Source organism: Rhamphochromis longiceps, linkage group LG12 (assembly GCF_057381845.1).
Source record: "Rhamphochromis longiceps isolate RC_006_pf linkage group LG12, R_longiceps_female_GT1.1, whole genome shotgun sequence".
NCBI lineage: Eukaryota > Metazoa > Chordata > Actinopteri > Cichliformes > Cichlidae > Rhamphochromis > Rhamphochromis longiceps.
The window spans coordinates 37436342-37719290 of record NC_140568.1 but is presented as its reverse complement, the minus strand read 5'-3'; the positions used below and the strand labels follow the sequence as shown (position 1 = coordinate 37719290).

Here is a 282949-nt window from a genome sequence, read left to right as displayed (position 1 = left end):
GTGAGGGTGGGGGGGTTGTGGGTTTGTGGAGTGGTTCGTGTGCTTCATAAAACTCATAATGAAACAGTGGTACACGTCTTCTGAAACTGCACCCACACAACAATCTTTTAGAAAGATAAGACAAACATTTTCATAACAAAGTTAGAACCATATCTTTGCTGGATAAATTTGTATTATTTGGTTTATTTGGTGCATAATTTGGTATTGTTTGCTCTTAAGGAGCTTAAAGGCAATGACACACTGTATTTATTTTATTTTATATATATTATGGTAAACATCAACATCCATTCAGGCAGGTTTTTAACCAAAAACCAAATACATTAATACATACGTACAGTACAGCCCCAAACATAAATAAAGTAGTTTACTCAGGTAAAAAGTTGATTCTTCAGTTGTTTTCACTTGTATTACCAGTAAAGACTTTAAGACTGCCTAATCATCATACATAAAAATAAAATACCAGAATATGGGCTTCTCCTAAACTTATTATTGGCCCTTGTGTTTAGATAAAGTTTGTGTTTCTTTTTAATTATTGTGAATACTTTAGTTGTCCGAGAAGTAAGAAATGATTATAAGGATCTACTATTGGATAAACATATGTATTGACAATACAAAATATAACTGCCATAAGTACAAGTAGTCTGCATATAATTAAAAGAAAGACTTCACTGACTTTACTGAATTCCATAAACGTTAATATTACATTTTTTGTCATTTTCTAATCAAAAACTTATTTTTAAAGTCAGAGTAAATTAAATCACACTTATAAAACAAATGTGTCAAAAATCACAGTCCTGGTAATTTTTATTTGGATGAAGGTCAAAACCTTTTGGGTTCTGCCAAATTTTTTCATGTGCATGAAACAAAAGGCTGCGACCTTAGAAAGTAAGAGCTGTGTTTATTTTTTGTAAGGCTGAGGTCACCAGTCTTACCATAAAGATAGGAACACTGTCACTGGTGTAGCCAGGTTTGAATCACTGGGGAAAAGGAAGGAAAGAAACAAATGCAGCTGAGTTTCCATTTTCCGATCTCTGATACCTTCCAGTTGAGATGCCATTTGAGCCAAACCTTTGTGAGATTTTAGCCTTTTGAAAGCACTTTTGTATAATTCCCTGCATACTGTAGCAATTTTAGAGCTAACCTGTTTGTAGTGTCCTTATTCAGATAAGTTTGATCTAGACTGAAGAATTCAGCTAAGTCTTTTACACTTTGCATACTTCTCTAATTGTGGTGTCTCGGAAGGAAGTTAATCAAATCTGTTGTAAAATGATAACGATATAAGCTATTTGTTAGCCTTATATCTAACATGTGCTCTGTAGCTGTAAATGCCTGCTAAAATCATACAGATACTTTATCCATTTTCTCCAAAATCCTCAGTGAAATTAATGTCGCTTTTTAATTTGTTATATTGTGATTGCATTAATCTAACTTATTGATTTAACTTGTTAAGTTAGAAGAATATTACTGTTTTCTAGTGATATATTTGTGTTTCCAAAAAGATTCCTGAAGGTCTACTTTAAAATGACCAGAGAATCAGACTTCTAAAAGTTGCAACAAAATAATTCAAAACAACAACAAAAGATGACATTTTAAAGTCTTCAAAGCTGGTTTTCCTTCACGAACTTAGTTACTTGTAGCGACTGTATGCCAATTTGGACAGTTATTATATTATTATTATTAAATTAATTAATGGGCACTGGAGAATAAAAATGTATAGAGTCACAAATCGAAACTTTTGCTGACTATGCCCAAAATAAGGTGTTTAAACTATTATTCCCCAGGAATTTAAACTTCTGCCTTCTTTGCTCTAGCTAAAATCTCCCATTTCAATTTAAAATGTTATGAGTGCTGTAAAAAGTCCACTTCATGTAGAATCTATTTTCCACTGTTGTTTTGATTACCTCAAAAATGGCACACATGCTAGATTTCCATATATAGTTTGTTGTCTTCTCTGCATTCGGTTGCTTTATATTCTTCCCGAGTTCATCAAAAACAGCACTGTTCTGTAACCAAAATGAAAACACTAATTTTATATGAAATAATTTAATCCAGCTCATTCTGCTGCCTATATGTGGTGCTTTCTGAAAAAAATGCACAATTTAAAACAACTTATTGTTTAGAGGAAATCAGCGCACCTATTGTTTACAGTTGTCTGAGCAGGGTTTTTCACAGTTTTTCAGAGTTTAGCATCTTGATGCTTTGTAAGTGAAAACTGAGGATCACTCTTCAGCCAGCATTAAGCGTACAAACCAACCAACCAACGTCCGAGGCTTCAAACTGTATTTGGGTTCCATTCTGTTTCCTAGACATGATCGATATGAAGAAGAATGAGACGCATCAGGAACTAATTATCAAATCATCTTTTCCCGCCTTACAAGTGCCTGAAAAGGACCTATCTGCGCAGGTTGCCATGGAGATGTTGGCGCAGGCTGCAACCGAGGCTCGCTGCTTCCTACAGCATTCCTGGTAATTGAGATCAGATGCTCCTCTCAGTGGAACCTGGACTGGGAGTAACCTGGAAGCATTTATTTTATGGAGAAGATGTTTAGTTAAGCCTTGCTCCCGCTCTAAATGAGCCTCGGCCCAGCTCTGGTGATGAATACGATTGGTGAAAGCAGTGAAGGCTGGTTCCTGACTTCTTCCTTCCCCTGGTTCGGGTTACAGATTAGCAGACTTCCTGTCCAGTTGTGGAATAAGCCAAACCAACTGATGGAGAGGCAATAGGTGTATGGGCAATGGCATCATGTGTTATCTCAAATGGGATTTCTGACAGAGCCACACAGCATGGATCCTGAAAGTATCAACTTATTAGAAGAAGCAGCTGATTGCAAAGGAGGGCAGACCTCCTCTGGAGTCAGGTGGTGGTCCATATTAAGTTACTACATTACTTAAGTCGTCCAGCTGTACTAGTAACATTTTGTGTACAGTACAAACAGTACAGTACATTACTCATTGGACCAAATGGGCTGACATTAGCTAGTCACTAGCCAAATTGTGTTAAAAGAATAAATTTCAAAAATTAAAAAAATATTGTTTGCCAGCATCCTGTGAGGATCTAGCTGGTTTAAGTGCCAACGTGTAATTTCTTTATATGGTCAAAAAGTTTAAATGATCAGGTACAAAGAGCAGATTGAAATGAAAAAAACAAACAAACAGCTAATGTCAGTCTGTTATTCCAAAGGTTTGGGCATTTAAACAACACTTGGCTTCAAACAGTTCTTCATATAGGGCAAACCCCCCCAAAAAAACCCTTACTTTTTTACATTACATTCAGCTGCTGTTCTTATGAGCTCTCATAATTTGAACTTTCCTTTTGGTAATGAAAGACCTGAGCATATAAGCCAAACTGTCAATTTTCTGGTCGAGCTATGTCTCATTTATAGCCACGAACAAATAAGATCATGGATGGAAGTGTTCGAAATGAGCATTCTTCAGAGGGTGACTGGGCTCTCCCTTAGAGACAGGGTGAGGAACTCATTCATTTATTAGGGATTCACAGTACAGCCACAACTCCTCCACACTGAAAGTAGCCAGCTTTGGTGGTTTGGGCATGTCCTACAGGGAGGAGGCCCCAGGGTAGACCCGGAGTAGACACTCAGCAGAGATCTGGGAACAGCTCAGTGTTCCTCCAGATTAGCTCTGCCTAGGTTGCTGGATTAGACTAATACATGCATGGCTACCAGGTATTACTTGTAAAGCGTGTATTGTAGTCATACCACTGTCCTGCAGACAGTTGGATGCAGTTGGCATGAGAAAACAATTTACAAGTGAAACTGATGGAAATGTCATTATTTGTGCACGCTATATTCAAGCTATCCCCCGACAAGATGAAAAGTCAGGTGATCACCAAAGTAAAAATGTTTCATTTGAAAAGGGACATGTTGAAAAGTTTGAATTTGGACAAAAACTCGATAATGGTGTCTTCACTCGGAGCACAAAGAGGTACAAATATTAGGTCTACAAAGGGATAATAATTTTGCTCATTGTCTTGTATAATATATATTAATAATATGTAATAACCAAATGATGATGGAAGTTTTGTGTTTTGCTCTACTGCTATCAAGTGGTTCAAAGCAGCTGCTTTGATATATTTTCATGTAAAGCTGCAAATTGATTGAAATAGAAATGCTATATTTCTTTCCTATATAAGGATTTTATATGCATACAAAACATATCAACATTATTACTACCTAATGGTACTCGAGATAAATAGAAAGAGCCTGTCTCCTTTTAAAAATAGCGCTATACTGTAGAGATCATCTCTAACTGGGTCAGCATAGTTTCTCGTAAGTACTGTTTAGGTGGTCATAGTGCCGAGGCCTTTACACTACTTGTTACAAATGATCTGGGATCTGTGGGAGGGGCCAGATTTGGAGTCATTCATCAGCTGTCGACGAGCTGGCACAGTTCACCATAGAAAAACACAGTGTGCCCCCTCTGTAATGCAGCCACTCTGTAGTTAGACCACATTTTAAGTGTTTACACTTAGAGGCACACATGGTCGAGAAAATAAAAGCTTGCGTGCAAATTTGCCACTCTACCAGAAACTGTCTCAGAACTGGTAAATGTGCCAACCATCTTTTTGTCTAAACTATCTCATCTAAACTGCTCTTTATTCGCACTCATATGAAAACAAACTCTTTGGCAGTCCTGCTTGTGCTTCGGGTCATAGATCCTTTCCAATGCTCTCTGCTAAAACACCCCTCTGTTTCCTGCCCACCTCACCCTGTTCATCAGAGCATGAGCGTGCCCGCTGCCAGTCACCCCCACTTGACATGGCTCAAAAGTGCTGCCCTGCACCCGGGGCTGCTGGGATCAATAGAGCTTCAGGATATTGCAGTCGGCATCAAACTAAACACACAATGCATCCTGCACAAGTAATCTCCACGCTGAGTCTATTTGATGCGACAGTTTAAACACTTGAACTCAAAGCTCCCCTTTCGGGGGTGGTGGTGTTGAAGGAGGCTGGGTGGGCTGTGGTGGGGTGTGCATATGCTGACCTAAAGGGGTTTTCGTGATTAGGAGTCTCGTACACCTCTGATTGCTGCGGGTCACTGCAGGTGAGTACAAGTGGTCGGAAGGAAGTAATTTTCCTTCTGGAGCTGGTTACCTGATTGGGTAAGTAGCTGATCTCTGACACTGACCCAAGTCCTCTAACATATCTAGAGCTGAGCTGGAGCCTGTTTAGAGGCAAGATTTGGGGTAGATTAATATGTTGCGCTCATAAAATTAAAGATTTTGTAGATAATTGTCATATTTTTCCTGTTATTTTAGAGAACTATGGAATTATTGCACCTGAAGCAATTTAACTGAACTACATTAAAATACTTTTCTCCTGTTTGTTCTCAGTGAGTTGTTTTTTGTCATGAGTAGCTGCCAGGGCAGGGAAAACCCCTCGAAACTTCCTTCACACAGATGCGTGTACATATGTTTGTTATTGTCAGCAGAGAAGACAACAAATAAAAAACAAACCCTTCTTCAGGGAGGAGAGGGGTCAAATTCACGAAGTGGAGAAGTTGGATCCAGGTCAGAATCATCAAAAGGTTAAAAATCCACAGCATCATGCTAATAGTTAGTCAAACCGTTTGAAATGTGAACCCAAAGCCTGATGACATCAACACTGTTTCTTTCACAAAATTTGAAAAGCTTCACCAGAGTGAGAGAAGATCAGTTCCTACACCCTGAAAATTACTGATCTTGACAGTGAAATAAGTACACAAGAGAAGTACCACAGATGACTCAATGGTAGAAAGAACAAAGTGTTAATTGAACACATAGGAGGATATGTAGCATGAACAGAACATGTTAGGCTAATTGAACACAGGTGTGAAGGACAACACAGGTAAGATTAGTTAGGCCTACAGTCACAAAGGAGGGAAAACGCTATGGAGACAGGAAGCAAAACCAACTTGGATACACGAAGCCCAATAATAATAATATAAAACAGGAAATTAATTGAAAGGATTCCAGCATCATGGCACACTGTCCATAATGAATAAAATAAACTTTTATTTTTAACAGAAGATTTCATGTACAGTAAATCCAGCAAATTCTAGCCTGTACTACTAATACTCAACATATATATTTTCACGAATATAATCTGAATGACAGTAGAGCTGTAGGTGTAAGCCTTGGGCAGTCTTGCATCAATCAGCATGAATTGTAGTCACAGCTTGTTGCACAGCTGCAAAGACGTCACAAAATTAACTCATTCACTGCCATTGACGTCTATAGCCGTCAATTGCAGTGAATGAGTCAATGGGTTTAACTCATTCACTGCCAATGGCTGGCAGTGAATGAGTTAAAAGAAAAAAAGTTTAAATTGCTACTTTTACTAATGCTATAAGATCTCTTGGTTGTAAATGAAATTTCACCACAAACCAATATGAGTTTGGGATAAACTTGTGATGTGTATATCTCTGCCTTTTGTCCCTGTTAGTCGGGTAAACCAGGTGCTCACTGGCTACTAGAGGGGTTTCTACTTTCACCTAGCAGAGGAAAAGGCTTTGGTCTCTTTCCTCCCTCCTGTAGTGGAATTGATCAGCTGCTTCCTGTCTGTAAATAAAGAGGCATACTGTAACCCACTTGATAAATATCAAGGAGAATACGGCAATCAGCTGAAAGCAATTTGCATGTCTGTGCTCAAGCCAGCGGCTCGTGATTTTCTCTCCTGTCATCTATCATAGACCACACGCTTGGGCCAAAATACACAATACTCCCAAATTGCTGTCATATGGAGTGCAAGGCCTGAAAAAAGCCCTTCATTTTTCCTTGTCTGTACTTCAAATAAACTTGTATTTGTTAAATAACTGGAGAGGGTTTTTTTCCTCCCCAGTGCAACTTTTCAGAGAGAGGGATGGTGTAATGTGCCATTTCCTTTGTTTGTTGAAAGCTTGGCTGTAGGACTGTAATCTAGATGGGTTTGATCTTAGAGTAGACACAGCCTGTTGAACAATGGTTGCTGCTGGATGTTAAGTCTTTAAACATAAAACTGACCTGCAACATTCACTAGCTGGATGGAGTATTATCTTGGTCTTTCTTGTTTTATTCATGCATCGTCACATTTTCACTACTCATTGTGTAAAAAAAAAAAAAAAAAATCCCAAAACATAATTTTTCTCACATTTAAACAAACATATAAGGAGACTTCTAGCACTAGTTCCCAGTTTTCAATTTGAACTAATTTATCACGTTCCAAACGCTGCCCGACCTCATTAGGAGAGCAACTGGGGGTTAAAATGAGCAATGTTTACATAGGTGACTTCTTGCAGTTGTACGAATAAAGGCAAATCCACCACTGAACTGTTCTGAACACTTCACTTCAGCATCCTAGTCTTTGACCCAAATTTGGCACGCTTGACTTTAAATCACATGGTAGGCACTCCCTAAAATATACCCTGCTTAGTCAGATATTGCTGCACTAAACAGGATGTTATGAGTGGTGTCATATTTATGCGTTATATTACTTCATGTTCTTTATTTGTATTCTTTCTTTTTCTTAAAAAAGGGTCAGCATAGTGTTGGTGACAGTAGATGGATGCCTTAGTGTGGCCAGTGTGCATCTTACAGATGACTGGCCACCTCATATAGGGCACCAACATGCCACAGAACAGCTTTTTGTGCTGCACTAAAGAAGATTTAAACTATTTATTGAGCCTATCAGCCTGTTAGAAATGCTTGAATTCATAAACTGAGGAAATCATTGTGCCATAGATATCTCTTCTTGGTCAGTTTTCAAACTCTTTCTATCAGTCTGTGGCTTCTTCCTTTAACAGTGGGGGTGGTTTGGTGGTTAGCACTGTGCTTTTTGCCTGTAGTTTGCATGTTCTTCCTGTCTCCATGTTCTTTCCAGGTGCTCCAGCTTCCTCCCATAGTTCAAAGACATGCACAGGGTAACAGTAATGGCCTAAATTGGCTGTAGGTGTAAAAGTGACCGTGAATTGTTGCCTGTTTTCTATGTTAGCACTTCGACAGATTGGTGACCTGTCCAGGATGTGCCCTGCCTCTCACCTTATAACAGTTGGGACAGGCTCCAACTCCCATGTCACCCTGAAGTGGACAATCAATATTTTACGTTTTTCCAAGTCTTTTAGTTCAATACATGATGTTAATTTGTTAAATATGTTGACGAATGCTTGTAATTATTGAAATTTTAACATAGATGATTATTAAGCCATTTTTTAACCACGTTTTTATCTTTAGCAGCCATAAGTAAACATATAAACTACATTTCACAACTTCTCTGTTCGGTTGAGAAATTAGGGCTTTCCACATTTACTCAGGGGTCACTCTGGTGACTACACAAGTAACCCTGTTGAACTGGTTAGTAGAGCAGATAAATCTTTTTCCAACAACATTTTAGAGCCCTGCTCTCACTCAAACTTCGGATATGTAACAATACTCACACAGAGTAGCAGAGTTTCTACAGAAACAAGATAAGAACCTACTGTTGCATTTAGGGCTCACTCCACCCTTCTCCAAACATTTTAAATTCGGCCAACATGCCAAGCAGAGCATCAATCATCCCTGTAATGTGACTTTGGCCCTGTTCTCTGTAATATCCAGATACAGAGAGTCACGAATCATGCTCACTGCATTGTGACTGCAGCTCACCCCAAAAGAATCACAGAAAACAGACAAAATCATTAAGCACAGATAACTGTCTCCTAAAGAAGAAAGTTTGCATGTTTAACTGGTTAATCCTATAATCAAAATGTATATCCTTGCTGTTTCAACAATGGCAGGAGAAATACAAAAGAAGTGATGCAACATGTAATACTGACTGTCTGTGTTTAGTCTTTAAACTGTGCTGCCAGCAAACAAATAAATGAAATCGATTTAGGAAGAAAATAACAAAAACAAAACAGTGTGCATGCAAGAGATGAACCACATGATCATTATCAATTTTCTACTTCAGTTTCATGTCATTAAAAAAATCTTAATGTTGTGACAAACAGTTGTAATTAGGTTCTTCTTCAAAAATCGGGCTCTGTATAAGAAAGATGGTCGATGTACAACAAGATAACTTTGGTTTAAGGTGACAAATTTTGTGGGGTTTTACAGCTTTGTGTGAGACTGCAACCACATCTTTAGTGAGATTAAAGAAAAGTCATTTAATTTAGTGTATCTCATAACATTTTACTCTACTACATAAACGCTACAATATAAAATTGGGAATTTCACCGATAATAACTAAAAGAAAATCATCATAACAAATTAAAACTTTATTTCAGATCTTCTGTTTAATGTGTTTCACTAAACAATCTACCAGTAAAGTGAAACTTTTGCAGGGAAAAGTATTAAATAGGAGTTTTACAGTGAAAAAACATATTCTCCATCATACGGGTTTAATTTAATCAGAATTCATGGACAACATAAGCAAACTACCCAGAACCGTCCTCTGATCCTGAGTCAAATGCTGCTGAATCCTTATTGGTATTGGTACAAGAGTATTTGCCCTTTGCAAAAGTGAGACTCGCCCACTTCAAACCAATGTATAAAGACCGCAGACAAAACTGCAAAAACAAATATCTCTCATGTGAAATTACCACAGGGTGTAAGATTAGCACAATATATTTTGTTCGGGTACTGCAGGACTCCTTTCCTCAGACTCTGAGACAGTAAAAAGCATTCCTCACTCATAAACTTGCATGTGCACATTCGTCCTTCGACAAGAAGAATGACTCATACTAAAAATGCACTAAGACTCATATTTTGGAGACTGAGATGACCTTTTAGTGAATCGTATCAGATAAACAAAACTTCAATAGGCAAAACAATGTGTAATAGTATTAAGAATAGAGAAAAAAGGGCAAAACCAGACATATGGCAGACAGCTGTGCATTGTACATTAATAAATTATTCTGTTCAATAGACCAATCAGGGGTTTCATACATTTGTTTTGATATTAGAAAAGTTGGAAACTGAGAGAAAATATACATTACAGTAAGTGGAAAACTTGGAAAAAAATGATTTATGTGCCAAGTGTGTGAGAATTGTCTATCTTTCATAACTTCATTGACTACAGGCCAGTACGTTACACAAGCATTGTTATTGGGTTATGACAAAAGGACCCCACCTCAATATCGGGTGCTTCCCAGCGTTCCTCACTTTAAATTAGACTTTGCCCTCATGTGAACCTTGCTGCACGTCCACTGCGAGTGGACAACAGACGTCATACGTTGTTGACATACTAGCTATAAAACAATCCTCTGGGGCCTACCGAGTCTAATGACTTTAGCATGTGCTGCAGTTTTTTTTTTTGTTATGGCATTACGCCGATTTCTTATTGTTTGTATAGTAGCAGTGGTGTGAAATCATTACATCCACAAAGCTGCACAGGATGCAACAGGTGACCCATCATCAGATGTTTGCATTGTCAAGAGGCTGCTGTGCATTTCTTTTTGCCAGATCTTCAAGGAGGAAATTCTGTACAGTGAGCGGGGGGTGGGGGGAGGCGAGGACAAAGAAATGAGAAGTCACATGTGTAAAATAAACTTGTTGCATAGTGCAAATTATTTTAACGCTCACTTCCTTTTCTCTCTCAGGTTGCCTCTAACAGCCTGTGGACTAATTTCTATGGAAAGAAGTAGTAGAAGATCATCAGCAGAAATCCAATCCAGTCTGACGTGTATGGTCGCTCCACAGCGCCTTGATGAAATGCCTCTGTTTTGCTCTCCTGCAGTGCCAAACATGCAAAATACTAACTTGGAAATGTGACCCACTTATTGCTGAAAAGAAAAACCATCTCCCAGCAACACTGACCACTAATGTGGGTTCTGATTTTTTGCTCGCCACACACATGATCAAGGATGCAAGCCAAGGTTTGCTAGTGAGCTGTAATGTGAGGTGACTAGCACATGTTATCTAACAGAAGAAAGCCAGTTTTAAGCATATACAGCATATACAGCATATACAGCATGCTCAGCATGATGTCACCCATGTTAGTGGCAATAGTGAAATCCCAATAAGAAGCCTTGAAATGAGATGAGTTCTGACTCAAAAAATGTTCATAATTTGCCAAATGGTCTTAATGCTCTATTCAGTATGACTAGCAACTAGAGTGTTTGCTGAGTTCAGAGAGCAAGCATTTTCAAATATTTTCAAAGGTTTCTCATGTGATGTCATGCGCACATTATTGAGATTTTTCCATGATAATGGACATGATATAGCCACTGGTTGCCAGGAAAAAAGTAACTTCCCAGTGAATCCCAACAGTGGTTCACTGCATTCGCTGGGCGAAATCAATTGCAAAGTAGCTCCTGGACCAAAAACCTCCTTGGCTTTGAGTGATAGCAAATTTACACTCTTTCCTGTAGTTTTTCATGTTTGTCTGCTAACACTCACTAAGTAATAGCTGATTGGTAGTAAAACCGGAAATGGAGAACCAATACAGTCACAAGGAGGTTTATGCTTGTGATAGTTGGGTCACTAGGGAAAGATATGGGTCACTGACCATCTTTAGGCCAGTGCCAACAGCTGCCATTAGCTTCCAGCAACCACTTGCAACTGGCGAGGTAGTTCTTGTTTTTTCCTCATTGCATCCTGCCAAATGACCATTGACCAGCTTTGATTCTACACTGTCATTATATTTGTCATGCCCAAAATGGCTGACATGTTTATGTCAAATGGTTGGCGCTCACATGTCTGCAAAAGCTCTATATAAACAAAAGGTTTTCTGCAGCCACAGGGCTCACCCCCTGGTGGCCACTGAAAACACTGCAGGTTTAAGGGACTTTAGTGTTGGCTTCAGTTTTCAGAAATAGTAGGTTTGTGCTTCGTTTATACTGTGCATGACTTTTTCCAGTAAATTATATTCGGCCAAATGGCAGAAGAAACAAAAGTTAGTATTGTCAGTGCATTCAAACAACTCTGTGACACTTTTCTTCTGGCTAATTAAAAGTAAAAGTAGTTTGCCTTTTAGTTTAGACAAGTGGCTAGCGTAGAAAATTACTAGTAAATAAGGACTAAATAAAACAAATGTTATTTATATTGAGACTGTTACAAAAAAACATTTCGGTTCATATATCATGTAAGCTTGCCGTCTACAAGCAATACAAAGGTGGTGTTGTGAGCCAGATAGCTAAATAAAAAGCCAGTTAGCTGCACAGCATGTAGGCAAGCTAATGCTGACAGTTTTGTCACCAGATTGACTTTGTTGTCATTACAGTCTACTTTCATATAGGTATTCGATGGTTTCTTAGTTGCTGGAAAACATACCTTTTTGGAAATGCAGGTAACAAATCTGTCATTAACCCCTGATGACTTTTTTTTGGTCTATATGTTGACTTTAGTTCTTGAACAGCAAACTAGACAAAATCTGTCATCTAAACTAAAAGACCCACTTTATTGCTTTTGAATCACAGCGTTCATCTGATTGCTCAAAATATTGACATTTTAAATGTTTGAAATTCATTAATGAGTTATTGTAGAAATATTAGTAAAATATTAGCAAAAATGACGATAAAACACACAGCTGCTGAGTATCAACACTGGCGATGCTGAAAATTTCAAGAGAAGTAAGATATACCACACATCAGGACAAACAGATGTTGGCAATCAGAATTCTGGAGTGCACCTTTATTCATATACAGGCTTATAATATTATAAGTAATATATTTTTTTATGAAGTATTGCCTCATTTATTGCTAGTTTACAACATCTCTTTTCTTTTATCGCGACACTGTTTCAGTTGGGTGATATACAGAATTCAGTTTTTGGCTTCACACTAAGTAAACACTCCAGGAAGCATCATTGTTTGCCACTTCTCATTTCGAGGATGAAAATGGTCCTTTCAGATCATCTGTCAAACATCACTGTCTTTGATAAAAACCTCATAGTGTTCACATGGTCAGAAACTGGTCAAAACCCTCCAAAAACACGGTCACATTATCATTAAAGAACCTCTTTTCTCTTACAGCTTGACCAGCCCACTTCAAGCTGACCCTGCTCCATCTAGTAATTACAGTTAACGCAGAGAGCTTCTGAAGTGCATTACACTGACAATACAAACTGAGACAACCAGGGTTGCTTTTTAAGTGATCAATAAAAATTAAGAGTCATTGATTTTGTGGAAACCTTTACTTTTGTTCTGTTTGTTCCCCTCTCTGAAGGTGTTTGGAGTAAAATCTTATATATATATATACACACACACATAGACAAAGGGATATATTTTTGACGTCGATGCTGTGAAATCTCTAGGGAACACATTACTTCAAGCACAGAAAGAAAGATAAAAAGCATTTCAAACATTTAAAAGTATATTTTGTTATGAACATACATAAAGAGTACAAGTACCCAAATGGTAGTTAAACATCTGTCAACAAAACTTTCTTTCTACAGAAACTCAATTTTATATTGCCATGTATCAGGGGAGCTATTCATAAACCACATTTACTTATCAGCTTAGCCAATCAAACATGAATGTTTACATCATCATATTCACACAACAGCCAAGGCGTTAATCGTCCTCCATGACCTCAGGGAACCCTGAAGTGAACGTGGCAGTCGTAACATGTTGCCATTTTAACATATTTAGAAACAACATAAAACATCATATAAATGACTGCAGTTAAACAATAAAGCCTCTTAAGTATCCCTGTGGAGATGCAAGCAGAATGAGGTGTGTGATCGGTGCTGGTTGTCTGTTTGTCAGTAAGATTACGTAAAAACGACCAAGCTAAATTTCATGAAACTTACAGAAGAGGTGGAGCATAGCCAAAGGAAGAAACCATAAAATGTTGGCACTGCTTCAGTTCACTTTCTTTAAAGTGGACTTGGTAGAGGATGTGCTCTGCACGTCCCTTCATTGTTCAAATGTGTAAGTAAGCATAAGAATAGGTATCTGACTACCGATGCTTTTCAATCTTTTCCACAACGAGTACAGTACTGCAGAGTCCCTTAAATTCAAGTGTTTTTGTCTGTCATTCAGTTTGATTAAATTACCTCAGAGTTGCTGAGATTCAATCAAACTTTAATATTGTCTCTAAACTACTGCCAATTGGGCCAGTAACATTATATTTAATTTCCTGTGGTATTTCTCAGCCTAAAAATGTCAGTGCAGGTGACAAACATGGCAGCAGATCAACAGAAACCATCAGTCAGGGATAAAAAAAAGTCAAGAAAGAGCTGCCTCTCTAGTTTACTAAGTAGCACTGTGATGCTGGGAAACATGTCATCAGTACTAAGTTTAAGTGTTGGAAGTAAAACTGTTATTCTAAGCAATGAGGGGCTTTCTCAGCACCAAATCATGGGTTCACTGCAAGGCGCTGTAAAAATACTGTGTAGATTATTGGATCATTTTCTATCGTTGGTATCGGTGGAGGAGAAGCATCACAAAACCCCTTCTTTGGAGGAGACCAGTGCCAAATGCTTGAGGTGAACAAAGTTATATCAGCATGTTTCTTTTCTGACAGGCAATAGAAAGGTGTCCAAGAAAGAGCTGGAGAATTACTATCCTGCAGGGTATGAGTGAAACTTTGTGGTGGGACTGTTTAAGTCTGGGGGTATTTTCTCAGTGCTTTGCTTAGACATTTTTACAAAGTCTCCTTCATCACGATCAAGTGGTCTATTCTATGATGACATCCTCCGCCTTCTGCTTTGCATTACTGCAAAACATGATTCATATTAGTGCAAATATAAGATACCCCCAAAACAGTTTTAATACAACTTGAAGAGTAGTTGTTAACCTCACTGAACTATTTCTGGAGGAAATCATGTTTGTTAGAATATCCCCAAAATGTATGGCGTCACTTAAGTCTGTCATTAAGCAGAAGGACTTCATCTTTTCACTGAAACTTTTTAACTCACATAATAATAATACTTTTGTACCCCAACTGTATATTTTTATGAACAGTATTCACTTATTTGCTAAAGCGCTGAACATGCACTCTCTAAAAGTATGAATAGAAATCTTCTGGGGCTAATTATATGCTTTAAACTCTAAATAGACCTTAAATTTCTGTAGAGCAGCATTTCCTATATCCTATAGGATCACAAATAGATTTTTTTTCCCATTCTGATAATGCAAAAAAAAGTATACCACTTAAACCATTTTAGAAAAATTAAGAGAATTTCTACATGACTAATTATTACCACTGCAGACGTCATTAAACTCCTTACGTTGCAATCAACTCTTATACATGGAAGTGTGAAATCACTTCCATGTATAAGAGCTGATTGATGAAGTGGCCTCAAAGCTGTGACCTTTATATCCAAACGAAGAAATTCAGTTAATTAGCCGGTATTCGCTGTTTTTTTTTTCTTTTTTTTCTTGAATTAATGCGCTAAATCTACATTTTCCTGTGAGAAAGGAGGTCTGCTGGTCCAGCGTGCAGCATCACATCCTGTCTGACTAAACTGGGTGTAAACTCCGAGTCGAGGCGGGGAGGAACGGCAGAACTGTGAGACTGTATGGGAGGGTCACTAGAGCCACTGGTTTGTCCTGCAGAGTGAATGAAGTTGGATTATTATTATTATTTTGTGTTGAATGCAGAAAAACAGAAGGAAACCCTTGGGAGAACAAAAGAAACATGGTCCCCGGAATTATTTGGATATTTTACCTGTGATGTTTTGGAAAAACTTTCATCGGACGATGTTTTCTCTGCTTTTGGGAGGTTTTCTATGTATGAAGTATATGTTTTTATGTTCCCATAGGCCCTCTCGCCTCATTTTACTGCCTCCAATATTTATACCGTAGCTGGTAATTAACATAATCTTGCATTCGTGTTAATTTCGAGGAATGAAGGACAACACGAAGTCCGGATTGCCACCCAAACGCAGATTTTTTGGCAGTTTATGAATGCAGCTGTAATCACGCAGGGGAGCCTCAAGTACTTAAATGGGTCCATCATGAGAAAGAGACAATCAAGCTCCTTTATGTCTCAAGATCAGCTGCAGTTTCGGCACATTGTCTGTTATGAATAGACCGATCTCCAATTGAGCCTCTTCACTTTGAGATTTTTCGATTTTCGATTATACGGCTATTGAAATTAGGATGTGCCGCTTTTTTCTCTCTCTTAGCTTGGTGGCTTGGTTGCCTTTTTTTTGATTGACAGATGAAATTGACACTCGGGTTGCCTCTTATCAAGCGAAGCATTTCAATCTACCGCTAATTGCAGATATAGTGCCATCCTTTCTTTTCACTGCGTTTGATTGCATGGGAATACAGCCTCCTATCGTGCACAAGAGGAATGATCGATCATATATAGTTTTTCCCCTCCTAATTGCATCAAAATTTCTTTTGTTGCCAGGGTTTAAATGCAGGAGAAACTGTTATTCCTTGTTTTGGACCGGATATAGTGTGGGTTGGGGCAGAGATGCGTAATGCGCAGAGCAAGCTCCATCTCTTCTCCAAATAGGCAGCCTTCAAGATCCGAAAATGGTGAGTCACAAACATCTGGACGAGTTTGGTTTTCAACCTTTTCATTTCTTTGTCTTTCATTCACTCTCCACATTTTATTTATTTATTTTCGTAACGGGATAGAGTTAATTTGGCGGAAGCGCAGGTTTAATCGGGAGGAGATGAAGCGTAAAGACGCCAAAACTCAGTTTATTCACTTTCCTTTTGCGGTTGGAGTTCACACATTGCAACGGTTCTGGGCTGAGATACAGATTCATGTAATTTTATGAAACTTGAAATTGCATGTTGTATACAACATATACGGGTAAATTATTAGTAAATATACACAGAAATAGTTAGCACTCACTAGCTACCAGATCGAGTTTTTTTTTTTTTGTTTTTGTTTTTGTTTTTTTATATCAATGTTTTTTCCTGGACTGGATCTTCATGTTGGCACCACGTCTCTGGTTAGGATTTACATATTTCACTGACGTTTTATTTTATTTTTAAATCTACAAGATGCAATGAAATTGTATTTGCTATAAAAGTGATTTATTTTATTTTATTTTAATTTATTGTATTTTATTTTGTTGTCTTTGCGCAGTCTAAATCGGAGGTGAAGAAGGAGTCTGGGGAGTCCGGCCCGTCGGAGGCCGCCTGCCTCTGCCCTCCTCCGGCGGCAAAGAACCAGTGCGCGAGCTGCGGCATGGAGATCCAAGACCGCTACCTGCTGAAGGTGCGAAATTAACCCATAATAAATCCTACAGTGAGAAGTAAGATTTGTTTTGTTTTTGTTTTCTTTATTTAAAGCGTAAGCTTCTCTTCACATCCCTGTCTTCAGGAAATCACTGATAATGACAGAAATGATCATCCTGCAAACGTTTCCTGAGGTTGCTGTCCATTTTTCTTCATGTCTGCTTTCTTTTCGAAAAAAATCCCAGTTAGTGTAGAATTCCACAGAAGACTGTACAGAACTGGTCAAATGCTTTTAATTTTAGTTTTTTCTAACGCTGTTTAATTTCTAGTTGAGCATCTCGATTAAGAGAGCTATCGGAGTGTGATATGTGTGTGTGTGTGTGTGTGTGTGTGTGTGTGTGTGTGTGTGTGTGTGTGTGTGTGTGTGTGTGTGTGTGTGTGTGTGTTTGAATCTACTCAGGTCAACAACCTGAACTGGCACCTGGGCTGTCTGGAGTGTTCAGTGTGCAGAGCGTCTCTGCGCCAACACAGCAGCTGCTACGTTAAAAACAAAGAAATCTACTGCAAGCTCGATTATTTCAGGTAAGAGCTCTGATGTTTTACAACGACTGTAGTTTTCCAAAGCTGCCTGTAAGAGTCTTATAAGATTTACTTAACATTTTAATATTTTTCTTAATATTTTCTTACTATTTTTTCTTAGAGCTTTTTCGACCGTTAAAAAAAATAAAAACTCCGATATGTAATTTGATAACAGTCACAGCACTGAAATGTGTTTATTTTTCTATAAGGCCCGAACTGAAACTTATTAATCATCAGTTATCGTTTATATGGGATTTATATTAAATTTGGCAATTATTGAAGAATGATGTATGATAATAAAATAACATTTAGTGAAGTGTAGGTCGCTTTTTTGCCTGGTCGATGAAAATCATTCAGAAAAATTAATACGACGATTTAACTGAGAATATCCAAAAACGTGTATTATTAATGAACAACACGGGGCAATATTTCCTCTTTACGGAAAAGAATACACAAATGAAAAATGTGTATTTCACTAAAAGCATAATGCTGATACAGATTATTTATCTTGCCATTTTTAACAGTACCCGCCTGTCTTATCATATCAATAGAAATCTACACAGCCAGACTCGTTGGGCATCTACATATCTTCAATTATTTGGGGAAAAAATACAAAAAATAATCTTTTAAAATGCTCAAAGGGTGGAAAGTTTTCCCTAAATGTTTTACATTTAATCCTTCATTTAATAGAGTAGAAAAAACTTCCCATAAAACATTATTGTGCTTATGTGATAAATTATTGCACCTAAATTAAATTAAGTTCTAGCTGTTTTTACAGCTCATTGATCTTTGCTCTCCAAGTTGATCTTTTGGTCTCACTATGATTTGGCTTCAAAGTCATAATTGGAAAAAAAAAAAAAAAAACAACAACAGAATAAATCACCAGTAAAACAATGTTTTTAAAATAACTTCTTGTGTTTCTATCTGCTTACTCTCATAAAACCTAATGACCAAAAGCCTCCAGAGGAAAGAGCTTGATTACCAGCTGGCTGCCCTAAATGTCCCTTTCCATTTCAGTTAGTTTTGGCCTTTTGACTATTTGAAAATTTGATAGAAAACTGGAGAAATGTGCAAAATCAACAGTTTTACTGACTGATTTTGTGGTTCTTTCTAATGGAAGCAGTGGCTATTACTTTAATTTGAACTTCTTTTTATTGACTTTTTTAAAAATTCAATCATCTTGAGATGTACCAGTCCATTGCCACTGCCTGCTCTCCCACATTCTCTTACCCAGCATCTCACACAAATCACTCAATGATAAAGAGGACACTTATTATCTTACACTCACTTATTCTTCAGTCCAGTTACTATAAACCGTGTGACTCACAGAAATCTCTGCGTAGGACATTTAGTTTCCAGTGGTGGGAGGAATGCCTCCACCTTTCACTTTTCACAGTTCCAGTTTTCCAAAATCTCACTGGCTTTTCTTTCTGCACCAGAAATGTTCATACACTCAGTGAGATCATGTTGAATCACTGTTTTTGTCCCAGATTGTACCTTTCAGGCTAAATGCAGACTGTATTTGGTGGAGAAGCAATTTGTATTGTGTGTGCAATGTTTAATTACCCCAAACAGAGATGTTGGATCATGCTAAGATAAGTCATGTTCAAAACCTAAAGCTTTATTGAGAGCAGATGATGCAAGATCATATCAGTAATACGACTCCTCTGCACAGATGTTACACAAAACAGTAAAACTAATTATTTCATATTTTGCTGTTCTATTTAGTCCAACAGTTTTTTTAGTCTTTCTGTGTGTTAAAAAATTTAACAAATATATAATAGTTTGGTTGGACACCAGAATATCCCTTCTTGAACTCTGTAACCTGCAGCCAGCCTTCACCTGCTCGTGCCTTTCTTCTTCACAGTAGGTTCGGCACTAAGTGCGCCCAGTGTGGCCGACAGGTGTACGCCAGTGACTGGGTGCGAAGGGCTCGGGGCAGCGTGTACCACCTGGCCTGTTTCGCCTGTTTCTCCTGCAAGAGGCAGCTGTCGACCGGGGAGGAGTTCGGCCTGGTGGAGGGCAGGGTGCTTTGCCGCAGCCACTACGACATCATGCTGGACAATCTACGCAGAGCTGCAGAGAACGGTAACCCAACCAGTGAGAGTTAATCTCACAGACACCGAAGATGAATGTCTGAGGTTGGATTACCAGCTAAAAACTCTGGGGGGAAAGTACCTGTTAGTATTTAGGCACACTAGAAATGCAGATGTTTGATGACTGATGAATGGCAAAACTTTAATCATACATGATGTCCACGTGTGCAATTCTGAGGGATTTGTTTTTTGTTAATGAAACATTTTTGTGGTTTTTGACTGTTGGTCAAACACAACAACATATAAGAAGATTTTTATTCGGTCTGCACGGCTTAATGATGGACCTTTTCTGACTTTTTGTAAACTAAACAATCTGTAATTAGAGAGAAAAATCAGTCTTACTGATAGTTAGTCATCATCGATCCGTTTGTGGAATAAGATCACACAGGTCTTTTGGAGTGTTAATGGGTCCAAACATCGTTAAGAATCGGGCTGCAAGACTGGAGAACCAACATAGCTGACATGCTGGTTCAGTGGTTCAGATTTCGAACATATCTGTCATTAATTAAATAATTTGGAGTAAACCAAGTGGGCTTTTGAGGCCCCTGTGCAGTTATGACTTCACTTGTTTTGTAACCCAGCCTTGGTTTAAGCCTAAGTAACAGAAGGAGTAGTTCAAGCTCTAAAGCTCTTCTACTTCAGTTGCTCTCAAGCTATTCAGCCCCTTTTAACAGTGATATAATGCAAATAATCAGTTGGAAGGAACGTTTTTCTTGATGTTTTTGGATTTTGGATGCACCATTTTAACTGGTGTAAAGTTTCCGAATTGCTTTTGCTTTACTTTGACTATCTAAATTCCCTCCTGTTAATTTGTTGGACTAAAATTAAGTTGCGAGGGTCTGAAAACAGAGCGAGTGTAGAGGTTAAGAGAGCCTGGAAAGAAGGAAGAGACTTTACATGAAAGACAAATAGAGGAATAATTCCTTCATTTCTCACTCTGCTGTGCTCTCAGTGATTCAAACGTATCCCATAGTGGTGTAAATACTTTGGATAGTGCGGCTGCTGGCAAGAAAACATTTTAATTATGTTACTGAGTAAATCTTCCATTTTGTGACACTGTAATAAGATTTTCTTTTCCTTTAACTCGCTTTGTGTAACTTTGCACTCTGATGACTGCATTTTAATTAGTGAATGATTACTGTGTCTATCTTAAGGCACAGGACTGACTCTGGAAGGAGCGCTACCTTCTGATCAGGACTGCCAACCAAAACCAGCCAAGAGGGCACGGACATCATTCACTGCAGAGCAGCTGCAGGTTAGCACCATTCTAATACGTGTGTGTCTACAGCACAGTGTTACTTGGCATTTCATGCCCTCTGTGTCTGGCTTTGTGTGTTTGCAGGTGATGCAGACTCAGTTTGCCCAGGACAACAACCCCGATGCTCAGACGCTGCAGAAACTGGCAGAAATGACGGGACTGAGCAGGCGAGTCATACAGGTAGGCAATGGTCAAATCTGGTGATACACTATATAGTTCAAGTTCTACTTTATATCAAACTAAAAAAAAAAAAGTTTTCGTGTAATATTAGCATGATAGAAAAGATCAGAAGGATGGTTTTTCTTTTTCAGGCTCCTGGAAACTGGTTAATAATCACACTTAATAACACAAAGTTGTGATTGTAACTTGATCTTTTGGGATCATAAGTTAAAGAAACTGAGGAATCAGGGTATAATATTATCTGTTTAGTATCCAGAGTTTTAAAAGGGTGATCCCATTATTCTTACATTAAAACTTCACATGCTAACAGACTCATACCTCACAATACTTTTCTTGCAATTTGCTCTGATGATGCTTTGTCTTATTATGATTTAATTTTTATCCAAACGTTTTTGATTTTAAGGGTTTCCAAAAGAAAAAGCAGACATCTTTGAGAAAGCTTTCCTTTCTTTTCACTGTTAGTGCTTTAAAAACATGACCCCTCTGGGAATGATTCCATTTCAACTCTAAGACCAATAAAACACAATTACAATTGTTGTACTTCACAGAGAAGCCAGTTTAAACACTAACACCATTAAGCTGCAGACTAAAACACTCACACATCAAACTGTTATCACCTGGCTTAGGTGAAGAAACTAATGGGGTGTGGTGAGGGGAATCTGAACCCGGGACCTGCTCGGCGTTGTTGTAGTGTTTGATCATATCCACCTGCTTTTTGCACGATCACATTATCAGTAATATTTTTTACAGGTTTGGTTTCAGAACTGCCGGGCGCGACACAAAAAGCAGCCGCCTCAGAGCAGCTTCTCTCAAAGCGCTCCGCTGTCCAGGATGCCCCCGTCGCTGCCAGAAGAGATCCACTATTCACCGTTCAGCAGCCCAGACCGACCACACCTGCTGGCCCTGCATGGATACCTGGACAGTGAGTGTCAAGTCTTTAATCGTCTGCTAGTGCCATTTAATGCAGGGCCCTTTTTTCCACTGCTGGCAGGTGAACGTTCAGCTTTCAATGCTTAAATGTGACATTTTACCTCAATCTCTCTCTCTTATATCATAAACTATGCACAGGTGGAAGCCAATTTACTCAAGTCCAGCGCTTAAGTAGGAACTTGAAGCATGTAAGGAGGCTACTTCGTGCTTCCTTTAAGGAAGGAAAGTCATGAAAGATGTAATTATTTTACATGTGAAACAGATTGTGCATTAAAAATAGCAGTTTGCAGTGTTAAACCACCAGTAGTAGTTTAACAGTGATTATCATTAAATTATGTTGCATAGAGGAAGCTGTGTCATGTTATGGATCGATAATATTTGTGTCTCATTAAGTTCAGTTAACACTATTTTTAATGCAGGACTTAATTTTAACTATTACTTATTAGTGATTAGTGCAGTGATTAGTGCAGTGGATTGTTAAATGTGTCCATGTTTGATAAATAATAAGAATAAAAAGAAGAATATTTCTAGTGGTTTACGCAATCACCCACACACAAACAATTCCTGGTCTGAGACCTGGAGGAGACACAAATCACTCTGGGATCGTGCCAAATGAAATATGGGGAGCCATCCACTCTGGTGACCTCTTGTGAATAATGGCAAATTTCATGTTTGCAATATGAGTATTTACATGAGAGATAAATGGTGCTTTATTCTGGGGTGGAAGCTGAAAATTTCATAGAGTGTTGAAGCTCTAAGGGAAGCTTTAAAGTAATATGATGGAAACATTTGACTGCTAACATGGAAATTTGAAGGACTGTGAAGGAGGGATCCCCTGTCTGTTTCGTTTGTTTTTTCTCATCAGAATTTTGGTTTGATTTCTGGCAACAAAACAGAAAAATGTATTCATCAGACTTTCAGTCATTGCTGGTAAATTCCACTTGTGTTCATGGTACTTAAATGTTCACTGGAATCGCTTTGCACACAAGTTTTAAACTAGCTGAGCAAAAAACAAAACAAAACAAAAACAACTTTCTGTTCAAGCACCATGAAATAATATGTGGCTTAGAATATTGTTTATTAAACATTTGTACTAGAAAATAAGTTAAAAGAGAAAACTGTGCTAGTTTTTTAGCATTGTAAAGTAAAGAAAGTTTTTAGCCTGCACATCTTTGTGGTCACAAAGATTACTACATAAAAAATAACAAGGAGCCTAATTTCTTTCGTGTTCAACTGATTTTTAATATGTATTACTCTATTTGTGCACTGAACTTAAAGTGAATGTTAAAAAACACTAGCTATAAGTATTTGCACCCAAAACAGCTTCACATTTTAAAACAATGACAGACTTAAATGTTTGTTTTGAGTAAAAATAAAAAATAAAATCTTTCTGATTTTGAAATTTCTTTATATTTGCATATGTAAAATAGAAAACAATAGCAATAATAAAGAAATAAAGTTTAGAAATAATAACATTTAGGAATTGTGATGTAAAAACTGGATGCCAAAACTCAAGTCTCAAAACATGTTGTTTACAAAAGTGTAGGTTGGGAGAAGAAAGCTATAAATAACTAATCACTCCTGGGAGGATTTTACAGTTTAAACATCCACCCACCTCATCTCCACCCAGTCCAGGTTCTTCAGACTGACCACAGGACAAATTTGCTGGTGGGTGGAAGTTATTTGTGAACAGCTTGTGCAGAACGTTGCTGGTGACAAAACCAGCAACATTCACTGTACACTATGTAGGTATTTCATAGGTACAGATTACATCCAGTGAAGTTACACTTTTATAAAAATGCTGTAATAGTACAAGGTGTGCTTTATGGGTTTTAACACCCTATATGGGAATATTTTGTGATTTTGAAGTATTCACATTCACTCTGAGCCTTCTTCTCTGTGGTTTATCTCATTATTTTGATGCTTTAAGTATTTATGTCAGTCATCAGTAGCATATTTCTTCATTATAATAACGTGGTCCTGTTGCTTGCCAAGCTCATGTTGTTTCTCTTTCTTTGTGCAGCTCATCCCTTCTCTGTCCTCGCTGCTCCGGGCCACTTGACCCACCCGTCCATCTCTTTACCACAGCTTCCCATCAGCCGCTGACTTGCTGTGTCTACTTTTCCACCGTCGACACTCTGATGATGTTGTGGAGGGAAAAAAATCCTTTGGGACGCCCTGTCAGCAATTTGCTCCGTTTGGAAGTCAAGTCCTCGGGTGACGGCAGGACCGCGTTTTTTAATCAGTCGGGTTTCTCATTGTGAGACTGCTGAGTAAACTGTGGTGAAGCCTTCAGGCTAACACAGGAGTAACTTTTTAATTTTGTCTTGTTTTTTTTTTATATATAATGCAGAAGACCACTTTTATTTTATTTTCCTTTTTTTTCCACGGGACATGAAACATTGCATCAAGTTGGAAATGGTTTTCACTTTCAAACAAGATATTTTAATTGCTCCAACATGAGCTTAAAGAAAAGAAGAAAAGAGGAGTGGTTGTAGCAGTGTTACAGTAAAACCTCAGCATTTTTCTTTTTTACATTTTGTACTGGTGATGAGCACATTTGCAGCTTTATTGTTGTTTGTTGTTGTATTGTTGTCAGAAAATGGAAACTCTTATTTATTCAGAGCAAAACTTCACTTTTAAAAACGCACTTTTGAATGTGTCTTGAAATGGAAAAATTCAGTTACTGTACATTGTAAATACGGTCATGGTTTAATAAAATGTATCAGATCCCTTATGAAGGTTTTAGTGTTTGAATAATAGACAATCAGGCTGACTTGAAGAGCAAGGAGTAAAGTGTTTATACGTGTGTGTGTGTGTGTGTGTGTGTGTGTGTGTGTGTGTGTGTGTGTGTGTGTGTGTGTGTGTGTGTGTGTGGTTGAAAATGCAACAGCTTCTCGAAGATGGAGTAGAAAAATGTGATATCGTATGAGGACACTATTTTTACACTCAAAACCACTAAATCTAAAGGTCACCTGTCAGAGGCTAAGTACCTAAAGTAACCTGTTATTAAGAGCAATATCCCACGACAAACCTGCACATCATCTCCAATTTACATGCTGTACTTTACAGGAATTGTGATCAATCCCACTGCGAAAACGATTATAACCGTTTTCACTCAAAGCGTGGCCATCGATTGGGCAGTTTGTCGGCTTTTATGAGCTCTTCTAGCACAGATTATCTACAGCTGTTATACTGATTGACAGCACTTAAGGCGCCGTGATTGGCAAAGAGTGAATGGGATACTTCGAGCTAAAGCATATCGTTACATGTGTATTTTTCCAAACCGGATCAATGTGGGGGCTTTTTAACAGCAAATCCAAGAGTGCAGCACCTGTGCAATTTCACATTCCTGCTAAGGAAGACCCCTGTCAGGTTCTGTAGAGTTTAGCAAACCACATAAGAGATCACATGTGTGACCATGTGACCAGTATACAGTTAAAAAGAATAGGGTGCGTATTGATTTACTCGAGATTTTTTTATTGTATTAAACCAGTTTTCTGATGTGGTTTATAGATACAGATATATTTAGGATGGCATTAGCACGTTTTCAGATAAGTAGTAAGTTTTGAAGACCTACGGAAATTGAGCTAGCTGTTTACAACCAAAGTGAAAAGCTATTTTCTGTGCATAAAGAATGATCCATTTAAAGGACAAATGCACAGTATATAACTGTTTATTTTGATTCCTAGTTTGCATTTTATCTCATGAAATGAAATAGCTATTTGCACAAAAATCCAGAAACACCGGGATCAGTGAACTGACATACTTTCCATTGACGGTAGTCTTCCTCCTGTTGCTTGTAAAAAAGAAGCAGGAAAGTCCATTTGAGCCCCTGCTGCCTTTAAGCAGACAGCAGATAAACACACACACAATGGTTCCTTCATACTCCTCAGAGATTTAATTAAAGATGTCCATATGTTGGCTGGGCCAGGTGTGTTTGAGTGTCTATTTAGGTTGATTTTAATGTATATATAAGTGCTGTATTATCTCAGCGCTCTTGTTCTTTCCTAAACTTTGCGCTTAAATCAAACTTTCCTCTAATCAATCGCTTCCAATCAATTCAATCCAGGAGGAAACCTTTTCACTGACACGACGCTGCTCCTTGTGAAATCTCAGAACAAAAGCTGTCTTCATGCTGAGCAGAGATGATTATCAGGCTGACACAGCTTGGGCCACCTGCCAGCACTACACTGTAAAAACGCACATTTCTTCCCCTCTCAGACGCGAGCGCTTAAGGCAGCGTTTAGGCATGTCTCTCTCCATGCCAAGCATCCCCGAACGCTAAAGTCGACCCATTTTTGTCATGCTGTCATGCGTCCGCCTCTGTGATTGGCAGCCTCAAGTGGTTGCAGATGAAAGCGGGCCCCCCATGCTAATGAATAGGCCCCTGATTGCAGAGCTGCTCGCTCGCTGAATTACAGCGTCGGCTGCCTAATGAGCAGATACACTGCAGTGCCCCTCGTCTCCACGTATTCACATTTCTCTCCTTCACGCTGATGAGCGCTCCCCTGCGCAACAGTCAACAAAACCTCTGTGGAAGATTGCAACATGAGCCATCTTCATCAGCACCCTCCTCCTCCTCTAGTTTTTTTTATCAGACTGCCATATGCTGGCAGGGTCTTTTTTTGTGTGTGTTATTTTTCCTGCTTCACTAGATTATATTATTTGATTGCACTGAAGATGTTATACAAAGTAACTGAAAGGCTGATGAACATGATAATAGCTCAGTTCAGTTTAAATAAAGAAGCTAGATGTTTTGTGTTTTTTTCTTACTTCAGTGGTCTACAGTCAAATGCATTACAAATAAATGTAGTCAAACTTTGCTAATTTTACAAGAAACTAAAAATGATGCTTAAAATTGTTGGTTGGCTCTGATTTCATGACATGCACCTAAGTCAGTGAATCAGTTCTTAATTGAAACCAGAAAAAACTCAAATACATTTTGACCACTGAAATTTGGCCAAAAAATTGCCAGCATAAGTCAAGGTAATTTTCATTTAATCATTCTTCCTTAACTATTTATCCAATTTCAATAAAACTCTATGAAGTATAAAACTGCATTTTCAAATTTCAACATTTATCTCTACTTTTGACCTTTTGACCTCCTCTTTGACCCTGGATCTGACTGGGAAGTTCCATGGTTTTTTTTTAAGCATGTTAAAATATCCCACTAATAATAGTTCTCATTGAATGTACAAAACCTGAACCAATGAAATTGTACACTTACTGGCCACTTCATTAGGTACAGTAGTAGTACCTAATACCACAGTAATATGTCTCTTTTAGTGCTGTTCAATCGTTCGCTACAGCAAATATGACCTGCTGAAGTTCAAACTGAACATCAGAATGGGGATCAAAGGTTATTTATTTAATTTGAACGTGGGATGGTTGTTTATGCAAGGTGGGCAGGTCTGAGTATTTCAGAGTGTGCTGATTAACTGGGATTTTCCTGCACACCCATCTCTAGGTTTTGCAAATAATGGTCTGAAAAAGAGAAAATATCCCATGAGTAGAAGTTCTTTGGGGGAAAATTATGCCAGAGGAGAGAGTGGAAAGGCCTGGCTGCTTTAAACTGATAGGAAGGCACAGTAACTCAAATAACCAATGGTTACATGCACGGTATGCAGAAGTGCATAAACAACACATCAAACCCTGAGGCAGATGGGCTGCAGCAGCAAAAAAAAAAAAAAAACATACCTAGATCCACTCTTGTCTGCCAAGTACAGAAAACTGAGGCTGCAATATAGTTGCATCAAAACTGAACAATACAAGAAAATCATTGCCTGATCAAATCAGTCTCACTTTCTGCAGTGACATCGTAAGGTCAGTTTTGGCATAAACAATATGAAAGCACGGTATCAGTGGTTCAGGATGCTGGTGGTTTTTCATGCCACACTTTAGGTCTTTTAGTATCAACTAAGCTTGTTTAAATGATTTCCTGACCACGCCTATACCTTTGTAATTAGTGTACCCACTTCTGATGGCTGCTTCCAGCAGGATAACGCATCATATCACAAAGCCCAAATCATCTAAAACTGGTTTCTCATGTCACTGAGTTAATTGTGCTCAACCACCAGAGTCAAACTCAATCGAGTAGAGCACCTTTGGTATGTGGTGGAATGGGAAATTCATATACACCCAACCAAATGCAGCAGCTGTGTGAGGAATCTTTCCAGCACTCTCTTGAATCTGTGGCATGAAGAACTAATGCAGTTGAAGGGAACAGGGGGTCCAACATTGTACTAGTAAAGTGTCCCTAATGAAGTTCCCGCTGAGTAAACCAATACTTGGTTGTGGAGACATCCGTGTGCATACATGAAACAGAGTGATGAAACTAACACATCTATTCAGTAATGTTCTGGGTAAAACTGAAACTGACATTTCTCCATGTCAGAGCATCCAAACTTGACAAAACCTCTTGATGTAGCCTGGCAGATCAGGCTCTAAACAAATTCAGTACAGTTTTGTTCAGCTGTCTTTTGATTTACTGCTATTTGCTAAGCCTTGTGTATCAGTTTGTAAAAACATGGAAGAAAAATGTACCCAAAGGTTTATTAGGGTCTTCTTTGCTTCTTTGAACCCTTGTCCTTAGTTACACATGAATGCAGATTCTCTGCTTAAGTTGTTCAGTCATGTATCCCTAATATCTTTATTAATGTTTTTTTTTTCTGTTCTTCGTGTACTTAGTCATGTAATTATTAACTCAATCCCAGAAGAAGGACATTTTTTCCAGTCATAGTTACTATGAGCAAAGAGTGTTTTTTTCTGATGTCCCTTATTCTGGAAGACAATTATTTTTTCCCACAGAAAGTCTTCTGTGACTCACAGTTGATGTCTATCTACAGCTTGGAGCAGCACGAGACTCTCCCAGTTAAAACATCAGCTAAGCATATTAAAAGATCATTCTGGTGTATTTCAATCAGATGTATTTCCCATTAAGGCTGCTACTTTGGCTCTAAAAGTCATTCTAACTTTGCTTCTCCTTCTCCACCATTCAGATCAGGGGTACTGAGGAGATGCAAGACAGGGCATCACAGCTTTGAGCTTTCATTATGTTCTTGATTCTTACATGAAGCTTTTAAAACCTTTGTTTTTAATTTTGACTCAGTATAAGTTAAATTCCTTACTTGCAAACATCTTACAAGACTCTTGACTATGCTGACATAATAAAATCAGACTATATCAACTGCGAATTTAATGTAAATGATGATTCCCAGTGTTCACATCTTACATGATAGGAATCTCCAGGTCCACCACGTCCCAAAGGTGACCAGATTGAGATGTGCTGGAAGGAAACATAAGAAGACAGATACACTGTGGTCATAAAGAGCTGGACATAACAGCAACAACACTCAACTAGGCTGGACAGTTTAAATGATGCTCAATAGGTACCAAGAGGCTCAAAAAGTTCCAAGTAAATACCCCCTCCACGAATGCTTCCACATCCCTCACATGCTTTCATTTTGTTAACGCTGAGCGACTATCTGGATGTTACAGCAAACGTAAGACTCTCCAGAACATGTGTTTTTCCAATCGTCTATTGTCCAATTTTGTTAAGCCCCAGTGAATAGCTTCAGTTTCCTGTTATTAGCTGACAAGAGTGGCACATACTGTGGTTTTCTGCTGCTGCAGCCGATCTGCTTCAAGGTTTGTTTGGAGATGCTGTTCTTCATGTCTCTTTTGTAACAAGTGGTTATTCAATTTAATGTTTCCTTCTACAACTGGAAGATTGACTGGTGATTGACTGATTTATGTCAACTAGCCTTTGCTATGCTAAAATGTAGCCTTTCTTACATTTTAGCATAAGAAGCTTCAAATTAAGTTTCTATTATGTTGACAGTTTACTTTATTTATATAGCAATTATCATGTTTAAACTTTCCTTTTAAGCTAATGTTAGCTTAAGCAGCTAATCAGCTATAATTGAGAAGATACTTCATCATGTGACTTTTTTTGTATTTATTTATTTTCAGTTATGCATTATGTTAGGTTTTTTGTTATATTTTTTATATAATAACAGTTTATATTCTTATTATTTATTATCAGTTTTGTCAATAACGTTACAAGGAAAACAGGTTTGGTAGCTACTCCGCTGCTAGCTACATTTATTGCAAAGTTTCAGTTGTAAACCTATTGATACTGCTCAGCCTTAGCATAGTTGGGTGTTATCAAAAGTGTTGCAGAGTGTCTAAGAGCCCCAATATCTTTTAAAGATTGAAACTTATGATCACCTTTTAGATTAGATTAGCTTTTATTACCTGCAACCAGGGCTGCTATGGCGGGGAAAAAATATAAGAATTTAAAAATTTGAAAACATTTTACAGGCCTTTCTAGAACCTAGATCTGGTTATAATAACCTTCTCTTTCTTTCTTTCTTTTCTTTTCTTTTCTCATCTTTTGCAGTCCTCCAGCTGTCAGCCAAACAGCAATGACTTTGCTAATTTCCTCCCAAAAACAGGTGTTTATTTGCAGAGGCCTCACTTGTAAATGTAATGTCATCAACCATCAACAATTTCATCTTTTTTTATTCTAAGACTCTAAATGTGTACCTCAAAAGTGGATTATTTGAGGCTTCAGAGCTAGACCACGTCGACAAACAGCATGATGGTTAACACTACACGAGTGAGCATTTTTAGGTGAAATGTCCTTTCTTTAGGAAAACTGGACCACAGTGAATTTACTTTATGGCTTAGAGTGTTTTGTTTAAATATAGATACTGCACAGCCCTACCATTTAACCCTGGCTATAAAAGCACTGCACAACTGTATTTGGTATCGTGTTTCCAAACAAAGTCAAAACAAAGCAACAGGAATTTATTTGACTCTGGATTTTGGGCCGTTGCATAGTGCGCTGTAGAAAGTCATAGAAATAAACAAAGAACCTTTTTTTGTGTGTGTAACCGATAACTCTTACAGTAGCACATGAGAGCAGGGGCCCTGACGAAAGGCAAGGAAATAGCTGAAACTTATGATTCACTTCACCCAGGCTGACGGCCAACCACGCACCATGCAAAAATAAACATAGGACTCCACAGCAGGTTCCCAGATAGTGTTTACTTTGGGGAAATGACAACTGGTTTTGAAACATCACTGCACTTAAGTTTGATTTATGAGAAGCTGGAGCAGATTCTGAATCAATCTCCTGAGACTGATATGCCTAGGTGTTGCATGTCATATAAAGACAGTGGCACTAAAGCACACCTGAAGGCTGAGAATGCTGTTGAATTACTACATTTCACCCTATCAGATGGAGACTAGCTTAAATCAAATGATTCTGTATATCATGTAGCTTCCTCCATTTCCACAGGTTCACAGACACATTCAGAAATTTCAAATTCTCCTATAATTCAGTCCTGGACAAATATTAAATACATAAAGTAAAGAAGAAGTCACTTTAGTGTATTACAATAAAGATCTAAATGTTTTTAATCTCTGCACAACCATTTCCATGTCAGTTATGTGGCGTATGGCTGCTAATGATGGCTGTTTAAAAGTTGTTAGAGCAGTGATTCCCCAAGTGTGGTCTGTCGGCCCCTTGTGGGCGATGAAGGTACTGCACTTTAAAATTACAGATTATTGTTTTAATGGAGATTCCCAAATAAGTGAATTGATAAAAACACAAAGAAGAAAGTGCTTCATTTTCAGCTCAGAGGTGATCAGAGAAAGGTTTTGTTGGATACCATGAAATTTTCAGACTTTAAAATGGGCCACAGTGACCAGTGGGCTTAATGCTGTTTCCTCCCCTTTAACAAAAAAAACCCAAACTTTACGAAAGTACACCCAGTACACTTATTTGTGTGTCTTGTAGTAGTACACTTAAAGGTTTGATCATATAAAGTCTATCACCAGTTAGAATAATTTATCAGTCTCATGGTAATGGCCTGATAACGATATAGGAAAGACAACATGAAAAAGTTATATTTGTTTCGTATCCAGTTCGAGCTTCTGCCATACTGGAATGAGATGCCTGCTAAGGCTAAAGTTGTCCTTATTCCAGGCCATGGGATATCAAAAGCATGAGGACAACATGTGCAATCACTTTATACGTTATTTATAGGTTATATTGGCTGTAGTCTAATTTAAAGTCTGCAAGTTAAGAACCAGTTTTTCCATTTTTTCTCCAGTTTTTCAGCATTGTGAGCTAAACAGAAACATCACATAAATCATTACCCTTATCAAAAGATGTTGTGTCTTGAGCTTAAACTTGTCTTGAACTTTTGTATATTTTGACATGAAAATGGGAAATAGTTTAAGTGATTTATTTAAACTTGTGCAAACCTACATGGGATAAAGCAAATAAGGCCAATTTATAGTAAGCTTGAAAGTCAATATTTGGTATGCTCACTTTTATGGACACTCTCAGGTAGGCCTTCTTGGAATTTTGCTAGTTAGTCTTGAAGGCCTCTTGAAGAAGAAGCTTTTTTATGTCGACTGCTTTTTGTTCCGTTTTCTGTCAAGCTGATCCTACACTGCTTCAGGGATGTTGCGCTCTGGGCTCTGGGGACGCTGATCTATGACTGACAGTATTGCCACCAGCACGGCTTTTACTGCGAAAGTATGCTGATCAGATTATTCATAATTCCATTAAATTTGACAAGATCCTCCAACACCACTGTCTGAAATACAGACCCAACCCATGACAGAGGCTAGCTCACAGATGGCTTTAGACACTCCCCTGACCTGGACTGGACCTATGTCAGGGATTTGCTGTATTTCTCCCAATATTTCTCAAGGAAAGGACTTTTAGATGCTTTTCATCTGCTGTAGATAGCGTTTTTGAAGCCTACAACCTCCATTTGTCATATTTATTTAATTTTTCAAGGAGACACTGAACATGCTGAGATATCCTTAGAATACTTAAAGTTATCCTCAAGTTGTCTGTTGTGTGTAGACACATCACTGGTTCATCCCTTGAGTTATAGGTTCCCTTTTTGTGCTTGAATGATTTATAAATCATTTCTAAGTAACTTAAACATAATTCCCCTGAAAATGGTCAAATACAAAGACTGGACTGAAAAATGAGTGAACAAGCAGCCGGTGCCTTTCAGAAAGCCTAGAGACCTACAGCTCAAGACCGCTTTAAAAAATTATAAGAACGTCTGTGTCATAAAGAAATCAGGAGTAGCTCAAGGGTTTTGCACTTTATTGGAATATAAATCTTTATTTCTATATAATGTTTCATTTTCATACCATGTCTCTTCATAATTCAAGTAACTTGTGTCTGAAAATTTGAGCTTTAAAAATACTTAAGTTCTCTGCTGTAGTATGTGTTTTAAGCCACATGATGTCGCTGTATCCTTGCTATGTCTTGCTTTTGTGCTTGTGAGAATCAGTTTTATGGCTTTTCCCCTTTGACTAAGGAACAAAGATCCCACACATACATCAGAAAAATGTAACGAATATCAACACAAGTGTATTTGTACAACATGTATGCATCCAGTTGTATTACATTATAATGTAGTGACACTGTAATACAGACACACTTGTCCTGCAGTTAAGACTGCATTCAGTTTAAGTTAATATCCATTTGTTTGATTCATTCTGGGCCAAGTTGGACAGCTTTAAGTCATTAATGTTACTGTGCCTGCAGCCTGTAGAAACAGACAGGTTATAGGTGACTTTTACGGTTAGCTTAGAAACGGCACAAAAGAAAGTTTCCACCGTGAGCTGTCCCAGAATGTAGCTGGCCAATGCAGACGAGCGCTGGGCGGGGATGGCTGCAGTGAGATGTAATTCATACAGCACTAAATCAGGTCACTGTCACTGAGAGCTCTGATCTTCTTGGCATGATAAAGCCCAAAGAAATCAAAAGTCATACATGTTTTCAACAGTAACAAGGGATTATATGCTCTAAGATGGAAATAGAGGGCTGAGAGACAATTCACCCTTATAAAATGGTGCCTGTGCGTGTTGATGTGGGTGTGTGTGTCTGTGAGTGTGTAAATATAAGCCAGGTTTCCAGTTCATCCACAACTACGCCCTGCATTTCTTTGTGTATTTCTCAGGGGTCTTCACTTTCTTTTCATTCTTTCTCTTCATTGTTCCCGTTTCCTCTCGTTTCTTCCCATCCTGGCTGGCCGTCCTCAGGTGAAGCCTTCTCACATCACTCTAAAGCCATTGTGTCTGCTCTCAATACAACCACTGTGGAAAGAGACAGGTCAGATTCAAGTCTGAGGAAGCTATTGTGAGGACAAATATAGAAGTAAAGGCCAAATTTTCTGCTGGGCAGGACTGGCTTGTTTTTTATGTAACAATATTGAGTGAATGCAACTTTTTTCCCCCAACAACCTATTACATTTGTTCTCTTTTGAATGATTTTTCTGCCATATTCATCTTAGATATACTTATATTACCTGAAAAAGGCAGGTTAAAATATAAACTATACTGACAGTAGCAGTACAGTTTTTCCTCAAATGAAAGGACACATTGATTTAAACTCATGTGCACCTCTGTATTTTTTCAGTCCTCCACAAGGTGTCATATTGCATCCTCTCCTTTGTTGTTGTGGAATTGGTTACATGACTGGCTCCTCCCCAGCCAGGATAGCTGATCCTCTACAGCCGGACTCACCTGTGAAAGCTGCTCCAGCAACAACAATCACTCTCACCATCAGCGACAAGAAGAGACCAACTGAACAACTGAGCTCCAGGTAAATACTGTTTTTGTCCCTTTCCTCTGTTTCTGTTCATCAATTTACAGCTCAGAGTAGCTGAATAGGGAACACATTTTCTGGATGATGTAAAGCTCTCAAGGACTTGAAATTTACTAGAACGTCATTGCTGTTCTTCTTAAATAACTCTGTGACGAGGAAAGAGTGATGATGCTTGGTATCCAGCACTTGTATTTCAAACACAGTGTTTCTTTAGTAGAACAGAAACATGATTGGTAATATTTCCTGCTTGAATGTTCAACAGAAACCTGGAAAAGGGAGACAAAAGATGACAAAAAATGTTACAGGGTGATCCAAGTGACTTTTTAAGTTTTTCAGGATCTCAAGAAAATCATTTATTGTTACATTTTTGGCAATCGTTTAGTAGAAAGTCATAAAACTCAGAGTTGTTTCAGATCTATCAAATCCAACAAGACAAATCAAATGGCTGATCTTGCTGGATTAATCATGTGACTTTAAGAACCAATAGGTGTGCACTGTCTGTTTTCCTAACCATTGTTGTCTATTCTGAAGTACTTTCTGTTTTTTCCTTTTGGGTGATTTTGAGAACAAAATAAGACAGAAGTGGCCATGACAGCCTGTTCATGTATCAATCTACTAATATTTTTATTTTATTTTCTTGATGGGAAATCATCTCAAAAGGAAACTAGTTATAACCTAGTAAATAGTGACTCCATTCTTTGAACAATGCCTAATGACATACTACCTTAAGATATGACAGGGTGCCTTGACTTTTAGCCCTTTCAGAGTTTTCTGGTGTATGATAGGCATAAAAAACCTCTAGGTATTTTTTGTCTTCCTTATTGATCCTTATTGAATGTATCTAACTATCTGTGTAGTGGACACCATGGCATCTGCTCTCTCTGTGCGCTCAGTGCGGCAGCCCTCCTTCTCCAACATCTCTGTGAGGGGCAGTGGACGCAGCATCCGCTCCAAACCCTCTGTCTCCAATCTTTCCTTGATCGCCACTCTGTCGCGCTCCCTCTCTCTGGGCAATGGCCTCAACGTGCTGGGCTCCAGCCTCTCCAATGGCCTCAGCGTCAGCGAGAAGGAGACCATGCAGGGCCTGAACGACAGGCTGGCCAACTACCTGGACAAGGTGCGGTCACTGGAGAAATCCAATGCTGAGCTGGAGGTGAAGATCAAGCAGCTTATGCTGGACAGAGCTCCAAAAGGGTACGACATTGAGGGGATGATGGCACAGGCCCATGCCATTGGACAGGAGGTCAGTGTCTAGTGCTTTAGACTATACAATTCATTTTAAGACTTCCTGTCTTGAGAAAAAAATAATAATATTTGTGCGTGATGTTCTGTCATGAATTCTCTAATTTAAAGTGCAGTTTTGGTGGAAGAACTCAACTTAACAAATTAATATTTAACTAGACACATTAAAACTACACATAATTTTAACTTGCTGTGCATTGTGTTCTTTCACTTAGGTGAGAAAGAAGACACTGGAGAATGCCCGTATAATGCTGGAGATTGATAATGCCAAGCTGGCGGCTGATGACTTCAGGGTCAAGTGAGTGTCACACTGCAGTCTTTTCCCTGGCTGTGAGTGTTCACATGGGAGCGCCAGACTGCAAAACAGTATGAATAAATGACCTTTCTGTCAGGGGCCAAAATAAATGCCTTATTCCCACGGTGGGTGCTCCAGTACCAAACAATGGCAACATCAGTTAGAGGGGAATATGATAGATGGTGCAGGCCAGAAAGAGAATCGTCCCCTTACGGAGATTCTACAGTTGGTAAGGTGAAGCTAAAGGTGACAGAGTCAGGAAATACCTGCTGCTGGTGTTTTTCACAGTGTGTTGATAGTATGTTTTGTGGTCTAATGTGAGGGAGTAATATGTCAGCTGACAGTGATTCATGTTATTTACAGCAAAGTGAGTGTGGACCTTAATAACTTTGAGCTTTGCAGGAGTTTGCATGCGATTTTTCACATTTGTGCATCCATTCCTGAGTGGCCTCAGTGCCAAATTCACAGAAGAGTTACTAATTAGCTCCAGCTGCCTTTATCAGGTGCCTGTTAATCAAAGTGTCAACACTCCTAACACCAGTATCCACACGAAGGAGTTAACAGGCTGTAAATCTGCTATTTAATGTTGTAAAGTTGGATATTTTAATGTAGAAGTTCATGGGAACTGATTTTCTTTAAGAGCTAGTTGCCTCCTGAGGTACTTGAGGAAAAATGAAAATAGCGTGGAAGTGTCACTTCTGGTACTTGTTCAAAAGTCTTTTTCTTTATGCAGAAGCAGGAATATTTTTGATCTATAGGTACAGAAAGATTGTATTAAATAATCTGCAGTATTTTCAGATCTCATGAAAATGAGTATTTTTCAATAATGTACACAAAAGGTACAAACCTGGCCTAAAATTGCACATGTTTACTGATGACCTCCTTTTCTCTTAACATGAACTTGTGAGAATTTACAGGGAATCGTGTTGGGATATTTTCCACATGTACAGACAGCAGGAAGTAGCCACTTCAGACACATTGACACAACTAGAAATGCTCTATGCACCATAGGTAACGTGGTTACTTGGATATAGTGTACAGGAAGAGCTGGCAGGTTAAAAGTAATTTCTGTGATTACTTTCTGCATTTACCCCCATTTCCTCAAGAAATTTTAGCTTTTCCCAGAATGTTGTGGTAATGTATGTGTGCATTCTTACTGATTTGCCTGGCTGACTTGCCACAAAATTGTGGTACATATTTCTATATATGAAATCTCTTCAACACAACACATGGGTCTTTTGGAAATAAAGTCACAGCTGTTATTCTGTTGATTGCTCATATCCAACCTGACTACATCAGATATTTCTGTTCTCAAGTGCAGAGCTACAGCACAAGTGTGAAAGTTCATTTATTTGATTTAATCTTGTCTTTAATGCTGTTTTTTTTTTTTAATGCAGATGGGAGGCAGAGGCCACCTTGTGCCAGTCAGTGGAGAGGGACTGTCAGGCTCTGAGGAGAGCAAAGTCAGACCACGACCAGATCATCGCCACTCTCCGAGGAGACCTGGACAGCCTGAAGGAGGAGCTCTACTTCCTCAAGAAGAATCACCAGGAGGTGAGACTGCTGCCAAAACGAAGGTTACAAGAGGTTAAACAGTGTTTACATATCCATTATTATTATCTTCTTCACAAGACACAAGTTCATATAAACTAGTTCTCTGCCAGGTCAGTTTGTGTTTTCTCCCACAAGGTTTAAACAGTGTCCGGTGTCTGAAATACGATAATATAAGTACAGGGACACACCCTTCATCTTTGTAACCAGACTGCTTCAAGATAACGAGGTAACTCCAATGTACACAAAGCAGGAGTGTTTGAGCCCAGTCATCGCAACAGTCTGTGTGTGTTTAGGCAGTCAGGTGTGGTGTCCAGGATGTAGACTGAATTTTACACAGAGGGAATTTTTTATTTTGTCTTAAAAATGTATAAAATTTGACTGACTGTAATTAGAGTGTTATCATAACTGTACAGCGCAGCTTTTTTATTTTGTTATTTTTCAACACATCTAATTTTTCTTAAATCGAGAATTAAAAAACAAAACAAAATTCATAATTGTTGCAGCCAGTAAGAACTACAAAACCCAAGAGGTGTTGATGCAGCTACCATATAAATGTCTCAGAAATTAATTTGTAGCAAAGGTGAAGTAGATGAAGCCTTCTGACACACAACCTGTGGTTGCACTCTTTTAGGCAGCTACAGTGATCACTCATTTAAACTTTAATTATCTTGTGAGCTTTATGAACAATACAGTAATAACTTTTAATTCACGGTGGGATTCTTTCTTTAAAAAACCTTATTATATTTGGCTAGTCCTCTGAAGATTATCACTTGGCACTGGCTTTTTCTTGAGGCTTCATATGTTGTGAATAAAAACTTTACAACTACTGTAAAGATTTAAAGGAAGTGAGAAATGGTAGCGTAAAATAGTTATCGGAGAGCTGTGAAGTTTCTGTGATATGAAAGCTGAGCTGATTTTGTGGGATTACTCCTGCACATGTAGCTGATGTTATTATGGGTGTCAAAGTAGGAAGGCGAGAATTAAAATTCCAGAACAACTATTTTGCACAGCTCTTAACTAAACAAAGAGCAGCAGGTCAGGTGCTGAAAGTACAACTCATCTGGGGAAATGCACGAGGAAGGACACGGCCATGAGAGAGGATGTGATAAAGGGCAAGGGATGAATGAGACAACACATATATATGCAGAGGATAACGAGAAACAAGCAACAGGTGTGAGAACAGCTGCATCTAATTACAGGTGACAGGCAAATAGAACTGAATACACGACAAACCACCAAAATGAAACAGGAAGAAACGGAACACGGAAAGAGAAACTCAGACATGACACAAAGACAGAAAGATAAACAAGCACCAAAACAAGACTGACTTCACAAGAAGTCACAGGGAACACAGGGGAGACGTGTAAAGCTAATTTAACAAAGTACATTAGAGTTTTGATTGACTCTAACCTACATCTGCTGTAACAATAGGTTAGCTCATTGAAAACAAACAGCCAATTAGGCAACATGGATGATGTTAAAGCAGGTTTACCAGCTCTCGCGCTGATGGCATGACTTTCACCTTCAGTCTCACGCTGCTGAAACAGTCTCACACCAGTTAAAAGGAAGCCTCAAAGCTCCTCCTTTATTAAAACAAACAAACAAAACAAGCAGACAACAGGTTTTTTCCATCTGAACATCAGACCTTTTTCTAAATTTCAGCTCTGGTCCCTGAACATCTCAGTTTACAAGCTTAATCCACCAGAGGCATTTAATGGTTTTCATTTAATATAGCAGCTCTTTTAGCACACAACTTCTTTTTGTTTGCTCAATGTCTCTATCAAAAGGCAGTACTAAGTGTAGTAAAACCACTTGAAGTTGAAGTTGGTGGATTAATAGGTGGACATCAAAATATTTCTGTTATAACCATGATTTACATTACAGTGCATCTACAGTAAGATGCTGCTTTTTCTCTCCATTCCTTCTTTAAATGTCTGCAGGAAATGAACTCCCTGAAGGCCCGTTTGGACAATGAGCAGGTGAACGTGGAGGTGGATGCGGCTCAAAGTCCTGATCTTGGGGCCATCTTGGCTGAACTCAGGGTCCAATATGAGGGCATTGTTCGCAAGAACAAGGAGGAGGCCGAGTCTTGGTACCTGAAGAAGGTGTGTAACTGCACAAACCAGCTCTTGTTCTTCTGTCTTTTCCCCACAGTAAATAAATATGTAGGACTGCTTTCTTTCATCTCTGCAATATTGTAAAAATTACAATTTATCCTATCCTAACAAACTAGATGCATTGGTTACAGCTAGTCGGGACTATTGCCATTCCTTTTTATCAGCATGTCCTAAAAACTCCCTGAAAAGCTGTCAGTTGGTCCAAACGAGTAGAGAAAGAGAGAAAGCGAGGGATCATATTTGTCCCTTGTTTGTTCACCGGCTTCCTGTTAAGCTCATCATTTAATTTAAAATCCTCCTTCTTGCATAGAAAGTCTTGAAGGGTCAGTCCACATAACATCTTAAAGACCTTAATGCATTATATTATCCCATCAGAGCGCTTCACTCTCAGACTGCAGGCCTACGTCTGGTTCCCAGAGTTTCTCAAAATAGAACTGGAAGCAAAGCCTTCAGCTACCAGAACCACCTCCCTAACTAGGTTCAATGATATACTAATTAGGCTTCAAACTTTCACTTTTGGCTTATAGTTAGCGCTGCATCAGGTTGACCTGAAACATTGCTTAGTTAACCAGCTTAGGCAGCTAGAAAGTAATCAAGTACTTCACCTCTTGTTACTCATCGAGCATTTTTATGCTACTACATTAATTTTCTTTTCCCTTCCCTTCTCTGTCATCACCAAATCAGTTTTAGCAGATAACTGCTCCGCCCTGATCTTGGTTCTGGTTTCTTCCTGTTAAAGCACGTTCGTCCTCTTCAAGGTCTCCAAGTCATAAGGGATTGCCTGATTTTGGGGGTTCTCTACCTAATGTTGTCGGGTCTTTACTTTACAGTATGAAGCACCCTGAGTTGAGTGCTGTGTTGAATTGTTTTGAATGTTATGTTTTTATGTGTTTACAGTTAGAGGCAGTACAGTCGGAGGTCAAAGAAAGCAACGAGGCTTTGCGTTGTGCCCAAAGTGAGCTCAGTGAGAGGCGGCGTTTCCTTCAGGCTCTAGAAGTTGAGCTTGAGAGCGTTCGTAAACAGGTACAGTACAGTTTGTTCATATACATTTGAATGACTACTTATCTTCTTCAGCGGTGAGGTTTCCGTGAGACGGAGACATTAGAAACCCTGTATGAGGGCACATGAATGACTGGTCCTCACCCCATCCTCACATCCTCCCCCGCACACTTGTCGAGACTAGCTTTTTGTCAGTTAAGAGCTGCTGCTGTATAGATACAATGTACACAGCAGGTTAATAATGTTTCCACAATCAATCAGTGTGACAAGACACAAAAACCTGGTGTTTTGTCTCCACTTCCAGTGAACTCAGTAATAATGTACAGCATGCAGACATGTTCACTGGAGGCAAATGTAGCTTTCAGATATTTGCTCAGCCTGATCGCACAGTAATGAATGCAGACGTATTATAGTGCTGACAGGAAAACTTCTTAATAGGTAAAATTACAAAGCAGCAGTTTTTGACTGATTTTCTGACAGTGGTGACACTCTTTATGGTCCGTGTGAACAGTGAGTTAATATGGAGGCTTTACCGTTTCATCCTCACTGTGTTTACCTCCATCCTCAAAGTTTCTACTGTTGCATGAAGATCATACAGCCCGTTAGAGCAGGAGTATCAGACTATAAATTTACAACTTAATATTTTTTTAGCCATTCCCAAAATTAAGACTGCTATACTACTTTTTGAAATGTGAAAAGCTTTAACAAAGCCAAACCTTTAACACAGCTTTGATCCTTCTTTATGTTTTAATTGATTCATTTTAGTCTCCTAAAGATTTACTTCCTGGTGCTGAGCATCCTTTACAGTAACGGCTTCATTTCAGCTTCTTATAGCCAGTGCCTCATTTTAGCTATTTGCACTACTGATGAGATTTAGCAGTTAAAGATTTAAAGAAAGTCAGAAAATCAAGAATAACGTGTCATTTTAAAATTTTCTGACTGTCGGAAATCACTGTGTACACAATCGATGACAATTTAAATGCCATTAAGAGCAACAAAAAAAATGTTCATGCAGTTTTAAATATTTAAATGGCTGTTTTGTTATTTTGTTATTTGTGATTCCTCTGTAATTAATTCCCCAAAAGGCAAGTCTATTCTACTTTCACCCTAAGCCAGCACCCTCATTATTGATGCTTCATCTTTAGCACACAGACATTAGAGCATTAATTATTTCACTTTAATAAAAAATATATATATTTTAATATCAGAGTGGGCAGTCCCATCTTAAGTAAGCAAAGGACGACATTTTAGACAACTAACTCAAAATTTGATTATTGTTCCCAAAGACATTATGTGTTTTTAACCATGCATGCTCAGACTGTTATCTGTGCTTCTCAGGATGAAGCTGTTCCTTAAACGCAGTTCTTGATGACATATAGCGAAGGAGGCGACCTGTCTGAATATTCAAGCCAGCTTTAGTAATTATGTAACACAGAGGAGAATATGTTATCTGTTGTGGCTATTCAGCATCAGTATGCTGTGTTTACAGGTTAGCGTGTTAGAGGGAAATCTCGGAGAATCGGGACACAAGTACTCTGTGGACATGGACCGTCTTCAGGCCATTCTGACACAGCTGGAGGATGAGCTGTCTCAGCTGCGTTTGGACATGCAGCGCAACAAGACTGACTACGAGCAGCTACTACGCATCAAGCAGAACCTGGAGATGGAGATCGCCACCTACAGGAGGCTGCTGGAAGGAGAGGACATGTAAGCAAGTAGAAAAACAAATCTAAGCCTAAGGGATGCACAGTCCCAAAATAACAACAGTCACAGGACCAGTTCCTTTTCAAATGCATATTTTTTTACTTGAATATTATCAAAAAAACAAATGACTCTTGTAGTTATTCATACTTTCTACAAGAAGGAGGCATTTGTACATTTATTAGTCTTCGAATTAAAGGACTTGTTCTCCATTTTGGGACATATGTGCATTTTGTTTTTAGCAGAAATAAGATTATCATGTCCGTCCAGTAAATTTAACCACAGTTTGTTTTAGATGAGCATAGATTAGAAACAGGGGTCGCATTTACACGGAAAAATCAGCGTACCAGGAATCTCAAGTTTATTAACACCTTATATTTTATTTGGTTATTTACTTTTGCACATACGTTTGTATAGACTAAACTTTGGACAGAGTTAAAATTAAGCTACCCAGAAGCAACTGTAGCATCATATTCAGTTCACTATGATTGTTCATATCAGAGTTATTATAGCTTTGTGCTTTCTAGTTAGTATTTTTATTTCATATTTGAGTTTTTGTTTTTAAACTAGTTTCTTCTTAGTTTGTTTTCAGAGTTGATTTACTTATTTTCAGTTTAGTTTTCAGAATTTGAAAATGTTTAGTTTTTGTTTAGTTGTTATTAGTTTCATTGTTTTGTTTTAGTCTTTTTAATTACTGTATGGAGGGCATGTCTCTGAGACCAAATTTAGAAAAATCAGTGCAGGTAATTTAATAAAAACACATAACTTTTTAAAAGCAACTGACCGATGGTCAGACTCTCAATAAAAATGTGCATCAATGCCTCATCAAGCAAGGTGTAATAACATTTTTACTACACTAAGCATAAATGTTTCAGTTAGTTAAAACATTTTTAATCATTAACTAAAATGTTTTTTCTTTTAGTTTGTACTTTAGTTTTAATAAACAAGCTTAATGACCTTAAATGGTATGAATATTAGTGACAAGGTGTAATAAATGATACCCATAACTACAGTGAAAAAAAGAATAAATATAAAATACAATAAATAATTAGACAAAAGAAAACATGAGAACAAAGTGTTTTTTCCCACAATGCAGAACTGTATTTGCTTGAACCTGCTTTCTGCTTTGCCTTCACTGATTATAATTTTGTCCTACAGGGTGAAAGAAACTCCCCCTCCACCTCTTAAAAGTAAGTTCAGATTATTAAATTTAACAAATCTGTTGCAAATCTGAGCGTGGCATCTGTAAGTTTAGGTTGGATAATGCTAGTCTGGGAGAAGCACTTGAAATCCAACAAGTTTTCTGAGCCAGAGTTGACATGCTTTAAAACTGCTGAATTTAAACCAGAGATATAAAGGCTGTCGACGGTTTGTGTTAAATTGTGATCGTGACACTCGTTGCAGATGTCCACTTGTCAGCCATTTAATACAACGCACCAACTAAAAATGTAATCTACAAGAGAACTCTAGAGAACTTTACAAGAGAATAGAATAGATATTTATCCACGGTGTCTGCTGCTGTCTGTGCTCCAAACATTTGAGAATTTAAGCGACTTGGGACAGAGTGACATAAATTCAAGGCTCGATGCAGATGTTCGTGTTTCTGAAAATGTTTTGTGACTCACTGCGGCACACTGTCACACTACAATCCACCAATCGCAATGCATTTTAAGGCCAACTTAACTGGATATTATCGCTTGCAGAGGTGGGACGTCTTGTCACTATTATGGAGTCCCTCTGAGCAACACACTCTTATTTGGTAAAATTTTAGTAAAGCTTTGCTTGGACAAATAATTAGAGTTCGGAGCTTCGTTTTCACCTCATTGGTGATGAAATGTACATCACTCAAATGCAACCAATGTAAAAAAGGAAGGCTTACTCACCAGCAGTTTCTGCAGCTTATCCTCAAGCAGGCATGATCGAGGCCACAGAATCTATTTTTACACACTTGAATACAGGTGTGCCTCGAAACTTTGGTGCGCTCTGGGCAAAAAAAAGTTTGAAAACCATTGTTGAATGGTATCCAGTGTCATACCAGAGGCCAGAATTCATCACTACTGCAAAAGGGTCCCATGTTTCAGTACAGGCTTCTATAGGAAGTCAGTATAAAAAGAACTTGAGTGCTGTTGTCCTTTATGTCTGTTACAGTCTGCTCTTGTAAAGCTGGGTAATTTTAGTCATCTTAAATTCTTCCAGTAGGCCAACATTGCAGGAAAATCTGATCCTTTCCTTTGCTATTCAAACTCTTTTGTGAACATGTGTTCACTTGATACTCACACGGGATCATAAAAAAATCAAAATAGCACATGACTCACTCGGGGAAAGTAGGAATCCCTTTTCTCGGGGTCAGTGTGGCTTCGTAGCCTCAATATAAACTTCTTATCTGAGTATAGCACTGTTGTTACACTATTAATGACACTTTCTGTGGCTTTAGATTAGCAGCATTAGTGTGACTAACCATTGTTCGCTCCTGTGTTACAGAAGACCCCGATGTAAGGACTAGGAAGATTGTGAAAGTCGTCACTCAAACAATGATCAATGGCAAAGTAGTCGATGAGTCCAGCGAGGTGGAGGAGATCGAGGAACGCAAAAAATGAACCAAAGTGCATCAGTACGGAAGCAATGTTTCATAAAGCATTAGCTGACTGTGGATCAAATTATTGTTTTCTTTATTTACTTTATTTAATCACAGCTAATTTTAGCCCTGTGAGGTTTAAATAATGGCTCCAGCTGTGACCATACACCTGTATTTTGGAGATATATAAAAAGATCTTCTTTCCTATATAATAGTCTTAAATAAATAGTTTATACACATCACTTAAAATTACTTTTTTGTTCCCACGATTGCAAAGAATATGAAAAAAGAAGCAAAAATGGCATATTCTTCTACCGTAGGGTTAGGGTTGTGGTGATCAGCAGTGATGAATAAGACATCACAAGATTATCACACGTTATTGTCAGTGTATTGGAACAAGGCTGACCAGATTCTTCTTCTTCAATACTAAAATAAGGCTGACTAAAGATTTATAATTGCTTCCACACTTCTGAGGGTTACAGTCAGTTTAGAAAATGATGCACTGTGATGGTCTTTGTTGTGCTTTTCAGTCTTTAAATCAAATCCATGAAGTTTAATTTTCTTAAAATGTCTTTGAAAAGGTCAACCCATTTTTAATGCAACTTCTCGTCACTATTTTCTAAAATAAAATGGAATTACTGATATATCCTAGTTCTGCAGCATGAAAGATTTTCACATATTTTTAGAAATTATTAATTAAGACCCAGTTATGCAAATAATATACATAAAATGTTCTTTTTCCAGTATCATCACAGGTGGCAAAAGTATTCTTTATGTAAATAGAAGTACAGAAACCTGTGTTTAAAAAGTACTCCGGTAAAAGTGCAGGCTCTGAGATGTACTAAAAGTACTTTTAGAGGATATTTCTACCAGCGATTTTTGTGCAAAGCTAACTGAAGCTTGTAGTAATAATAATCATCATCATCATAAAATTATGTTAGTATGTGAGACTACAAACAAAATTCCAATCTGTATTCCAATTCTAATGAATGTAGTCAGCTTGAATCTGTTATGTAGGACACATCATCATCTGCCTAAAATCAAATTTGCTACACTGGATGTAACCCAATTTGACCATGAACACAACAGTCCAACACTGGTCCAACACACTGCCTCACTGTAAATCCATCAGCGTAACACTGAAAAATCTGAATTAGTTAGTTTACCTCAGTGTGTTTCGCAGGATGTTTCAAAAAATATGAAAGTGTATAATTTATCAGAACACATCATAAACAGACCCACTGTTTGATTAAAAATGATACTATAAAACATGATAGTAACAGTTTACAATTTTCAAATATCACTGAGCAGTCCTTACCTTTAAATATAACCCCTGTTCTTCCTCTTCTGTCCTGTCTTTCTTACGTCGTTCTCCATCTCTGGGCAGCTTTAGCTAGCACACACACTGCCCGCAAACAGTTTGTGTTGATATTTGTTGAGCTGTTAGAAAAGTTTCTTTTGAAATTATCTGCCACAGCATGTTATTCCCGTTATGCTGTCATAGATGACTTTGCTCAAATTGCATTAAAATGAAACATCCAGGAAAAAACATGATCATGTATTTTTGCGGTTTCCAATATTTTAAAGGTTTAATATATGTGAAAAGTGAAAATGAAAGTATTTCCTAAACTTTAAATCCTTTCTTTTGATCATCACTGGAGGCTAAATGTGTTTAAATATTTGTCTTAACTGTGCCAATAATGTCATTCATAAAGTGACTGTACCAACTCTGTTATTGTGTGATAGTTTCACTGTGAAAAACTACTGAAAGTATTGTTATGTACTTTTAATATCCAAATAAACATTTTAACCAAAGCGGCTTTACAGTGCCAATAAAACTCAGTGATTAAAATGTGTTTTGTGTTCTGGGTTTGTTTCAAACAGAAACCTTGACTCATACTCAGAGAACAAAAACGAAATGTGATTCTGCACCTACAGAGCAGAAACTACCAAACCTGAATCCAACAGTGTCGGGTAACAACCTTTGTGTGTGTGTTTCTGTGAGTTTGTGTTCACATTAAAGTGAAAATTTACAAAAAAGATGGCAGAGCAAGCTCCTGCAGTGTTTAATGTGGTCTGCTGTGGTGGTGTATGAAAAAGTCAGATGTCAATGCAGAAACAAAGAGCCTACAGTCAAAGTGCAACAGGTGGAACAGGTAAGAATCGTATCAGAGTTTGTTTTGGGCTTTTTTGCTGTATGTGCGACTCGAGTAAAAGATACTTGGGTGTCTACCCAGAGGATTCGTCTTTGTTTTTGTGTGGTTTTTTTTACTGGGAAATGTTCCTCCTTTTGTTTCCTTGTGAAAACAAAGTGCTCCGTGTGCAGTCAGGATGTCATTTGGGGATTTCAGCCACTTTGAGTTTTTGTTGTCTGGTCGCTGAAGGATTTTATCTTTCTTAGAGGTGTTTGTGTGTTGAGGGAGGAGGCTTCATTTAAATACTGAATACATTTCAAAAATGTGTGTTCTTGGGATGACTCTAATATAGGAACACTGAGGACCAGGCAGTTGGGACACAAAGTAATGAATAGTCAGGATTGCTGGCAGGTGTGCAGCAGGGGTGTTTCCAGGCTTGTTAAAAAAAGGCTGGCGTGGGGGACATTGAGGAAACTGTTAAAACCAAATAAAATCAGTTCAGTGAGTTGTATTTGCACACACCAACTGCTGCCATAAACGTGCATTAAGATTAACATGGCACCTAAACCAAAGCACAACATTTAATGGAGACCTATCAAAGCTAAAATGCAGCCTGGTTAGAACAGTAAATGTGATTAACTTATTCTGATGTTAGAGGCGATCGTGGCTCAAGAGTTGGGCGGTCGCCCTGTAATCGGAAGGTTGCCGGTTCGAGCCCCGGCTTGGACAGTCTCAGTCGTTGTGTCCTTCACCCATTGCCTACTGGTGGTGGTCAGAGGGCCCAGTTGCACCAGTGTCCGGCAGCCTTGCCTCTGTCAGTGTGCCCCAGGGTGGCTGTGGCTACAATGTAGCTTGCCGTCACCAGTGTGAGTGGGTGGATGACTGGTTGTGTAAAGCACTTTGGGGTCCTTAGGGACTAGTAAAGGCTTTACTAGTCAGGCCGCTTAACTTACTGAGTGTTAATAATGTCTTACCGTTTGCAAAGTAAAGGAGGGGAGGAGGAGTAGGCTGTGGACCAAACCATGAGGCAGAGCCCACTTTAAAAAAATGAATTTGTTTGAACAGTTTGAATAATTAACCAATAGTATTCAGCTCATTCAGTGTTATTGTATACATTTACAACCATTCACTGAGGAGAACAATCATTTTTTTTGATGGGGAACCTTTTGATCTCACCCATAATTTCCACTTGCCTCCACTCACATGTCAACACATTTTTGCCTGGAGGCTGCTCCCTTCTGTACCTGGTTTGTTCGGTGTAACCATTTCTGTTTTCATTTTGTATTTTTGCAGTCTAGCTGAGCATTTCTTGGACATAAAAACTCAAATTCAAACTGCTTAAATAGCTCTGTTATGACCAAGAACTCTGGGGACTGAGTTGGCTTCCCACAGGGGCAGTGTCTGTCTTCTTGTCTTGTAAATAGTGAGTTATTTAACCCACATTGACTGTTGTGGCTCAGTGTGTGGTGTGGGTTTTGTGTGGGTAGAGGTGATGTGTTAAATGGGATTCAGTCCAGAACATTGAAGCAGCCCCCTTAAAGCTCCCCAGACTGAAAAAAAACTTTTAATTAAAACCTGCTGTGACACCTCTGCTCTATGTTCTACATATGGACTGTCCTCAGTTTTCCTTTATTTTTAATGACATGTTTTGGATGGACCAGTGTTCTTTTGTTAAAATGTAGAGATTTCTTCTGTCCTTTAGATGATTATTCACAGCTGCTCTATGACAGAGGGGGTTCTAGAATTCCAGTCAAAGAAAATAAACCACCAGCTCTCCTATAAAAACCACTGGATGTGATTGTTGCAGTGTGTTTGGCATCCTCATCTAATTCCTCTCCTGTCAAGCTTCTGGAGAGCAGGAGTCATCTTTTAATTCAGTGTTGGGAGCATTCTTATTCACCCAGGCATCGCCCATAAAACCCTCACACAGCCTTGACAGTCCTGTGGTCTTGTAGAGACACAACACTGAACTTCACCTGATCTAAATACATTCTCTGTTTTCTTCTCTCCACACTGTCTGGGCATGACAGATAATCTTTACCAAGTCATAAGCAATTTAACTTGTTTTCAATGTAAGGCTATGTAAATAGTTAGTTAAACTGAGTGTCATTGATAATATGGCTGCCATTTTACTTCCTAACCCAGTGATAGAGTAAGCAGGTTAATATCACTCAACTAACTAAACAAATCCTTACTTACAATATAATTAGAGGACTTAGTGAATATGAATAGGTTATGTATTTCAAAGTATGGATAAACCATAAAAGATTGTATAATAAGTACAAATAAGTTTGTTGTATAATGCAAAAGTAGTTCTAAGTAAAAGAATAAAACTAAATAGTTACATAAATGTGGCAATATTTTTATAAGTTTAAATACATATAATAACAATTAGCTATCTGGAATAAATATCCATGTAAGTAAATATAGTTATAAAGTTATAAGTATTTAATAAAAGAGCTAAAGAGTCATAAAATGTTGTGTATATTGCTGAAAAAGCTGAAGATAATGGACAAACGTTAAAACATATAATTATATACTATGATATACTATGAATAAAGTAGCTGAGACCAAACTGAGCTAAACACTGACAGTGTGACTGGATGAAAAACATCCTCTACATGAAAATAAAACATCAGAATAAGAGTTGTGTTTATGATGAATCAGTCTGACAGGCCTGTGGAGATGTCAGCTACTGTCCTGAAGTCTGCTGCAGCTGTTTGAATGTCTGTTCAGCAGCCCTGTGACACTCATGCTCCCTCTCACATCGTCATGAAGTCTCACAGTCTAATGTCTTCCTTGTTCAGGCAGCTTGTCACCACATGGAGCCACACTGCACAACACACAACCTACTGTAAGTTCAAACTATAGAAAGCTATGATATTTACTAGTTTCTATAATTATAATACAGTTGACTCTAACTAGAAATTATATAAATACTTGTGCCTTATATTAAGGTTGTTTATATTCATCTGTTTATATTGTATGTTTTAAATCATGGAAGAACATTCAGTTCATTCTGTGAATACCTGAGGCAGTAATCCAGAAATCGAGACAAACTCCAGCTCACATTTAGTGCAGTTTCATGTCAGTGTGAATTTTCTGTATGTTATCACTCCTGTGAGAAAGCACACATCGGCAGAATCTGCTGTCTTAAAGCGAAGCCTGTAAAGCATGCTGGTATTTTGTCACCTTGATGAGAAACTAGTGAACTCCAGACATAGACCTTTAAGCGTTTAATAACTTTTAGTTCATCCAATCAGGATACACAGAAGAATTACAGGGTCACAGAAGAGACAACACAAAGATAAAACTGTCAACACCCATTTTTTCTAATGAGGGGAAAGATAATAGAGAGGATGGAAACACCTCGCTGTTTGTTTCACTTTCTTTTCTTTTCTTCTCTTTCTTTTCTTTTCTGTATGATTGAAAATCATCACATGTTTGGAAAGTGAAAACCGGAGGGCCCATATCTTGTAGGCATATAGAAGAATTGGATTGGTAATTGTACTTCCTTGAATGATGTTGCTGTTGAAGAGCGCCCTCCTGTGGTGAAAAGTAGAGTGTACATGCAATTGAAAAGCAGAAAACACAGAAGCCATTTAGTTCATTATTACACTATAACTATTATTGTGTTGATTTGTATGGGAAATTGCAACCCAGTTTTTCCATATTTAATATAGAAACAATTTGCATTGTGCCACAATATGGCACATTAACACAAATACTGTGTCGGGAAAATAATGAATAAATAGCTAAGAAATATGTATTACAGTGAGCTTTATTTATGGTTATCTGTGATTTAAGTGATTAAAATCAGTCCATAGTCAACATCTTAGTTGATGTTATCCGTGGTGGACTGGCTTTATACAGGAATAAATAATGTATGACTTTTAAATTTACCTTTTATTTTGTTCAGTCCATTGGGGAATTTAAAGGGGCGTTTTGACACATAAATGTGTGTTTCTGGCATAATGAGACCTGTAGGCACTGACCCAAACTGAAATCTGGTGACATCCTGACATAGAAATGCTTCGTCACCAAGAAGAAAGGAAGGACTCGTGGACCATTGTACTGCAGAAACGAGTTCCTTACCAGACCAAAAACATTTATTCTAGCGCCTCTGATGGCCTATGTTAGGTATTAACATTGCCATCCACACAACCACAGAAAAAAACGTTGGCCAGCGTCCATTAAATATTTGTGTCCATGGGTCTATAACTTCAGTGGAGGCCTTTCCAGGATTTACAAAGAGCTTGTTGGGGTCCCAGAAATATTTTAGGTTTTCTAATTTTTTTTAGGCAAATACTATCCAGATATTTTTTTTTTCAAAGGCTGATCCTAGCTTTACTGGTCATATGCCTCAGAGCGCATGCGTGACGGTTTCACCTTTTGGTGACCTGTTAATGCATCCTGAAAAAACAATCTTGGACACTACAGCCGCGCAACACTAAAACTTAATTGCATCATGTAAGTTTGCTGTTACTGAAACACACAGTGCTCTTATTTACTTTTTTTTGTCAGCTTTCCATATTTAAAGCTTTAAATTTAGAGTAAAAATGTGTAAAAAAAAAAAAAAAAGTTACCTAGCTATAGTACGACACTTGCTAGCTAAGCAAGCTAATAAACTTGAAAGATTTCCACGTGAAAGTTATTTTTATCCGTTTACATAAATATATTTGTTTATAGCACGAGACATTAAGTTAGTTGGTGTGATGTAAGATACCGAGGTACAGACATGTTACCTGTAACTCCGCTTCTTTGTGTGCACAGGCCAGAAAAGGACAACTCTCCCCAGACTGAAGTCTTCCCTGCTATCAGATTTAAAGCTCTTGACTATGTTTTTGAGGTGAGCTTGTTCATTTTACCCGGAGTATTTCTCTAAAAGCTTGTTGTTCTGATTCTTTGTGTGTGTATTTCAGGCCAGCACCAGTCTGAAAGTCATGATGAACCTGCTGGCTCTGCCAACACCTTACCTGACAGGTGCCAGTGACCTGTATCCACATAGTGGAAAGCTGCTTGAAGACACCTACAGGAAACCGTGGGTCAGAGGTATTAAAAAAACAACAACTTAAGTTTGTAGAGCGGGGATGTAAGTGGACCAGACTAGTGAAAATCTCATTTCTGTTAGTGCAAAGAAGTTTGACTGCATATTTAATCCTAATATAAGAAAAAGATGTGCAACTTCAATAGTACATTTCAGTTTTTATATATGATAAAGAAATGCTGCCATAGTTAATGAAAGAAATCTGTCAGCATGACTCTTTGGGCTTTGTAATAAATCAACGTGTAAAATTACTAAAGTAATTTTGAAAGTACTTAAGCAATCATAAAAAACCAGTAATAGTGTGTTGATGATACAGGTAATCTTCACATGCCTGCCATATAAGTTAATTTGCTTATATATTTATTCCCTTGACAGGACAGGTGATCTCCACTTGCAGACTTAATGTCGGTGGCTCTGTCCTTGATAATCTGAGAGAAAAAAATCCACCAGTAAATTCAACAGAAAGGTTCTCCTGTTTAAAAACACAATCCATTCACTGAATTTTGTATTTGTGGAGAGATATCATAAATACTTGTTACTTTTCAGATTTGATGTGAAAGATGAGGTGGAGGTGATACCCAGCTCTAATCCTGACTCACTTCAGGATTTAGATGAAGATTTGTATGGTTCCCTTTTAAAAGACTCACAGACTGATGGTCCATGTCAGGAATCGTTTTTTAAGCAGACACCTGACGCGATCACGGATAAGAGTGAAGGTGAACCATTTCTGTATACTACAATAAAGTTGTAATTCTAATCTTCTTAAGGAAATCAGTTATGTTTAGTAAAACATGTTTGTGTTCTGTGAAAGACCTCTTCTTGCCAGAAGAGCTCATTCCAGTCGATCACCTGGCAGAGTTTAAGAGACATTTGCCTACACTGAGAGTCAAGTTGTCCAGATTGAGGATGCTTCCTGTAGCTGACCCGCTGCTGAGCTCATCAGGAAATTCCATCTCAGAAGACAACATGTTCAGGTGCATTTTAAAACCTGCAAATGAACAACCTTTGTGTGTTTATGGCCCCACTAACCATCATGTTAAACCTGTTTGATTGTAGCTGTTTCAAGCACTGTGCATCTTATGAAAAACCGGCAGATGTGGACACCACTAATGTTCAGACATGCGTAGACATTCAAGAGGAGTTTGTTAAACAGCCACTCACGAACGGAGAGGTAACTAATCCTTATAAACATGAGACTATTTGCTCAGTTTATTGTTAATAGTTTTTTCTCTGTAGTTGCTGCTGTTGCCTGCTGTAGTGGAGACTCTTCAGCTGAGCACAGAAAAGTTCACAAGGTTTTCAAACATCTACAGTCATGTGAATGTTTCCACTGAGCTGATGGACGAGGAGATTCCAGTCCTAGATGTGCTTCGAAAAGGTGACAAAGACCAAAATCCTTTAAGATGAAATAAAAAATATTTTTTTAAACACTATTAAAAGATAAACTGATATATTTGACTTTTCTTCAGCTTCCCTTTCAAATCCTTCAGTGGATATTTCCAAGTTTGATGTACCAGATGAAGCCAGTGAAGAAACCAAGATGAATGGAGGCCTGATTGAGTCAGATTTTGCAGGTACAGAGAGCTTAGATAAAAACTGTAACTTGTTGGTTATACTTTTCATCCAATAATAGAGAAATATACAGAGGCTACATCAGGCACACCATGTCTCTTCGATTGTTTGAGGTGTCTAATTCTCTTTCAATGTAAGTTTTAGTTTACTGTGTCTTTAAGGATGTGCGGTGCTTCCCACTGAAATGGAGCTGGAGTTGACTCTCAACCCGACTCCCCTGAAAAGTCAAACTGACATCTGTCTGTCCACCTCTGAGCTCAAGAAGGAAGAGATGTCTCCTTGTTGCAGAATGTGAGTAATGTCAGGTTGAGCTGCTAACTAAACAGTTCTGATAGGTTTTTTTTGTTTGTTTGTTTACTTTCACTGATTTCACATTAACTGAACAAGCATGATGCACACATAGAGATGTCATCTGTAAGTCATCTGGATTAACATTCTTATAAACTGCTACAGCATGATGAGAAAATATGAGTGATTCCCATTTTATGGTAATTGGAGAAGCTTTTGAAACAATAATGATTTTCATCTAGATCTTTGGTGTCGCCGAGAGCTCAGAAAGAGATGAAGGCGGTGCTTTGGAAGGCAGAGAAGCACCTGAACTTTGTGGTCGGCTTTCTGTTGTCAGGTAATTTTGTAATTAAAGGAAGACTCCACAAATTTTCCACATTAAATACTCAACACTGATTAACAGTGGAAAAGTGCCAAAGCCTCCACTGGCTCTTTAGAAACCACTTTGTTCACTGTGACAGTTTTGCTAAAGTGACTTTGGGGGAATCAGCAGGGGGAACAAAAGCCATTAAGTTTAAATCATATGAGTACACATTTTGTTTTTATTATGCAAAATTTGGGGTGAATCTGCTGCAGCACTTCTGACTAAGAGGACTTTAAAACTCACTGAGGTGCTGCAGTGCTTTGGCATCAATAGTTAAAAGGCTGATGTTTTTGGAGACCACAAGATGTCACTGTGGCCCCAAAACATCTTGGTCTTCAACCACCCATCTACTTAAACATTTCTGATGGGTTTGCAGCTCTAAATGGAGTCTCAAATTGGATGTAGAGACTTAAAACGTAATGTATCACAATCTAGGGACAGGGGTTGACAAAATGTGACTGTTTACCATGCAGAGAAAGTCAATTCAAATGAATGTTGCTATCATGAAAACTCTGGGGTGCATGTTTTTGTGTCATGATTGGACTTAAAGTGAGATTTTTTTTGTTTTGTTTTTTTGTTTCTAATCTATCACATTTACAGACGTACTGAACACAGAAATCTCTGAACTGTGTCACTAAATTGCTGTATTTCCTACAGAGCCTCAAATGTATGAACCAGCTGTTGACTTCCAGCCTCTGTGGGAAGCCTTAAAAGTTATCAAACTAGAGAAAGAAAGTTTCATAAGCGCTGCTGACAAACTGCAGTCCGAGATGGAGACGGAAGTCCCGCAGTTATCTTTGTGCTGCTGCTGCGACTTCACAGAGAATATGAAGTCTGATCTTCCCTCCATCAGAGAGGAAACTGGAGAAGACTTAAGTAAACTGCCACCTGAACATGTGGAGGGTGAGTGTTTTTGGTTTTTAGATGTGCATGAGTCCATGTGTAGCTGTATTAAACATATGTAGATAATTAATTACTAAGCTATCGGTTTACTGACACTTTTCCGCATCCATTTCTTGGAAGCAGCAGTCTGAGTAGAGATACCCAGACTTCACTCTCCCCAGCCACCTCCTCCATCTCTTTCAAGGACACACCAAAATGTTCCCATCTAGCTGAGAGACGTAATGTCTCCACATGTACTGGGTCTGCTTGGGCATTTGCTGGCTAAACATGCCCGAAATATCTCATCTAGGTGGTATCCTGAAAGGATTCTATGCCAGAACCTCCTCTGCTTGCTCCTTTTGATGCAGAGCAGTAATCAGTCTCAGGTGGGGCTCAGACCCCTTTAGGAATTATCCACTCTGTGGTGGTTGGTGGTTTGCATGATAGTTTTTGTCCATCACTGTTTTTTGGCAGCTCACCTGGAGCTGGTTTAAATGCCGAAATGCCAGTCAAAACCAGGTTAATTGTTTCAGGTGTTTTGGGTTTTTTTTTAGTTGAAGTGCAAAAATTATTTATATTAAGTATCATCAGATCTCATCTATTTTCCTTCTATTCTGGTTTCAGTCGACTCCTTTCTATTGAGCACCACAGCTGAAACTCTTCTCCAAAAGAAACCCACTGATGATTCATCTCTGAATGCCTCCCAGATGCCTGCATTCAACACAGTGAATAAAGATGTCAAACCAGCTCCTGTCACCACCAAATATGATATTGGTGGCAAGAAGTTTTCAGAAGTTGCAAGCTGGTCTTCAGCTCATGAAAAAGGCATCAGCAGACAAGGACATGACTGTCAGATGGAGCTGAGTGCAAAGATTTCTGAGGAGGCTGTCGCCTCCACACTGAATACTAGAGATGATGACAGAGGTTTGCTGTTGGCAAGAAATCCACCAGAGCTGGACCTTGACCCCCTGGCCACCTTCATGATGCTTAGGTCTCAGCAGATCGCTCCTGTTTCTGCATCACCTCAGAGCTCAGGCAGCACTGCAGGTACACTATGCTTACTATCTGTTCTTGCATAGTCTGAAGGTGATTTATGCTTTTGCAGCTTTATTTTCAAACATTGTTCTCTGAACTTAAGACCAGAATGTTTGTATCTATTATGTGAAAAATGTAAATGAAGTATTATAGTCAAAGTCTCCACAGGAAAACCGTGTGTAGCCACAGATCCCTACACTTCCCACAAAAGAAAACAAAACGCATCAATGCACTGTAAAGCTCTTAGATTCTTCATGTTAGATTCCTCAGTAATCATCATAATTTCTTCAGCTAATCTTTTAATCCCGATTTTCCCACCTAACTAAGATGGCGGCGCACACAGTTGCAGCAGCTCGATGTACCACTGGTCAGTGTGGTGTTTGGTTATCTTTGTACGTTTTGTGTTTTGTTTTGTGCGCGATCAGTCAAGCGAATAACATCTTCAGCAGACATGATCTTCTTAAGATCGGAGTGAGTTACCGTGTGAGCGTGACCATGGAATTTATCCACTCACACAAAATACCAGAGGAAGTAGCGAGGAGACCGGGCGCTCCTTGGATTACTATTCCGGCGGGAGGGAGACGCAGACGGCGACGAGAGAGAAGGAGGAAGCGAGGCTGCCGGGCTGGCGTGCTAACCAGGCTAAGGAGGAAGCCTTTCAAACCACCGCTCCCGAGTTTATATCTCTCGAATGTCAGATCCTTGGCGAACAAGATGGACGAACTAAGGTTACAAATAACAACGGACAATCACATCAAAAACTCATGTATTCTTCTAATCACTGAGTCCTGGCTGCATCAGTCCATCCCGGACTCTGCTATTGAGCTAGCAGGCTACACCGCACAGCGCCAGGATAGAACAAACAATTCCGGTAAGAGAAAAGGAGGGGGAATCTGTATATACGTGAATAACAGCTGGTGTACAAACACAGTGATCATAGACCGTCACTGTTCTCCGGACATAGAATATCTGACTGTCAAATGCAGGCCCATCTATCTTCCACGGGAGTTCACTGTTGTGGTAATAACAACTGTTTACATACCGCCAGATGCAAATACTAACGTGGCACTAGCGCTTTTGCACACGAACATCAACAATAAACTCAATAAATACCCTGACGCAGTGCACATTATAGCGGGTGATTTTAATCAGGTGGATTTAAAAACAGCTATCCCTAATTTCCACCAGCATGTGAAGTGTGCCACGAGAGGGGCTAACACCTTAGATAAAGTCTATTCCAACATCAAGAAGGGCTACAGGGCAAGACCCTTACCACATCTGGGCCAATCTGACCATTTATCCCTGCTCCTAATTCCTGCATATGCCCCAATCAGGAAAACTGCGTCGACCATCACTAAAACTATAACAACATGGCCAGAGGGCGCTTCTCAACAGCTACAGGACTGCTTTGACAGAACCAACTGGAATATCTTCCAACATCAAGACCTGGAAATGTTCACAAACAGTGTCCTCTGTTACATCAAACACTGTATAGACACTGTCACAGTAGACAAGCAGATCCGGGTTTACACCAACCAAAAGCCATGGATGACCCGGGAAGTCCAGCGGCTGTTAAAAGAGAGGAACAGCGCCTTCAGGTCCGGAAGCAGGGAGAGCTACAGCAGGGCTAGAGCCAACCTGAAAAAAGGCATTAAGAAGGCCAAGGCGGACTATAGGAAGAAGATCGAGAACCACCTAGAGAGTAAGAACAGCCGGCTGGTGTGGCAGGGTGTCCAGCAGCTGACAAACTACAAGTCCAAATCAGGTATGGCTGAAGGTGACCCAGCATTGGCGGAGGAGCTGAACATCTTCTTCACACGCTTTGAGGTCACTGCACCCTATGCCTCAGAGGAACAGCTACACCATACAGCCCACAGCAGCAGTACCATCATCACTCTGGAGGAGCATGAAGTGAGGCGCACCCTGCGGGCTGTTAACCCGAGGAAGGCAGCCGGCCCAGATGGCGTACCAGGACGTGTGCTGAGAGACTGCGCAGACCAGCTTGCCTATGTTTTCACCAGGATTTTTAACCAATCCCTTGAACAGTCAAACGTCCCACCCTGCCTCAAGACCTCCACCATAATACCCTTGCCCAAGAAATCTCATATCTCTAGCCTAAATGACTATAGACCAGTGGCACTAACCCCGGTGGTGATGAAGTGCTTTGAGAAACTTGTGCGTTACCACATTACAGCAGCCCTACCCAGCAGCCTTGACCCACACCAGTTTGCCTACAGAGCAAACCGATCGACAGAGGACGCCATAGCAACAGCACTCAATGTAGCATTAACACATCTGGAGAGGCAAGGAAGCTATGTGCGTATGCTCTTTGTGGATTATAGCTCGGCATTTAACACCATTCTTCCATACAAACTGGACGCCAAGCTAAAAGACCTAGGGCTTCCTCACAGCACCTGTAAGTGGATCAATAGCTTCCTCACCGACCGCAGACAGAGAGTGAGAGTGGGACGTTACACATCTCCAGCCCTAAATCTAAGCACTGGGTCGCCACAGGGCTGCGTGCTTAGTCCACTGCTCTACTCGCTTTATACACACGACTGCACCCCCGCCCACCAGAGCAACACCATTGTAAAGTTCGCAGATGACACTACTGTGGTGGGGCTCATATCTGGGGGAGATGAGTCTGCCTACAGAGATGAGGTGGAGCGGCTGTCTTCATGGTGCAAGGATAACAACCTTCTCCTAAACACGAAAAAGACCAAAGAACTCATAATTGACTACAGAAGACACAAGACAGAAATCCAACCACTAATCATCAGCGACGACTGTGTGGAGAGGGTGGCAGACTTCCGCTTCTTGGGAGTCAGCATAGAGGGAAACCTATCCTGGAGTGTGAATACCTCTGAGCTACTGAAAAAGACACAACAGAGACTGTACTTTCTGAGAGTGCTTAGGAAGAACAACATCACACAGAGACTGCTGGTGTCTTTCTACAGAGCCTCCATCGAAAGCATACTAACGTACTGCATAGGCATATGGTACGCTAGCTGCACAGTGGCTCAGAGGAAAGCACTCCAGGGAGTAATCAACGCTGCCCAAAGGACAATCGGCTGCCCTCTCCTCAAACTGAAAGACCTACACAGTTCCCGCTGCCTCAAAAGAGCCCATAACATCATAAAGGACACCTCACACCCTGGACACTCCATGTTCGAACTGCTGCCTTCAGGTAAACGGTATAGAACAACATACACAAGGACTAACAGACTCAAACACAGTTTCTACCCAATTGCAATATCATGTCTCAATGCTATTAAAAGCAGATGACTTTCATTGCCCCTGTTGTCATTTGTGCCCTTGATGTTGGAATGCTTTCAGACATGTTTTGTTGGATGCGCTAACAAATTGACTGAGTGATTGATTGTTTGAGTGATATATCAACTAGGTCGTATGTTGAGTGTCTGTATGGGGCCTTAGGCCTGGATTGCTTGGGTGTATCTACGGTATGAGTATACTGTATTTTATATGTATTTCTATCTTTTATATCCTATCATTATAGTTTTTAAGTATTTAATTATAGTTTTTAAGTATTTATCTTTTGTGATGTTGCACTGACCAGAGACATCTTTCAATTTCATTGTACCTGTGACAATGACAATAAAGAATATTCATTCATTCATTCATAAGTTTATAAACTTCTGCTCATCCAACTCACATAAAGAGGGCATTGTTTCTAAGAAGGCTCTAAAGCTCTCAGGTAAGCTGATTTTTTTTTTAATAGTTAAAAACCCTAACAGATCCAATAAATTTACCCTTGACCTGAACTTTCTTGCTATGACTCCAGATGTACGCCTGTAAAAACTAATGTAGCCTAATAAAAACATGTTTTACCTAAGCTCATCCTTTTATTTATCAGCACATGAGGTGAACCACCAAGCACTATTATCAGAGCTGCAGCCTTCTCCAGTGCAGAGTCAAACACTGGACGTGAGGCCAGGAAATTCAAACAGAGAGGAAGAACCTGCTAATCAGTGGATGGGTCAACTCAGTGGAAAATCACAGCAAAGACGGGACAGCAAAGTAGTTAAGATCAAACCTACAGGTGCGACACAAGTTATCAGAGTGAAGTAAAGTTACAAATATCCACACCTTACGTTCACATTTGAGTTTCAGTCAAGTAATTCCACACTTTTACAAATGTATCATTAGCAGCAATTTAATGGAGACCTGAAAGCCAGGCGCCTCCATAATTTTTTCATAGGGGTGGCCCTATTGGGGCTACTAAAAATATTGGGGTCACAGACCAAAAACAGAATTTCCAATATAGGTTACTTGAAAAATATGACAAAAAGAGACAGGTCTTGACAGGAGGGACCACATGGGGGGCCAGCAAAGTTTGGGAGTCAGGCTGCTTGACTGCATGTCTCATTGACCAGACTGTAGTAGGGTCTGTTTGGAAAGCATGGTGGTTCAGATGGTGTTTTAAATTAGTGTTTTAAACCCTGTGCAGACAGCCAGCAGCGAGCCTACTGTGAGCTGCTGGCCTTCGCTCAGCCTTGTCTGAGCTCTGCCAGACAGCTGGGGCTCAACTTCCCAGGGTGTGGAGACTTCAGCAGCCTGGCACCAGACCAAACTCACTTCCTTCTCAAACAACAGGAGAGGGCACTCTGCAGGGCCCCTGCACAGACTGCAGAACTGATCAAAGGTAGGAAATGCCATGTTAATGTTTTAATTTGCATGTTGTTGTATTAATGTATTAAACCTAGATTTGACAGAAGTAAATTATCTACTCCCTCTCCCACTGTGTTGCAGATCAGGAAGCGCTTTTCAACCTTGCAGCTCTGATTCATGTGCTGGTGACATTTAAGGAGCTGCTGCTGAAGTGCGACCTCAGTACGGGTTTGGGTGAGATGAACTACTGTCACACAAGCACCCAACCTTTAAAGTTTATTAAGTTAGTTCAAAATGCTGCAGTTGTAAAGGTGGGAAAAATCTAATTGTAATAAATTAAAAGTTCAAACAGTTAACTGAAAGTAAATTTTATAATTGTGCTATTTTTATTATAACGTAGTATGATATTGTTTTTACTTTCATATAAGTAACGACTTTGTCGAGCCAGTAGGAGAGAACCTGGGTAAGATACAGAAATATCCCCTGTAAATATTCTAAAACAGTACGATAGAAATTATGCAATCATGTGGGATCCCATCACTCAAAACTGGAAGCTGGAATTTCCAAAATCTTAACTTTAGTTCCAGTGTCTACACTGAGGTTTTAACCAAACAGATGCCATGTTGTGAGATTTTTAACCTGGTGTTCTTGGACAACAGAGTACCTGACAAAGGCAGCTAAGGGATGTGCAGAGCAGAGTCTGCAGCAGCTGCTGAAGAGGCTGCACATCATCCTCTACCTCACTCAGAAAAACCAGGAGTCCAGCCTCAAACTGCAGGAGCTCCAGCACCTGGTGGCTGAGTGGCTGAACAGCAGTAAAGGACAGAACAGCACAGATAAAGTCAGTATTGTGTAATCAATCATATACTTCTATAAGCTAAATATGATATTCGTTAAAGTCATAAATCCTTATGTGAAAAACACTTGATAAGAGTTGCTTATTTACCTTTGTGCAGATTCTTGTTATCGTATCAGTTCACTGTGATAGCAGCAGATCAACAATAATCAACAGCTTGAACCAGGTGACAGGTAAGCAGCTCACTGATCATTTCAGTCATTTCAGTCAAAGGTTATTAAACTAAAAAATATTCAAAGAAAAATTAAATGCTGCAAAACATGCAGAAATAAGACAAACAGGTGACTGTCATTGTGTCATAGAGTTAATTATATTTGTGGGTTTTTTGTTGTTGTTTGAGGCGCAACTGCAGTTTGTCCAGAGCAGGACAAGATAAAGCTCAATGGTGCAAGTGTAGTCAGCAGGTAAAAGTGTATCATAATTCATTCATCTAGGCCTGTGTGATACATTGGTATATAGAGATATGAAGTCATATATAATTACATGATATTGTAGAGACACAATAAAGCTGTGCTTGAGGTCCCATCCCCTGCTTTCCAAGTTTTTTTTTTTTAATTAACATACATTCTTTATTTTATTTTATTGTTTCTGAAAGATTTGAAAAGCGTATTTTCAGTTTCAAATGGTAAATAATATCTATTTTATTATTTTATATTTTGGCAATAGCAAAATGTATACATCTCATAGCTATATTTTCAGATTAGGAGCCATTCATCACACTGTCTTGAGTATAAGTAAACACATTGTTGTCACACCTCTATCCTTTTTACAGCATGCATGATAGTGTGTGCGTGGTGGTGTATGAACAGGATATTGGCCCCGACTTCCCTTGGACCTGTTTCTCTCTAGTCGTGGAGTACGACCATCCGGGCCAGTCTCCATGGTCTGCAATCTGTAGGGAGAGGAGCATCAGCCACCTAACATTCAACACCACCGTCTCTGATGCAGGTCAGCTGCCACCAAATTCCACGTATTCATATTATTGTTGATATGTTCGCTTAAATGCTTTTAAATGTGCTTGTTTCCCTAAAGAGAATATCTTGTGGTGCCTGGAGGACAACGTGCCGTATGTGTTGTTTGTGATGGAGGGACTTATTAACTATCCGCTGCTACTGCAAATGCTTGAGTCAGAGTGAGTTTTCCTCCTCATCCAGACAAGTAAAAACAACTGTGTTCAAGTATCGAGTATTATGACCAGCCTTTACATCAGAATAATTTTTAAATGTTTTACATCTGAGTAGCTGAGATGAAAAAATAGTAAAAATAACTAACATCAGGTTACATATCACATAATCTAATATAAGAAGTTTTAATTTAAAGTTAAACAGAAAACTACAGCCAGATTTTAATAACAGTTAATGCAGAGTAGTATGTAAGCGCATGAATGAAAAAGGAACAGTGCATCATGGCAAAGCCCCATCAGCCTAAATCCATTGTAGGGTAATTAACCCTTTAAGACCTACCATAGAACCAAGTCCGCCAGAGCTTATCTTTATATTTTTACACGCAGTAGTGCCATTTTTGAGAGCATTTCAAGTTGCTATACATCAATACAACCGTTATAGCCCAAATTGTAATAATATGTATGCATTAAGTCCATAGTAACTACATAAATTGCAAAAAAATGCAATAAACTACAAAAAATTGAAAATTGTTTTTGGTTTTTTACATATATTTCTAGTTAAAGAAATTTAAGAGGTTTATCCCTCACAACTGTAAATACAAAAAAGTTGCACAAAATAGTTTCCAACAACAGGAAATTAAATTCATAGTCATAGTCAATTTTTATATACTGCAGGAAAAATGAAAATAAATATTATAATCCAAATTTTTGCAAAGCTATATGTGGAAGGAAACCATGACCCAGGGCAAGCTGATGGCATAAGATGTAAGTACAACTCCTCCGGTTTCATATGCAAAAAAAATTATTGCGGTAGCTTACGTGGTTCCGGTTCTACAGGGATTTAAAAATAGTTCAGCAAAACGGAACGTGCCTGCTCCAACCGGTTTTAAAGGGTTAAAGGAGGACTCAGAGTCACCTGATCAAGCCTATAACTATATGCTTTAAGCCTAATCTTGAAAGTAGGAGCTGGCCCCACGGAAAAATGAAGACTCTGCCTCCAATTGTACTTTTAAATATCCTTGTAAGTAAGCCTGCAGTCTGAGTGCTGTTGTAGTCATCACAGAGTTTACTCATATCATGGATGGAGGAAACTTATTTTCTAGTTCTGCTGTATCACTTTTGACATTTTAACAGATAATTATAACTCTGACAGCTAAAAATCAATCAATCATTATGCTGCCTCTGCCTTGGACTTTCCTGACCTTCAGACAGCATTTTTTTTAGCATTTTTACCTGACCTCCCAGTCCTGACGAGCACTGTTTGATCATTTGGTGAAACATGTCTGTCACAGGTTTAATGTGATGGTGCTGGAGAGGAGCCACTGTCCCTCCCTGAAGAGGCTCGGAGGGATCCACAATTACACTCTCATCACAGTGGATGAAAGCACCGCCATCGTAATTCAGGTATCAGGAAACACATAAACACTTCATCTTTGTGAGGAAACTTCACGTAATACGGTGGTAGCTGTAAATTTTAAAGCACATCTAATAACAGTAGACTCCACAAATGTGGGAAAGGAAACATTTTTCTTTACACATCTCAGGCTCTTCATGGTTTGTAAATGTCTGTGATAAAATAAAAATCCGATGTCTGACAGTGTCTTTAAGGGAACTGGTAACATGTGTTTCACTTAGGTATGGAAGCTTTTTTCTAATGCTGAGAAAAAATGTACATGGAATTTAAACTGGTAAGTTATTGTGATGAAATTTTTGAGATACTTAACTCAAAATTTTGAGTTTTTAAGTTGAAATTTCAACATGCATAACTCAAATTTTTGACTTACAGACAAAATCAGTGATAAAAGTGTGCTTCCATACTTAGTTTTATGGTTTCAGCTTTTTAAACATCTTGGTTTTAGCCAATTTGTTTTAGATCCCACTCTCACCACTTGACGACCATCTTGATACACTTCTGGGCAGTTATTTTGAAGCATTATGTAACTTTCATTTCAGTCCAATCAGTCCTCATAAAGACAATATACACAGTTAGACTTGTTATGGGGGCGGATTTCCTCTGCGTTTAGTCCCAATGCTCTAATGAGTCTCTTAAGTGAAAATGCTGACCAATAAACTCTGCAACTACTTAAAGAAAAACACACACTTTTTTGCTGTGTGTGTGTGTGTGTGTGTGTGTGTGTGTGTGTGTGTGTGTGTGTGTGTGTGTGTGTGTGTGTGTGTGTGTGTGTGTGTGTGTGTGTGTGTGTAGGAGCAGGATGAACTATGTCAAGAGCGAGCCAGTGAGGGAGTGGTGATGAGGCTGACTGCTCTCTCTCTTCAGTACAGCTGCTGCTGGCTCATCCTTCATTGTCCAGAAGGTCAGGGAGGAAGGTGGGTGTCCACATATACTTAACCCTACACCCTCACTTGGAGAGTGTATTTAACTTTGAACCAAGTATTGACCCTAAAACCTGATGATTTTGTCTTCCAAAAGAGTCCTTATTTATCTCCCCTAAACAGTAGTAGTATATGAGAAGGCTTGATTTTGTGTGTGTGCAGATTTTCCAGTGAGGCCTTCAGCAACTTGGTGCTAGTCTATTCATCTCTGGTGCTATTGAGAATGAAGTCTGAGGATTTGGATGTGAAGGTAGAACATAAGTGGTGCCCCTCTCTGTAACAGATCATTATTATGATTATCATCTTCATTCAAGTCAAATTAATATCCTTTCAGGATATTGAAGACATTTCACCAATATTTTAAACAAAAAGACCAAAAGTAATAAAAAAGAATAAACAACAGTAGGATACAGGCATTTCTGTACATCGTCTTGCAGGTGCTGTTAGTGTCAGATGTATTGGAAATGGCAAAGTCCATCAGTCAGATCTGCTTCCACAGCCTGATGTCCAGTGACAGAGACCCTGTCAGCTTCTTGAACAGAGACTGGCTGACTGTGATGCCCTCACAGGTGAAACTCATATCCCCAAATCAAAGCTATTCATACAGAAAGGTCTAGAATAAATTGCACTGTTTTCAGTGATGAATTAAAGCAGTGTTTTGACTCTATTCTTAAGAGCATGTGGATACATTTTTTTTCTATGGTTAATTATAAGCTGGTCCAGTTGTAATCAAGAGGGATAACTGGACAGCATACAGTTAGAAAATACAGGTTCTGTGTAGATTTGTTTTTGTATTTCTGTAGTCACATTGCAGAAAACAGTGGTTGGAGACCAAGATATTTTATTATTAACTGTGATAATTAATACTGATAAATCAGGGGAAAATGCCATCTACATAGACAGAAATTCACAGTAAACAGAATTTTTTTTCATTAACTACTTATACTGAGAGACCAGTCAGGACCTCATAGGTTTGAAACAGAAATTATTCCATAAATGGTTGTGAAGTTTCAAAGAGACAAAAACTAAATGCACCTTTTACAACTGTCTTATGTCTGCTGTGTGATTTTATTTTTTTATGAATCAAAATCTATTACATGTCTTGTCATTGATTGCATTTCTTTTTTTTCCCATTTGCTTCCTCCAGGAAGAAGAATGTTTGTCACAGTTCCCTTGCATTAACCCCCTGGTTGGACAGCTGATGCTGAGCAGAGTGCCATCCTTTGAGTGGCTCCTGGGGGCCTCATTGTGTCAGCTGAAGGAGCTGCTTCCTGAGGTGCCACATAAAGTGCTAAAGGTGATCATGTGCTGTAAATATGTTTGTATTTGGAACACTTGTTTTACAAAAGCTTATTACTTTACACAGAAGTACAAATTACAAATAAAAATAAACAGAGTTCCGGGCGCCGGTTTAGCTCAATGCGTTGAGCAGGTGACCATATGCCATACGGCTAAGAGCAGCCGACCCGGGTTTGAGTCCGACCCGCGGCCCTTTGCTGCATGTCTTCCCCTCTCTCTGCCCCCGCTTTCCTGTCCTTTCTTCACTGTGTCTATCAAATAAAGCTGAAAAAGTCCCCAAAATATTTAGAAAATAAATGCATAAAAAAACCGAGTTGTTAAGAAATTAAATTTGATTTTTTCCCTCCTTCTCTTCCGAGTTTAGCTCTTCAGTGACACGACCTCCCTGTATCCACTGGCAGCAGATCCAAAAGACCGTCAAACTTTGACCACTGAGACAAACCAACAAAGCAGCCCACAGACTCACACTGGGGATTATGAATGCATGAAGTCCCCCCATCCAGACCTTCTCTGTAGCAACCAGAACACCAGCTTCCTGTTCGAGATTCCACAGGAGAGCTTCTACCCAATATTCGAGGATGGCAACTCAGATTTCAAACTTGACCTGAGTGATACTTTTGGCAGTTCAGATGTTTGTTTCCAGGGAAGCTGGAACATCAATGATCCATGGAGAGAGGATGGGAAGATCTCTGGCTGGAGGAGCATAGCTGGAGCAGTGGGGAGGGTTGTTGAAAGATCAGTCAATGAGTGGACACGCAAGACTCCGGTAAACGATTACACCACTTCTTCACACCCTGCTGACAGCCCACTCAAACTGGACTCTACCTTCAGTTACAGTACCAACCTGCAGCAGCCAGCCAGCCCCCAAACGTCCACATACCCTACACTCTACAAGGACTTTAATCCTCCCAGTCAGCACATCACCTACAGTCTTAGCACACCTACAGGTATCCTGTGGGGTCATGATCACGTTGGGGGAGGGATGACATCACTTTCAGCCAACTACGGCTCCAGATGCTGGGCAGGACAGGAGAGGAAGAGGAACAGAGAGGCTGCAGGCTTGATTGGATCAGGTGAAAAATAGAAATAGAAGCTGTTCAGGTCTCTAGCACAATACTAGCTGTTGACACAACCTTTGATTCTATACTTACGTTGCCATGGTTCCCTGTAGTTTTTGTGGAAGATGTCTATGTCTGTAAATACTCATCAAAATCTCTCTGAGCAGCAGTAAAACTGAAAAGTGCAACACAAGTCGCAAATGGAGACCATTTGCCTTCAGAGTAAAAGTTGTTTCAAAAAGGTGGAGCTTTTACTTTGAAAGTGAATGTAGTTTGTATAGTTGACCATTCACAAGTTTACAATGGCAGGAAAATGCAACAAAGTATAAAGTACATTGTGCATTCTACACCATGGTCCTCAAACTTGCACAGAGAACAAACAACTTTTATTGTCTGGCATACTAACCTGAATTTTATGCTGGTGATGTGAGCTGAGTCACTTTTACTTCAAGAGTCAATAGTTTCCAAGCCTGAAGACAGCACATCAGGTGAGGAGCAAGACGAGGAGCATGCTCAGAATCTTTTTTTTTTTTAACCTTTTTTGTTGTTGTTGCTTTACAACTAAAGCAACAACAAAAAAAGTCCACTATATACAGAAAAACAAGACCCCTCTAAATCATGACAAACTATGGCAACGTTCATAATGCCGTGCTACTCCCGGTGAGACTGTCAGCGTGGAGTTCTGCTGTGACATCCCCAAGTCTCTGAGAATAAACATTCAGCAATTTTAACTTTCTCGATTTTCCTCCCAGGTCCTTTATCTACATCTTATAATTAAAAATTTAGTTGACTAGTCACACGAGAACCAGCAAACAAGTATAAGTGCGCATAACAGGAGTTGTGTTGGGTGATCTAATTTATAGATCCCATGTTCAGAGCTGCACGAGAAAATGATCCTGAACAGAGTTTGTGGTTGGAAATGCACATTATAGTCTCCTTTTTCTTATTTTGCAGGTAAACGTTTAGGTGCTAACATAGCCCATTTGTTCTTACTTTATTTTTTTTGTTGTTGTTTTTTTTTTACATTTGCAGTGTTGTCACCATCGAAGAAGGGAAGGCTGAGCTATGAGAGGGTGCCCGGCAGAGGTGATGGACAGACGAGGCTTAGATTGTTTTAGAAAAGAATGGGAGAAGGAATAAAAAATATTAAAATGCATTAAAACATTAAAAGTTCAGTCATGGCATAGTTTGCGGTGGGGGGGTTTTCTTCTCAGATTACATTTTTAGTTTTTCACCTAAAAGTCTACATTTTAAATGTTTATAAGCAATTGTGATTTTCTGAATTCCTTTTTTGTCACCGAAAATACTGTTAATGTTTAAAAAAGGAGGAACAGTTAATTTTATTAAAGTTCAAAGCAATATCATATGATTTTTGTATTATTTCAATCTAAACTATTGTTTATTGTATAAATTTGTTTTGCACTTTTTCATATTATAGTATTAACTATTTTAAGCTGTTTTACAGGACACGCTGCTCCTTTTCTATTTATAATTATCTATTTGTAATTTATCAAAATTCAAAATTTGTTTGATGATTTTTTTGTAAGTGTCCCTGAAGTTTCCCAGGCTGGTATAGAAACAGACAATGATTAGTACTAATAACATGGTAGCATTTTAAATTGATTAACGCCTTAAATCTGCTTACAACTACATTATAATGTGTTATAAATGATTATATGTTTAAATACTGCTAAGTAACAAGGAGAAGGTGTTGGCAGGTTCTTCTTACAAAACAAGATTAAGCATAATTATAATTATCTGCACATGTTTGCTGTGCCCCCTCCCCATACTGAGCATGCTCAATTGAGGAAAAACAAATTGTGATTTATGGCTGGAGGAATGGGATGGAGGGTGTTTCCCAGTTAACCTGATAAAGTCTCTTTTTAGCAGCTCCAATGGCGGGGCTTCTTTTTTTATATATATAATTTAGTGAAGCAATCCCCTTATCATGCTCTCTCAGCATGTGGAGAGAGTGCTTATCTTCACGAGCCAGCAGAGTGAAGCCAGCTCCCTCAGGAATGATCCCCAGACAAAGACGACCCCAGGGACATCGACTCCAAGCCTCCCTGCCTCTGGACAGCCATATCAAGCACTGACTACCACCATCAATAACCCACCACTTTCTTTTTTTTTTTTTTAAATGTATCCCTCTCCCTACGTGTCCGTCTCCCTGGCTGCTGCCTGCTTAGAAGCAGTGGACAAACAAAGAGAGAAATGGTTTGTTTTTTTTAATGGCACAGGAACAAAAGCAGTCAGCAGGGTGGTCAAAGGAGTCCCCCTATGAAGGCGAGGCAAACAGTAGCCTAATGGTGCAGTAATGGTCCCTGACTACACTGGAGCCCTGCACTGAATGGGACAGGAGATATATTGTGGGAAGGAGCAGGCTGTTTAAACCAAAGCATCCTTTAGTCTGGCTCCTATTTTGGCTTCAGCTGTAAAGGTCACACTGTTATCTTTAATCACAGCCTGCAATTAAGAGTCACCTGTGAGTTTTCTGTTTTAAAGAAGAGATGAAGCCCCAGCAGAAGCACCTTTATAGTTGGATAGTGATTACAGATAAGGTCGGGGGGCTTTTGGGCACAAAAAGCAGCACCTCAAAATGCTGAGTAAAATGAAAATGACACAAGCGCCATGAAACAAATCAACAAATAATGATTCGCATGGTAAGAATAAAATTTTCTGAAGTATAAGTAATGTGTTGGTATTTGATAATCCAAATGTAGATTTATCTTGTAGTTTATCACCTGGTTCTAGTTTTAATATATAAGGTTTATTACATTTTCATTATATTCTGGGATTCCTGTTCTTAAAAAAAAAAAAAACAACACAATCTAAAAAGCCGGTGCTGAGTTTTGCACAGGGTTCTTATAACATAATTTTTTAAGGCAAATACATTTGAAAATAAAGTGAATTTAAGATTAGGATTTTTTTTTTTTTTTAATTTAAAAAAAACTGCCTCCGGGAAACAGTTCGTGAAATAATAACTAGTCAGTCAGTGATCATCAAGATAACAATTTAGTCATGTGTCAGTTCAAGTCAAGTCACACTTTGACAAACCTTGAATCATTGACTTAGCAATCCACTGCACACATGGTGTCACAGTTGTGCTAAAATTATAATTGTATAAGATAACATTGTATGAATGTTAGCTTATACTGAACGATCTAAATTGTTTAAACTAATGATGGTGCTGTAGAGAATAACCAAAATGCTACATGAATGTCCATCTGTACAAAATGTGGTTCCAGTCCTTCAGTTTTCAGGGTGTTGTCCCACAAAAATGGACATTTCCAGGTAGAATGGGTTGCTTTAGTTGATAAAAAATGATAAAGTTTACCACTATATGCCTCCTGATGATTAACAAAAATGTATTTAAGGCTAAGCAAAACTAAGCCCCAATCAACAAGGCTACTTAAAGTTTGCTTTGTTTTACATTTCTGATGAAAACCCCTCACATGGTACCAACTGTCGAAATGAGATGGTGCTCAGGTAAAATTAAAAGGAACAGTGCATCAACTTGCAAGGGACAAACTCCAAAAATAAAACGCCTGATTATGTGGTTTTTGTCAGCTGTTTGAACGACGGCATCAGCAGGACGTATTACGTTATATATACTAGTATACATGTAGTTAAAAATGTTAAGTATCCAAACAGCTCAGACTTAATTTACTGTAATTTCTCCGAACTTTGGCAGTGTTGTAACAGTGTAGGAAGAAGTAATGCAATTTGGTCTACTCCTAAAAAAAGATCCAGTGTTTGGGGTCCTTAGGGAGTAGTGAGACGCTATACAAATACAGGTCATTTACCATTTACAACATTTGTTTTTATATGAATTCTGCAGTGACTTCTGGCTTAGATTTTCTCTGCAGAACCCCCTGAAAAAACACAAGATGCTGCTTCATTCAGTTGAATTTATTTTACGAGTTTGCCCTCATTCTGCTCCCAGATGATGATGATTTACAGCAGGTACACTCCGCCATCAAACCACCACACAGAGAAGTGAGTCTGCAGACCTGGAGTGGAGGCTGGACGGAGGCAGCGAGCAGCGGCGCCTGGCCTGCAGGTGCAGCCTCTTGGACGTGCAGCGGGGTCTCATGAATGCCCGATTCAGAAAACGGCCCCCATCGGGCCTGTTCTCCAGGCCCGGGGCTAATCCCGGCCCCTAATCGGATTATGTAAATTCCTACTCCACACAGAGACTTTTATGGAAGGCTGCGTCTTTGAAACAACACTTGAAGGGTGTAAAAAGAACAGTGACAATTGGTTAAACTAGATGTGTTTTTCTGTCTGAACGAAGGTTGAAAGTGGGAGGCAGAGGAAGGGGGTGAGATGGGGGAGTGAGGAGTGGCTGCAGAGAGGTGAGTTAGACGCTGTGCTCTCCGTGTTTCCGCTCTAATTTATGTGTGGCCCCTTGGAATGGCTCAACAAGATTACCGTAGTCATAACAAAACCCATATTGTCCGACTGTCAATCTGGATATGGTATTTTTACCTTTTGTGGCCCAATCAGGCCGGATTCAAAGCAGAGCAGCCACTGATATCAAGGTCTTTTCCTCGGTGGAGGGGACAGTGGGTTGTCCATGCCTAATGTCAGAGAAGCAGAAAGGAATAAGTGTCCACAGCAGTAAGAGAAGGATCAGAGAGATGAACGTCTCAGTTTCACTTCAATAGGAATTTATTTGTCACCTTTAGCGCTAACCTTCAAGGATTAAATGAGCAATGAATCATAAAAGCAGCACAAATAGTCATTTAAAGAGCTGTTAAATCATAAAAGCGGCAGAAAGGCCCCCACAAAAAAGACAAATCATTTAAACACAGCAGCATCATAAACACACACACACTTGTTCCAAGTGACAGAAAAAGGAGGAGTTACGTGTTTTAACAATCACACCAACCTCACACAATGCACGCAGCGGTTCCACGACAGCACATGTCAGACAATGGAGCTTGCGCTGCTATAAAAATGTGGGATGCGAGCACTCGGCACTCTCATCCCTCCCTCCTTCTCTGTGGCTCTCCCCTCTCCTCACTTGGAGCTCAGTGAGCATGAGGAGACGCGTCTAAGTGGACCTTCACACTGGTCTCCAGGACACGTCAATGACAAAGGAACCTCTGCCTCTGAGATTTCTGCACATTTCCCACACACAGGTACAGGTGAGACATTTACTTCATTCTCTAGGATTTTCCCTCCTCCGAGGCAATATTTCCAATTATAGTAGCATAGTAGATGTTTAATGTGCTGTAATTTATAGTTGATAGCTGCAGATATTTGTTATCAAAATATTAAGTGCAAAAGAAGTTTAATAAATAGATTCTAATGTAGCTTAAAATACCATCTGTTAATGATTTAAAGGCTTCATCACTTGCAAATGGTAAACACTGCAGAAGAACTTGATGTGTCACTTGTGCCAGCCAAAAAAACCTCTTGAATATGCCTTTAAATATGAAGAAAAACACAAAGGCTGCGTATTGCAGAAATAGGTAGCAAATGAATCAATTATGATAAATGCTTTTGGGGGGTTTAAAACAGTTTGCAAATTTCACCATGCTCCTGGTGCCTCCACCTTCCTCCTATCACTCCCCAGCGCTGATGATTTCTTTATTTATTTTAAAGCTTTTTTCTGTTTTGCATTGAGTTTGGAATCAAAAACTCAAAATAAACACAAATTACTCTCATATCTTGTATTAAGTGGCCTAACATTGTGTCACTTGTTGCAGCTGAGCTCAGCACCATGACCAGAAAGGTGTTCACCAACACGAGGGAGCGTTGGCGCCAGCACAACGTCAACACTGCCTTTGCCGAGCTCCGCAAGCTCATCCCCACCCATCCTCCGGAGAAGAAGCTGAGCAAGAACGAGATCCTGCGCCTGGCCATGCGCTACATCAACTTCCTAGTCCAGCTGCTGGAGAGCCAGAGCGGCCAGCCGGCCGGCCACTCCCCCACCGCCCTGCTCACCTTTCTCAGAGGCAACATGGAGCAGCTGCACTCCCCTCCTCACCCCTGGGCCCTGACCAGTGACACGGAGGCTCCGTCGCCCGGATCCAGCTGTGACAGCTCTGAGGCCTGGTAGAGCCACAGCTCATCTAACAGAAGCAACTCTGGAGTGAACTTTTGGACCCTTTCTTTCTTCCCCGGGGTTTCTGCTCTGATCTGGTCCTCTGTAAAGACTGTTGTGTGTCTGCCTTCAGGGCAGAGTGTGTGATAGTCAAACGTGGCTGAAAAGTGAGCACCGTCTCTGTGTTGAAGTTATGAAATATAATTTGCAGGTGAAATTGATTTGTGTTCTGCATGGGTGTGTAAAAACCTGGATGTACTATTCCTCTCGTGTCTTTATGTTAATATTCCTTGTTGCCGGCCCGCCTTGAACTAATTTAGTTTTGCAGTATCGGGGTGTTTTGCCAACGAGGAAAAATGGAAGGGATTAAGGAATTTCTCATTCCGAGCAAAAGATTGAATAAGGAATTTGAATAGATAATGGTTCAGCCAAGACTGCAAATAATCTCAAAATAACCAAGGGCACTTTTTCCCCACTAGTCGACATGCTACCCCCGTCCTCCGAAAGAAGACTACATGTGACCTTTCTTTTCAATTATCAAGGTTATACCACTTTACAAAAATCAATCCTAAGAAAGCCTTCCCCCCCTTTTCTCATCTCTTTCACACAACAGCGTCAGTATTTGTTACTAGTCAGGTTGGATTTTGGCAAAACTGACAATCTTCTTTCAGTAATTGTACACAAATCTCTTCACTGTGTTTTCACTTGGTCATTTTTTGTACAATACGCATGTCATATAGCCAAAGATGATGATAATAATAATAATAAGTTGATTGTCTCCTGTTAAGAGTGTGCCGATGATCTTCTGATACCTCTTTTGTAAGTTATTTTGGTTTGTTTGTGAATATAAGGTATGTTATTTATTTGAACTATTTATTTAATAAATGATTTGTTACCTTCTGAATTGTAAAGTATGAGTAATTGTTTCACTAAAGTGTTTCAAAGCCCCGAGTAAGCAAATACTGAATCACATAGACATAGATACATTTTATTATTTTAACCTATTATAGAAAAGGGGATCTGGACGATAGTTTCAGTCTGACATTTACTCCAGGTGCTGATATGAAATCTAATCTTTCAGGATGGTTCAGTAAAAACAACAATCCTGGTTGAAAAGTAGTTTTTAAATTGTAGCGTCGTCTGTGTGACCACTGAAATTTAAGTTTATTCAGATAATGCAACAAATGAACTGCTCAGAGGAGTTACAAAGATTATCCACACTTCTGCCCATCTTTCCCCAGGTGTGTATCAATGCAGCTAACCAAAAATTTAATTGCATACTTTTAGATAATAAACTACATCTTTTAACTAATTTACTTTGCCATTTCAAACTTTTGTTTTTTTTTTTTATCTAACAGTTTTATTTTCAAAGCTAGTTGTTTCACCCATCCACCCTCCGTGTTTAAATGATTTATGCACTTCTTTTAGCTATCAGTAATTTTTGTTTTTACATTTTGTTTCCTTTTTTGTTTTATTCATGCTAATATTAAGTAATCTCTGGGATATTTGTAACCCTGCTTGGTAATCACTATTCTAAACTGGTAGAGGAAGCAGGAAAGTGGACACTCCTACAAAAAGGTCAATTTGTGGGTTGAGGTAAAAAATAAATAAATAAATAAACATAAAAAATAAACACCCAAACACTCAAAAAACCCAAAAAATAACCTATAGTTAACAATAACCAATAAATATACTATATATAATTTCATATAGATAGATATATAGTTTTTTACAATGTAAGTTGCCTTTTCAGAGTTGCTGTGAATGGAACAAACTCATACAATGCACAGTAAATAGTGACATGTGGAGTGGAATAGTTAAGTTGTTTCACGCTATGTCAGAAACACAGCTGATGGGAAATTAAGAGCAAATCTGCTGCTCTTTGTTCTTGCTCAGTAAGCCCAGAGACATTTGCTTTCAGCAGCGCCCGTGATGACCGTGTGGACACAAAACTGACCTCTGCTCTCTGTCTACTGACCAGAGGCCTGAGGGATGAGTGCTCTATGTGACCGCTTAACTTGCAACCCCTGAGGTCAGAGGTCGCTCTGGAGTCAACCACTGTCGAGATGACCAGAGTGCAAATTCCGCTCTTGCTCGCTCTCTCTTATTTTTTTAAAGGATAGCATCACTCTGTTGCTTCATAAGGTATTTAGCAGCCCTTATTTTTACTGCTGCCAATTAATAATTAGGCCTTTTTTTAATTATCAGAATAGCTGCAGATCAATTTTTAGTCAGCAAACCTATTAATGGATTATTTCTTTCACCTCTAGCTACAATATCAACAGTCTTCTTGTTTGGCAGCCGGTTAAACTGAGGTCAGACATTTACATGTCTAATCGCCTATTGTGACTACAGAAAATGGGCCCCGTTTTCAGGCAAGAGGCAGCAACTAACTGAGCTGCAGAGTAAACACTGAGTCGGTTTTAGGCGCTTTCACCCCGGCTGTTAAACTCCGGCTAATGGTGTGTAAACGGAGCAGAGGGCAGCTGGACACAGTGACTGCAGGCCTGTGGGAAGTGACAGGTGACTCTTTGTGATGCTGCAGTAATACTAAATGAATTCTATGGTAGAGGCAGAATGACAAATATTTCAATCAAACATTATGGCTCACCTATAACATGAATTTAGGAAGTGTTTACTGCTTGAGCAATTTAACAGGAAATTGAGAAACTTTCTGGTAAAATGCAAAAAAGATTAAAATAACAGGGGACTCCTCAGTGGGCTGAACTTTTTGGTGAAATTCATCATGATGTTTCATAATTCAGTCATCTGACACTGGAGGAAGGCGTGTGAAGCCTTTTCCGTACAGGCTGTAAGGCTGTGAAAAAGCATTTTGTTGAACCACCTTATTTACAGAAAACGCCTAAGCAGTGTGAGCATAACTCTGACCTCAACTTTCCACAAGGATTATGAAACCATGCACTGAGAAATAATAACAAATCTGTACGCTTCTCATTCCCTCCACCAAGTATATTTGCCTGATTGACTATTCTCTCCCAAGTATGTGGGCAATCGTCTACTGAGAGCACATTTCCTTATCAGCGTCAAGCACACTGTCTGAATCCGTTATCACAATGGGCCAGATCAGTGCAGGCAGCCCCTCGCTCTCTCGGCTGAGGCGCCCATGAAAAAGAATTTCTGGAGTTGGGTGCCAACCGATAGGCCCTGAGCTCTTTATCCCCTTAAAGCCAATTCACACTCTGCATGTTTAAATATCTCAGCTCAACCCCTGCCCTCCCACTCCCATCACGCACTCGAACCCCTCCTCCTCCCCCTGCACCTTCCTCTCGCTCTCTCTCTTACCCTTCCGAGTCCAAGCATAGAATTGCGAAGCTGCCGACCTGCAGCACGGGTGGGTGGCTGGGTGGGATGCAGGTGCAGGGCTGGTTGGATAGTGAGAGGAGGGGAGTCTTCCATTGTTGGGCTGGACAGCACCCTCTCTACTCTGGAGCACCCTGTGATGGGGGAGCCCACTGACAATCACACATCCTAATCTGATTATGCAAATGTCTACTTCAAAAAGCATTGCGCTGTAACCCCTTACCCTGTGGTGGGAAGACAGAGCAAGGAAGGAAGAAGTGGAAGCAGTAGGAATGCAAACAGGAAATGGTAGATTGTTGAGTTCCAGAGAAAATTAAATATGAAGGCAAAAGCACAGTTAGGGGCTCAGTGATTCTGCTGGTTAATCACTCATTGATCACTCACTCTCACACATCCACTGCACCACCAGGGGAGGTCTAAGGTTGAAAACAGTACACACTCGCACACTGAATGGCCAGTGACTGCCTCAGCAGGGCATTGAATCCAATATTCAAATGCTTATTGTTTTTCCAGACGCTCCTGAATCCAGCGTCAAAAGGAATCTACAATGTTAATGAGGGGGACAAAGTACCCAGAGTTAAGATTTACACGCCCAAACAGTCAGCGGTGACATTTCCCAAGAACAACAACGATTCCTGAAGGCGTGGCTGACAACTCTTGCGACCCTTCTGGCCTCAGCAGGTTTCTGAAATCAGCTGCCTCTTTCTGCTCCTGGATATCTTTCTACTACGAGTCTTTAAAATGTTGGGAGACGTGTAGTTATACACTGTAGTACTTTCAGCTAAGTGCTAATGGTATAAAATTCATTGTCGTAGTGTATCATGTTGACATGCACACGTGCCTCTTATCCAAATATGGACTGGAGGCACAAGTGAATATTGTCAGATCAGAAAGTATTTGGTCAAAAACCAAAGTTGAAACTCAAACATAATAATATAAGGATCTGAGTTAGTTCTTGGAGAGCTAAAACTTTACCTATTTTCTTAACTACTTGTTGTGTTGGTAACCTGGACCGTCCCCCAACTGACGTTTGGAGAGAGGCAGGATGTAACCTGGACAGGTCACAGGCAATGATGGGGTTAATTTGGAGTCACTAAACAAAGACAAAGAACACACAAACTTGCAGAGATGCTGGAACTAACCACTAGTTTTAAGCTAGGGATGCACCGATGCAACATTTTCCTAGGGCAGATATTAAACTCTAGCTTCCATAATCCAGATTTACATCGTAGATGTAGCAGTAAGTAGTGAAGAAGGCCGTGCAGAGACTTTATGTGACGCAGGAGGCTTTTTTAAAAAGGGAAGCGATCAGAAGTATGAGTAATCATATTACTAACTCAAGTTCCACATAAGGTGTGGGAGTTATGTATAAGCCTATATAACTGAAATTTCTACTGAAATTTCCAATTCACTCTACCTCTACTATACTAACAACCACAAACTGGTGCTCTGAAAACTTTTATCATTTCCTAGTGTATTTCTCCTATTTATTTGTTTTATTTTTTCCAGCACTGTCAAATTTACGGTTATTATGTTTTAACGCATGGTGAAATAAGACATGGTTCATAAAAAGGAAGTGAGTCAAGGTTCAGATTTATTTACTTAATAATCATCTTTTCTTATATACTTTTAAAAAAGGATCAGACCACAGCTGGTTTTCCTGCTGACATTCAGACACCATGGATCTGCGTCTCTCTGCCTGCATCCTGCTGGTACTTTGTGCGACATGGAGTGCAAACGGAGGGAACATTTTGGTGTGGTACACTGATGGCAGCCACTGGATAAACATGAAGCCTGTTCTGGAGACGCTGGTTGACAGGGGACACCAGGTGACTGTACTGGTCCCGAGCTCGTCATTATACATGAACACCAATGAGCCATCCCGCTTTCACTACGAGCCCTTCAACGTATCTTTCTCAAAAGATGCCCTGCAAGATTTTTTAGAAGAATTCCTTCGATTCTCCATGTATGAAATTGATTATATGAACTACTGGGAGATCTACATCAGATTCAGTGAAATAATCAAGACTCAAATGCAGTTTTCTATCCAGTATTTGGACGGTGTGGTGAAATCAGAAGTCGTCATGAAGAAGTTGAAAGAGGGAAATTACGACCTTCTCTTCGCTGATCCAATCTATCGTGGCAGTGACTTGGTAGCAGATATTTTGGGGATCCCGCTCGTTTTCTCCTTGCGCTTCTCCTTAGCTTATAACTGGGAGAGGCATTGTGGTCAGATGCCTGCTCCACCATCCTTTGTTCCCGGTGCCATGAGCAAACTCACAGATAAGATGGACTTCTCAGAGAGAGTGTGGAACTTTCTCTTCTATGCTCTCCAAGACATTGCAATGAGTCACATTTTTGGAAAAGTAGACAGATATTACTCTGATGTCAAAGGTGAGCAAATAGGCACTAAGCACTGATAAAAAAAAAAATTGAAATCTGCTAATACTATAAATACAGTGTTTTATATTTCATCAGATCTGATTAAGAAAATATGTCTTCAATGAAATATTGGTGATACATTGATGTCCATTACTTATGCATTGCAACAGGAACTCCCACCAGTGCCTGTGAGTTGATGAGTAAAGCAGACATCTGGTTAATTCGAACCTACTGGGATTTTGAATTCCCTCGTCCTTTCCTCCCCAACTTCAAATATGTTGGTGGGATCCACTGCAGACCTGCTAAACCTTTACCAGAGGTAAGGACACTCAACTATTACCATCTGATTAATCATTACATCACAGAATATTCCTGCCAGGAGCAGTGAAGCCATCAAAATTTTGAACAAAAATGCAAAAACAGTTGGCTGTTGGTGGGATAATATTCGACTTGTTACAGGATCTGGAGGAATTTGTGCAGAGTTCTGGAGATGATGGCATTGTGATCTTCACTTTAGGATCCATGATCAACAACGTCACCAAGGAGAAGGCAAACATGATAGCCTCAGGCCTCGCTCAGATCCCACAAAAGGTCAGAGGATAATCTTTGTGCTAGCTGTAATCAATTTGTGTAAAGTATGGAGTAGTTTTTCATGTTTCAGATAACTGCATTAATTAATGACATTACAGATTGGACGTTTCAAGTTCCCCTCCCTTATGGGAACATGCCAACTTAAGTTTGTTTTGTTTTTTTAAATTCAGAGTGTGCAAATTCTTTGTCACCAACTTGATACACTGTGATACACCAACAAAAACACCACAGTACACCAACAACACAGTGTAAGCTTAGAAATGTTTCACCATTTACAGGTGCTGTGGAGATACAGGGGAGAAAAACCAGCAACTTTGGGTGCCAACACTCGAATATATGACTGGATCCCTCAGAATGACCTCCTGGGTAAGTAAAGTTGGTACTCATGGATATGGGCTTGGGTGGGCAGAAATTGTACTAGTGAAATGAGATGCTGGAAAGATTGCAAATTTAACAGTACCACTGCCAACCAAATTATTTTTTTTCTCAAAACCTTTACTTAATTTTAATTCTTAAAGCCACTTGAGGCTCATTTCACAACATTAAATGTGTTTTTGGAAGCTGTGAGCACTTTTTATAACACAAGGAAACAATTTAAAGACTGAGAATTTTCTGACATACTATCCTGATAACTTATTACTTCTTGTGCAAACCTGCTATGTTGATTAGGTTGTGATTCTCTCTCTCTCTCTCTCTCTCTCTCTCTCTCTCCTCTCTCTCTCTCTCTCTTCTTCTGTTGCACTATAGAGTACTACAGTGCTAAAATCCCCTGTTCCGGATTATTAAAATGCTCCTGTTGTCCAAATGTAAAAAACTAACTTTCAATGTCACATGGTTATTTGGCATGTGTTAGGTCACCCTAAAACTAGAGCTTTCATCACTCATGGAGGCACAAATGGGATTTACGAAGCCATCTACCACGGAGTTCCCATGGTGGGCATCCCAATGTTCGGTGACCAGCCAGACAACATGGTCCATATGAAGGCTAAAGGAGCTGCAGTTATTCTCAATTTGAACTTCATAACAACGGAAGCGCTTAGAGACGCAATCAACACAGTCATCAATGACAAATCGTGAGTTCTCTGAACTATCTGCACTTTGGATTAAGCACTGAAAGCATAGACTGTAAAACAAAAAAAGCATTCAAAGAAAGGATGAATGTAGGTTCAGAGTCTGAAAAGTGAAGTCTGCCTCTGCAGAAATCCATACAAGAGGATATACAAGCCTATAGCTCTTTCAACACAAAGCGTTCCTAAATTATGGTCACATTTAAAATAAAACAGATGTCAACACTTTAGGACATGGCTACTTTGCGTCATTACCCTATGAATGTGCAGTAACCTCAGATTCTCAGTTAGTCATGCTCAAGTCAAGGCTTCAAAATAGGATTTTACTAATCTGTTATTTGTCATATGGGCAATTTTATTTTTTTATGTACAGTAAATGATTGAAGCTGATTTTTTTTCTTTTTTCAAAAACCTATATCCACATTCACAGGTACAAAGAAAATGCTATGCGGCTGTCCAGCATCCACCACGACAGACCCATCAGTGCTCTGGAAGAGGCAGTATTCTGGATCGAGTTCACACTGAGAAACAAAGGAGCCAAGCACTTGAGGGTCCAGGCCCATGAACTCACCTGGTACCAGTATCTCAGCCTGGATGTCCTGGGCTTCTTCCTCACTATAGTTCTACTCATCATATTCATCTTCATCAAGACCTGCAGTTTGTGTTTGAACAGGTGTTGTGTCAGGAAAGGAAAGACAAAAAAGAAGGCTGAATAACAGACTGAACAGAAACGGTGCTGTGAGTGTTGGACTGGGGCAATATTTGTTACCTGCATGAAACTTTCTTTCATATATGTTGAATTTCCCATCATCTTCTCCTTTATGTATCACCACTAGCTACATTAACAGATGCACCAATTTGCAGAAGTGTACCTGAAGTTGATCTGACATTAAAAAGAGGTTTACACAAGCATATACATTTGAATAACATCTATTATCTATGTTTCTTTTTCCCCATCTTCTTTGAACTTCCCCAGCATCAGCTCTATAAATACTGTACCATCTACTGCAGTGTAATGGCCACAAATCTGGATTTGAAAAATAATAGAAAAAGGTTTCTTTTTTGGGCAACTCAAATGTCAACCACCATCCTGTGAAGCAGCTGCAGTAAATTGGAAGATATCTGGTCACACGAAAATACACAACTGCTATAATTTTATTTCCAAAATATCTGATGTAATGTGGCTTTATTGTCATGTAATACCACTTAAATGGTGCACTGAGTCAATGTAGCATGATCTCTGCCCTGAAAGATGTAGGCAATACAATGCAAAGCACTGGTGTCCTAGTCAATGGGACAGCAAACAGTGACTTGAACACCTTGAACATGGCTCTCATCACTACCAGATCCTCCCAGAAGATAACATGCTCACTTCCAAAGAAAATAACATTGGAGCAGCTTACAGCTCTTCAAGAGTAAAATGAATCAATGATACTCAATTAACACCATTTCTTGTGAACTGATAAGATAAGAAATGTTGTTGCCTATGATGACACGTAGGAATAGCAATCTGTTACTGACAGTTCAAATACATTTGCTAAGATAGCTTTTCGTGAAACGGTTTCATACAAACACAATTGCTATTCATGATTAGCTTAATTATGTCAGAGCAAACTGTGAATTTGTTTCTATTTCATGAAAGTGTTGCCACCTGGTGGTGAAAGTTTTAGGTTCATTTTTGCTGACAGTAATTACAAATAGCACCCACATTGGTTCAGTTATGTGGATCTGGATGACACCTGGTGAAAATCAAATCTCAGGACTTACCACAATTCACTGATCACATTAACTCGGTGGACCAACATTGAAAATTCACCAGGTAGGATATGAAAAGTAGCAGGTTAGCCTTCCTAGACTGTGAGATTTCCATCAGTAATGGGGGGCATTGAAAAGTCAATGTGTACCATCAACCTATCCATACTGATCAGTATTTAAGCTTTGAAGCTCATCATCCATTGGAGCATAAACTGGGTGTCATTAGGACGGTACAACACAGAGCAAACACCATCCCCACAGACACAGCAGCCAGGGAAGCAGAAGAACATCACATCAAGAAGACCCTGAGTAAATGTGGTTATCCCAGCTGGGCATTTCTCAAAGCTGGGAAGGCGCCTCAAGAAAGCTCCAGCCAATAAAGGAGAGATGGTCAACTGCCGCCTAAGCAAAAACCCTTAGTGATCCCTTATGTGTCAGGAGTATTGGAACAGTTGAGATGCAATTTTTTTTCTAAACGCTGCATCTCTGTGGCTTTTAAACCCCAAAACACACTGCGCCAAAAGATTGGTCCACCCAAGGATTGGGTCCCCCAACACAAACAGAGTAATGTAGTGTACGCTGTTAAGTGCCAGTAGGATTGCCAGGATTTATACATCAGAGAAACCAAACAACCTCCAACTGTAGCCAATCCCCAACTCTCTGTGAATGGTACTCTTGGCCATTGGTCAATGGTCATTAGAGGATCAATAGGGTGCCCATGACCCTCTAGGGGACACTCCCACAGGGCTTAAAATCTGGGACTCTCCACCAATTGTTCTTACAACTGAAGAAGCTTCTTGGATGAGAGATGAAACATCTTCAAGGAAACTTAAAGAAGTTCAGACACTTTTCCTTGATTTCAGTCATTGTGCAAATGTACTGTTTATAAGATCGGGGAAACCTGCTGTCAACTGAGACTGAAGAAATCACTTGGATGAGTGACGAAACGTTTCTCCCACTGAAAATGACACGTCCAGATGAACAGAATCAACCTTTTGGAATTTACTTACCTGCATGCTTGAGCATGCACCAAGATACAAATAGCACAATTAAGATACTCTAGCTTGCCAAATGTATTTGCATTATTTCCCATCTGCCTTCAAATGTATATGAACTTTAGTGACATCTCACTCTTCATGGCGCAGGGTCAGTTTTTTGGACCCAGTCTCCTGTTCATTGCAGGCACTGTGGCACATCTTTTTGAAAACGTCGGGGTGCTTCAAATCTTAAGATTTTTGGGGGGCAGCTATTTTGGCATTTCATCACCATGTCGAAGGCAGGCGACTTGGCGCTCTTTTTTGGGTAATGGAATTTCAGTTCCCATTTCAGTTCCCTTGGTGTTCATCTGAACAACAGACTGGACTGGACTCATAACTCAGACGCCCTCTACAGGAAAGGGCAGAGCAGGCTGTACCTGCTGCGGAGACTCAGGTCGTTTGGGGTGGAGGGCCCACTCCTGAAGACCTTCTATGACTCTGTGGTGGCTTCTGCTATCTTTTATGGTGTGGTCTGCTGGGGCGGCAGCATCTCTGCTGGGGACAGGAAGAGACTGAACAGGGTGATCCGAAGGGCCAGCTCTGTTCTAGGATGCCCTCTGGACCCAGTGGAGGTGGTGAGTGACAGGAGAATGGCGGCTAAGCTGTCATCCCTGTTGGACAACGTCTCCCACCCCATGCAGCAGACTGTGACAGCACTGAGCAGCTCCTTCAGTGGGAGACTGCGGCACCCATGGTGTGGGACGGAGAGATTTCGCAGGTCTTTCCTCCCCACTGCTGTCAGACTCCACAACAAAGACTTTAACTGAACAAACACACACATCCACACATGTGCAATAACACTAAGTGCAATAATCTTTTCTGGCATCGTTGTATTTTTACTCAGTTGTATATAGCATTCGTATTCTATTTTTATCTTATTGTATATTTTTATTCTATTTTATTCTACTGTATATAGTATATTATTTTATTCTATTCTGTACAGCTGTGTACTGTATTTATTCTTATTGTATTCTAATTTTTGCGTCATAACTTTTGCACTGTCCACTTCCTGCTGTGACGAAACAAATTTCCCACGTGTGGGACTAATAAAGGTTATCTTATCTTATCTTATCTTATTAGATCTCTTGGGCAGAACCAGATCTAGCTGCAGTCAATATAAGGGTGATAATGTGGGCTGTCTAACTGCAGTCTTGGGAAGTGATTTAGTGGACTATCACTACAGCGACAACGATGACAAGCCAGCTTGTCATTGTTGCGCTTATAGACATTTTGCCCATGTTGTGCAAAATGGGGCTAACAGCCATTCATATACCTAAATCTTAAAATCTCTGTGTGGGAAACACTGATTTTTTTGTTTTGTACATCTCCAAAACATGAATTCTACCTAACCTAACTGATTTGCTTAGTTTTGTTCAGTTGAGTTGCAAATAATTCAGTTCAAATAATGATACTCAACAATGATTGCGCTTAATTGTCTAAAGCTGATGTATGAATGTACTGAAAAATATTGTTAAAGTTAAAATACTCAAGAGTAATAAACTAGTACAGTTTATGAACATTTTACTGATGGGCTTTTTTAGACAGAGGATTTAATTATTTCTGATATTTCTGAATTGGATTAAATAGTTAGAATCAGAAAACACTCTGTTTTAATGTTCTCCAGTGTGAGCATCTCTAATCTGAACTAATATCAGCCTTCACTGATAGCCAAGGCTCTCTGACACCGGTCATTGAGTGTTACTATTAAACCCCATTTCACATTTAACTTTCAAAGTAGCATTGCAAATATCATCAAAGGCAAATGTGCAATAAGAAAACGCTGAGCTTTTGTAGAGCCATGAACACGTTACTCAGCTACATTTCATCTTGAAAGGATCTGCTCAAAAATCAGCCACTACGAACGGATCCAAAACAGATCCAGACCAGATGAGCTGTGAAATGATTTGTTCCACACATCTGACTGCGATCATGATCCTTCCCGCTGTGCAAGTGGACCCGGTGTTACGGATCCGGTATTGAGCCTGTGGTACATCCGGGGCGGGTCCGGTCCGGATTAGTCAGGGAAGTTTTAGCGGATTCAGGCCCGTGTTTACTTTCGGCGGTGTTGAGCTGTTCTGTCACCTGCTGTCGCGATTCACCGTCTCTTTACTCTGGTAAGCTGCGCTTATAGACATTTTGCCCATGTTGTGTAAGCAGTTACATTCATACTGACACTTTATAGTTTTATTTTAGGGAGCTCGGTCATGTCTCCGTCAGCGGCCCGAGTTTAATGCCTTCCGGTATTGTGGTCACGTTAAATCAAGGTTGTATAACGGCCACAACCAGTAACAATCTTCATTCTCGAAGATTGTTTTCCTTACTTTCTTGTTTGTTTTTCCGTGTGGCTTTGTTTGTTTTTTCTCGCTTGTGTTTCTGGTGACAGAAACTTAATTTCTTTCGAGGGGAATTTTGTTCCATCGAGCTGCTGGTGTCAGGTTCAGGCAGCAGGCTGACTTAGAAATTGTTTACTTGCACGCTAGATGTATCCTGTTGAATACTTTGTTGAATATACTCTAGTTTTTTATATTTTCAGATGTGATACGGTTTCTTGGACATCTCATAGAGAAGTTTGGTGAATTCAACATTTGAAATGACTACTATTTTGTATTACTTCACTCTACCTCTCCTCAACTAACAATTACAACATCAGGCTTTCATATCCTTTTTATTTCTTTGATTCTCATACAAGTTAGATGTTACTCTTGTTTTTCCCCCCACTATTGTCAACTTTACTATCATTACTTTATAGCCCATTATGAAATGACCAATGCAGTACACAAAGAAGTGAGCCAGAGTTCACCTTTATTGAGTTAATGATTATTTTTCCTGGAATGCTTTCACCAAAGGATCAGACCACAGCTGGTTTTCCTGCTGACATTCATGGAGCTGCGTCTCTCTGCCTGCATCCTGCTGGTACTTTGTGTGACATGGAGTGCAAATGGAGGGAACATTTTGGTGTGGTACACCGAAGGCAGCCACTGGATAAACATGAAGCTTGTTCTGGAGACATTGGTTGACAGGGGACACCAGGTGACTGTACTGGTCCCGAGCTCGTCAATGTACATGAACACCAATGAACCTGCCCGCTTTCACTATGAGCCCTTCAATGTCACTTTCTCATTGGAGGCTATGGAGGAGTTTCTAGAAGAGTTCCTCCAATTCAATGTATATGAGATTGATTATATGAGCTACTGGGAGCTCTACATCAGATTCATTGACATAATGAAAACTGACCTGCAGTTTTCTATCCAGTATTTGGACGGTGTGGTGAAATCAGAAGCCGTCATGAAGAAGTTGAAAGAGGGAAATTATGACCTTCTCTTGGCTGACCCCATCAAAGCTGGCAGTGACTTGGTAGCAGATATTTTGGGGATCCCACTCGTCTTCTCCTTGCGCTTCTCCTTAGCTAATAACTGGGAGAGGCATTGTGGTCAGATGCCTGCTCCACCATCCTTTGTTCCCAGTGCCATGAGCAAACTCACAGATAAGATGGACTTCTCAGAGAGAGTGTGGAACTTTCTCTTCTACGCTCTTCAAGACATCATGATTGATCACACTTTTTGGAACGTATTAGACAGATATTACTCTGATGTCAAAGGTGAGCAAATGGACATGAAGCACACGGTTGAAAAAAACAACAACACTGTTAAATGTAGTGTTTTTATATCCCATCAAACCTGCCTAAGAAAATACAACCTGCATGAACTATTGGTGATATGTTGATGTCTATTATTCATGCACTGCAACAGGAACTCCCACCAGTGCCTGTGAGTTGATGAGTAAAGCAGACATCTGGTTAATCCGAACCTACAGGGATTTTGAATTCCCTCGTCCTTTCCTCCCCAACTTCAAATATGTTGGTGGGATCCACTGCAGACCTGCTAAACCTTTACCAGAGGTAAGGACACTCAACTATTACCATCTAATTAATCATTACAGAATATTTGTGCCAGGAGCAGTGAAACCATCAAAATGTTGAACAAAAATAATAAAAAAAACAGCTGGTTGTTGGCTGTGGGATAATATTCGACTTGTTACAGGATCTGGAGGAATTTGTGCAGAGTTCTGGAGATGATGGCATTGTGATCTTCACTTTAGGATCAATCATCAACAACGTCACCAAGGAGAAGGCAAACATGATAGCCTCAGGCCTCGCTCAGATCCCACAAAAGGTCAGAGGTCAGAGGATTTGTGCCAACTGTAATCAATTTGTGCAAAGCATGGAGTAGTTTTTCATGTTTTAGATAACCAATTACCAAGTGCTCTTCTTCTGACCATCAGAAATGAATTACTATTTCTTAACATGTTGTATTGTAATTAACAATTATTATTCAAGTTGCATGTACCTTGTGGGAATTGGCTTACTTCATTTTTATATCCTTATTCTTTTAAATTTCACATTAATATTTCTGAGCAGTGTATTTTAAAAGAACCCTTTGAAAACACATTAGATCTCAGTGTGCAAAAAAAAATCATGTTGAATATCTATAATGATACTGACTGTAAAGGGAAAGACAACCTAACAAGTGCTGAATTCAAAGACGCACTGAAAATGCAAATGTAAAAAATAATGATTCAGCAGGCTAGTCTATTTTGCCAAAATATTATTGCAGCAAATCAAACAGGGTATTCTGTAGTTTCAGACGACTTCACAAATAGGTACCAGGGCATCACAGGCAGTCAGCGCTATCCATTCCTTTATCCACCAGGAACTGCCAGCATACTCCTGCCACATGAGCCTGTGTATTGTTGTGCATCAAGAAGAACCCAGAGCCCACTGCATCAGTGTAGAGTCTGAAAATGGGTCCAAGGATTTTATCCACATACCTAAATGCAGTAAAAGTACTGTTGCCTAGTCTGTAGGTCTATGCATCGCTCCATGGATATACCTCCCCAAACTATCATGTAACTAGAAACTCCTCCATGCTCACGACACTGTGCTGGGAGACAGCAAACCTTCTTTCAATGTGACATATTGAAGTACTACCTGCACAACTTTTAACTGATTAACAACTCCCGCAGCTACTTAGCCGATCAGTGTAAGTTTAGTTATGCTGGAAAAAAAACAAACCACCAATAAAATTATGTGATATATGTACTACAATAAATAAGTATAATAAGATGTAATGAAAAAACACCATGTGAACTTTCTATTTAAAGGTGCTGTGGAGATACAAAGGAGAAAAGCCAGAAACTTTGGGTGCCAACACTCAAATATATGATTGGATTCCTCAGAATGACCTCCTGGGTAAGTAAAGTTGGTACCAATCACAGTTATTTCTTTCTATGTCTGCCTTTTATTCCATGAGAAATAATCCTAATGAAATCAGATGCCACAGAGACGGTAAAGTTCACAGTAACACTGCCAACTAAGAATTTTTACAAAAATACTCAAATCAGCTCAAATTAGTTGTTCAGGTTTATTGAAACCTTTTTGCTGTCTAAGTGTGAAAAACTTACTCCAGATCTTTCATGGTTATTTGACATGTCTTAGGTCACCCTAAAGCTAGAGCTTTCATCACCCATGGAGGCACAAACGGGATTTATGAAGCCATCTACCACGGCGTTCCCATGGTGGGCATCCCCATGTTTGGTGACCAGCCAGACAACATGGTCCATATGAAGGCTAAAGGAGCTGCAGTTATTCTCAATGTGAATTTCATGACAACTGAAGATCTTAGAGATGCAGTCAACACAGTCATCAATGACAAATCGTGAGTTCTTTGAACTATCTGTACTTTGGATTAGGATTTGAAAGTATAAATTTTATAGCAAAGATGAATGTGGGCTCAAAAAGTATGAAGGCCAAGCAAAACATAAATATGGATTACAGTGGTTCTTCGTTTATCGCAGGAGTTACGTTCCAAAAATAACCTGCGATAGGTGAAATCCGCGAAGGAGCCAACTTTATTTTTTTTACAATTATTATAGATGTTTTACCTCTCACTACTAGGGATGGGTGGTTCTGACATAAACGGTAGTAACCAGACCGAAAAGCAGCACACATTTCAGTGCTTTATTTCTGTGCTTTTTTTAACTGAGATGTCATACATTTTGGATTCTAGCCAATCATTTTACCTTTACAAGGATAGTAGGCGGGCCCAGGTACGTACGTTCTTTTAGAGCAGAGCTACAGATTAAAAATGCCCAAGGTGAAGCGGTCAAAAGTCTGGCTGTACTTCACAGCAAAAGATGCAAACTCAGCAGCCTACAACAAGTGCTTTAAGGTGATACTGTGCAAAGGAGGTAACACCTCGAATCTGATGAAACACCTGGCGACGCATAGCGTTTTTTTAAGAGCCTAGAAATGCGCCGTATTTGATAGCTTGCTGCAAGACCTCACACCGAGTGTGGGTGGGTTGCCTGTTATCGGACCCGGAGTTAGCAACATCCCCCAAGAACCCGAAGAGGAGAGCCCTGGCCCCTAGCCCTGCCAGTGTAACAGAAATGATGACGGATGATGATGCAGCAGCAGCCGTTCTCCTCTGTGCAAGTAGCTTAATGTTGTTCGAGTGTAATTTATGTTGAGTAGGCTAACCATGTTATTAAATTAATGCACGTAAGGTGAACTAGTAAACACCATCGTAGTTACATGCGGCTGTCTTCTTGTTTGATGGCAGATACTCTCTTGATCCAGGCAAAAAAGGCTAAAATGACCAAAGAAAAAGTGGAAAACGGCTAAACGGTCTGTATTTATATAGCGCTTTACTTGTCCCTAAGGACCCCAAAGCGCTTTACATATCCAGTCATCCACCCATTCACACACTGGTGATGGCAAGCTACATTGTAGCCACAGCCACCCTGGGGCGCACTGACAGAGGCGAGGCTGCCGGACACTGGCGCCACCGGGCCCTCTGACCACCACCAGTAGGCAACGGGTGAAGTGTCTTGCCCAAGGACACAACGACCAAGGCTGTCCAAGCCGGGGCTCGAACCGGCAACCTTCCGATTACAAGGCGAACTCCCAACTCTTGAGCCACGATCGCCCCCGACTAAACATGAGGTTTTTTGGACAAAGTTTGTGTTTTTTTTCCATTGTTTAAGCTCTGCTTCCAGCCAAGAGTGATACCATATATGCCCTATAGCTGCAGAAAAGACTAACATTGTTATCTTTTTATTAAAAAAAAAAAAAAAACAGCTAAAAATTAGAGGTTTTAGGACAAGTTTGTGTTTTCCATTCTTTAAGCACCAGTTCGAGCACCGTTTAAGCACCGGCACAGTTTCAAAAGTACCAGTTTGGCACCGGTATTGGATAAAACCTAAACGATACCCATCCCTACTCACTACACACTTTATACACTTTTCTCAGACAGGCACGAACATTTTCACACTTTTCTTTCTGTTTTAAACACTTTCAAACTTCAAACTTTTGTAAAAAAAAAAAAAAAAAAAGTCCAGTATTATAGAATGAAACCAAAGGTCCCCAGGGTTCCTCTTGACGGTGCAAAACGTTTCGTCGGTATTGTTGTGTTTGTTGGGGAGAAAACTTACATACATACAGAACAGCACTTCAGAATCACACTGCTAGTGATCAAAGATTTATGTCAATTTGACAAGCTGAACGCATTCTGTACTGTACTGGAGACACGGCACGAGGTTGATTGACAATGGTCTACAGCCAATCAGGACGCAGAACACAATGCGCTATAAAAACATTTTTAAAAAGCATGCAAAATTGCGTACACTCAACAATAGAATTATTAACTCGAACTAAATGAAAACTAATTCTGCAACATTAATTTCTGGTTTTCTTTACAAAAGTTTATTACTAACCTTATGTTCATTGGAGAAATTTAATGACCATGTTATCATCAGATAACACCTCTAGTATGCAGAACAAGAGTCAAATGACCTGCAAAATACACATTTGTATTTCAGCGCACACAGATCCTCAAGCAGAGGGCCTGGCTTAACAAAGAAAGTTCATAACCATTGTGGTGATACCGGTCATCTCCAATTGGGGTTTAAAGTTTTGTGGAGCGAGCTAACACAAAGAAAGTTTAGAAGCTTTCTTCTAACCTCAGTAAACCCTTTGCCAATGATCTTGGGGTCTCAGTGGTCTCAAAGCTTATTTGGCTTCCATCTTTTTTATACAGTTCATGATTGAAAGGGTTTTTTTGGTATAATTAATAGATAATAGCAGGTCATAAAGGAACAAGGGTCTAATGAGCTTGATAGCAGAAGTACCACAAAAGCTTCAAAGGCCACAAAATGATTGAAATATCTCTAGATGTCAATTTTAACTTGAGGCGTTATCAGTTTTAGAGTTTTGAAATACATCCCTTTATTGTCTGGCAAAAAAATAAATAAATTATAGTATAACAATTCAAAGGTTAATTATTTGAACCCAATATGCACATTCACAGGTACAAAGAAAATGTTATGCGGCTGTCCAGCATCCACCACGACAGACCCATGAGTGCTCTGGAAGAGGCAGTATTCTGGATCGAGTTCACACTGAGAAACAAAGGGGCCAAGCACCTGAGGGTCCAGGCCCATGAACTCACCTGGTACCAGTATCTCAGCCTGGATGTCCTGGGCTTCTTCCTCACTATAGTTCTACTCATCATATTCATCTTCATCAAGACCTGCAGTTTCTGCTGGCACAGGTGTTGTGTCAGGAGAGGAAAGACAAAAAGGAAGGCTGAATAACAACTAAACTGAAACGGTGCTGTGAATGTTGGACTGGGGTAATATTTGTTACCAGCATGAAACTTTCATTCATATATGTTGAATTTCCCTTCATCTTCTCCTTTATGCACCAACACTAATGACTTTAACAGATGCAATAATTTGCGTAACAGAACCTGAAGTTAATCTGACATTAAAAACCAGGTGGGTTTAAGAAAAAACACTAACATCAAGTTGAATTCAGTATATTCAAACTTGTTTTTTAATGCATACAGAAATACTTTCCTAAAAAGCATTTTATATATATATATATATATATATATATATATATAGTGTGGAGCAGGGAAATTATTTTACTGCTATTGTTAAATAATTGTCATCAGTACCATTGCATTAATAATATAATCTGCAGCATGGATATTGCATTCAAAGGTTTAAACAGTGTCTCTTTCAGAAAGACTGAGTTGCAGGCTGACAGGAAGTTGTATGCAGAAGTGAAAGCAGGAAGTTATTTTGAGCCGCAGGCTAAGACGAGGCTTTAACAATGTAACAGATAGCTTTAAGAAGGCCTTAAGCAGTTATGACTATTTCATACACAATGCATATCTGTGCTTATTAAAGAGTTGGAGCTCGGTCAATTAATTGGGGGTCGGAAGCTTTGTTCGGCGCGATGTTCGGACAATCTATTGTGCAAGTGACTTGGAGCCATAGAAGGAATCGCAATACATGCTTACAAAACACTTATATCAGGTCATTTTATATTAAGGTTTAAGTAGAGGTTCTTGATTAAAACATTTATTTAGTAGAAGACATACACATAGTCTCAGTGAGCCTCTGGTCTGGTAAAAGGTCAGAAGTGCAACAGGTGAATTGAGAAAGAGCATTTGAGGACGAGACACAGACAGTAGGTGAAGAGGTGACACAAAGAGCATGTGAGGTCAACACATACACACACATTAGTTAAATTTATTTAGAGGAACCGTCCTTGTTGTCTAGACAAGAAAGAGGAACAATTCACTTTAAGATAAGAACGGAAAGTACCACGCCATGAAAATAGAAGATGATTTTCTAGGTGAAAAGTCATGATGATGTTGATCTGATCTATGTATAAAATGTACCGGTGACGCATGAAGGGGCGTCAGTAAACAAACCCTGATGCTATAAAATATCTGTTCATGCTTTGATTAAGTCGAAGACTACTTCCTGTCTGCGTACAGAGTTGTCTTCCCACGCGTGTATTCATTAAAATCATCGTTTGACTTCACCCGGCCGGATCGGTGTGGTTATTCCTCGATCACCTCTTGTACCCTTCCTCAATATTGAATCTTAACATTTGGGGGCTCGTCCGGTTATTGAGGAGGGAGAGTTGGAGGTTTAGACGGAGAAATCCGGGGTCTTAGGTGGTCTGACGGGCAGACATGAATTCCAGTGGTCTAAGTGAGTGGGCATAAGCCGGCTTATCCAAAAGGTAAGGCACTACCTGTTGAATTATTTCCAAAGTGTGCCAAATTGGACATGATAAAATTTAAGTCTACTCACTGAAGTTACTGGTGGATGTCTGTTTTGATTTTGATGAGAATGTCATGACAGTACTGAGGATTTAAAGCAGTTGGACTGCTGGTAATGATTGAATGCGGTTGGACCGTTTAGTATGTTAGGGAATCTGGTTATTTTTTGGTTATAAGGTTGGACCTGCTTCAGTCTTACACTTTGTTGGGTGTTTTATTGTTGTTCCAAAGTATTATAAATTATTTTAGAACGGAACCGAGGGGGTTCTAGGAAGCGCAGTGCTCAGAGGTAACGCTTGCCAATGCCAAGGACGCTTAGGCATTGTCCTCGAAGAGGGATAGTCAGTTGGTCACTGTGGAGCTTGGGGCACTCCAGAATAACTAGGAGATAGAGTCTCCTTACCGTTTGGAACGGTATCTGCGCTTTTTTGGTCAGAAGAAGTTGGACTTCGGGCGTGTAACTTTAACCTAAAACTTCAAAGTTTGGGTTGGTTGACGCTTTTAAATTGAGTTAGGGATTTTAGAAATGAGGCCAGAAACAGTTAAAGTCTTGATACTGGTTAATTGGTCGCAAAAAACTCAGGGAGTTTATCCGCTGGGCGGTTATTTAAAATTTGTCGAAATTGTGTAGGCGCTAAAGCTGACAGATCTGACAGTGGTTGTAAATATAAGACGTCGTTGTAATATAGAATAAGAAAATTTGGTGTGAGAGATCTCTGTGTGTCGAGTCAGTAATGCACTGACTGCCTGCTGCTATTTTTAGACGGTGTGTGTGAGTGTGAAAATGCAAGGCAAGGCAAGGCAAGGCAAGTTTATTTGTATAGCACAATTGAACAATAAGGTGATTGAAAGTGCTTTACAGAGACATTAGAAACAAGAACAAATAAAAAGCATGATTTAAAATTGATTAAAACAAGCAAATAAACTAACTAACTAATTAACAAACAAACAAACAAACAATCAAAACAGATAAAATCAGAACATGCTTAATAATGCAAATTAGTAAGCAGTGAACTGTTTAAGCCACAGTTGGTTTTACAAATACTGCTGCAAACATTGTTGAGTGTGTGTTTCAAATGCCATTTATGTTTATTAGAGGACTATAAATAAAGTTTTGAGTTGCCGTAGTGGATGTATAGTAATTGACTGAGTTTGGATGTAGATATATAAATATATTGAGTGCACTGTATATACTTAAGGCTAACACATCACTTTCAGTAGTAACTTTTCTCCAGCATTAGTTGCTGGTGGGTTTTATTTTTTCAATTTCTTGTGTGTGCGGTGAGAATTAATGGAGGTTTCAATTTTTTGTTTGTTTGTTTTTTACTTGCTCTTTTTGATTATGACAAGCATGTCTAAAATACTCTTAGGAAAGTGTGTTGAGTTATATTCCTTAACTCTAGTCACAGTTTAAGTGTGAATGCGGTGACTAGAAGCTTTGACATGATGAATAAAGGTGTGAGAGGTATTTCTTGGGTGATGTAAAGTAGGACGTTTTAAACTTTGAAAGTGTTTTTAATTTGAGAGAGGCATGAGTGATGTTATAAGAGTTTAGTTTATTTAAAAGGTGTGTGTGAGAGGATTATGAAATCATTGTGTGAATGATGCTACATTTTAGGTCAAAAGTTAGTAGAATTACAGAGGGTTTGTAGATTGTAAATACAAAATAAGTTTGATTAGCCTGGAGAAACAGCAAAGCAGCTTGAGCTGCTCTGAGCAGCTGCGTGCGGTGTGTGTGTAACAGGAAATGGTGTGGGTGACAGGAAGTTTGCATGCCCATATAAGGTGATGTGTGAACAGAGGAAGTCTGAGAGAGAAGTGTGTGCGTAGGCAAAAGGCAGAGTGTGTGCGTGAAATAAGGGAGTATTGTTTTTACATCAAGGTTTAGTAGAACTAAAGTAGAACGTCACAAACAAACAAAAGAAGGTAAAATGAAGAGAGAAAATAATGTGGTTCCCTGACCGGGAGAGAAAATAACTGACAATTACATTAATGAATAGAAAACACACATACACAAAGTGCCATATGAGAAATTATTCTAGGAAGGAGTCAGAAGTAAGATAGTTTAACATAAGATGCAATGAAGGAAGCAGCTTACATTCCTTTAATTCCCAGAGCCAGTGTGTTCCCTCCCCTGCCCACTTGGGCCCCGTATCAGGCGAGTATGGAAGGCTGGATAGCCCATGACGGGTAAGATCCCACCTCGAAACCCTGGGACAACCTAAGGCAGGCACAGTCACGATTACTCTCGGCTTCAGTGAGAAGACGGGTCCTGACGGGTAAGGCCGCTGGGCTAGGGTGGAGGTGGAAAGTGGCAAGTGGAGCCCTACCTTCTGGCTGAGGACAAGGAATGCTGCTATTTAAGGTAGGAAATCAGAATTTGGGTTAGTAAATTTGGGGAGGAGAAAATTGACTGTTTAAAGGCAAAATTATGAAGGAGTCTGACACACTGTAAAAGCATCATATGCAATTTCACACACACAAACAGAAAATGCATTAAACTTATAAAGACAAGACAAGCTCATGGAGTTTAATGCATAGACACTGATTAAACCTGGCTAAGAACACAAACATAGGCAATGAAGAACAGCTTGCTATTTTGTATGAATGATACAATGGTGTGAATGTTTAATAAAATACATTTGAGTTTGTAATTGAGGAATAGAAGAAGCCATATGACAAAGGGAGTTATGAAAACAAAAAAGGGATTAAAGTAGTTTTAAAAAGAGTGACTTAGGAGTGCTCTCGTACTGACTGATCAACACTAGTGATCACTGTTGGAAGAAATAAAATGATTTAATGAGTTGGGAATGTTTAAACATATGTTTCTGTTGTTACAGCTTCTTGAGAGATGATTCAGTATGCAAATTAGCTGGAGTGTGTGGTGACGAAAGAACTTCCTGAGTGTGTGTGTGACTGTGACTTTCAGGAAGAGGAAGCATAGCAGAGACGAGAAGTGTAGATTGGGGTAGGGAATTTATAGTTTAGTGATTATATGATGTCGTAAGGGGTCTTATGCTGAATTTAAGAGTATAAGGGGGTGATTTTTGTGTGCAAATTGAGTGGTTTTAATGAGACTTTTGGTGTATTGAGGAGGTGAAATTATGTGGTGGCAAGATTTGTGTGTTTAAGGTTGTTGTGGTGATGGGTTGATTCTGTCAGGTAGGTTGTTGTTGGTGTTTTTGTTTTAAATAGAGGGAGTTTTAGGAAACATGGACATGTCTAAAAAATTGGGCCCATTATTTTGTAACAGTGCACTTAAAGAAAACCTGTCAGGTGATTTTGTTTTGTTTTTATGAGCTAACAATCAGCTCTATTTTTTCCATTTTTGTTTTAAGCAGGCCTGCAACAGCGCTGAAAATTCTCGGGGAGAGCAAATACAAGGGGGCTTTCCAGATTACAATTGGCTAAGGAAAGCTACCTGTGGGGACTGATCAAGGTCGTAAGTCCCTGTAAATAGGATTTTATGCGAGTCAATCCAGTCCAAAAGCATAAAGAAATATTTCCCTATGGAAAATAAAAATGACTGAGCTCATTTTGCTGAGGGTGGAGTATCTGATCGTGCGGGAAGCTCCACTATCAGCAAATAAAGGTGTGACTGCATGTGAGTGAATGTGAGACTGTATGTGAGTGAGGATGAATAAATGTGGACAAACAATTTGCCTTTACCAGAGAAAATTTCTGTTTTGTTTTGGTGACTGGGGTTAGATTATGGGATTATAGTATATTGTTGGGAGAATGCCAAATGCTAAAGGGGAAATATTTTTTGATGTGACTCAGTTACCATTAATTGAAGAAACACATGACTGATAACTGTTCTGTTTTAAGTTTATTTTTATGACATAGATTGGATCATGAGTGGGGAAAACTGAGCATTTTTAAGTTTTGTATAGTATCTTGACACATGAAATGTATCAAGATAAAGGGGGGTTTAGGGTTTAATAATTTAATTGTTTAATAATTTAGGATCATTTTAGGACCTTTTGGGTTTTTGATCATTTGGATATGGTAAAACTGAAACTGTTATTTTTAAGTTAAGGTTAAAGGATTAAAAGTGAACTTGTCACGGTTTGCGAGGCAAGCCGTGTGGAGTTGTAGAAAAGGACCCAAAAGGCGGCAGCTCTGGTGCAGGTGAATATTTATTTACAACGGTGGGCACAAAACAGCACTGGTGGAAAAATAAGAAACCGGAAACCTGAATTGGGTAAGCTAATAACACAAACCAGAAACGAGGATGCAGGGAGACCGAGGGGAAACAACACAGACAAACCAGCAACTACCATAACAGAAGACACAACTTAAATACACCCAGAGCACGGGGAGAACACAGACATAACAGGCTGGGGGAAACATGGAATAAACACAAAGAGAGACGAGAGCTCATGAATAGACAGAGGGGCACAAGGGGGTAAGAGTCACAAAGGGAAAAACACTTAGGGAACACCACAAGAGGACACCTCAGAAAACCTGGCCTAAATAAGGAGCGAAAATAGAAAGAACCAAGAATACTGGGCCAACATGGCCCAGGACCATGACAGAACTGAATCCTGTTTAGAAGATACAATGCCGGTTTTTCAAAGCTGTGAATAAATCCTTTGGGGAAAATTAGTGAGGGTTGAAGGAGGAGAACAGGTTTGATTTCTTTTTTGATTTTTAGAAGAAGTGGTTATAATGTAGGCGTACACATACAGATATTACATAGGTTTATCTTTAGGATAAAGGGGGAGCTTCTACGTAGAAATGATTTTTATACATATTGCATTTTGTGCTTTTAAAGGAGTTGTGGCTCAAATTTGTCTCTTGAGGGTCATGAGCCTTTGGCTAGCGCTATGATTAGCCAATCTACTGTGAGGATAATATGAGTTCATGAAGGATTGCACACGCTTACAGACACAGAGTTAAGGAACACACATGACAGTATTGATTCCAGGCAAAAGGCCTTAAATTCATTTAGCTTTTAACTGAACTTAAAGAAGGACCAAAGAGGAAGGAAAGCATATATTTTGGTTAAGTCTGATAAATTAGAATTAGAAGGTATGGTTACATTTAAAGAGCAAAATGAAATAAAAAGGCTATACCAAAATGGGTTATAACATAGGAAATGTGAGGTTAAAATGAAGTTAACACATAGGAATTGTTTTAAGGCAGCATTTAGCTATGATGAAATGTATACAGGAGTAATTGCTTACATGCTTAAACTTAATTGATTAAAGTGGTTGTTTTCTTTTGGAGTAGAGGAACTTGCAGCAGCGACAATTTGTGCACAGGATGTTGATGATCAGATAAGGGAAAAATAGAGCGAGCAACCGGACGTAAAAGCAGGGCTTAAAGAGTTTTAAGGTGATGAGTAACGTTGAAGAATATATATAAATACAAGTCAATAAGTTAAGAAGATAATTAGGATCAGGCTTTTGATTAAAGAGTCCCAGATAGGATAAGTTAGGGAGGTGCAGGAAAAGGTGTTTTGTTTCCTTTACAGAAGATCTCGGCGACCACAGGAGGGGCGAGGATCCTGGAGATCTCGAGGTCCGAGACCACCAGAGAGGGTCTGAGCGAGGACACAATGTATTGCGACCTCTGGTGTTCCAGAGGTCGAGAGAGGGAGTGTGGAGCAGGGAAATTATTTTACTGCTATTGTTAAATAATTGTCATCAGTACCATTGCATTAATAATATAATCTGCAGCATGGATATTGCATTCAAAGGTTTAAACAGTGTCTCTTTCAGAAAGACTGAGTTGCAGGCTGACAGGAAGTTGTATGCAGAAGTGAAAGCAGGAAGTTATTTTGAGCCGCAGGCTAAGACGAGGCTTTAACAATGTAACAGATAGCTTTAAGAAGGCCTTAAGCAGTTATGACTATTTCATACACAATGCATATCTGTGCTTATTAAAGAGTTGGAGCTCGGTCAATTAATTGGGGGTCGGAAGCTTTGTTCGGCGCGATGTTCGGACAATCTATTGTGCAAGTGACTTGGAGCCATAGAAGGAATCGCAATACATGCTTACAAAACACTTATATCAGGTCATTTTATATTAAGGTTTAAGTAGAGGTTCTTGATTAAAACATTTATTTAGTAGAAGACATACACATAGTCTCAGTGAGCCTCTGGTCTGGTAAAAGGTCAGAAGTGCAACAGGTGAATTGAGAAAGAGCATTTGAGGACGAGACACAGACAGTAGGTGAAGAGGTGACACAAAGAGCATGTGAGGTCAACACATACACACACATTAGTTAAATTTATTTAGAGGAACCGTCCTTGTTGTCTAGACAAGAAAGAGGAACAATTCACTTTAAGATAAGAACGGAAAGTACCACGCCATGAAAATAGAAGATGATTTTCTAGGTGAAAAGTCATGATGATGTTGATCTGATCTATGTATAAAATGTACCGGTGACGCATGAAGGGGCGTCAGTAAACAAACCCTGATGCTATAAAATATCTGTTCATGCTTTGATTAAGTCGAAGACTACTTCCTGTCTGCGTACAGAGTTGTCTTCCCACGCGTGTATTCATTAAAATCATCGTTTGACTTCACCCGGCCGGATCGGTGTGGTTATTCCTCGATCACCTCTTGTACCCTTCCTCAATATTGAATCTTAACAATATATATATATATATATATATATATATATATATATATATATATATATATATATATATATATATATATATATAAATAAAACACCCAGCACGCCCCTGCGGGCGGTTTATCCTTCAAGCTCGGGTCCTCTACCAGAGGCCTGGGAGCTTGAGGGTCCTGCGCAGTATCTTAGCTGTTCCCAGGACTGCGCTCCTCTGGACAGAGATCTCCGATGTTGTTCCCGGGATCTGCTGGAGCCACTCGCCTAGCTTGGGAGTCACCGCACCTAGTGCTCCGATTACCACGGGGACCACCGTTACCTTCACCCTCCACATCCTCTCGAGCTCTTCTCTGAGCCCTTGGTATTTCTCCAGCTTCTCGTGTTCCTTCTTCCTGATATTGCTGTCATTCGGAACCGCTACATCGATCACTACGGCCGTCTTCTTCTGTTTGTCTACCACCACTATGTCCGGTTGGTTAGCCACCACCATTTTGTCCGTCTGTATCTGGAAGTCCCACAGGATCTTAGCTCGGTCATTCTCCACCACCCTTGGGGGCATCTCCCATTTTGACCTCGGGACTTCCAGGTTATACTCGGCACAGATGTTCCTGTACACTATGCCTATGTGCTGGATTGTCTCTTGGGCATCTTTACACAGCCTGCACCTGGGGTCTTGCCTGGTGTGATAGACCCCAGCCTCTATGGATCTTGTGCTCAGAGCTTGTTCTTGTGCTGCCATGATTAGTGCCTCTGTGCTGTCTTTCAGTCCAGCTTTGTCCAGCCACTGGTAGGATTTCTGGATATCAGCCACCTCCTCTATCTGCCGGTGGTACATACCGTGCAGGGGCCTGTCCTTCCATGATGGTTCCTTGTCTCCCTCCTCTTTCTTGGGTTTCTGCTGCCTGAGGTATTCACTGAGCACTAGGTCAGTTGGGGCCATCTTCCCAATGTATTCTTGGATGTTCGTTGTCTCATCCTGGACTGTGGTGCTGACACTCACCAGTCCCCGGCCCCCTTCCTTCCGCTTAGCGTACAGCCTCAGGGTGCTGGACTTGGGGTGAAACCCTCCATGCATGGTAAGGAGCTTTCTTGTCTTTATGTCAGTGGCTTCTATCTCCTCCTTTGGCCAGCCTATTACCCCAGCAGGGTACCTGATCACGGGCAGGGCGTACGTGTTGATGGCCCGGATCTTGTTCTTACCATTCAGCTGACTCCTCAGGACTTGCCTGACCCTCTGCAGGTACTTGGTGGTTGCAGCTTTTCTATCAATCAATCAATCAATCTTTATTTATAAAGCACTTTTCATACAGAAAAAATGTAGCACAAAGTGCTTTACATAGTTAAAAGCAGCCCACCCCACCCTCCAACTCACTCCCCACACTCTCAATACACATATATCCCCCCACCCCCACCCACACACACATACACACACGCGCATACTTAAAGAGTAAAAATTGGGCTGGGCTCGCATGAGCCAAGTGAGGAAACATTATAACAGAGAGCCGTCTGCACCGGGAGCCGGTCACAGACCGCAGCCTCCGGGCTGGGCACACAGCAGGAGGGAGGCCAAGGAGCCCCCCAACCAGGCTGAGAGGACCCCAGAGACCCAGCAGCCACGGTCAATAACAGCCCCGGTGCAGAGAGCGCCCTCCGAGGAAACACTGGAGATATGACGCAATACGATATATACAGGGTAAAATGATAAAATAAATAAGAACAGGATACAATATAAATATAAATATAAATAGAGTAAGAAGATTAAAAAATGAATAAGAATAAAATCAAAAAATATTAGGTAAATCCTAAATTAATAATAGAATAACAGGATAGAATAAATAAGCATAAAAAATAAATAAACGCTAAGTAAAAGCTAAATTAAAAAGGTGGGTCTTGAGCCTGTTCTTAAAAACATGTACGTTCTCTGCGGCCCTGAGCTCCTCCGGCAGGCTGTTCCACAGACGAGGACCATACCACTGAAAAGCTGCCTCTCCGTGAGTATGTGTCCTGACTTTAGGGACAATCAAAAGGCCAGTACCAGAGGACCTCAGGGTCCGCGAGGGTTCATATGGTAAAAGCAGATCTGAGAGATAAGAAGGCCCAAGACCATTAAGACATTTAAAAACCAATAAAAGAACTTTAAAATCGATCCTGAAACACACGGGGAGCCAATGCAGCGATTCTAAAACCGGTGTAATGTGGGCCCGCCCTCTGGTCTTCGTCAGCACACGAGCTGCCGAGTTTTGCAAGAGTTGTAAAGTTGAAATATTCTTCTTAGGAAGACCAGAGAGCAGGGCATTACAGTAATCAATGCGACTGGTAATAAAAGCATGCATCAGCATCTCCGTGTTGGCCCGAGAGAGAATAGGGCGGACTCTGGCTATATTTTTTAGATGATAAAATCCAATTTTGGTTACATGTTTAATATGTGGGATAAAACCAAGCTCAGAGTCAAAAATAACACCCAGGTTTTTCACTTGTAGCGAAGGACATAGTGAAAATGCCTCTAATTTAGACAAGAGTTTCTCTCTCTGAGCCTCAGGACCGACAATTAAAACTTCAGTCTTGTCCTGGTTAAGCTGTAAAAAGTTTTCTGCCATCCAAGATCTTATATCCAAGATACAGTTAAAAAGGGCATCCATTGGTCTGGTGTCATCAGGAGACACAGAGATGTACAGCTGCGTGTCATCAGTTAACTGTGGAAGTTCACTCCATGCCTCCTGATGACACTGCCGAGAGGCAACATATACAAATTAAAAAGTACAGGGCCTAGAACCGACCCTTGAGGCACACCACATGTCATTTTATGGATCTTAGAGGAGCATGTATCCATACTCACCATAAAAGATCTGTCAGAGAGATAGGAAGTGAACCAGTTGTGTACAGCACCAGAGAGGCCCACCATGTGTTTTAGTCTGTTTAAAAGAATAGTGTGGTCTACTGTATCAAAGGCTGCGCTTAGATCCAGTAGCACCAGGACTGAGAGCTTTTGGGCGTCCCAGTTACATCTAAGATCATTTAAAACCTTTAGGAGAGCCGTCTCTGTGCTGTGGTTCACCCTAAATCCAGACTGGAATATCTCCAGGATCTGTCTATCATTGAGAAAATCAGTAATCTGAGTAAAAACAAGTTTTTCTAAGACTTTACTTAAAAATGGTAAGTTGGATACAGGTCTGTAGTTATTAAAATCATTACAATCCAAATTGCTCTTCTTCAGAAGGGGCCTCACCACCGCCGTTTTAAAGGCAGCAGGGAAGACACCCAACTGAAGAGAGCAAGACAGCGGCCTCTTCATGGTTCCCATTCGCCTGCGGGATCCCCAGGTACTTGTAACTGTCCTCTATGTCTGCAATGTTGCCTTCTGGTAGTTCAGTCCCCTCAGTTCTGACTACCTTCCCTCTCTTTGTTACCATCCGACTACAGTTCTCCAGTCCGAGCGACATTCCAATGTCATTGCTGTATAGCCTGGTAGTGTGGATCAGTGAATCAATGTCTCGTTCACTCTTGGCATACAGCTTGATGTCATCCATGTACAGGAGGTGGCTGACAACTGCTCCGTTCCATAGTCGGTATCCGTAGCCAGTCTTGTTAATGATCTCACTGAGGGGGTTAAGGCCTATGCAGAACAGCAGTGGGGACACTGCTAAAATATATATATGTATATATATATATATATATATATATATATATATATATATATGTATATGTATATATATATATATATATATATGTATATATATATATATATATATATATATATATATGTGTATATATATATGTATATATATATATATATGTGTATATATATATATATATATATATATATATATATATATGTGTATATATATATGTATATATATATATATATATGTGTATATATATATGTATATATATATATATATATGTGTATATATATATGTATATATATATATATATATATATATATATATGTGTATATATGTATATATATATATATGTGTATATATGTATATATATATATATATATATATATATATATATATATATATATATATATATATATATATGTGTATATATATATATATATATATATGTGTATATATATATATGTATATATATATATATATATATATATATGTATATATATGTATATATATGTATATGTGTATATATATGTGTATATATATACACATATATGTGTATATATATGTGTATATATATACACATATATGTGTATATATATATGTGTCAGGAGAGGAAAGACAAAAAGGAAGGCTGAATAACAACTAAACTGAAACGGTGCTGTGAATGTTGGACTGGGGTAATATTTGTTACCAGCATGAAACTTTCTTTCATATATGTTGAATTTCCCTTCATCTTCTCCTTTATGCACCACCACTAATGACTTTAACAGATGCACTAATTTGCGTAACAGAACCTGAAGTTGATCTGACATTAAAAAGCAAATACTGATTGGCTGTGGGTTTGTTTTTTTTTTTGTTTGGAAAAAACACTAACGTCAGATTGAATTCAGTATATTCAAATTTGTTTTTGTTTTTTAATGCATAAAGAAATATTTTCCTAAAAAGCATTTCATTATTTATGCATATATTTTATTTACTCTTTTCCCTTTTTTTTTTTAAATTTTTTTAATTTTTTTAATTTTTTTATTAATCAATTCAATCTAGGAACTGTGACAATCAACATCTTCATCAATAAATCTGATATCTGGATCATGATTCTGTGGAATTTAAAGTCAGATTTCACTGTATGATAATGATTTATCTTTATGTGGATCAAATTAACTCAACAATGAGATGATACTCTGTAAGGATTTTGTAATAACAAATAAAACATTTGCATGGTGGTGACCCATCACTCTCTTGAATGGATCATTATGATGTATTCAGCTGTGAGCTTGTTGCGGGTTAGCTTTTAACCACTGATGTATCCATCACCATCCCATGGAGCAGCTGTAGTAAACAGGAAGACATCTGAAGATTTTCTTACTGGTTACAAAAAAAGCAACCTACATTTTTATGGAACGCCAGGACTGCCATAATGAATTAATTAAATACACCATTAAATAATTAATTAAATGTGGCAATAATTAATTAAAATTGGAATTAATTAATTAAATAAATAGTTATGACACATGTAATTAATTAATTATTGACACATTTAATTAATTATTTATGTATTTCACATTTTAATTAATTATTGACACATTTAATTAATTAATTATTGACACATTTCATTAATTATTTATGTATTTCACATTTTAATTAATTATTGACACATTTCATTAATTATTGACACATTTAATTAATTATTTAATGATATATTTATTTATTTCATTTTGGCAGTCCTGACGCCTGGCTCTCATCATGAAATAATTTTATCTGTCAGCCTCACCCATCAAACTCAGGGGGCGGGGTTAACGCTGATCGAGTCAAAACCATTGCTTTGGCCTGGTGGCCATTGTTTCTAGCACACAACAACCGGCATGTGGAAGCTAACAGAACTGAGCTTTGAAAAACCCTGTTTGTGTGTTACCAAATACCGTTTTAATATTTTTTTAGCCGAGAATGTAGTGGTTTAATCTTCATGTGTCTGGTCGGTTTGTCAAGATACAGCCTCTTTGCAAAAGTGTTTCGATGATTTCGGAGATGTCTGCACAGTCTCACGGCAAAGCGTGGGATAGACCCGCTCGCCTCGCAAGCAATCCCACCGACAAAGCGCAGGCCCCGGTACACAGCTGTAGTAACCCCCGCTGACTTCTTTTACTGAGGTTATATTTATCGATGTTTTATTTCCTGATTTTCTTATGTGTCCTACGTGTTTCAGTCGCCAATTCTGAATTATAACTAACATTAAAAACATGTTTAAGGAGGAGAGAGAGCAAATAAATCTGTTTAACATCTGATCTTTGGGTTTTTGTTCAGTAATCAGCGTGACCTGTGTATAAACACATAAAAGAGATAACGTTGGTGTTTCCGTCATGTAGTAACTGCTGGCTTTAACTGTACAAAGGTTGTTCGACACTATGAAACACATACAGACTTCATGATGTTCGGCTAATATTTTTATTGTGAATATTAATCATGCTGACCTCGCTCTGTACACCACGCAGCGAGGTCAGCATATCCACGATATCCACGATATCCTCAGCTCCATGAGTTAACACAAAGTTTCCCAGCTGACTATCTAACTGCCAACTATTCCAGAGACGTGAAAATATACAGCATAAAGAAAAGTGTAAGAGACTCAGCAGCAGATTAGAATAACAGTTATACATTTAATAAATCACCAAATGAATCCAAGAAACGAGCAAACCTGTTCCGACAATTTGAATTTGTATTCCCTCAGCTGCAGACTCGCTGCTGTTTAAATGTTTGAAAAGGAAGATTAGATATAAAAAACGTCAAACATAGACTCAGTCTGCCTTCACATTTGATATGAGGCCAGCACGTATAGTGGCCTCAGCAGGCTATTACTGAAATACACGTGCTATATCATAAACTATGATATAAACAGGGAGGTCCTATTAACATGTTTAGTTTTAAAGGACACCTTCCTGCCTTTAGTCTCATTCATGAGCAGTATTAGTTTTCTTCTAACATCCAGAAGTCTGCACAATGTGTTTCATAGTTTGTAACAAGCCTTTGACAGGTAAACATAACATGACCGAAAAAGCAAAAAAAAAGAAAAAAAAAAGAGAGAGAGTGTTGACATAAGAAGAGAAAATTCTCTCAATTATGGAGACAGACAAATGGTTCATTTATGTTTGATGTGTGTTTATTCCTCCCTAAATATCGTCGGTGAAGTTCGCCATGCATGTCAATTTTCCTGCGCATTTTTATACCTCTGCCAACAGAGAGAGAAAAAAAAATCACATTCTAACAGACAGCTGGTGCTTAGAATACAGTTGAATAACTATTAAAAAACAGATGATATTTAGATGATAGTTCAGTCTAACACATGTGCCAGTGAACCATTAAACGTCTGTGAAACTATGCAGTTATGAAACGTAACTTTAACCTCAGCCAAACCGATTTGCTCAGTTGTAAATAAAACAGCGAAGTAAACGTGACCCGACAGACAGAACCTGAGTGAATGAAGTCCAGCGTTTAACCACTGAGAGCTAAAACTCAGCTGAGGTTTGAAAGCTGTGTGCCGGTGATTGGACATCAGCCGCTGATAAAGCTGTTCGCCTATAAAGTGCTCTGTAAGGAAACGAGCTCCAGCAGCTCTGCGCTCGGGGAAAACACTATATTTACTTATCTTGTGCAGAAAAATGCGCTGACATTGCGTTATATCGAGCACCGGCTGCCCAGTTAAACTGTGACTATCACCAGGTAACTAGGCGTGTTTCTTGAATTAGCAGCAGGTGTTAAACAGCTGACAGATGAGGAGGAGGATGCATGCAGGTAAACTGAGGGTCTGTTGAGCTGATCGCTGGTTTCGTGAGAAAAATGTCAGCTCGTTCTTTATGTTACAGAAGCACAGAGACACAAGACCAGGCGGAAAGAGACGATCGTTCGGTGAAAATGAGAATCTGCGAATGCAACATGTGGAACACGGAGAGTGGAATATGTAAACAAACCGGTTAACGTAACCCCCTCGGTGCACTCTGCATGCTAACTGTTAGCAGAGCTAGTGAAATCTCTGAAAACATCTGAGCACTTTTGCAAACATGTTCTATGTTGACAACCTGACCAGACATACGTCGCGACATTCGCGGCTAAAACACTGTTAAAAGTGTAGCTGGTGACAGAAAAACGGGGTATTTTAAAACTACACCACCACCATTGCTGCTTGTGATTTGATCTGCATTCTGGGATAACTGGCTGCCCCAAGTCTACACAAGCAATCGATTTTCTAGGATCGACCTGTTTTGACTTACTTTGCACGGCAACCAATCAAATGTTAGAGAAGCTGCATGGGCAGCGTTAACCCCGCCCCCTGAGTTTGATGGGTGAGGCTGACAGATAAAATTATTTCATGACGAGAGCCAGGCGTCAGGACTGCCAAAATGAAATAAATAAATATATCATTAAATAATTAATTAAATGTGTCAATAATTAATGAAATGTGTCAATAATTAATTAAAATGTGAAATACATAAATAATTAATTAAATGTGTCAATAATTAATTAATTACATGTGTCAATAATTAATTAAAATGTGAAATACATAAATAATTAATTAAATGTGTCAATAATTAATTAATTACATGTGTCATAACTATTTATTTAATTAATTAATTCCAATTTTAATTAATTATTGCCACATTTAATTAATTATTTAATGGTGTATTTAATTAATTCATTATGGCAGTCCTGGCGTTCCATACATTTTACTGTCCAAAACATTTATGCAATAGATGTGTCAATTTAATGTGAAATAGAGCCAGCAGTACTTTCACAACTTGTGAGTAGATACAGCATTAACTCTGCCCTGGAAGATGTAGGAAATACAATGGAGAGGCAGAGGAAGTACCAGTGTTGTAGTCAATGGGACAGCATGCAATGAATGAAAACCTTGAAGGAGACCCTCATCACCACTAGAGTCTCCCAGAAAGACACCATGCTCATTTCCTATCAAAAAACAAAAAACCCAAACACGATAGCTCTTCAAGAGTAAAATAAATCAATGATTAATAACATTCTTGTAGACTGATAGAAGAGGCTGATATCTATGAATATGTAAGTGTTAATAACAGTCCAAACATGTTTCAAAATGTTTTTGAGAGATCTTTCATATAAAAAATATGATTAAGCTATTTGATTATCTTAGTTGCAAATCCTTTAATATTTGTTACTACTCCAAGAAAAGTGCGAGTAGCTACATCAAGACTTTTTCCAGTTGCCATGTGGTGGTCAAAGTTGTAGGCAAACTTTGGTTAGGCACATTACAAATAGTAGAGTTAAGATTGTTGAATTGAAATTTGTTAAGACTGAGAGATATAAAGTGAGATTACTTTTGTATGCATGTTCTTGCCAAATCACTTTTGTCTCAAACATTACTGTATATTTTTACACTTCTGCCCAGAAACGACTCATAATCAATTAATTCCGACTCTGCGGGACAAGACCACATGAGCATGATGCCGTTTCAATATCTGTTTCTCTCAGTCAGGTAATTGTGTTTGGCATGTTGTATCTTGTATCTTATCACCTTATATAAAAGGTGAGGTCAGGGGGGGAATTTCATTGACAAGCACTCAGAGTGCCGTCTTCAGATGTGACAAACGTGCATGCTTGTGGTTTCAAATATCCAGGTGGTTTCGTATCTTTTTCTTGTGTATCAAAGTTTAGTGAGGATTGTAACTGACAGATGTGAAAATGGCTGTGTATTAATAAATATAAAAAAGAAGCTGAAAGGTAAATTTGATTAAACACAAGTATGTTTTAAGGCTGTATCCAGTTAGAATGGAGTCAGGACTCATGAAACTCAACAGGATCTTTTGGACCTCTCTTATTAAAGTGAGTTCAGTTGAATTCAGTTTTATTTAAATAGTGCCAAATCACAACAGCAGTTGCCTCAGGGCACTTCAACTTCATTCTTCACATTCTCCTCAAAAAATCTGGAGAGATCATCACACAGACTGTATAAAAAACTTTTTATTAATTCCTTTATTTTACCAGATATGTCTTGAATGATAACTCTCCATCACCTTTTAAATATTGGCTTAACCTTGAACCTCAACACTGGCAGAGTCAAATCATCAATGGGGTTACAGCTTGTTTGAATTCTAACAATCCTGACTCCTTTGTGTTTCAGTGGCATGCATGGAAACAGTTGCACAGGCACCCACAACTTCCTCAGATTATGCAACAGTGTCCAAGCCTATACAGTTGAAATGACCATTGTTTTACATTACTTCACTCCGTCTCTACCCGACTAACAACAACGTCGAGCTCTGACATTTTTACTAATTTCTTAGTGGATTTCTCATACCGGATCAGTCCTGCTTTTTTCAGTACTGTCAACTTTATTCCCATTAACTTTTAACCCATTGTGAAATGAGCAATACTGTACAGAAGAAGTGAGTCAGAGTTTAACTTTGAGTTAATAATTATCTTTCCTGTGATACTTCTACAAAGGATCAGACCACAGCTGGTTTTCCTGCTGACATTCAGACACCATGGATCTGCGTCTCACTGCCTGCGTCCTGATGGTACTTTGTGCGACATGGAGTGCAAACGGAGGGAACATTTTGGTGTGGTACACCGAAGGCAGCCACTGGATAAACATGAAGCCTGTTCTGGAGATGCTGGTTGACAGGGGACACCAGGTGACTGTACTGACCCCGAGCTCGTCAATGTACATGAACACCAATGAACCTTCCCGCTTTCACTATGAGCCCTTCAACGTCTCTTTCTCATTGGAGGCTATGGAAGAGTTTCTAGAAGAGTTCCTCCGATTCTCCATATACGAGATTGATTATATGAACTACTTGGAGCTCTACATCAGATTCATTGACATAATGAAAACTGACCTGCAGTTTTCTATCCAGTATTTGGACGGTGTGGTGAAATCAGAAGCCGCCATGAAGAAATTGAAAGAAGGAAAGTACGACCTTCTCTTGGCTGACCCCCTCTACCCTGGCAGTGACTTGGTAGCAGATATTTTGGGGATCCCACTCGTCTTCTCTTTGCGCTTCTCCTTAGCTAATAACTGGGAGAGGCATTGTGGTCAGATGCCTGCTCCACCATCCTTTGTTCCCGGTGCTATGAGCAAACTCACAGATAAGATGGACTTCTCAGAGAGAGTGTGGAACTATCTCTTCTACACTCTCCAAGACATCATGATTGATCACACTTTTTGGAACGTATTAGACAGATATTACTCTGATGTCAAAGGTGAGCAAATAGGCGTAAAGCTCTGATTTATAAAACTATTTAAAACTTGCTAAAGATTTAAACGCAGTTTTTTAAATATCCCATCAGATCTGATTAAGAAAATATGCCTTGTATGAACTATTGGTGATATGTCCTTTACTTATGCATTGCAACAGGAACTCCCACCAGTGCCTGTGAGTTGATGAGTAAAGCAGACATCTGGTTAATTCGAACCTACTGGGATTTTGAATTCCCTCGTCCTTTCCTCCCCAACTTCAAATATGTTGGTGGGATCCACTGCAGACCTGCTAAACCTTTACCAGAGGTAAGGACACTCAACTATTACCATCTGATTAATCATTACATCACAGAATATTCCTGCCAGGAGCAGTGAAGCCATCAAAATATTGAACAAAAATGAGAAAACAGCTGGTTGGCTGGTGGTGGGATAATATTCGACTTGTTACAGGATCTGGAGGAATTTGTGCAGAGTTCTGGAGATGATGGCATTGTGATCTTCACTTTAGGATCCATGATCAACAACGTCACCAAGGAGAAGGCAAACATGATAGCTTCAGGCCTCGCTCAGATCCCACAAAAGTTAAGTTTTCTTTAAGGACAAGTGTCCTCTTTTTTGGAAATCAAAATATGGTCACCTTAGACTACTAGGACTACCAAAACTACCATTTCTACCATCTCAAATTTTACATCACTCAGTTTTTCCTGCGAAAAGTCAGATTTTGTCTGTTTGTCTGTTGTTTGTCTGATGATTTCTAATGACAAGTCTTGAGATGTCCCCTACCCTTCAAGTCTTGAAAAATTGCATTACAATATAAAACTAGCATACAAAACCCCCCCAATCATGTTAGCAAATATCTTACTGTTTATAGGTGCTGTGGAGATATAGAGGAGAAAAGCCAGAAACTTTGGGTGGCAACACTAAAATATATGACTGGATCCCTCAGAATGACCTCCTGGGTAAGTAATGTGGGTACCAATCACAGATGAATAACGGATCAATAGATGATGGGCAGTATAGAAACATTGATTCCATCAAAACTTATCTTAGTGAAAACAGATTCCACAATGATGGCAAATTTTCACTGCACACTGAACATAATTTTTTCTACAAAAGTTTTTAAAAGCCTGGAGCTTATTTTGCCACATTCAACACTAAATGTTTTATTGGAGGCTGTGAGCATTTGTTATATTAAAAACAAGGAGAACTGAATGAAATATGATTTTCTCACAGATGAAATCATGATTACAAGTTGCACGCTGCGCTAAACTACTTTGTTTAGTTCATTTTCTCAAAGCTGTTCCACTTTAACAGATGTCTGGACATGCAAGTTAAATTTCAACTTAAATCACTTCTTCACATATATTGACATTCCCAAGTAGTCCAAGTGTGTAATAAGTAATTAAATGTTTAATGGTTTGTTTAATGGTTATTTGGCATGTCTTATGTCACCTTAAAACTAAAGCTAAGTACTTGTCCAGGTTTATTGAAACCTTTTTGCTGTCCAAGTGTGAAAAACTTACTCCAGATGTTTCATGGTTATTTGACATGTCTTAGGTCACCCTAAAGCTAGAGCTTTCATCACCCATGGAGGCACAAACGGGATTTATGAAGCCATCTACCATGGCGTTCCCATTGTGGGCATCCCCATGTTTGCTGACCAGCCAGACAACATGGTCCATATGAAAGAAAAAGGAGCTGCAGTTATTCTCAACTTGAACTTCATGACGTCTGAAGGTCTTAGAGACGCAATCAACACAGTCATCAACTACAAATCGTGAGTTCTTTGAACTATCTGTATACTTTGGATTAGGATTTGAAAGTATAGATTTTATAGCAAAGATGAGTGTGGGCTCAAGAGTATGAAAAGTATGAAGGCCAAGCATAACATACCTTAAACCAGAATTATTTGCAATTTCAAGTCACAGTGATCAACCTACACTGAACACAATCTGGTCTTGGTTTCTCATTCGTTTATTTATTTTTTTTTAATTGATTTGCAGCATGTTTTGGGGTGCTTTACAGAGCCTTTGCGAGGCTTTTTTTTTTTCATAAATGTAAGTTGTTATGCTGTACCTTACTAAAACCACTGAGCCCTTTATTGTCACTGGAATGTGCATGTATTAATTTAGCAAGACAAAAAAAGGTTTAAATGTTCTGGCAACACTTTATAACACAAACTACAAATATGGTGCAAGTACGCTGTACTTACGTGCATTTTGTGTCAAGTCAGGTTTTTGCAGGATATAATGAAAGAAGTACACTGTAAGTACCCTGTACTTTCTGGAATGCAAACCATATTATGGAGTCACCAGCGAAACAATGAAACAATTACAATGAATGTAGCGCCCACAACTAAGGCACAAGTAGCCTTTAATTACATGTAATGTTTTGTACCAAGTCAGGTTTTTGCAGGAAATAATAAAATAATTACATTGTTAGACTACAAGTACCCTGTAATTAAGTGCAATTTTTTGTGCAACATTTTTTAGTTACACCATAACACAACCCATGCCCCAGAAAGCACAGGATATTTCCATTGTACTTGTTTTATTGTTTCTTGCAAAAACCTAAATTGTTGCCTGCAAATTGCACATAAGTGCAGGGTACTTATACGCTGGTCGTGTTAAAAAGTTTTAGCAACCCTTTTGTACTTTGTTTTAATTTGCTGTTAAACCTCTTTTACAGTGATGGAATAGTAGAACACACACCAAGAATACCCATTCACACAATCAAATTCGTTTCACTTAAATCTGCAACAAACTAAAGTTATTTCCATGTCTCTTATTAGGCTTTGAGACCATGACATTTAACGTTTGGAGTTTAAGCTCTAACGTGCAGCCATCTCCTTAGAAATAAACAGCAGCACCGAGACTGCACAAAGTGATTAAATTATTAACTGGAGTTGAGGGCTCTTTACAATAAATTTCAAGATTAATGATTTTCTGTACCATTAATCTCTCGCCTCATTTAACTGTTTATTCTTGCAGTTTTATGTTCTTTAGAGATTAATTTTAAGAATTTTATCATCATCTGATAGCATCTCTGACTGGACTAGGTGGCAATGAAAGGGATCATTTCATACAGAAGCAGAGTCACATGTCCCATAAAACACCTCTTTTTGTGTGAGCGCACACAGAGCCTGAAATTGAGAGCTTTACATAGAAAGATGATAAAGACAGTAATCACAAGTCACTGAATGTACATGCCCTTGGGTTCTCAGGGCCATGCTCAGGTTCACACTTCAAAACAAGATTTCACTAATCAGTGGTTGATGTCACAGTGCCAACTTCTATATTTTATGTACAAACTATTGTTTTTCTGCTTCATAGGAGAATTCAAAAGACAGATTTACAGCATATCATAAAGTACGGTGGCCCCTAGAGACAAAGCACGTACAAAATCCAAAACACTTACAAAATCCAAAACACGTACAAAATCCAAAACACGTACAAAATCCAAAACACTTACAAAATCCAAAACACGTACAAAATCCAAAACACTAACAAAATCCAAAACACATGCAAACTCCAAAACACATGCAAACTCCAAAACACATGCAAACTCCAAAACATACAAAATCCAAAACACTTACAAAATCCAAAACACATGCAAATTCCAAAACACAACGGAAATGCTCCAGGACGCTAGGGGCAGTGTTGAGCTTTCTTTTACCTAGTAACTACACAAGCCAGGAAGTACCAATGACCGGATTTGGGCTGTATCCCAATTCAGGGTCTGCAGCCTTAAAGGCCGCATTTTAAGGCCGATTACGTCACAGCGACACGACGAAGGCTGTCCCAGTTCAAAGGCTGCTCGAAATGCGGCCCTCAAATGCGTCCTTCATTTCCCTGAATTTTAAGGATTTTGGTGTAGCCTTCATGGCCCAACATATCCCAGACTTCATAGCGTGGCAGTCGGTGTGGATAATTTTGTCGAAAAAAACGGCGGAAGCGGAGCGGCCGAAGAGTAAACTTTCAGAAGTAAGTACTGAATATTATGTCACTTATTTATGCGTGAATGTTTTTATAATGGAGAACATTAAAACATTACTGTTGGCCACATGTCGGGAAAGTTATGTGACATTAGCGATGTTTGTACTAACTTGGTTTTAAAGCCTTTACTTCAAAATATACGCTGTTCAATAGTTGACTTTAATCTTACAGAGAATGTGATGATTTTATGGATAATTAAAGTCAGTCATATATCCACAAACACAACAAGCTGAAAGTCAGTGATGCTGCTCGGTTTGTAGTCCTGAATATCACGGCACAAGCAGGATTCACTGCACTGTTAATGTTAGCTATGTTGTATTGCTGCCTCTGTTCGGTGGTGTCGAGCCAAACGCACTTTAACGTGTGTTTGAACGAGCTGACGGTTCACTCGTTAAGCTGAAAGAAAGATGCTTTAATCACAGGAGTCACACATGTGTCCACTGCACCATCTGGGAACTCTTCTTGTTTACCACTGTAATAACACAAATACTAAATCCTCCTTCTCTTGTGCTGTTTTGTAGCAGTGTATACACCTGAGACTGTCACCTGTCTGTCCATCCTGCACTCTCTCTCTTTTTCTTTCTCTCTGGTTGTGTAATAAAAGTATGAACATGTAGTTATAAGTTACACTTGTGTTTGAATCCTGCAGCTTATCACACATTTGATTTCCATGTGTGACAACTGCAAGTGTCCAGAGTGAGGACAGACTGAGGGACCCACTGCTGCACATCATCTGTGAGGCTTTGCACCCCTGATGATCCACCAGGACAAACTCAGCAGTGTGTGAGGAAGAGGAGGAAGAAGAGCCAGCAGCAGCTGACAGATGGAGATAATAGACAGACTGTTCCCTGTTTGTGAAGGACTGCTAGGAAAGTTTAACATAACTAATTGTCTGTCCTAAATCAGTCTTATTAGGTTATGTTCAAATAATTTTATCATTCCAGTGTTTTCAGTGTGGGAGAAAGTACTCAGGGCCTTCAAGTTACACACCATGAAAGGCAGCAACAAGTTTAACATTCAGAAACCTAAAGTATGTATCTGCAGCAGAATGGACCTAAAAATAAATGTTTGTTCCAGTTCTATGAAGCTTTGAGTATTTTGGATTAGTAGTACTGCTGTGTTTGTTGCATCATATTGCTGTAATTGTTTATATGCTTTATATATTCTGAGGTAAGTTGATCTATATTGTTACATCATATTCTATAAGGATGTTATGTGTTTGTATACTTTCTGCCCAGTTTGACCCATTTAGCAGAAGTCAGCCTGTTTAAGGCTCTGATATCTATTCTGTATGACTTAAAGCAGTTATGACATGGTCATGGTCCATAAAGGAATATTTAATATGTCAGTCTACTCTTCATTCTATCAGAAACAGTTTTCACAGCTTGTACATTTTCTTTTTATAAATATATGTAAACAATGAGCCAAATTTAGTAATGCCAACATACTGAAGGAACAACATTTGTCTCTTATATAGATTAGATTAGATTAGATTAGATTAGATTAGATTAGATTAGATAGAACTTTATTAATCCCTCGGGTGGGTTCCTCTGGGAAATTCGATTTCCAAAAAAGCACAGCACCGACAGAAGTTACAGAGTTACAGAATATTATATATATATATATATATATATATATATATATATATATATATATATATATACACACACACACACACACACACACACACACACACACATATATAAATACAGAGACAATATAAATAAAATATACGAAGGGGATAAATAGAATAAATAGGAATAAAAAATAAAAATACAAGTGAATGAATTGCACATTTCAAGTATTGAGGTCTATTGCACTGTTGACTATTTACAAAAGTATTGCACAAAAGGTATTGCACAGTGAGGTGAAGAGGCACTACAGCTTAGTTGTTCCCCCCTCCTTTGTCCTCCTGTTTCCCCTCCCTCTCCCCTCCAGAGAGGAGTTAAACAGTTTGATGGCGTGTGGGACAAAGGAGTTTTTAAGTCTGTTGGTTCTTGTCTTGGGGAGAAGCAACCTGTCACTGAACAGACTCTTCTGGTTGTTAATGGCCGTGTGCAGAGGATGCCTGGCATTGTCCATAATGTCCATCAGTTTCTTTAATGTCCTTTTCTCTGCCACTGTCACCAGAGTGTCCAGCTTCATGCCAACCACAGAGCTAGCCCTCCTGATCAGTTTTTCCAGCCTGGATGAGTCCTTCTTTGCTGTGCTGCTCCCCCAGCACACCACAGCATAGAAAAGTACTCCAGCAACCACCGACTGGTAAAACATCCTCAGGAGCTTCCTGCAGATGTTAAAAGATCTCAGCCTCCTGAGGAAGTACAGTCGGCTTTGGGCTTTTTTGTACAGGTGCTCTGTGTTGCATGACCAGTCCAGTTTATTGTCCACCCACAGCCCGAGGTACTTGTACTTGTTGACCACCTCCACCTCCTCCCCCTCTATCTGAACCGGCAGTGGACCTGCTCTAGACCTCCCGAAGTCCACAACCAGTTCCTTAGTCTTTGAGGTGTTGAGTTGCAGGTGGTTTGTGTGACTCCATGCGACAAAGTTTCTCACCAGACTTCTGTACTCCTCTTCCTGATCATCCCAGATACACCCCATGATGGCTGTGTCGTCTGCAAACTTCTGAATGTGGCATAATTCAGAGTTGTAGCAGAAGTCAGAGGTGTACAGGGTGAAGAGAAGAGGGGACAGCACAGTTCCCTGTGGTGCTCCTGTGCTGCTGACCACTGTGTCAGACGTGATGTCCTTCAGCCTGACGTACTGTGGTCTGTCGGTGAGGTAGTCGGAGATCCAAGCGACCAGGCAGGGGTCCACCTCCATCCTGTTCAGTTTTTCCTGAAGCATATATATGCATATATATGCAGTTTTTCCTGAAGCATATATGATACACCTATATATGCACTGTCAAAGATACTTGTCTTTGAGTGAAGATTTAAGGTGATAAGACATAAATAACTGCAACTTGAATCTGTACTGAGGCTCAGTATTTGACACAGAGTTCATGTTCACTGCTGTAATAGCTAATAATGATTAATATAATAACTATAATATTGGCCATATTATATTTACATTACCAAAGTGATATGACTTTAGTCTCATGAACAACATTAGCTAATTGTTATTTACTAACTAATGTTAAATGACTGTTCAGTACAGAAATGAAGCCCAAAAATCATGTTTTACTGTCCTGTGGTCTCAGCCTCAGATACTTATCAAATCACACAAAGCTCTTGCAGAAACAAACAAACGAACAAAATATGTTCTCCTTCATTTCTGTCAAACAAAGTTGTATAACACGTTTCCAGCGGTTAGTATCATGGTTGCTAGGCAACCTGGGCAGTGTGACGGAGACTATACCGTCCCATACAGCCCAACAAACTTGCCGTTTATTTTGCAAATCGAGCTCAACACTGCCCCTAGCGTCCAGGAGCACTTCCATTGTGATTTGGAGTTTGCATGTGTTTTGGATTTTGTAAGTGTTTTGGATTTTGTACGTGTTTTGGATTTTGTACGTGTTTTGGAGTTTGCATGTGTTTTGGATTTTGTACGTGTTTTGGATTTTGCATGTGTTTTGGATTTTGTAAGTGTTTTGGATTTTGCATGTGTTTTGGATTTTGTAAGTGTTTTGGATTTTGCATGTGTTTTGGATTTTGTAAGTGTTTTGGATTTTGCATGTGTTTTGGATTTTGCATGTGTTTTGGATTTTGCATGTGTTTTGGATTTTGCATGTGTTTTGGATTTTGTAAGTGTTTTGGATTTTGTAAGTGTTTCGGATTTTGTACGTGTTTTGGATTTTGCATGTGTTTTGGATTTTGTAAGTGTTTTGGATTTTGCATGTGTTTTGGAGTTTGTGCATGATATTTGGAATTTGTAAGTGTTTTTGGAGTTTGTACACCGGGGCCACCGTAATAAAGGTCTAATGAGCATAAAAGTTCAAGTACCACAAAGTTGTTGTTTTTTTAAATGTATCTCTTTATTTGAATTTTTTGATACAAAACAACAACAAACAACAAAAACAACACAATAATGTCACGGTTCTGGGTCAGTATTGACCCAGCATTCTGAGTTCTGATCTATTTTGAATGAACGTTTTGTTTCTCTGGTGTTTTGTTGATGATGATTATTATTGTTTGAGTTCTATGTGTTATATTCGGTATGCCTGCTTATGAGTCTGCGTCTGTGTCTCTGTCGTGTGCTTCCTGTTTTATTTTGTAGTTCTGTGTCCTATGTCAGTGCGTTCAGCTTTGTGCTCTCCCTGTCTCGTCAGTGTAATCAGCGTCAGCCGTGTCTCCCAGCTGTTTCCTCTTCGCTCCGTTCACCTCTTGTATTTAGTGTCTGTGTCTTCCCCTACTCGGTGTTGTGTCGTTAACGTCTGTTCATCCTCTTACCTTCTCCATGCTGTGTGTTTGTCATGTTCCAGTTCTCCAGCACCACTGTTTGTAAGTTTTTGTTCAGTTTTGTGACTCATAGTTTGAGGAGTTTTTCCAGCAATAAAGCTGCGTTTTCAGTTTAAGTCCTGTCTCCAAGAGTCCTGCGTATTGGGTCCACCACTCCTGCCTGCCTGCCACACAGTCAACCATGACAAATAAGCAGTCTGAGACATGTAAAAGGAAAACTAATAGAGTATGGTAAATAATTGGGTCTACCAGCCATTTACACATTTGTCCTGACAAACCCAACCTGCCATTGGAATGGGGCTGCCCCTCTCACTATAGTTTTCCTCAGATCATCAGGTAAGTAATCACTGGAGGGCGCCATATATCCAAAAAAAGTGTCACTTCAATTCAGTCTCTGCCTCTGCTCTGGCCCCAATCTGTAACAACCACCTATTGCCACCATCCCTCGTGAACTCGTGTATATGGGAGTCCACGAGGGATGGGTATTACATGTTTTTAGGATTTTTTTTTTTTAAACATAACACTATTCTAAGCTTTAGTGACCTGTCTTCTTTGTATAATTTGTATTATTATAACTTGTATCATTTCTTCCGCTATTGTCAAATAAGACACTGTGCATCTTCTATCTTGCCAGAGTTTCCAAGTCAGCCCCCTAAGCAATGGTAGGAAGAATTATTTGAGCTGAAGTCTCACAGTAAGGCTCTTATAACACAAAAAAGGGCGATCGTGGCTCAAAGAGTTGGCATTTCGTCTTGTAACCGGAAGGTTGCCGGTTCGAGCCCCGGCTATGACAGTCTCGGCGTTGTGTCCTTGGGCAAGACACTTCACCTACCGCCTACTGGTGATGGCCAGAGGAGCCCATCGCGCGATATGGCAGCCTCGCCTCTGTCAGTCTGCCCCAGGGCAGCTGTGGCTACAACTGTAGCTTGCCTCCACCAGTGTGTGAATGTGAGAGTGAATGAATAGTGGAATTGTACAGCGCTTTGAGGGCCCCGAAAAGTGCTATATAAATGCAATCCATTATTATTATTATTAAATACCTTAATTAAGACATGGGGCAATTACTGAACCCCCCCCCCAAAAAAAAAAAAAAAGTTGGGAACAGGACCTGGGCCTTAAGTTTGGGAAAGATTACTGGGACAAAGTAATTGACAGAATTCATACCTCGTCCTCATGTGCAAGACTCTCTCTTATTCAGTTTAAGACGGTGTACAGATTGCACTTCTCAAGATCTAAACTTTTTGCAATGGGTACCACCTCATAAAATATATGGCTCTTAAAGTAGCATGCTTATGACCGACATTAAAGTACAGTAGTATAGGCCTATTTAACACCTACATACAGTTTACACAAGACAATTTTATGTCTTATATGAATATTATTTATTTTAACTTTCATAAACAAGATGTGACGAGTGATAATATAACAACTGTACTGCATCAAAACATTCACAGCAGGTGGGATATCCAATCTTTAAGTGATTACCTGATGAATCCTGCTTCTGGGTCCAAACTACTCTGCATTTATTAAAGCGGTTTTAATGCTTTTTATTTTGTTCTATTTATTTTGAACAAGCCCCTAAAAACAGTCAGTGATCACTGTCGGCCTCTCTCGGTTTTTATTACTGCTAATCATTTTAAAGCTCAGTTTTTAAAACCTTACGATGTAACTACACCCCAGCCCATGCAGCAGAATATTAATGACTAACCTTGGATTGTGGATGGATTATCTCAGTTTTTCTCCTGACTGAAGTTTGGTCTGTTTACAGCATCCAGCCATTATTCGATTAAATTTGTTCCTAATCATCAGGAACTCTCGCGTCAACTTTTATCGAGTTGTAAAAAGTTACCTATCATACTCCAGCTTCACTGAGTTTATGTTATGCTAACATAGCTGTGCAGCTAGCCACCGTGCAGCACATAATTATATACCAGCTAGCCCAACTTCAGTAACCCTACAAACGCCACTACTGTTTATTTTTCAGTCTTCATTTATGTTGGAAGTGATAGCAGAGCTGTACATTTTATCTTTTGCTGTTGCGGTTAAGCTGCCGGAATTATAGCTTCACGACCCTCCTTTGTGGTTCATGCTTATCGAAGTTCAGTTTGCTCTCCATGACGTTTCAGCTGACAACATGAATTACTATCGTGTGGTGGCCTCGCTGGATCCACTGTCCACCCGCTGTGTGATGACCCTCCATGATGATGATGGTGATCCCCCCCACCCAAGGGAAATACACCCCTCTCAAGGCACTGCTGCTGTGGTGCTACTCCCTCTCCGATGCAGAGCTTGCTGATAAACTCCCTCTCTCAGGCCTGGGTGATGGTACAGCTCTCAAGCTCATGGAGGGCATGCTGCCCTTGCTAGGAACGGATGACGTTGGATTCCTCTTTCTCAGACAGTTTCCGTTGCGAGGTGACCTCGCCAAGTCCCCACTGCTGGCCGCAAAGGATTACCATTCACTCGCAGAAGAAGCAGGTTGCCTTCTCCTGGCTACCAAGAGCTTCGGCATCCAGGTGATAGTTCCCGACTCACCAACGGCATCTCCCGCGCCACGGATTCTCCAACTCATCGATTGTGGCTAGGATTGTGGCACTGCGGAAAAGGGCTGTGTTTTTACCATCAGTGCCGTTCCATCTTTGCAGTTTTAAGGCCCAGGGAAACGAGCCTGCCAGCGCTCTGTAGTTGCCGTGACCACTGGCAGGCTGCTCTTCACACAGGACTCGCGGTTGGAGAGACGTTTTCTGGTTCACTCCGGCTCACAGAAGAGCCTCGGGAGTCAACCCGAAAACGTCGGGAGCCTCCACAATGGCACATTATTTAATCTTTAAAAAAATTGGAGCTTTCCCATGTACCACCAGAGAGAACCCAAGTACTACTAGTGGTACGCATACCACAGTTTGAGAAAGGCTGATCTAGACTATCTAAAATATACCCCGACATTCCTGACCTGTGTAACAGTGGCAACACATCCACCTCGTATTTAACTCATGTGTTTTTTACCTGCACAACACTTCAGTTATACAGGACTTTTTATTTTGCACTGCTCTCTCCTGTTTTGAGTGTTACACTCAAGCCTTGCCTATTTTTTATTTTATTTTATTTTTTTTTTGGATTGGACGTTTGGATCAGGACTGGTTATCAGCTGTTCACTAGTTCTCAAAAATTGTAATTGCCTGAACTGTAATGAGGTATATCTTTGTATCATTTGGTACTTATTTTATTAGCCCTGATATGTCAAGCTACATGTAAAAATTCTATAAATAAAGAGGAAAAAATAATAAAAATGTAACAATTCAGATTATGTTTTTTAATTCATATACACATTCACAGGTACAAAGAAAATGCTATGCAGCTGTCCAGCATCCACCACGACAGACCCATGAGTGCTCTGGAAGAGGCAGTATTCTGGATTGAATTCACACTGAGAAATAAAGGGGCCAAGCACTTGAGGGTCCAGGCCCATGAGCTCACCTGGTACCAGTATCACAGCCTGGATGTCCTGGGCTTCTTCCTCACTATAGTTCTACTTCTCATATTCATCTTCATCAAGACCTGCAGTTTCTGTTTGAACAGGTGTTGTGTCAGGAAAGAAAAAAAGAAAAGGAAGGCTAAATAACAGACTGAACTGAAACAGAGATGTGGGACCAGTGCAGTATTTGTTACTTACATGAGATTTTCTTTCATGTATGTTTAGTTTCCCACCATCTTATTCTTTATGTATCACCACTGATTACTTTAACTAATTACAAGTGTGTTAATTTGCATAAATGTACCTGAATTTAATCTGACATTAAAAACCAAATGCTGATTGGCTGTTGAGTATATTTTTTTAAGAAAAGAAAATTCATTCTATGCCTTTAGCTGAGTAACACAAGTTTCTCTTTTAGTAATCTAGGCATACATCCATGCCATCAACAGTTATATAGATATAAAAGGTTCAAATTAAAATTTTACATAAATTATGTTATTATGAATTATGAGGAAAAACAAAAAAAACACTAAATCATGTTATGAAAGAGGTTGATACAAGCTGATACATTTGGATGACAAAACTTCGTAAACATTTCCTTTGTATGAACATGTTGAAAAGTACAGGAATAAGTTTTTACTTAAAGTGCTGCGGTGTCCTAAAACTCAATTTTCCATTTTTTTTGACGATAGTTCAGAATATGAAAAGATAAAAAAATTAATATGAAAAAGCAACCACTACATCCTGGTGTCCTGAACACGATGTAATGTAATGTGGCTATATACAGTGTTGTGATATTTTGATACCATGGTAGCATTTACAGGATATTGCTTTGTAGTGAAAACTGTTACTCAATAAGGCCCATTTACTAGTTGTTTTTCTCTTTCTCTCTGACCCAAGAATTGATGTGTAAGACTCACAGGCTGGTACCCCAAGGTCGAAAATACCACAGAGACGAGACCACTTCCTTACTCCCATCCTCCCTTCTTTATCTCTTAGAAAAAGGCTCGTTAAAGGCCAGGTGGTTTGTTTCAGAATTCACTAATGAAAGAACTCTGTATTCTATGTCTAGGAGTGTATTTTGCTGGGATGATCATAAATTGTAGCTGAACTGATAAACTACACAAAGGATACTTCTTTGCTCACAAGGCAGGAAGACGTTTCCTTATTTGGTCTGTACTGGTTTGAACTGAGAACTTGCTGACACACGAACCTTTTTTTCCTCTATATAAGCTGTTATGTACTAAATAAACCTTTGAGTTGATTTGGGAAGGCAACCTGAAGCAGTCTGTGTTTCCTTGTTCTCCCAAGCTGCTCCCGGCGCTGTAACTAACCCAGCTGAACGGCATACTTGAGTGTTACTTTGAATAATTAGGAATCTAATAAAGAAAGGACAGAACTCTGCTTATCGGTGCTCGTGCCTTGGAGGGAAACCGGGACGGAGATTTTCTCTTCATACAGTATCTCACAAAAGTGAGTACACCCCTCTCATTTTTTAAATTTTATTATATGTTTTCATGGGTACAACACTAAAGATATGACACTTTGACACAATGTAAAGTAGTCAGTGTACAGCTTGTATAACAGTGTAAATTTGCTCAAAATAACTCAACATACAGCCATTGATGTCTAAACCGGAACTAAACTGGAGTCCGCTTCCACTCCTCCATTATGACATCATGGAGCTGGTAGATGTTAGAGACCTTGTGCTCCTCCACCTCCCATTTGAGGATGCCCCACAGATGTTCAATAGGGTTTAAGATTGTAGACATGGTTGGGCAGTCAAGTACCTTTAACCTCAGTTTATTTAACAGGGCACTGTTTTGGGGGGGAATCATTCTCTGTTTCAGTATGTCACAGTACATTAGCATTCATGGTTACCTCAATTAACTGTAGCTCCTCAGTGCCAGCAGCACTCTTGCAGCCCCAAACAATGGCATCCCACCACCATGCTTGACTGGAGGCAAGCCACACTGTCTTTGTACTCCTCACCTGGTTTCTGCCACACACCCCTGACACCATCTGAACCAAATAAGTTTGTCTTGGTTTCATCAGATCACAGGTAATCCATGCTCTTAGCCTGCTTTTCTTCAGCAAACTGTTTGCAGGCTTTGTTGTGCATTATCTTTAGAAGAGGCTTCCTTCTCGGACAATGACCATTTGATGCAGTGTGTGGCATATGGTCTGAACACTGACAGGCTGACCCTCCATGCCTTCAACCTCTACAGCAATGCTGACAGCACTCATACAGCTATTTTCTAAAGGCAACCTCTAGATATGATGCTGAGCACGTGCACTCAACTTCTTTGGTTAACCATGGTGAGGTTTGTTCTGGGTGGAACCTGTACTCTTAAACTGCCTTATGGTCTTGACCACTGTGCTGCTTCTCAGTTTCAGGGTGTTGGAAATATTCTTATAGTCTAGGCCATCTTTATGTAGAGTAACAATTCTTTTTTTTTTTCAGATCCTCAGAGAAGTCTTTGCCATGTTGTGCCATGTTAGACTTCCAGTGACCAGTATGAGAGAGTGTGAGAGCAATAACACCAAATTCAACACACATGTTCACCATTTGCACCTGAGACATTGTAACACTAACAGGTCACATGAAACCTGGAAAGGAAAATAGCTAATTGGGCACAATTTGGGGTGTACTCACTTTTGTTGCCATGGGTTTAGGCAATAATGGCTGTGTGTTGAGTTATATAAAGGTGACAGCAAATTTACACTGTTGAACAAGCTCTACACTGACTACTTTGCATTGTATCGAAGTGTCATATCTTCAGTGTTGTTCCATTAAAAAATATATATACAGTGAGATACTGTCAGCTGAAGTTGAAATAGGGCCGGTGTTCTAGATTAATTGGCATTGTAAATTAACTGGTGACGGTCAAAGAAATGGGTTTATGTATTTATTTGTCGGGTGGTTTGCCATGTGTTTTTTTTTTTAGTTTTGAGGTTAGAGATTTAGAGATTTTTAGTTTTAAAGCCAAGTTAAGAATATTCATAGTTTAATTTCCAAAACTTGCATATGATCTTCAATTTGTAGCTGATCTACTGACGTATCACATAGCAGCTGGGGCAGTCTCAAATGGAGGTTAGTCCACTACTGCCACCTGTGGCCAAGTGCCATACTACTACCAGATTAACTAGTGACCATCTGCACCTGGTTCTATGACCACCTTGAGTAGAGGCTGAGTGGCTGCACTTAAACCTGGTGCATTCAGATCTACCCATAAACACGTTGAAAGATGCAATGCTAGCAATTTTGGATTGTCAACACTTAAACCAATCATTGAGCAAAGACAACAGGGATAATTTTTTCTGTGTATTAAGCCTGGGTAACATTTGTAGTCGCCTTCTGTACAGGGTAAGTCCATGCACAGTCCTTGTACGACTTTCCACAGCAGGTGCATTCAATAAGAAAGAAAATTTAGATTGTCAGAATCATTCATCTAAAGTCGGGCTGTTGAGTGAAGCAACTAACGATGATCCTCTAATCGCCTGAGCCAAGATAGATGGCAGACCAACTGTCTGCCATCTATAATCCAGTTTTGAGTTCCCTCCCCAGACACCTTAACGCCCACTCACATCCTGGGCCATCTGACCTCAGGAATTTGCATGATAAGGTGAGGCTAGGTTTCACGGACGATCTGATTTCCTCGTGTCAGCATTGTTCCCACATCATCATAATTAATGTTGTTCCAGGTTCAACATTGCAAGTGACCAATCACCTTCTTGTGACGTCATTCCTTTGCGACTTCGAAATACCCGCCTTCGAGTATTTCGAAATACAAGTGAAGAAGCGAAAAACCGCCGCCTGTCCGCCGAATTTGAAGTCAATTTAGGATACTTTCCTTTAATAAACGGTAAGCATTATACATATGTTCCTCACTTGGCTTGCTGTTTGCTTGCTAGCGATAGGCTACTTGACGACAGCATTAGCTAACCAGTGTTCTCTAGACCAGCGTTCCCCAACTTTTTGGGTGTTTCGTGGCCCGGGGGTTGGGTCAGGCAAAATTGCAGTAGCTTCCCTGATCATTTTACAAACATAAGTGAAGAGAATCTGGACTAAAAGGCCTAGACTTATGGTTGTGTGCTGAATCTATGAATCAAACTATCACCTGGAAACATAATTAACTGGTCCATAGCTGTGAAACTGGACATGAGTTCTTGATTCTATGGAGATTAACAGTAATCCAGAAATTTACAAATTTGTCCTGGTACATCGCGTAAATGTTGTCCCTGAGACATCGCGTAAATGTTGTCCCTGGGACATCGCGTAAATGTTGTCCCTGGGACATCGCGTAAATGTTGTCCCAGGGACATCGCGTAAATGTTGTCCCAGGGACATCGCGTAAATGTTGTCCCAGGGACATCGCGTAAATGTTGTCCCTGAGACATCGCGTAAATGTTGTCCCTGAGACATCGCGTAAATGTTGTCCCTGGGACATCGCGTAAATGTTGTCCCTGAGACATCGCGTAAATGTTTTCCCAGGGACATCGCGTAGATGTTGTCCCTGGGACATCGCGTAGATGTTGTCCCTGGGACATCGCGTAAATGTTGTCCCTGGGACATCGCGTAAATGTTGTCCCTGGAACATCGCGTAAATGTTGTCCCTGGGACATCGTGTAGATGTTGTCCCTGGGACATCATGTTAAAGTTGCCAGAGACATACCATATGAAAGTTTAGCTTCTTTTAGCCCCTGTTTGTTTTATATTATTTTATATATATATATATATTTTTAATATTATATTTAATATTTACATTGTATTGCAAAAAACCCCACAACAAGTTAAAATGAATTAATGAATATTGACTAATTAAACCTTCGTTATTTTTCCACCAGAAATGGACGACATAATTAGAAGAAGTGTTCTGAATGACGAAAAAAAAAGAACTGGAAAAGACACACAACTTTGTGTGCATGTGTCACAATGCCAGGAGGACCCATTCAGTGTTGTGTTAGAAAAATTGAACTCATTAACCCTTCATGGACATTATAAATGTTTAAATGTTGCCTCAGGTAAAGACAGGAAAAGAGACTATTACAAATTCAACTGCATCAGAGCTGGGAAAAAAAGTCGAAACAGCTACAGAGCAGTGGGCTGTAAGGCCTATGTTTCATTTAAAGTACTCAAATGTTGGAAAGACCACACAGTCATCGTGCAGCGTACATATGATAAGCATGATGGGCATGATCCTTCGGACCCAAAAGACGCACATTTCAACAATATTTCCAGTGATTTGAGGAGGAAGATTGAGGAACTGCTTTCCCTTGGAACTAAGCCAGCCATCATACTAACCGAATGTCATAAATGGGCCAAAGAACATGGACACAGAGATCTTCACAACAGAGAGCATTTTGTCACACCACGTGACATTGACAGTGTTAGAACCTGCATGATGAGGAAGAAGCACTTTAACTGTGGAGACAGTCAAAGTGTACATACCTTACTTAATGGAAAACATCAAGAACATGTTCTCTTCTATCAACCATACACATCTGACCAAGAACTAATGATTGTTTTGCAGACACCTGTAATGAAATCAAACATGGAGAACTATGCAAAACAGTTAGTATTTGTTGACACCACGCACTGCGTTAACCAGTATTCATTTCCCTTATTCACACTTGTTGTAAGAGATGATCATGGGCATGGAGTCCCTGTGGCCTATGCTATTGTCAGCAACGAAAGTCAGAAAACCCTGGAAACTGTTCTTGGAATAGTTTGTGAGCATTTCCCAAGTTCCCCGAGGTAAATAATACATTGACAGCTATTGATTTTGAAATAATTCCTTTTCAAAAAAGTTATAACATGCCAGAATCTAATGCTATAGCTGCAGCATGGGCTGCAAAAAACTTTCCTTTCCAGTTGTTAAAGTTATTCCTATAGGCTGTATGCAGTATTTTATATATCTACTTGTGAGTTGAAATGTTTAATTTGGCATTGAAGTGGTGCTTTGAGATAGCAAAAACATTTTCATACTGTTTAATCTCATTTAGTGTTTTCTTTTTTTCTGTAGAGCATTTATGGTTGACAAAGACTTTGCGGAAATAAATGCTTTGCAGAAGGTTTTTCCAGAGTCAGCTATCCTTCTATGCTGGTACCATGTCTTGCAGGTAAACCACATTGTTTTCTTTTCACGTTGTCTAAGATGCACCTGAAACACATTTTTACAACAGGGTCCTGTTGTCATGATTTGCCTCATTGTGATATTCACCTACTCAGGTTAATGAATATAAAGGGATAAAATGTTGAGTGACTATGTCCATCCATTTAAGACCACAGTGCACTCATCTTCTGGTGGCTGCTTCCCAAAGCTCTTTTTGACATTTAAAAATATGTTTGCCTGGTTGATTTCTGTAATGCACAGGTCCTCTTGTCCAGTGAGTGACAAAGTTATTTTTGGACGTCAGCTTTCTTTTATGCTTTTTGTACAGCTGCTCCTCTGTCTCTCTCTCCAGATTAACTTTTTTTCTCTTACATTCACAGGCTGTTAATCGATGGCTTTCAAAATCAGAGTCCGGGGTCCATGGGCTTTCTAACACCCAAAAGAGAAATGAAATCATTTCTTTCTTTTGTAAGCTGAAAGCTTGCACATCTGTAAGTGTAATTTGTCTATTTCACATTTTGATTTCTTGATTACACTAAGAGCATAATAACTTTCAGTTGCTAAAAAAAAGTTACAGAGAGATACAAAATAGATTTTTGAAACAATTTCTAAAACTGGCTTCTTATCTTGCTTATCAAAACAAGTACTTAAGCTGTGCAGAACATCATTGTGTCACCCACTGTGCAGTAGAACTTGTGAGTGGGATTCTTTCACAGACAGATGCTGAAACCAAATATGCTTATAGGTTTAGTGTTCCTTCTTAGCCATTGTAAGGGAAGAAATAATTGCTTCTTAATACAAAAACACGACATATTATTAATAACTTAAAATTCTTAATGTTATTCAATAAAAGGAAAAGGGCTTCAATACATAATATTAAAGATTTCAATAGGTCTGTTAAATGGATTGAAATATATTCTGTTGCATCCAATTCTCTTAGGAGGACGACTTTAAAGCCACATCAGCAGAGTTCTGCCAGACATTTAAGCAATACCCTTTGGTGTGCCAGTATTTTCAGAAGCACTGGGAAGGCATTGGCCACATGTGGTGTGACTACAGCCGTCGCTTCAGTCACGCTCGTTCTGAAACAAACAATGTGATTGAAAGGTATGATTTATTATTTTGACCTCATTCAATTGTATTGCTGAAAAAAAGATATTATGCTTTAATCCAAGAGGCTAAACTGAGTAGGTTCGTCATGTCATTGCCAGAACAGGTTTTAGGCAAATCCTTTAAATTCTAGCAGCGTTTTTTATGTTATCACAACAAAAAACAGAGTAGGTGGATTTGCCTAAATCAGCTAAACCGGCACAGAGCATTCCTTTATAAAAGACGTGTGCAATAGGTATTCCAATTTTTAAAAAAATAATACAGTCTTGATTAAAACTTTAAATTCCTTCAATTACAGTTACTAATCATTTCAAATAACTGTTTTTCAGATTTTTCCACCGCCTGAAATACCAGTTTTTATCTGGCTACAAGAATAGGCGTCTGGATGATCTGATTGAAGTGCTCCTAGGGAAGGCCGACGACTACTTGTCAGTCATAAAAACCCTGCAAGATGTGGGCCGCATGAAAAACAGGTTTGCTGACACCTTGTCTCAAGTTTCAGACTCTGCTTCAAGACTGATGGAAAGTGGTTGGGCTCTTAAAATTACAGTCAAGAACAGCCATGGAGTTAATGCATATCAAGTCCCATCTGAGTCAAGAGAAGACATGGTGTATGATGTCTGCCCTGTTGAGTCCTACTGCAACTGTACATATGGCTTACGAGGACTTCTTTGCAAGCATCTAGTGTTACTTGCAAAATTAGCAGAGGCTGACAATGACATCTATCCAAACAGGGAAACAGACATTTCTACCTTGGCAAGAATTGCAGTGAAAGAAAGGCATTACTTTGTACACTGTGAGGACTTGAAAGTGATAAAAATGCCAAGTTTGTTTGGAAATCTGTGTTTTTTTGCATCGGCTGCAACACTTCAGTGCACTTGTTGTACGTTCTCTCACTATAACACATGTGCTTGCCTGAAGGTGGCTTGTAGCCATTTTAAACAAATGAAAAACTCTCTGAAAAGTCCTCTATCAACTTTGAATGACACTCCTGTAGTTGAAAGCACAGACAAAAAATGCACAGAAGATGCAGTTGGAAAACTAAATGCTGTTTTAGACACAGTTAAACAGTGGGCATTCATTCCAGAGGGTATTACTCCAATGATAGATGAACTGCATACAAATGTCTTAAAAACAAAACAAGTAGGCAAAAGTATATGCCAGTACGAAATAAAGACGACAGATAATGCACGCAAAATTAGGCCATTGTATTCTAGCAAGAAACGTTCGGCCAGCATCGACATTCCAACAGTCTGTGAAAATGAATGTGAACAGTCGATAACCACTGAAAGAGAGACATCCTCTGGAGAAAATGAAAACCTTTTGGAATACAAAACAAAAAAGAGAAGAGTTAAAGCTAAGTATATGCACAAGTAGACTTTTGTGTGACATTTCAAAGGGACTGCATCCATTACTTCTGTTTATTGAAACCTAAAGCTGAATAGCTGTCTTAACTTTCTGCCAAGGAACAGTTGAAAAGAAATTGTTTGGTCTCTCAAGCAGTTGTTATTTATGTGTGTTATTCATTACTTTGGCTTGGTTGCTGTTTTTGATACAAATTCATCTGTGCCCATTGTAATATTTTCATATGTTACTATTTTTATATTGCTATGCATTATAAATAAAGGATTACTTATTACTATTAAAGGTCTGCATTTGTAATTGTTGGTATTATTTATAAAATATGCGCTCTTAAGTTTTTTGCTCCATAAAACGATACCTGTCACTTTTTGGACATAGAGTATCAGCTGTTGAGAATCCTGGCTCATACAAAATAGAAGTAAAAGGTTTCAACATCCAGCCTTTTTATGATTAAATACAAAGTGTAATAACAGAGTTATTGGGGTGTGATTTTGTTAATAGTTAGTCTTAAGTATAAGTTTAATAGTAATGAGTAAGAAAATATAGCCAGAATAATGGAATGAGACTAACACCTGACCTCACACTGAGATTTGGTATGAAGTGGCATGTTTGTGCTAATGCTGACATTGGGGCTCAGAGTTCCTCTGTGTGTATATATTTGTGAACGTTAACTTGGCTAATGTCCAAGGGTTTGACTGCTTTCCTGTTGGATTGTATCACAAAGAACAGGGATAAGAGCACCAGTGGCCGTGCACACCCTCATCTCTCTCCTTCACCCGATCATTAGTGTTGGAAACCGGCATTAGCTCAGAGTAGATTAGACTTCAGTATAGTGCAAGTGATTTGATTTTATGATTATTTGATTCAGTTTTTTCTGTGTTCAAGCTCAATTACTTTAATAAAATATGTTGAATTCAAACAAATAAATAAACAAATAAACTGTGGACATTACCCTTTTAAACCTTTCTGAAACAAGACAGGTAAAAACCAGTGTATAAAAGTTTACATAGGTATAAATAGCTCTAACACTTTACTCCAGCCTGGCGTCCACACATGTGGACATCACATTTTGGGTTATTTAGACCAAAATACTAAATCTTGATCAACAAGTGCCTGATATACAGTTATGAGGACATTATACTGCAACTGTTCTATCGAAATTTCAAATCAATGTCCTCATATGTGGCTCTCATTTTTCTCAGAAACAAAAATTAGGTAAAAAAAAAACAAAACCTGGTAATTCTTTCTTTTTACATTCATCGGGTTCCAATCGGCCCAAATATCAAAGAGAAATTAAAAATGCATGCTATGGAAGATTTCGGGTCTTAGGGGGTTAAAATGACCAGACCCCTCCGGCCTGTTTTCCAGGCCACTAAATTAAACCCAGTCAATTACCAATTGAACAGAATAAAAACCTACGAGGTCCACTAATAGTCCAAAAGTCCAAATCTTTAATAGAAAAGACAGGCAGAACTCAAACAAACAATAATCCAAACGAGGAGCATATATACACACTGGAAAGTAAATAATTATAAGTTATTAAATCAGACTAATTAAATACAGTAAAACTAATAAGGGAAGACGAACACACGGGAAATAAAAATAACAGTGTAAACATACCAAAACTCAAAATAAAACAGGAAAGCTACTACAAACAGAGTGTGACACAATTACATTCATATTGAAACATATGTGATAATTTTCTTTCTTTGTAGCATTTTTAAGATATGTGTTAGAACAGTCATTATGCTGTTTGGATTAGGAACCAATCATTTTTGCCAAATAGTTAACACAAACTTAGAACAACAATGAACAATTTTCAAGATTCTGATTTACAGAACAAACAAAAGTCACAAAAGGTTTCATTATTTAAGAAACAAGATCAAGTTTTTCACACAGGAATGAAATGACAGAATCCAGTGCAGCGGGGCCAAAGGTGTGTGTCAGCAAACTGAAGGTTGAGGAATCAGTCAGCTCATGTTTAAGATTGTGTTGGATTTTGAGAAGAGTCTGTCTGTTATTAGAAAGTAAGATTAACAATGTTACACCAATAACCCAAATACGGGGAAATGACAAATAATACCAAAAAAGATACAACTTTCATATTGTTTTACTAACTTACTTTGTCATATCAGCACTTGAATGGTCGATGCCTTTACAGACCATGTCTGTTGTGACATCGCAGGCCAATCTTCCGGCAAACCCGAGGGCTAGCTCCCCAGCCTCCTCTTCACTCAGAACACTAAACACTGTTACTTTAGTTTTGGCCTTCTTAGGCCTGTCAAGAATCATTGCGGGCAGTTTGGCTTTACGGCCCTAAAAAAGAAAAAGTGCAAACACCAAAAGAGCAGAGAGAGACACACACACGCGCACAAAGTTAAATGCTTTTGTTTACATGGTGTAATTGTGTATATGTTGCAGCAAATGCACAATTTCCAGCCACATTGTCACTTCATTGATACGAGTAACCCGGATTTATTTCAGGTGACATCAAAATCACGAAATGTATACCTACCCCAATCAAACCTCTGAAAACATGAACTGACATGTTCTCTGCGTTGATTCTGCGCTTGATCTCGTCTTCTGTTATTGTGTAGGTTTTCTTTTTTGAGCTTGGTACAGATAAGCGACCATGCACTCTGTAAACTGTACTAGTTCCTTCTGAATCAGTTTGGAATTCTGTATCTGCATCGATCCTGTCAACATCATCAGCAGCAGCATTATCTGTACTCAGACTTGTGCCGTATACTTCTGTTTCTTTTTCTTTGTCTTCAGTCTGTGTACCTTCATCTCTGACTGTCAGTCTTCCTATCTCACTGTTACTTGTCGATTTGCTGCAGATGTTCTCTCCCTTAGGAACTTTTCCTTTGTCATTCGCTGCCTGATGCTTTCCCTGATGACATTCTTCACTGGCTACTTCTATTGCTCCTCCTGTATAGCCACCCACTATGCTGCACAACTCCTTTCCCTCTGCTGTGCTGCACTGTGCTGTTACATAAAGAAGAATGATATAAACAGCATGTGGCGTGGGTGTGGTCCTTGGCCAGCTGCAGAGGAGGCGTGACGCAGTGAGCTCCCGGGGCGGCGCAGGGGCGGGGTGAACAGGTGTGCTGGGATCTGACAGTGATTGTGTCTCTTTATGTGTTGGCAGTGACAGACGGAGAGGGAACGTGACAGCAGAGAAAGAGAGCGCGGAGTACATGTGTCCACTACAACCCGAGCTTAATAAAAAGTTCTGCACTGTCAAAAGTCGCTCCGGCTGGTATTTCTTGGGTCCACCGTTACACAGCACTATATCAATTTAATTGTGAAGAGAAATCCCCACAATACGACACAGTTATGTCTAAAATAGTTTTGTGTAAAAACTGGATCTTGAAACGTCCACTTTAATTACACAGTCCGGGTGTGCAAAGGCAAAATTACGAAAAAAAAATTCACTTTAAACATTTTTGGACGTTGTTTAGTTATATTGTGACTTACTCTCACAGAAGATACAGATGCCACAAACAGACTTTGAACAACGCATGTGCTTGTATGCACCACATTTCTGGCACTGCACCTGTGAATTAAAAAAAAAAAAAAGAAGAAGAAATAAACAAACAAAAAACAAATGAACAAAGTCCATTAAATAAACAATCTATATGGCTAAGGACATGTCATAGTGTACCCGGTCTTTGGCTGCAATCACACACCAGCACTGACTGCACTTCCTAGTTCGATCTGCAAAATATAATTTGTTTAAGTACAAGTTACATTTTCCAATGTTAGAGAAAAAGAAGGCAGCTAATTTTATCTTTACCTATTGAGGAAAATAAGTAGTGGCAAAGTCGGGACCTGAGCTTTGTGATTTCAGTGTTGTACTCCTCCACTTGTGTTTTACCGTCAATGAGAGATTGGGCAAACTAATAATTGACGAAGAAAAAAAAAAAAAAAAAAGAACAAAAAGAATTAGATTAACAAAGAAATGTTTGTTTGTTTTTAACCCCCCCACCCCCCCCCCACCCCCCACCCCCGAGAAAAAAAAAAAACAGAGCAACCAAAGCAAAGCATTACTGCTGAAATGGTTCAATCTACAAAAAAAATTGAGATTTTACCATCCTGCCTCTAAGGCTTTAAAAACTGAATAGGCAAAAATGTAAACATTACTTATATAGGTTAAAGCTATAGTTTTCAGTACCATTATGACATGCACTCCACATGAGTTCCCATCCTGTTGATGTGGGTGGCTCACATGTGACAAGGTCCACTCTCCAGCGCAGCCTCTTGCTGAAGCAAATGAGCTGAGAGATCGCAGTTATTACAAATAAAAAGCATATAGAGAAATCAATAACCACGTTCGGTAATGCTTTCAATTAAATTAAATATGTTATGTTAAATATGTTAATTAATTACCTCCAGTTTTTCAACACCGCACTTTTTCTGACCTCCGACTCGCCAAATGAATTCATATAGACTATGGTCCTCTTGGGTATGTCACAAAACTGTTTTGTAAAAAGATGGATATGGTAGGCTTGAGCCTTGAGAATTCCTAATGAGGGACACTGAAAAGTATCATGCACTAGAGAGAGTGCAAAATCTGTGCAACTTACAAACAAGGTCCAGTGGCTGCCGTTTTCCAGACAGGCTCCAATCAATTTCTCATACATCTGAAAGATGTTTTTCTGGAAATAAAAATAATGTGACAAGTATGTTTTTCTGTCAAGAATGACACTGCAAAACTGCAAAAGCTTGTCAGGTGAGACTTGTAATTAATTCTGCAGATACACAAACATATAGAAAGTGTCATTTTTGGTTTACATTAATTAATTTCTATAGTGTGTACAAAACAAATCAAGACCACAGACTCAACACGCACCACTCAATTTTTGGTGTTCTTTATCAGTTGGCCAAGACAGAAATGTTTTAATCTGTGTGCATTGCTTTTGAACAAGTCTTTACACAGAAAAGGTTTCAGAAAGGTATTTTTCAGGTTCTTCTGACAAGGCTTCAATTTTGGAAAATGCTGTTTGTTTATAGTGGCAACTTATAAACCCTTTGTGATAAGAACATAGTTACCACAGTCCAAGTCATACCTTCAAAAAGTATGCACTTTGTGCTCTTGTGGACCCATCCAAAATTTTTCCAGTGATTTGGCTTGGTATTGGATAAATGTGAGGGAAATTCTATAAAAATAACATAAATACACCTATGTTTTCAAATACATTACAAAAAACGTAAACATGCTATGTCATTATGATCAAACAAGCTTTTCAACATACCTCACACTGCAAATAGATTAGGCCATCTATTACCTTATAAAACAAATAAATAAATACATATAAATAAAAACAGAACTAAGGAACACGATTCATTAAGTAAATTGTACAATAAAGTGTATTTAAAGCAGAATTTAACATTAGTTTTATGACAACATAAAAGGATTTTTATGTCAAGAGGTACCTCATCTGAAATGTTAGTCTGGTCAAACAGGGATTTCAAACTTGAAATACCAATAGAGTTTGGTCCAGCTACTCCCACAAGGTAATCTGTGAGAAAGCATATGCTGTAGTCAACAGATATCATTTTCTTTTTGCATGCTGCAACCATCATCCATTTCAGTCTTCTAGGAGCTTTGTCTGGTTGTAGTTCTTTTTTCTCCTCCTCTCCCCTCATCTATTAATTAAATTGTTTTCTGACCTTCCTAACTGTTTCCGACCTGTCTTCCCAATGTGATGTTTAAGCAATATATGTATGGTCAGAAGGGGGTGAAATTTTCATTGCAGTTGTACGTGTAACATTGCATGTGATAATAAAAGGCTTGATTGGTTGATTATTCAACATGAGTTGACATTTACCTGACATTGTGAAGGAGTCACAGTTTCTGTAAGGGTGTAAGAACATAACATGTGGATTTGTTACACTTCTTTTTCACAAGTTAATAACAATCAATAATTTTCATTCCATTATTTACAAGCTATCACACGATGTCCCTGGGACAACATTTACACGATGTCCCAGGGACAACATCTACACAATGTTCCAGGGACAACAATTACACGATGTCCCAGGGACAACAATTACACGATGTCCCAGGGACAACATTTACATGATGTCCCAGGAACAACATTTACACAATGTTCCAGGGACAACAATTACACGATGTCCCAGGGACAACATTTACACGATGTCCCAGGGACAACATTTACACGATGTTCCAGGGACAACAATTACACGATGTCCCAGGGACAACATTTACACAATGTCCCAGGGACAACATTTACGCGATGTACCAGGACAAATTTGTAAATTTCTGGATTACTGTTAATCTCCATAGAATCAAGAACTCATGTCCAGTTTCACAGCTATGGACCAGTTAATTATGTTTCCAGGTGATAGTTTGATTCATAGATTCAGCACACACTTCTTCACTTGTATTTCGAAATAATCGAAGGCGGGTATTTCGAAGTCGCAAAGGAATGACGTCACAAGAAGGTGATTGGTCACTTGCAATGTTGAACCTGGAACAACATTAATTATGATGATGTGGGAACAATGCTGACACGAGGAAATCAGATCGTCCAGGTTTCACAATGAGCTCACCCGAAATCCTGGCTGATTGGGACCCACACCCAGTTTCACACCTTGGCTAAGGGGATTAGAGGATCATCAGGGGGTCCTTTTGTCCCTCTGTGGGGGGTTACTCCCACTAGGTTTAAATCTGGGACTCTCCACCATTTGACATTAGAATGGAAGAAGCTTCGTGGATGAGAGGTGAAACGTCTTCAAGCAACTTAAAGAAGTCCAGACACTTTTCTTTGCAAGCTCCTTTGACTACGATGACCTGGATGACTGAGAACCTTCAGAGACACAATCACAGACAGAATTGAGTAAATGTTCATCTTAACTGAGTTCAGAATTATCTTTCATAAAATACTTTCACCAAAGGATCAGACCACAGCTGGTTATCCTGCTGACATTCAGACACCATGGATCTGCGTCTCTCTGCCTGCATCCTGATGGTACTTTGTGCAACATCGTGTGCAAATGGAGGAAATATTTTGGTGTGGTACGCCGATGGCAGCCACTGGATAAACATGAAGCCTGTTCTGGAGACGCTGGTTGACAGGGGACACCAGGTAACTGTACTGATTCCGAGCTTGTCAGTATACATGAACACCAATGAACCCACCCGCTTTCACTATGAGCCCTTCAATGTCTCTTTCTCATTGGAGGCTTATAAGAAGCTTCTAGAAGACTTCCTCCAATTCTCCATATACGAGATTGATTATATGAATTACTGGAAGATCTACATCAGATACATTAACATTTCAAAGACAAACCTTCAGTACAATATCCAGTATTTGGACGGTGTGGTGAAATCAGAAGCCATTATGAAGAAGTTGAAAGAGGGAAATTATGACCTTCTCTTGGCGGACCCCATCAAAGCTGGCAGTGACTTGGTAGCAGATATTTTGGGGATCCCACTCATCTTCTCCTTGCGCTTCTCCTTAGCTAATAACTGGGAGAGGCATTGTGGTCAGATGCCTGCTCCACCATCCTTTGTTCCCGGTGCCATGAGCAAACTCACAGATAAGATGGACTTCTCAGAGAGAGTGTGGAACTTTCTCTTCTACGCTCTCCAAGACATCGTGATTGATCACACTTTTTGGAACATATTAGACAGATATTACTCTGATGTCAAAGGTGAGCAAATAGGCGTGAAGCACTGATTTAAAAAATATTAAAAATTTGCTAATAATGTAAACACAGTGTTTTAAAATTTTCTGATTAAGAAAATATGATCTCTTGCATAAACTATTGGTGATATGTTAATGTTTTTGGAACGTATTAGACAGATATTACTCTGATGTCAAAGGTGAGCAAATAGGCTGATTTAAAAAAACTATTTGAAATCTGCTAATAATGCAAACGCAGTGTTTTAATATCCCATCAGATCTGATTAAGAAAACATGATGCCTTGTATAAACTATTGGTGATACATTGATGTCCATTACTTATGCATTGCAACAGGAACTCCCACCAGTGCCTGTGAGTTGATGAGTAAAGCAGACATCTGGTTAATCCGAACCTACTGGGATTTTGAATTCCCTCGTCCTTTCCCCCCCAACTTCAAATATGTTGGTGGGATCCACTGCAGACCTGCTAAACCTCTACCAGGGGTAAGGACACTCAACTATTACCATTTGATTAATCATTACATCACAGAATATTCCTGCCAGGAGCAGTGAAGCCATCAAAATGTTGCAATGAGAAAACAGCTGGTTGGCTGGTGGTGGGATAATATTCGACTTGTTACAGGATCTGGAGGAATTTGTGCAGAGTTCTGGAGATGATGGCATTGTGATCTTCACTTTAGGATCCATGATCAACAACGTCACCAAGGAGAAGGCCAACATGATAGCCTCAGGCCTCGCTCAGATCCCACAAAAGGTCAGAGGATAATCTTTGTTTCAGCTGTAATTAATTTTCTGAAAAGCATGGAGTCGTTTTTCATGTTTCAGAGTGCTCTACTTCTGACTACCAGAACTACAAAAACTACATGTTTTAATGAGATTGCAGACTTTGGACATTTTAGGCTGCATGTTTGTGAGAATCAGCCATCTCCAATTTTACATCCATCACGCACTGCCGCTCAAACTCTACTCACACTCGCTCCTCTTCGACCACTCACTCTCAAATTCCACTCACGCTGCCACACACAGGAATCTCAGGAAGGGTCCACCAACAGGTCCGGGAAATCTATTTAAAGAAACAACGGTTAGTTAAAGACAGACAACTTTAAAACAGAGCAGAGAGCATGAACTATGCGGGTTCAACGTTTCAGCGATGAGGTGCTCAGAGCCCTACCCTTAAATAGCGCCAGAGTGATCAGGACAGATCAGCAGGAGGTGGTGGCAATAAACCCAGGTGTGAAAGGTGCGAGCCAAAGGCAAGAGCCCAGTAACTCTGAACTCTGCCCAGGCAAGCAGGAGACAGTAGGGAGGAAAGAGAGAGAGAAACAAAAACCCAACCTGTAACCAGTGTGGGCCAGCCAGAGAGACACCGGGACCGTGACAATTCCTTTGACTGTTCACAGCAAGCACCACCCTTAAATTTAACTCCAGGCCTTTTATCTGCTTAATTGATAATGACATAACAAAGGAATTGCCCACACCTCATGATGAAATGGCCCTTTAGTCCAATTACTTTTGGTCCCCTTAAAAAAAGAGCATGGCACATGTTAAGGAGCTAAACACTCCTAAAACCTTCATCCAATTTGAATGTAGATACCTATCTGAGAGTCTACAGATTATGTCGATGTAAATGATATAACTACAAATAGAACAGGTTTCAGTAAACAGGTAAAAAGAAAAAAAAACTTGCATCAATCTTGTAAATACATATATAAATCTAACTTTAAAATAAAATCTAAAATTAGCATTCAAAGAGTTTTATACCCAAATCACTCCGATTATGCAGCTTTAGATGACAGGTAGAAAACAGCTGACTAGAAACACATACTGCAGTTTTATTTTCCCATAATATTTTGTGATATATTGCCTAAAGTGTGGCTGTAAGTATACTACAACAGAAAACAAACAAATCATGTAAGCTAAGAAATATGTTACCTTTTATAGGTGGTGTGGAGGTACATAGGAGAAAAACCAGAAACCTTGAGTGCCAACACTAGAATATATGACTGGATCCCTCAGAACGACCTCCTGGGTACGTAAACTTGGCACTAAACACAGATTTTCTTAAAACTGCAATGACATAAATTAAACGCACATTCAACATGAAATGCAAGCTGTGAGCATTCTGTTTATTAACAAAAGGAAAAATTGATCAATTATACTTTTCTAACAGACACCCTGTGCAAATCTAATCTGTTGCACTAAAAGATTAGTTGAATGCACATAAGTATTAGAACGTGCAAATCAATTTCAACTCAGCACTTATGCCGGGTTATTGAAATTCTCCTGTTGTTCACGTGAAAAACTAACTTTCAATGTCACATGGTTATTTGGCATGTGTTAGGTCACCCTAAAACTAGAGCTTTCATCACTCATGGAGGCACAAATGGGATTTATGAAGCCATCTACCACGGAGTACCCATGGTGGGCATACCCATGTTTCTTGACCAGCCAGACAACATGATCCATATGAAGGAAAAAGGAGCTGCAGTTATTCTCAATTTGAACTTCATGACAGCTGAGGACCTAAGAGATGCAGTCAACACCGTCATCGATGACAAATCGTGAGTTCTCTGAACTATCTGCACTTTAAATTAGGCACTGGAAACAGGCTTTAAAGGGAAAAAATGTAGCAGGGTCAGAGTATGAAACGTGAAGAATTTACCTTGAACCCCTTTTTCTTGGAGCCAGCTAACACAAGAAAGCCTTGCTGAGCTGAACTTTCATGACCTGTGTAAACAATTTTTTATGGTCTCATAGCTTTTTGATTAATACTGCATGATATTCATTTTTACAATTTTTTTTCTCATTTATATACACATTCACAGGTACAAAGAAAATGCAGTGTCATGGCCACAAACTAAGGGGTATAAAAATAATCTTTTATTGGTGAGTGACTCAATGTAGCATGCTCTCTGCCCTGAAAGGTGTAGGAAATATAATGGAGAGTCAGAAGAAGTACTGGCCTTCTATTCAAAGGGACAGCAAACAGTGGATGAAACACCTTTATGGTAGCCCCGTCATCACCACTAGATCCTCCCAGAACGACACCATGTTCAGTTCAGGAGAAAATAACACTGGAGCAGCTTTCCATCACTGCACACAGCTCTTCAAGAATAAAATGAATCAATGATCCTTGAATAATAGATCTTTTTTGACTGCTACCTGTTAATAACTGTTCATATATGTTTTCTAAGGTAGCTTTTTGTGAGAGACTTTATATACAAAACAATTGCTGTATGTGATTTGCTTAATTAGGTCACAGCAAATAGTGACTTTTTATTTCTACTTCAAGACAGGGATTGGTAGTTACATTACACTGAGACTTTACGGTAATGTGCTGCCACCTGGTGGTAAAAGCTTTAGATAAAAATTTGGTTCAGGTAATTACAAATAGTATAATTAAGATGGAAAAAATAAAATACTTTTAGAGGACATCAGAGAGAAATAAAGTGAGATTACTGTATCATGACATTTCAACCCTTTTGTCCAAAAATGACTTATGACAAATTAAATTCAGGGTATACAAGACAAGACAAGCAGACCATGACGAATTTTCAATATCTGTTGGTCTCTGTCAACTATGTGTTTGAAATACACCATATGGAAAAGAAATAGTAAAAACTTATGATTTATATGTTATATTGGTTTAGTAAGTATCCAAAACATACAAGTTTCATTTATATAATTTTTCAAGGCATCTTATATCTGTTTTCACTCTTGTATGCTTTTCATACAAGTTTCACACAAGACAGATACAAACTTTATAAGATTTATATATATCTTTTCTATATGGGACACTACCCATCAAAAGTTTTGAAACACCTCAATTGTCCAGCTATTTATTCCAATTTATGTAATTCAAATCCAATGAATAGGTTGAAATGGTACAAAGGTAAGTGTTGAACTGCCAAAGGTTAAAAAAAAAAGGAAGAAAGGTTTCCCTTGATCTCTTTTTTGACTTCAATTGTTTGTTTCTACTATGCTTTCATTTCAGACTGCAATGTGACATTAAACAGCATGATTTTCAATAGAAAACTGGAATAATTGGGGTGTTCTAAAACTGGTAGTTTTTTAAGAAGACACAGTGGTGTATAGTATCTCATCAAATCAAATGCCTCAGAAGTTTGTATAGCTAACATTTTTGTATTTTCACAACAGCTGACCTCTGACCTTAATGCTGAGGGCACTGGGGTAAAAATGCGTGTTTTAAAAATCTTTCATTGATTAATCTAAAAAGACAAAGGAAGTCCTTGCAGTCCCCATGTGCTGCTCATAGGGGTCTGATTATTGGGATTCAATACCCGTTGCCGTGAACTTGTATAAGCTGCAAAATTTCTAGGCGAATCCTGTTGAATACTTTGAGTATATGATAAATAGAAAACATAACATTTAAAAAAATAAGTGTAACAAAAAACAAAAAGGTCCCAAATGGTATGTTCACAACCAATCAGATGTTTTGTACTTTATTTTACAAACGCCTTCCATGGTTCTGGTTCAAAACAGACATCCAGATGATTTTGTGTTAATTATTTGCACATTAAAGTCTACTGAGGACTGCAACTGGAAGATGTGAAATAAGCTGTGAAAAACTTAAAAAGAAAAAAGAATACATTTTTAAAAAAGGAAGTGAAGAAGTCACCTTGAGTAAACAGAGGTCTTTTTCCAGGCAGTGTCCAATTAGAATCGTGTCAGCATTTCTGAAGCCCAACAGCATCTCCTGGACATCTCTTAGAGAACCATGGTGACCCTTCACACCCTCCTCACTAACACCTGAAAATCTGGCCAAGTAAGTTGTCACACGGGTTCTAAGCAGAGCTGCATAATATGCGTTATAAAGCAAAACCTTACCATCTTTGAAATACTGACTAAACCTTGCACTTGGTGTTGACCAAATTTTCAATAGACAGAAAGATTTTCAGACTTCTGCCACACTTCTGTAGTGACAGAGCGAGTTGGTATAGTTTATGTAGTGCACAGAGAAAGATGAGGGGTATATTATCACATTACCTGGTGCTATAGTCAATGACATCATTTTCAGGTTTAATCCAAGGTGTCATATAGAATTAGCTGACTCGAGTTGACCGTTACTCTGGATAACTCCAAACCATGAATGGTTTAAAACTACAAAGGTAAACATATGTTTTCATTGCAAACTGATTAAAACAAAAATCAAACTTCAGACATCTTTTTCCACACCAACAAGTTCTGACATAAAGCCCATGGGCACAAGAGTTAAAGGTAGAGTATATAATGAGGTGAGCTGAAGTGTCATACAGCAATCCTACACACATCAACAATCCTGCTGTGTTGTGCATGTGTCACAAGATATACTTAATATTATACTTAATTAATAATGCCTCCCGGAACCAGAGGCAGACAGAGAAAGACCTGGGTCATCCGCAGCCACCCTAGGGTACTAGGTTAGAAATCAGTCTTGTTTCTCAGTACAGTCAACTTTACTGTGACTACCTTTTAACCCATTGTGATAGCACAGACAGATATGAGTCAGAGTTCAGATTTATTGAGTTAATAATTATCTTTCCTGATATACTTTCACCAAAGAATCAGACCACGGGTAGTTTTCCTGCTGACATTCAGACACCATGGATCTGCGTCTCTCTGCCTGCATCCTGCTGGTACTTTGTGCAACATCGTGTGCAAATGGAGGAAATATTTTGGTGTGTACACTGATGGCAGCCACTGGATAAACATGAAGCCTGTTCTAGAGACGCTGGTTGACAGAGGACACCAGGTAACTGTACTGGTCCCAAGCTCATCAATGTACATGAAAACCAATGAACCTGCCCGCTTTCACTATGAGCCCTTCAACGCCTCTTTCTCATTGGAGACTATAGAAGATTTTTTGGAAGAGCTCCTCCAATTCGTATTATACGAGTTGGATTATATGAACTACTGGGAGATCTTCACCAGATCCGTTAAATATGTGAACACACACATTCAGATTTCTTTTCAGTATTTGGATGGTGTGGTGAAATCAGAAGTCATCATGAAGAAGTTGAAAGAGGGAAATTACGATCTTCTCTTGGCGGACCCCGTCAAAGCTGGCAGTGACTTAGTAGCAGATATTTTGGGGATCCCACTTGTCTTGTCCTTTCGCAGCTCCCCAGTTAATAACTGGGAGAGGCATTGTGGTCAGATGCCTGCTCCACCATCCTTTGTTCCCGGTGCCATGAGCAAACTCACAGATAAGATGGACTTCTCAGAGAGAGTGTGGAACTTTCTCTTCTACGCTCTCCAAGACATCGTGATTGATCACACTTTTTGGAACGTATTAGACAGATATTACTCTGATGTCAAAGGTGAGCAAATAGGCGTGAAGCACTGATTTAAAAAAATATTAAAAATTTGCTAATAATGTAAACACAGTGTTTTAAAATTTTCTGATTAAGAAAATATGATCTCTTGCATAAACTATTGGTGATACATTGATGTCCATTACTTATGCACTGCAACAGGAACTCCCACCAGTGCCTGTGAGTTGATGAGTAAAGCAGACATCTGGTTAATCCGAACCTACTGGGATTTTGAATTCCCTCGTCCTTTCCCCCCCCCCAACTTCAAATATGTTGGTGGGATCCACTGCAGACCTGCTAAACCTTTACCGGAGGTAAGGACACTCAACTATTACCATCTGATTAATCATTACATCACAGAATATTCCTGACAGGAGCAGTGAAGCCATCAAAATGTTGAACAAAAATGAGAAAACAGCTGATTGGCTGGCAGTGGGATAATATTTGACTTGTTACAGGATCTGGAGGAATTTGTGCAGAGTTCTGGAGATGATGGCATTGTGATCTTCACTTTAGGATCTGATAGGTTTGTAGCTTGAACCTATTCGCTGGAACGTTGAAGACAATATAATTACACAGCAAAAGCATTGAACACCAAGTAGACAAAGTTCTTTGTGTTACTCAACAATACAAAACCTAACAGGATCCCTGATCAACAACATCACCAAGGAGAAGGCAAACATGATAGCCTCAGGCCTCGCTCAGATCCCACAAAAGGTCAGAGGATAATCTTTGTTTCAGCTGTAATAAAGTAGTTTTACATGATTCAGATAACTAGTTTCAGAGTGCTCTACCTCTGACTACCAGAACTACAAAAACTAGTTTTTTTAAATTACATTGCAGACTGTGGACATTTCAATGTGCAAGTGTTCAATTTCCATGTTATTTCCACAATATTTATGTTCGTTTTCCTAATACAGAGTGCGAAAAATCAGATCAACAGCTGATGATTTCCAATGACAGGTCAACCCTGATGCACCCGCCAGGGGGGAGAGCGGCGGGGTCGGGGGATGCGGGTCCCCCGCGGAGGGAGGGAGGGATGGAGGGAGGAGGTCGGGGTCGCGAGAGCCCCCCCGAGGGGATGGGACGGGATGGGAAGGGAGGGCGGGGCCGGGGGATGCGGGTCCCCCGCCGAGGGAGGGAGGGAGAGAGGAGGTCGGGGTCGTGAGATCCCCCGAGGGGATGGGACGGGATGGGAGAGAGAGAGAGAGAGAGAGAGAGAGAGAGAGAGAGAGAGAGAGACGTGAGTTTGACAGAGAGCACACGTGCAAGCGCGGACGATAAAGTCTTGTAAAAGGTGGCCGAGAAACACCCCAGCGAAAGCACAGCGCGTCGCGCGGCGAGATGGTAAGAGCGTGGATGGCGGGTACAAAGCGCGTCTGGGTTACAGGTTACAGAGGCGGTGTCCGGGCGCGTGCCGTACAACAACAACAACAACAACAACGACGACAACAACGGCGACAAGGTGCCAACGAGAAAGAAGAAGACGAAGAAGACAATGTCACGCACTAGACCGTGGGAGCCAAAGAGCACTAAGGTCGGTACAGGCGGATCGCAATCGCCGGCGGTGTCATCGTCGTCCTCCTCCTCCTCCTCCCGCTCACCATCACCATCGCCGTCGCAATCGCCATCGCCAGCGCGTTTGGCGTACGCGGCGTGGTCGGCTCCGGTGGCTCCGTTGTTGCGACCGGCCACGTTTCGCTATCGAGGGCTAGGGGTCGAGGATGACCAAGAGCAGCAGCGGCGGCAGCAGCGGCGGCAGCAGCGGCGGCAGCAGCGGCGGCAGCGGCGGCGGCGGCGGCGGCAGCGGCGGCGGCAGCGGCGGCGGCAGCGGCGGCGGCAGCGGCGGCGGCAGCAGCGGCGGCAGCAGCAGCAGCGGCGGCAGCAGCAGCAGCGGCGGCAGCAGCAGCAGCTACAGGAGAACTTGGAGGAGGACGAGAGCGAGGAAGAGGAGCAAGAGGCCGAGGGGGACGACAACGACGACCCGACGGCCCGAACGCTCGCAGACGAGGAGCGCCACTCGGAGGAGCAGGAGGACGAGAGCGAGGAAGAGGAGCAAGAGGCCAAGGGGGACGACGACGACGACCCGACGGCCCGAACGCTCGCAGACGAGGAGCGCCACTTGGAGGATCAGGAGGACGAGAGTGATGGGGTGGCGGACCATAGGTATTTCGCGGAAGAGGATCACGGTTACGAAATGGCGTCGCAACTTTGCCAGGACGGCGGCTCGCAAGGCGAGTCGAACCGCCGAGAGGGAGAGGAAGAAGCAGGCGCCGAACCGGGGCGTGGGACTCGGGAGGTTTGGCGAGAGGACGACACCGGCCATGCTGCAGTTGGCGTTCATGATCTTGGGCGCGATCGCGGCCGCGGCGCTGTCGGTGAAACTCGTGACGCAGATGTAGCCGACGATTATGACTACGACGATGACGAAGAAGACAAAGACTATGAAGAAGAAGAAGACGTCCTCGCCGATGATTATAACGATGACTATGAAGAAGAAGACAAAGACTATGAAGAAGAAGAAGAAGAAGAATTAGAAGAAGAAGAAGAAGAATTAGAAGAAGAAGAAGACGACAACGATGACCTCGACCCGCCAGGACGAGGCCCCACCGAAGAGGCCATGGCGGCGGCGCGAGACGAGGCCTCCGCGTTCATGGCCTACTTCCCGCCGGATGTAGAGGACTTGGTGATCGCCATGACCAACCTGGAAGCGGACAGGCGCGGGCCCGCCATCGACGGATGGAAGCCCATGGGCCGCGTCGAGTTCGAGCCTACGTGGGGCTGCTCGTGCTCGCCGGCGTGTACAGGTCCCGGGGAGAGGCCTGCGAGAGCCTGTGGGACGCTGAGAGCGGCAGGTCCGTGTTCAGAGCCACGATGCCGCTCAAGACCTTTCGAGCCTACTCGAGCGCGCTGCGCTTCGACGACAGAGAGACCAGACAGGCCGGGCGAGGCGAGGGCAACGGCGTCGGCGATAGCTACGACAAACTGGCCCCCATCAGAGCCGTGTGGGACGAGTGGTGCGCGAGGTTGCCCGCCATGTACCGCCTGGGACCGGAGGTCACCGTCGACGAGAGACTGGTGCCGTTCAGAGGTACGTGGTGTGTGTGTGTGTGTGTGCGTGTGCGCGCGTGTGTGTGTGCGCGCATGCGTGTGTGTGCGTGTGTGTGTGTGTGTGTGGCTGTGGCGTGCGGATGAGAGGAGGAAGAGGAGCGGGAACAACGACAACACTAGCTTTCTGCTGTCGTCGTCGGGTTCTGCGGCTGTGCTTTTACACGACTTTATCGTCCACCACGGATCAAGATACGGGTGGCGTGCGACGCGCGTTCCAGCTACGCGTGGAAGATGCAAGTCTACACCGGCAAGCCCGACAAGCGCGGCCCTCCCGAAAAGCACCTGGCCACTCGAGTGGTCATGGACCTCACCGAGGGATTGACACCGGGACGCAACGTCACGTGCGACAACTTTTTCACCTCGCACGAGCTCGCCGACAGGCTCTATCGCGAGAGAGGCCACACCGTGCTGGGCACTCTGCGATCGAACAGACCCGAGATCCCCAGAGAGCTGCGCTGCGTCAAGGGCAGGGCCGTGGGCTCCGTCGAATCCGTAGTACTCGGCGGCTCCGCGGGACAAGGAGGAGGACGAGGGCCCGACACGATCATCCTCTCCTACGTGGCCAAGAAGAACAAGAACGTGCTGCTCCTCACCACCGCTCCTCGCTACCACCACCACCGCCGCCATCGCTCCGGCCCCGAGCCCCGGCCTAGCCGCCGCATCAGCGACAGCAACAGCATCGGCATCAGCAGCGGCAGCGGCAGCAACAGAAGCAGCGCAAAACCGCCCTTGGTGCTGCATTACAACCGCACCAAGGGAGGCGTCGACAACCTGGACAAGGTCGTGAGTACGTACAGCTGCAGGAGAAAGACCCGCAGGTGGCCCGTGGCCCTTTTCCACAACATGGTCGACGTCGCGGCCTACAACGCGTTCGTGCTGTGGAGGGAAATTCACCCCGACTGGATGCCGGGCAAGCTCAACAAACGACGGCTCTTCCTCGAGCGACTGGGCAAAGCGCTCGCGCGCCCCATGCTCGAAGCCAGGGCGTTAGCGCGAGGAGGAGGCAGAGGAGGAGGAGGAGGAGGCAGAGTTGCGGCCCGAGGCACTACCGCCGAGGCCGACGGTGCCGACGCCGACGAGCGCGATGCTCGTGCCGCCGCCGCCTCTGACGCTACGCCACGCGACTCCTCTCCGGTCAAGAGGCGAAGGTGCCGCGTGTGTCCCAGGAGCAAAGACGTCAAGACCAAGATCCTGTGCCGCGAGTGCCGAGTGCACGTGTGCACCAACTGCGCCGTCACGTACTGTCCCAACTGCGCCGCTTCTTCCTGCACCGCCGCTCCCCAGACGCCACCGACGCCGTAATAACACAAGCGGCCCCGCGCATATGTGTACACATATATACACATATGCCCCGGGGGGGTCCTAGCAACCCCCACCCTAATCACCATAACACACATATGCCCCGTGGGGGTCCTAGCGACCCCAACCCTATCATCGTCATCATCATCATCATCATCATCATCATCACATATGCCCCGTGGGGGTCCTAGCGACCCCAACCCTATCATCATCATCATCATCATAACACATATATACCCCGGGGGGTCCTAGCGACCCCCACCCTAATCACCATAACACACATATGCCCCGAGGGGGTCGCTAGGACCCCCACCCTAATCATCATACAACACACATATGCCCCCCCCCCCCAGGGGGGTTACCAAGACCCCCCATCACCACCACCACCCCCATCATCATCATCATCAATACCATCCTAATAACAACACACACGCCCCTCGGGGGGTCACCACGAGCCACGCCCCGAGAACAGGCGGGCGCACAAGGGTTAAGTCTAATATATACTCTGGTAAACTATAGTACTTTTTCTGTTCTGTTGAAGAAAGATGTTGAATCTATTTAATTATTGTAGAAAAATAATTGATTTCTGTGCTTTTTATTTTTTTACGCGTGCATTAAATTAAAGTTGATTAAACATCACGAGGCGGAGGGTAGTTCCCTATTTTTTTTGCTGGGAGTCGGCAACCCTATTAGTTAGGTTGTTTAATATTTCTGGTAAGTACTCTTTAAAATACAACAATAGGGAGGATGGAGTAGGTTTAAGTTTATTAGATTGATCAGTTTTGCTGAACTATGAAATGTTTTGGGTGCAGTGTATTTTTTGCATACAGGTATAACAGAATAGCTTTAGTGTTTTGTTATTTAAAACTTGAGTATGAACTTATACAAAATGCAGCGAGATATTAAAAAAACAGTTTTATTGATTAAAAAATACACTATATCGGATTCATATCGTATCAGCAGATATCCAAATTTATGATATCGGTATCAGACATAAAAAAGTGGTATGTGCGATCTCTGGTATATAATGAGGTAAGCTGAAGTGCCATACAGCAGTGCTACACACAACAATCCTGTTGTGTTGTGGATGTTGTTAGATTTGTATTGTTTATTGTCATTTATGCTTAGAAATATCTACTCATATATGCTTAGAGTTGTATAATCAATGCCATGTTGGTAGAGGGTTGATCCTTAATAGTCTGCAAAGACTTTGTGTGCAATCCAGAGTGTTCTGGCATTCACACCTACATCCTGGGAGCAGGGGAGAGGTCCTACCTTGTTTTATTGTTTTATGGTAGGATAAACGTAGCTATGTCAGTCTTAGTCTAAGTGCGTTTTATTTAGATGAACTTCCAGACCAGCAGGTTTAAGGAAGTCATTTATGGGGTCACACACTGACCCCCCCCCCCCCCCCCCCCCCCCCATACACACACACACACACACACACTTACACAACGCACAGGCAAGGTACTCTTTGTGTGTATGTAGACATCATATGTTAATGAACCTATGTGAGCTCAATAAAAGAACAATGTTATGGGGGAGTGGACGAGAGCGACTGGGGTCAAGCGAAGGAACGGCGCTTGTCGTGGTCCTCTCCCTCATGCATGAGTAACACGAAGAACTTTGCCTACTTGTGTCTTGCTTTTGCTGCATAATTAAATTGTCTTGAACGTTCCAGTGAATAGGTTCAAACTACAAACCTATCAGATGTATCACAAAATATACTTAATTAATAATGCCCCCCTGGAATCTGAGGCAGACAGACAAATACCCAGAAGACCTGGGTCATCCACAGCCTCCCTAGCATACTGGTACAGGTTAGAAATCAGTCTTGTTCCTTCAGCACAGTGAACTTTGCTATCAATACCTTTTAACCTATTGTGATAGCACAGTTAATAATTATCTTTCCTGGTTAGAAATCAGTCTTGTTTCTCAGTACAGTCAACTTTACTGTGACTACCTTTTAACCCATTGTGATAGCACAGACAGATATGAGTCAGAGTTCAGATTTATTGAGTTAATAATTATCTTTCCTGATATACTTTCACCAAAGAATCAGACCACGGGTAGTTTTCCTGCTGACATTCAGACACCATGGATCTGCGTCTCTCTGCCTGCATCCTGCTGGTACTTTGTGCGACATGGAGTGCAAATGGAGGAAATATTTTGGTGTGGTACACTGATGGCAGCCACTGGATAAACATGAAGCCTGTTCTGGAGACGCTGGTTGACAGGGGACACCAGGTAACTGTACTGGTCCCGAGCTCATCAATGTACATGAACACCAATGAACCTGCCCGCTTTCACTATGAGCCCTTCAATGCCTCTTTCTCATTGGAGACTATAGAAGATTTTTTGGAAGAGCTCCTCCAATTCGTATTATACGAGTTGGATTATTTGAACTACTGGGAGATCTTCACCAGATCCGTTAAATATGTGAACACACACATTCAGATTTCTTTTCAGTATTTGGACGGTGTGGTGAAATCAGAAGTCATCATGAAGAAGTTGAAAGAGGGAAATTACGATCTTCTCTTGGCGGACCCCATCAAAGCTGGCAGTGACTTAGTAGCAGATATTTTGGGGATCCCACTCATCTTGTCCTTTCGCAGCTCCCCAGTTAATAACTGGGAGAGGCATTGTGGTCAGATGCCTGCTCCACCATCCTTTGTTCCCGGTGCCATGAGCAAACTCACAGATAAGATGGACTTGTCAGAGAGAGTGTGGAACTTTCTCTTCTACGCTCTCCACGACATTGTGATTGATCACACTTTTTGGAACGTATTAGACAGATATTACTCTGATGTCAAAGGTGAGCAAATAGACATGAAGCACTGACTTAAACTATTTGAAATCTGCTAATAATACAAGCACAGTTTTTTAATATCCCATCAGATCTGATTAAGAAAATATGATGCCTTGCATAAACTATTGGTGATACATTGATGTCCATTACTTATGCACTGCAACAGGAACTCCCACCAGTGCCTGTGAGTTGATGAGTAAAGCAGACATCTGGTTAATCCGAACCTACTGGGATTTTGAATTCCCTCGTCCTTTCCCCCCCAACTTCAAATATGTTGGTGGGATCCACTGCAGACCTGCTAAACCTTTACCAGAGGTAAGGACACTCAACCATTACCATCTGATTAATCATTACATCACAGAATATTCCTGACAGGAGCAGTGAAGCCATCAAAATGTTGAACAAAAATGAGAAAACAGCTGGTTGGCTGGTGGTGGGATAATATTTGACTTGTTACAGGATCTGGAGGAATTTGTGCAGAGTTCTGGAGATGATGGCATTGTGATCTTCACTTTAGGATCCATGATCAACAACGTCACCAAGGAGAAGGCCAACATGATAGCCTCAGGCCTCGCTCAGATCCCACAAAAGGTCAGAGGATAATCTTTGTGTCAACTGTAATCAGTTTGTTCAAACCCTGAAAGCATGGAGTAGTTTTTCATGATTTAGATAACCAGTTTCAGAGTGCTCTACTTCTGAAAACCAGAACTACCAAAACTAAAAAATTTTAATGACATTGCAGAGTGTGGACATTTCAACGTGCAAGTGCCCAGTTTCCATGTTATTTCCACAATATTTATGTTTGTTTTCCTAATACAGAGTGTGAAAAATCTGAGTTTGTCAACAGCTGATGATTTCTAATGACAAGTTAACCTCACGCTTCAATATACAGTTAGGTCTATTAATATTTGGACAGAGACATCTTTTTTCTAATTTGGCTTTTGTAATTTTAAATGATATAACTCGGATGCCATTGTAGTGCAGACTTTCAGCTTTAATGCAAATACCTTGTAACTAACAGTGAAGTGTTCCAATGTTTTTCTTGTGTTTATATTTGTAAGTTTCCTTTAATTGTGGAACTTTGTTTTGTAATTGGTGGTAGCGGAAGTAACGTGCAGCACGGACTGAGTTTGTGGTGACACTAGAGCAGAGAAGCATGGCGCTCTGTGAGTTCAGCTGCATCGTCCTACTGCTTTAAACTGGACTTAAGTTTTAAAGAACACATAAGTTAAGTTAAGTTAAATTAAACCCAATTGTGGACTCACCGTTGAGAGGAGTAGCGGCTCGCGCGAAGAACGGACTTTCTCCCGTTTGGCTACAGCAGGCAATGAGGTGTGTTCAGGGTGCCTCTGTTAATTTCAGTTTCAATGAAAGTGCCATAAAAGGGCATTTATGTGTCTATACCTTTATTGTTTGGATTTACTGTGATATGAGTTATTGTAAACATGTTGCTTATTGCAATCGTTTTCTTTGGGTAGTTCTCACGATGATGATGATGATGACGACGCTGAGTGATCTTGTCGCCGAACATTGAATAAATCATCTGTAAACAAGAACTTGTCCGCGTGGTGGCTAACGGGAGCTACAGTGAGAACTCATCTGCTCCTTGTGAGTGGGCGAGAAAGAAAGGAACATAAGTCATCTCTAGCGTGTCTACAAGGGTCCCCAAGCTCCTGCCAGAAGCCAAGAACGGGTTTGCTCATCCTAACAATTCAAAGAAAGGACATATTGATCTTCTCAAGTGTGCTGCAGAAAATTAACCTGAAGACCATTTGCAAGTTTGGATGCTTTAAAGTGTTAATAAGGGTGTCCTGAAGTGGCTTCATTGTAGCTGCAAGCAAGAAGGTTCAAGTTTACAATTGATCATGAGTTTGAAAAATATGTGTCTTTAAGGGTTGTTAGTGATTTCAGACATGTGTTTAAGGGTTATAAGAATAAGCTACTAAAGCAGTCCTGGATTTTATGCAAGGTTTTATTCAAAGGAAGTAACCAAGTTTGTTACAAGCTATAAGCAGTGTTATTTTATGTTATCAGACTCCTTTACTTAGCCTAACATGTCAGTCACAAATCTCTCTAAACTGAGTGACAATCCTGAGGCAGAGACTGTGACCAGGCCTCAGCAAAACCCTCCACTGTGCAGTTCTCCTCTGCAAAATACAGATGGTCCACAAGAAGTTCGAGTAACATCAGATGTTCATCCATCAACAAGTAAGTGTGCGCAACAAAAAATTCAAAACCCACCTCGTAAAAGCCAGAGGTCAAGAACCTTAACTGAAAAGGGAAGAGGAATGTTAAACCAAAGGATTAAGGAGTTGGAGCAAAGTTTTAAGATCAAGTACGAAAAGTGGAAGGTTCTAGCAAAGGATGCTAACCATTCAATTTCTGACAATTGTTCAGATGAAGAGCTGCAAGCAATAATAAACAACATTAATACTGCTTCCAGCGAACTAAACACAGCATATGAAAATTGGCGTCAGGTGGACATTCCTGATAACAATGCACGCCGCAGAATTGATACTTGCGAGGAGGTAACAAGAACTGTTATTAAGACTGCACAAAGACGTTTGAGAGGAAAGGCACCAGTCAAACCACAGTTTAATGTAGATGAATCTTTTTTAATGTCTGAGAAATCATATGGCGTCAGTAAGCACTCACAGGTTTCCAGTCAATACAAACAGTCACACGTTGCATCAAGAGTCGCTTCTAAGTCCTCCAGTGCGTCATCCATGAGCAGACAAGAAGCTGCTGCTAAAATGGCTGCAGCCCAAGCAACACTGGAAATCCTTCATGAACAACAGTGTCAGCAAGCAGAGCTTCTGCAGCTGGAGGCTGAAGATAAAAGACAGATTGCAGAACAAACAGCTGAAGCCTGCAGACGACGTTTAAGAATGGAGGAAGAAGAAGCACAGTTACAAGCAAAACTTGAGGTTGAAAATGCTGCCAGGCGAAAGCTTTTGGAAGACAAACGCAAGGAACTGGAACGATTGGAAGCACTCAAACAGTTAAGGGTGGCTAAGGCAACCATGCAAGTGTATGAGCAAGAGCAAGATGAAGATTCAGAAGAAGAAATTAAGCAGTTACTGCATGGATGTAAAACTGAAAGCCAAAGGGAAGGGGACCGATTTCAGCACACAAGTCACATACATAACTCACCAGAGTTACACTTACCACAACAAACTGTTATACATCCACAGCATGATGGTGGCATCGCAGCACTTGCCATGTTATTAGCAGATTCTATTAGTGCCAGTCGTCTTCCTATGCCAGAGCTGACAACATTCAGTGGTGACCCCCTAAAATATAAGAACTGGAAGGCTGCCTTTCAAACTTTAATCGATAGAAAAAACATACCAGCCTCTGAGAAAATCTACTATTTGTGCAAGTACGTTAGTGGACCAGCTAAGAAGGCTGTTGAAAACTATTTCCTGTTAGGCACTGAGGCTGCTTATAAGGCAGCATGGGAAGTATTAGATGAGAGATTTGGAAACTCCTTCCTTATTGCCAAAGCCTTCAGAGACAAACTCAGTGCATGGCCCAGAATTGGCTCCAAGGACAGTCTGGAACTTCAGGAATTTGTGGACTTTCTACGGAGCTGTGAAGCTGCGGAAAGCCAGATTAAAGGTCTAGAGGTTCTTAATGATTGCAATGAGAATCAAAAAATCCTCTCCAAGCTCCCCGATTGGTTGACATCAAGGTGGAATAGGAAAGTGTTGACGATAGAGGAGGAGACTGGCAGATTTCCAAGCTTTAGCCAGTTTGTGCAGTTTCTCATAAGGGAAGCCAGGATCGCATGCAATCCTGTGACTTCACTCCATGCCTTGAAACAGTTCGATGGAGAAAAGGTCAAGCCACAACGAAACCAGACTCCTGCAGCTAAAGTTCTAACAACAAACACTGATGAGAAGATTGCTGCCAGCAGTTGTCTGTTTTGTGAAAGACCAGGCCACAGTCTGTACAAATGTAGAAAATTTTTGGAACGACCAATATTGGAACGACACAGGTTTGTTCAAGATAATAAGCTATGCTTTGGTTGCTTAAAGCCTGGACATCACTCGAGAGACTGTAAGTACAGAAGCACTTGCAGTACATGCCAGAAAAGGCATCCAACTTGCTTACACGATGATCAAAGAGAACAAAAGACACGAAAGACTGAAGGAATAAGGCAGGAAGCTAGACACAGAGAACAAAGCAATGAACAGCTAGAAGAAAGAGAAGCTATAGCAATACAGTGGGGCAAAAAAGTATTTAGTCAGCCACCGATTGTTCAAGTTCCCCCACTTAAAATGATGACAGAGGTCAGTAATTTGCACCAGAGGTACACTTCAACTGTGAGAGACAGAATGTGAAAAAAAAATCCATGAATCCACATGGTAGGATTTGTAAAGAATTTATTGGTAAATCAGGGTGGAAAATAAGTATTTGGTCAATAACAAAAATACAACTCAATACTTTGTAACATAACCTTTGTTGGCAATAACAGAGGTCAAACGTTTACTATAGGTCTTTACCAGGTTTGCACACACAGTAGCTGGTATTTTGGCCCATTCCTCCATGCAGATCTTCTCGAGAGCAGTGATGTTTTGGGGCTGTCGCCGAGCAACACGGACTTTCAACTCCCGCCACAGATTTTCTATGGGGTTGAGGTCTGGAGACTGGCCAGGCCACTCCAGGACTTTCAAATGCTTCTTACGGAGCCACTCCTTTGTTGCCCGGGCGGTGTGTTTTGGATCATTGTCATGTTGGAAGACCCAGCCTCGTTTCATCTTCAAAGTTCTCACTGATGGAAGGAGGTTTTGGCTCAAAATCTCACGATACATGGCCCCATTCATTCTGTCCTTAACACGGATCAGTCGTCCTGTCCCCTTGGCAGAAAAACAGCCCCATAGCATGATGTTTCCACCCCCATGCTTCACAGTAGGTATGGTGTTCTTGGGATGCAACTCAGTATTCTTCTTCCTCCAAACACGACGAGTTGAGTTTATACCAAAAAGTTCTATTTTGGTTTCATCTGACCACATGACATTCTCCCAATCCTCTGCTGTATCATCCATGTGCTCTCTGGCAAACTTCAGACGGGCCTGGACATGCACTGGCTTCAGCAGCGGAACACGTCTGGCACTGCGGGATTTGATTCCCTGCCGTTGTAGTGTGTTACTGATGGTGACCTTTGTTACTTTGGTCCCAGCTCTCTGCAGGTCATTCACCAGGTCCCCCCGTGTGGTTCTGGGATCTTTGCTCACCGTTCTCATGATCATTTTGACCCCACGGGATGAGATCTTGCGTGGAGCCCTAGATCGAGGGAGATTATCAGTGGTCTTGTATGTCTTCCATTTTCTGATGATTGCTCCCACAGTTGATTTTTTTCACACCAAGCTGCTTGCCTATTGTAGATTCACTCTTCCCAGTCTGGTGCAGGTCTACAATACTTTTCCTGGTGTCCTTCGAAAGCTCTTTGGTCTTGGCCATGGCGGAGTTTGGAGTCTGACTGTTTGAGGCTGTGGACAGGTGTCTTTTATACAGATGATGAGTTCAAACAGGTGCCATTCATACAGGTAACGAGTGGGGGACAGAAAAGCTTCTTACAGAAGACGTTACAGGTCTGTGAGAGCCAGAGATTTTCCTTGTTTGAGGTGACCAAATACTTATTTTCCACCCTGATTTACCAATAAATTCTTTACAAATCCTACCATGTGAATTCATGGATTTTTTTTTCACATTCTGTCTCTCACAGTTGAAGTGTACCTCTGGTGCAAATTACTGACCTCTGTCATCATTTTAAGTGGGGGAACTTCCATAATCGGTGGCTGACTAAATACTTTTTTGCCCCACTGTAAGTGAAGCAACATCCAACAGAGTTCAGCATGACAACACCAACATTCAGACATCTACAATCATTCCTGTGTGGGTTTCAATGATGAAAGAGCCTGACAGAGAAACACTTGTGTATGCTCTCCTTGATACGCAAAGTGACACAACTTTCATTCTTGAGGAGGCAGCAGATTCTCTAAATGCAAAGGGGGAACAGGTCAAGCTAAAGTTATCTACTATGGCCTCTACAAACAAAGTTGTAGCTTGCCAAAGGATCTCTGGGTTGCAAGTTAGAGGATTCAACTCAGAGAAGAAAATAACTCTTCCTACAACCTACACAAGAAAGTTCATTCCGGCGAACAGAGACCACATACCCACACCAGAGACAGCAATGGCATGGCCCCATCTTGAGCAGATTGCAGATAGGATTGTTCCTCGTCAAGGGTGTGATGTTGGTCTACTAATTGGCTACAACTGTTCTCAGGCACTTCTTCCTAGAGAGGTGGTGTGCGGTGAAGAAAATCAACCATTTGCACAGAGAACAGACTTGGGATGGAGCATTATTGGACATGGCAGCCCATACGTAGACTGTGGAGACACTATTGGAGTGAGTCATCAAGTCATCACAAGGCAAGTGACACCGGAACTTCAGCTTCCATCAAGTCCCAAACAGGAAGTTCACTATGTATGCAGAACACAGATCAAGGAAGTCATCTCATCTGACATAATTAAAGAGCTTGAATGTGACTTTAATGAGAGAGTTGCTGAGGACAATCACTTCTCTCAAGATGACCTCCAGTTTTTGTCGAAATTGAAACAAGGAATCAAACACAAAGAAGATGGTCATATTGAGATGCCTCTTCCATTTAAACGAGAAAGGCCGAGCTTGCCAGACAATATGGTGTGTGCTATCCATCGCCTTAAGCACCTAGAAAGGAAATTAAGGAGAAACAGCAGATATTACCAGGACTACAAAACCTTCATGGAAGAGACCATAGCGCGTGGAGATGCTGAGAAGATCCCCAAGGCTGATCTCCACAAACACCCAGTGTGGTACATCCCACACCATGGTGTTTATCACCCGCAAAAGCCTGGGAAAATCCGCATTGTTTTTGACTGTTCAGCCCGGTTTCAGGGGACATCTTTAAATGATCATCTATTGACTGGTCCAGAGCTGACAAATTCCCTTGTTGGTGTCTTGTGTCGGTTTCGCAAGGAAAAGGTTGCAATCATGTGTGACATAGAACGTATGTTCCACCAATTTCACGTGAGGGCAGAAGACCAAGATTACCTCCGCTTTCTCTGGTGGGAGAATGGAGATTTAGAAGCACAGCCAGCAGTCTATCGCATGAGAGTCCATTTGTTTGGAGCTGCTTCGTCTCCAGGCTGTGCTAATTATGGCCTCAAACATCTTGCTGCAATGGCAAGGGGGAATTTCAGCGAAGCATCCGTCCGCTTCATAGAAAGAAACTTTTATGTTGATGACGGTTTGACTAGTGTATCCACCGAAGCAAAGGGAATCCAGCTAGTGAATGAAGCAAGGGAGCTTTGCAACACTGGCAACTTAAGGTTGCATAAGTTCATTTCCAACAGTAAGCAGGTGTTGTCATCAATCCCAAAGGAAGAGTGTGCTGGAGGAGCCAACAACTTGGATATGGCTCTTCATGAACCACACATGGAGAGAGCCCTTGGTGTACAATGGTGTGTCACATCAGATGATTTCCAGTTTAGAGTGGTGGTGAAAGAAAAACCCATGAGCAGAAGAGGGGTATTGTCCACCGTGGCCTCGGTGTTTGATCCGCTTGGCTTTGTCGCACCTTTCATCCTTTTAGGAAAGAAAATCCTCCAGCAAATGTGTCTCGAGAGAGTTAGTTGGGATGATCCTCTTCCAGACCATCTGCTGCCCCAGTGGGAATCCTGGTTGAGAGGACTGCAAGATCTAGCAACCATAAAGGTACAACGATGCTACCTACCAGGAAGCTTTGGCAAAGTTGTGAAATACGAGCTGCATCATTTTTCAGATGCCAGTGCCTCAGGTTATGGAGAGTGCTCATACCTGAGAGTAATAAGCGCATCGGGAGAAGTGCACTGTTCCCTCGTGATGGGGAAAGCAAGGGTAGCTCCTTCAAAGGTAACAACTATACCAAGACTTGAGCTCTCTGCAGCAGTGGTGGCAGTGCGCACAAGTGACATGCTCCAGAGAGAGCTTGAAATGGAAGGCCTGCAGGAATACTTTTGGACTGATTCAAGGGTTGTCCTTGGCTACATCAACAATGATGCAAGGAGATTTCATGTTTTTGTAGCAAACCGTGTCCAACGTATCAAGCAGAGCACACATCCTGACCAATGGAACTACATTGCTTCAGAAGACAACCCCGCTGACCACTCTTCTAGGGGACAGACAGCAGAACAGCTCAAGGCATCTAACTGGTTTAGACGTCCAAATTTTCTGTGGCAGCTAAACCTCCCAAGTAGTGTGTTCACAGTGGGAGAAATATCAGAAGATGACCCAGAGTTACGAAAGACTCATGTCCACAAAATTCACTCAAGGGAAGAGAGGTCACTGCTAGATCGTCTTGAAAGGTTTTCAGATTGGGCAAGAGCAGTACAAGCTGTAGCCATACTGAAACGCAGAGCAAGGGCAGCTAAAGGCCACAAACCAAGGTTTAGTGAACCCACCACTTTGCAGGAGCGTAAGGAGGCAGAAGTTTTTCTCATCAAACTGGTTCAAGCAACACACCTTGCTGAAACCATGAAGAGTCTCAAGCTTAATGGGCAAATCAAGGCAATTGACAAGGCAAATAAATTGCACAAATTAAACCCATTCCTTGATGAGCAGGGTGTACTCAGGGTTGGAGGGCGCTTAACAATGTCCAGTCTTCACCCCCATGTGAAACACCCAGCTATCCTTCCTAAAGGAAGCCATTTGGCAACACTGCTCATCAAGCATCATCATGAAAAGGTGCAGCACCAAGGTCGAGGTATGACTGTTAACGAGCTGTGAGCCAATGGTGTTTGGATTCTTGGATGCAGTAAGGCAGTCTCCTCTCATATTTACAACTGCACAAAATGCAGGAAGTTTAGACGGAACACTGAAGGACAAAGGATGGCGAACCTCCCACAAGAACGCACGGAGTTGTCTCCACCCTTCACATATTGTGGGATGGACTGCTTCGGGCCTATCTATGTCAAGGATGGCAGAAAGGAGCTTAAGCGTTATGGGCTTTTACTCACATGCATGTGCTCAAGAGCCATACATATTGAGATGCTTGAGGACTTAACAACTGATGCATTCATCAATGCCTTGCGTTCGTTTATTGCATTGCGTGGAAGTGTCAGGCAAATTCGATGTGATCAAGGCAGCAATTTCATTGGTGCAAGGCACGAGTTCGCTGAAGCCATGAAGGAGATGGATGGAGAGAACCTCAAGAAAATTGGATGTGAGTTTGTTATGAACACACCATCTGCAAGTCATAAAGGTGGGGTTTGGGAACGCCAAATACGCACCGTGCGTAATGTTCTGGCATCCGTTCTCGACCAAGCAGTTAAAAGGCTCGACAGCAGTTCGTTAAGAACCTTCCTCTACGAAGTTATGGCAATTGTGAATAGCAGGCCATTAACATCAGAGCATTTGCACAATCCATCTGGTCCAGAACCCTTGACACCTAACCACATTCTGACAATGAAGTCAAGCATTATTCCCCCACCTCCTGGAAAGTTTATCAAGGAAGATGTGTACCTGCAAAAACGATGGCGCAGAGTACAGTTCTTAGCCAACAGCTTCTGGGAACGGTGGAAAAGGGAATATCTGTTGAATCTTCAGAGCAGACAAAAATGGAACAGAGCAAGACGAAATGCGAAAGTCAATGATATTGTGCTTCTCAAGGATGATTCTGCTCCACGTAGTCAATGGAAGATGGGAAGGATCATAGATGTCTATCTGGGACAGGATGGAAAGGTGAGAAGTGTGAGGTTGTTGATCAGTGACTCAACTCTAGATGCTAGAGGAAGGCGCACCACAAAACCAACCTATCTGGAGAGACCTATTCAAAAGACTGTAACTCTACTGGAGGCTAATTGAAGAGTCACTTTGCCAATCCACAAGTTCAATTAATGTTAAATGTGATTTCTTGTTATATCCATACATGTTACGTTTTATGGGAAAATCACAGGTGATTTGGTGGGAGTGTAACTAACAGTGAAGTGTTCCAATGTTTTTCTTGTGTTTATATTTGTAAGTTTCCTTTAATTGTGGAACTTTGTTTTGTAATTGGTGGTAGCGGAAGTAACGTGCAGCACGGACTGAGTTTGTGGTGACACTAGAGCAGAGAAGCATGGCGCTCTGTGAGTTCAGCTGCATCGTCCTACTGCTTTAAACTGGACTTAAGTTTTAAAGAACACATAAGTTAAGTTAAATTAAACCCAATTGTGGACTCACCGTTGAGAGGAGTAGCGGCTCGCGCGAAGAACGGACTTTCTCCCGTTTGGCTACAGCAGGCAATGAGGTGTGTTCAGGGTGCCTCTGTTAATTTCAGTTTCAATGAAAGTGCCATAAAAGGGCATTTATGTGTCTATACCTTTATTGTTTGGATTTACTGTGATAAGAGTTATTGTAAACATGTTGCTTATTGCAATCGTTTTCTTTGGGTAGTTCTCACGATGATGATGATGATGACGACGCTGAGTGATCTTGTCGCCGAACATTGAATAAATCATCTGTAAACAAGAACTTGTCCGCGTGGTGGCTAACGGGAGCTACATACCTTGCATGAAAATGTGAGGAACTAAAGCATTAAAAAAAAGGAAAAAGAAAACGAAAACACACAATCCCTTCATTTCAGGGACTCAAAAGTAATTGGACAAATTACATTGAATAAAAATGAAAATAAAATGTTCATTTCTAATACCTGTTTGAAAACCATTTGCTGGCAATGACAGCCTGAAGTCTTGAAGTCAAGAAAATCACAAGATAGTAGTGGGTTACCTCCTTTGTAATGCTCTGTCAGGCCTAGGGATGGGTATTGATAAGATTTTCACGATTCCGATTCCATTTTCGATTCTGTTTAACGATTCGATTCTTTATCGATTCTCTTATCAATTCTTTTTAAAAAAGGAGAACACTAAGTTCGATTAGCTTAGAACTTTGTTTTATATCTTCTCTTTGAACAAGATAGAAATTTAGGAGTAACATGGCCTTACAAACCCAACAGTGAGATCTTAAGAGATCCAGCCTACGGCTCTTCAATGGGGTGTCACAGGGTCCCCAGGAAAAAAAATTGTAAATGTAAAATAATAAAATAAATATTCTTCTGTAGCAATAACAAAGCATAACATAAATTATTCAGTAGCAATTACACAAGAATATCCAGTAATGTCCCTGCCTACAATTAAACACATTCACTTACCTAAAATTGGGGGCATCTGCTGTGGCAAATGGGTTCAAGCCAGTGTTGCCAACTTAGCGACTTTGTCGCTATATTTAGCGAGTTTTCAGACCCCTTGGCGACTTTTTTTCTAAAAAAAGTCGCTAAAAAAAGACGTGAAAGCGCGTATCGCTTTTACTCTCAACAAGCAGTGGGTGCTGTAACGCAGTCAGTTCTTCTTTTACTCTTTTACTCTTATGCTGTTTTGTGGATCACAAGGTTTAAAACTACTTATAAACACACACACAAAGTAACTCCACCAGAGTGCCTATTTCAGGTCACTTTTGCCGGTCCAAGCCCGGGTAAAGGAGCAGGGTTGGAATTGTGACATTAAAAAAAACAATAATTGCTAAAATAAATTTAATTTGTAGTTCTAAATAAACTCTAAATGCATTTAGGACGTTTTTTACTCACTTTATGTCTCTTCCACGATGTTATTTCTCTCTCCAACAACATAGGTTACAATTAGATTAGCATGACCAATTATGCAAATTAGGCGATGACGTCATTTAGCGACTTCTAGCGACTTCTAGGACAACCAATAGCGATTTTCCTTACTGAGGAGTTGGCAACACTGGTTCAAGCCTTTTACCACAAACTTAGTCACTGCTCAGTGACATTCATCTATCCTGGCCTGAAAGGAGACGCTACCGGTAGACTGCAGCGAGAACTGCCAGCATCTGAGCCAGCCAGACTCTGTCTGTCTCATCATGGTCACCTAAATGCACAGTAATAGCAGGTTTTGTAATAAGGCAGATCGCGCTAACATAATATGCACTGTTAGTTGATTATTTACCTGCCGCATTAACGGGAGAGGACGTGCAAACGTTACCGCTGCTGCTGGGTTGAGATTCACGAGTCCGGAGCGGAATTAAAAACATGACATTCATTTTAAGGTTATCACGTGTTTTGTGACCCCTCCTTGAATCGCTACCTTATCGTGGTGGAGGGGTTTGTGTGTCACAGGGATCCCAGGGGCTATGTTGTCTGGGGGCTTTTGCCCCCTGGTAGGGTCTCCCATGGCAAATTGGCCCTGGGTGAGGGACCAGACAAAGAGCGATTCATAAGACCCTTATGAAAAGGACACCGAGGGAACAGTTTACCCTGCCCGGGATAGGGTTACCGGGGCCCCGCCCTGGAGCCAGGCCCGGGGAGGGTGCCCGAGGGCGAGCGTCTGGTGGCCGGGCCTTAGTCCATGGGGCCCGGCCGGGCACAGCCTGAAGAGGAGACATGGGCCCATCCTCCCGCAGGCCCACCACCCGCAGGAGGCGCCATAGGGGTCGGGTGCATTGTGTGCCGGGTGGCGGCCAGGAGCGGAGGCCCTGGAGGACTGACCCCCGGCTGCCAAGACTGGCAATAGGGACATGGAATGTCACCTCTCTGGTGGGGAAGGAGCCTGAGTTAGTGCGTGAGGTTGAGCGGTACCGGCTAGATATAGTCGGGCTCACCTCTACACATGGCTTGGGCTCTGGAACCAGTCTCCTGGAGAGGGGCTGGACTCTGTCTCAGTCTGGAGTTGCCCCTGGTGAGAGGCGGCGGGCTGGAGTGGGTATCCTAATATCCCCTCGGCTTGCTGCCGGTATGTTGGGGTTTTTCCCGGTGGACGAGAGGATTTGTTCCCTGTGCCTTAGGGTCGGGGAATGGGTCCTGACTGTTATCTGCGCTTATGCGCCGAGTGGCAGTTCAGAGTACCCAGCCTTCTTAGAGTCCCTGGGGGGGGGGGGGGTGCTGGAGGGTGCTCCACCTGGAGACTCTGTTGTCCTGCTGGGAGACTTCAATGCTCACGTGGGTAACGACAGCGAGACCTGGAGGGGCGTGATTGGGAGGAACGGCCTCCCTGATCTGAACCCGAGTGGTGCTCTGTTATTGGACTTCTGTGCTAATCACAGTTTGGCCATAACGAACACCCTGTTCGAACATAAGAGTGTCCATAAGTGCACGTGGCACCAGGACGCTCTAGGCCGTAGGTCGATGATCGATTTTGTAATCGTATCAGCAGATCTGCGACCATATGTTCTGGACACTCGGGTAAAGAGAGGGGCTGAGCTGTCAACTGATCACCACCTGGTGGTGAGTTGGATCAGGTGGCGGGGGAAGACGCTGGACAGACCTGGTGCACCTAAACGCGTAGTGAGGGTGTGCTGGGAACGTCTAGCAGAGGCCCCAGTCCGCGAGATCTTCAACGCACACCTCCGGCAGAGCTTCAACAGCATTCCGAGGGAGACTGGGGACATTGAGTCCGAATGGACCATGTTCAGCGTCTCCATTGCCGAAGCTGCTGCATTGAGCTGCGGCCGCAAGGTGGTTGGTGCCTGCCGTGGTGGTAATCCCCGAACCAAATGGTGGACACCAGAGGTGAAGGGAGCCACCAGGCTGAAGAAGGAGTCCTATCGGGCTTGGTTAGCCTGTGGGACTCCGGAGGCAGCCGACAGGTATCGACAGGCCAAGCGGAATGCGGCTCGGGCAGTGGCTGAAGCAAAAACTCAGGTGTGGGAGGAGTTCGGAGAGGCCATGGAAAAAGACTTTCGGACTGCCTCGAAGAGATTCTGGCAAACCGTCAGACGTCTCAGGAGGGGAAAGCGGTGCTCTACCTGCACTGTGTATAGTGCTGGCGGAGCGCTGCTGACGTCGACTGAGAAAATTGTCAGGCGGTGGAAGGAATACTTCGAGGACCTCCTTAATCCCACTGACACGTCTTCCGAGGAGGAAGCAGAGTCTGGGGATGAGGGGAATCACCCGCCAATTTCCGGGGGCGAGGTCACTGAGGCAGTTAAACAACTCCTTGGTGGCAGAGCCCCTGGTATTGATGAGGTCCGCCCCGAGTTCCTGAAGGCTCTGGACGTTGTAGGGCTGTCCTGGTTGACACGCCTCTGCAATGTTGCGTGGAGATCAGGGGCAGTACCTGTGGACTGGCAGACCGGGGTGGTGGTCCCCATCTTTAAGAAAGGGGACCGGAGGGTGTGTTCCAACTACAGGGGGATCACACTCCTCAGCCTCCCTGGGAAAGTCTATGCCAGGGTGCTGGAAAGGAGAGTTCGTCCGTTAGTCGAACCTCGGATACAGGAGGAACAATGCGGTTTTCGTCCTGGTCGCGGAGCACTGGACCAGCTCTTTATCCTCTCCAGGATACTTGAGGGTTCATGGGAGTTTGCCCAACCAGTCTACATGTGTTTTGTGGACTTGGAGAAGGCATTCGACCGTGTCCCTCGGGGTGTCCTGTGGGAGGTGTTGCGGGAATATGGGGTGTCTGGCCCATTGCTACGGGCCATTCGATCCCTATACAACCGTTGCAAGAGCTTGGTTCGCATTGCCGGCAATAAGTCGGACTCGTTCCTGGTGGGTGATGGGCTCCGCCAGGGCTGCCCTTTGTCTCCGGTTCTGTTCATAATTTTTATGGACAGGATTTCTAGGCGCAGCCAAGTGGCGGAGGGCTTTCGCTTTGGTGGCCTCAGAATCTCATCTCTGATTTTTGCAGATGATGTGGTTCTGTTGGCTTCATCGGGTGAGGGCCTCCAGCTCGCACTGGAACGGTTCGCAGCCGAGTGTGAGGCAGCGGGAATGAGGATCAGCACCTCCAAATCTGAGGCCATGGTTCTCAGCCGGAAAAGGGTGGAGTGCCCACTCCGGGTCGGGGATGAGTTCCTGCCCCAAGTGGAGGAGTTCAAGTATCTCGGGGTCTTGTTCGCGAGTGATGGGAGAAGGGAGCCGGAGATCGACAGACGGATTGGGGCTGCAGCTGCAGTAATGCGGACGCTGCACCGATCCGTCGTGGTGAAGAGGGAGCTGAGTGTAAAAGCGAAGCTCTCAATTTACCGGTCGATCTACGTCCCTACCCTCACCTATGGCCACGAGCTGTGGGTAGTGACCGAAAGAACGAGATCGCGGATACAAGCGGCAGAAATGAACTTCCTCCGAAGGGTGGCTGGCCTCTCCCTTAGAGATAGGGTGAGAAGTTCGGCCATCCGGGAGGGGCTCAGAGTAGAGCAGCTGCTCCTCCACATCGAAAGGAGCCAGCTGAGGTGGTTCGGGCATCTGACAAGGATGCCCCCTGGGCGCCTCCTGGGTGAGGTGTTCCAGGCATGTCCCACCGGGAGGAGGCCCCGGGGCAGACCCAGGACACGCTGGAGAGATTATATCTCTCGGCTGGCCTGGGAACGCCTTGGTATTCCCCCGGATAAGCTGGAGGAGGTGGCTGGGGAGAGGGAGGTCTGGGCCTCTTTGCTTAGGCTGCTGCCCCCGCGACCCGGCCCCGGACAAAGCGGATGAAGATGGATGGATGGCTGGATGTGTTTTGTGAGCAAATGCTTTTGCATATTCGTAGTGTTTCCTCCCTTAAATTAAGTATCTACTTTGCAAGTATTGCAAGTTGCCCTGTTGTCATCCGTTCTCGTAAACTTTTGAGCGTTTGAGCCGCTTACGCGCCGTGTTTCCTGCCAGGTAAATGACGCTCCGCAACGTGGTGACGTCATTCGGGGCGACTGGAATCGATAAGGGAATCGTTTGCAAAAATGTCAAACAATTCCAAGGAATTGAAACAGTGGGAACCGGTTCTCAACAAGAACCGGTTTTTGATACCCATCCCTAGTCAGGCCTTTACTGCAGCGACTTTCAGTTACTATTTGTGGGCTTTTCTGTCCAAAGTAAGAAATTAATCAGTCTGTCAGAAATTTGTATCAACAGCAGGAATGACCCCACTTTTTAAATTGCTCCTGTGAACCCATTTTTGACACCAGGAACATAAAAACACACTGTTGTGTAGACATGTCCTCACGGTTCAAAGGGTCTTTTTGATAGGAGTTACGGTTTTGGATTTAGAAGCAGTTTTTCAACAGGTGCGGTCAGGGAGATTTGACTTGGTTTTGCTATAGAGTAATAGTATTCCAGTAGTTAGTGCAGGCCAACTGGATAGAGCATTCTGATTGGCCTGTTAAATCCAAGCTTGTTGTTCATTGGAGGATTTCTTTACAGCAGACAGGTGGTTCAAATCTGGGCAGTTGGAGTCAGTTGATCGAGTTTAGAATCATCTTTTCTGACTGGATGATCAGACATGAAACTATTTACCTGTCTGTAGTGGATTCACCCACAATTAAACTCATCTAACCTAATTTAATATCTCTGTTATTACTTTGACACACGTGCATAAACGCACACAGACACACACGAACACAGAGACAGATATGTGCACAGATGCAGAAACATTTTTTGCCATTTGTGATTCTTGATTTTAGACATTTAAAATACATAATTCCACTCTTCTACTTTTTAAGGAATATAAGCTGTCAACACTCATCTAGATTTGTTCTGATTCAATTTTTATTTACATTTCACATATGTACTTCCAAGTCATTTAAAGAATATCAGATTTCAATATTCATTCAGATGTTTTCTGACTCTAAATTTTCTTTTGTCATTACTCAGCTTTTTCTAATGTGTATTTAAACATGTTGAGCTACCTTTCAATTTTGAAACTTCTTCTGTGTCAGCTTTCAACTGTTTAGCACTTTTATTTTCAGGTGAAAAATTCTCTTCTTCAGCTCATTCAGCATTTTTAACTTAACATTCAGGAATCATCACAATCCAGCTCAAAACATTCAACTATCAGCATTCACACTGCATTTTCTTCAGGAAATGCATTCTGTAGCGAACCCCCCCGAATGAAGGATGACACTTTACTGATGACGTTTTGAAGGTTTAATGGCAGTAAACCATCAATCTCACCGTAAGAGCTGGGGATGTATACATAGAAACAGCGTGTAAGCAAAAATAATCCACACTCTTACAATCGTAAACCTTATAACATGAAGTTCGTTTCAACGTAACATTTAACAAATGTAGCGACTGTCACAAAAACATCTAAACGTGTCCTTATTTATATCATAACCATACCTTGTGCCTCTATCAAGGGGGCTGCTAATGACAAAAGAAATCTCCATAGGCTCCGTTAAGCCATCACATTTCAAAACTCCCGCGACTACCGCTGAAAACTGCGCCAAAAACATTTTACAGGAAATCGTCCCATCAAAATAAAAGCTTCTACACCCGAACAGGAAGTTGGTAGTAGAAGACAGCAATGAGTGCCAAAATAAGTTGCAAGGAAAGGCATTCAGGGTTATTTACACATTCTCTAGTTTTTCTATAATACGTTGTGATATATTACTTAAATATACTGGGCTGTGAGTATACTACAAAAGAAAAAATGTAAAGTAAGAAATGTTATTTTTACAGGTGCTGTGGAGGTACAAAGGAGAAAAACCAGAAACCTTGAGTGCCAACACTAGAATATATGACTGGATCCCTCGGAATGACCTCCTAGGTACGCAAACGTGGTACCAAACACAGACTTTCTTAAATCTGCAATGACATAAATTAAACATGCATTCAACATTAAATGCAGGTTGTTAGCATTCTGTTTATTAACAAAAGGAAATTATATTATATTATATACTTTTCTAGCAGATGTGATCTTGATTACATATTGCACCCTGTGCAAATCTACCCTGGCTAATTCTTTTTCTCCAAGAGGTTGCACTAAAGATTAGTTGAATGCACAGAGGTATTAGAACGTGCAAATCAATCTTGGCTCAAAAAACTTGTTCCAGGTTCTTGAAATTCTCCTTTTTTTCACATGTGAAAAACTAACTTTCAATGTCACACGGTTATTTGGCATGTGTTAGGTCACCCTAAAACTAGAGCTTTCATCACTCACGGAGGCACAAATGGGATTTATGAAGCCATCTACCACGGAGTTCCCATGGTGGGCATACCCATGTTCAGTGACCAGCCAGACAACATGATCCACATGAAGGAAAAAGGAACTGCAGTTATTCTCAATTTGAACTTCATGACAGCTGAGGACCTAAGAGATGCAGTCAACACCGTCATCGATGACAAATCGTGAGTTCTCTGAACTATCTGCACTTTAAATTAGGCACTGAAAACAGGCTTTAAAAGGAAAAAAATGGAGCAGGCTCAGAGTATGAAACGTGAAGAATCTACCTTAAACTATTTTTTCTTGAAGCCAGCTAACACAAAAAAGCCCTGCTGAGCTGAACTTTCAATTCAATTTTATTTATATAGCGCCAAGTCACAACAGCAGTCGCCTCAAGGCGCTTTATATTGTACAATAGATCGTACAATAATAGATACAGAGAAAACAACAACAACAATCATATGACCCCCTATGAGCAAGCACTTTGGCGACAGTGGGAAGGAAAAACTCCCTTTTAACAGGAAGAAACCTCCGGCAGAACCAGGTCCAGGGAGGGGCGGAGCCATCTGCTGCGACCGGATGTGGCGAGAGAAGAACTTTAATGACCTCTGTATACAAATTTCTGGAGTTTTTATGGTCTGGAGTTTTATGGCTTTTTCATTAATGAAAAAGCAAAGAAATGGTAAATAGCCTGTATTTATATAGCGCTTTACTAGTCCCTAAGGACCCCAAAGCGCTTTACACATCCATTCATGCACCCATTCACACACTGGTGATGGCAAGCTACATTGTAGCCACAGCCACCCTGGGGCGCACTGACAGAGGCGAGGCTGCCGGGCCCTCTGACCACCACCAGTAGGCAACGGGTGAAGTGTCAAATCAAATCAAATCAAATCACTTTTATTGTCACATCACATGTGCAGGCACACTGGCACAGCACATGCGAGTGAAATTCTTGTGTGCGAGCCCCACAAGCAACAGAGATGTGCAAACACAACAACACAAACGAGCAAAATACAAGAATGGCCAACCTGAAACTAATAAATATATGTACAATATATAATAGTGTATGCATTTCTGGATGTGTATACTAAATATTTTCCTACGTGTGTGTGTGTGTGTGTGTGTGTGTGTGTGTGTGTGTGTGTACACATTTTTACAAATTAAATAGTAAAAAAAAAAAAATAAATAATAATAATAATAATAATAATAAAATATATAAAATATACAGAGTTGAATATGTGCAAAACAAGTGGCATTTATATACAGTGTGGAGTGCATAATGTTGAAGTTCCAGTAGTGAAGCTGAGGTGTCTATGACGTGTTCAGCAGTCTGATGGCCTGATGGAAAAAGCTGTCTCTCAGTCTGCTGGTACGGGACCGGATGCTGCAGAACCTCCTTCCTGATGGAAGCAGTCTGAACAGTTTATGGCTGGGGTGACTGGAGTCCTTGATGATCCTCCCCGCTTTCCTCAGGCAGCGCTTCCTGTAGATGTCTTGGAGGGAGGGAAGCTCACCTCCAATTATCCGTTCAGAGCACCGCACTACTCGCTGGAGAGCTTTGCAGTTGTAGGCGGTGCTGTTGCCATACCAGGTGGTGATGCATCCAGTGAGGATGCTCTCAATGGCACAGTGATAGAAGGTCCTGAGGATGCGGGGGCTCATGCCGAATCTTTTCAGTCTCCTGAGAAAGAAGAGGCGCTGCTGCGCCTTCTTCACTGTTTTGTTTGTGTGTACTGACCACGTAAGATCCTCAGCCAGATGTACACCAAGGAACCGGAAGCTGCTCACTCTCTCCACAGCAGCGCCGTTGATGGTGATGGGGGTGTGTACTTCTCTGCACCTCCGGAAGTCCACTATCAACTCCTTTGTCTTTGCGACGTTGAGGGTGAGATGGTTGTCTTGACACCAGTGGGTCAGGGCGCTGACCTCCTCCCTGTAAGCCGTCTCATCACTGTTGGTGATAAGACCCACCACTGTAGTGTCGTCCGCAAACTTCACAATGATGTTGGAGCTGTTAGTGGCTGTGCAGTCGTAGGTGTAGAGTGAGTACAGGAGAGGGCTCAGTACACACCCCTGTGGAGCACCAGTGTTCAGTGTGATGGGGGATGAGGTGATGCTGCCCAGTCTGACCACCTGGCGTCTGTCAGACAGGAAGCTAAGGATCCAGCTGCAGAGGGAGCTGCTCAGTCCTAGATCCTGCAGTTTCCTGTCCAGCTTCGAGGGAACGATGGTATTGAATGCTGAGCTGTAATCTACAAACAGCATCCTCACATACGTGTCTCTCTTCTCCAGGTGTGACAGGGCAGTGTGTAGTGTCAGGGCTATGGCATCATCAGTGGACCTGTTGTGGCGGTATGCAAACTGTAGAGGGTCCAGTGAGTCGGGTAGTGCAGAGCAGATGAAGTCCCTGACCAGCTTCTCGAAGCATTTGCTTACGATGGGGGTCAGGGCTACAGGTCGCCAGTCGTTCAATGAGGAGATGGTGGAGGATTTGGGTACAGGGACGATGGTGGCCATTTTGAAGCAGGCTGGGACTACAGACAGAGAGAGGGAAAGGTTGAAGATGTGCGTGAACACTCCAGCCAGCTGAGCCGCGCATGACCTGAGGACGCGGCCGGGAATCCCGTCCGGACCAGTAGCTTTGCGTGCGTTCACCTTCCTGAAGCACTTCCGCACATCCTCCTCAGACACAGTGTGCGCACTGACGTCATCCGCGGTGCGCACACTGTCCGGTCTCATGGTGTTCGCTGTGTCGAATCTAGCGTAGAATACGTTTAGATCCTCACACAGAGAGGCCGTGGTCTGCGGTGTGCTGGTTTTCCCTCTAAAGTCTGTGATCGTGTTTAGTCCCTGCCACATACTCCGAGGGTTGTCAAACTGTTGCTCCACCCTGTCCCTGTACTCACGTTTGGCTGCTTTGTTCGTCTTCCGGAGTTGGTAATGTGCGTGTTTGTAGTCCGATGTGTTCGCGGAGGCAAAGGCGGTGTTCCGTGCCGCCAGTGCCGCGCGAACATCTCCGTTAATCCAGGGTTTTTGATTTGGGAAGGATTTGACTGTTCTGGATGGGACGACATCTTCCACGCATTTCCTGATAAATCCACAGACTGAGTCTGTGTATTCATCAATGTCTCTGGCAGCCACGTGAAACATTTCCCAGTCCGCGTGATCAAAACAGTCCCGCAGCGCAGACTCCGATTGGTCCGTCCAACAGTGCACCGCCCTCCGGGTTGGAGCTTCCTGTTTCAGCTTCTGCCTGTAGGCGGGCAGGAGCAGGATGGAGCAGTGATCTGATTGGCCGAATGGGGCGCGGGGGAGGGCTTTGTACGCATCCCGGAAAGAGGTGTAACAGTGGTCGAGTAGCCGGTTTCCACGTGTGTTGAAAAGGATGTGTTGATGGAGTTTTGGTGAGACTTTCTTCAGGTTTCCCTTATTAAAGTCTCCGGCTGTGATAAACGCTGCCTCTGGGTGTGCGGTTTCCTCGCTGCTGATCGCGCTGTACAGTTCCCTGAGTGCACGGTCAGTGTCGGCTTGTGGGGGAATGTAAACAGCCGTAATAATCACTGCTGTAAATTCCCTCGGTAGCCAGAATGGCCGGCACTTAATCATCAGGTACTCCAGGTCCGGTGAGCAGAAGGATTTGACCGGGTGCACGTTCGCATAATCACACCAGCTGTTGTTGATCATGAAACACACACCACCGCCTCTGCTTTTCCCAGTAAGATCCTGTGACCTGTCCGCGCGGTGCACAGAGAACCCCGGCAGTTGTATTGCGGAGTCCGGTACTTTGTCCGATAGCCAGGTTTCTGTGAGGCAGATCACGCAGCAGTCCCGCATCTCTCGCTGGAATGAGATCCGTGCCCGAAGCTCGCACAGCTTGTTCTCCAGAGACTGCATATTAGCCAGTAATAAACTGGGTAACGGTGGTCTGTAAGTGCGCCGTCTCAGTCGAACCAGAACGCCAGATCTTCTCCCTCTGCGTCGGCGGCCTCCAGGGCCAGAGAACAAAGGCGTCTCAGGTGAGATGAATGGGGGGTCTGCAAACGGAGCGTCCGTGTTGCAAAACTTGAACTCCGGAAAGTTATAAGAAAGACCGTCTTTTATGTCCAGTAAGGTTTGTCGGTCGTACACAAGGAGACAAGTGCTGCTCGTGAAAAAATAAAGGAAAAGTAAAATTAAACACAGAAGAAAGCCGTTGCTTGGGGGAGCTCGCGACGAGGCTGCCATACTCTGCGCCATCTTGAAATCTTGCCCAAGGACACAACGACCGAGAATGTCCGAGCCGGGGCTCGAACTGGCAACCTTCCAATTACTAGGCGAACGCCCAACTCTTGAGCCACGATCGCCCCATAATGAATGATATTCATTTTTACAATGTTTTTTCTAATTTATACACATTCACAGGTACAAAGAAAATGCTATGCGGTTGGCCAGCATCCACCACGACAGACCCATGAGTGCTTTGGATGAGGCAGTATTCTGGATCGAGTTCACACTGAAAAACAAAGGGGCCAAGCACTTGAGGGTCCAGGCCCATGAGCTCACCTGGTACCAGTATCACAGCCTGGATGTCCTGGGCTTCATCTTCACTATAGTTTTACTCCTCATATTCATCTTCATCAAGACCTGCAGTTTCTGTCTGCACAAGTGCTGTGTCGGGAGAGGAAAGACCAAAAGGAAGGCTGAATAACAACTGAAAAAGGTGCTGTGAGTGTTGTGCCGGGGCAATATTTGTTACCTACATGAGACTTTCTTTCATGTATGTTGAGTTTCCCACCATCTTATTCTTTATGAATCACCACTGATTACTTTAATTGAAGACAGGTGTACCGATTTGCAGAAGTGTACCTGAAGTTAATCTCACATTAAAAACAGAATGCTGATTGGCTGTTGAGTTTTGCTTTTTTAAGAAAGGAAAACACAAAATTCATTCTATGCCTTTACTTGAGTACTGCTCATGAAAAGTCACCACTGTGGGTCCTCTTGGCACTACATGTGGTCAACATTTATACATATATGGAAGATGGGTTCCAAATTGAAATTTTACATACAGAACACATTAACATAAATCACACTAACAAAAAACAAACTGCCCTCCGTGTCCTGAACGAGGTTTACACAAAATAATACATTTGAGTCACAGCTAGTATTTGTCCCCCCTCCCCCCACATGAAGTGTACAGGAATAATTTTATTTCCATCATTTTTTCAATTTTCCATCTTCTTTGACTTTCCACAGCATCAGCTCCATACAGGCAGTAGCATCTTCTGCAGTGTCATGGCCACAAACTAAGGGGGGAAAAAAAAAATCTTTTAAAAAAAAAAAATCAATGCAACTGAAGTCAGTATCTTCAGGAATAAATCTGATATCTGCTGCATGAGTCTGTGGCATTTAATGTTATAATAAGTCATATTAATAAGTCATCTTTATTTGGAATGTAATGATATTATAGTGACAGAAACCATTTGCATAGTGGTAACCCACCACTCTCTTGAATGATCCTTCTGAGGTATTCAGCTGTGAGCTTGTTGAGGGTCAGTTTGTGAGGGGGGCCCAGGCGGTGGGGAAAGACTACCGATGTATCCACCACCATCCCGTGGAGCAGCTGCAGTAAACAGGAAGATATCTCAAGCTTTTCTTATAGGTTCAAACTTGATAAATTACTCTGTTTTACTTTCAACATGAACTATAGCTACAGCATATGAACAAAATCTGGAGAAGTAACCAGTGAATCTTACTGCCCAAAACACTTAAAGAGGATATATAAGCTGAAGCTGAAATGGGGCCCAGCAGTACTTTCATGTAATACCACTTTGTGCCATAAAATGGTGCAGTGACTCAATGTAGCATGCTCTCTGCCCTGAAAGATGTAGGAAATATAATGGAGAGTCAGAGGAAGTACTGGCCTTCTAGTCAAAGGGACAGGTTGGTGGCCCCGTCATCACCACTAGATCCTCCCAGAACAACACCATGCTCCGTTCAGGAGAAAATAACTCTGGAGCAGCTTTCAGAGCAGCTTTACAGAGTTTGTCGTTTTTGTTTTGTTTTTTTAATGAGACTACTTCCCGTTTCTACCAGTTCATATATGTTTGCTAAGGTAGCTTTTTGTGAGAAACTTTTCATACAAAAACAATTCCTTTATGTGATTTGCTTAAGTCAGGGCAAATGGTGACTTTTTTTGTATGTAGCTCCCAACTTGAGAGGGGTTGGGAACTACATTACATTAAGACTTTCCAGTAATGTGCTGCCACCTGCTGGTGAAAACTAGATAAAAATTTGGTTTGGGTAATTAGAAATACAGTGGTCCCTCGCTATAACACCTGTTTTGCTGATTTTTTTTGTGTGCAATTTTGCGGGCTTTTTTATTTTTATTTTATTTTTTATTAAATTTAAACAGCACTTTGTGTTCCGCGTCCTGATCAGCTGTAGACCATTGTCAATCCCGTGCCGTGTCTGCTGTCCAGTAGAGAATGCGTTCAGCTTGTCAAATTTACATAAATCTTCAATTTCTACCAGTGTGACTAAAGTGCTGTACTTTGTTGTTTGCTGGGGAGAAAACTTACAAACATAATATCAATGAAATGTTTTGCACTGTCAAAGGCACCTGCAGGGGCCGTTGGTTTCATTCTATAATACTGGACTTATTTTTCTACAAAGGTTTTAAGTTTGAGAGTGTTTAAACAAGAGGAAAAAGTGAAAATGTTCATGCCTGTCTAAGAAAAGTGTATAAAGTGTGTAGTGAGGGGTTTTACAGCCTTAAAACATCTATAATAATTGTAAAAATTAAAGTTGGCTACGTCGCAGATTTCACCTATAATGTAACTGCCGCGATAAATGAGGGACCACTATAGTGCAATTAAGATGGTCAAAATAAAATACTTTTGGAGGACATCTGAGAGAAATGAAGTGAAATTACTGTATTATGACATTTGGACCCTTTTGTCCAAATGTCATACAAAAAATTAAATCTAGGGTATACAAGACAACCAGACCATGATGTAGTTTCAATATCAGTTGGTCTCTGTCAATTATGTGTTTGAAATAAGTTGCCGGTCAAAAGTTTAGAACACCCAAATTTCTCTATTATTTACTGCAATTTATGTTGTTCAAGTTCAATGAACAGGTTGAAATGGTACAAAGGTAAGTGTTGAACTGCCAAAGGTTTTAAATAAAAAAAATTTAAAAAAAAGGAAGAAAGGTTTCCCAAAACTGAAAAATAATGTCCATTTCAGAATTCTACAAAAAGGCCTTTTTCAGGGAACACAAAATGGGTTAATAATTTAAAGCGGTTCTACAGCAGTGGAGGTTGATCAGGCCTTGAAAGCTAGAGGTGTTCCAACTTTTCTGGATTAGTTACAACTATCCTGTCTGCATAAAAGCAGTGTTGGAACACACTGTGATACCATACCCTCGTGAGCATCAGCTGAACAGTTTTGTGCTGCAGAAAGTACTGTGTTCCTACAAAAATGGTGAGAAAAAGGCAATTAACAATGGAAGAGGGACAGACCATCATAACACTTAAAAATGTAGGTCTTTCCTACAGAGAAGTTGCAAGGAAAGTCAAAATGTCAGTGCGTACAGTTTCCTTTACCATCAAAAGGCACTCAGAAACTGGAGAAAAACTGGCAGAAAGAGGTCTAGCAGACCCAAAGCCACAACTGAATCAGAGGACAAGTTTCTGAGTGTTAACAGCTGATAGGCTGCTCAAAGGACATCAGCTTCAAACACAGCTTAATAGTGGTCGTAGTATTTAAGTCTCAGTTGCAACTGTGAAGAGAAGACTTCAAGCTGCACGTTTGACAGGACCAATTGCAGCAAGAAAGCCATTGCTGAGATTTCAGAATAAGACAAAGAGGCTTGGCTGGACCATGAAACACTGCCATTGGACTACTGAAGACTGGAAGAAAGTATAATGGATTGATGAAAATGGATTTGAAATCTTGGCTTCATCACACAGGATCTTTGTACACCATTAAGTAGGTGCAAGGATCGTTCCACAGTGGTGGCATCAACTGTCAAACATGGAGGAAGTGTGAAGGTCTGGGACTTTTTGCACCCAGAACCAAAACAGCTACCACAGGGTTTTGCAGCACCATGCAGTACCCTCTGGTATGCGCCTAGTTGGTCAGAAGTTCATCCTACAGCAAGATAATGACCCAAAACATAGTTCCAAGCTACGCTAGAAGTACCTCAGGAGAACGAACAGGGTTGTAAGCTTGAAGACATGGAGTGGCCAGCACAGCCTCCAGATTTAAACCCCATCAAGCTGGTTTGGGATGAACTGGACAAAAGGGTGAATGCAAAGCAACCTACAAGTGCCACACATTTATGGGACAATACCACTTTTTTTTTTTTTTTAATGTCCGATACCGATATCATAAATTTGAATATCTGCCGATACCGATATGAATCCAATAGTGTATTTCTTAATCAATAAAACTATTTTTTTAATATCTTGCTGCATTTTGTATAAGTTCATACTCAAGTTTTAACTAAAGCTATTCTGTTAAACCTGTATGCAAAACATACACTGCACCCCAAATATTTCATAGTTCAGCAAAACTGATCAATCTAATACACTTAAACCTGCAACCACCTCCCTATTCTGGTATTTTAAAGAGTACTCAGAAATATTAAGCACCCTCCGTCTCGTGATGCTTAATCGACATAATCAACTTTAATTTAACTCACGCATAAAAAAAAAAAAAAAAAAAAAAAAAAAAAAAAAAAAGCTCAGAAATCGATTATTTTTCCACAATAATTAAATAGCTTCAACATCTTACTTCAACAGAATTGCAGACTGCACAGATGGTACATTTCTGAAGGAAAAAGTACTAGCTTACTAGGGTATATTAGACTTATTAGTTACTATATACAGTAATGGACTTCTATACATTTTACATCAGATTAAAACTTTGGTTGTAAGATTCAGATAATTATTTATTAAAGCGAGACATTTTAAATGAGAATAAGAAAGAAAAGTATTTCTTTGTGCCCTTTCCCTGTTAATGCCCTACCTGGCCCCCCCGGCTAAACTTTGCTAGACCCGCCCCTGCACAGTAGAAAAGGATCCTGGTGCTGGTTTCCTCTTTCTGGTACAAAGTGGGCGATAAACTTACAAGAGAGACGAACTCGCGACAGAAAAGCCGATCAGCTGATTATTGATCAGTTTCATGATTGAAGAGAGGCAGTCGCTCCATATTTCGGTTGTTAAGCTTAACGTGGGAATGCTTTACAAACATCCAGAGATGAACTTACACACTTGCTTTACTTCTCTCTGGGATAACTTTCTCGGAGATGAAATGCCGGTTTGGTAGCGAGGCTCCAAATGCTCAACCTGACCACAGACAGGTCTCACACGCCACAGCTGCTCTATCACGTGACGCATACTGCTCCGACGAGTTACGCCATGTCGCAAGTTTTCTGAGGTGCTTGTGTGACATTTAATGGATCGGATTACATTTTTTATTTCTCTCCGATATCCGATCCAGTAATTTAGGTACCGATACGCAATATCGGATCGGTCCATCTCTAGAAAGAACGCAATGGGTGTGTTCAGCTGTTATATCTCCCAAAAGTGGCTACTTTGATGAGTCAAAAATTTAGAATACATTTGGGTCTAATAATTTATTCCTTGATTTCTTTTTTGACTCCAATTGTTTGTTTCTACTATGCTTTCATTTCAGACGGCAATGAGACATTAAATTGCATAATTGTCAATAAAAAATTTTTTTTTTTAAAAACCCCTGAAATTAGTATTGTAAAACCAATAGGTTTTTTTTTTTGTTTTTTTAAGAACACCCAGTAGTGTATAGCATCTTATCCAATCGAATAGCTCGGAAGGTTGTAAAGGTAACATTTTTCTAAAAACTTGAAAATCCTAGGTCTTTTCATAATAGCTGACCTCTGACCTTAATGTTGAGGCCACGGGGTTTCAAAGTCTTAAAATATTATTAACAAATTCACCTATGCATGTATTTGAAAACCCCAGGTGACTTCTTTCTTGATTTATAACATTTACAAGATTTTCAGAAAATCTGATGTTAAGGTCACTGGGATTCAAACATTCAGATTTTTAATAGCTACACCTAGGGTATCAATTTCAAACTCCTACGTTGCCTCAATCTCGAATTACTCAATTCGCAAACTGTGTCCACGCTGCCTGTCCAGCAGGGTGTTGAAAATACCCCATCACTTTTTTTATTTTTATAAAACCGCCTGGGTGGTAAGAAATGCCTTATGTAGTTACAGAGTTGTTCATTCAATAAGTGTTCTAAAAATCTTTCATTGATTAATCTAAAGAGACAAAGGGAGTCCTTGCAGTCCCCATGTGCTGCACAAAGGGGAATCTAATTGAGATTCTCTCAATAACAGTTGCTACAAACTTCTTCCATGGTTCTGGTTTAAAACAAAAAGCTATCCAGATGAACCCTCAATGAACTCACTAGAACCATTACATCAGTGTCTCGGTGAAGTTAAATCCTGGATGGCCTCTAACTTTCTTAACTTCAATGAGAACAAAACCGAAGTGATAATTTTTGGACCAAGTGGCAATCCCTTTTATCAAATCGCATGCCAAAAATTTGGTCTTTTATTTGACAGCAATTTCACCTTTGAAAAACAGATTAGCTCAGTTGTACAGCAGTCCTTCTTCAAACTGAGGCTTTTATCTAAGGTGAGATCACTTTTATGTTTTAAAAGCTTTGAACTGGCGATTCATGCTTTTATTACATCCCAGCTGGACTATTGTAACTCCTTATAAGCTGGAGTTAGCCAGACCTGCCTGGCAAGACTGCAGTTGGTCCAGAATGCTGCAGCTCGTCTTCTGACACGCACTAAAAGACGTGAACATATTTCCCCCGTACTTGCCTCTTTTCATTGGCTCCCTGTCCACTTCAGAATTGATTTTAAAATTTTATTGTTGACTTACAAAGCCCTGAATGGACAGGCTCCCGGGTATTTGTCTGACCTCTTGCAGCCTTATGCGCCCTTTAGATCTCTTAGGATCAAGTGATCTTTTGTTTTAGCCATACCAAGGTCGAGGCTGGTTCATAGAGGCGATTGAGCATTTGCAGTCGTAGCGCCTAAGCTGTGGAATAATTTACCCCTACACATCAGACAGGCTCCTACTGTCAATCTTTTTAAATCTTATCTTAAAACTCATGCTGTATTAAAAGCCAGTAAATACAAATGTGAGTTATTTGTTCATTTATATGTGATGTTTGGTATCAATATTATCAGGTATTTTACTAGGCATTTTGTATTCTTGTACAGGACTTTAGTCAACATTCCTGTTGTAATTAAATGTGCTATATAAATAAACTATAACTATAAGGACTGCAGCTGTAAAATGTGGAATACGCTGTGCACTTAAAAAAATAAAAATAAACAAGAATATGTGTGAAAAGGGAAGTCAAGAAGTCACCTTGAGTAAACAGAGGTCTGTTTCCAGGCAGTGTCCAACCAGAACGGTGTCAGCATTTATGAAGCTCAACAAGGTCTCCTGGACATCTCTTAGAGAAGCATGGTGACCCTTCACATCTTCCTCACTAACACCTGAAAATCTGGACAAGTAAGGTGTCACATGGGCTCTAAGCACAGCTGCACTGGTCTTGTTAGCTTCATTCCATCATCCTCATCATGTGTGTCATAAAGCAAAAAATCTTCCCCATCTTTGAAATAATGGCTAAACCTTGAACTTAGCATTGACTAAATTTCCATTATACAGAACAATTTTCAGACTGCTGCCACACTTCTGTAATAACAGAGCGAGTTCGTATAGTTTATGTAGTGCACAGAGATATATTATCACATTACCTGGTGTTATAGTCAATGACCTCATTTTCAGGTTTAACAAAGGTGTCGTATACAACTTCCAGACTCGAGTTGACCACTGTCACTCTGGATAACTCCAAACCATGAACGGTGTAGCACTACAAAAGCAAACACATGTTTTCATTGCAAACTGATTAAAAACAAAAATCAAACTTCAGAAATCTTTTTCCACACCAACAAATTCTGACATAAAGCCCATGGGCACAAGAGTTAAAGGTAGAGTATATAGTGAGGTGAGGCTGTTTATTCTGTTAGTGTAGCTTATAAAACTATCTATTTAACTGCACATTTTAATAAAGCCACATGTAAATCCCCAAATCCAACATCACCATTTCACAATCCAAGGAATAGACACCAGGACAGCTCCTGTCTGAGGGACCCCGGGAGATGGTAGACACAAACCCATCCAGGCTGAGGGCATCATGGACATGTAACTGGTTGACAAAACAAAGTGGTCCTGGTACATATGAAATATTTGACAAGAATTCCTTTAACTCAGAGGACTTTTCCTTCCCCTTTTTACCTTAAACACTTGACATCCAGGGGCTCCCATGACTCCCTGACAGCAGCTGTAGCGAGTTTCCACTCCACCGGGCACTGGAAAATTTTATTAAAGTTTTAAAAATGTACCAATGCTTAAAAACTGTTACTGCACAGCCCTCAAGTCTTCAGGTTGCTTTGAGGCTGCTGCTTACAAAAGGAGAGCTTTGAACTAGTATCAGTATGGTGCTCCTAAAAAGATGGTCTACTAGGACGGTGTGCACCTTCAAGCATGTTTATATAGCACATAGATTTAACATTTAGATGGTGAAAAGACACCAGTCAAAATATTTTATAAAATAGTCAAGAATAACCTGGTAATGGTTTCTAACCTCTATTCTCAACTCCTTTCCCATAATGGTAGTTGCATTCCTCCTTGCGAATGTGTTTGCCACTTTGGCTCACAGAGTATGTAGCACCACAGCGACAACAGATCCTCTTCAGTGCTTTTAACAAATAAAATACAACACTTAACAGAGAGAACCAACCCAGAGTCCAAATACTTTAGTCAAGCACGCCCTCTAGTGAAATAATATAGAAATACCAGGGAGCATGGTTGGATATTTCCACTTACCATCTGGACTAACTTTCTTTTCAGCAAAAAGAACTGCAGAACCACATTTCTCTGGGTGTTGAACAGGATAGTTACTCTCAATTAGCTTTTCATCAGTCAAAATATAATCCTTCAGACTCTCACACAATGCCATGTCATCTGCTGGAATAATAAAAACACTCATAAACTGTCAAAATATTTAATAATTATAAAGTCTACATTTGTACAAAGGAAACTAATGCTCACAATTTCCTTTAAACTTTGTTGGGTTAAGAGGCATGTTCCCTTTCCGTTTTTGACTGTAGACTTTGTTTTCATCTGCAAAACAAATATTTAAATGTCCGTTATATACCAGATCAAAACATCTGTTTATTATTATCTTTTTTAAGTCAAAAAAACTCAAGATATATCAAAAACAATAAGCACAAAATTACAATTACGAGATATTCATACCAATTATAATGTGGTTTATCTAGTAGCCCATTCATCCCTTTTAACACTCTAATCAGACAGGTAATTGATTTCTGAAAGACCCTGCTTGAGGAACTGTATCCAGTCCCCCCCGTAGTACATGTCCTTATTCCGAGGCCACCTATCAAATGTTTCAAGTATTTTTAGATTTAGTGTAGTATAATTTTTCTTGCTAGTACTGTGAATGGGGAGATGTCGGTCCATCTGCTCTAAACAAGTACAGTTAGAAAGCAACAGGGAATTTCCTTATTTAAAGCCCTGGATAAGAATTTAAAATAAATTATCCCAAAAAGTCTGTAACACTGAATGAATTATCAATGAGTTGAACATTTTGACTATTTTATGTAATTCGGTGAACAAAATGTACAATAATTGTACAGTGAATGAATTGTATGCCCAACATCTACAGAGATTCTGGAGATATTTTACAAACAGGTAATTTCCTACAGCTTTTTCCATGAAGTGCTCACCTTTAGCAGCAACAGTGCTTTGACTCTTCAGCCTCTTGAGTGCATTCACTGCAACACTCATATACTTGAGCTTGTTCACACTCCGATTGTACACGGTCTTCTCTTCAGCAAGAGCCTATCAACAGAAAGATCAGAGAAAAAAAAATACATACATATGTCTCTCTCTTTCCACACTAGAGTTTGTTACTGAGGAGGATTGTGACATATGCTCACCTTTTCAAAGGCATCATTAACATTGGGTGTCGTTTTGAGGAACTCCTCCGTAAACATGTTGACATACCGCTGTCTGACATCATGGGGCACTTTGTCTTTGGCAGCCTCACACTGCTGCTTCAGTTTTCGTTTAGCAGGCAACGGCTGTGGGGACAGAACCACATAATATTTATTAAGTGGGTTAAGCATTTCTAACTTGTACTGACGATCCAGGTTTAGTTGAAGTTCTTACCTTTGCAGAAGCTTGACCAGAATTTTGAGGAACAGTAGAAATAGTTGAACTTGAACGTAAAGATGCAGATGTAAAAGTAGAGTTTAGTAAAGGTTTGCGTGCAACAGCAGGAATGAGCACTGGTGCTGCCAGGCGGCATCGCTGCATAGGATGCATAGGAGTAACTGCATGTGGATGGTATGTTTGTTTTATAGCAAGGGCCCTTGTGTGAACCTGATTTATTGGAGTTAAAACTGGAGTAACTGGATTGGAATTGGAAGAAATGGGCACAGGGAAGGCACCGTCTGGAAGGATCAAATGCAAGTTGTTGCCCACTTCAATAACAGCTGGTCCCAAAGGTATATAGTTCACAAAAGCTATGGAACAGAAAAAATGTGTACTGAGGAAAAGCTAGTAAGAGCATACTCATACTAGACATGGTTTACTTGTACTGTGCCAATAATTTAAAAAAAAAAAAAATACACAACTTGCACAGAAGTTTGAGAAAGGATGATAGAGCTACACAGAGCAATACAAGTATGCTTTAGTGATAAAACTTTCTATATCAAACACAAAAATACAATTTCAATGAAGTGCTTTCATTTGTTTATTGGAATGGTTTTTGTATACATTATTGTATATACATATGTACCTACATTGTTTGCACTTCAGATTAGATGCCAAACTGCATTTCATCTTTTGAGTTATACTATCTCAACGACAGTAATCTGAATCTAACCTAATTTACACGTTATCATGCTCTTGCATTTTTTATTCTTAATGTGTCTAAGAACTAAACAATCATCACTACTACTGCCAACAGATACTTACCATTGCGCACAGGCTGGAGGGTTGCAGGGTTTTGAGTTAAAACAGAAGGTGTAAACTGGGTCTCTGGTTTCTTCTGAGAGGTGGAGGAAACAAAAGCCTGCCCACCTTTAACTGAAGCAGTCGGAGTGGAGGCTCTCTGCTGAACCTGCTGGGTTTTGGAACTGACAGAGGGTCTAGAGCCATATCCTGAAGTTACTGGCTCACAGAGTGGAACCAAAACCTGCGGCTGAGGCCTGCTCTTAGCTACTGGCTGCTGCACAGAGGAGGTCATTCAAAACACATGCTTAACTTTGATTATGCAATCCTTGGTAAAGATTAGTCAACTTACATCATGTCACAACAGATCTTAAGAAAAAGGCCACGACTTCTAGTGAGTCATTATGGACATAAATGGCCAACCCTACTTTTTAATGTTCCTGAGTGTGACCTTTCATCTGCCAAGCATGGTGATTTTTTTCCCCCACATTTCTGTCATATTATTTTTAATACGTTATTCAATTAAAATTTGTTATCATTATTAAAAACTACTAGGTTAGGCTTGGGTATTAAAATACTGTTTAGGCAATAAAAACAGTGTTTTGGATTTTAAAAAAAGACATCTCCTGTCTTTAAAAAACACATTTTGCTATGAGACTGGACTGTACCTACCTCTGTTTGTTTGGCTTCATGAGCCACTCTTTTCCTTCCTGGTAATCCCTTGGGTGTGACATTTACCTCCATCTTCTCTGCATCCACAGCCCCTAACTAAGAAATACAAGGGGAGAGAAAAAAATCTTTATATTCTCAAAAGAATTTCTTCATAATGAATTTGCAGTCTCTACAGGCTACTTACATGTGCACCAGGAGTCTCTTCAGTTCCTTTTTCCTCATTGTTTGCCTCCATGAAGATCCTGTAGCATTCCTCCATTGGGTCGCTGTCTGAGAGCTCCATTCCTGAATGGTTGAGCCCTTCCTCCTCCTCTTCATCAGAGCTGGAGTTGATTAATATGATCTCTTCAGTATTTACCGTCACCAAATTCTGCTCAGAACACGGTTCGGCTCCGAGTTGTGAGCTGACAGAAGTTGACAAAACATGCCGACCCTCAAACTCGCTGTTCTCAGACCCTTGTTCTGCTTGCTCTAGAGGCAGGTTAGGACCGTCAGCAGCTATTCCCTGTGTCTGTCCTGACATTTTGCTTGACTTTTTCTGGTTTCCTATCACTGCTGAGGGTGTACTTTTTTCAGAACAGCTGTGACTTTGAACTCTGTCCTGAGGCACTTGCCTGCGTGATGAGTTAGAGGCTGGAGATTTACAAAAAAGTAAATTCCTGGGTGTCTCCTGCTGATTAATTTTCTCAAAGATACTGAGCAGGTCACACTGAGGATTGTTCAGGTTGTGATCTTGTTGTTCGGGGATCTTCTCCAATACTGATTTAGTAATTTTTTGACATTCATTTACAAGGTCTTCTGGACTTTCTGCTAAGTCCACTACATTGCCACCATTTTTTAGATCTTCAGACTCTTTGTCAGCAAGTATAGTTAATAAAGCTTGACTGTTTTCAACATAATGATGAGTTTTATTTGAATCTGATGAAGACAGAGGTATTTTATAGTGTCGTGATGGAGAATCAGGTAAATTAGGTTCTTTTTTTTCCTCCGTTACCTCCACTGCTGTCACCTGAGAGGATTTACCTGCTACAGACTTAGCAGTTCTCTGACCAGTTTTGTCAGGAGAAGGAGGAACATCAATAATTAGGTCTTCACCTTCAGAAGAAACATCAAGTGCCTCCGGAGATGGTGATCGGGAAATCGGAGCCTGATACGCAAATGGTTCTTTATCAATACATGGGGCAGTGTTTTTTGGACTTTTGTCTTTTACTTGTCTACTTTTCAACTTCTGGTCCTTTGTCAATGAGCTGAAAGAGAGCAAGTCTGCAGAAAAGTTAGACAGTGGGTCATACTCCAAATCAGTCCTCGGTTTTGAGTTGTCAACCACATACTTCTTTCCTCGCTGGTGTGCTTTAGTAAAATCTGTGCGAGACGATGGCCCATAAGCTTTTCTGTCTACAGTTTTACTCTCACGCTTGGAAGCAGGCCTGTTGTTTATGCGGTCTGCTTGTACAGTCTGGTAACGTGACAGTCGCATCCGCTCTTGCTCCACCTCATGCCTTACAGATTCAATCTCCTTGTTGATCCGCTCCAGCTCATGAAGGCAGTCATCTCCACAGCCCGTATAAGGCCTCTGTTCTTCTGTTCAACGTGAATATGAAACAGGATAAGTATTTACTTAAATGTAAGTGACAGCTTGATAATTTGCCATTTAGTTTTTGTGCTATTTGATGTGTGAAGATCCTATCGTGCCCCTTTAGTGACAAAATAGAACTTTTAAAGAACACAAGGTAGATGGTAGAAGTTGTTTTTTTTTTTTAAGAAAACACTTGTCCTTACACCTGTAACGTTAAAACCCTTTTAATCGATTTAAAAGCTTCTTATAATTCCCAGGGTTTATGGGGTTTTTCTTAAACAATTAAACCTTTTTAACAGGTAAAACGGCAAGCTAATGCACAAGCTGTTCGAAGTCAGTTGGCATAGTTGAAGCACTGACCTGTGAAGTCCACTTTGGATGATTCAAATGAGACAGCAAACCAGTCCCGCGCCTGCTTTGTAGGATGTTTGTATAAACAGTGAGGCCGCTCACAACGCCCATGTTGTGAGAAGGGACAGTTTATATCAGCAAAAAAGCCCGAAGAAGGAAACATTAGCTACTTTCCGCACTTTTTTTCCTCAGATTTTTTTATAATTAACAAACGGACGTTAGCAGTTGAAGCCTCCGACATCAGGTGACGTCAGCCTTGTTTATATACGTTGTGGTCAGGTCGCGTGACGACTGTCGAAAAACCAATTTTAATACCTTCAAATAACACAGTATTCCGTAACATTTAAAATTTTAATTTTATTTATTGTGTTTGTAAATTAAAAAAAATGCATTTATAGAAACTTTTTTTGGTAGTTGCTGCGTTGCAGTAACCCCTCCATGTCGAGAGATGGCAACGTTGCACGTAACTGAATTGGGACCTACAATGAAAGAACTATTACGACAACAACAGCAGCAGTAGTTGTAGCAGTCTATATTTCAGCAAAATGTATTACATTTACGAGCTTTGAGATGGAAAACAGCGAGGATGAGGAGGATGAAAACGAGTGGAGGAACAGTTTCGTGGATTCACCGACACATAGCCCCCCTGCTGCTGCTGCTTCAGGTAAACTTGGAAACTTAAGCTAGGCAGTCTGAAACTGAAATCTGACAGTTGCTCTTTGCTTTCATATGACTTTCAGAGTTCGAGATATGGTAACTGTTGTACATATAATGTGTGTTTCAGGACCAAGCATCAGTAAAACGCGAGTACATGCACACAAAGTCATTTTGCATTTTGACCTAGACTGCTTCTATGCTCAGGTGGAAATGATCAGAAACCCTGCACTGAGAGAAGTCCCGTTAGGTAAACTTGCATGCTATAAAAGCTGAAAAAGAAAAAAGTGTAAAAAAACATTTGTGCCAAAGCTTCCAAATGACTCTCATATCATCAGGTATACAGCAGAAGTACATCATAGTCACCTGTAACTATGTGGCAAGGGAGAGGGGTGTCAACAAGCTGATGTCTGTGACTGATGCTAAGGAGAAATGTCCTGAGCTGGTGCTGGTTAAAGGAGAAGACCTCACACACTACAGAGAGATGTCATATAAAATGACAGGTAAGCAGTGTATCACACCAGTGTGACATGAAAATAGTGCTCTGTAGTAAATAAAGTAATTTTTGTCGTAGTGTGCAGTATGATATTAAAGTGTACTCTGAGAAAATGAAATTGTAGTTGCTGCAATAAAAGAAGCTTGGAAGGTCAGGCTAAACATGGAGATTAAGGTCGCACCATAGCAATCAGGTTGGACTTTGGTCCACTGCAGCATCTTAATTCTTTTCTTTTTCAGCCATTCTGCTGTAGATTTGTGCTTGGAATTATTATGATGTTGATAACCCAGTTTTAGCCAGGCTTTTGCTGTATTTTGCTGTGTATGCTATATTTTACTCTAAAATACTTTGGTATACAGAGATGTTCGTGGTCAGCTCAGTGACTCCAAGATGTCCAGGTTCTGTGGCTGCAAAACAAGCCCAGATTAGCACCATGCTTGACAGCTGGTATAAGATGTTTGTGCTAATATGCTGTTTCTGTGATTTACAGCCAAATATTTCCGCTTTGGAAAAAAATAGTCATCCTTGATTTGTGCCGAATGCTTTTTATAGAGGTTGTCACACTTAGTGATGAAAAAATAATCAGCTGCATTTGATTTGCAGTCCTGTAAAAACCTTTCACATGACTGAAAGATGTGGGTAACAAGAGGGCCTTGCTGTAACTTCTTTTGACTAGCCATTTATGCCAGATGGTGACGTGACCCTTAAAGTTTATCTGGGATGCCGTTTTTCTCCGGTGACTAGTGTTTGTTTCTATGACATGGATTTATTTTCAGCTTGTAGCAAGCAAATTAGATAGTGAGCTGCTTAAAGCAACAAGATATCAAATTTTGGAGTCGGTCTCTTAAAGAAAATCATGATTTGGTCAACTTTTAAATTCCACAATTCATAATGAAAACAACCCTTTTTGACTAAACTGCTAAAATCTCTAATTCCTACATTTCAGCAATTGTTTTACTCAAGAATGTAAACTGTTTTTAACCCACTGTTTGGTTCACCACCCTGCTGGTGTTCCTTGTTGGTTATTAGAAACTAAATGGAATTGATGTTTTCATCTGATAACCGTTTGTATATATTTACCTTTTCTTGTTTGCCATCCAGAGCTGCTGATGTCTTATTGTCCTCTCGTGGAAAGGCTTGGATTTGATGAAAACTTCATGGACGTCACTGAGATGGTAGAACAAAGGCTTGCACAGCTAGTGAAGTCTGAAGACTTTTCATTTAAAGGACACGTCTACAATCATCCAAGTAAGTCACATTTGTGCTTCTCAAGTGTAGATGTACATCTGGCCCACTGAAACTGGGAAATGGCTCGTAAAAATAGCTCAAACTCGTGAGATATTTGCATAGTGCTTTCAGTTTTGTTCTTCATGAACAACTCACCTGCAGATCCTAAACTGTATCGCGTGTGCTCATACCCACAGTTTTTCCCCTTCCTGTTCAGGTGCAGATGTTAAAGCCAGTAACTACCCAAGGTTGGCTTTAGGTTCACACATTGCAGCAGAGCTCAGAGAAGCCGTCCACAGCAAACTGGGCCTGACCGGCTGTGCTGGCATCGCCACAAACAAGCTGCTAGCCAAACTGGTTTCAGGCACCTTCAAACCCAACCAGCAAACCACTCTGCTCCCAGAAAACATCAGTGACATCATGGGCTGCCTAAGCAGTGTCCGCAAAGTGCCAGGTATAGATGCTCTAAAAGATAGTTAATCATCAGTAGATGGCAGGTAGGTGAACAGAAATGCATAACATGATATGCATCGAGATTGAGTTTTAATGAAGTATAGTTGTTACACTGTTGTCCTTAACATTTGGAGCATTTTTAATTAAAGATGCTTTTATCCAAAACTCACTGATGCATTTTTGTTGTGTGTCACATGTGTTAAATATGCCTGACAATATATTTTGTGGTGCCATCTTGTATTCTCAGGGGTGGGTCACCAAACTGCTAAGAGACTTCAAGCCCTGGGATTGGTCAGCGTAAAAGACTTGCAGCTGTGTCCTCTGAATGACCTGGCGAAGGAGTTTGGAAGTCCCACTGCTCAGCGTTTGAAGAATCTGTCCCTCGGTGTTGATGACTCACCTGTTACTTGTACTGGGGCCCCTCAGGTAGGATGCGACATCTGAGATTCCCGGTATCTAAGAAAGCTAAGGTCGGGAAGCTAAATGAGTTTTTCTTTTTTGTAGCTACAACCTGCATTTTTTTCTGATGATCAGCAGGGAGCGGCTGCAGTATAAAGATTTATGAATAAATGGGTGTTTGCTCCATTTATTCAGGCCCCCATTTTTGCTGTGCAGAAACTCTTGCAGTACTACAAGATAAGAAACTATTGGAAATTAATTACTGCTATCTACAGCTTATATAGTGTGAGGTTGTATGTTTTTAAACACTTCACTGATAAATAAGTTTTAGTAGTATTCAAACAAAACATCAGTGACTTGGTTTTAATTTGGCGTTTTGAGTTTAAGCAATCCAGTTCAGTTTAGTGAACCATAGTTATTTAGTTTTAAAATATAGGGAAAAAATCCAGAAGTGACCTTTAAGGAAGCAGATGAAGAGTAAAAATGGAAGTTCATAAATAATATTGATTCCTGTGTTTTTAATATGTAAATTGCCGTAGAAATCCTTTAATTCTAGTCATGTTTGATGGGAAACGATTTTACATTTCTTGGCTGCATTGCTCTCCTCTTTATGTTTCAGTCTCTCAGTGATGAAGACTCTTTCAAAAAAATGTCCTCAACAAAAGAAGTTTCAGAGAAGACACAACAACTTCTGAGCAGTCTGGTTGAAAGGTCTGTTTTACCAGCTCAAAGCTGAATCGCCACAGGGGGATGGCTTCCTTAATCTTACCTTTGGTTTTATATTTGAAAGCAGGATGCGCAAAGACGGCAGGCAGCCTCAAACCTTCAGGCTCACAATCCGTAAATACACAACGACCAACAAGTGGTTCAGTCGGGAGAGCCGGCAGTGTCCGATCCCCAACCACATTGGACAGAAGATCAGCTCTGGTATGCTCACGTGTCAGGGAGAGCTCAGAATGATATCTGTAGAGGTTTTATCAGGTTTTTAATTTTCTGTGTGTATAAATTTTTGAAAAATGTGCTTCCACACTATAGTGGTTTACACATTTGCCTAAAGAGCAAGAGTTACCCACTCTGTCTATCCCTTGTCAATAATTAAATTTTGTTTTTTCAAAAATCTTCTCTCATAAATGTTTTACAGATCCTTTTCTTATGTTCTGTCACACATGTACTGCTAAATGGTAGATCCTCAAAATAAGATCATTTCTAGATGAGCCCTTTGATCCAACATTTCAGATTTCAGATTGCTCCAAATGCTCTGTTAAAAGCTGTTTATCATCCACTTAGAGTTTTACAATGTCACTCTGAGCAGATATCTCTATAAATGGTCATCACACAGGAGGCTCCTCCTCCTTCTGCTTAACAAAGCGCCTCCTTTTAGAGGAAAAAATAAGGTTTAGTTTGAACTGTGAAGCATGCAAAACTTCTCTAATAGAGTCAAAAAATAAAACGTAGCCAAAATATTAAACAATGTATACATTTTTTAAAAATATATTTGTCCTGGCTCTCTGCCTTTGAAAACTACATCCTTTTCCCCGAGATTTTGTCAGCATTCAGCAGTTTCCCCTCAGGCTAACTATAAATGAATATTCCTAGTTTCAGACAAAAATGTCAAGCACTCACTGTGCGCCTTTACCCAACACAAACAGGCTACGCTGGGAAGGAGCTTAACCTTGCAGACTTTAGTTGCTAAAGTTGATTTCTCAAGTCAAAATCAGAGCATAAATAAACTTTTTTGATTTTGAGTTTAAGTCGGTTTACAGTGATTTCTTGCTTTTTCGCTAAACAAAAACATAATGAAAAGCTTTAGTCATCCAGGTCTGACTATAACTAGAAGTCTAGATGTACCATATCTACTGAGCCTTTGTAATATCTGGTAATGTCTTCAATCACGTTAATTTAAATTAATCAGTTAATTAGTTGGTTAATGAAAGCAGTTAAAATCAGCTCAGTTAGGAAAACTCTTTCCATTAAAACAGTTTTTCTCTAATGCGTCTATAGGCAGCAGTGATAATGCTGTGATGCAGCTGCTCCCGTTGGCCATGAAACTCTTCTACAGGATGGTGGACTGCGGCGCCCCCTTCCACCTCACCCTCATTAACGTCTGCTTCAGTAATCTGCAGACCAGAGGAGCTGCCGTCACCGGGAAGGGCTCGATAACATCGTTCTTTTCACAGAGCACATCTCCCAAAAAATCCCAGGCCGTCTTATCGCAGTGCCAGGTAAAATGTAACGTGGCTTGTCAACACTGTTAGATAATCTTAGTTTGATTTTTCCATAAAAAGGAAAATGAAAGGGGTTGTAATAAAAAACATAGTAAAATCTTTTAACTGTAGCCTATAAAAGTGAATTTTTTTGGATTGCCCGCTAAGGCCTTCAGAATCACTCATAAAAACTGTTGGATCTGATTTCTGTCTGATTAGGGCTGCAAATAACTTTATTTTCTATCATATTAGTATATGAATTAATTAATTAATTATAAAATGTCAAACCATAATGGAAAAAAAACAAATCAGTCACTCTTAATATGTCTTATTTTGTCTCAACAGCCCAAAGAAATTAATTTTACCTTTCTTTGTGACAAGGAGAAGCTAGGACTTGACCGTTTGTACAGTTTCTTAATTTTGTCTGAATGGCAGGAATTATTTATCATTTTCTTTCATTCCTATTACTAAGCGCCATTAGAGTTGCACTCGACAATTTCAATACTACGATTTGCAGTAGCTGGATCACTGAGGATCCACTGCCAGCATCCTAATGTTATAGACACCCAGAGGATTTTTGTCCATACTCTGATGGGTCAGAGATATTGAGCCAGCCATGGAAACCATGGCACATCACTATAGGCAAATTGATGTAATGAAATCATTGGATTTCCTGTTCTAAAAATATGCTACTGTAACCTGATTACCACCATTGGCAGTACTCCTCTTTCTTATTTGGCTGTTAGGGGCAAATATTTGTGGGTTTCTAAAAACACTCCAGAGCAACTTCAGGAGTTTTTCCTGACTTAAAATTAGCCTTTCAGGGTCAAGTATGGACGTAAGCACAACTAGTCATCATATTCTTAAGGCAATAAGTGTGTGTAACCATACGTAAGAGAGGTCCGCACATTATTTCTGGCCATGCTTGAGGAAATGAAAGCCCACTTAAAATATTACAACCCCTGCGATTTTCTTTTTAGGTAGCAACAAAACGTCTTTGTTAGGTGCCAAATTTATTATTCCGAAGAAAAACTGAACTGTGTTTAAATAAGTAATGACAGCTGAAACTTTCCTTCATGTTCTGCCTCAAAATGTCATTAAAGACATAATTTATCCAGATCATGTGGTCTGAGCTGATGGGCTTTCATGAAACATGTTTAACTTGAGTGGACTTCATATGTAACCAAACTCCATGAAAACGCTGCTTTGTGTTAGCAGTGGGAAGTCCTGAAAAATGTATTTAAGGCCATATTGGCTCTACTTTGAACATCATGATCATGAAATAGGTATTAAATTAAAGTCAAAGTGGTATTAGAAGGGTTCTTAAGAAATAATTAATGTTGGTCAGTAGAAAGGCTGTTCTTTCACACTGCCCAGTTACCTAATGCAGGATTTTTCTTTCCTGGAAGGAATGTGCTAGTACTCTGAATTTCCTCACTTCACTTTTGTTCCTCTTTCATTCTCCAGTGTGTTGATTCCTCTCAGGGTATTGATATGGATCATCAGTTTGGCACAGATGGCATGATTACTCAACACAATAAACAACCCGCCATACAAAGCTCTTCTAGTTCTTCTAGCTCTGAGGCACAATTACACGGGTTAAGATGGAAACAGAACTCTGCTGTCATTGTAGAAGAGACTCGAAATGCATCCTGCAGTACAGCTGGGTGCGACCCTGACGAAACTGCTAACGCTGTGACACGGTTGCCTCCCAATGTTGACCCGGAGGTGTTCAAGCTTCTTCCAGAGGACATCCAGAAGGAGCTGTTATCTCCTGCTTATGTGAGCTCCCTGTACAGCACTTCTAGCAGCCAGTCAGGCACTGATGTCCCCAGCACATCAAAAAGCAAACTTCCTGAGACACTTACAGACTCAGAAAGTATTAGTGACACAAAAGATGCTGCAAACAAGTTGAACTCTTCCAACAGAGTGACCACCGTCAATCACCAGGGGAAGGCAGGTACAAGCGCATTCCCAGAAGAAGAAGTCATGGAAGAAGGGGGTCTGTCATTCCCCCGGTTATCTGACTGCGAGTTCCCGGGAAATGTGGACCCTAAGGTGTTTTCTGAGCTTCCGCCAGATGTTCAAAGGGAGCTGATGTCTGAGTGGAAACAGCAGAAGCCAATTCTGAAGACTTCCTCATCTAAGAAACCAGGAAAAAGCTTGATGTCCAAAGACAGAAAGGCTCCAGGAAAAGGCAGCCAGGCCAACAACTTGTTCAAGTATTTCAAACCCAGTTAGAAACTATGTCACGAAGATAAATGAAAGTTTTCTTGATGTTGGGTTGTTGAACAAACTGAGCAACTTTTCTTAAGTAATTTATAACCTAAATTGACTCAGATGACCTTGAATGTCAGAAAGTTTGTTTTTCTTAAGCATTAAATAATTGATATCTAATACTGTGTGATATCTTTACCGTGTGTATAAAATATATTTTCTATCATACAACATATTATAATGGTAGATGTTCATATTAAACATGGTCAAACCATTTTTTGTGAGAGGCAACCAATCTGTATGTAGTTCACGTAAAGGAAGGGGGACTTTAAAAGGAGGGGTATACTAAGCTTTTAATCCTGCTTTTAACTGTTTAAGTATATATAGAAAAGATACAGAACCTGCCCAGCAATAAAGGAGGAAATTAACTGATTCCATCAATGATCAGTAGTTAAGCTCAATAATGGAATAACTAAACTATAACCTTAAAAATGAGTATGAGCAGAAAGCCTCACTTCAGACATTACTGATTAACCTGACAGTGCTGACAATTGATATATATTTAAAGTTCTTTTTTTTGTACCACAGCACATATAAGTGACATAGTTTTCCTTTTTAGAAATAAAACCTTTTATAGAACTTAAAAACGTCTACAGGCCGCTTTGTTTTTAGAAGCAGGATTACTTCACTGAGCCTCCAGACGTGAGGCCCGTTTTTTTGGTTGGACCATTTCCACTTAAATCCACAGACGATCCAGTGTTCAAAGAGCCCTTTTTCCTCGTAAATAACAGCGGAAAACACAAGGGTCTGTAAACACAGCAGAAGCTGGTATTAAACTCCTCCCTGGATCACATGTAGCACAGGGGAAAGGTTCAGGCTATGCAATGTACCATCGAATGATGATAGTGGTTATTTAATAAGAACAAGCGGTGCAACTTGTGAACGGATGTTTTCATTTTCTCCACGTAGACTGGTAAGATTTTAAAGTTTTAATGGTTTGTGTGTGCTGAGGGTGTAGTATTGATGTTTGGACTATTTAGAAAATTACTAAAGTAATGTTTTGTGTTAATCTAGTCAGTCTTTTTGTTAATCATTAGAGGGTTAATTAAGCAGCATCCTTGTCACTTGATTGCACAGAGTAAGATATAGTAATATCTCTTTTAATGTAGTTTTTTTTAAGTACATAAGGGAGTAAGAAAAATACTTTTAACTATTTGGCATCATTAAATGGGATTTCCCATCCTGCCTTTACTGGACTAGCCCCAGCTGACAGTGTAAGCAAAGCATTGCGATGACATAGTTGCGTCATGCACTGCTGAGCTGTCTGCCCATAGCTCTTTAAGTCAATAAAAGGACTTCTGTGTGCCAAACAAGCTGGGTTTTGCTAAGCAAAGTTAGAGAAAACTCTGGAGAGGCATTTGACTGCTCATGTGGAAGCCAGCTCCAGTCATGTGCTAGTCCTTCTCTGATCAGTGCCTAATGAGTGGGGAGTTATGACGTCCTGCTAAGCCTGTGTGATGGTCCTACAGCCTCAGACTGAGAACTGCAGCTTAGGTTGAAGAATTTAACCTTATAAGTTGTTATTTTCCCACATGTGTCTCAGCTCTCATGGTTTGGGACATGTGAAAACCAGCAAAGTGTTGTACTGTGAGCTAAACTCTGTGGCAGGTTCGGCACTCAGCTGTACAATGGCTAACTGGGACTATGACTATCTGATCAAGCTGCTGGCTCTGGGGGACTCAGGAGTGGGAAAGACCACCTTCCTCTACAGGTACACTGACAACAAGTTCAACCGCAAATTCACAACCACAGTGGGCATCGACTTCAGGGAAAAGAGAGTGGTGAGTACATGTTAATGGTATTTAAATTATAGGGAAAAAAACATTTCAAAAACTCAGTAAGGCCAGGTAAGCCTTTTACACATTTATCTTTTTAAGTATTTTATAATAATTGGCAGATAATGTTTGATACAGAAATAAGTGGCCATTAACTTTTAATAGAGTACACAACAAATTATTATTTGTCAGGTTAATGTGGGATCACTAGAGTCAAGAAAGCATTCTAGTGGAGATATATTGTAGGAAATATAAAAGAAGCAAAGATATGTTTGAAGGGATGACCCCCAGACTCCCTCCAATATTGATCCCCACCAGTGAAATCTGCATCTTTAATATCAAATGTTATTTAAAATGTTTTTGTTGTCTTTGTGTTAACAGTCATATGTGGTCTTTTTTTGTTAGTTAGTTTGTTTGTTTGTTTCACTGACTTCTTGCAGCAAGTCACAATAAATTGAGGCGTTCAGGTTGCTCTATTTTAGTAGAACTTTTCACATTTATTGAAACTATTTTAAATTTTACAAGAAAGACAAAGAAAAATCTGCAAATACTCACTGGACTAAAAAACTATCTCAATCTGAGAGTGTTCTTCTTACTTAAAACAATAATAAAGAAAAAGTATGCATATAGAGGGTAAAATTATTTTCTGGCTTCATCGTCTGTTAGAAAAAATGTGTTAACTCAGGTTGTTAGTAACATGGTAATAATCTATTGAAGAAAATCTAACTAAATGTCTAATAAACACTTAGACATGCCAAACTCGTCTTAGGGAAATAATTAAAACAAAGTAGAGAATTACAGACCAAAAGTTTAATACTTTCTTCTTGAAAAAATATAACAAAGAACAAAATGAAATCCTGTAAATCCTTAGTGAGTAAAACCACGATTTTGAAGCTGAAGTAGCAACCCTAAATGTATTTTTCCTGATGTAATCAGCTATACTGAAAATGCTAGGTTTTTATGTTATATGAAAATCTCTGTAGTCAAGTCTGTAGCCAAGAGAAAAAAGACGTCTCTATTAGCTGCTTATATGAAACTAAAACATTAGTGTGGTATTATGTTGCCAGTACAGCTATGGTCACGTTGAGTTTTGTCCATAAAGTAGACCTGTTATATCAAATTATCTATTTTGCTTGATCCCTATCATAAGTGTAACTGTGTTGCATCCGTCCACGCATCCTGCTAATCCAAAGAAATGACACAAAACGTAAAATAGAAATCGTGTAATTTGGTTTGCATGTGGAGCATTTTGAACTTTTTGAGTTGATTACTGGGCTCTGTGTATTGCTTTAGGTTTATACGGGGACAGGTGTAGATGGGGCAACTGAGAAGAACTTCAAAGTTCACCTTCAGCTCTGGGACACAGCAGGACAAGAGAGGTAATCATGAAATTTTTCTTTGTTTCATAATTCATAGTTAATATTTCATAAATAAGTGTGTGTGTGGAGGATCGAAGCATTATTTATCATTTTAAAACTCTTTGCACCTGATAATTAATTCCTCACACCTGGTTTATGTAGTCCGGAATGTCCAAATTTAGCTGTCAGGCACATGATACATGATGTGGTTGCAAAACCAGCTTAATTCTTCACCCTCCACTAACAGTCTTGACAGGTGGTATAAGGTGTTTGCCTTGATATACTGTGTTTGGTTTCCTCCAAGCTAAACACTATATTGTGCATTATGGACAAACATCTCTGCTTTGGTGTCATCTGTCCAAAAGATATTGTTCCTGACATCTTGTCATTTGTTCTGACATGTTCTTTTTAGAGAGAACAACTCTTGTTCAGTCTTTTGCTAATTGTATTGTCACAAACTTTCAGTGTTGGGGAGTAACGGAATACATGTGCCGGTATTCAGAATACAGTTACTTTGTTGAAATAAATGGATTACACAGCGGTCTTTTCCTGCTTTATATGTTAAGCTATGCCCTCTCTATTTTTGGTAATTCCACACTGGTGGGAACCCAAACAAATCACATTAAGAGACTCTGTCTGTGTCTCAATCTCACGACCCATGTCACCCCTACTTGCAGCCCCATACAACGATGTGAAGGAATATCTTTATTATTCAAAACATTATTTAATATGAAGGCAACAGGCAGAGTGTTACAGGCATAGCCCTAAAGAATGTAGCCTCATGGGCAGTGTAGTCCGTGCTGCAGGGAGAATGGACTGCCATACTCATTATCTGTCTGTGTGCAAGGGAGGGAGAAAAAGAAGAGTGGAAAAGTACAAGTTGTCACCGACCAGAAACAGGAGCTGGAAGCATGTAAATATAATAATAACCACTGCAGCCAAATAGAGTGCCTGACGAGCCCAGTTGTAAGTAAGCTATTAAGGCTCGACTGTACACTGTGTTCGTGTTTTCCTCCGAAACAACAATAAGTTCAGTTGGAGCAGCCTTTCAACGCCTCTCTCTGTCTCTCGCAAAGTTCACCCAGAAAACAAAGTAAAGCTAGTTTTCGGCTATGAGCCCGACACAGAACCCAACGAATTAGCCAGAGGTCCCTTTACTACGGTTCGGAGCCGCTGACCTGTTTTATAGTTTTCTATATGAGATCGCTGCAAAAAATGCAGCCTTACCTAATGTCCACCCTACTGTTTCTCATTTTATATTAAGATTTAAAAATCTAGTTAGTATTGGTATGGCGAGTAGCCTTCAGTAATAGTAATAAATCACACAGCAATAGTACATTCATGTAGTTGTAAAAAGCATGATAATATATTAAGTAATCCAAAGTATTCCGAATACGTTACTCTCATTGAGTAATGAAACGGAATACGTTACAATATACATTTTGGGGCTGGTATTCCATAATCTGTTGTGGAATACATTTTAAAAGTAACCTTCCCAACGCTGTAAACCTTAGCATGCTAACTGAGGCCTGTAGAGTCTGAAATTTGGCGCTTGTCTGAATTTGTTGTTTGATCTGAGAAAGGTTGTAGGATTGTGCTAACTCACCCTTCAATGCTCCAGACAAGCAAAATGCAATAGATTCTGCATTTAAAGAGATCCTCACACTTGCTGATGATCAGTTGATTAAATGTATTTGATTAGCAGCCCCCTGCTGCTACTTACCTTCCTGTAGAAGCACTAAAGGTGTAATCAGGACTGCATAGTTCTTACTTTAGTGTAGCCACTCTGATGTCACCCACTTGTTAATGAAGTCCTATTTCTTTGAGCCCTCTCCATCATAGCTTTATGAAACCAGACACCATGTGTACAAGGTGGCACAGACTTTATCAAGTAACCCACACGTTCATAAGGTAGTGGCTAAAGCATACTCTGCTTTTATCATCATACTTAATGTTACGCTAAGACTTGAAACTAGTGATAAAGACCATAAACTGGAATAACTTTTGCTGAGGCCACTGAAAAACCAAACTGAAAGCTATTTTCTCTTCTTGGAACCAGAGTAGTTACCTCCTAGAAACAATGCAAGTAACATCTTCCATCCTTTATATACAGTCTGTGCTAAGAAAAAACAATTTTAGCCTTGTGGGTCTGCTGGGGATGCAGTTACAGAAATCCCAAACGCCAGTAGGATTCTTGGGACCATGAATGTTGTATTGTATTTAAATCCATTCAGCAGGTGCTTAGACATGTCAGTTTGACATCTGCTTTCTAAAAAATCTGCTTTTTCTTTAGGTTCCGCAGCCTCACCACAGCTTTCTTCCGAGATGCCATGGGCTTCCTGTTGATGTTTGACTTGACCAATCAGCAAAGTTTCCTCAATGTCAGAAACTGGATGAGTATGTTTCCACTGAGCCCCCTGTTCTGCTTCCAATCAATATATTTAGTTTTATGTTGCTGCACAGATAATAATCTCGACTGATTCTGAGTTTCTTCTCATGTATGCTGAGGCTTTACGTGACTTCCTCTGTGTTTCAGGTCAGCTGCAGGCCAACGCGTACTGTGAGAGTCCAGATGTGGTGTTGGTGGGTACCAAGGCAGACGTCAGAGACATGAGAAGTGTTCACGCCAGGCAAGCCAGAGATCTGGCAGACAGATATGGGTAAGGCCTTACAAACACTGTATTAATCATAAAAATATGTCTGTACCCATAAAGAGACATAGTAGTGTACTTTCATACTTGTTTTTTCATTTTTCTTTCCTCTGCGCAAACATAATTATGGCTGCTGTTTGTTTGTTTATCAATACTGCCATGGTATTAAATTAATAACCAAACTTCATGTGACAACAGTTTACAGTTTTGTGTATGACTTTTATTGATCTTATGTCCTGTTTTATTTTTTTAATATTCAGAAGACTTATTAAACCTGACGTTCTACCACATTAAATATAAGGTTACTGTAACCTTTTTATTGCTATTGTTTTGTGGTAAATTATTATTTTATGAATTGTTTTTACTCATTTTAGCTTCTCCAATTTTAGTAGGTCTCTCAAAAAACTTTCTCTTGGCCTTCATACATTATCACCTGATTCTAGTAACGATGCCAAGTGTACAACATAAAAAAGACATCCAGTGTGTCCTACTAGATTTCCTACAGATTTATAAATGACAGATGAGAAGGGGATAACTTTTGGACTTTTTGCTGATTTGTACACAATATCCATTATTATGAATAGATGAAAGTGGTTGCCTGAACTGATGAGTTCATTTGAGCCAGAAGTGTGAATTATCCCAAACGAGACCCCATTTTCCAAGCTGGAGCCCAAAGGGGCTTTTCAGCATGACCTACAAATACAAACTGACAGTGGGATCATTATATTTTTATAGCCTAATTGCTGAGAAAGACATTATTAGCCAAACCAAAACGAAATGACACTTTATTAAAATTGTTTTCTATCACTACTCTGGTGCCATTTTAAATTTTAAATTTAATATCATTTTATATTTATATAGCTTCATCTGGTAACTGTGACTTAGAAGTTTGTGTTTTCCACAGGTTCATGATGAGTTAATGAGTTCAGATTAGAAATTATTTTCTCTTTTCCTTGAAGATGATGGAAATCTAGTTTTAATTCTGTCACCATAAGATGGTGCTGGTCAACAGTTTTCCCTGATCTTGGATCTGTAAAAAAAACTTTTACAGCAAAGACTTATTTTGGATTGTAAAACAATCATTTTTAAGATCAGCTAATGTTTTTGTTTTTTTTTGTTCCACATTCTCCTAAGCATCCCGTACTTTGAGACGAGTGCAGTGACGGGTGCTGATGTGGACCTGGCGGTGACCACCCTGCTGAATTTGGTGATGAAGAGGATGGAGCAGAGCACATACGGGGGCCAAGGCTCAGAACCCAATGGCAGCCCCGTCTCCAGCCATGAAGTGGAGGAGGCATCTGTGAGGAGCAGGTGTGCCTGCTGATGTTGCAACCATCAGCTCCTCTTTTCTCTTTTACACCATATATCACTGCATTTTGAGATCCTACCATTTTCTCGAGATCTACAACAGCCTGTGAAATGAGACATTTGAGATCCTAAAACCAAGCAAAATATAAGCCCATACTGTACATGAAAGGAGAAGAGCTTTGGAAAGTTTCATTTAAAGCGTTATTATTGTTACAGTATAAATTCGTCTTCTAGTGTTATTTATTCACACACTTTGTATTGTCAGAAACAACATAAAAGAAAACTGCAAAATGAAACAACTGTATGTCCACTTATAAAAAACTGCAGTACTATGTAAAAGTCTTGAACCCCTTATTTCTTTATATTTTGCATCCAAGGAGCCAAACTTTCTTATTATGTTGGTCTTTACTTTCTGAAGGTCATTCAAAGTTTTTCTTTGGACACTGGCTGTTTTTAACACATTATCTGAAGAATGTTTATTTAAGCCACTTTAGCCTGACTTATAATCATTCACCGGAAAATATGCAACTCAACAGATGAGCCAGTATTGTGTCTACACATAGGAAACAACTTGGCAAATAACCAGTCAATACCCGTGTCTTTCAAGTTCTTTCTTTACGATTGAAAACTCAATTTCTTACTTTTTAAACTGCATTTCCATATATGTCTGTTTGAAAAACATTCCTGGCCCTTATTCCCATTTTCAAGTAAAGTAGTGGTCCAAAGACTTACACAGCTCTGTGAACAGGTCGAATATTGGCTCTTTTGACATGTTTGTACAAACACACCACAGATAAAGATATGGGTTCAAACAAATGCCCCAGAGTAATTTTTATAATTCAAAAAAATGATTAAAAATATAGATAGATACAAGACAGATAGAAAAAGTAAGTACACACTGATACATTTATCTTTCTTTAAGTGTAAAATTAGGTGGTTGGGTTGCTAGTGTTTTGAAGAACTTTATGCAGTGATATTTAAACATGTGGTCTGTCTTATTTAAACCTTTGACATCTTGGGTGTGTTGTTCTTTTTGTCATTGAAATGTGCGGTGTGAGTATCTGAAGAACTCTCAGACTTTCTACAGAATCCTGTGAAATCTTTTGAAATAATCATTCCACTGTAAAGTAAATCATATACCAGTGGCAAATATAGTCCCCAAAACTCAGTCGTAGTATGTGCAGGTAACTGTTGGTGCCAGTGCGTACATGTCTACTCTCCAAAGAGGCTCAGAATGCTGATAAAGACAAAAGCCTTCTCTGGGCATACAAAATCTAGGAAAGAGAAGACCAAAGGGTGCTTTCCAGAGGAAAGTCATACCAAGTGTGATGCATGATGTTGGAAATTATCTGGTCTGGGGTTGCTTTGCTGCCTCAGGTAGCTGGTAGTCAATGATTCCACTCAGTCACAGATAATATGAGGAAAGTTGTCTAAAAGTGGAAGTTAAAATTATCCAAATCCACTAACTGTATATAAAAGATGGACATAGTCTCTGGCTCTGAATGCCAATTCCAAAAGACTTCCCGTTCCAAAGACGTTTTGGGGGGAAAAGGCCCTTGGCTTTCAATAAACATTTTCTTGATTAATTTATGGGCTTGTGGCAGTTTCCAGTTATATTAAACACACCCAGAAGTTCATATGTTAAAATGTAACCTTTGTGATTAAAGATTTTTGATTTACAAACTGTAGATCCTGTTGTAGTCAGATCCAACACTGGGCTGGTAAGGTGTAGTTTTAAAAAGGTGTGATGGCAATGGTGAAAATACCCAGTGTGGGGCTTCACAAGAGGACTTCACTAGCCACTTACATACAGTCTATGTGTGTCCTAAGCACCACTGCAAATCCACTCAGGAACGGTTGGAGGGTTAATAACAGTGTGAAATAGTCTATGCAATAAAACCTTTGAGCATTTTAGCATCTTGCAAATAGAGGAATCTTGCATGGAACAGTAGTAAAAACGCAAGAAGCTGAAATTCGGGGACAATAAAAATGTCTCTACATGTAAAGTATATGTGACTTTATGTGTAGCCACTATTTCAAGCAGAATAAGATTTTTGTGTGTGTAAATATATTGCAAAGCCAGCAATTTCATTTAGTTTATGTAGTTGTTGTTAGTTTACTTTTTAAAAAAAATATTTTAATCTCCAAATGGGTCATACCAGAGAAAAATACTGTTTATTTGACACGTTGAGGCATTGATGGAAGGAATATGCAGGCACATAATGTATATTTATCATGGAATATAATCAAAAAACATTTACTGTAGGACATGGTTTCTTACTTGGATGATTGCTGTTGATCGAACAACCAGGATAGTACAGTCACTTACATGATTTATGACTTTTATACAACATGTACATAAGCAGCATAATGGAACAAAATCGCCATGCAGATCAAACACAAGTACAGAAATGTTAAAGGGTTGTTAAAGAACAAATCCTGTATAGTGCTCAATTTGGAATAAACACATTTAATGTTTAGGTAATGCACATCACTGTCTGGTCATTTAAACATACTGTAATGCACAAAAAATATATATTACTCTGACTGGAATACAATCATCACAGAGTTTCTTGGCATCAGCATATTTTACACACATTCTGCACATTGATTTTTAATGTTACGAGAAATTTTCTTAGAGGAGGAAGTGCCCAGCAGTATACCACTGGATATTTCCAACAAATAACTCTGAAGGAGGACATTCATAGCTTTACAAGGAAATTCTACAAATGTAGTTAATTAGGGAAATCTCTGCAAAACAGTGGCCATTAGGCAAGTGTCAGCCCTAAAAACCTCAAATGTTTGTGGGGTTACCCTAGTGTTCTGAAGCCAAAGTGCCTCAAACTTGTATTCCTTTTGCATCCAGCAGGGGGCGACTCCCTTGACTTCCTGTCCTATTACATAGAAATATGGAAAAACACCCTTCGCTCCTTCAGTCTGTGACATTTATAAACATTTTTATCATTACTTAATCAACTCAATAGTTTAGTTTTGTAAGTCATGATCAGGATATTGCAAGTCGTTAGCTAATGAGAATACATGTACGCAGCCAGATCCAGCCCTCACTTGCCACAGGCAGTCTCAAAACACCAAGGTGATCACGGCGAAAACACTTAGCTTGAGGCTTCATATTCAGACTTTACAAATCAGTGGAGGTGTGCAGGGCTGCCACTTTCATTTTTTATACTGTCTACTGCCATTAGTTTTCATAGAGCTTTCACAAATCAGTTTCCATTATTTCTTTTAAGCACATGGTCTTTGGTGTACCTACAAAACATTCAGTGAAGGGACTGCTTAAATTATTCTTACACATCTATAACAATCAAAGTCCTAAAATTTGGCTGTCTTTTTACAAGATGTGCAGTTTCATGGTTGTTGCTTTTAATGTCGTGACTGCACTGTGATTTAAAGGTTAGACACACAAGTTAACGATTTGAATTAGTTCGTTTGAACAAGACGAAAGAACAGACACTACATATGGTAAATGTGCATGACTGCATTTCTCTGTGTGTTAAACCTCAGCCTAAGCTGGAATTTGCAACAAGGAGCACATGTTGCAGAGTCATGGGATGGTCATGTGGCCAGCTTTTATTGTTTGGGTCCAGTCTTCCTCACCCCCATATCCACCAGTCTGTTTCAGTCTGGCACGATAAGGTGGACTGTTTAAGACCCCAGGACTATCTACAGTTATAAAAAATAAAGCTTGTTCATTTTTAAGTTGATCTGTAGAAGTTTGGTCCCATGTGGAATACAGCGTTCTTTTTAGCCTTCAAACAGCTCTCATACAAAGACACCAGTGATATTCTTAAGGAATACACCACCAGGAATACAAACAATAGCAAATGACTAAATTTTACCCTTCAAAAAGGTTGTATAAAACTAGCCTAAAAGATCTGTTAGTGCCTCACATGCATTACCACTTAAATATTTCATGCTGTTTGTACAAGATGCAATAAGCCATATAACATTCATTCATTTTATCTTGCATCACGAATATTGAATTTGATACAGTTACGGTCGGAATAAAGAAAATTTCTTCAGTCAACAAAATAGTGAAGTTCAATCGTCGTTTGGGACATAGTGGGAAACCTCAAGATCGGTTATTATTTAAAAAAGTTCTATTTCCTGATGTTTTAAGCCACACTTGAGCCATGATTTACATCACAAGGTGGTCCGAGTCTGGTAGCCCCTGGTCAAAAATGATTTTTGACATTTGTTTGTATGCTTAAACCAAGCTTGTGTTTACTAAGTGAGAATTTAAGCATACATATTGAAGCATGTTGCATAAATATGTTGTTAGTAAATAATAAATATCATAACCCACTTAGACTCTCTCATGTAACTAGCTAGCTAACATTAGCTCCCTAATGTTTCCATTTAGGCAGGAGAAAAAGAAACAATCTGAATGTGTAAACATAAACTTACAAGATCTGAAATTATATCATGTAAAAGCAAAACTACATTCCACTAAACAGCATTAAGTAGGCTAGCATAATCAACTATGCACAACTCCCTTTAAGCTAACAGTGTGCTAACCACGAAACCGTTCAGATTTGGAAGATATGTTACAGCTCAATAATAAAGTCTTTACTAATGATGATTTGGGGTTTTTCTGTTTGGAAACGACCAACATTTTCACATATTTCCACAAGGTTGCTAGGTCAGTGCTTTCTATTTTGGCCTAGGACACCCTCGCAAAAGCGATTCTTAATCTCAAGAGTTCAATTCCTGGTACACTTAAGGTAGACATACAACTTCCTCACTGAGCATTTTTTTAGCAGTTGGTTGGTTGCTCATGAACACTTCAGGCATTTGGTTGTGTAGGTCAGTGGTCCCCAACCTTTTTTGCGCCATGGACCGGTTTATGGCCGACAATATTTTCACGGACCAGTCTTTCAGGGGTTGCGGATAAATACAACAAAATAAAACCAGTACTGGTACCAAAAAAACAAGAAGATTTATTCATAACACACGGGAAAAGACCCAGGGAAACCGAGTTAACAATAAAACCGATAAAAAACCCTGAAAACCATAAATTCCATAAATCACACCCAAGCCTCAACTTTTGCGGCCCGATACCAAACGACTCGGAGACCGGTCCGTGGCCCAAAGGTTGCGAACCGCTGGTGTAATTAACCCTCTGAAGTATTTACCAAGTTTATCCACTTAGAAGTCAGCAGGGCTCCTGAACAGGGGTAATTAACCTTGTTTCACTAAAATCTCACCAATACTCTGGGAGTAAGTAGCAATCCAACACTGCACTGCACCACATTCAAGAGCAATGCATGCTGTGTGGAAAACCCACTCTGGCAACACTCGTGCCTTTAACTGTGAAATAAATATTTTTACCTAATAACTTAAGTTTGATTAAGAGTGGTGAAAGAGCGGAAATAAATAGCTTGGCTCTTCTGAAGGATCATAAATTTTGGTTGGCAGATCTTTTAAAACTCACAAAATAGCATCTTGCATCTGCACGGGTAAATATTTTTAGACAATGTGTGAAAGATTTGCAGTTTTACAGAGTGGTTAGGTCAGGGATTACCATGTTTTGGGTTTGACCAGTGGCTTCCTGAGGTCCCAATTTAGTAAGCTAAGTTTTAAACTAGCTTAGGTACGATATTCAAACTTGGTAATAGAATAGAATAAACCTAGAATAAACCTTTATTATCCCACAAATGAGAAATCTGGGATTTAATCATGAATTGGCAAAACGATGGAGCTGTTGCTCCAGTCTGTCATGTATTTTGATAATATTTTAATTGTAAACATTGGTTCTTTTATACATGATGATAACAAAACTTGATGATCTCTTATCAGAAATTACTTGGCTAAATTTGATCCTAAATCAAGTAAGTTTACCATTACATACAGTGGGGCAAAAAAGTATTTAGTCAGCCACCGATTGTGCAAGTTCCCCCACTTAAAATGATGACAGAGGTCAGTAATTTGCACCAGAGGTACACTTCAACTGTGAGAGACAGAATGTGAAAAAAAAATCCATGAATCCACATGGTAGGATTTGTAAAGAATTTATTCGTAAATCAGGGTGGAAAATAAGTATTTGGTCACCTCAAACAAGGAAAATCTCTGGCTCTCACAGACCTGTAACGTCTTCTGTAAGAAGCTTTTCTGTCCCCCACTCGTTACCTGTATGAATGGCACCTGTTTGAACTCATCATCTGTATAAAAGACACCTGTCCACAGCCTCAAACAGTCAGACTCCAAACTCCGCCATGGCCAAGACCAAAGAGCTTTCGAAGGACACCAGGAAAAGTATTGTAGACCTGCACCAGACTGGGAAGAGTGAATCTACAATAGGCAAGCAGCCTGGTGTGAAAAAAATCAACTGTGGGAGCAATCATCAGAAAATGGAAGACATACAAGACCACTGATAATCTCCCTCGATCTGGGGCTCCACGCAAGATCTCATCCCGTGGGGTCAAAATGATCATGAGAACGGTGAGCAAAGATCCCAGAACCACACGGGGGGACCTGGTGAATGACCTGCAGAGAGCTGGGACCAAAGTAACAAAGGTCACCATCAGTAACACACTACAACGGCAGGGAATCAAATCCCGCAGTGCCAGACGTGTTCCGCTGCTGAAGCCAGTGCATGTCCAGGCCCGTCTGAAGTTTGCCAGAGAGCACATGGATGATACAGCAGAGGATTGGGAGAATGTCATGTGGTCAGATGAAACCAAAGTAGAACTTTTTGGTATAAACTCAACTCGTCGTGTTTGGAGGAAGAAGAATACTGAGTTGCATCCCAAGAACACCATACCTACTGTGAAGCATGGGGGTGGAAACATCATGCTATGGGGCTGTTTTTCTGCCAAGGGGACAGGACGACTGATCCGTGTTAAGGACAGAATGAATGGGGCCATGTATCGTGAGAGTTTGAGCCAAAACCTCCTTCCATCAGTGAGAACTTTGACGATGAAACGAGGCTGGGTCTTCCAACATGACAATGATCCAAAACACACCGCCCGGGCAACAAAGGAGTGGCTCCGTAAGAAGCATTTGAAAGTCCTGGAGTGGTCTAGCCAGTCTCCAGACCTCAACCCCATAGAAAATCTGTGGCGGGAGTTGAAAGTCCGTGTTGCTCGGCGACAGCCCCAAAACATCACTGCTCTCGAGAAGATCTGCATGGAGGAATGGGCCAAAATACCAGCTACTGTGTGTGCAAACCTGGTAAAGACCTATAGTAAACGTTTGACCTCTGTTATTGCCAACAAAGGTTATGTTACAAAGTACTGAGTTGTATTTTTCTTATTGACCAAGTACTTATTTTCCACCCTGATTTACGAATAAATTCTTTACAAATCCTACCATGTGGATTCATGGATTTTTTTTTTTTCACATTCTGTCTCTCACAGTTGAAGTGTACCTCTGGTGCAAATTACTGACCTCTGTCATCATTTTAGGTGGGGGGAACTTGCACAATCGGTGGCTGACTAAATACTTTTTTGCCCCACTGTATATTTTCATTGTTACTGATGGAAAATTATCCTCCTAGTCTTTTTGGTAGATTTTGGAAATGTCTCATTTTCTCAACACCTACGTAATGAAGGCCGGTAACACGTTCTGCAGTTCTGATCTAATGATCACAAAACACCTCTCCATGAATTTATGGCTTATTGTTGGAATGTTGATTATTATTCCAAAAATTTTGAAGTGGACAGTCAGGCTGTCTACAGAGAAAAAAGACACACATATATTTATATAGAGTACAATCTTGTAAACAAATACCATCTTCTAGAGCAGTGCAGATTGTCTGACACCTCGTGGGGGAAAAGGCCTGAAAACAGGAACTGCACCTCTCTGGAGGCATTAAATCTGATTACAAAAAACACTGATCTAACTCCTTCCCTGAGATTAGGCAGTGATTTCAGTGTACAGAATTGGTATACTGTTGTAAAGGTGATTAATCGATCTGTTTCAAGCAGAATTGGAAATTTACTGCGTCCCCACAGCTGAATCCCCCGTAGACTCCAGTTAAAATAGATGTCTGTTTGGCTCAAACTATTTAGCCAGCAGTCATGCAAAGGAGAATAATGAAAGCAACTGAGCTGCATGAAAGCCCCTAACTGTGGTGCTGAACACAACATGTTGAATGAATAACAACGCTGGGATCTGCAGCTCGAGTGAGCCTGACATCTTCATGTAAAATTACAACGTGACACGAGTGTGTGTTTGCAGGATGATCATAAACTGCCTAAACACTTATCATGCTTATCATGTGTGCCACAACAGAAGTTTGAACTGAGCTGATGTATGTTGGTAATGGTCTCTGGAGTCACGTCTTAAACCATCCCGGACTCATCGAATGTCTAAGAGCAGTGCGTCAAGCTGAGTTTGATCACGCCTTCCCTGTGCAGCTTGTAGAGCAGCTTGAACTCGCTGGGCAGCTGGTGGGTTTCCTGCCACTTAGTGGTGAATTTGGTCCCTTTCTTGTCGTAGTAGTGGTACGGCAGATCCTTGCCTGTGTTGGGGTCCCAGCCAAAGGGCCAGAAGCCGTAGAGGTGGATCTCGTCACATATTGCTGAGGCCAGGGTGTACATGAGAATACCAGTGCTGAGACGCTTGGGAGAGAGGTTTTTAGTCTTCCAGTATCTGAGAAGAAAACAAATAGATCACAAATTGACTGTAACTTTGTGTTGTCTGTTCAACATTTTATCATGTGATGTACAATTAAGCACATACATGTTTGGATGGTGATACAATTTTTGTGATTTTGTGTCTGTTCACCACCACAATGAGTTTTAAATCAAATAGTCAAGATGTGATGGAGGTGCAGATTTTCCATTTTAAATCAAGCGGTTTAACAAAAGTATTGATGTAACTAAAGTACAACCAGTCATTCACCAACTAATTATAGGCCTGTGTGGTCATGGTTTTAGTGTTTGCCACACTTTAAATAAAACTACCATGTTGGTGACACCAGGGTTTCAGAAATACTCCCACAATATGCCCACATTTACATCAGTCGGTGGTGTCATATCAATGCTTTCATATTAGCGGTGGATTAAATTGGTCTTTGTACTGCCTGTGGTTCAGTTTTACTTGTTACATATTAACAAGACATCCAATAATTCTCTGATTTTTAGCTCATCTGGCCAAAGGACAGCGGCCAGGTGTCTTTCCATCTGTCCATTTCATAGTTCATAATAATTATTATTCCTTCAAGATTACCACGCAGGTTTTTGTGAGATTGCGCAATGATCAACAATTGAATGTGATCAAGGTCAAGATCACATGCATTTTCAAAGAATCACTTACTTGCTCCCAGAGTATTGGTCACATTTTAGTGAAACACGATTCATTTGTCCTGTTTAGGAGCCTCCCTGACTTCTCAGTGGATTTCAGTTCTCATTAGTTTGTGTAATACAGCCAAACAATAACAACAAAACTTATAGGTTCTGTGATTCACATATTACAATAACCTGTCAATTGTGATGGATCATGAGTCGGATGAGCTAAAACATCACTGGCATTCCAGTTATTGTTATCCTGTTTTTTCCTTTTGCATGTGCATCCTGTGTTCCTGTGTGCACTTCTTTGTCTGCATGAGTTTTGTCCTGGTCCCTCCTTCACTTATTTCTTGTTTTATTTTGAAGGTCATATCCTCAGGTGGTTGTCTGTGTGTGTGTGTGTGTGTGTGTGTGTGTGTGTGTGTGTGTGTGTGTGTGTGTGTGTGTGTGTGTGTGTGTGTGTGTGTGTGTGTGTGTGTGTGTGTGTGTTTTTTACTGCCTTCCTCTGTTCTTTTCCCAGCTTTGTTAGTGTCCCTTCACTCGTACTGTGTATTTAGTTGCTGTCTTTCCTTTTGGTTTTAGTAAGATTATAGTTTTTGCAAACCCTGTGTTTTCTCTGCTAGATTTCTGTGTTTGGGATTTATGTTAGTTTCTCATTTTGAGATGTTTCTTCATGGATTTAAGTTGTTTTTAGGCTTTTTGGCTGCCAATAGAAGCAGCCTGTTTTATTTTGTTTTGTTTCTTTTTCTTCAGTGTGACATAAACCTCTCTGTTCAGTCAATAAAGTTAGAAAGCATTTCTACACCTAACCGATAAACATTTCTCTGAGCAACAGGTGGAGAGCAGAAACTGGGTGACAAGGAATGTGAATATAAAGAGCTGCAGGAACCTGGAACTGATTGAGGATTTTGCATGACTGGTTGACCTGGGATTTTTCAGTGGATGTGTGGTTTGAAATAAGGAAATAAGGTTTTTGGTTAACAGAAGCTTTAGCTATTTTAACATTGTGTCCCATAGTATAAAATTTAAAACTACAGACCTATGATAGGTCTATAGTCTACTGTCATTTATTCATAGACTTACAGTACAGTATTGCAGTACAGTAGCATGATAGTCTTTATAAAGGCTGCAGTAAATTGTGAATTCTGATGATTATTAAGCATAATAAAAAATTCTTTATTGCGGAAATGTTTCATTTTCTGTGATAATTAAAAAGCCTATGGAAAAATCACATTGGTTTCCAGGTTTGCCTAAAAAATCCTCCATCCCTGCAAAGCTCAACAGAATCAGATCTTACTTGTTCACGTCGTGCATGATATTTCCTGGCCAGGCCAGTTCAATCTTCAGCTGTCCCTTGTGCTCCACAAAGAAATCCACCAAGGTCCGAGTTACTGTAGCTGAGGTATGAAGGAAGAAGGCAGGGATCCACAGGATGGCTCCCTCCAGTTTCTTTAGGTTGAGGAAGAAATTATTTCTGTCTTGAATGGTCAGCAGGTTATTGTAATACCTCTCCAGGATGCTGGGGTTAAAGGTGGTCAGGTTGGTCTTCTTGCCTACATCCTTGGAGTAGATGTCGGTGGGGGCAAAGTTGCAGCGGAAGACAAAATCGGCTTGGTCAATTTCAGGGCCACAGTGGCTGCCGGTAAGAATGCCACTATTTCCCACCACGGCACACATGCTGTAGTGCTTATTGAGGATGGGAGAGGTGTCGGGAAGCAGGGATTTGAAGTTGTTACTGATGGAGAAAACATACTTGTGGCTGGAGTAGTCAAAGTGCATCAGCTGGCCAACACGCACGCTGTTCTTCGTAAGGGAAAAGTTGTTGGGAATGTCGATGTAGTTGAAGATATCTTTCCTGAAAAAAAAAAAGATGTTAAAAAAAAGTCCAAAACCAATCACAGCGACTACATCCCTTTTTTTATTTACAGAATGTTACAGGCACATACATACATACATACATACATGCATACATGCATACATATATATGTGTACACATATATCCCATATAACAAATATGCAAAATTAGACACACTTGTTGGTTTTGAATGTTGGTTGGACAACACAAGCAAACAGAAGACAAAATGAAGAGGAAGGATGTTTTATGCTGTCTGATTTCCAGACCAGAAAATACTCAAGTTTCACAAAGAAGACAAGCAGAATTCAGTTAGGAGTCAAATCTTTTACCTCTGATGATAAAAAGCTGTCTTGTTGAACTTCCATTTGGACGGTTTTCCTTGGAGCTCTTCGTTTAGGGCATTAGTTAAGGGGATGAAAGAGGGGTCCAGGAAATTCATGGCGAACTGAGACCTGAAATTAATGTCCACAAAACATTGGAAGCTGAGTCATCATGTAATAACAGCAGCAGCTATACTGGCTGCGGTTTAGAAAGATCCAATCAGATCTGCTCCTGGCACACTTTGGTCAATCTGCTTTTCATATCAGTCCCTCAAAAGACTTTCATGTTTAGAATAATTACAGTTAAAAATGTTCAAATGATTCAACTGTTTTTTTGTTTTTTCTCTTTAAAGAGGAGAGTGGGAAAAATGAAAATATTTAGATATTTTTCTAGTTAAAACTTGGATTCATGTTAAGACTTGGGCACTAGTTTTGTATTAATAAAGGAAATGTGGAAATCACACTTAATACATTTCCATTCCCTTTATGTAAGTTACCTTGAGTTATTTTTCTGTATACGTAGTATATGGTCAACAAGTCCAGCACCTTGGACAGCTTTATGTTTGATTTAAAGGAGGCATAAATGAGTTTAGACCCCTTTGGGTTTTTATTTTATTTATTTATTTTGTAGACAGCCCCTAAAAACTATTATTAGTATTAATTGTGGTGTATTTTATTATTATTTTCTGGAATTATCTTCTAATGGTTTGTTTTCCTAACTTTTCTATTGACAGCAGTACAGGAAAGAATGAAAACAGGTTTTATGTCCAGTGTTGTTGATGTCATGATGTTACAGAGCGCTCACACACAGGCGTGGCTCGTGGCTTCTCAAGAATAATAAGACTTTTGTTGCTGCAGCAGAAAGAACACGAAGAGATAATTACGTGACACAAATCAGTGATGCAGAATTAAAACACACTTTAACTGAAATACAACAAAACATTGCCATGACTTATAAAACCCATGTACATTATTATTTTAGTTTGTTAAAAATTTCGATTCCTATTCTGATTAAATTGGGTTTCAGTGTTTGTTTACGATATGCTCCAGATCCAGGTGGCAGCAAGTCAAAAGGATGTTACCTGTCTATGTCCTGCAGCAGCCTGTATTCAGTTTGAATATTGCTATAAAATGATATGGATCAGTTTGTCTTTCATTCACTATAACAATTCACCAAAAATGATAAAGCTGTAGCTTCTGTTTTACCCACATTCGCATAACTAAGCAGTGTGTTGTCTTTTTGTCGACAACTAACCCTAACCCTCTTATAATAATTATTATATTATTATATTTTTGTCATTTTCCAGTTTCTATTTGAGTGAGGAGGATGGAGAGCGAGGGGGAGGACAGAGAGATCCTACAAGAAAAGTAAAAAGGAGGGAGCAAATAGTCAAGGTAGCTGGAAAAACAAAAGTTATTTTTCATATGCAGTTTTTCATGTAAATGGTAAATGGCCTGTATTTGTATAGCGCTTTACTAGTCCCTAAGGACCCCAAAGTGCTTTACACAACCAGTCATCCACCCATTCACACACTGCTGATGGCAAGCTACATTGTAGCCACAGCCACCCTTGGGCGCACTGGCAGAGGCGAGGCTGCCGGACACTGGCGCCACCGGGCCCTCTGACCACCACCAGTAGGCAATGAGTGAAGTGTCTTGCCAAGGACACAACGACCAAGACTGTCCAAGCTGGGGCTTGAACCGGCAACCTTCCGATTACAAGGCGAACTCCCAGCTCTTCATGGAGGCTGTTGTGCTTTCCAGTAGCACACTTAAAAAAGAGAGTTTGTATTGTATGAATTCAGAAACCTTTACATAAAAGAACTCTATTATCAGTTTGTTTTGTGTGATTTTCTAGTGTCTGTACTGAATAATGATACTTTAAATGCTTGATGATTTGGTGAACTGAAATAATGTTGTGCATGTTTCTCCGTTATTGAGTGTGTCATGAATCTCTGTGTACAGGCAGGAGATTGGACCCAAAATGCAGGACCCACAACACACAAAATACAGCTTTATTTACTGACTCAAAGGAAAGATATCAAACTAAACTAGACTGGGAAAATATAAACTAAACTTTACCGAAAGGCACACAAGGGATCACACAGCATGAGGGACGGTGCGACATGGAACATAGGGAGATTCTGACATAAATACACAGAAGGTAATGAGGGACGTGGGAACACACGGGGAGCACAGATGATGAGGGTTACACATAACAAGACAGGGAGGACACGGAACTGACAATACTGACCCAAGACGCGGACCTTAAACGCAACACAGGAAGGACACAGAGACGCAGACAGGAGGGGGGAGAGAGATCACGGGGAGATCACAGACATAACAGGCTGGGGAAACACGATAAACATGATGGAATAAAACACAAGGGGAAAAGGGCACACGAATTCACAATTAAATAAACACAAACACACAAAGGGAGACAGAGGGCAAAGACATAAGGGGAAATCTGATCAACCATAGGCTGCTGAACAGACAACTTAGGGATCTTAAGAATGCAAATGAACTTAATACAGAATGACAAAACTCACAAAACTCAAAACACTGGGTCAGAAGTCCCGGGACCATGACAGAGCCTTTGCCTGAGTTTGATAACTAAAGCGTCCGCCTTAAAAACGGGTGGATTCGATTAAAATCTGATCAATAACTCTAAATTATTCATTCTTAGATACTACACTTAGACACTATAATAGGTCATCCAATTAATTGGGTTGCTTTTGAAAGTAACGTTGTAATGTTTATTCAATTAAATGGAGGTTTGCAAATGTGAAAAGGATTGATTACATTTGGAAACAGCATACTCCATTAACATTAATTACAAGGTACTGCGTGAATGACATTATGATTGGAAGCTGAGGCCCACTTAAAGTTTGAACCTAGACAGCAAGTATATATAGAAGGTAAAGTATGAAGTCTGGAGTCGTGCACAAAAGGCCACACTGTTTACATCAACCCAATTCTGCATCTGATCATCCAGCCTCATTGTGATGGAAAAAAAAATCTCACTCACCGAAAGCCTGCATGAAACATAATCCTCGGGCCTCCCATGTAGTATTTGGAGGAGGAGAAGAGGCTGTCTTTTCTCAGAGACACGTAGCTGATGAGGGATAAAATGAGCACGGCGACGCACAGAATAACCAAACCCAGGGCCTTGGCGATGCGGACCATCTTGGGAGCGTTTTCATTCCTTGTATGTAGCTGCAGCGAGGTGTTGGCCTGTGTTGTTATTCCCGGGTCTGCACAGCGCTGCCGCCCGTCTGAAAAGCACACATAAACTGGCGCCCATCGGCTCATATAATCGTGTAAAATGGACGGGTGGTGATTTTCTGCGGCTGCATGATAAGGATGCCGCTGCTCGGTCCGCGCTCATTCCTCTTCCTCTCCTCTGCGGCTCGAAACCATCCAGGCTGCCGGGTTAATCAAGGAGATGGGAGCAGAAATGCGTGTCAACACATCCCAGACAGCTCCACCGCAAGCCGCGTACTTCAGCAGCACCAGCTGCACCAGCAGCATCACCACCTCCAATCCCACCCCCTCACACTCACGCTGATGCAGCTTTCGGCACAAAGAGACGCTTGTTCGGTAATTAGTTGAATGGGGCTGGCAGAAGATTTAAAAGTTCCGAGCATCAGTCTAATATGTTAAGTCATGCGCACTGGAATTTAATCTCGATATCCCGGCAGGGCATACATTTTAGTATTTAACTGTATTTTCGTTTTATGGAGTTTTCTTACTGTACAAGACTTTCTGGGCCACCTGTGTTACTTCATCAATTCACTTACTATGTACAGGTATTGCTGTCAGATGGTAAATGCCTAACAGCCTCTAAATAAATAGAGCGGTAAATAGACTGCAGCATGCATTTAACACAGGGGGCATCCGGACTTAAACCAGAGACCTCTTGATCTGCAGTCAAATGCTCTACCAGTGAGCTATACCCCCTATTCCCTTTCACGTGTTTAAATTGTTTGTTTATATACATATATACAGTTTATCCAGTCTAACGTATTCCTGTAGTACAAACCTGATACTGTCGATTTTGATTGTTTGTTAAACAGTAACACAAACAACAGCATCTGGATTTGAACTGGAGACAATCTAAGCTGCAGTGCTCTTCCACTGAGTTATCCCCCCTGTGTATGACTGCACACAGTGTGGAACTTGAGGTCTCATCTTTCAGTTGTGGCGCTCTGGGCTTGTTTTCTAATGCATTCTGATATTTAATCTCAACACTGAAGCTCAAATGAAAAGCAGGTAAAAGCTGAGTAATTTATTAGGGTGAAAACAATCTGCGGTCATACAAATAAAGTTAATGGGTTTTATATACTGGGTTTTAACTGATTGAATTTCCTTTACTGTCTTTTTGGGGCTGAAAAGTACACAAAACAAAAGCAAGCACAGGTCAGAATTTAGAACAAAAAATAAATGCTAAAATGTGTGGGAGGAGCAGATCACCTGCTCACATCTCATCATATCCTTATTGTCACAATAAAGCCTCTGCATGTCCTGCTTCTTTAGCCAGTGTTAGCACACTGGCACACTGTTGGACAGCAGCTGACATTAAGAATTTTATCTGCCTTTCAGAGATGTTTTTACAGGTTGACAGGCAGGAAGGATTTACTTTTACTCTTTTATAGAGAGACCTAAGTGCTATTAGATTAATGAATCTGCAGAGTGTGATTTTGTCATCTAGGCAGTCTTCTAAAGGAGAACTCTTGATCTGCAGTGACCTATAGTGTGTGCCTCTCAATGACTCTCTACAATAGCAGTGCTTAACAGGGATTTTGGGGGTATAGCTCAGTGGTAGAGCATTTGACTGCAGATCAAGAGGTCTCTGGTTCAAGTCCGGATGCCCCCTTTTTTTTAATATCAGAATTGCGTTTATTGACCATGTATATGCACCATGTATCACTGTTTAACAAACAGTATCAGATTTGTACTACAGGAACTATATAGATAAATACATAGATAGATATAGATATATAGTTTAAGCTAAAGAGTTCCTGTAGTACCAACCTAATACTTAAAAAGTGATATTAAAAAAAAAGGTGGCATCCAGATTTGAACCGGAGACCTCTTGACCTATAGTCAAATGCTCTACCACTGAGCTACACCCCCTACAGCAAGTAGCTCTGCATCATTAAGACTGGTTCTCAAGCGATCTACACATGGCCCACATACCGCAAAGAATGACGGCCCTTTGGTGGCCCAGACCTGGTTTGCCAGAGGTGGCCCACACATGGGCCAGCACAAGGCCAGTTTCAGACACACTGGTGGTCCTTTGCTAGCCCATGTGTGGATTACCTCTGGCAAACCTGATCTGGGCCACCAAAGGGCCATCATTCATTGCGGTATGTGGGCCATGTGTAGGTGGTGTGCAGCCACGGGCCAGTTGTTGACACACTGCTTGCCCTGTGCTGGCCCAGAACAGACAGTTGTTCTGTTCAGACAGTGAATAGACTGATTTTTATATAGCGCTTTTGTACTCTCCCAGATTACTTAAAGTGCTCTATACAACATGTCACATTCACCGACTTTCGCTTAACTGAGTGCTTCCTAACTACATTCATACACATTCACACTCTTGACATGCAGACTGGAGGAGCCAGGGATCAAACCACTAACCTTCAATCAGTTTGTAACCTGCTCTACCACCTGAGATATGGCATGCCATCGCATAAACAGTGGCATCATTGCCAGACCTGGCACACATCTGGTTGATATACACTCAGCCAAAACACCAGTCAGTCAGAAATGCCAGCTTGATGCCAGATCTGAGCCAGACCTGTTTTCTGTAGGCCTGGGCCTCATAAACCAAACCACAACCAAGCCAGATATGGCATGCCATCACATAGACAGTGCCATCTATGCCAGGCCTGGCCCATATGTGGATGATATACGTCTTATCATGCCAGAAGTCAGCCAGCAGTGCCACTTGATACTAGATCCGGGCCAGACCTGCTTGCCATGTGGCCACTAACACACACACAGACACAGTTACTTTACCAACGGACCCCTGAGCTCCTAAGTGTCCCTCAAACCTCATTCAGGGATCCACTCCTTTACTTCACTGTCACTCCCTGAAAGCTCACTGTCCTCACTTTCTGAGGACAGAAAGTGCACATTCCCTTGGTTTCCTTCCATAAAAGGTATTCACATCCATGTCCTGTAATTATGAGTAGATTGTAAAGTAAAAAACATTGACTATGATCATATAAATGCACACAAACACATCTCTACACACATATGCAAATGCATTATATTGCCTGAAAAAATTGGGCTAACTGCGCAGTGTTGCCTTGAGGCAACGAATGAAAATTAACATTTTCACAGTATAAATACATTTTAAAAAGTAGAACAAACAATCAAATATGGTTCTTTACATATTCATGCACATACAAGTATTTTTTAATATACATTTATTTCACTATAAACATGTAAAATAGTGATCTTTATCTTTGCCTCCTAATAGAGATGTCTCTCATCAGAATCAGAATCAGAATCAGAATACTTTATTCATCCCGAGGGAAATTAGGGGTTACAGCAGGCAGCACGCTAATGGCGCATGCGCACTCACAAAGGAACCTTCTGACCAACTTTACACAAACATCACATTGGGCAGACATGTCAGAAGGTAGGCTGATAGGAAAAAAACAACGAAAATACACTACATGAGGAGAGGAGGAGAAAAAAAACTCCACTCAGACTGAGCTCCTAGTGGGAGAACAGTTTGATAAAAGAAAAAACACCTCAGCACAAAAGCACATGACTATCAATACACCATAGAAACACGAGACAAGCAACAGGGCGGGTAAAGGGTAAGAGAGAGCCGGCGTAGACAGCGCATCCGGTCCTGCAGCATCTGTGCTGGTCCAGTTGACTGCTATCATCCCCGGTAGGGCACAAGCATCGAAGGCGTTGGAAAGGGAGGGGGATGAGTGAGTGCTTATCAGTGTAAGTGTGTGTGTGTGCGTGTCCATAGTTTAGCTGAGACAGTGTCCTTCGGCCTATCAGGCTAAGTAAACAGTCCTCCAGCCAATCCAGGTGTCCTTCATGGGGCGGGAAGAATAGTCATCACACAGTCGTTATCAGGGAGTTGTTTTGGTGGGCTCCAGCCTTGGGCCTGCAGCTGGGGCCGTGGTGTCCAAATGTTGAGTATTGTTGATTTCTCCTTTGTGAGCAGCTCGAATTCTAGCACTCCGAGGCTGGTCTCTCGATCTCCCGTTGAAGAGCTGCGAGCCTCCCCATGATGGTATCAAACTTCTGTTCCGTGGTGTTGTCAGTCTTTTGATTCTGAGACCTCACAACTGCAGTGATCCGTTCCGCGATGTTTTCCAACTGTCGCTCAAGGGTCTCATTTTGAGCAGGCCTCTCTCTGATGTTTCCCCTCATACGCTCAATGTTGTTGCTTTGAGCCTTCACAGCAGCTGTAAGCGTCTCCAAGGTGTTGACCATATTACGTTCGTTGTGAGAGGTCGCACCTCGTCCCGTCGCTTCGAATCCAGCGGGCAGCCTTGTGGGGGTTTGAACAGCCGGTTCCGCTTTCATGTAGTGCAGCTTGCCCCCCCCCCCCCCAATTAAAAGTCACACCACCTTCAACTCATCATTTTATTGGAAAGACATGTGCCTGGTGGCATTATTTGAAAAAAAGAAGGGTTTTTTTGAAGGGCCAGTGTAAAGCATGAAAATGTGGTTTGTTGCCTCAGGGCAACGCTGTGCAGTAGAGGGATAGCATGGGTTTCATACTATTTGAAGCTCCTCAAGGTACATACTTCTAAAATTAATCTTAAATTACTTTTAACGTCAGTGGTAAGAAGGACAAAACTCCATGTCAAATTCAAGCTTTAAAGAACATAATTCTAAATTTGGAGGTGTTGAACTGTCTTGATGCATTCTCAATCATCCAGGTAAGTAAATCTCCAAAGGTTGATTCTGTTCATCTGGACGTAGCGTTTTCAGTGGGAGAAACGTTTCGTCACTCATCCAAGTGACTTCATCAGTCTCAGCTGACTGCAGGTGCCCCCAACCTTATAAACAGTACCTTTGCACAATGACTGAAACTAGCTGTGAGGTCAGTTTCTTGATCATTCTGTGGGCTAGTTTCAGTCATGCCAGCTAAACAGAATTAACTTTTTGGGGTGCTCAGGCTAAGTTTTGTAGTGCATTATTATTTATAATAGATATATCTATTTGTAATATCAGCAAGCCAAAATACTCATTCGTCACAGATTATTTCCCATAGCAACATCTATTTTGCTAGAAGAAGGGGGCATCCGGATTTGAACCGGAGACCTCTTGATCTGCAGTCAAATGCTCTACCACTGAGCTATACCCCCTTATTGACGTCACCCTAAACTATGGAATCTGAAGGCATCACGTGATTCTGTGACACAAAACACAGTAAACACAAAATAAAAAGAAAAAAAAGCTAAAAATACAGAAAACTCCCCTCAAGGGCCGTGATTCCACTTTTAAACACGCAAATAAACAAACCAGCAGTTCAGGGTTACGTCTAAATTTGGACAATACTGAGCCTGTTCCCGGTGTAGAATCTTCACATCCACATTAAACAAATATGTAGAACTGCTTTCTTTCAATATTCTTAAAAATTTAAAAGATTAAATTAAAACCCTTTTCTCAGTCTTTCAGTTATCTGCCACTTCTCCATGTAATGCGTTGCATGTCTACTCTCTCCTATAGCTTTGTTCTTCTATTTTGTCTCTTCTCTTTCCCCTCACCTACTAGCCCAAGACAGCAGCTCTCTTCCTGTTAAAAGAGAGTTCTTCTTCCCCACTGTCCAAAAGTGCTGCTCAAAGGTGATCATTTGAATGTTGGGTTGGGGGATTTTTTTTTTTTTGCCATTATAAGGGTTGTAGGGTCTTCATAATACACTTTGAGACAAAAACAAATCTAACTGAATTAATCTTAGAGGTCAAAATGATAAGACTTGACAAAACCTCAAAAAGTAAGAAAATAAAAACAGAACAAAACACTTAAAAAGTATTTTTTTAATTGGAGGGATTATTACTGACCTTCCAACATATTTCACATTATATCTTAATACAATACACATTGAGCACCATGTTTTTTTCTTATTTTTTTACATGTTATGTACATTTTTTTAAAATGTTTTTTTCAGTAAGCTTATCTTGGTAAACATGAAAACATTCACTGTCACATATTAAAAATCATCCATGCATTTACAGGCTGGTATTTTCCCACCACAACGTCATATATTTCACATTAGAATAACATTTGTTAGTTAGCACACTGACATCTGCAGAATACTGTGAGTATGTGTGGCATATAATATATATTAAGAAACAATAAAAGGATGTGGATGTGCTAGTGTGTTAGCTGGTACTCAACAGTGAAGGTGTCTAATTACTGACATCCTAAAGTTGTTACTTGTGCCTCACTAGTTTTCCTGGAATGTGTCGAGTTTAGACACAAACAGAAGACATTCACATGTATTGCCATTGAGCTGCCGAGATATTGCAAATTTCTATTTTGCACTATTATGATATGTTTTTGTTTTTTAGTTTGTTTTACATCAGAATAACAGTAAAATGAATTAACACAGGCACTTAATAATCCAAACCCGTCACTTGGCATACATACGATACACGATACACAAGTGAAACACACAGGTCTGCCCTGAAATCTGTTACAGTTCAGGGGACAAATACACATCTGGTGTTACTGCACAACTGGGAGTCGTTATTCTCTGCAGTTGAGAAAAGTGGAAGGGAAGAAGGCTCCTTCACCGTCGCTTCCTAACGAGCCGCATGGGCTGTCCTCTTCGCAGCTCATGTCCTCACAGGAGTCCTCGCTATGAGACAAGACAGCATTAATACTCAATGTTTCCTTTGTTTAATCGTTACAACCCTACTTACAGTCATTTTGAATGGGATTTAAGCAAAGTCCCACTCGAAACAGCACCAGCACCGTTATTTTTATAGCATTTTCCAAATTGACTTTGATTTCATTGGTTACTGCTAGATAAAATCTTAATCTTGAACAGAATCTGTTATATCTGATAGAAAAACACCTAGAAGCTTTCCTGATTTGACCTAAAATAAGGTTTTAAACAAGCAGCAACCTCCGCAGCAGAAAAACTGAAGTGCCTCTCGTGGCTGCGTGAAGCTGATGGTGGAATTATGGGTGTGGCTGCCTCACACAATAGGACAGTGTCCCATCATAAGCAGCTTTAGCCAATCGCTCTGCCTCACTTTGGTTAATGTGACTCAGTGAAGTGGAGTCTTCACTGTTCAATTTTAGTGAGTAATGTTCTACATTTTGATGCATGCTCAGCCAGTCAGATAAAGCAATCCCAGAAAGTTGAATCTGTTCATCTGGACACGGCGTCAGAAAACATTACGTCCAGATGAACAGAATTAACTTTCTGGGACTGATGTTTTATCATATTTGTAGGTGACCTTCTACTAATAATAAGATTTTTGGGTGTGTGTTTCTGTCTACAGTTTGTAGATGTAGCTTCCCTGCTAGTGTGAGCAAAAAACATTCAAAAAGGAATAAAAGAGAAAACATATTTGATACAGCGGTTGCTAAAACCCTTAGAATTCAGGTTCAAAATGCAGAGTCCTAACTCACAGAGTAAAGTTAGTCTTTGTTTTTATTTTCCTCTGGAAGTTTCTACATTTCTACCACCATCTTTGCTCTCCAAGAGCCACGCCTCACTCTTTTAATGTTTCTGGTTTTGGTTTAGTAGTGAAATCAACTAAGGGAATAATGAGTCCAGAGTTCTATTAATGCTAACCATAACCTAATTGAAAGTTAATTGAGAATAATTCTTCTTCAGCACATATTTAACCAATCATTTTTACAATTCTGCTGTAAAATTAGAACTTGAAAAATGACGTTTTGACTTTTCTTAAGCCATTTGTACACAGCAGTTCTGCAGGCTCTAACCTGCTGGATCTTGAAAAAACAAAACAAAACACATACACACACACAAAGTATGCATGTTAGTACTAATATGTGAAGGACAAATTTGTGTTATCTGAATGCAGCTTTACAGATCCTCTTACAAAGTAAATACAATAAGCATGTATGGAGGCTAGGTGGAAAAATAAAAGGCGAATCTATTTTTTCACCTGCTGATCCATCTTATCATCACTTTTTAATACAGTTGCATCCATAGAGCACACATCTCTTTTTTAGGGCATGTTTTATTGTGAGAATTTTGTGTCAAATTATGTACACTAGAGAGAGTCAATATGCAGGACAGAGGATCAAAGGATAAACATAGCAGTCTAACATAAACTGTATCCTAGTATAAAGTCCGTGCGATGTTAGATTGCACTGATATGAGAAGAGATCGGCTAAAACTCCTAAGCGTTCATTGCTATCGACTGTGCTGTTTCCTGTAGTTACCTCTTCTAAACCACTGCATTCCATTAATGTGAATACATTTGCTGTGTGCTACACATGAGCTGTGGAAAATATTCTGACCTGATTTTACCATAATTATCCCATTTAGTTTTCCAAGGAGCCCAGCACACCCGAGAAATCATTATAACACAAAGAAAGTAGAAAAGATTAACTATTAACCTCTCGCTTTCATCCCAGCTTCTCTCGGGAATAGTTGGCAGACCGGGCACACTGAAGTGACTAGTTTGGAGATTCTGAGCCGTCCTCCTTGACACGATCCAAACAAGCTTTTTGTTGTCTGGTTTGTTGCATTCGCTCGAGCGGTACTCCACCATGCACTTGGCCACATGTTCCTTCCAGTGGAGTAGCTCACTGTCACTGATCTGAAGAGAAGAAGAAAAACAGGAAACATCTGAGAGGTAACAAACAGGAATGGCCTTAAAATATATATTTTTTAACAGTTTTCCCATGCACTCTACATGCATTTGGCCAGGCAACAATAAGTAATTTTACACATTTTACAGTCTCCGCGGGATTACACCGGCCAAACTGCAAACAAGTTTTCTGAACACAATTATCTTTAAAAATATAACAGGCTACGTTTACACACCAGATACAGGTGCTTCATCTGGGGGAGTAACATTTACTCTTGACTTTTGTTTATAGGTTAGACTGGATTTTTAAGGGTTTTAAAAGCATATTAGTGGTCACCATGTCTCTAAGGGAGAGACTTTGTCTGCTGCTTGTAAATTTTTCAGTTTTAATAAAAATTAGACTTGTTTTGCAGTCATGTCTGGTCGCACCGTTTCTGTTTGGACTTTCATGTTGAGTGGGGTGAGACAGCTCCTCCAAACACAGGGATAGGTGAAACAAAGACAACATGTTTTTGGCTGGAGACAGAAAAGTTGGTGCCAAACGAGTTGGAAGAAAAAGTCTAAATATAAATAGCTTCAAATTCTCATTTCACAGCTATGATAAGACTACAGTGAAACTGCCAAAACATTAAAAACCACAACATCAGGGATGTGGAAGCTCATCTGGCTCCATCACAATTCCCGAGTTGCTTCCCATTGAAAGAAAAAGAAAGAAAGAAAAGAATTAAAAATGTGACCTTGACCTTGGGCAAAAGTTGGGTGAAGACGCATTAGGTGATAATTATGTGCAATCCTGATTAAATAATGACCAATATTGTAGCAGGAGTCGCAATTCTTGTGAACTGTGAACAGATGCATGGATGGATGACGGACTCCTGACTCATAAGTACATTAAACCTTCAGCTCGATGAGCTAAAATATCATCAAACAAAATTTTTCTTGTGAAAAGTACACTATAAAAACTAAAAACTAATATGATAATACCCTGATAATACCCTTGTTACTAATATATTATGATGGAATAATACTGACTGTTTGAGAGAGGATTTAGCTGCCGCACCCTATTCTCTTCATACCTTTACATGTCTTTGGAACTGCTGGACAGTCTTCAACAACATGACTGACTGGGGGGCTTCAAATTCCTGAGCAATGAGGGCCAGCGCCAGCACGGATGGCTGTGAAGAAGAACAGATTAATTAGTCCTGATACTCCAAACTAATGCTGCTATGCTGTAAAAGTGTCACCTTGCTTACTTTTGCTTTAGAGAAAACAAGCCGGCATAAGCAGGCTTTTAGCTGGGCTTCCAGTCTCCCAATGCTTGGGATCTCCTCCCTTAAAATATAGAGGGAATCCTAATGTGATCTGCTAGTACAAGCCTCAGTCAGCAGTAACTATTTGACCAGCTCCAATCAGTCTGGAGCAGCATTAGCAACAAGAAAAAGTAAATACAAAAAAATATTTACCTTCCAGCAGACAGGGATGTGAAGGCGGAGTAGTAGAGGTGTAGAAAGGTTAAGGCTGTCACTGCTTTGGGCTCCACACTGAGCTTCTCTGAGATGATCTTCTCCATACGACACAGGTCTGACACGGTGAACTTGCTTTGGCTGATGCGAATAAGCTCATGAGTGGGTGAGACATTGCTTTCCTCCTCAACCATTTTGGCAGCAATGTGAAGACAGCAAACTCCAATACAGGGCAAATGCTTGGGCTGCACCTATCATCAACAGAAATGAGCCAAAATCCAATGAATCAAAGTCAAAGGAGACTAAAGGGCATTAAACATGCACAGTTGCAGTCTTGGCGTTTAACTTGGAATTCTTACTTTCATAATGGTGAGAAATCTATCAAGTAAATTGACAGCTTGAACAAAAGTTTGGGTGCAGTAGCCAAAGAAGCTGGTCAGGCTCCACAGTTCTTCCACTCTGGTGTCTCTGCATTTTGCAGATACTCCGCTGTGATTCTACAAATGTACCACTATATATTAGAAAGGCATCACTGAAAATAGCAGTCATTTTAGCAAACACATATGCCTGCAAACACAGCTTTAAAAAAAACTCCACAAAAACAAAAGTAGGTCAGTGGGCTACCTCTGTGGAGGCAGACTCCATCAACTTCAGGCCAGTCTCCCTGGGAAGAAAGTTGTACTCTGTCGCACAGCATGACTTCAACTCTTTCAAGAGCAAACTGTCAACGTCCTGAAGATCCCTCATCTGGAAAACAACACAGTGTAATATTTGTATCCAAGAGACTGTCAGAGTAACCCTATGTTGACTGTAACTGTTGCCTCCTAAACCACACCTACAGGCTGTCCGGTATCCCTACGAAAAAATAAATAAATAACTAATCTGGTATATAACCTGACGATCGTTACAATATTATAAGTGATTTATTAAGTGAATGCATAAAATATGCCGAAGCACAACTACTAAACCACCACCAAATCGAAGTAGATGTAGATATTTGAGCTAAATGACCACTGACCTGAAACTAGGTCACCGGGCTAATCCAAACAGGGAGATGATTTCATATTACAGAGTTAATAGAGCTAGGCTATTTCCTTCTTTTGGGTTTTAGAAATTGTGTTTTGAAAAACAAAAACATCAATAATTGCCAAAAAAAAAACCAAAAAACATTCGGGGGCGTCACCCACACAAAGTACTCCAGCGTAAGCTAACTTAGCTAGCGCTAATCAAGCAGTCGTTTTACCTTGCCCAGGAGCGGAAGGCGTGCAGGATAGTAACAGCTCCGTGACTTCAATTTAGATTTCACTCCTCCATGTTTCCATTTTGATTGGGATGATTGACGAGAAATAATAAAATAAGACCTCGATCACCGTCGAAGAGCGACGACCCCTTCCCCGCCGCCCGTAATAAACAAGCAGCTCCGGACCTGCTGGGGAAAACTACTTTAACCATCATGCATCTCTAGAAACGCAACGTCTTGCCTGTTGGCGTCACAAAGTGGCACAAAAAGGCGCCTGTTGGCGGTGACAGTCGTCGGCAGTACTTATGTTTACGGTTTACGGTCACTTAACCGATAAACTTGCAGTTCATCGGTTCTGACTTTCACATACAAGTCTGTCATTATATTTTAACGGTTACACTCAAAGACCGCTCAACTACGTCGGCCAAATTAGCTACGGATTAGTGATGGCTCTTGTGGCACGGCTCCCAAAGAAGAGCTGGCTCTTTTGGCTCCCAATTGCTCTTAATATATTACCATCTGTAGCCTCATATTTTATCTTTATTTGGCAAATATGATGGGAGTTGGCTCTTCCAATTAGAGCCGATGCTTTTGCGCATGACACGTCACTACCACCGATGCTGTTTCCATGGTGATGAAACTGCGCGCTCTAGCAACTCGTTAGCAGTTGTCATTTCCAGGTTCTTGTAAATGTCTTAATCAATGACTTGACATAAAAAATGAGATGTCTTCCACGGGGTCCCAGCCCTCTGAGCCCCAGAGCTATAGGCTTTCCATCAATAGTGGCACTAACGTTTTACGATACCATTACACAGCGAAAGATAGAACAGCAACAGCGGCAGGAACTGGAACCGCTGGTAAGCTAAATAAGCGAAGTATTGCCTGTTAGTATGCTAAACTTTGTTTCAGTAACTTGGACGGTTCCTATTTACTTTACAGATCCCCATGATGGCCCTCTTCCGTTGAGATTCAACAGTGTGACACTGGAGGAGCTGAGGTAAGGTTCCTCACCATAACTTAACAGCTTTTGCACTGAAAAAATGACGCGTACTACGTTTTTTGTCCCAAAGATGCTAAAGGACAGACCCAATGAAAGATAAACATTAAAAAAAAGAACTTAGACTTGCTTCTTTCACTCTATTGCACTGTATTGTCAAGATTAAAAATGTCCTGTCTCACAGTGAACTGAAAGGTAGATCATGCATGTGCCACTCTTGGATGGACTGTTATAATTCCTATTAATCCGGCTGTTCTAAAAGCTCCCTGAAAAAGCATCCAAATCATCAAATCGTCATCCAAGTCACAGCAGCAAGAGTATTAACAGGGACTGGAAAGAGAGATCGCATTTGTCCCGTGTTGGCTCCCTGTTGAAGCCAAAATTGAATAGGGAACGGTTCTGGCTCCGTTCCTCTTCACCATCTACACTGCAGACTTCTCCCACAATTCCACCCAGTGCTTCCTGCAGAAGTTCTCTGATGACTCTGCAATAGTCGGCCTCATCACTGATGGGGACGACAAGGAGTACAGAGGTCTGACCCAAGACTTTGTGGACTGGTGCCAGCTGAACTACCTCCAGATCAACGCCAGTAAAACCAAGGAACTGGTGGTAGACTTCCGCAGGCACAAGCATTCTCCACTGCAACCACTGAACATCCAAGGTATGGACATTGAGGCTGTGGACAGCTACAGGTACCTTGGTGTTCATCTGAACAATAGACTGGACTGGACTCATAACTCAGACGCCCTCTACAGGAAAGGGCAGAGCAGGCTGTACCTGCTGCGGAGACTCAGGTCGTTTGGGGTGGAGGGCCCACTCCTGAAGAAATTCTATGACTCTGTTGTGGCTTCTGCTATCTTTTATGGTGTGGTCTGCTGGGGCGGCAGCATCTCTGCTGGGGACAGGAAGAGACTGAACAGGGTGATCCGAAGGGCCAGCTCTGTTCTAGGATGCCCTCTGGACCCAGTGGAGGTGGTGAGTGACAGGAGAACGGCGGCTAAGCTGTCATCCCTGATGGACAACATCTCCCACCCCATGCAGCAGACTGTGACAGCACTGAGCAGCTCCTTCAGTGGGAGACTGCGGCACCCACGGTGTGGGACGGAGAGATTTCGCAGGTCTTTCCTCCCCACTGCTGTCAGACTCCATAATAAAGACTTTAACTGATCAAGCACACACATCCATACATATGCAATAATACTAAGTGCAATAATCCTTTCTGTCATCGTTGTATTTTTACTCAGTTGTATATAGTATTTGTATTTGTATTCTATTTTTATCTTATTGTATATTTATTTTATTTTATTCTACTGTATATAGTATTTTATTTTATTCTATTCTGTACAGTTGTGTACTGTATTTATTCTTATTGTATTCTAATTTTTGCCTCGTAACTTTTGCACTGTCCACTTCCTGCTCTGACAAAACAAATTTCCCACGTGTGGGACTAATAAAGGTTATCTTATCTTATCTTATCTTATCTTAATATCTTAGAGACCTCATAGTACCATATTATCCTAACAGAGCACTTCATTGTAAGACTGCCCTGTCAGGCTTACTTGTGGTTCACTGTGCTTTAAGTAAAGTGGGAGGCAGAGCCTTCAGCTATCCTCTCCTGTGGAGCCAGGTCCTGGTTTTGATGCATGGCAGTCTTCCTCACAGCTTTAACGATTAGGCTTAAAACATTCTGTTTTGATCAAAGAAAATAAATCAGGCTGTGCTGCAGTGGGTACCATTAGTAAACAAATCTGAACTGAATTCACTGTATGAGTTAGTCTAAGCCTGAGCTTCTATGTATTGACAGTGATGAGCTTGATCGCCGCACCAAAGAAACCCAGAGACTACAAGAAGAGGTGGAAAATGCAACTAAGGTGGTTCTGGAGAGATTTGGCGGCAGCTGTAGGTCACCTGGACAAAGCTGCCATGATATTAAACCTCATATCTGTAAGTACAAGTGTTTCCACACATCTTGTTTATGCCGCTCTAACTTGAAAGATGGGGGGGGAAATGTGTTATCTAATGGCTTATTTATTATTGTTTTACAAAATCCAGAGTAGAATAAAATGGCTGAAAACTAAAGGCACAGAAGTACTGAAGCTCAAATTCTTCTAAGCTATTTGGGTCTCAGAAAATGTTTAAATCCAAATAACTAGCATGCATACACAGATATGAAGGGAAAGAATTCAACATAAACAAACACCCTAGCTTAACAGTGACAGTGTACGCTCTGAGTGTTTTAAACATCTGTTGCTGTTTTGGCAGATGACTCTCCTGGAGATTCCTCCTTTCTTCCAACCCACCAGCAGGCAGTGACTCAGCCTTTGGTCTTTGGTCTGGATATTTTAAACCAGGAAGTAGCCCAAAGGGACATCAGCTCTCCTGGAAAGCAGGTGTTAGAAAATGCAATGGATGACTGCCTTCAGCAGCTGTCAGACTTGCAGCTCAACAAGGTTCATATTTTATTGCAGCCATGAAATCTTATGTAATAGTTTGGTCATGTGTGATGTTAATAGCAGAGGAGGGTAGTGCACTCTCTGCATTATGTATCTTTTATGTTTCATCTCCCCAAACACAGACAGTTAATCAAGCTGAACAAGAAACATGCTGTCCTCAGAAAGCCATCACAAACCTGAAAACTGAGCTGCATAAAGTCCAGATGGAGAATGATGCCCTGTCTGACCTGAGGTGAAAACACAGATACAGTTCTACATATATAAAATAAAATGCCTGAATCACTTTGACCCACAAATCTTTTGATTTATAGATTAAAGGATTCGAGGAAACACGTTGATCAGATGGAAAAGATGCTGTGCTTGTTGGAAGAGCTTCAGAAACTCAAAAGGTCGAGGGACAAGAAGCTGCAGGAGATGGAGAATGAGGCGGTCGCGCTTAATAGGAAAGTTGAAACATTGGAGCAGACCATAAAGGAGGTGTATCATACATTGGATGGGAAACAATCTGAGCACTCAGTTACCAGCACTAAACATGAGAATCGCAAAACGCAGCAATTTATTCCTAATAAGGCAAATGTGGATCTCAATGACAAGCTACAGGGGAGGCCTTTTTTGGTAAGTGATAGCATTCAGTAGAGTACAATAATGGGTGTATTTTGCAAAAAAAATATGACTCTCATGATTTATTTCTTTCTGTTTCATATCAGTCAGAAGAACAGATGGGGAACAAGGAATACAGTGGAGCAATTGAACAAGAAAGGTATATCATTTTCCTAACTAATCAGTGAATTCTGTCATTTACTGAATGTCAACAACTGCCCATCACAGATTCTTAGAGCTGGGTTTGTCAAACCTGTTGTACAAAAGCTAAAGATTTTCCATTCACTCACACGAAGTACAAAGTAAAGCAGCAAATTTACATCAAAGAAACAAAGTAAACTTAAAAAGTTGCTGTGCCCTACCTTAACCGTGTAAATAAACCCTGTGCAAAATGTGTCGACTTAGACTGGAACACCTCATTTCAACTCTTGGCCAGGAGATGGCGATGTTGACTGATATACTGAGCTCATCGAAAGACAACAGCTTCAACTTGTGTGCCAAAGTGGAATTGCTCAAGTAAGTGGCTGTGAAAAAATGTCTTCTTTTTATTATTCATCAGATAGTTTGCAGTGATAACTCCCTGCTGGTTTCTGTATTACTGTAAACCTGTCAGACAATATGAGAAGTATTCACTCATGATTTGTATACCCAGAAAACTCACCGTGAGACCGCCCTCACTGCACGAGTATCAGGCCAGAGAATTGGAGTCAACCTTTTCCAGCCTTAAAGATAAGGTAAAGATGATGTTGAAAAGATGAAGTTATTAAGTAAGGCACATATAAATTCGCTTCTCTGAACTGTGCTGCTTGGATGTGGAGAAGCAGCACCAGTAAATGGCCAGTATGTGCGTCTTTTTTATGTGGTTTGTGAATGTGTTTTGTCATGTTGTAGGTTTGTGGTCTGGAGCAGCAGCTAAGTGAGGCTCAGACGCAGCTCTTGAGTGCTCAGCAGCAAGAAAAAGACAAATCATTGCAACAGGCAATGGAACTTCATTCTCAGCTTAAACAACATAAGGTGTGGTACCACAGTTTTGCTTCTGTGCATAAACTGTTATGTCGGTGTATTAAAGTACAGTGGTTATGCCGGATTAAACTTTGTGTCAAGTTTAGGTAAAATTATGTAATTTATTTAATCTGCTTGTGAAAATTCTTTAGCTGTAGGTGGGAGTGGTCAAAGACAATTAGCAAAACCAGAAGGAGGCTTTTTATAAATGGATGGGTTTTAAGGTTACTAAGGCAGTATAAACTGAGCCTGTACCACCCCTCTTGTAATAACTAATATTTTCATACTGTTCTTATGTACTGCACCGCCATCTATACAATAGGGCAACAATTTCCTTTATAGCAACTGAAGTTTGAACATCCTGACTGATCAGGTCTTTCTGTAATGCCAACACTAGAAGGCTGGAGTTCATTGTTGCTGTGAGGCAATATGTAAAAAACAATGTAACTGGGCATGCAAATTACAAAGCAACAACACTATCCAAGAGACCTGGGTTTTTTTCTGTCTTAAAGTTAGCCTTTGGGCATTAGCTAAGGATGGAAGCATGATCATTGAGGTAATGAGCCTGTGTTACCTCAGTTAAAAGAAGTCTGTGTATTTTCCTGTTATTTGATAAATAAAATGTGTTGCCAAAGGCTGAGGAAAGGAAATACAGTGTTTTTTATACAACTCTGGTGATTTTTCAGTCACCCAAACAAGCTATTTAGGCATACACTGGTCATACACTGGGCAACTGCTATCTCCCGCTTGGCATTAGTGTTGTGTAACGAATAAAGTTTTTTCCCACATGCCATCTAAAGACACAAAAGCTAATTGGACTCAGTAGTTGTCATTTCCAGTTGGCTATTTAGCCCATGTGGATTCAACAAGGTTGCTGTTAATTTTGGCCTCATGATTTACTATACTCACAATCTTACTATGTAAGGAGCAGTTCTCACCACCATAATCCCTGTCCCCAAGAAACCTAGGATCACTGGACTAAATGACTACAGACCCGTGGCTCTGACATCTGTGGTCATGAAGTCTTTTGAGCGCCTAGTTCTCTCCCATCTCAGGACCCTCACGGCCCCCCTCCTGGACCCCCTGCAGTTTGCATATAGAGCCAACAGGTCTGTAGACGACGCCATCAACATGGCCCTACACTTCATCCTGCAGCATCTGGACTCCCCAGGAACCTACGCCAGGATCCTGTTTGTGGACTTCAGCTCTGCCTTCAACACCATCCTTCCAGACCATCTCCGAGACAAGCTTTCCCAGATGAATGTGCCTGATCCCATCTGCCGGTGGATCACTGACTTCCTGACGGACAGGAAGCAGCATGTGAGGCTGGGAAAGAATGTCTCGGACTCCCGGACCATCAGCACCGGCTCCCCTCAGGGCTGTGTTCTTTCTCCTCTGCTCTTCTCCCTATACACCAACTGCTGCACCTCCACCCACCAGTCTGTCAAGCTAATCAAGTTTGCAGATGACACCACCGTTATTGGACTCATCTCGGACGGGGACGAGTCTGCCTACAGGAGAGAGGTTGAACGTCTGGTGTCCTGGTGCAGCCACAACAACCTGGTGCTGAATGCCCAGAAGACAGTGGAGATTATTGTGGACTTCAGGAAGCACACAGCTCCACTCCCCCCCATCATGCTGACTGACACCCCCATCACCTCTGTGGACTCATTCCGCTTCCTGGGTACCACCATCACCCAGGACCTGAAGTGGGAGCCCACCATCACCTCCGTCATCAAGAAAGCCCAGCAGAGGATGTACTTCCTGAGGCAGCTGAAGAAATTCAACCTGCCAACACGGACGATGATGCAGTTCTACACCGCAATCATCGAGTCCATCCTCACCTCCTCCATCACCGTGTGGTACGCTGGAGCCACTATCAGGGACAAACAGAGACTGCAGCGTGTTGTGCGCTCTGCTGAGAAGGTGATTGGCTGCAGACTCCCATCTTTGCAGGACCTGTACACCTCCAGGACACTGCGGCGTGCAGCTCGGATCTCAGCTGACCCTTCACACCCTGGACACAGTCTGTTTGACCTGCTCCCCTCAGGCAGGAGGCTCCGGTCCATTCGCACCAGAACCTCTCGCCATAAGAACAGTTTCTTCCCCTCTGCTGTTGGACACATGAACAATAACCATATGACTGTTCCCACCACTAACACATGACCCTACGCTGTGTCACTGCATCATTCCATGTTTGGCACTGATCACCACCTGCACTCATGTATATATCTTTCAACGTAGCACTCTTAATTCTTATTCTCATGTATATATCTCATGTATATCTCATGCACATATCTTTCCACGTAGCACTTTTAATTCTTATCCCTACTTTTATTTTTTTCCATGTCTATTTAAGTGCTATTTATGACACTATGTTTGCACTGAAGCACCGCAGCAATTTCCTAATGTTGTAAACCTGCTCAACATTTGGCAATAAACCCCATTCTGATTCTGATTCTGATTCAACGTTCAGAGAGGGTTGCCTTAATGTGTAAAATTCCAAAAGATTATAATTTTTGCCCATTCCAGTGCAGGCAACTCACTGTGCTTCCTGCTTTATCCAGAGGTGCTGTGACCAGCAGCAGTGTGAGCTCCAGGAGGGATTAAAGGTCCTTCGAGGGCAGCTGAAGGTGACTAAGGAGCAGCTTCACCAAGCTGGGGAGGAGAAAACCCGCCTAGAGGCCCTGCTGGAGCAGAGGGACCACGAGGGAAGGAAATCCCAGGAACTCCTGTGGGAGAAAGACAAAGAATTCCACTTAAAGCAACAAGAAACTCATCAAGTAATACACTTAAGAAAATGTGTTTGTGTCAGGTGCTTTTTTTTCTTTAGAGAGAATATTTTTTAATGTTTTTTATAAATTTTTTTGTGGGGGGAGAGATCACCATTTTCAGTGAATTCAGGCTTAAATATTTTTTTAGCATCTTAACAGGTTAAAAGAGGCTCAGAGTCAGTGCCAGACCCTGCAGATAGAACAAGAGACATTGAAGCTGAAGCTGAGTGACAGAGAGAAGACGATAGATCTTCTAAAGTTCCAGATCGAGAGCAGCATCCAGATGACAGTCCAACAAAGCTGCACCATCGATGATCTTCAACAGGAGAACAGCCTCCTCAGCAACCAGCTCAACCAGCACAAGCTGGAGATGCAGCAGCTAAGGGTCAGAAGCAAGTATTAGGTCAAAACACATTTTTCCCTTTCTTTTTTCCTGTTGACATGTCCTAATGCAGGGGTGGGCAATTCCAGGCCCCGAGGGCCAGTGTCCTGCAGGTTTTAGATCTCACTTTGGGTCAACACACCTGAATCACATGATTAGTTTGTTACCAGGCCTCTGGAGAACTTCAGGACATGTTGAGGAGCTAATTTAGCCATTTAAATCAGCTGTGTTGGTTCAAGGACACATCTAAAACCTGCAGGGACACCGGCCCTCAAGGCCTGGAGTTGCCCACCCCTGTCCTAATGCCACCTTTTCTCTTTTTTCTATTACCATTTGCCGGTAAGGCTGAGGTAGATCGCCATAAGTCCCACCTGGCTGCTGTAGAGCATGAGAGACGACAGCTTGAGGCCTCTGTAGCTGAGCAGAGCCAGCGCATCCGGGAGGAGACTCTGGAGAAACAGCAGCTTACCACCCAGCTGGAACTGCGACGTGTGCAGTTAGTTAGCCTTACTAGTGAGTTGAATGTACCCTGTTTCACAATCAGTGAAATAAGGTGACTGGTTAAAGCGTAGTCTGATGAAAGTTTAAAGATGCTGTTCAGCTGATTAATGATGATTCTGTTGACAGTAATGTTTAAGTGATCTGTGGTTAACACAAATCTGCCATTTCTCTTGTTATTCATTCCCTTTAAAGAAAACTGTGTAATTAACCAAATTGTGGTTTAGGAGAATTGTTTACACCCTTACTGTCTGTGACATGCAGTTTGTCTCACACTATGCAATAGAATATCTTAAAAAAGGCTTTAGGTTTTGTAAGAGAGGCATTCCACTCAGACACTCAGACTTTGAGGAGAATTTAGCAAAAGCATTGTAATCTTGGTAAGAGTCTGATTTCCAGGGAGAAAAAAAGCTGTTTAAAAACTTCTCTTTGGGAAAAGCCAGCAAATAGATTAAAGTTATTACAGTTACATTCAGGTGTTAACCAATGAAATTGAATTTAATTTAGATAACACTCAAAAATACCTTCATAGTAAGCACAGAGAAGTGTTTGAAGTTTTGTGCTTGATTACCTTGAATGATAGACCCTGACTCTGTTCTGTTACTGAGTGGAGACATGGATAGTTATTTATGTGTTTGTTTGTTTTTATCTTTCATTTTAAGAGGAATTCCTGTTGAAATTAAATCTCTTTTACCAGGGTGACCTTGTTCCCTTGCCCTCATTACAGTACTAACCTAAGTATCAGTGTCCAGGTTAATATAGACATGTCTGAAATGTGCTGCCTAGAATAGTAAGCTGGCAAAGTACATTTTTACTGTATTCAGGGTTTTCCTGCACATATCAACGACCCTCACTGAAGACAGCTTAATTTTCTCAATTTTAAAACACATTATTTCTTATCAAATGGACAACAACGACAGGAGAATGCAAAACGTTTTGTTAAGTGTAAGAACACTGTGTAAACCCTGTATAACATAAGCTAAGCATCCATCTTTGGGTCGTCTGATACCTCTAATCAATAAACTGCTGAAGTCAAGCCTTCCATTTACCAGGAATTACTGTGTAGACCATGGAGGCGTTTCTCGAAAAACTTTAGCTCTCCTGGCTTTTAGTCTAATCAAATTATCTTCTTGTCCTGCTGTGTTAAGAAAGCAAAGAATTATGTTTGGTATGTTTACACTGTTAACCAAGCCCTTCTGTTGTGGTGTGTGTTTGCTTATGTGTTACCGTCTATTTCTCTCTCTGGACGTAACACGTGTTTGTCCGGGCACGATTTCAGAGGAGCACAAGGAGCTGCAACGGCTGCACAGCTGTAAGAACGAGGAGCATGAGGGTGTGGTGCTGAATCTTCAGAGTCAGATAAGGAACGCCCACGATGAGCTAGATCAGATCCAGAGCACCTTGGGGACCCTCAAAGGGGCTGACAGACATGGTTTGATCAATGTTTATAATTTAAAATGCAACTTAATTAAAAGTCTTCATGAACAAATAAAACTCTGAGGAACTGCTTGTGATTTTCATATATATTTGGTCAGGTGCACAGATTACAGTGAAGTACTTTCACGTTAGCGACCTTTAGTATCACAGAGACATTTTGCATTTCAGAGAACAAAAAATTTAATATTAGTGAAATGTATTCAATTCACTTTCTGACCTCCTGTGCTTCATTTCAGTCTGAGAGATGTAATCTGTAATTCCCTACCCTGTAATCCATCCTAAAGAAGAGCTCTGTGATTATTTATGTTGCCATCTTTCTGTCCCATGGTTTGACTCCACTTCAGGCCTCCAGGTAGCCTTGGACATGCAGAAGGAGATCACTGGCAGGAGAGAGCAGGTGGACTTGATGCAGAGCAAAATTCAACATCTGGAGGAGAAAGTGGAGAAGCTGCATCACGTGAGCTTTTACCATGTTAACTTTTGACAAGTTAGCTCTTGATGACATAGCAGTCAAAATGTCTTAATCAGTAGTCTTCAAATATGCAACACTATACAACTGTTTTTTTGGGGGGGGTTTTGTTGCTTTTTTGGCAGTTAATTTTTCATACTTTTTCCAGTTCTTCACATTCATCTGAAGTGAGATAGGCATTACTCCATGTTCTCTTCTTGTCCAGGAGAAAGACTGCCAGAACTTGGAGACCGAGCGTCAGCTCCAGGAACTAACCTTCGTCAGGGAGGAGAAGAGACAACTTGCTAACGAGCTGGAGGTGCTTCGCTCCAAAGATCAGCAGTTAACAGATAGGATCAGTGAGCTGGAGGCAATCCTTCACAAGGTGGCATTCATTTACACTTCATTTTAGTCATGACACAATTTTTGACACCTGCAATTTTTAGAAGCGTGAACATGTTGGTGACTGCCTGAAACATGCAGAGGTTTGAGTGTAAGCAGTGTGCGGTGAAGAATAAATGTTTTAAAATACACTTTCTCCTCAGGGGGTAACTGTTTTCTTTTTTAACAGTTTCCCCTGTTTGCTTTTTTTTCCTTTGCTGACACTGTTTAATAAAATCATAAAATGCTCTTTACTCTTCTAATTATGGCCTGAACTTTACTGGACCATTGTAACACCTTGATTCTTTTCTTTTCGGCCATCCTGATGTAGATTTGCTGCTGTGCTTGTGATCATTGTCCTGTTCCGTGACACAGTTACGGCCAAGCGTCAGCTGACACATATATGACCACATATTTGATTTTAGAATACTTTAACATACAGAGGAGTTCATGGTCGACTTAATGACTACAGGTCCCATGGCTGCAAAACAAGCCCATTTCATCCCTTTGACTTGGCATGAAGTATTTAAGCTGATAATGCTCTGTTTGGTTTTGTGGCTGTGCATTATGGCCAAATGTTTCCACTTTGACTTTGAAGAACATCGTTCTAGAGGTCCTGTGGTTTGTTCAGATTTCACTTAAGCTGTGTAGCCTGTTCTTTTTAGAGAGAGAGGAAGCTTTCTCCTGGAAACCCTTCCAAGCAAGCCATACTTGTTCAGCTTTCTTCAATAGTCATGCACCGGAACATTTAACATGCTAACTGGCCTGTAGAGTTGGAGAGGTAGCTTTTGGGTTTTTTCCTAATTCTCTGAGCAATGCGCAGTCTGATGTTGCTGGGGTATCCATTCATGGGACGATTTTGGCATTGTGTTAATTAAACAGCTGAATGCACCAGACCAAGCTGCCAAAATTCTGGTTTTATACAGGTGTTCAAGTCTGATGATTAGAAAATCCAGTGCATTTTGATTAGTAGCACCTGGCTGACTCTTATGGAAGCAGTACATAATCTTCCCCATTTACATGATGGGCCCACATGCTTCTGTTAATGTTCATTATCCTTTTTAAATAAAAATTAATTAAAAGATTCTACAATTGGTAGCATCATACTTTCCTGTTTCCCAAAGAATAATTGTGTTCCTTTTGAATTAAAAGTTCAAAATTTTATAGAGACAAGTATAAAAAGGAACTTTGTCAGTCCTCTTGTATCTCTGTTTGTGTCCCAGTGTGACCGCAGTTTCTTTTTGTATTTCAAAAGATGTCGGAGAGCTTTGCAAACTGTCAGGATTTTATCCAGCTGCGGGAGCAGGAATATTTCCGCTTAAAACTCCACCATGCCCTCCACTTGAAGGTAAAGCTGTTCTACATAATTAGTAGGACAGAGCTTTTTTATAATCAAGAATATGCTGTATTCTATGTCTGTGTATAGAAAAAAACACAATAAGTGCTCAATGCTAAGGTTCTCAGCTGTGTGTTAGGCTAGGCTATAATTTTTAAATATTGCACATCTTTCAGTGGGAGACATGACCACATTTGTTTTCTGTAGGAGCTCCAAGGTCAAAATCTGCACACAGCTCTGAAAGTGTGTCCACCTGATCTGGACTCCCTGATCCCATCTGCACACACTGCTCCACCTTCCTCCCAGCATGCCTTCAACGCCAAGATCAAGGTACAGTGAGAAACTCCCTATATCTCGCCTATCCCTCCTGCTTTCAGTCTGTCAAGTGCTTGTGTGAATCATTTTATTTGGCTGTACAGACACAAGACATCTGCTCAGCCTTTGAATTGCATTCCTGGAGCTGGGAAAGAAAACAGACTGTAAATAATTTCAACACAGGGTTGAAATGCTATTTGTGTTGGACTGCGGAGACAGTTTTATGTGTTTTTATTGATTTAATTCAGATAAAAGAAGACTGTCCCATATATTTTGATTTCACTGTTAAAAATGAACATTTTAATAAATATATTACCAAATATCACTTCATTTACATTGTCATGCACATCTTTTTGGCTGCTGAAGTCAAGGAGGCAGCTGGAGAGCCCCACTTGTGAGCTCAGATCTCTTGACAAAATCCTGAGAGGAGGGATTTTGGAGAACCCTGGACCACACACCGATAACAGCACCACTGGCAGCAGCTTCCACAGGAGGAGGTCTGCACCAGAGAGAGTACACAGAACCGCATTGTACGTCTGGCTCAGTTCCCACACACCCCAAGCATTAGCTTTATTCTTAGGCCGACTTAGGTCACATATGGAAATCATGTGATATTTCTAAGTGAGCAAGAAATCATAGATGAGCCCTACGTGGTGAGTGCTTTCACTGACCACACAGTTTCAAAGTCTATGTTGTAATATAAAATGTAAAAAAATTGCCTTTTATCATTCAAATGCTTGTATGTACCCAAATTTCTGCTGTACTCTCATACGCTCTTGTTATATCTCACTTTACCCATATTGTAATATTTCTTTTGTCTGTGACGCAGAACTGATCATTGCGATACTGGCTACAAACTGAGGAGAAATACCTTCAGCAGGTAGGGAAAGTGCCCCTTGTTTTTGTTTTTCTAAATATTTTGCATGACTTTGTGAGTGTGACTTGCCCTAAGGCTGTGAGATGATCCCACCATATAGCCATGTGACCTGTTACCTCTCATGAAAGGTCCTGCAGTGTGCTACAGGCCTGTAAAGCAATGTAATAAATCTCTGTTTGCACACACACTGTGTACAGCGAGCTATGTTTCCTGAAGACAGCTGAACCAGATGAGAAAATAATCAAGTCCTTCAGTCAGAGTGAGTTTCATAAGCAGTTTTTATTTAATATATCTAATTTCTTATTACTAAGCATTAATTTATTTTATTTTAATTTAATTTTAGACCTGCAACAGTTTCTTATCACTATTAATTGGTCTTGGTTGTTGTTTGGTTAAATACGCAGGTTTTTTTAAGTTACTGAACAAGAAAATCATCAAGAAAATATTTAATAGATAGTTTAATAGATAACTCTAGATAATGCAAGATAGAGCAGTTTAATAAAATAAGATTTGGTTTAAATCTGTAACAGACACTCTGCTTTTTAGGCAATTTTATATTAATACCAGAGACTGCAGTGAGGGATACTTCCTCACCACCGCTACTCTCACTGGGTCGCAGGTCACCAGTCCACTCTCTCCTGACCTCTGACCCCAACAACTAACAGAGACACGTCAAAATGCTTCTGAACCCCTCTTCTTTTATCAGTAAGTTCTTAAAGTTCTTAATGATCACAACTGAGCAAAACTGAGGCCATTCAGACAGTAGTCAGGAACAAACCAAACTGATTTGAACACTTTTACTTTGAAAACTGTTTCCTGCTGTTGATGATAGTTACAGTTACATTGTTTTAAAAAACATGTTACAAGCATTGTTCACTCTACATCGATATCATGACATGAGTCAACTGTTTGTACAGATTGAGTCATTTATAGTTTATTCTTTTACTGGAGAGATCAAGGCAACCATTTCAGAGTCTTTGAATGTGTAGGAAAGGCTGAATAACATCAACAAGAAGAGTCATGTAGTTAAAGGTAAGTCAGTAACAGATGAAAAGACTTTTAGGTGTGACAGCAGCTGAAATCCAGTTCTGCGTTAAAGGCTATTACACTTGTCCTTTAGCATCTCACAGCATCTCATGCTTAACATTCCATTGTGTTTCTGATTGATCATAATCTGTCAAATATCATACCTTTATGTTTTTTTCTTTTTTGTCTTACAGATGCCTCATTTTTCAAAGGTCACAAGAATGAACTCTGACAGCAGAAAGTTTTGAAAAAACAAGAATTTCACTCACATGTACTGTACCAGTGTACCTCCACATGTGATGTGACAATAAAAGTGATTTGATTTGATTTGATTGATTTGAAAAAACAATCAGCTGTATTATCATGTTTAAATAAAGTGCTTGAAAAATGTGAAGTCTCTTAATAATTATTTTATTCATAGCATAGATTTATAATAAATTTACAATAAAAGCTGTGATTCAAGTAGTTGGGACACATGCTGCCCATACAGTACATCTAGTACAGTTCCGGCTGCTTTTAGGGACTCTGGAAATCTTCTGCCATCCTTTGTTTATAAGCACTACTTAATTATCCATATTTCCTTTATATGATAACAAATATACACACCTCTTGTTATTGATCTTTATCTTACTCTTCAAAAAAAGGAGATTCTTTAGAAATAAAGTCATACTTAAACACCCTTGTCCTTTGTATCCTCTTGAGCTTTTTCCATATACAAACGATGTGGACCTACCACACAGAGGTCTTTAAATCCAAATATTTTGTATCCTCTTCACTCTTGATGGTTTGTGTTACTTGCCATGAAACCAGCTGTTTGTTACGTTAGACGGGAAAGGACGATGGGTTTTCTTGAGATTTGTGCCAGATCCAAGTCCCCATTCTATCTCTTGTTTACATTTTAGTTCAGCTACTTGGACCTGTTGCCAGACTCTTGAATTTGTTTATTTTTGCACGTAACTGTTTTTTTCCTCCCCAAGTAAAAGATATCAAAATTTATATTTCACTTATATTTGTGATCTGTACTGAATTTTGTTCTTGCTTTGGAAATATGAATAGCCTTCCTGGTTGGGATTTTATACAAAAACCTGAGAAGTTGCTGTGTGCTTGAATGGGCACAATTGGTGGCAAACAGACTTGAAGGAGGAGCACCATCAGAAGCATTCATCCTGCAAAAGTCAAACATAAGTATCATGTCATTATAATAGTTATTTTGTAACTTCTGCGAAACAGTAATGTGCTCTCTTGTTAGTTTGTTATCTCAAACTGAAAAGTTTGAGATAACAAACCTTTTACCAGGAAGGCAGACTATCTCCTGAAAACTATACTTTGATGTCCTTAATTGTGTTCAGTTTTACTGAGACCAACTGGTCTCTCTTGATACTCTTTATATGTGTTTTTTTTATTATATAGAAGGGTTTCTTGGAGTTGGATTTTGGACATCGTGACTTCTCTGCATTTAAGCAGAGAAGTCATGTTGGGCATTACTAAAATAGCCAGGTATTTCTAAGCTGCGTGTGTACCTACATTTTAAGTTTGGCTGTTTCCTGTTTTGACCTCCTCCTCTGCGAGGTCTTCTGAAGGTGCAGGAAGTGCAGAGGCATTGCTCACACTCAAATCTGGGTCCAAAACAGCCACCACCCGATTAAATAACTAGAGAACAATAAGACCATGTAAATATGTTTTAACACAGTGTGAAGGTATTTGCCTTCATTCAGGCATCATTTATCTGCCTAACCTGAAGCTATGTCATTCTGGCATAGAGGAGCTTACTTCAGGAGTCAGGTGATCCTTATAGTGAGGGTACATAGCCAGAGGGTGCTGCTTGAGTTTTTCCTCTACAGAAGCGACATACGTACTGCGAATCTGCTTCTGGATCATCTGCTTTGAGAAGCAGGCATGCTCTTTAGAGATGCTCTTTCTAGGCGTTTGACTGGAGTTGTGCTCTTGAGTCCCCGGGAAAATAAGAGGTGAGACTCCTGTGTAGACCCCAGGTGTCACTGATGAGCAGAGACTGGTGTTTGTGAAACGCCAACACCTGATAGATGACAGCTTGTTATCCGGGGCTTTAAGATACTTTGCTTGCAACCTTTCCCTGTACCTGGGGATTTAGAGAAACGTAAAAACTTTGTGAAACAACATGAATACAACCCAGTAAAAGCGAATTTGTGTTGTTCAGAGAAACAAAAGCAGATATATCAAAGCAGACACTCATTGTGCATTTCCTGCTGAACAACACAGATATTTTTCTAGAAGCTGTTTTTCATATTCTGTTAAGAAGAAGGTTGAAAATGTGCAATTTATATATATCACAACAGCAGTTGTGACAGAAGTGTTTGCCCCTTTCCTATTTTTTTGTATGTTTGTCACAATTAAATGTTTCAAATCATAGAATTTAAATATTGGACAAAGATAGCACAAGTAAACACAAAATGCAGTTTCTAAATCGCGGTGTTTATCATTAACCTCCTATGACCTGGTGTCCACATAGGTGGACATCACATTTTGGGTTGTCTAGAACAAAATACTAAATTTTGCTCTACAAGGGCCTGATATCCACTTACAAGGACATTATACTGCCAATGTCCTATCGAAATTTAAAGCGAATGTCCTCATATGTGGATCTTATTTTTCTCAGAAACAAAAATCAGGTAAAAAAAAAAAAAAATCGCGTAACTCTTTGTTTTTATATTCATCAGGTCCCAGTCAGCCCAAATAGCAAAGAGAAATTAAAGTCAAAGTCCTGACCTGAATGCAACTGAGATACTGTGGCATGACCTTAAAAAGGCGGTTCATGCTTGAAAACCCTCCATCATGGCTGAATTACAACAATTCTGCAGAGATAAGTGGGCCAAAATTCCTTCTCAGTGCTGAAAAAGACTCTTTCACAGTTGTTGCTGCTAAGTTGGCCCAACCAGTTACTAGATTTGGGGGGCATGTAGGTTTAGATATTGTTTTCTCCCTTAATACTGTCATTCAGAAATTGAATATTTTAATTACGGTACTTGTGTTGTCTTTGTCTAATATTTAAATATTTTGGATAATTTGAAACATTTTTGTGTGACAAACATACAAAAAATAGGAAATCAGGAAGTGATGGTGGAGAGGAAGATGCTCTTTTTAACAGGAAGAAACATCAAGCAGAAGGAGGAAGTGAATGGAAAGACACAATGTATAAAACACTCTCATAGTCTATGAGAGAATGCTGTAGTGGGAGTGGAGAATAAAAGACATGCAGTGCATCGTGGGAAATCTCCCAGCAGCCTGACTGTATAGAAGCCTAACTAAGGCATGGTTCAGACTCACTTAATCTAGCCCTACCTATAAGCTTTAAAACAAAAACTAAAAGTAGGTAACGTCTGTCTCCTGATCATAGACAGATAGCTCGTTCCACAGGAAAGGAGCGTGGCAAGTGAAGGCTCTGCCTCCCATTCTACTTTTAGGAGCTTTTCTAAAGTTTGGTAATGTGAAGTCTTTAATATGTCATGGAGCCTGGTCCTTCAGGAATGAAACTTTTTTTTTTTTTAATTAAAGTGTCTCATCATGTAAGCAGACACTTTTTGTGTATTTGAAAAGGTAACATGCTTCTGCTTCACATACTTGCACTCTGTTCTCTGAGTTGTCTTTATATTTACCTCTGCCAGCTAGACACTTATGTAGTCTGTACTAACTCCCATGTCCTTCTTTATCTGCTCAAATGATAAAATGGTTTACTTTTTTTAAAAAGGCTTGATAGTTTATTTATTTATTTAATTATTATTATTATTTGCTGGAATGGAATTCAACAAAATGTTCTTGTGTTTAGACTTTTTGATACTGCAAAAACATTCTCCTACATGAACACCCTTATCTGTCTTTCCAAACTTTTGGCAGTAGCAATATCATATTTTGTAGCATAGCGCAGTTTAAAGCAAGTTCAAGTTTCAGATTCTTACTGAGGGAAATTGGAGTAGTCTGGTGTATGACTTTTACCAGTTTCAGATATATTATGCTACAGTCTGCAAAGAAAGCAATGTTTACTTCTGGTAGTGTGACCTTTATAAGCTTTCCAAAGGTATTATTAGTTGTATGACAACTGTATTCATCACCTTTGTTAACTAAGAGTCTCCTTGGTTGTTCAGATCTTTATGAAAAATTCAGGTGAGGAGTGTCCGAGTTAATGTGCCATAACATTTGCATGATGTCTACAGAGACAATATATGCGAAAATCTATCAACAAAGACGGTGTTAGTATATCTTGTTGGGGATTAAAAATCTTATTTTGGGACATAGCCAGCAAACTTTTCAAGCACTCTCTATCTAACTTGAAAAAATGTTATTGTTTATTTATTAATTCTTGTGGCATGCCAGCATTTAATCCTTTCACCCGCTTAAGAACAGTGGCATTATATTTTGTTATTTGTGTTTCTCTAGTTCCCTTAGATTACCTGCAGACTGGTGTTGTCTTATTATTTATTCTGTACTGTGTTCTCAATCTCAGAGATATTGAAATTCTTAACCAGGGTAAAGCGTCCAGCTGTGTCGCCTCTCTCTCAGCAGCATAATGGCATACATCAACCCCCCCCCCCCCCCCCCCCCCCCCACTTACATGCACATCTCTCATCCTTTAGAATATAAATAAAGATATAAATAAAGCAGCTCAGTGACAATTTTAAATAGCACTCTTTCCATGTGTGCGGTGATGTAGAGTACCATGTTTGTCTTCTCTAGTCCTGCCTCTCCCTTTTCCTCTTCCTTATCTGAATTCTATGTATTTCTCAAGTCTCCTCATCCCTGCCCTCATACTTGTTCAGGTTAGGTGGGCAAACACAGGAAGTAGGTCTAAGAGGCAGCATCAGTGATGGTGAACAATATGTGGACATCATATTTTGGGTTGTCTAGACCAAAATACTAAATTTTGCTCTACAAGGACCTGATATCCACTTACAAGGACCGTATACTGCTACTGTTCTATCAAAATTTAAAACGAATGTCCTCATATGTGGATCAAATTTTTCTCAGATACAAAAATCAGGTTAAAAAAGAATCTGGTAATTCTTTGTTTTTACATTCATCAGGTCCCAATCAACCCAAATAGCAAAGAGAAATTAGGAGGTTAAACCAGTGCAATGGTCTGAAAAGTAAAAATGAAATAGGTATTAGAAATGCACACATAAAATACTGCCAATAATACAACTAGGAAAAATGCTCTTTGAAGCAAATTGTCCCTCAAGCGTAGAAGCAAAATATGAGTAGGAAATTAGTATTTTATGTAACTGTCCTATTGTAGCCATTTTATAATATTATATTTTATTGTTGAACCTATGTGAGATGGAGTTAAATTCATTAGATAAGCCCTTATGTTACTTATACGGTGTTTTATACGCATAAGGTTACTCAGCATATAAATTAACTGGAGCATGCAGGCCTGCTGCACTGCAATACAACATTAGCATAAAGCTGAAATAATTTTACTTGTAGATGAGTAAATGCATTTATTGCTGTTTGCCAGAAATAAAGCAGTCTGAAAGGGGATGTTATGTATTAGTTCGATTTCTATTTACAAGTAACATTAGTTAACACTATTACATTACAAGTACATCTTTTTAGACAGTGCAATGACACTTCTCTTAGCAGTGGTTAAAAAGGGCGAATGCAAATATTTTCTTGTAAATAAAAGAAAAAGTACAGTAAAAAAAAAAATTAAGTGACTTACCAAGGAAAAACTGGTTGTTTGGTTTTAGACTCCATCTTCGTAAATATTATCTGTTAATGAGTTTTGGAAAACCCCACGAAAAACAAGCGTTACGTTTGCTGACTCGTGACGTTCGACGGCGGTTTGTTACTCAGTAACTATGGTAACAGCGGAAGCCGCAAAAACTCTAGTTAATTTGCTAAAACTGCTAATTTTCATATGAAAGGAACCCAGGTTAAAATAACTTTTGCTTTCATTATGTCTCCGCTGTGTCACATTTAAGGTGTACAGCAAACAAGTACCGACGAGTATTTGTTTATTTTACCGCCAAATCCAAATACCCAACCTATGTGTTTAATTTGCAGTGAGCGTGTTGCGGTGTTCAAAGGGAGGAGATCACAACTTTGTTCCCCAGTAGCAGGCAAAAAAAAGATAAAAATCAGAAACACTTGAATCACATTCTGGACAACAGCTTTATGGCCAATGTCTGCTTTCTGTACGACAGAAATAATAACTGAATAACCTAAATGTTTTACTACAGAGCCAAAACTGTCATTAACACTGTGTACATCTAAAGTCAAGCTTAACCTTCTTTTCGACTGAGTTGAGCAGAGGGTGCATTTTCCGACACTCCGCAAATGCATCTCATCACCGGCCCAAGTCGTGGATGTGATGACTGATTTCATAGCGAAGTTGAAAGAGAAGCTTTCTGGTCGGTTACATGGACTCGTGGTGTTGTAACAGTGGGGGGCTTTGCGGTGAGCCCTTCCACTGACGAGTTTTGGACTGATGTCAACACCCACCAGTTTCCTAACATTAAGAAAGTAGTAGTCGTCATGCTCGTTATGTTTGGGTCGACATACACATGTGAATCAAGCTTTTCACGTACAAACTCGATAAAAAAAAAAAAAAGCAGCTGTCATTGTTCACTGATTGACAGTCCTCTTCACCATTGTCTTCAGTTTGCACTGACATCTTATAAGCCAAGTCGCTGCCTTATTCAGAAAAAGAAATGTCACTTGTCCCAGTAAGAATGCCAGTGTAACTAATCTACATATCAACATAATGTGGGTGTGTAACAAGCCATGCCTAATCAAAGGTGTTGATTTAAAACAAACCTATGTCCCCTCAGTGTGGATCAGTAGATGTTGTTTTCATATGTGCTACTGCAACTACAAAGTCAAACATATCTTTAGATACAACACACATCTCCAGTAGAGATAAGTTGCCTAAAATCCTTCTGTGTTTCCCAGGATACATTTGTACTTGACTCTTAAAGCATACTTTCCATATTTTTCTGCTAATGTGAGAAATTGTTCAGATTGTATAGACAAAACCTGTTGTTTAGAAACATGGCTGTTGCTGCCGACTGCATTAAATCACATGTTGCTCCCTTCAGGCCTCATGAATTAGCTAATTAGCTCCAGTTTAGGTCCCCGGACTCTCCTGCTGTTTAAACATCAGGGAAAAGACTGCTGGGACAGAGAGACTTCTGTTTCCCCTCTTTGAGCTCTGATGATCCCTATTTATAGAAACAAACTGAGTTAGTAAGCTGTTCAAATGCAGTCAGTGAACTGTCTAATGCGCAGTTTCAGTTTTCTTTGCCAGCAACACAGTCCGCTTGAATGCAGCCATGTGACAGTGACACCAGAAACCTGCCTATGTTAAAATGTACACAGGTGCATACAGTACATGGCCCCTTTGCTGATGGAGCAGCACCTGGTGTGCTCATACTAAATTAAATTTGGTGCTGAAAGCAAGTACTTCTCCATAGACCTTTTGGCTGGAGCTATGTACCATCAGCTGATGGAAAAGGCAACCACTAGACTGGAACAAATTCTTAGCATTTAAAAACTGTGCTGGAATTTAAATGTCAGCAAGTATAGCGTTCAGTAAGACCAGTGTTGGAGCTGATACAGACTGTGAATGGGTTGTTTGTCACTTTAGACACGATGCATCAGCAGCAACACTGATCAGTAAGTGGTTGGTCATAAACATCTTATGCCTAGAGTTATAGCCGTAGGTAAAGTTTCACTTTTGCAACTCTGCTCCACCCAGAAGGTGTCCTAAAAGCTTTTTCTGCATACATCAGTCAGATTGAGTGGCATTCAGTGGACTGCAAAGGTCAAGTGTCAGGTCAGAGTGTCCTCTTCCTTCGTGCTTATGACCTGAGTTTTCTGTTGCATCAAGGGCGTAGATTTGGTTTTGGCATTGGTGGGGACGGACGATTCAACCACCGAACCCTGCCCTGTTTCTTTTTTTTTTCCTTTTCGTCTTTGCTTTTTGATAATAAAAAAAAAGGAGAAATATACTTGCCTACATATGCTATTCTACGTGCTTTTAAACCATTTAAAATTACAATTCATAGTTTTATATGTGAATTATATAATGTTAAGTTACTATTAAACAAATGACTAAGTATTTTATACTTTAGTTTACTTCAACCATATTTCATATAAATCAGATATCATACAAAAATAAAAATAGCTTAAAATACAGTCATGACAATAAAAGAATATGACTTTAAGGACTTAACAACATTACTTCAGTTATATTACACCAACATCTCTGATACATTAGCACTAAGGGAACACTGAATGACCTGGTGGTTTTTGTCCATAAAACTACTCATCTAAGATTACCACAAAGTAAAAGATCTCTTAGCAAAATTATGCAACATTTTAGGCACACTATTGCCCCTATCAAGTCAGTGAGCTGGGGTGTTTTACTCTAAACATGAACTACTGTTACAGCAACAGACATGGACTACTGGTGTCCCATACAACAACTCAATGTCCACTATGTGAAGGAGCCAAACACATGCCTTCTCCTCTCATTAACTGAGATAAACTGCTGGCATATTTGTTTTACATCTATACTGTCCAGTCTCTCCTGGTGCACATGGTAACACGTTATTCATGGTTACATACAATTTTAGACTGATGTGGGCCAAAGCCTAAAACGATGTGCCGGAAGTTTGCTGTTCTCCCCGGTTCAGATATTTGAAGTTTGCACAGCTACATTCTCGCCTGAAAATTTTTTAAAGTTTATTTTGCAACCCAGAAAGAGTAATAAGAGGGGCACTGAAAAACGGGAGGGTTGGCATGTATTGCCTTGCATTGCCTGTAACGTTATTATGATGGACAGGTTTTATGAGTGAACTTGACTTTAAGTGACTTACAGGTTTCTTTGAAAAATACTTTCTTATATCCAGGTTCTTTTTGCTGCCATCCTCCTCCCCTGCTCGCAGCGCAGGATTGCCGCTGCTAAAACTAAACAGAGCTCCCTGAAAGGCACAGCCAATCACATTGGCCATATTTGTCACATGATATAGGACTCCAGTAGAGAACGTAATTTAACTCTTTCTGCACCGCTGGGTGAATGAGACGTTGACAGATCGCCTTTTTTTTTTTTAATTTCTATCTGTTTTCTTTTTCTTTACTCGAAGAGATTAAATTATTGGTGGGGACATGTCCCTTCCGTCCATGCCAAATCTACGCCCTTGTGTTGCATACAACAAAATTGTCACCCTTACTAATTTTTAGCATAGTTGTTGACTTTTGAACTTTCCAGTTTGTGTGTGGCATCACTGTGACACTGACAGCTTTGACCTGCTGTTGGCATTTACCTAAAATGTGTTTTTTACTTTTGTCTGTAAGTGCAACCAAGCTAACTGTAGTTGGCATCAGAATATTTTCCATGTTCCTATCTCAGACTTGAAGCACTACCTGTCTGTCTCAAGGGCAGGAAAATTCAGTCATCTCTGCCTTTTTAGGCCGCCTTTTACTTCTTTGAAAGTTGTATGTCTTATTTAGTTTCTAGTGCTGCTTTTAGGGGCTGCAAAGTCACTGAATACTGATTTCTTTCTTTCTTTCTTTCTTTCTTAACTGGGAACATATTTTCTTGTTTAATCTTTTGCCGGCAGTGAGGAAATTCTTGAAACCATATGCACTCTAAGTTTTACATGCTGCACCTTTATTCTCCAGAAGAATTTCCTTCCCATGCACTCGAACTTATCAAGTTGTTTGACAATGACCAATTGCACTGGCGTGAGTGGACATTGTCTGCAAAGAGCTCTCTAAATGGTTGGACGGAGATGGCCTGACTTTAGAAAGTTCAGCCCCATTTGGAAAAAAAAAAACGTCTTGGAGCAAACACTGGGATGTGGACCAGTGTGTCTACAGTATTTACACATTCAATCTTTAAGATACTGTGTGTGCTGTGATCTGTGAAAGAGTCATTTGTTATTACATTACTGAAACAAATCCTACTTTCATAAATTTATCTATAAATAATTCAGATGAATTGCTTAATTTTCTTTATTTTTTGGGAGGAGGGGGGTTATCTTGGCCAGATATGTCAAAAGTAAAAAGAACTGATTTTATTATTTGTTCGATTGCATGCATTTATATTTATTTTGTTTATTGCACAAATGCACAATAAAATAAAATTTAAAAAACAACAGGTCAACATTAACTTTCCTCCAGAGAGTTTCTATCTTTCATCAACGGGAATCGGAAAAGTACAATTGAGGGAAACTATTACAATAAATAGGAAATGTTGTTGTTTACAGTGAAATCAGAGGGGTTGCCAGCATGCTGGCTTTCCAGTTATAAAGTCTTTGCTGCCAATTTTAACAATGTTTTACAGCCTTTAGGATGTTGAGCAACCGTACAAAACAATACACCAAAGAGGATGTGCAAACCTCCCAACATGCTCTTTGTAAGGAGTACAATACATCTGTTGCACGATAGGTCATCGCTCATCTTCAGGGTCCTGTGGTCAAGGTCCTGTCAGCCTTTGAGGGAGTGAATTTCTCTGAACTTTACTCACACTTTGTCATATAACCACCTCCACATCTAAAGTAATGCTTTTAAAGCAGTGGTTACTGCTTTTTAATGGGAAAAAAACACTGACCATGCTATTTTTCTATATAAATATTTTTGTATTCATTTTTATATTGTTTTTAATGACACCTGTTTCCAGTTAGGCTGTATCTAAGAGAATACATAATTCAGGGTGCAAATGACAGTTAGTTTCAGCATGGATAAACACTGGAATTCACTTTCCATAAGTTGCTAATAAATTCAGTCAATAAATTGTAATAGGACAATTATTCATCACAGTCCCAAATCGCAGAGAGGCATTAGCAAATTGCTGATCAACAAGCTGAAATAATAAATGTCCTTATATTAATCAAGTTGTTCATTTTGCCTGGTATTAAATAATTTCTTATCACCCCTACAAAACAACTATCATTTTCCGCTGCCTTTCCAAGCCATCCTGCAGTCCCGCAACTTTTACTGAGTGAAACAGATTGTGGGCTGGATTTGTCAGACTATGCCTAAAGCACAATGCATACATTGTTGCATGACTTTCCTCTAAAGCCCAGAGACTAAGCCGGGTCAACTCAGTATATGTTTAAACCAGGTGAAAACTCACTGATTATTTCTCAGCCATTGTGATGTAATGTGAGAGAAGCGCCACCTTGAATTCTTAAATTAACGCTCTGGAACAAAGAGTCACTGGCTCCAGTTAACAAAACACATTAAGCTGAATGGTGGGAAATTAGCCACACCTAGGCAGACAAAGAAATACTGTGGTCAGTCCATCACTTAAACTCAGATGAGTAAATAAACTATGGTAACATACCATGAGAACACGCATTCATACAGTGAGAAAGGAAGATTGTCTCTTAGGTTGCACTACCTAGTAAAGTAAAAGTACTTTCATTACATTTTTTTTTAATTACTTTAAAAAAAAATGTAAAACTGCATTAATTTGTCACTTTTTAAGGTGGAGCTAGTCCTGTGGTTTTTAACCTAGAAGTGTGGCGCTCTTCAGAGACTCAAAAACTACTCACTTATTCAATAGACTATTGATGTTTGATTGGAATTGTGTTGCCTGACCTTTCCTGCTGTGAACATGAAATCTCATGAGAAGTTTAAATGAAACTGAGTCTTTGGTGGAATTGCTAAAGCTGTATACTCACCAGTACACACATTTAGGAACTACTAGGTCCATGTTGAACAGTATTTCTATCTGAAAAATAGTCGAGTCAGAGTATTAAGTTGCAGAAAGCACCTAAAATACTTCAAAATTGTGTGCTTTCACTGCTGTACAGGACATTGTCTTTGATCTCTGTGTTGCTTCTTCAGCAGTTATTGGATTTCTTCTCCGATTACCTAACATTTATTTTTCCTGATACAGCGCACTTTCAGTCACTGTGAGTCCGTACAAAGAGAACGAGGAATGGATGAAATAAATTTAGTGTTCAGTCCTCTTCCCATAGTACTTTATGGCTCTGTTTGCATTAAATTACCTCCAGCGAAATTTTCCCAGCACTCCTCACAAGACCCCATGCCCACAACTATGCCTGTATATCACGGCTCGAGCCTTACAAAGGCTGTCTCTGCCTCGCTAGTATCGTGACTTAATGTTTGGTACCAGGCTCCACTATGGTGCGGCCCTATGTCAGCTTATGTCAAGCAGTATTTACAGAAGGAGTTAATGGTGTTTCTGTTGTGTAGTTTTAAGGAGGGAGGTGCAGAATACAGATGATAAGATGTGCCTGGTGGATGGTGTGGTTGGTTTTTACTTTTTGAATCTACAGAAAGTACATCGTTTCTGTCAAGTAAAACTATACCGTGCTTCTATTTTTTTTAATAATTAAGAAAAGCTGCCTTCATTTTGTTTTATTACCAAGCAGCTTTAACATTGCCTGGGTTAACTAAACGGTTAACCATCTAACCATCTAAAAGCTCAAGTTATCTTTTTTTTTTTTAAGATTATGTTTAAAGGGTGATGTAGACCATGCTGCTGTAGTGTTTAAGAAGTCCCTGATGGTTCTCACAGCGTAACAATGTTGTGTTTTTAAACAAACTGCCACAGCTTTGTTTACAGTTATTATAACGGAGTTTATCATTTTAGATTTGACATTTTACTCCATTCCAAATGAGAGTCTGGGGGATATTACTCCATCTTCTGAGAGGAAAACTGAAGATGAATAAAAACAAGGAAAGCAAATAAGATTCCTTTAAAATTCTTTCCAAACTCAAAATCACACTTTCTCAAATGTTGCATATGAAGCAAATTAAACCTAAAGTCTTTAGACCTTCAAGTATTCTAAAACATTTAGATTACTTGAACAGTTAAACTGTCATTTTACTCATGCTAGCATGACTAGTTTAGAGACTTCAGTGTATGGTAGACTGAAATATCCCAGCAATTTAATTAAGTTTACATTCGTGGCACCCATAGCATAAATAGCTTTGGTAATCTCCCCCAGTTTTCCTAGTTTTATTCGGTACAATATACTGACAACTACTGGTCCTCTGATTTCACATCAAGCTCAATCATCAAGTCACATTTCCATTTTTTTTCCCAATGTGTAATATCTGCAACATAACCAAAAGCATTTACATCAGCTCAATTCATCCATCCGCCCATTGTCTTAGCTGCTTATCAAGTTCAGGGTTGCAAGACGCAATAATTAGCACATAAAACCATACAAGGCTACCATACTGAACTAACAGGAACACAGTAAACGTCAGCATGTTAGCTAAAGTTATGAGGATGTTAGCATGCTGATGTTGGCATTTAGGACAGTCTTAGTTTTCCATTTACAACGGTCTTAGTTCAGACACACCTCTTTGTCCCTGTTTACACGTGAAGATATAACCTGCAGCTACTTTTGTGAAGTTGTGAGGGTGTTGGCTGTATTATTCGTACAGTGCTGCTGATGAATACACTGAAAATAAAATTCAGTCTAAAGACGTGAATCATTGTTTGCATACCGCCTGTGTTATCTGACACCTTCTTTATCGGCTAAGATGTGTTTACAATTGGCCTGTGAACAAATATGAGACAGGATTTACTCTTCAGCGGTGCCCATACTTGCAATAGAACCACACTTAATAACAACTTTCTGTTCACAATATGAGACTAAACAGGGGCCAAAGAGTGACTGACTCTAAACTGACTGACTCATTATAATTGTTGGGTGTGTGAGGTTGGTGACCTGAAGTTGTTCCCAGGAAACAATGTGAAGTGAAGTCCCGTTTCACCATGTAATCACGGACCAAGCTGCCTCTGCAGAATGACAGATACGTTCATAGAAGACTTTCTTTTCCAAAGTCATGAATGGCCATTTGTTTAAAAATAATAGGGCTTGCTGTTCAACCACATTTGAACTTTAGCCATGTCTTCAAAGCACAAACCAAAAGCTATTGGTGTAGCCCTGTGGATTGGGGGGGGGGGGGCTCAAAAATGTGTCAGAATACAGTGAATGATCTATGTGGGCAACAGACACTAGTTTGAAGAACTTGTCTGAAATTATTTACCCTACAGATAAGAGGCTTCTTGTTGGGGCATGTATAAATAGTTTCCTTTATCTCACCATAAGCCCCATTATTTGCATAAAACAGTTTTTTGTCAGCTTTCAAAGTTTGATGTCTTCTGCCTCCAACAAGTCCAGCAAGAAAAAAAAAAGACATCAGTGTCGCTCTGCTGACCGAACATAAAAAGAGACCATTACAAAGGTTGAACTGTTTTACCCCGCTTCACCCTCCCAGCCTTTCTTTTGGCAGAAACAATGTTGCAGCATTACTTGTTATCCTTCCCCCCTGATGATTTTCTGTAGCATTTTTTACTCCGCTTGTTTGAACAGATGCTGCCCCCTCCTGTAGCCCCCATCCTCTGGGATTGCCATGAGGCTCAGCACAATGAGGTAACACTCAATTTCATTAATGGTGAGAGTCCGGTCCAGTAAGTTCCTTCCACTAACAAACATCAAACAATGTATATCTCTTCCTAAGAAAAACCTGTGCTCTTTTGTCCTGTTTTATTTATGAATGGATTATGAAAAAGGCCGCTGCATGACCTTGCTCACCTTACAGGCTGTCCATTACTGCATAGACAGCCTTTTATAGCAGGGTGAATCCTAACCTGTTGGCCACCGACCAAACATCAAATAACATCTAATCAATAACAAACAGATTACTCAAGAGATTGGATCTCTTTCACAGGGGTCATTCAGATTTCACATTTATTGCAGAGAAGAGCTGCAACCACTGGGATAAATTTGTGAATGGGTGATTGAGCTGGGAAGCAGAGTCAGATTTAGCCAGGTTTTTCTTTTTAATGTGTAAACTGGTGTCTGCACTGGTATCTCCTTTACAGTTGGTGTTGCCTGTAAATAAGGGTGATGGTGGCTCACACTGGCCAGTCCTGTTTCAGCCTCATGCTGTTTTCATACTAAAGAAATGTCATCTCTGACCTTTTCTGATTAAAAACATCATCACATTTCATACAGACTCTGCTAGCACAAGGTCCATTTTGAGAAGAACGTTGTAAAATACCAAAAGACAAACATTAGAAAAACTACAGAAAACTTCAGGAAAACGTTGAGAAGAATCTTATTTTCACGAATTTCATCTGGTCATAACACATGGCTGAAAGTTTAACATATTTAAAGTGAGATTAGTCAACCCTCCTGGCATTGTTTTGCAACAAGTGCTACCTGTTTATCTCTGTCCCTACTTCCAGGACTAATTCATACATACATACAGAATCAGCATTCACATGAACAGATGTCATGTGAATACATGTACAGCAGTAGAAAAGGGTTTTAAAGTGCTGACCCAAATTATTCAAGTGCAGCTGCAAAGTTCATGGCCCTGGAAAGTGATCAGTGTCCCCACAAATGTCATCATATTTTGAATGTTTAAAAATAGTAATTGGTGCAAAGCCCTGCATACTTAAAAACAACATGACCTTGTGTAAAACCAACTAAAAATGTATTCTGTAAAATACCAGTACATGTAGTGTGCCTTTACTGGAAGGAGCTTACTGAGAAAATAGGCCTTCAGGGCCTTTTGATGAAAAGTTGCTCAATTACCCTGTTTGTGGAACTGCACACACGTAAGCATAAGTATAATGTCATGGTCCCCTTACATTCCTGTTCAGAGAAAAAGGGTGTGACAATAAACTTCACATGTACGAGGCTGATCACAGAGTGTAAACAGTACTACATTAGGTAAATAGCAAGAGAGCATGCCAGGACAGCTTCTCATGATGGGTGGTTATCGAGCTCTAACATCTTAACTGTTAGAACAAGCATGAAGTGGGCCTGCACATTTATAAAATGGGCAATAATCCATTATGCATCAAGAAGGAGGTATGAAGAAATAACTCTTTAATTTTTTACTTCCACACAGCTATTTTTTCAAACATTTTATTACTTTTAATTAGTTAAACTACACAAATAAACTTACAAACAAGGAACTTCAGGGAACACATTTTTAAATCATTAAAAAAAACCCAACTTGTATAGTCCTGGTGTTGTTATGTTTAATGAAACATGTCTACAAACAAAAAATACCAAACAAAACTGATGTGTTTCCTCGGGAAGTTAAAACTGACAATGGCTTGCATGCCAGTCATTTTAATTGTTCGTTTTCAAGTCTCTATATATAGATATATAACTTACAAGAAGAACCTCAGACAAAAAACAATATGAATCCAGGAAGCTCCTACTCAAATAATTTCCCAACTACACAAATACACTGATCTATTTAGATGCCCCAGTGTGTGTGAAATCAAGGCTTTACAGCTCTTGCATATCCGCATGTAACTAAACCAAACATTATTCATTGTTTTGTTTTGAAAACAGCTGTACTTTCCTGTACGTGCTCTATAAAGGTCATTCATACGTGCTTTTAGTGTAGTTAATAAAGTAAAAACATAAATTTTTCAACACGATCTGTTTTTGCTTGTATACAAGACCTAAAATATTACACTTTTGCCGGTATTTAATCGTACTTTGCCTCACGATAACTGTGCAATACAAGCAATAAATCTTCCACATTCTTCTTGTTCTCCACAGCATCATGCGTGGGCTCAGCCGTGTCCTCACAAGCCGCTGAGAATCCACTTTCCTCCCGGCGGAGAGCGTCACATCGTCCGGTTCCCCCTTTATAGAAGCCCCGCCCAGAAATCAGTCGATGAATTCAACATCGTACTCACCAGCGTCTGACCAATCAGCGCCTCGAGGGGGTGGTCTCGAGACGGTGGTCCGGGAGGACGATAACCAATGAAAACGTGTGCTGGTCGGACAAAGGGCTCGCGTCAACAATCGTTGGTTGCTTGAATGGGACATTATTCATGTCCACGCGGTTCGTATTTAAGGAGGTAAGATGAGGCGAGCTAGCGGTCTCCGTATAAAAAGTAACGGGTCCTAGCTGTCTGCACAGTTGATGTGATGTGCCACGAAGCGAGCTGAAGGTGTTTCCTTCCCAACGTCACTTTTCCCAAAAACGGTTACCGCCAGTATGTGCGGTGCAGCTCGGTCCCAGTAAGCTTGTTAAAAAGTCACCGGGTGTCACACTACCGGCGGCGTGTGGATGTGCACGCTGCTGCCAAATCATTCATAACCCTGGTAGCACTGGGTGTACTACTGCCAGCTCGTGTTTCACTGTGACTTAAAATATAATCACAGTTGTTAAGCATTAACTCAAAGACAAGCTGTCTGGGGTCATCTGGCTACAACAAAAGCAAACAAAGTGTGCGCAAAGACGCACAAAAAAATCGATATATAGAGAAATATAAAAACATAAAAAAGAAAGACAAAATAGACTGTTTTTGGTGTGTACGTGTTTTGTTGTGTTTTTATGTGACTTCGGTCTTGTAAGAAAAACATCATCACCGCCGTTTCTTTCTCTTTGCACACGCCCACCGCCCCTGCAGCCTACCCAAACAACGCTGTTCGCCTGTCGCCTGACCGGGTACATTAATACGTAGAGCAAGGGGAGGAGGAGGTCAGCTCCTTTTCTGTGTCCCGGTGTACCGAGAGCTGCCGTTTCATTTCATCACCGCCTCCGAGCAGCTCCGTTTTCTCTCTTTCTAGGTACCAGATTTTAGTAGTATCTGGTATTTTAATGAAGAAGTGCCAACATTTTTGATACATATTTCCACCTCGCCTCTGCCTGACTGGAGCTCACGCCGGAGCCGTTAAGAGAGAAGTTTAAACCCTAGCTGCTGCTCACGAGACTGGGGTTACACCGTCCCACACCTCCCCTTCGCCGTCTCTAGTTGAAGATTTTTGGAGAATACCGTCCAAAAGTTTTCGTTTCTTTTTTTTCCTGTGTGCCAAGAGGACAGCAAAAGACGCCCGGCAGCATGACTCGGAGATCCTGTGCCATTTACGCCACCGGCTTCATCTGCGCTCATCTCCTGATAGTGGGAATCGCCCTGGTCGTGGCTCAAGTCTTCCAAACCATGATCCACAGCCGCTTAAAAAAGGTGAGTTGAATCTCTTAAAAAAGAAGATTTCTTTACGTTTTCGGTTCATTTGCCACTCTTCACATATGTCACACACGAGGGGTTCAAATGTTAGCGTTTCGTCTGCAGTAGCCAATCATGCACTTACAGCATCTCACCTGTGATGGCACATGCAGGGTCACACGACCGAGTAAATTGTATAGATTCAACTGTTCACGTTATTATGGGCTGTTTTTTGCTGCATTCTGTCCCTCCAGCGATGCGGGATGAACCCAGAGCCTGCCCACCTTCACGAATCCGCAGGATCCGAGGCTTATACTTTGTTTTTTACAAGCTTCAATTAAGACAGGCCATTTAACGTGTTTCGGTTTGTTTTAACGTTTTCCACAAAGACCGCTGTAGGTAGAAATCCCCTGTAACTCTCACAGTGAGGGGGAATATGATGAGGTGAGCTTGTCATGACCTTATCTCATTTCATAATGATTCCTCTTATTTGTTGGCTACCTTGAACAGTTTTGGGGGTTTTTTTTTGTTTTTTTTTTTGTTTTTGTTTTTTTGCATCAGTTTGCTTATATTAGATGCGGCTGATTTTTGGGTGAAATGAGAGAAATATATAATCTATCATCAGTATATCATTTCATAACCTTTCCAGTACCAGTCAATGACCTGATGGCACATTTCTATTCATACAGGCACCATGCACTGTCTTTTTCAGGTGTTAGGTTTCTGAGAGGGATCATCAGTGGTGGTAGTAGTAGTAGTAGTAGTAGTAGTAGTAGTAGTAGTAGAAATCTAGTTTTGGGGGGTGGTCTGCAGGTCTGGAGGGATATGGGGGGAAGGGAGTCGAGTGAGCGGGCAGGAGAGACTGAGAGTGGTGGATCTATATCTCTCTTTGCATATTGTAGAACTTGTCATTCTTTCTGAAAATCAAGCATCCAACTTGTATAAATCAGGCAAATCTGCATCTATTTGATTGATAAATCCTCACATCTTGCCAAAGATAATTGGCTCTTTGGTGAAGTAGGTCCTTAAAATACAGCTGCACGCAGTCCAATCCTGTACATTTCTTAAATTGCAGCACTGCTTTATTTTGTGTCTTTGCTGTGAGCAAAATTTTTCTTGTGCAATTTTATCTGGGTAAAAATTACTCAACATAAATGCTTAATTTTAGTGGGTTTCAGTTTTGTGTAGTGATTTTACAAAATAACGTTCACTTGAGAAATAACTCAGGCTAAACATTTGTGTTTTACTGTATTTGGATTCAAATTTAGACAGAAACAGCTTTTGCTTCAAAAACCTGCTTTCACCATTGCACTTTTGCAGTTAAGTGTCTGCATGCTTGCGGACTGGTGGGGCATTAGGGGTGGGTCAGCCTGAACCATGAATGTCTGCTTTTTATTGTAGTTTAGGACATGGATGGGGTGATGGAGCAGGGGTGCTGCCAGTTGACACCCTCTCTCAGATAAACCTGCTGCTCTCTGCCCTTTAAAATGCCTCACATTCCTCTTACTGACACAAATTGTGTTGAATGCCATCTGCAAATCCTCATCAGTACTTTAAAACCTTTCTGCCTTTTCTTTCCTGCTTCAAAAAAAATTGCATCTTCATGTTAAGGAGGAAAAGGCTAAAATCAGCTCAGCAGAAAGGTTTAACATTCTATTTGTTTCAAGTTGGTGGCTCAATAACAGCTGCCTCACTGACATGGTTTCCCCTTCCTGGGGTTAAATTTAAATCGGGGTCGCATTTTTTTCTCTCATTCGCAGTCACGGCACCATCCCAGGGGACCCAAATTAAGAGAGTTAGTCAAAGTTCATCAACAGGGGACCTAATTCTGATGTGGCTGGCGATTACATGAAATGACAGCATAGCTAATCCTCTTTCACCACAGTCTTCCCGTTGAGTTAGGCTGTCTTGTACGCGTTGAACCAACTCCAAACAAATCTATCTAATCTGACTTTAAATTCGTCTCTTTGTAATAAGAAGCAGCCGATGTGTTTGGGGCAAGTCTGCGTTACCTCCAGGCACAAACTCTTGAGTTAAGTCGGATGTGGAGGAAGAGTCATAAAAGCCATGTGAGGAATTTGACAGACGTCTTGCCCCCAGGGGTATGATTTTTGTTTAGGAGCAACCTCTCCTAATTCCTTGCTGTTGTTCCGGGCTTGGCCTAGCCCAAGTCGTTGAGCTCAGATGACGAAACTGAAAAGAAGAGAACACCCACTCACGCCACTCCTCAGCTGTGTTTTCACTGTAGCATAAAAGCCTCCAAGACCAAGGTCGTGTTGGTAAAACTCAAAATGTGGCACAGTTTAAATGTTAAAGCTTCAACATTGTGGAAGCACAAAGAGAAATTTACAAAAGCTTTTATTTTCACAATGCCTACAATGTTTGTTTTTCTTCTTTTGCTGATCAAAGCAGGAGCTTGTGATGCCACACCTTAGTTGTACCTGAAGTTGCTTGGCAAAGGTCCAGTTCATTTCAATTTTTCCACTAGCAAATTCCACCGCAGTGTGTCTGTGTGCACTGAAAAACCTCCCTGCTTTGTCCCTTGGCTATCTTTTTTATTTTATTTTTTATTTCAAGGTTTTTCTGGAGATAAATTATGTTAATACAACTTTCATGAAGGACTTTCCAAAGACCTTTGTTCAAGGTTTGGCAAACACAGGGAGCCATGCGGGCTGTCACACAGAAAAAGCCCGACGTTGACTCAAACCTGTTTCGAAAGTGAGACGCTTTCTTTTAAAAGGGAACAAATTGGGTCATTTTTGCTTGTTGTTTAGCGCGTGGACACATCTTATGATGGTAGCACTCTTTCTCACTTCATGCAGTGTTATTCGAGCTCTTAATTAAGAAACAGGATCTTCAAAACTCAAGAGAGTCTCACTTCTTAAGTACCTCAAGTTCTGTTCTTCCACATACTGGATAGTCATCTGCCTGGGATGTCAGGCTGAAAGTAATTATTCACAATTTCGGTCTCTGAATAATTTACATTGCACTATTTTTCACAGAATAAATACTAATCGGCAAAGAAACTAATTGCTGATTGTAGTCAGGTATGAACAGAAGACAAAAAGGGTAAAATCTTTAATCTCATCAACACTAAATCAGCTAAATTTGTCTTTTTCACTCAGTTGTAGTTTGCTTTAATCTTATGTTCCCCTCTTTAATCAGTTGTCTAACTTGATCAAAGTAGATATTTTAGCTGACCCCTGTGATAATCTGATATGTGGTTTTCTTAAGCAGGAAAAGAGGAACTGATGTAACAAAGCTCGGAAAACAATAGCTTTAAGTAAAACAAGATGTTAACCCAAACAGGAAGTGCAGCCACACCTTAAGCTATAGTTTCACAACAGTAAGTGCCCGTGAGAAGCCATAGAGGACTATGTATAGGATCTCTAAAGAGCACCGCTCAGCCGACAAATCATTTGAGGAATGAAAGACACAGACGGAAGAGGGTCGTTTCTCCACACTAAGTTTAGAAAACTGGCAGGAATGGGAGGGGAAAAAAAGTGTTTTCTTGTTTTTTCTGGTCAACGAACGGTCAACATACTTGAAGGTCTTTAATTTTCTTTTTACAGCTGGCAGTTCAAGTTAATTGTTACCGTTCCTCATGTTCAGCCATGTGGTGTCCAGGTTAATCTTACAGACGGTTTATGTACTAGAGACCTTCATTTTTGTTTAGGTTTTTTCCCATAGGAGTTTAGCCAAAGAATCTGGGAAATGTCTGAAGCTGTTTTCAGCATTTTTGTGGTCATTTTGTTTTTCTGTATTTTGGCTACAAATCTTACCTGACATCCTGCATCCAGTATGATGGCTAACGCCACTAAGTGCAATGTTTTCTCATTCCAATATGCGAGTACCGTGGGCGGACTGAAAACCCACTGTCAGATTCTTGCCTAGGCTTGCTGAAGTTGGAAGACTGTGCTCAGTTTTTGCTAAGACTGGCTGGCTGTGCTGATGGTTTTTCAGCTGTGAAGGACTTTCCTCTGCTTCCCTCTGGGTTTTGAGGTGTTGGCCCGTCACCAGCTCCTTGCTGAAAGGTGCCGTGTGTTCTTTCAGATGGCCCTCTTTGAGACTAGAAAAAGAAAGCACTCCTAATATCAAATGCAGCGCAGCAACATTCTCATCACTTCATGCTTTGGGAGATATTATTCCTGTTTTTTGAATGTTTTTTTTCTTTTCTTTTGTTGATAGGAAATTACTTTAACAGAGAAGAGCCAAGTGTTCGAGTCATGGAAGAATCCACCTCCACCTGTTTATATGGAGTATTACTTCTTCAACGTCACCAATCCAGAGGTGTTCATGGCAGGTGGGAAGGCATCTGTTAAACAGATCGGACCTTATACTTACAGGTTAGTTTGTGAAGAAATTTAAATGCGTCTGTAATATGTAATGTTGGAAAAGTGAAATATTTTAGCCATGTTTGCAAAAGCCCTGTTTAAGGAAACTCATCTGAAGTTATTTTGATGTGTGAAATCAAAACAAAAGAAACTTGGAATAACTGACAAATGTCCTGTCCACACCAGGGAGTACAGGCCACGGGAAAATGTAACCTTCCTGGAAAATGGCACCAAGGTTTACGCCTTGAACCCAAAGACTTTTGTCTTTGTGCCTGAGAAGTCCGTCGGAGACCCACAGGTTGACATCGTCAGGACTGTCAACATCCCGTTTGTGGTGAGCGAATGGATTTCTATGACTAGAAGCAGAAAGGTCATATAGATTTTGGATGACATCCAAACGCATGTTCCCAAAATTTTCATTGTAGCATTTTCATTTTTTTGAACGGATAAACAGAAGGCAGCAGGCCAAGGAAGATGCAACTAATGACTCAGTGATCTTTTCCACTGTGTGTGATGGGAGCACTCTCACCTTTTGCCTCCAGCCTTCTGATGGTAGCATTGTTCTCTTTGTCCGTCTTCCTTAGGCAATAATGAACGAGCTGAACTCCTACTCCTTCTTCTTGCGAACTATTGTTTCCATGTACATAAACAGCCTGGGTATTGAACTGTTCATGACCCGCACTGTGCACGAGGTTCTGTGGGGCTTTAAAGACCCTCTTCTCACAAAAGTCCACTCCATGAAGCCTGAAGTAGATGAATATTTTGGGCTAATGTGGAAGGTAAGCTCAGCTGCCATTTAAGTTTTACTCACTTTGTTGTTTCCAGAGATTTTTTTGTTTCTCTTGTTCTTAGGGGTTAGTCACACAAGAGGAAGTCTGTGGTAATGTCATGTAAGAAAATTCTGAATGCTCACATGCTGATGGATGACATTTTTATTTCCTGTTTATAGAGTATTGTTCGCATCTTAGCGACGCCACAACCACGTGATCCTGAGTGTAGCATTTAGAGTGACTTAAAGACAATTACTAATTTGTTAGTCTGTTTGTTTGTTTGTTTTTTTTGGTAACAGAAAATTTATGTATTTGGCCTTTTTGTGTTTGAACTGATTTCTGATCAGTTTGTTGTTCAAAATATTGATTTAAACTGAAGTTTAATCTTCACTTGGTTACTTGTGGTTGCGCTGACAAATACAAAAGCTGAATCACATTTTTTTGCTGATGTTCTTATAGCAGCAGAATATCTGTTTACCATCCCGCACAGTTTTCTATCACAGCAGCTGACAGCAGTTTTATTGTCTGTTCAACAGAAAAACGGCACCCATGAAGGAGAGTTTGTGTTCCACACCGGTGAGCAGAATTACTTGGATTATGGGAAGATCGACACGTGGAACGGCCTGAGGTAAAAACTCATACAGGCCACTTTCAATTGTCTTTATATAAACTCTTTTATTTTCATTGTTTCTTGAATGGTAGGAAACACTTTCTAGCCGGCAAATGGCTTCCTCTTCCTTCCACGCACCTTAATAGCATTTACTACGTTATGCAATGTTCATCCGAAAGTCCAGAGGGGAAAGTCTTTGCTCCCTGGCTTTAGGGGGAGAGGGGTTGCAAAATGGATATTTGGATATGTACATCAACCTTGCACTTTGAATGTGTGTTTAGAGTACTGTGTGTGCTGAAAAAAGTACTCACTTTGATGAAGCAATACAGAAATACTCGGTTTCTGACACAAAAACGGTCAAACTATACTGAAATTCCTTGTTCGTACAAAATGGCTCCTGTTGTAGTGACTCTGTAGCACAGTGGCGGTATGGGTGTAATCGCAGTCAGCAGTTTGATTTTTCAGCTTGAGAGACCTTGATAATTCCCTGCTTTCTATTCACTTGTCGTATAATACCGGAAATGTGAGTAAGGCCAAATGCCAAAAACATAATGTCTCTCAGCTGTGAGAGATGTGAAATATTTATGGGTTTCCCCTGTTTATTTCAGCTTTCAGGAAGATTGTATTGTTGTAGAAGGTGAAGGCTGAGAACGAGTTGCAAAATAATTCTGAGGGAGAATTGGGGGGTGGGGTGGGGGGTTAAATGAGTATAATTTCTTTTAATATTTGCTTTTTTGTGGAATTGCAAACTAGAGCAGTACTAATACTTGTTTGTTTGTTTTTTTGTACAAATTAATATCTGGTTCTTCTTGATCAACAGGGAAATGTCGTGGTGGTCATCCAATCAGAGCAACATGATCAACGGCACCGATGGCGCAGTTTTCCACCCGCTGATAAACAGGAACGAGTTGCTCTACATCTTCGCTGCTGATCTCTGCAGGTGTGCATCCTTATGTGGCTTTAAATTTGTTTACAGGCAAAGCACCCGGTGGGGTGAGGACAAGAACTTCAACCGAGGTTAATGAAAGGAAATGCCAACTGAGTCGCACAGTGTGTGCTTACAAACACACTGATAAGGGCAACTTCTGAGAAGGCATCCAGTAGAAACTCAGTTGGAAAGAGTTAGGCCCAGACATGCCAAGATTGAACAGGAAATGAGCGTTGTCATTCTTTATTCTGTTTAGAAGATTTATAAATATAAAGAGAACTATTTCCTTCTTGAATGGCACTTGAGGTCTTTATTAAACCCATCCTGAAGTCCTTAAGTGATGAGTGCTTTCTTTCTCTCCTCAGGTCTATTCATTTAGCCTATGTGGAAGACGTGGAGGTGAAAGGGATTCAAGCGTACCGCTTTGCACCCCCTAATGACGTCCTCATGAGCCCCAAAAACAACCCCGCCAACGCGGGCTTCTGTGTGCCAGCTGGTGACTGTCTCGGCACCGGAGTGCTTAAAGTCAGCGTTTGTCGAGAAGGTAGGAGCACCGAGCCATCCCACCGTCAGCCTCTCCCTTGCCCCAATTACCCAATTCCCCCACACACTGGCCCCATGACACATTTTTGTTTTTCTCCTCATTTCCCCCACCCCTCAAAAAAAAGGTCCTTCCACTCAGCAACCCTGTGCCCTGGCTGCTATCTGACATTCCCACTGTTTGAGCAGGCCAGATTTTACTCAGTGGTTCAATAATTAACTGTGCCGACTGAGATTGCAGTCGGCACAGTTAAAATATTGAACTATTTTATGGTGGTTATTAAGGGAAGTACAGTTGTTCTGATAACATGATCTTAACTGGGCTTTAAGGAAAGATGCTATACCGTAACCTCTAAACTTTCCTGTTTGTTCATTTGATTAATTACTTTTATAGTTTTATTACATTTGAGTGAAAAAATCCACACTGTAAGAGTCTTAAATAGGAAATGTTTTATGGTTTTATATTAGGCTGCTGCTGATTAAACTCAGCCGTAATCGAACACAATTGGCTGTTGGCATCACTTCCTGCAATTCAAATGTAAAGGAAACTCTGTTGTGGTGTGACATTTCAGCAAATCAACATCAAGGCCTGCTGTGATATGCAAAGTGGTGTCATCCTGAAACTGAGTGCTGTAACCACAAGAAAAAAAACATTCACTGTAGCAGTGATGTGACAGTTACAACCTGCACCCACCTTTTTTCTTTTTTTTTTTTTTAGAAACAGCAGCTTTCAAAGGTTGAATTAATATAATTAAAGGAAATTTGTTTAGGCTACAATCAAATGAGATTAAATTCTCAAATCAAATCTTTAGCACAGACTGTCCATGCTGCAAGTGTTCAAGATTTGTGCATGCAGACTTCACCGACCCATCTCCATAATTGGAGACTCGGCTTTCCAACGTGACTTTTCTTCCAGCATTTCTTGTACTGACACTTTGTCTGCCAGAGGGTCCAGACTAAGACGAAAAGATGAGGATGCTGCATTTCAAACCACATCTAAATGTTTTTTTTGATCTGATGTGGAGAAATATTTAGTGCTCAACACTTTCTAAAATCTAAATATGTTTTAAAGAAAAAAGGGGAAAAAAAAATCAAAGTTTCGTTTTGATTGACTAAATGAAAACTACTATTTATACTTTACTCCTATGACAGAGCATCTTCGTGTTTCTGTTTTGCTAATGCGTCATTTTAAGGAGTAACGTCTTCTTTGCTAAACGACTGATCACATTAGTTTTCTTGTTTTTAAAGAAAAGCAGCGTTCTCAGCTAATCATTACCAACGCTCAATAAAACCTAAAACACACATTCATTAGCTATCATTTCTATTATATCGTTTAGTCACGAGTGCATGTTTCCGTCACACAAAGCACTGGCTGTTATCTTAAGTTACTACTTTTATCGTTTTTTCCTTGACCCTTGCTGTTTTAATCTTTAGATAGAAATATGACTCTGATTTGTTTCCCTCAAGGCGCTCCCATCGTGGTGTCCTTCCCACACTTTTATCAGGCTGACCCCGCTTACATCAACGCCATTGATGGCCTTAACCCCAACAAGGAGGAGCATGAGACGTATCTTGATCTGCAGCCGGTATGTTGAACACTCAGTGCTGTTATCATGACTAATGGGTGTGTAATGGACTTCAATCTGTCCTTCCAAATTAGAGTGGTTGCTTTATAAATTTTTTTTTTTTTTTTTTTTTTTTGAGGGGGGGGTTAATCCCTCTATTTGGTTTTGTTCGGACTTCATTTTATTTTGTGTCCGGCTCATTGTAAGTATTTTTACTGATCAGTGCTCAACACGCATGCAACATTATTTTTTTGTTTTTCACTCCTATGAAAAAATAATAATAATAATAATGTTCAGCTATATTATTATTATTATTATTATTATTATTATTATTATTATTATTATTATTATTATTATTATAATAGTCTGAATTGTTATTGCTATTGTACTGATCATCCCTACCACATAAACAGGGCATCACTTTAACATTGAGTGAGTTAAATTAAGTCTTTTACTTGAGTGTTTGCACAAGTCACTTTTCAAATTGCACGTGATGTTAAAATAACAGATTTAGGTTTTTTTTTTTTTTTTTTTTTTTGTGATCTACTTTTGCATCAGAATGGTCCCACCACCCTCCTTGTTTCTGCTGAGAAATGCTCAGAGCACATACTTGCGGTAGCATTGTGACTTGGTGGCTAAGAGTTTCACTTCCTGGTTAAATAAAGATTCAAATAATACACAAAGATGGAAAGACGACAGCGATCGCATTCTTCTGACGATGGGGGGAGAAGAATATCTATGTGATATCATGCGTACAGTAATCCAAACAAGGAAAAGAAAGTTTTCAAACAATAGCTAAAGTATCTCATAGTTTGGGAATTATAAACACATATTTCTCTGATACTGTCTAACTTGGCCTCTAAATTCTGTTGTTTAGTTTTTCGGGGGTTTTCATGCTTGTTGCTGCAGTTTTTCTTAAAAGAAAAAGAGAAAATTAAACTTCTTCACCAATTTTTGTCTTTGCTCTCCTCTTTGTAGACGGCAGGAGTTCCCATTCGTGCCTGTAAGAGAGCTCAGCTCAACATCATTCTGAAGAGAGTCCAAGGCTTTCCGTAAGTCAGGCTTTGTTGAACTCTGATCCACTGTTTACTGTTGCCACATGCACTGTGACACCATTTCAGCCACATGTTGAAGCCACATGTTGAGCCAGATGTCTCCCCCTGACCTCGCCGTGCTTGTCTTTCTGCCCCGCAGCAAAACGAAGAACATCACCGAGACCATTTTCCCCATCATGTTCGTCAATGAGGTGAGGATCTAATCTTTTAGCACAGCTTAACGTGTTTGACTAACCGTGAGTGAACTGCTTAGTCAGTACTGTCATCTTTCACAACTCTAGACGGCGACTATTGACGATGAGTCAGCAGCCCAGATGAGGTCACTGCTCCTCATCGTGACTCTTGTGTCCAACTTCCCCGTCCTCATCGTGGGCTTGGGCATCATCCTGCTGCTCGTGTTTCTCGTCTTGTTCTGCCGAAACCGCCAGAAGAAGGTAGGGACTGCCACATTCTGCCGTGAACTAATCTGCAGTAATGATAGTTACTCTGTTTTGAGGTGTGTTTGCTGCCCACTGACATTATCTCACAGTATAACTAAGTCTGGTAGTTAGACGTTAGTCATAAGTTGCAGTAAACACTAGTCTTAAAAGTTTTGATCATTTGGTTCCTGCATGGACAACTTCCTCTACCATTGACCCTGAGGAGCTGCAAGTTTAACCCACAGCTGCGTGCATGTTAACTAACACATTGCATGATATCTGTGCAGCAAAGTCAGCATGAGCAGTTTTCCACAATACGAATGGATCACGTGATGCGGGTTGGGATTTTTTTTTTTTTTTTTTTTTCCCTTGTTGAACGTTCCCTAACAGCTGATGCATGTTTGAATTCAGGAAGCAAAAGTTGTCCAACATTTCCTTTCAGTCAGACCAGACATGAATGTAGCGTAGTAGCTGCAGTTCATTGAACGATAGTAGCCTAGAGATGATGTACAACACATGTTCCCCCTGTTATCTCTAACAGTGCAGGACTGCTAGTTTGAAGCCCCAGCTCTCAGATTATTACAGTTTGCTATTCTGTGTGCAGAAGGAGGCCTGCTACATGTTACAGGAATAGCTTGAAGAACTATTTGCTTCTGTTGCTAATCTCTTAAATGAGATTGATACCACTGTGTGCGTCTCTGCGTGGCCACATATGAAACTTAATCATGAGGACAGCTTGCCTAGCTTAGCAGAAAAAAATAGAAGCAGAAATTTACCTGCAGGCACCTACTTCTCTGGCTTTTGATTACACAATATAAATGATCTGAGAGATTTGGAGATGGAGCCAGGCCAGCTGTGCACCCCTGTGCTAAGCCGAGCACTGTCTCATCTACAAAAGCAAATATTTCCAAGAGCTGTTCCTGAACATGCGCATGTGCATCCAAGTTTATATGTCGGCACAAAGAGGATGTTGATGCTTAATTGCAATGTGAAGAAATGTTGTATTAACCATGTTCTAATTTTAATTTTCTGTAACCCCCCTTTTTTCCTTTTCTGTTTTAGAATGAAGTAAAACGTATTGATTTTGCTGAAGCTTTTCATTCTTTTGCTGTAAGTCTTCAGTTTTGCCTTGTTTTCTGTTCTCCTTTTTAATTTGTTATCCACCATCTCTCATTGTTATCATTTTAATTATCATTATGGGACATTTTCTCACCTCACAGTAGTTGTCATTGTTATTATTATTATTATTATTATTATTATTATTATTATTATTATTATTATTATCCCTAATTTAAGTTAATGTTTCTGTGGTGGCCTTGTTTTTGTACTACTGGTGCACATTTGCATTGTAGTGTAAACATTTCAGAGCATTTATTCATATCTTTAATGTTAATGAGCAGACTTTTTGCCACTTCTGTTGTTTGTACTGACGACGTCTATCCTCGATTCTCCACGCGCAGACGGCGAAAGATGACACGGCCTACACTCCGGTCAGCGACAAAACAGACGAATCGTCAGAGACGCCGGCCAGCCAGCCAATGAAGAACGGTTCCTACATTGCCATGTCTCCAGTGGAGGCACAGAAGTGTTGATCGAGGATCCCCTCAGGAAGGGGGCTGAGGAAGCAGAACGAGGGTTTCACGTTATAACGGGCGGGCGGGGGGGTTGCATAAACAGTGGGCTCATTTTCACTTCACTTTGGGGGTTGGGGAAAGCAGTTGGACACAAACCCCAGTAATTGTTTAGTCAACAAAGACATTGCTCCTCTCACTGAGCCTTCTTAAGACTGTCTGTCCTCCTCCACTCTACCTGCTGAGCATGGCCCTCTATGCCTGCTGCAGCACAACCAACAACCCTGCACTCTAATCCTCATTTCTGTCCTGGTTGGCCCTAAAAGATAAAGGGACTGGCCGGGTGGGCTCAGCCAGGACGCGGCTTTCTTTATTTCCTGTAATTCTTCTGAGGGAACATGGTAGCATACATAGGTGTCACTCTAGCACTCTGATGCATGACCTTCTGAGCAAAAATTTAACGGTTAACAAGACACGCAGAGCATTTTGCATACACGCGAACAACAGTGGGGGTGTTGCTACTGTCGCATTCCTTCTCTATCCTGTCAGTCAGTGTTGTCCGAGGAGAAAACTTTAAGCCAACAGATTAGAAAATCCCTGCAGAGTAAAGTCTGAGCTCAGAAGACTTGACGGTTTTCCTAGCCTGGTATTTTCTTTTATACGTGGAACAGACTGAGCCAAACCATTTGCCTTTTTTCCTAAGATAATGGAATAGTACAGAGACACACGAACACACACACACACACACACAGGACTTCTAGTATCAGTCAGTGAACGTGTGTGTGTGGACCTTATCTTACACTTCAGTGTCCTGTTTTCATGGACAACGTGCAAATATTTTTTTTCCCCCTAACATAAGCGTGATAAAGTGAAACACCGGAAATGGTTTTTTTGTAATTGCTTCCTCCTTGACTCATTTTTATTTGTCTTTCCCAGAAGAAAAAACACTGGTTTAAAAATGGAATTATTCAGACGTCAGCTATATCCGAGTCCTCGGTTGAGACCTTCACTCGTTAGCTGTAAAACCGATAGGACAAATGGCACTGAGCATCACTGAACACTTCAAAACAAAAAGGAAGAAAAAATGAACACCCACAGAACTTACGAGGGAGTCTTGAACCAGTTTTCTGCCTTACAATGGTTCAGCGTGTTCTTTATTTTCGTGCATCGTTCAAATAAGCTGGAAAAATCTTGTACATATGTAAAGGGGAACTGATGAAATACCTCTGACCAAATCCAGCAAGCAGTCCTTCTCGGTGTGCTGAAAGACACTAATCTTGCTCTGGTGTTCGCGCTCCTGCACGTCTACACTGTTACATATTAGAGAAAGCACAATTTGGATTGCTAAAACCAGTCCTCACACAAGCCTACCGTTTTGGGGGGTTTTTTGGGAGGGGGAGGGTTGTATTTTTTTCCCCTTTGGTCCTGTTATGTAAATGTATTTACAGCTGATCTGTCAAAGACACTGTCGTGTGCCGTGACCACTCGCTGTTCATTCAGTTTGCCAAGGAGCTATAGACACGGAAGGCAAACTCGGCACGCAGCGCTCGAATCACTGTCTGTCTTACATTTCACGTTTCACGTCAGGCACGCCTTCCAGCCCACAGGCGATGGAAGCCAGTGGGGAAGTGAATTTAAGGCCATAATACTGTCTGCGTGGAAAAGTTCCCTGCACTTTGCCTGGAAATTGTGCCCTGTATATTTTCACTTCTTGTCTTTTTGTTTGTGTTTTTTGTCATGTTTTGTCCTGACAATGCAAAGTGGTCCATATGTTAAGAACATTTCAACAGTTTGTCCTGGCTAGTATTGTTTTTGATGGATGTTGTTGTAAATGAACAGCGGACATCCATGCCTCTGTGTTACTTGTGTTCAGCACAAGGAGTGTCTTCTTTTTTTGATATACTTTTGTATTTGTTATTGCTGCTAAAAATGCCATAACCTATGAACATGTATCTGAATGTGGGGTCCACATGTGCTCACATGAAATTTCGGGTTGAACCACAGGGGCTTTTTTTTTTTTTTTTTTTTTTTTTTAACCGACCCTCTGACACCTGAGCACAGTTTGCTGCCATTTATTGGAATTAGAGCAGTTACAGTTATGAGTACAGATATTTTGTAACCTCTCTTTCCTCTATTGGCAGGTGATATGACCATATCACATGTATCTTTGAGGGTTTTATTAGCAGACAGTTCGCTGGAGGTTCTCAAAAGGGCCGAGCCACTTCATTGTCACCTGGAAGGGGGCCGGAGTCGGAGTTTGGGTTTAATAACACTGTGGTCGAGAGTCCTTTAATGCAAGTTTGGAAAAGACACACATTTGCTTTCTGGTGAACATTTAAATGCCACTCTGTCCTTTCAGACTATGGCCTGCTGCCAGTTAGCATAACTTAGCTTGAAGCTAGGAAACAGAAAAAAGCTTGTCTTGCTTTTCCAGCAGTAACAAAACCAATTCAGCATTTCTAAGACGGTGATCCATTTTGGTCATTATTTAGATAACACAGACTGAATATCTACTCTAAGAGCACTTAAGCCCTCAGTTGGTCCTTTCTGCGCTGTCCAATGAAGAAAAGCCACATTAGTTATAATCCATGCTTGTTGCTATTTAGTTGTGTAATCTTTCTTGGTCATGCTTTCTGAGTAGCTGTAGCCTTCTAAGTCTCCAGAAAAGTTGTCCAAGGTAACCACTTACAATGCTGATGGGCTGATTTAGTATATAAAACACCTGTATCCAGCTTTAATTTGTGGTATCCAAGATTTACCTTGCAAAAGTAATTTAAAAAATTAAAATAATTCGGCAAATGTCAGGATCCTTCGCATGCCAGCTTTTTCCCTTTATTTTCAGTTTCGGCACCGAGTCAGACTAACCATCTTTCTCGCTATAGACTCAATGGACAGATAGTGGTATCAGTTCACAAAAGCAAATATTTCCAACAGTGTTGAAGTCTCATTCTGAAGTGAAATCAATTCACTCAAGGCCTTTAAGAAAAAAAAAAAGTCCACACGCATGCGACCTCCACCCTGTGCAAACTCGCGGTTCATCGTTGTTCAGCTTTTTAAAAATGTATCGACTTGAACCTGAAAGACCTTAATCCAGAGGATCGCGTTTGTGTGTTTGACCCATCACTCTCATTCCACTGTACTATACTGACCTTTGAGTCCGGTCCTTTAAGCCCATTGGCTCATTCCAACTTGACCAAAGATAACCCCTATAGATCTGCCCCGGCACTGTTTACTCTCCGCGATAATGTTACAAAACCTACTTTTTTTTTTTTTTTTTTTTTTTTTTTTTCCTCCCCTCCTTCCTTAAACATGTGCCACAACTTTTGTGAAAGTATCTGAGCATTGTTGCAGGAGCTTGAATGAGTGTATGTGCCTTTTACATCAAGGCAAGAGTAAAGAGAGGGGGGAAAAAAGGAAATTTTTCATGTTTAATGGTATTAGTTTTATTTTCACCCAGTGCGATACAAACAAAAGTGATCAATGCTCTTTGTGGGCAGAGAAAAAAAAAAAAATCTCAGTATTATAAGACAAAGCAATACAAAGCTGTGTAAAATAAACTGGATGTTTGCAAGTGGCCACAGAATATTTCAATATTTATGTTGTTTTCCTTTTCTTTTTTTTATTAGTATTGTAATATAGTAATTCATTTTGTATTTAGCCTTTTTTTTTTTTTTTTTTTTTTTTTCCCCTTCCCCACACTGAAAAACACTTAGGTATAAAAGATGGCCCAGTATGCCATACTGGGAACAAAGAGTCTGTAACGATGTTGGGCGTGGTTTAAGTTTTGGGTGTTTGTGTTTGATGAGTATGAGAACTTGTGCTTGTGGAATAATGAATTATTTCTGTCAAACGAGTGATTTTTACTGGAAGGCTGATTATCTTGACCTAGTAAAGCGGCGATATTGTGTAACATATCTAGATGAATGAAGCCCTCCTTCAGGGATGAGCACTAGTGCCATACCATCCTTTTTGTTGTTACAGTTTTTTGTTTTTGTTTTTTTCCCCATTTCAATATCCTGAAGTCACTAACAGACACTTCCTTTATAGATATACTAATTTGTTTTGCTGCTGAAAATGACAATCTCCCTTGTCATGTTAGGTGCAAAATGATTTCAAAGTAATATTCATTTTTAGTTTTTGATAATTTACACTGCACAGATGTTTCTACAGTGCTTTTGTAAACATTTCTAGTGTATTTCCAAAAAAAATAAAAGTGTAAAGTTTACACTGTCTTATGTCTTTTGTTTAAACTTCTAAGATGAAGCAGTATAGCTATGAGGCTCATCTTTGTGTTGATGCAGTTTGGATTTGGCTCAAATATTCAGATTTTAAATTAAGCCTAAATATTGAATTTCTCAAATTTATTGATCAGAATTTAAGACTGAGAACAAAACCTGAATATTGGTTAATTTAATAGTGACAAAAACTCTTTGCTGCTTCTCAGAATCAAAGATTGCACTCATGTACATGCCACTTGTGCTTATTAGCAAAAACATAGTTGTGAACTACTACTGCAAGCCAGGATGGATCTGTGTTTTTGATTTTAGCGGCAAATTTGAGGCCTCCTGTCTGACAGCTAAAGCCTGGCTGAAACTAGGTTAGGCAACAGGACAATGATCCCAAGCACATCAGCAAATCTATAACAGGATGGCTTAAAAAGAAAATCAAAGTGTTGCAACGGTCCAGTCAAAGTCCGGACTTCAACCTGATTGAAATGCTGGATTTTTAGCAGAGCTGTGCATAAATGAATGCTCAAACTTCAATGAACTGAAGCAACGCTGTAAAGAAGAGCAGGTCGAAACTCGACCATAATGTTGTGAGAGACAGTCATGCAAAAACATTTAAAGTTATTGCAGATTAAAATAATAAGGACCAGGGTTTTTTTCTTTTCTTATATCCTAATACAGAAAATATTGAACTGAACTTAAAACTGAAGTTATGAGTTAGCCCTCAATCATTGTTTTAAAAAGGAATTTCCACATTTCCCTACCTCTAGAACAAGTTTAGTGTTGCGTGTCTGAATAAACCAGGTTAAAGTCTTGAGATGTCTCCTTATTAATATTTAAGTAGTGGCCTAAAGTTGGAGTTTCATGTTGTTTTACTGTGATAATAGACAAAAACAAAACTGTAATAACTTATGACTTAACTAGTCAGTTGTTCTTTTTTCACAAGCAAATGGTTTTATTTAAATAACAAATAAGCCAGTAAGCACTTTATGCTCTCAGTAACTACTTTTAAGCTAAAACACACACAGAGACATGTTTTTGTGGGTTGTTTATCAATTGGAATTTCGAACTTTTTCTATTCATAAAGCTTATAGTTGGGGCTGGATCAGGTAACCCTGAATCCTTTACCAGTACTGTCTTACTTGTAAACACATACACAAACACACACACAACACAGAGTGCTGCAAAAATAATAGCATACACCAATAATCTTTAATATCAACAGCAGCCTTCCAGCTTTTGATCAGCACCATGGACAACGACTGCAGTCAAAATTCGGAGAAAAGAACACATTCATCATAACCTCACACCATTTTCTTCAACTAGGCGACCACAAGCTTGAAACAAATGTAGCCTTGCTAAATAAAGACAACTGTAATATCTATAAGCATAGATCAAAAGCAAGAAGTCAATTAAACGTCCTCACAGACTGACATTTACAACCATTTCCAGAGGACCAGCTTCCACACATAACACACATATGCTAGAATATGAGTAAAGATTTTGAACATATAGGTGGTAACAATGTTTCAATTCTTTACAAAAAGTTAAATACAATGAACAATTATTGACAACACCTTTTCCCCCTAAAACTAGCTAATGTGTTCCCAAAACATTTTCTTTTAAAAATTTACCTGCAAATAATGCTTTTTAAATTATTGCTAATGTTTGGTCTGAATCACCATTAAATTCCAAATAATTACATGCCCTGGAGAGTCCACAAAAGCATGCAAAAATCATAAATGTGTTGACCTAAAAGGAAGAAAAGGGAAGATTAATTTCAGTTTAACTGGACCTGTGTTTTTTTCCAAACAAAACTTGATCATAAACTGCAGCAATAAACTAAATCCCAGCTGCAAAAACGATCACACAACCTGTTTCCTCTTAAAATGATGTTTTAAACTTTTAATCTTCTAAAAATCTTTTGAAAATCTCCAACTTGGAGCTTTCTACTTTTCTGTTTAGCGTAACTTCGAATTAAATGCAGCAGCACTCATTAAAGAAATATTGTTACATGTTTATCCTTCATGTCAACCTGTATCACAGACAAATCTACAAATCCGCGAGGACATGGCATGTGTACACACAGCAGCCTTGTGTTGACGGCCTCGGGGCGGCTCCCTCTCCCTGAGCTCTTCTGAGAATTTACATCATATATTTCTGCCTTCAAGGGGATCATTTCAGGGTCTGCAGGGTCAGCGCATTTTCTCTTTCAGCGGGTAAATTAAATGTTAATTATTTACATTTTTAAGACTTGACTGACCTTCAGTAGAGTTGAGATTATCCTCTGGACTCCTGATTAAGTGATGCCGTTGTTTAGCTCCAAATACATAAAGCAACTGAGTGTAAAACCTACACTTCTTGTCTCTTTATCAACCCAAAATATAAGAAACCACAGTTTCTTTACTTGTACTCTGATTTTATTCCAAATTATGTACGTTTCTGTGATTCCAAATTACTTTTAAAGTTTCCTTGTTTTGTTTTTGAACTATATAGCCTGTAAAAATAGTTCCAACAATTGGCTATAACAAAAACATGCATGTTTTCATTGAACTTCAAAGAAAAGTGATAACAGTTTTCACTATTTGTTAAAAACATCAATTAAGATAAAGGTTAGTGAGCAGAGCAAAGACACATTTTAAAAAGAAAGTAAGAAAGTGAACCACGAGAGAACATCAATATAAAAGAAGATACTTTTAAGTGACAGTTTGCACATCTAGAGTTTAAAAAGTTGCTAGTGTACGTTTAATTTTACTTGTGTGGTGTTTTTGTTTTTTTTTTTACTTCATTGAAGAATAAAAAGAATGAAATGTTTAAACACTCCAGAGATTAAACACCAGTGAGACATCAAGGACAAACCATGAAATGTTCTGTGTAGAAACAGTCTACACTGGCAAAATCTGATGAATACTCCGATTGTGGAATTGGTGAATTGAGTTTTGGTTTTGACTCTAAAATTTCTTTCTGAATTAAAACAAAAGCTGTGAGCCGCTGAATTACAGTTACACTCGGTGTTTTTGATTAAAGTGTTTATTTGGTGACTCATTTCTTGGAAACCCACAAAACTGGGTCTATCTGTTATCTGTTAATCCATTTGGGCAAGTAGACATGGTCAAGACGGCCTCCTGAGTTCAAACTGAGCAGAAAGAGAAGGGAAAGTGATCGGGAATTTTCCTACATGATCATTTAGAAAAAGAGAAAATATCCAATGAGCGACAACTGTCTGGGTGAAAACGCCTTGTTGATGAAGAGAATGGTTTTACTGCTTTGAGTTTATAGGAAGGTAACAGTAACTCAAATTACCAATAGTGACAACCAAAGTATGCAGACGAGCATTTCTGAACACACAGAAGCAGAGGACCACACCTGGTGCCACTACTGATGCTACAATTCACACAGTCTCGCCAAAACTGGACACTGTTTGTGAAAAATCTCAACTTCTGCCGCAACATTCAGACGGTAGGGTCAGAGTTTTTGTGCTGGTGGTGGCGTAATGGTGTGGGGGTTTAGACAGATATATTAGGATTACTTGAAACTACACCGAAGTGTCCGTTACTAACTATTACTTAAAAGTATAGTCAACCACCTGCAAATCTGTCATGCCGACCTCACCCGTCACTACATGCTCCATCAAACTGTGAGTCTTTCTTTCACATGGTGCATTAGGCCAGAGCTCCAGAAGCTTTTCAACTGTAAGACCACCTGCAGACTGTGAACAATACTCTGGGAAAACTGGGTCTAACTGCTTTCTGCTTTGTCCCATTAGTTAGAGGGTCTCTGTGTTGGGATTGGTGGTGGTACCATTCAGTCTCAGTCTCTGGGGGAGTGGATAATGTTTTAAAATGTTTAAAATTGCGATTATAGGATAACGTCATCACTCACATGTTTTTACAGTGAAAACCAAAGTTAATCAATACTGGGCGTGACCATCCTTTAAAACAGGAGAAGCTTTTGTAGGCTCCTCTGTCCTGGAGAACTTCTACAGTTCTTCATGTGATTGGAGAAAGTGCGGACTGTACAGACTGTAAACAAGCTCCACAACCAGCTGCATGACTTTCAATCACATGTTCAGCATTTGCCACAATCGCTCATGGTGGTCAAGATCATCCCTTAAAACTACACAAGGAATATAAGCGTTGAGTGCTGAACATCTATTTCTCCCATTTTAAGATTTTACTATTCACAGTATGAACCTAATACAACGCTTCATAGGACTTTTAAAGATGCTTACACATTTAAAAAACAGAAATATATTATTCTAACGCTACGTTTGTTTTCTAATTAACAAAATATATTCCATACATTTTTATTATGAGTTATTTCTATGAAAAATCAGAATCAGAATACTTTATTGATCCCTTGTGGAAATGATGTAAATCGATCACAAAATCATTCTGTGACTCCCACCTCAGCTGATTTCTTTTCTTTCTTTCTTTTTTTTTTGTACAATTTTTCCAGCCCAGAGGTGAAAGCAAACCAGTTTCCCGTTCTTTCATTTTAATGTTTACCCAGAGAACTGCTGCTCATTGGATATTTCCTCTTTTTCGTGATCATTTCCTGTAAACCGTAGTGACGGTTGTGCAGGAAAATCCCAGAAGTCACTTAAATCGCCTTTCTGCCTCACTTTCATGCTCATTTTGAACTTCTCGACGATGACTGCAGTCTTTACCTGAATGCACCGAGTTGAACAGGTGTGTCTAATTACCAGCAACATTGTGCAAAAAAGGCAAAAAACAAAACCAAATTGTCCTCCTCCAGGTAAAACGTGTACACTTTGTTTTGTGAAACTTCAGGCAGCTCTGGACCTGTTTGAAAATCCACCCAC

At 40.3% G+C, this 282949-nt stretch overlaps 19 protein-coding genes, 3 non-coding genes and 2 pseudogenes across 37 annotated transcripts; 17 read left to right on the top strand and 7 right to left on the bottom strand.

Moving 5' to 3' along the window:
* Window positions 1-15415: 15415 nt before the first annotated feature.
* lhx6b (LIM homeobox 6b) lies at window positions 15416-24331 on the top strand. The gene is made up of 9 exons (XM_085427050.1): window positions 15416-15623; window positions 16251-16381; window positions 16944-17075; window positions 17496-17617; window positions 19482-19702; window positions 20865-20965; window positions 21053-21148; window positions 21899-22070; window positions 24102-24331. The coding sequence occupies exons 2-9, from the start codon at window positions 16379-16381 to the stop codon at window positions 24182-24184; spliced, it is 930 nt and encodes a 309-aa protein (XP_085283176.1). The 5' UTR covers window positions 15416-15623; window positions 16251-16378; the 3' UTR covers window positions 24185-24331.
* Window positions 24332-34578: 10247 nt separating this feature from the next.
* krt1-c5 (keratin, type 1, gene c5) lies at window positions 34579-47255 on the top strand. Its single transcript, XM_085426223.1, has 9 exons — window positions 34579-34727; window positions 35588-35973; window positions 36188-36270; window positions 37665-37821; window positions 39762-39926; window positions 40836-40961; window positions 42427-42644; window positions 43797-43828; window positions 45120-47255. Exons 2-9 carry the CDS (start codon window positions 35596-35598, stop codon window positions 45233-45235), a joined length of 1275 nt encoding a protein of 424 aa, XP_085282349.1. The 5' UTR covers window positions 34579-34727; window positions 35588-35595; the 3' UTR covers window positions 45236-47255.
* A 4515-nt stretch (window positions 47256-51770) lies between these two features.
* On the top strand, window positions 51771-69123 carry shoc1 (shortage in chiasmata 1). The gene is made up of 28 exons (XM_085426222.1): window positions 51771-51818; window positions 52122-52197; window positions 52271-52400; window positions 52771-52861; window positions 52942-53111; window positions 53207-53369; window positions 53452-53566; window positions 53632-53773; window positions 53865-53969; window positions 54129-54258; window positions 54498-54592; window positions 55277-55522; window positions 56126-56548; window positions 60411-60596; window positions 61005-61199; window positions 61307-61399; window positions 61825-62006; window positions 62122-62194; window positions 62362-62425; window positions 62794-62969; window positions 63054-63153; window positions 64437-64548; window positions 65351-65472; window positions 65641-65728; window positions 65916-66047; window positions 66626-66775; window positions 67142-67850; window positions 68868-69123. Coding segments are annotated over exons 1-28 (4356 nt in total). The 5' UTR covers window positions 51771-51816; the 3' UTR covers window positions 68954-69123.
* A 2895-nt stretch (window positions 69124-72018) lies between these two features.
* Window positions 72019-74754, top strand: tal2 (T-cell acute lymphocytic leukemia 2). 2 transcript variants are annotated; one of them, XM_085427048.1, is made up of 2 exons: window positions 72019-72988; window positions 73553-74754. In XM_085427048.1, the coding sequence occupies exons 1-2, from the start codon at window positions 72805-72807 to the stop codon at window positions 73903-73905; spliced, it is 537 nt and encodes a 178-aa protein (XP_085283174.1). In that variant the 5' UTR covers window positions 72019-72804; the 3' UTR covers window positions 73906-74754. The 2 variants fall into 2 exon arrangements, with proteins under 2 accessions (XP_085283174.1, XP_085283175.1); XM_085427049.1 differs by having other exon boundaries at window positions 72049-72982.
* Window positions 74755-78890: 4136 nt separating this feature from the next.
* LOC146657859 (UDP-glucuronosyltransferase 2A2-like) lies at window positions 78891-81967 on the top strand. Its single transcript, XM_085427047.1, has 6 exons — window positions 78891-79605; window positions 79764-79912; window positions 80053-80184; window positions 80463-80550; window positions 81038-81257; window positions 81682-81967. Exons 1-6 carry the CDS (start codon window positions 78891-78893, stop codon window positions 81965-81967), a joined length of 1590 nt encoding a protein of 529 aa, XP_085283173.1.
* Window positions 81968-86923: 4956 nt separating this feature from the next.
* Window positions 86924-92876, top strand: LOC146657858 (UDP-glucuronosyltransferase 2A2-like). Its single transcript, XM_085426221.1, has 6 exons — window positions 86924-87641; window positions 87793-87941; window positions 88084-88215; window positions 89204-89291; window positions 89538-89757; window positions 92410-92876. The coding sequence occupies exons 1-6, from the start codon at window positions 86924-86926 to the stop codon at window positions 92693-92695; spliced, it is 1593 nt and encodes a 530-aa protein (XP_085282347.1). The 3' UTR covers window positions 92696-92876.
* Window positions 92877-110885: 18009 nt separating this feature from the next.
* On the top strand, window positions 110886-123863 carry LOC146657857 (UDP-glucuronosyltransferase 2A2-like; annotated as a pseudogene). The gene is made up of 6 exons (XR_014914110.1): window positions 110886-111609; window positions 111765-111913; window positions 112058-112210; window positions 112479-112566; window positions 113165-113384; window positions 123336-123863. The product of XR_014914110.1 is annotated as a UDP-glucuronosyltransferase 2A2-like (transcript).
* A 3192-nt stretch (window positions 123864-127055) lies between these two features.
* LOC146657856 (uncharacterized) lies at window positions 127056-132347 on the top strand. Of its 2 annotated transcripts, none has more exons than XM_085426218.1 (5): window positions 127056-127340; window positions 129501-129597; window positions 129971-130081; window positions 130531-130697; window positions 131030-132347. In XM_085426218.1, the coding sequence occupies exons 2-5, from the start codon at window positions 129508-129510 to the stop codon at window positions 132075-132077; spliced, it is 1416 nt and encodes a 471-aa protein (XP_085282344.1). In that variant the 5' UTR covers window positions 127056-127340; window positions 129501-129507; the 3' UTR covers window positions 132078-132347. The 2 variants fall into 2 exon arrangements, with proteins under 2 accessions (XP_085282344.1, XP_085282345.1); XM_085426219.1 differs by lacking the exon at window positions 127056-127340 and adding an exon at window positions 129091-129207.
* Window positions 132348-133496: 1149 nt separating this feature from the next.
* On the bottom strand, window positions 133497-137890 carry LOC146657855 (uncharacterized). Its single transcript, XM_085426217.1, has 12 exons — window positions 137502-137890; window positions 137321-137353; window positions 137135-137224; window positions 136652-136723; window positions 136455-136543; window positions 136240-136342; window positions 135862-135964; window positions 135730-135782; window positions 135543-135621; window positions 134578-135050; window positions 134185-134378; window positions 133497-134076 (listed from the first exon to the last, which is right to left on the bottom strand). The coding sequence occupies exons 1-12, from the start codon at window positions 137712-137714 to the stop codon at window positions 133932-133934; spliced, it is 1647 nt and encodes a 548-aa protein (XP_085282343.1). The 5' UTR covers window positions 137715-137890; the 3' UTR covers window positions 133497-133931.
* Window positions 137891-138433: 543 nt separating this feature from the next.
* Window positions 138434-142321, top strand: LOC146657854 (UDP-glucuronosyltransferase 2A2-like). The gene is made up of 5 exons (XM_085426216.1): window positions 138434-139745; window positions 140073-140221; window positions 140361-140492; window positions 141680-141767; window positions 142080-142321. Exons 1-5 carry the CDS (start codon window positions 139028-139030, stop codon window positions 142301-142303), a joined length of 1311 nt encoding a protein of 436 aa, XP_085282342.1. The 5' UTR covers window positions 138434-139027; the 3' UTR covers window positions 142304-142321.
* A 3014-nt stretch (window positions 142322-145335) lies between these two features.
* Window positions 145336-146802, top strand: LOC146657853 (UDP-glucuronosyltransferase 2A2-like; annotated as a pseudogene). The gene is made up of 3 exons (XR_014914109.1): window positions 145336-146058; window positions 146215-146366; window positions 146511-146802. The product of XR_014914109.1 is annotated as a UDP-glucuronosyltransferase 2A2-like (transcript).
* A 5705-nt stretch (window positions 146803-152507) lies between these two features.
* Window positions 152508-176168, top strand: LOC146657851 (UDP-glucuronosyltransferase 2A2-like). Its single transcript, XM_085426210.1, has 6 exons — window positions 152508-153277; window positions 153438-153586; window positions 153731-153862; window positions 170728-170815; window positions 171177-171396; window positions 175616-176168. Exons 1-6 carry the CDS (start codon window positions 152560-152562, stop codon window positions 175899-175901), a joined length of 1593 nt encoding a protein of 530 aa, XP_085282336.1. The 5' UTR covers window positions 152508-152559; the 3' UTR covers window positions 175902-176168.
* LOC146657852 (uncharacterized) lies at window positions 159079-163865 on the top strand. Its single transcript, XM_085426205.1, has 2 exons — window positions 159079-163584; window positions 163731-163865. Exon 1 carries the CDS (start codon window positions 159183-159185, stop codon window positions 162081-162083), a length of 2901 nt encoding a protein of 966 aa, XP_085282331.1. The 5' UTR covers window positions 159079-159182; the 3' UTR covers window positions 162084-163584; window positions 163731-163865.
* A 17-nt stretch (window positions 176169-176185) lies between the features above and the next one.
* On the bottom strand, window positions 176186-189178 carry LOC146657850 (uncharacterized). Of its 2 annotated transcripts, none has more exons than XM_085426203.1 (16): window positions 188920-189178; window positions 187168-188564; window positions 186984-187079; window positions 186336-186588; window positions 185526-185881; window positions 185294-185437; window positions 185081-185195; window positions 184386-184457; window positions 184161-184301; window positions 183919-184032; window positions 183570-183643; window positions 183376-183480; window positions 183029-183144; window positions 182637-182775; window positions 176696-176816; window positions 176186-176499 (listed from the first exon to the last, which is right to left on the bottom strand). In XM_085426203.1, exons 1-16 carry the CDS (start codon window positions 189071-189073, stop codon window positions 176411-176413), a joined length of 3486 nt encoding a protein of 1161 aa, XP_085282329.1. In that variant the 5' UTR covers window positions 189074-189178; the 3' UTR covers window positions 176186-176410. The 2 variants fall into 2 exon arrangements, with proteins under 2 accessions (XP_085282329.1, XP_085282330.1); XM_085426204.1 differs by having other exon boundaries at window positions 184161-184298.
* Window positions 189179-189379: 201 nt separating this feature from the next.
* Window positions 189380-196584, top strand: poli (polymerase (DNA directed) iota). 3 transcript variants are annotated; one of them, XM_085426208.1, is made up of 10 exons: window positions 189380-189574; window positions 189772-189814; window positions 189903-190067; window positions 191162-191308; window positions 191505-191741; window positions 191988-192166; window positions 192759-192850; window positions 192933-193066; window positions 194141-194361; window positions 195811-196584. In XM_085426208.1, exons 1-10 carry the CDS (start codon window positions 189497-189499, stop codon window positions 196582-196584), a joined length of 2070 nt encoding a protein of 689 aa, XP_085282334.1. In that variant the 5' UTR covers window positions 189380-189496. The 3 variants fall into 3 exon arrangements, with proteins under 3 accessions (XP_085282334.1, XP_085282333.1, XP_085282332.1); XM_085426207.1 differs by having other exon boundaries at window positions 189695-189814; window positions 195829-196584; XM_085426206.1 differs by having other exon boundaries at window positions 189381-189574; window positions 189695-189814.
* An 836-nt stretch (window positions 196585-197420) lies between these two features.
* On the top strand, window positions 197421-216921 carry LOC146657848 (ras-related protein Rab-27B-like). Of its 4 annotated transcripts, none has more exons than XM_085426213.1 (7): window positions 197421-197533; window positions 198229-198401; window positions 199689-199774; window positions 202047-202150; window positions 202290-202413; window positions 203539-203715; window positions 216446-216918. In XM_085426213.1, exons 2-7 carry the CDS (start codon window positions 198249-198251, stop codon window positions 216579-216581), a joined length of 780 nt encoding a protein of 259 aa, XP_085282339.1. In that variant the 5' UTR covers window positions 197421-197533; window positions 198229-198248; the 3' UTR covers window positions 216582-216918. The 4 variants fall into 4 exon arrangements, with proteins under 4 accessions (XP_085282339.1, XP_085282340.1, XP_085282338.1 ...); XM_085426214.1 differs by having other exon boundaries at window positions 197440-197533; window positions 198282-198401; window positions 216446-216921; XM_085426212.1 differs by lacking the exon at window positions 197421-197533 and having other exon boundaries at window positions 197549-198401.
* LOC146657847 (alpha-N-acetylneuraminate alpha-2,8-sialyltransferase ST8SIA3-like) lies at window positions 208616-218645 on the bottom strand. The gene is made up of 4 exons (XM_085426211.1): window positions 218167-218645; window positions 215148-215270; window positions 214261-214818; window positions 208616-212325 (listed from the first exon to the last, which is right to left on the bottom strand). The coding sequence occupies exons 1-4, from the start codon at window positions 218448-218450 to the stop codon at window positions 212043-212045; spliced, it is 1248 nt and encodes a 415-aa protein (XP_085282337.1). The 5' UTR covers window positions 218451-218645; the 3' UTR covers window positions 208616-212042.
* A 381-nt stretch (window positions 218646-219026) lies between these two features.
* trnac-gca (transfer RNA cysteine (anticodon GCA)) lies at window positions 219027-219098 on the bottom strand. The gene has a single exon. It is a non-coding gene; the product is annotated as a tRNA-Cys (tRNA).
* An 844-nt stretch (window positions 219099-219942) lies between these two features.
* On the top strand, window positions 219943-220014 carry trnac-gca (transfer RNA cysteine (anticodon GCA)). The gene has a single exon. It is a non-coding gene; the product is annotated as a tRNA-Cys (tRNA).
* Window positions 220015-223420: 3406 nt separating this feature from the next.
* trnac-gca (transfer RNA cysteine (anticodon GCA)) lies at window positions 223421-223492 on the bottom strand. Its single transcript has one exon. It is a non-coding gene; the product is annotated as a tRNA-Cys (tRNA).
* Window positions 223493-224162: 670 nt separating this feature from the next.
* LOC146657843 (cyclin-G2-like) lies at window positions 224163-229837 on the bottom strand. 2 transcript variants are annotated; one of them, XM_085426201.1, is made up of 8 exons: window positions 229631-229835; window positions 229012-229134; window positions 228747-228884; window positions 228388-228638; window positions 228178-228256; window positions 228001-228099; window positions 226731-226933; window positions 224163-224988 (listed from the first exon to the last, which is right to left on the bottom strand). In XM_085426201.1, the coding sequence occupies exons 2-8, from the start codon at window positions 229132-229134 to the stop codon at window positions 224877-224879; spliced, it is 1005 nt and encodes a 334-aa protein (XP_085282327.1). In that variant the 5' UTR covers window positions 229631-229835; the 3' UTR covers window positions 224163-224876. The 2 variants fall into 2 exon arrangements, with proteins under 2 accessions (XP_085282327.1, XP_085282328.1); XM_085426202.1 differs by lacking the exon at window positions 228747-228884 and having other exon boundaries at window positions 229631-229837.
* Window positions 229838-230104: 267 nt separating this feature from the next.
* LOC146657841 (uncharacterized) lies at window positions 230105-261768 on the top strand. 4 transcript variants are annotated; one of them, XR_014914107.1, is made up of 23 exons: window positions 230105-230484; window positions 230567-230624; window positions 232429-232568; window positions 232887-233074; window positions 233200-233309; window positions 233389-233692; window positions 233785-233837; window positions 234083-234193; window positions 234330-234411; window positions 234569-234691; window positions 237247-237462; window positions 237602-237838; window positions 238180-238348; window positions 239613-239765; window positions 240115-240227; window positions 240445-240603; window positions 241855-241947; window positions 242143-242265; window positions 242617-242780; window positions 243080-243130; window positions 243325-243386; window positions 243747-243832; window positions 244348-244466. XR_014914107.1 is itself a non-coding variant. In XM_085426194.1 (23 exons), exons 1-22 carry the CDS (start codon window positions 230352-230354, stop codon window positions 243787-243789), a joined length of 2958 nt encoding a protein of 985 aa, XP_085282320.1. In that variant the 5' UTR covers window positions 230105-230351; the 3' UTR covers window positions 243790-243832; window positions 244348-244466. The 4 variants fall into 4 exon arrangements, 2 of the variants coding, with proteins under 2 accessions (XP_085282320.1, XP_085282322.1); XM_085426194.1 differs by having other exon boundaries at window positions 243674-243832; XR_014914108.1 differs by lacking the exons at window positions 243747-243832; window positions 244348-244466 and having other exon boundaries at window positions 242617-242903; window positions 243325-243380.
* fam47e (family with sequence similarity 47 member E) lies at window positions 245180-249971 on the bottom strand. The gene is made up of 4 exons (XM_085426199.1): window positions 249846-249971; window positions 245924-246251; window positions 245678-245803; window positions 245180-245319 (listed from the first exon to the last, which is right to left on the bottom strand). The coding sequence occupies exons 1-3, from the start codon at window positions 249878-249880 to the stop codon at window positions 245681-245683; spliced, it is 486 nt and encodes a 161-aa protein (XP_085282325.1). The 5' UTR covers window positions 249881-249971; the 3' UTR covers window positions 245180-245319; window positions 245678-245680.
* Window positions 261631-277582, top strand: scarb2a (scavenger receptor class B, member 2a). 2 transcript variants are annotated; one of them, XM_085426197.1, is made up of 13 exons: window positions 261632-262124; window positions 266295-266452; window positions 266627-266774; window positions 267025-267219; window positions 267747-267838; window positions 268641-268760; window positions 269114-269292; window positions 270756-270874; window positions 271832-271905; window positions 272048-272099; window positions 272190-272342; window positions 273390-273437; window positions 273788-277582. In XM_085426197.1, exons 1-13 carry the CDS (start codon window positions 262002-262004, stop codon window positions 273917-273919), a joined length of 1593 nt encoding a protein of 530 aa, XP_085282323.1. In that variant the 5' UTR covers window positions 261632-262001; the 3' UTR covers window positions 273920-277582. The 2 variants fall into 2 exon arrangements, with proteins under 2 accessions (XP_085282324.1, XP_085282323.1); XM_085426198.1 differs by lacking the exon at window positions 273390-273437 and having other exon boundaries at window positions 261631-262124.
* Window positions 277583-282949: the final 5367 nt, after the last annotated feature.

What these genes read in the sequence shown, in the direction of transcription:
- lhx6b (XM_085427050.1), top strand. An exon ending in TGAGCAGGCGAGTCATACAG is followed by an intron (nt 21,149 to 21,898) that starts GTAGGCAATGGT and finishes TATTTTTTACAG; the next exon opens with GTTTGGTTTCAGAACTGCCG. An exon ending in CCTGCATGGATACCTGGACA is followed by an intron (nt 22,071 to 24,101) that starts GTGAGTGTCAAG and finishes TTCTTTGTGCAG; the next exon opens with CTCATCCCTTCTCTGTCCTC.
- krt1-c5 (XM_085426223.1), top strand. Translation starts at nt 35,596, where the DNA reads ATGGCATCTGCTCTCTCTGTGCGCTCAGTGCGGCAGCCCTCCTTCTCC. An exon ending in TCAAGAAGAATCACCAGGAG is followed by an intron (nt 37,822 to 39,761) that starts GTGAGACTGCTG and finishes AAATGTCTGCAG; the next exon opens with GAAATGAACTCCCTGAAGGC. An exon ending in CTGCTGGAAGGAGAGGACAT is followed by an intron (nt 42,645 to 43,796) that starts GTAAGCAAGTAG and finishes TTTGTCCTACAG; the next exon opens with GGTGAAAGAAACTCCCCCTC.
- shoc1 (XM_085426222.1), top strand. An exon ending in AGCCACTCACGAACGGAGAG is followed by an intron (nt 53,567 to 53,631) that starts GTAACTAATCCT and finishes TTTTCTCTGTAG; the next exon opens with TTGCTGCTGTTGCCTGCTGT. An exon ending in GACTGCAGAACTGATCAAAG is followed by an intron (nt 61,200 to 61,306) that starts GTAGGAAATGCC and finishes ACTGTGTTGCAG; the next exon opens with ATCAGGAAGCGCTTTTCAAC.
- tal2 (XM_085427048.1), top strand. Translation starts at nt 72,805, where the DNA reads ATGCGAGCACTCGGCACTCTCATCCCTCCCTCCTTCTCTGTGGCTCTC. An exon ending in TTTCCCACACACAGGTACAG is followed by an intron (nt 72,989 to 73,552) that starts GTGAGACATTTA and finishes CACTTGTTGCAG; the next exon opens with CTGAGCTCAGCACCATGACC.
- LOC146657859 (XM_085427047.1), top strand. Translation starts at nt 78,891, where the DNA reads ATGGATCTGCGTCTCTCTGCCTGCATCCTGCTGGTACTTTGTGCGACA. An exon ending in TCGCTCAGATCCCACAAAAG is followed by an intron (nt 80,185 to 80,462) that starts GTCAGAGGATAA and finishes CACCATTTACAG; the next exon opens with GTGCTGTGGAGATACAGGGG. An exon ending in ACAGTCATCAATGACAAATC is followed by an intron (nt 81,258 to 81,681) that starts GTGAGTTCTCTG and finishes CCACATTCACAG; the next exon opens with GTACAAAGAAAATGCTATGC.
- LOC146657858 (XM_085426221.1), top strand. Translation starts at nt 86,924, where the DNA reads ATGGAGCTGCGTCTCTCTGCCTGCATCCTGCTGGTACTTTGTGTGACA. An exon ending in ATATTACTCTGATGTCAAAG is followed by an intron (nt 87,642 to 87,792) that starts GTGAGCAAATGG and finishes GCACTGCAACAG; the next exon opens with GAACTCCCACCAGTGCCTGT. An exon ending in TCGCTCAGATCCCACAAAAG is followed by an intron (nt 88,216 to 89,203) that starts GTCAGAGGTCAG and finishes TTCTATTTAAAG; the next exon opens with GTGCTGTGGAGATACAAAGG.
- LOC146657856 (XM_085426218.1), top strand. Translation starts at nt 129,508, where the DNA reads ATGGTTGACAAAGACTTTGCGGAAATAAATGCTTTGCAGAAGGTTTTT. An exon ending in GCTGGTACCATGTCTTGCAG is followed by an intron (nt 129,598 to 129,970) that starts GTAAACCACATT and finishes TTACATTCACAG; the next exon opens with GCTGTTAATCGATGGCTTTC. An exon ending in ACAAACAATGTGATTGAAAG is followed by an intron (nt 130,698 to 131,029) that starts GTATGATTTATT and finishes ACTGTTTTTCAG; the next exon opens with ATTTTTCCACCGCCTGAAAT.
- LOC146657855 (XM_085426217.1), bottom strand. Translation starts at nt 137,714, where the DNA reads ATGAGGGGAGAGGAGGAGAAAAAAGAACTACAACCAGACAAAGCTCCT. An exon ending in AAAGTGCATACTTTTTGAAG is followed by an intron (nt 136,724 to 137,134) that starts GTATGACTTGGA and finishes TTTTATTTCCAG; the next exon opens with AAAAACATCTTTCAGATGTA. An exon ending in TGATTGCAGCCAAAGACCGG is followed by an intron (nt 135,622 to 135,729) that starts GTACACTATGAC and finishes TTTAATTCACAG; the next exon opens with GTGCAGTGCCAGAAATGTGG.
- LOC146657854 (XM_085426216.1), top strand. Translation starts at nt 139,028, where the DNA reads ATGGATCTGCGTCTCTCTGCCTGCATCCTGATGGTACTTTGTGCAACA. An exon ending in TCGCTCAGATCCCACAAAAG is followed by an intron (nt 140,493 to 141,679) that starts GTCAGAGGATAA and finishes TACCTTTTATAG; the next exon opens with GTGGTGTGGAGGTACATAGG. An exon ending in CCCTCAGAACGACCTCCTGG is followed by an intron (nt 141,768 to 142,079) that starts GTACGTAAACTT and finishes GGCATGTGTTAG; the next exon opens with GTCACCCTAAAACTAGAGCT.
- LOC146657851 (XM_085426210.1), top strand. Translation starts at nt 152,560, where the DNA reads ATGGATCTGCGTCTCTCTGCCTGCATCCTGCTGGTACTTTGTGCGACA. An exon ending in ATATTACTCTGATGTCAAAG is followed by an intron (nt 153,278 to 153,437) that starts GTGAGCAAATAG and finishes GCACTGCAACAG; the next exon opens with GAACTCCCACCAGTGCCTGT. An exon ending in CCCTCGGAATGACCTCCTAG is followed by an intron (nt 170,816 to 171,176) that starts GTACGCAAACGT and finishes GGCATGTGTTAG; the next exon opens with GTCACCCTAAAACTAGAGCT.
- LOC146657852 (XM_085426205.1), top strand. Translation starts at nt 159,183, where the DNA reads ATGATGAAAGAGCCTGACAGAGAAACACTTGTGTATGCTCTCCTTGAT.
- LOC146657850 (XM_085426203.1), bottom strand. Translation starts at nt 189,073, where the DNA reads ATGTTTCCTTCTTCGGGCTTTTTTGCTGATATAAACTGTCCCTTCTCA. An exon ending in CCTCCAGCCTGTGCGCAATG is followed by an intron (nt 185,882 to 186,335) that starts GTAAGTATCTGT and finishes TCTGTTCCATAG; the next exon opens with CTTTTGTGAACTATATACCT. An exon ending in CTGGTCAAGCTTCTGCAAAG is followed by an intron (nt 185,438 to 185,525) that starts GTAAGAACTTCA and finishes CTGTCCCCACAG; the next exon opens with CCGTTGCCTGCTAAACGAAA.
- poli (XM_085426206.1), top strand. Translation starts at nt 189,481, where the DNA reads ATGGAAAACAGCGAGGATGAGGAGGATGAAAACGAGTGGAGGAACAGT. An exon ending in CAGTGTCCGCAAAGTGCCAG is followed by an intron (nt 191,742 to 191,987) that starts GTATAGATGCTC and finishes TTGTATTCTCAG; the next exon opens with GGGTGGGTCACCAAACTGCT. An exon ending in CTTGTACTGGGGCCCCTCAG is followed by an intron (nt 192,167 to 192,758) that starts GTAGGATGCGAC and finishes TTTATGTTTCAG; the next exon opens with TCTCTCAGTGATGAAGACTC.
- LOC146657848 (XM_085426212.1), top strand. Translation starts at nt 198,153, where the DNA reads ATGTGTCTCAGCTCTCATGGTTTGGGACATGTGAAAACCAGCAAAGTG. An exon ending in GACACAGCAGGACAAGAGAG is followed by an intron (nt 199,775 to 202,046) that starts GTAATCATGAAA and finishes CTTTTTCTTTAG; the next exon opens with GTTCCGCAGCCTCACCACAG. An exon ending in GAGGCATCTGTGAGGAGCAG is followed by an intron (nt 203,716 to 216,445) that starts GTGTGCCTGCTG and finishes GTCATTTTCCAG; the next exon opens with TTTCTATTTGAGTGAGGAGG.
- LOC146657847 (XM_085426211.1), bottom strand. Translation starts at nt 218,450, where the DNA reads ATGAGCCGATGGGCGCCAGTTTATGTGTGCTTTTCAGACGGGCGGCAG. An exon ending in ACAGCTTTTTATCATCAGAG is followed by an intron (nt 214,819 to 215,147) that starts GTAAAAGATTTG and finishes TTTTTTTTTCAG; the next exon opens with GAAAGATATCTTCAACTACA. An exon ending in ATCATGCACGACGTGAACAA is followed by an intron (nt 212,326 to 214,260) that starts GTAAGATCTGAT and finishes TTTTCTTCTCAG; the next exon opens with ATACTGGAAGACTAAAAACC.
- LOC146657843 (XM_085426201.1), bottom strand. Translation starts at nt 229,134, where the DNA reads ATGAGGGATCTTCAGGACGTTGACAGTTTGCTCTTGAAAGAGTTGAAG. An exon ending in TTGTTTTCTCTAAAGCAAAA is followed by an intron (nt 228,100 to 228,177) that starts GTAAGCAAGGTG and finishes TCTTCTTCACAG; the next exon opens with CCATCCGTGCTGGCGCTGGC. An exon ending in AGTTCCAAAGACATGTAAAG is followed by an intron (nt 226,934 to 228,000) that starts GTATGAAGAGAA and finishes TCTTCTCTTCAG; the next exon opens with ATCAGTGACAGTGAGCTACT.
- LOC146657841 (XM_085426194.1), top strand. Translation starts at nt 230,352, where the DNA reads ATGTCTTCCACGGGGTCCCAGCCCTCTGAGCCCCAGAGCTATAGGCTT. An exon ending in GTGACACTGGAGGAGCTGAG is followed by an intron (nt 230,625 to 232,428) that starts GTAAGGTTCCTC and finishes ATGTATTGACAG; the next exon opens with TGATGAGCTTGATCGCCGCA. An exon ending in AGAGTACACAGAACCGCATT is followed by an intron (nt 242,781 to 243,079) that starts GTACGTCTGGCT and finishes TCTGTGACGCAG; the next exon opens with AACTGATCATTGCGATACTG.
- fam47e (XM_085426199.1), bottom strand. Translation starts at nt 249,880, where the DNA reads ATGGAGTCTAAAACCAAACAACCAGTTTTTCCTTG. An exon ending in AAACAACCAGTTTTTCCTTG is followed by an intron (nt 246,252 to 249,845) that starts GTAAGTCACTTA and finishes CTAAATCCCCAG; the next exon opens with GTACAGGGAAAGGTTGCAAG. An exon ending in AGGATCACCTGACTCCTGAA is followed by an intron (nt 245,804 to 245,923) that starts GTAAGCTCCTCT and finishes ATTGTTCTCTAG; the next exon opens with TTATTTAATCGGGTGGTGGC.
- scarb2a (XM_085426197.1), top strand. Translation starts at nt 262,002, where the DNA reads ATGACTCGGAGATCCTGTGCCATTTACGCCACCGGCTTCATCTGCGCT. An exon ending in TTCGCTGCTGATCTCTGCAG is followed by an intron (nt 268,761 to 269,113) that starts GTGTGCATCCTT and finishes TTCTCTCCTCAG; the next exon opens with GTCTATTCATTTAGCCTATG. An exon ending in GCCGAAACCGCCAGAAGAAG is followed by an intron (nt 272,343 to 273,389) that starts GTAGGGACTGCC and finishes TTTCTGTTTTAG; the next exon opens with AATGAAGTAAAACGTATTGA.